Here is a 288358-nt window from a genome sequence, read left to right as displayed (position 1 = left end):
GGCAGATTAGCAAAATGGATAACAAAGTAAGGTTCAACTACATGTTGCTTACAAGAATTCACTTCAAACTCAATGATATCAGTAGGTCAAATTAAAAGAATGAAAAAATACATACCATGCAAACACTAATCTTTTAAGAGGCAGAAGTGGCTATGTTGATATCATAAAAAGTAGACTACAGAACAAAGACAATTACTAGAGACAAGGAAGGACATTACCTAATGTCAAAAGGATCATTCTTCAGGAAGACATAACAATCCTATGTGTGCACCAAACAGCAGAGTCTGAAAATACACAAAAGGTGAAACAGAAAAACCCCATTATAGCTAGAATTTCAATATGTCCCTCTTAGCAACAGATAGAACTACTAGAAAATTGGCAAGGATATATAAAATCTGAACTACACAATCAACTGACAGGATCTAATAGAACACCACACCCAACAATAGTAGAATACACAGTTCTTTTTCTACTGCCCATGGAATATTCACCAAGACAGATCGTATTCTGGGCCATAAAACAATCCCCCTCCCTGTAATTTTTATAAATGGTCACAGACATGAAAGTTGGGGACAAACTAAGGAACTATTCCAGACTGAAGGAGACATGATAACAAAATGCAATGCATTTTCCCAGGTGGGACCATGATGCCCAACTGTTGGGACATGTAGCAATATCTGAACAAAGTGTATAGATTAGATAGCAGGGTTGTATCAAGACTGATTTCCTTATTAGAAGGGCTTTATGGTGGTTATTTAGAAGAGTGCTTTTGTTTGGAGGAAATACACAGAGAATTATTTAAAGGTGATAAGGCAACATGTATGTAGCTTATGTTCAAATGGTTTAGAATAATGCTAATAAGTTTGCACAAACAAGTAGACACATATAGGAAGAAAGGAAAAGAGGATGATGAATCAATGCAGTGAAATGGTAGAATGTTGGGAATCTGAGTAATGGATATATGGATGTTGCTTCTGCTGCTCTTCCAACTTATGTATGTAAGTTTGAAATTATTTAGAAATAAATTAATTGAAAATTATGAAAGTTAAATATTAGCAAAAGCTGAAGGAATTCACCCACTAGCAGATATACAGAGGTGGCATTTACTCAAAGGATACAAAAATACTAATTAAAGGGATACATGCACCACAATGTTTATAGCAGCATTATCAACATTAGTCAAATTATATAAAGAGCCCAAATGCCCACCAACTGATGAATGGATAAAGAAGATGTGATATATACATACAATGGAATATTACTCAACCATAAAAAAGAATGAAATCTTGCCACTTGCAATGACACAGATAGACCTAGAGCGTATTATGCTAAGTGAAATATGTCAGGTGGAGACAAATACCATATGATTTTACTCATATGTGGAATTTAAAGAAACAAAACAGATGCACAAAGTTAAAAAGAAGACAAACCAAGAAACAGACTCAACTATAGAGAACTGATGGTGACCAGAGGAGAGATGGATGGGGGGATGGGTGAAATAGGTGGTAGGATTAAGGTTCCTGCCACCTATGACACTTGTGATGAGCACCTGCTGTTGTATGTAAATGGTGAATCACTAAATTGTACACCTGAAACTAATATTACACTGTATGTTAACTTAGCAGAATTTTTTTTTAATTTACTCATAGAGACAGAGACAGAGAGAGAGGCAGAGGCACAGGCAGAGGGAGAAGCAGGCACCATACAGAGAGCCTGACGTGCGACTCGATTCGGGGTCTCCAGGATCACGCCCTGGGCTGCAGGCGGCGCTAAACCGCTGCGCCACCGGGGCTGTCCTAACTAAGCAGAATTTAAATAAACACTTGGGGAAAAAAGATACACAGAGGAGGTTCTATGGCAGAAGACTACTGTGTATGTACAGAAATTAAGACAGTGTAGGTACTTCTACTGAAGGTAGCTAGAGGGGACCTGGGAGGGATGGGGTAACTGGGTGATGGGCATTAAGGAGGGCGCTTGAAGTAATGAGCACTGGGTGTTATATACAACTGATGAATCAATAAATTCTACCTCTGAAACTAATAATATAGTATATGTTAAATTGAATTTAAATTAGAAATAAATTTTTTTAAGATTTATTTATTCATTCATTCAGAGAGAGTGAGGAGAGAGGCAGAGACACAGGCAGAGGGAGAAGCAGGCTCCACACAGGAAGCCCGATATGGGACTCGATCCCGGGTCTCCAGGATCACATCCCGGGCTGCAGGCGGCGCTAAACCGCTGCGCCACCGGGGCTGCCCAGAAAAAAAAAATTTTAAGACAGTGTGGGTACTTCTACAAGGAGAAACAAAGAAGCTAACCAATGGATTGCCCCACATGTATTTGGACATTTGACTGATGACAAATTATTAATGGTACTATATTTAATTAGACATCCATGTAGAAAAAGGATCTTGACCCCTAACTCATCCCATCACATTAAAAGGTCCTGTTTTCACAAAGGACACTATAAAACTTGGATTCACAATCAAGGGACAGAACGCATCCTCCTCCCTTTTTCACTGATCAAAGGTTACTACTATGGCATTTCAACTGTTAGTAGGATTAAGAAATCAGGGTTGGCAAGGAAATCAGGGCTTCAGAGTAGTGTCCAGAGGCAATGACATATCCTCTGAGGTACCAAAGCTAATGCGTCCAAACAGAGAAGACTCGACACAGTGACTGCAGCTGACAGATCTGTCTGTGAGCATTCGTGCCATGGTGACATACCATCAAGGTCTGCCACATGGGAATGAAGATCCTTTGGAGGGAGCTGGAGATTCTGGGTAAGCAGGTGGACACAAGGGCTACCCAGCTATTACTGTTTAAGTGACTCCCATTGAACTCAATGGGAGGTCACAAGCATATGAGCTCCCCACCAGTCTGAATTAGGTCTTATCTAATTCTGTATTCTCAGTGTCTGACATAGGGTAAGTGTATTAGTTTGCTCAGGCTGCCACAATAAAGTACCATAGGCTGAGTAGTTTAATTAAACACAGAAATTTATATTCTTATCATTCCCGAAGCTGGAAGTCCAAGATCAAGATCTGCTTGACAGGGCTGCTTTCTTCTGACTTGTAGATGACCATCATCTCCTTGGGTGCTAACATGGTCTTCCCTCTGTGTGTGTCTGTGTCCAAATGTCCTCTTCCTATGAGGACCCTAATGACCTTGCTTTAACTTACCTCTACAAAGACCCTGTCTCCAAATACAGTCACAGTCTAACATACAGGGGAGTTAGGACTTCAACATATGAATTGGGGTGGGGGGAGCACAATTCAATCCCTAACAGTAGCCCCTTGATGACTCTATGCTAAGTAAAGAATGAGTGAATAAATGGATATAGAAGCCTCCAATACAACATCTCTTTTGCGGGAGAAGGCTTCAATCCCTCAATGCCTGAGCTGAAAATGTTTGGGCATTTGTGATTGTTCTGGACCCTTCCCATTCAGCCTGTGAAACCAAGTGGAGTGCAGCTATCACCAGTGTGATTTGGGGAGCCAAGCTAAGTGCTAATACAATCTACTTATGGCTACTGCTTTGCTATCTTCAATTTCCCAGCACTAAACATTGAGGCGCAAGGAGACACTCCAAATCAAATTCAGTCACTTTTTTGAATTAACCTTTACTATACCCAAATGCTGGGGGGGGGGGGGGAGCATTTAGGCACACACAACCACCACCCTGACTCTCATTGTCAGGATATGTGACAGGAGGATAATCTAGCTGCACTTAGACCTTTGGCCACTTATTTCCAATTTTTCAGGACAACACAACCAATATGGCCAAAGTCCTAATTTCAAACATGTAGCTCCCTTGTCTTCATGTGTATCTTTACATTCAGTGGAACACATGCCCAAATTTTGGTAACTGAGTAAATGGTGATAAAAAGCCTAGATACCAGGACACTAAACCTGGCTCTAATCTCTAAAGATATCATCCACCTGTAAAAATGAATACTTTGAAGTTAATCATCTTGGTGATCCCTTTAAGTCTTAAGATTGCTTGTCTACAGATACCCTGGTTTCTTTATAAACAATTATGGCTTTGACATCCATGTATCATTTTATTCATTCGTTCATTCTCCTGATCAATATTCACTGTTCTAAGGCCTGGGATACAACAATGAAAGAAGGTTTCTGCTTCCTTGAAGCTTACATATTAGTAGAGGAGATAGAGACTAAGTAAGTTATAATAGCAATGATAAGAACAACTGAAAAAGGATAATTAAAAACCATATGAAGACCAGAAGTATAGTATTCCAGCTGGATGGAACAGCATATGAAAAGCCTGAGGAAGAAGAATAGAGTAACAGGAAAAAAGTCTAGTGTGGCTCCCAGTATCTAAAATTCAATAAGGGGTGCCTGGTGGTTCAGTTGGTTAAGCATCAGCCTTCAGGTCAGGTCATGATCCCAAGGTCCTGAAATCAAACCCCTCATCGGGCTCCCTACTCAGCAGAGTCTGCTTTCCCCTCTTCCTCTCCACACCCCCTATTCCTCACTCGTGCTCTCTCTCTCTCTCATATAAATAAATAAATATCTTTTTTAAAAAAAAAGTTCAGTAAGTATCCAGAATGATGTTCTATCACTCAGTTTAAGCTGAATTCTCCTGAGCATTTGGAAAGTAGGAAAGGCCATCCATTGCTGTGAATAAATAATACCTCCATTATCCCTTTCCTGAGTTTAGATTTGGATCACAACTACTCTCAAGCTTCTGTTTCTAATGTGAAGAATCTCAGTGGGTTAGCCTAGCTCATGTCACCTCAGGTCCTCTTGATAAAAATAACTTTGTTGAGCCCCTAACAGTTAACACTTACTGAGCACTTATGTGTCAAGGATCTTGTTAAGCACCTCACATACCTTATCTCTTTAATCCCCACAATATCCCACTAAGGGTTGGCACCATATTACAGGCAAGAAAACTGAGGCTCAGAGAGACTGGATGACTTATCCAAGCAAGAAGTGGGGGAACAAGGATTTGACTTGTCTAGGCATGTGTCATGCCATTTTGTGCTACACAATATTGGCTACCATTATTCCCCACATGGTGCACTTGACCCTTGACCTAAATCAGTTCCTAAAATCATGGAGGATCTCAGAGAGTCCTCAAGCACTTCAAAGGGACCTTTTAGTTCTGCTAATTTACTGATTCTAAATGTCATTTGGGACCAGAGCCAAGTTGGCTCCATCCGAGACTTTTGGGAGGAAATTTTTAAAAATAGAGATGTCAGGATTTGAACCCAAGGCTAAAAATACATCTGCTTCTTTTGGAAAGCTCCCCCAGGTGATTCTGGTGAGCAGCCAGGAAGAAGACTGGCTCCTCCAGCCTAACCTTCCTGACATAATGCAGACTCTGCCGGGAAACTTTCAGAAACAGTGTGCATCACATACTGGTTTGATTAGTCCTAATATTTGGAACTTTCTTTCATCATTGCCTGAAGTCTACTCTTCCCAAATTGTGGTTGCCTAAAGAAATGGGAGTCAATGCCATATGGTTGAAAATGCGTATAGCTGATAAACAATTTCACATCCCATTTCCTGGAACTATGCTGCTATTGTTCTAGTTTTGCAAGGAAAACAAAAGCGGAGCATCTCAGAGTACAAATCATAAAACAAAAGAGTAACACGAGTGCTTCATCATATCCACTTTGCAAAAAGATCAAAGGAATAGAAAGAAGAGAAAGAGGCAGAAGGGGGCTGGGAGAGGAGACAGTTGGTGGGGTTAGAAAGAGAAAGAAGAAAGAGAAGGAGTCAAATATGGGCTCTACCAACAGTGGTTCTAAATTTTAAAAATCCACTTTCACTCTTACTCAGAAGAACAATACAGAGATAATTTTTCCCTTTACCAAGAGCTGTTGTACCTTCATTGAACAAAAGGATCCAGGAAAAGTTTCAGTCCTTAATGCACAAAAATTCCCCAGGAGCCCAAGAAGAGCTTTTTTGCTGGATTGTGATAGAAAGCCCACTCCTTCATGTATAATTGAAGATACTTAGGACAGCATTACAACCCTTCCTGCTTAGACACGGAACTGCCTCCAAATCCTCACTAATGTGCAGCTCTCTCAGGAAGCTCTCTTAAGCAATTAAAAAAATAATTCTGCCACCTAGCAAGAGCCTGAGCCCACCCCCGCCTTTGTGTGCACTGCAACCGCACATTTAGTGGTTTGCACTGCAAATGTAAACACTCTACAAACTTTTGTTAAACTGTGCTTGCTAAATACGTAGGTTAGGCTCATTAATTTAAAAAAATAACACAAAGAAATGATCATTTTTGATAAGCCTTTTCTTTAATTTATCCAGTTGGTTTCTAATTTGCTGAGAGTAGAAAGTAAAACTATATTATGTGTGTTCCCTTACCCCCTCAAGAACAATTTGCTTCTGAAAACTTAATGCTAGAATCCCCAACTTCCACATAGGAGATCTAATTTAATTCATAGCAAATAGTGTACTGAATGGAGTTTTATTTTGCATTACAATTGTCATATACAGTCTTCAAAAATATAAGGAAAAAACTAGCTACTTTATTAGGCTATGTAGTTTATAGCAATGTTATTCAATGTGTGGTCCACAGACTAGCAGCACCAGTATCTGAGATCTTGTGGAAACAACAACAACAAAAAAAAAACACTGCTTTAGGGGCACCTGGGAGGCTCAGGTGGTGAACCATCTGCCTTTGGCTCAGGTCATAGTCCCAGGGTCCTAGGATCAAGCCCCAGGTAGGGCTCCCTGCTAAGCGGAGAGTCTGCTTCTCCCTCTCCTTCCACCCCTCCCCCACTCACTTGCACGAGCTCTCTCTTGCGCTCTCTCTCTCTCTCTCAAATAAGTAAATAAAATCTTTAAAAAACAACAACAAAACCCCCACTGCTTTAGAGCAGTGATGGTCAACTGAGGTGATTTTGCACCCCCTCCCCCACAAGACACTGGGTAACGTCTGGAGACATTTTTGATTGCCACGACTGGGGCTGAGAGTGTTACTGGCATCTGGTGGGTGAAGATCAGGGATGCCTCTACTCATCCTACAATGCACAGTAGAGCCCCCCAACAAAGAACTCTCCTGCCCCAGATGTCAACAGTGCCGCTCTTAAGAAACTCTGATTAGAAGAAACTGAATTGGAAACAGCACGGTTAATGTAGGGAGAGTAAAAAGAAAATGTTTCAAGCTGATAACTAATAGAAGTAAAAGAAGAAAAGAAAACTATGGCATGAAGGCCTTGGGACTTGGGCTGTGATCGTGGGAATTGTGTACCCTTAGCAAAGTCCCCCTCCTTCGATGTCATTTTACACGTCTGTAAAATGATGGGAGAAAAGGTCGAACCAAAAGAATGGGAATATTATCCTTGGGGTTCTTTTTGGAATTGATACATTATAATTTAGGCAGTATTTCCCAAGCCTTGAGCAATCCATAGATCACCGTCACTACATTTGCCATATCTGAGTGACATCTTTGCTATTTGAGTTTTTACTTTAATGAACATATTTCATATGTTTGTGGTATATTTTTAAAGGAAGTTTTTTAAAAAAGATTTATTTATTTATTCATAGAGACACACACACAGAGAGAAAGGCAGAGACACAGGCAGAGAGAGAAGCAGGCTCCATGCAGGGAGCCCAACATGGGACTCCATCCCGGGTCTCCGAGATCACGCCCTGGACTGAAGGCGGCGCTAAACTGCTAAGCCACCTGGGCTGCCCTAAAGGAAGTTTTATGTCACTATCATTAGCTTAAAGCCACTCCTACTTGCCACAGCTGGAATAAATGCCATTAACAGAAAATAATGGTATTAAAGTCTGGCTGGGGGATCCCTGAGTGGCGCAGCGGTTTGGCGCCTGCCTTTGGCCCAGGGCGCGATCCTGGAGACCCGGGATTGAATCCCACATCGGGCTTCCGGTGCATGGAGCCTGCTTCTCCCTCTGCCTGTCTCTGCCTCTCTCTCTCTCTCTCTCTCTCTCTCTCTCTCTCTCTTTCTGTGTGACTATCATAAATAAAATAAATAAATAAATAAATAAAGTCTGACTGGATACCCTCCTCTTCCCAAGACTTTGAGCTGGAGGCCAGCTCTTTCTTGGTTAAACAGGAGATTAATGAGGGTTAAAGGGGTTAAAGGCATGTTAACACCAATCCAAGACTGTATCACCTTAAGTGATTTTACATTCCAAAAGTGACATATCTACATTTTGGAAGATGGTAGCATAAAGAGGGCAAACTTCGAAAGTAGTTTCATATGGGTTCCAGACTTAACTCTGTGATTTACTGGCTGTGGAATGTTGAGCAAGTGACTTGACCTTGATAAGCCCCAGTCCCTCACTGGGAGTTAGTAACAGGACCTAGGGTATTATGGAACCCTTTGAGATGGCACCCAGTGATCTCTACCTTCAGGCATTTATGCCCTTGTATAACCCCGTCCTTGTAGAATCCCCTTGAGGGTATGCTGGATCTAGTGCTTATAACCAGTAGCAAAGAGTAATAATAATGGGATGTCACTTCTTTTGGTTTTTTTTAGAGTTTATTTATTTATTTATTTATTTATTTATTTATTTATTTGAGAGAGAGAGCACAGAGGGAGAATGAGAGGAAGAAGCAGACTCCCCACTGAGCAGAGAGTCCAGTGCGAGGCTCCATCCCAGGACCCCAGGATCATGACCTGAGCCCAAGGCAGATGCTTAACTGACTGAGCCACCCAAGCGCCCCAAGATGGGATGTCACTTCTGAGATTGAGTTGCAAAAAGGCTGTCTTCTCATCTCACCCTCTCTCTCTTCCCATCTCTCTCCTCCCCTTCCTCCCTCTCTCTCTTCTTTTCTAGAGAAACAAGCTGCGATGTCAAGAGCCAGCAAGGATATGAGGCCAACCAGCAGCCCTGTGAATGACCTTGAAAGTGAATCTCCCCCATGTCAAGCCTTGAGATGACTATGGCCCCAGCTTAGGAGATACTCTAAGTCAGAGGGAGCTATTGAAACTACACCCAGATTCCTGATCGACAGAAACCATGAGACAATACATACTTGTGAGATAATACTTATTGTTCTAAATTGCTAAATTTGGAGATAATTTTTTATGCAGCAATAGAAAACTAACACAGTTACTATGAGGGTTATACAAGATAATGGCCTTTCATTCAGGGGAGAAGTCCTGCTGGAAACAGTCTCACACAAGGTGGAAGAAATCCACAATAGCTTTTAGCATTAGTCAACCAATTTCATTATAAATGTAAATGGATAACCATAAGTCCCCAGACATTTGAGAACTGAGATGAACAAACAGCACAACTGACTTATAGTCAAAAGAGGAAAAGTATTTTTAAAATCTCTAAAATTATAATTAGTATCTGCATAGAGATTCAAGAAGATATTCATTTTTAAATAATAATTGTTAATAATGATAATTGTAGGCGCTAATTATACTGAAGTTTTCAGTAAATAGGAAGGCACTCTCAGAAATTAAAACTTTATTGCTTAAAATTTTTGATTTAGTGGACATCCTGGAAAAAAATCTGAGAAAATCTTCCAGAATATAAAGAGAAAAAAAGAGATGCAGAATATGTTATGAAAGCTAAAAGACATAAAAGTATAACCCAGGACATTCAAAGTTCGTAGAATAAAAGATACCAGACACAAGAACAGAAAATGGAAACGAGAAAATAATTTTTAAAAATAGAATTATCATTTTGATACATACAAGAAAGGCATTCAATAAAGTCCAACATCTATTAATGATTTAAAAATTAATACACTAATGAAAACTTTCTTAAACAAATAAAAGATATCTATTAAAGAAACCTTAGAACAACTGATTATAAGACATCACTTTGAATTACCTAGTTTTACTGAATTCTATTCCATCCAAACCTGAATGATATGCATATAAAAGTAAACTTCAGAGTTCTAATAAAACATAACTTTCATAAAAAAGAGAATTGGTTAACCTTTTCTTTAAAAATCTGCCACAGGGCAGCCCCGGTGGTGCAGTGGTTTGGCGCCGCCTGCAGCCCAGGGTGTGATCCTGGGGACTAAGGATCGGGTCCCACGTTGGGCTCCCTGCACGGAGTCTGCTTCTCCCTCTGCCTGTTTCTCTGCCTGTCTCTCTCTCTGAATGAATAAATAAATAAATCTTTAAAATAAATAAATAAATAAATAAATAAATAAATATACATCTGCCACAAACAGGTTTATTGGTAAAAGCTTTAGTAGCATTCCCATTAATGTAAGGAATAAAAATATAATACTTGCTAGTTATTGTGAAAATTATAATTGAGATGTTAGCCACTCCAACAAGACAAGAAAAATAAATAATGTTTAAAATAAAAGAAGAAAGGTCAGGTAGCCCTGGTGGCCCAGTGGTTTAGTGCCACCTTCGGCCCAGGGCGTGATCCTGCAGTCCTGGGATCAAGTCCCATGTCAGGCTCCCTGCATGGAGCCTGCTTCTCCCTCTGCCTGTGTCTCTGCCTCTGTCTCTCTCTTTGTGTTTCTCATGAATAAATAAATAAAATCTTTTAAAAAAAGAAGAAAGGTCTATAACCAATATGATTGGCTGAAGAGAAAATATAAGATAATTTATAGGTAAACTATTAGAACCAATAGGAAAGCTCAAGTTTATTGCATATAACAACATACAAATAAAATTTATATATTTCAAGAACTACCAGTTAGAAAATGTAAGAGGAAACTATATATCTTATTCAAATAGCAACAAAAATTACAATATACCTAGGAATAGAAGATCTTTATGAAGAAAATTATAAAACACTGAAATACCTACAAGAAGTCCTAAATAAATATATATAAATTTGGAGATACTTTAAATGTTACAAATTGTGTCCCTATCCATGAAATATATTATGTGTGTGTTTCGGGAAAGTTACTTAAAAGTGAATGTGAATTGGCTAAGCCAATTTTACAAATAAAAACAATGAGGAAGTTTCACCCTACCAAATTTTATCACGTCTTATGCAGTCATCGCAATAAAAACCATGAAATACTGGTATAGGAACTGGCTACCAGAAAATGCATAATCATAAATGATTTGGTGAAACTAGCTCATTATTTGGACAAAAATGAAGCCAGATCCCTAACTCAGACCTTTACAAAGGTGAACATCAAATTCCTTGAGGACCTAAATGTCAAACGCGAAACCAAAAAAATCTAATATAAGAAATTGTCAGAGAATTTGTGATCTCTAAATGGAGAGGGACTTATTAAATAAAATCCAAAATCGTATATGATAAGTGGAAAACTGGTAGTTCTGAATACATCAAAATTAAGGATTCCTGTTTAAAAAAACAAATCACATAGATGGTAGCCTGAGAAAAGTTGCTTATAAAACATAAAACTGATGAGGGATTAACATCTAGAAAATAAAAGAGACTCAACAAGAAAATATGTAAACTCCAATAGAAAAAAATTCAGAAAATGATGTTGACAATTTGCAGATGAGAAACCCAAATGGCTGACAAGTAAATAACATGTCCAATTTCACTAGTAATCAAAGAAACACAAATTAAAATGGAAGATAACCACTTTACTCCTGTCAGACTGCGCAAAACTGGAAAGTAAGGTAATAACTAGAATCTCCACGCATTCCTGATGGGTTCTATCATTCTAGAAAACAACCCGGCAGTATTTTGTGAAAATAAATTAATGTATGCCCTAGGACCTGGCATATCCCTCTCCTGAATGTATGTACTTCATAGAAACTCACACAGAAAACCACACAGGGACATGTATGAGGATGTGTATTGCAAAACTGTCTGTGTAGCAGGGAGCTAAAGATCATTAGATGTCCATCACTGGCAGAAATGTAATAGAAACTTGTTATCAGATGTGCACTTTGAAATACTGTGCAACATTTCAAAGGAATCAACTAGATGTACACATAGCTCATAATACATCTAAAAATCATGATATTGCCTTTAAGAATTAAGATCAATTATATCTGTTGCATGATATTGTTTGCATCACTTGAATATATATACATCGTTTTACAATGTTACACAGGTTTCTGGCCACATATATCAAACACATTTGAGTAGGTGCCTATGGCAGGGGCAGGCAGGAAAGATATGGAATATGAATATAAGGATGTAGAAAAAGAATACGAAAATGAAGTCATCAAAAAATAAAACAAAATGAGGGCAGAACCTTGAATGGGCTGACAATAACACATTAAATGAACTAAGGAGTATGATTAACTTAGCTCTCTGCACTTGAGATCAAAAAACACATTTCACAAGGAAGAACAAAGGGCCAAGAAGAACCAAGAGAATTTTGAAGAAGGGAAGCAAGATAGTTGGATATGCCCTATCAAATATCAAGGCTTTTTATAAAAGTATAACAATTGAGGCAGGAGTACAATAAAAACAAATGTTTAGCTGTGTAGTGGGCATGAAAACCAATGATCCGAAGTAGAACAGGAAGGCAGCTCCAAAAACAAATAGATAAATCATCTAATATCTTGACATAGAATCTAGTTGAACTTGATGAAATCGGATGGCAAATAATAAAAATGACAATAGCAATATGGTTATAATATGTTGTATCCTTTTCCCTTTCCACTATCCCTCAAGTTTTATTAATTATATCTCTTTTACAGGACACAACTGTAATGACACCTAAGTCCAGTAAGTCCAAATACACAAATTCATTCTTCAGTAAATCATATTTATGTAACTGAAACTGTCAGTTAATGGTTTCAATTATAATCTTTGGACAAAGCCCAAAAGAATTAATTTTTCTATGTGACAGAACAAAAGGTAAATGTTGTAAACCTTGAAGATGTACAAATAATGACAAAAGGCAGTTAGGAGGTAAAGGGATTTGGGTCTTGCTCTTAAGAAGAGCAGATGACAAGTACACAACTTTTGGGAGGAAAGTTGGTGCTTTAAGGAAAGTGTCCATCATCATTCCAACCAGTGGAATATGATACAGGAGATCAGAGGTAAAGAGACAGGAGGGAAGAGAAGAGAGGCTTCAGAGAACCAAAAAACAAAAGCAGTCAGAAACAATGAAAAAGCATGCTCTCCACTGAAGTTACAAGGTAGCAAAGATCCAGCCCAAAAAGTTTCCTAGAATTCATGTGACCCCAAGTTTGGGTGCTTTTATTTCAAAGTATTTCAGAAACCACAAGAATGAATGTGGGAAGAAAAAAAAAGTTCTTCCTTTTTCAAACTTTGAAGCACTTAAAGTCAGTTATGAATGGTCCCATTTTCAGGATTGCTGAGATTTGGTAATTTCACAATTCACAAGGCAACTCAAAAAGTACTTTACAGTTAGTCCGCTTGAAGCTCGGAAGTAGGGATTGTCACAGCCATTTAACATGTTTGTTGAATTACATTCCTTTGGACAGGGTATTGTCCAGTTCACATCAATGCCCCCTTTCTATAAGATGTGTGTGTGTGTGTGTGTGTGTGTGTGCATATATGTGCATATGGGTATTTTCTCCCTTCAGAGCCTCTGCTCATGCTATTCCTTCTACTCAGTGGGCTTATACTCTGCTCCTCACATGGCTTCTCCTTCTCATGCTACTCATTTTAACTTAAATGTCAACTTCTTAGAGAGGCCTTCCTTGACTCTCCTAAGTAAGTTCCTTGCTATTATCTACTTGTATATTCACTAATATTTATTAAAGACCTCTTTTGTGCCAAGCTCTGTTTATTCTCTGGTCTTAGAACTGTGACCAGATTAAGGTCCCATCCACAAGGAACATTTTATTTTATTTTTTATTTTTATTTTTTCACAAGGAACATTTTGAAATAACTTATTTTTTTTCCTATAAGGAGGGGCTCTCTTCCCTTGAAATAAAGTTTCCATGGACAGGTCTGTTTAGCTCATCATTATATGCACCCCTGGCACCTAGGACAGCACAAAGCATACATCTGGCACCGTATTTGTGAATGAATCAAAGAATAGATGCTTCCTCGCTTCACCACAGCTGCCATCAATTACCTGGAGCCCAAGGGACATCCCAAAGCCTGAGTTAAACCAGATTCTCTCTCGCAAGAGTTTGGAATATAATCCATAGACATAGATGGATTGGGAGCCAGATGAGAAGACACTAACTCCTATGGTAAGGTCCCCAGATCTACCCCCTAAGTCTTGCCTGCCCCATGGCCAAGTTACCTAACTCTTCTTGGAGCTCCTGAAATAAATCTTCCTTTCAGTAAATTTCCCAAAGTCAATTTTAGTCACTCTCTGCATCTGGTAACTCACTAACTCAACTAATTAGCATAAAAGAACATTAATTGGCTCACAACAAAATCTGGTTTAAAATGCTTCAGTGGTTTCCCATTGCTCTTAGAATAAAACCCAGACTCCTTACCAGAGGTGAAAAGGTCCTGCACGTCTGGCCTGGTCACCTCTCCTAACCTTATCTCCTACCCTCATAGACCTTCTTTCTATTTTTCTTAAGCATCCTGAATTATTTTCCACATCAGAGCCCTTCCACACACCATCCCCATTGCCTGGAAGGTTTTTTTCTCAGTTCTTCCAATGTCTGGCTTCTCTTTAGCCATCAGATCGTTACCCTCCCAAGGAGACCTTCTAAATCAGTCATGGACCCAGCAGGACTCTACTGGCACATTCCCACTAGAATTTACGACTAGTTACCAAGATGTAGGGAGTTACAAGGGATAACACAGGACCCCAAGAGCCACAGAGGGGCCACTGTCATTCCTAGGCCTAAAGGAAAGAGGGTAAGGGGCTCTCTGGAGCTCAAAATGAGATTTCCTTGGAGAGGCTGCCCTGGAGGAGCTATGACCTTCAACCCAGTGATTCATCAGCTCAAGGCACCTCAACAAGGAGGAAACCCAGGGGGGAATATAATGACACCACTCTCTTCCTTCCTTCTGATCTCCTGAAAGGATTCCCTGTTGGTTAAACCCATCTGAAACCAGAAGGCAAAGAAGCCTATTGAAACAGAAAAGGGCTTGGCAAATATTTTCTGTAAAGGACCAGATGGTAAATATTTTCAGCTTTCTGGGCCATACAATCTCTGTCACAATGACTCAACTCTGACATGATAGCATGAGAAAAGCCATAGGCAATACATAAATGGATGAGTGTGGCTGTGTTCCAATAAAACTGTATTTATAAAAAGCAGGCAGTGGGCCACAGTGTGTTAAGCCTGGATGTAAAACATTCAAGATAGTCTGCTGGGTCAGAAGATGAGGTAGAGAAAGGTGGAGAGTAGATTTAAGGCTCAATAGGATTTATCTGGCATACTTTCTCCAACCACTCCATCTAAGTACCCCACTCCCCCAAGTCACTGTCACATTACTCTGTTTTTGTCCTTCACCACAGATCATAAGCAACTTATTTGTCCATATGAGTAGAGATCATGGCTTTCTTGCTTACTACTCTATTTCTAGCACCCAAAATAGTGGCTGACACCTGGTAGCTTCTCAAATAAATATTTCTACCTTAAAAAAATATTTCTGAAGGAACAGGAAGACTTAACTAATACAGTGTGACACAGGTTGACAAGGCCAAAACATCTGGTCTTTTTAACTCAGGTGCACTAAATGATACTCTCCAAAACATAGGAAATCCAGCTCTCCTCTCCAGTCCAAATGTAAGTGCAATTCTTATCTATTCTGTTTCAGTCTTTCTAACTCCCTCTCCAGACCCTTCTCACCTATCACCCCAGTACCTCCACCACCCATGACTACAGGTTGCAATTCCACACATCAGTGTTCAACCTTTCAGACCCTAAATGGTTTGTTCCCACATCCTTTGGAAATGTTTCTGTTTCAGGAGACCTCTCCCCCACCTCTGGCACAGTAGGCTGTTTTGAATCTCTATTTCACTCTACTTTCCAGGGTAGAGCAGTGAGAGGAGGAAGGAAGAGTTTGGAACATCTCTAAAAAATTTCCCTTCTTCCTTATTCTTAATACCAAAGATGACAGAGCTCCAAAATTACCTATTAAGAGGAAAAAACAACTAAATTATCATAAAATTATTAAAGTTATCAAAGATGATTCAGCAGAGGATCACAGTGTGGGAAGGGTTTAGCATAGGGCATTAAGTAAAAAAAAAAATCAAGATATAAAATGGTGCATACACATTCACTGCAAGTTTGGAAACATACCCGGATATGCACAAGGTCTGGAAGGTTGCATGGGAAACATCAATGGCTAGGATATTGGGGTAGGGGTGACTTCTTTCTGATTTCTAACATCACTGTTATAATATCTGCCTATTTGGTTTATCTAGGAGTTGTATGATAGAGTCCAAAACACAGAATTATCATTACTATATATTATCAATTATTTTGTATATACAATAATGGTGTGTATATACACACACCATTCAATTGGCAAGAAAAAAATGATAGGATGGATATTGTTCTCTGGTACAATGGAGGACTGATGAATTGGAAAAGGGTTGCATTTTAAGTTTGAGAGAGTTTGTGTTTTGTGCCCCGCTATCCGGAAATGGTTTCATTAAAAGGCATGGTTTAAAAAAATTAACAATACAGAATCTGTTTCCCCCTCATACTCTCTCTCTCTCCAGCCTCGCTCCACTCTCCCCACCCACCACTTGTAATCCTTGTGAGAAGATCAGAACTGTTGGAAACTGGAAAGGTAAATGGTTTTCTAATAATATTAGCCAAAAAGACACTGTTCTTCTGTAGCAAACCCCTGAGACCATAAGTTACTTTATGACTGCCAAAGGCTGGTACTTGAGACTAATGCAAAATTTGGCAGCAGATGCATTCAACTTTTTACCATTCCTAAAGATCTGGAACCCTTACTCTTGTATTTTCACAGTTCAGCAGAATATCTCTCTCTCTCTCCTCACCCTCCCTCTCCTTTCTCTCTTTCCCTCCTCTCTCTCCTCTCTCTCTCTCCCTCTTTCTCTCTCCCCTCCCTTTCTTCTCTCCCTCTCCTTTCTCTCTTCTGTCTCCCTCCATCTCTCCCTCTCTCCTTTCCTCCCCCCCTCCTTCTATGTTGGAATCCTAGGCATAGCTAAGATCAAAAAGTATAAATTCAAAATCACCCCATTAAATATCATAGATCTGGGGATCCATTTGGCATTGAGAAGCTATTTGAATCCATCTCATTTCATCTTGTTTGAATCACTTCATTTCTGTAGTCCATTGAATATGTGATTGTTCCCTTGGCCTACATTTTAATTTTACATTTGGTACATATCTTATGATACAATTTTTCAACCAGCCAATCTGAGTTTTTTTCTGCTCTTTCAAAGACAGACATCTCCCCTGTAAGGTCATGAGTCACAAAGGAATGATCACAAATGTTGATAATTGGGCACAAAATCACAGTATTTTTCACATTTTGTTTAACAATGAAAACCCACCAAAAATAACCTGAATACCTAATAATTGAGAAATGGTTACATAAATAATAATCCATTGAATCAATGGGAAAATATGCAGACCATAAAAATATCTGCAAGGAATGTTAATGATAATATAACAGTGAGTGTGAAAAACACAAAACAAAACTGTATATAATCCCAGGTTATTGAAGAAAAATATACACATGTAGAAAGGGAACAAGAAGGAAATGTTCTCTTATTTTTGTGGTGGTTACCACTGGATGGTGGGATACAGGTGAGCCCTCTTCCTATTTATGCTTTTCTTCATTTTCCAACTTTTCCAGAATGAACATACGTTATTTTTACACTTGGAACTAAACTTTTTTCAAATGCCAAAAAACGTAGATTGCTACCTCAGGATCCAGAAAGCCCCAGTAAATGTTTGCCCTCTTCTAGTTGGGCTATTCCTTCTCATTTTAAAAGAGGGAAGATATTGCCACACTATTAAGCAATCAGCCAGCAGACTTCATTCAAGAGCAATATACTGACTTCTCAAGAGAAAATTAGTGACGCTTAGGAAATTAGAGCTGCTAACCCCTGAGTGGTCTAATGCATCCCTCAAGAATTAGCACCATATACATTACACTTTCTGGTGTGGGCACTTTCTTTTCAATTTAACTGTAAATATTTCAAGTGATTGCAATTTCAACTGCTATGTTTTAGACGAGTCAACAGCTATTAATCCATCTTTGAACAGAATATAATAACTCCAGCAAACTTCTGAGATGTCCATTTAATTCTCTGGCCTGGACCCACTAGCTCAACAAGTATCTTAGACCTGGTTCAAATCCTGGCACCTCTACTTAGCTCTAAGACCTTACACAAGTCTCTTTACCTATCTGGTCATAGGTTCCCTCATTTGCAAAAGGAAAACCTATCTATATATCTCACAAATGGTGCTGTAGGAATTATTTTTTTTAGAGATTTTATTTATTAATTTGAGAGAGAAAATGAGCCAGAGAGAACACGAGCAGGGGGAGGAGCAGAAAGAGAGGGAGAAGCAGACTGCCCATTGAGCAGGAAGCCTGACATGGGGCTCCATCCCAGGACCCCAGGATCATGAACTGAGCCGAAGGCAGTTGCTTAACCAACTGAGCCACCCAGGCACCCCAATGTGCTGTAGGAACTAAATGAGATGATGCACCTAGGGAATGCAGACAGTAGGTACTCAGGAAATGTTTGGTGATTCTGGAGTGTTGGACCGGGGTTGAATAGTTGTTTTCCTGGCAGAGGAGATGGGCCATGCTGAGTCAACAACCCCTTCTTTTGCATTTCCCTGGATAGCACAAGTGGGTTGTTCATGACCTTGAGTCAGCAAAATTCCATTTGGAACCCAAACCTTGGGCTTAGCCACACCAACCAAATTCACCAGCCCCAAACCACAAATATGGCTCAGACAGTACCCACTGAGCCTTGCACTATTGATAAGAGCTACAATCATAACACTAGCCTTGGAGAAGGGAAAAAGAGATCATGTTTGCCATGCAATCAGTAAGGTTTGATGAATCCTTGATGTAGAGTCTGAAGAAAAGAGTTCCCAACTTGATAACTGAATGCACAGTTTATTTATCCAATGAATAACTACAGAGCACCTACTAGACCAGGAACCGTTCTAGGTGCAGAAGACACTGCAGTGAACCAGAGGGGGGCAGGGAATCTCTGCTCTTATGAGTTTGCCTTCTTGTGGGGAAGACAGACAACAGATAAACAAACCAGAGTTTCTGGTTGTGATAATTGTGATGGAGAAAATAAACAGGGTAATGGGATGGAGAATAAGAGGACCATACTTACGATGGTCAGGGAAGGACTCTCTCAAGAAGTAACAGAAAGATGAGAAAGACCCACCAGGTGGAGAAGAGGGAAGCATTCCAGGAAAAAGGAAGAACGGGTGCAAGAATGAGGTGGGAAAAGGCTAGGTGTGTTTGAGAACAGAAGGGAAAAACATCTTTGTAACTGAAGCATAGTGAGAAGAGAGAATTGGTAGGTTAGGAGGTTGGAGGAGTGGACAGGATTAGCTAAGGACCAAGACTTGAGAAACAGGTTCTTGGAGGAAGATGTTTTACTTTTGGCATACTGAGTTTGAAGGACCAGAGAAGATCTCCAAACTAAAGGTCCAGGACTTAGTCCTAGGAACTAGAGACAATGATGAGATTCAAAAAAAAAATTGTCCAGTTGTATCAAAATCATTGGAGAATGTTCTAAAAATACAGATGTCTCAGGCACTAAAAATACAGATTTCTGGGATATCACCCTGGGAAATTCTAATTCAAGTAGGTCTTGGTTAAGATCTGGAAATCATTTTTGTGCTACTAGCAGGTAATTCTGATTCATTCATCCAAGAAATATTTTTTGTGTTCCTACTATGTGCCAGGAAAATTCTAAGTGCTAGAGATACAGCTCTGAACAGGTTACAAAGCTCTAGGTGTAGAGAAAGAACCGGTGGTGAACACATAAACAAAAATTACAATAATGACACATGTCATTTTAAAAAGCTGGTGAGATATAGAGTAACAATTACCATGGGTACTATATTAAATAAATCTAAAGAGAAGATATCTCTCTGAGGAAGTAATTTTGAGTTGATAGCTGAGAAATAAGAAGGAACAGCCATGTGGTAGTCCAGGGGAACAGCATCCCAGGTAGAGGGAACAGCCAGAGGAATGGCTTGGTTGAGAATTCAGTAGCTCTATTTCTTTGGTTTATTCTCACTTGGTTAACCAACCAAAATGGGAGAGAAGGCACTATTTCATCTTTATGTATTTAGATACTAACCAAAGACTTTGTACCTGGCACTGTGCCAGGTGCTGATACAAAGATGAGTAAGAATGGTCCTCTTTCTCACAGAGTCTGCAGTCCAATGAGGGAGACAGATAACAGAATCAGTATGGCTCCATGAGAAGTGAGAGCATCCCAGATAATGAGTTCATATTCTGAGAAAGTCAAGCAGATGATTAATACTTTTGCTGCATTATGACGTGAGCAACTATTCTTGAAACTATGCATAATAAAATTACTTGTATTTCTCTGTGGCCCTGCCTGCTTAGAATATCTGGATTTTGGGTGACATATTTGCACAAAGGGATATTCGGTCTGAGGTACTGCATAACGACTCTTTTTGGGGAAATAGCTTCCTAATAAAAACTAACATGTATAGCACACTTAGATTCACCTGGTTTGACTTGCAATATTATAGTGTTCACAACGTCCCTAATGGGACTCCTGTTATCCACTTTTTTCAGATGAAGGAATTGGAGTTCAGTGGGGTAAAAGGACTTTCCTGAGGTCATTCAACTCAAATGTGACAATTTCCCATCTCTGTCTGAATTTGGAGTCTCAGTTCTCGTCGGTACCTCTCCCTTGAATTGCTTAGTGATGGAATTGCTATCCTCATCCTGGTTGCCAGAGTAGACCCCTCTCTCTTCTTCCCCATCCCAAATATCCACTTGGGTTGTCTAAACCAGCCAGATCTACCTGCTTCTCCCTCCAGGGCCCCCTGAAGTTGGAAAAGTGGAAAAGAGAGGGTTTCTTGTTTGCACACTTGGGGAAAAGAGGATGGGATAGCATCCAGACTGGCCCTTACTGGGCTGTCCCCACTGGCTGTCTATACTCAGGTCCAGTCTCCAGCGGACCCCTGCGCAGTGCCTGAAGGGTGGGGCCCAAAGCTTAGCACCTTGTTCCCTGCCCACCTGTTGGGGAAGAGAAATTATTGGGCCTCAGTGTCCAAAGTCTGCTTACAATTAGGGATTGGATCAGGAAAAGCAAATTGTTAGGCAAAAGGAAGTAGTAAGTCTGTAGCCACCTGCATAGAGTTGGGTCGCCTTCTTACACTTAACGTTTTCAAACTCAGCGGCTAGAAAAGATGAGCTGGTCGTGTCCGGACCGCAGGCTAGCGCGTTTGCAACTTAAAGGGCTTTCGCTCTCCCCAGCCCCGGGCCTCCTTTTATTTCGGACTTAGAGTGAGTCTGTGCGTGCGCCCGTCTGACGGTCTCTGGGTGTGTCCTTCAAAGAGCGCCTTTCCCTTGTTTCTAGGGCCGGCTGGCACCCTCTCCTCCCCGCCGCCTCCCCTCATTCCCTGGTTCCTTCCCTCCCTCCCTCCTGTGCGGAGGCTCTTGGCCCAGGTCCCTCCGCCCGGGCGGGTGCAAGCGGAGGACGCAGGAGAAGTGAGGTCACGTCTCCCTTGAGCCCCGCGCCGCCGGCTTTTCAGCGCCTCGCGGCGAGCGGGCTGCCAGAGCTCCGGCCCGCGCCGACCGTGCGCTCCTCCGCCTGCCTGCGCCGCCGGCCTCGCCCATGTCTCAGTACGAGCCCAGCTCGGACTTCAAGAGGGCTTTGGACAGCAGTCCGGAGGCCAACACCGAGGATGACAAGACCGAGGAAGACGCGCCCATGCCCAAGAACTACTTGTGGCTCGCCATCGTCTCGTGTTTTTGCCCCGCGTACCCCATCAACATCGTGGCTTTTGTCTTCTCCATCATGGTGAGTGAATTAGGGCCTAGAGTAGCCAGGGAGGGAAGACCTGGGGAGGCGTTGCCGGCGCTGGGCACCCAGCGCGCTTTCCGCTGCTCCCTTACGCACTGCCCCGCGCACCCCGGGTTCTCGGTCCTTTCGCCTCCTCCTCACTTTCTCGAGCTCTCAGAACTCTGCGGCTGACCACCAGCGCCGCCTCCGCGCTGCCTGCGGCGCTCAGAGCCCTGATCCAGCCTCCCCCCGGCCGGCTTTCCACCTCCTTCCAGCACCCAAGGTGCGCAATGTTCAACACGAGCAGTTCTTCCGTGGACTCCCCAGCTTCTTTCCCCGCCTGCCTCCTCTGACATTTGTGGGCACTGGTCCGGTTCTTCTCCACCTGTTTTTCTATAACCTCAAAGTGTGCCGCCTTTGGAGGCAAAAGCACGCCCCATTCTCTGAGTTCTACGGCCCCTTTCCTGTGGCGCGCGGGGCGTCCCCTCTCCGGCGCGTGGCACTTTTACCATACAGTCTTTGCTGAGCCTGGGCGCCGCCCCGGCCACTTTCTGCGGGTCCCCAAGCGACTCCCGAAACCCTCTCCTTGACTCTGGTCCTATGGTTTCTTAAGCATCCCCTCTCCAGGGCAACAGCTTCTTTCTACGCCAGCTCGCTCGCCACGGCACTCTCCAGCACCCCTTTGGCCCCCCCTTTCCAGTGCGCTGGCTCGCTCTCCAGGCCTTTCTTGGGCGTCCCCTGTGCCCCTCTCACCAGCAGTGAGTGCCCTTGCCTCTCTTTTACTCTTTTCTGCCCCAGCATGTCGTAGTTCTTCCCTGATTTGCTGCGCCCGGACCCTATCTCCGCCGCTCTCGGCGATCCCCAAGGGCTCCCCAAGGCTCGGCTCCGCCGCTCCGTCCCGCGCCCAGGGCGCTCTCGGTGGTGCACTGGGGACACCGCGCGCCCTTTGCCCGTCCGCCTCCAGAACCGTGGCCTCTCTGGAGTAGAGGTTGCCGATGTTCCGGTCTCCCGTCCCGGAGCTTGGCTCTGCGGCCCCCTTCTGTCCCGGTAGGAACTCCCGGGCGAACCCCACCAGGAGGGCGGCGAGCGCTCGCGAGGCCTTCGCCTTATTGACTGGAGCAGCTGGCCCGTGGGAGGGGGGCGGGGGGCGGCCGCGTGAGGTTCCGACCCGCACTGTCCCGGGACAACCCTTGCAGTGATCTCCCTCCCCGCGGGCCCACCCCGGGCGGCTAGGTGACCGAACTCCCCAGTCACAGCCAGAGAAAGCCTGATTCAGGTCAGGGAAGATCCAGTGTCTCCGCCCCCTTGCCCCATTCAAGTCCGCCCACACTGGCCCATGGATGGCATCATATTCGCTTCCTGGGTACACACAAAGACCTCAACTGCACACGCAACCCTGTTTGTCTGCTCTCTGCCGCTGCTTATGTTCCCAGTGCTTGGGTTCAAACCCTAGTTCCGACCACAGATCAGCTGTATGATCTCTGGAAATCACTGCATAGCTCTCAACTTCAGCCTTTTTGTCTGTAAAATGGAAATAATCCGAGCCATAATTTCTTGAGGTTGTTGTATTAATGAGATGTTTGTAAAATGCTTGGAACAGTGTTCAGCATGTTATTATTAGATCTTTACTCAAATGTCACTTCCTGAGGCCTTCTGTGATCACTCTTCAAAATCAAAACCCCCACAAGCTCTATGCCCCCTTTCCTTGCTGTTTTCTGTCCAGAGCACTCCTCTCCATCTGATACATTGTTTCATTTATTATTATGCTTATGTCTGTGTCCCCTCTTTAGGGCATAAGCCCTATGAGGGTAGGAGTATTTGTCTGTATTCTTTGTTGCTGTTACCTTCAGCACCTAGGAGAGAATCTGGCAGGTGGTAGATGCTCCACAAATACATGAAATGAACGCATGTATGAATGAATGAATGAATGAATGAATGAATGGTATCAATGGATCATGATATCTGCTTCACTCCTGCTGCCATTTCCCCCCATCCTGGAGCCAGGAAAACTGTGGTATCAGGTTCCTTAGGACCAGCCAGCCAGTTTCCTCTCTTCCTTCCTCACCAGAGATATCCGGTATTGGGTTTTCTGCAGCGAAACTGGGAAGGATGCTGCAGCCAAATTCTCCAGGCAGCAGCAGACATTCTGGCTGGAATTGGTGCCCACATTCTATCCTGATTTATTAATGAATCAGCAGCCAGTTCACCCCTTTCCCAGTGCCAATTATAAAACTGCCTGCAAAGGCTTTTTCCTTCATTGATCTGAGATGAGCTAACACTCCAGCTGGTGGTGACAGGTTGGATACTAATGATGCCACTTGGTGTGTCCTGGGGGATAAGACTGATACATGCTTTGAATGGAAACCTTTTTTTCTGACCCTCTCATCCCCATTTCCTTCTTCAAGACTTTTCCAATAGTTTTCAGCAAGACACCACTCTCACGTCAGAACACAGACACTGGACTTGGAGAGGTGACTATGTGCAAGTTTCATATCTTCTTAAAGCCTTGGTTTCTTCATCTAGAAAATGGGAATGTGAAAATTGTTTTAGGTGGAGCAAATCTGTTATAAGGATGGAACAGGATAAAGCATGTCCAGCTCCCAGTATTGTGCTAGGTATGTGCAATAATTGTTGAGCAGATGGATAGGTTTGGAGCCTGGAAACAACATATGTCACATATGAAAACCAATAGAACATCAAATGAGTGAAATCCAAATTCTAAAGTTTCCCGCACCCTTCTCATCACATAGCCTCTAAAGTGCTTTCCCATCGAAACCATGCAGATCTGGGCTTGACAAATTTCATGATAAAGACTCCAAAATCCAAAGAATAAAGAAGAGGAATGGTGTGTAGCAAAAAGGAGGTGGATCAACTCTGCTAGCTGTGTGCTTTGCCTACGGTGTCTTGTGGGGTCTGTTTTTTTTAAAGTCTGACTTACCTATAATTTGTGGTAAAGTGAGGATTGGTACATGGCTTGTCGTATTGGAACTTCAGTGGATCAAGCATTGCCAGTGGCAGAAACATGGAAATCTTTGCTTCTCTGTGTATTGAAAGTGCACTTAACCTGTACTCAACTTTAGGGATACATATCTCAAGAACTTCTCCCCAGACTGGGCCTCTTCTAGCCCATATCACATATTCATGGGAATCTGAAAATGGCACCCCTTCTCCATGCAGATGCAGCCCTACACCAGGGCACATGGCTTAGAAAGTAGAGCCTAGGCTGGCTTTCAAGCCTCGTTCCCCCATGCTCCCATCCATCCTTGGTTATCTCTGTTTATTCCACCTGAAAGGAACTCTGTAATTTCCATACAGCTTTTGACTCCAGAGAAAGAATGTTCATTCAACAAATATTTAATGAGCACCTATTATGTGCCAGGCTCTATCCCAGACATTTAGATACTCCTCTACCTCTAACAAGGGGTAAATAAGATCAACAAGACTTCTGTGTTCTTAGATTTAGAAGAAAAGTTCTAGGCAAATTACAGGAATATTGGCAATTTTAGGTTGGGTTCACCATCTATTGGTTGTGTAGCTGGAATTTGCTACCTGACTCAAGAGACTGAAGGTCAGTCCATGCTGAGCCTCCATTCTTGATGAGGTCATGATACAATTATTTGCACAGCTGAACCAATTTGGTCCTTCTAAGTGCAGATACGAAATAGCCAATGACTTTGGATTGGGTGATTTATAAGCCTTCTTTCATCAGAATTTCTTCACCTTCACACTTATAGAACCTGTCTAGACACCATCCACTGAGGTTCAAATCCTTTTCTGCCATTTGCTATGTTTGTAATTTCATGCCACTGACTCAGTCTTTCTGAGACTTGGTTTTTCAACCCTGTAAAATGGGGGTTGTGATAGTACCTACTCAAGTGCTGCTGTGAAGATTGGATGATAAAAGTTAAATGTTTTTATCTCATTGCCTACGACTAGCTAGAACTCAGTAAGTATTGATGGTGATGATGGTGATGGTGATGGTGATGATGATGATGATGATGTTTATATTTTAGGGATACAAGTGATTGCCTTTTCCAGTGGCAGTTTGTCTCTTTTGATTAAGACCAGAAAATTCAATTAAGAAAAAAAGCAATGACAAGAAAATATGTCACTGGAATAAATAATTGTTGTAGCCTAAAAGTAAATATTAATGCTAAATTGGGATGCATACAAATAAACAAGAAAGACTTTTGGTTCAGCATGTAATATTGAATAAGACTTTTTCTCCACTCTCTTCCGAAACCACTGAAAATGACAGTAAGTGAAACTAAAAAAGTACAAACACCCAAGGACAAATTAGGAGAACAGGTAAAGAGATGAGAGAGGTGACAAAATCTTGGAACATGGAAAGCAGCTAGTTGAGCATTGACCAACTTTACACAGTAGATAGTACTGAAAACTGAATCTTGCAGAAGGAGCCGACAACAATAAAATCCATTTACCCTGAGCAACTCTAGAAAGGCTCAGAAATTAGAGGTACCAACTTGAAGATATCACTTTTGAAGGTAGAAGCAAAGAGTAGGGCTGAAGAGTGGAGGAATCTTTGACAGTCCATTTAGGAAATCATAAAGAGGGATCCCTGGGTGGCTCAGAGGTTTAGCGCCTGCCTTTGGCCCAGGGTGTGATCCTGGAGACCCGGGATCGAGTCCCACATCAGGCTACCTGCATGGAGCCTGCTTCTCCCTCTGGCTGTGTCTCTGCCTCTCTCTCTCCCTATCATGAATGAATAAATAAAATCTAAAAAAAAAAAAAAAGAAATCATAAAGATCATCCACCAGCCCAGGCAGTAGGTACCTGACAGAAAATGGAAGATTTGCTCTCTGGTTAGATTAAACAGAAAGGCTCTAGACACAAGGCACGGCTGAGGGTAAAGTTAAGGCATCATTGAATGAAAAAGTCTCTAGCCCCTGTCCCTACTTTGTACCTCTACCCTGGCATCCAAGCAAGAGATTGGAGAATTTTCTCACCAAAAGAAAAAAACCTACAGATACAAACATGTAGAAGTTCTCCAGAGAAATGATGAAAGCCCCACCTAATCATAAGTGGCTGCCCATCTGTTGACATGCCCCATACTCATACGCAAAACTTCCAAGAAGTTTCTCAGTGTCTCACTTTCAATATGAACAAGCAGACATTGGAGCAATTCTTCTGAATTAAGAGACCTGCGGTTTACAGAAGAAATGAAGTGTATGGAAATAAATAATGCAAAATCAGAAGAAAATTTAAGGATAGATGATGAACATCCTGAGGGAAATATGAAACTATGTGGTGTCCACAAAACAAGAACAAATTGGGGAAAAAATTAATTAGACAAGCAAAACAGAGGACTTGGGAATTAAAATATGAGAGTAGATTAAAAAAACAGTGGAAGGGCTAGAAGTCAAAGTTGAAGGAATCTCAAGGAAGTAATACAAAAATAAAAAAGATGGAAAATGTGGAAGCAACTCAAATATCCATCAACACATAAATAAAATATGGCATATACATACAACGGAATATTATTCAGCCTTTCAAAGAAAGGAAATTCTGATGCATGCTACAACATACCCTTGAAGACATTATGCTAAGTTAAAGAAGCCAGCCACAAAAGGACAAATATTGTAAGATTCCACTTATATGAAGTACCTGGAGTAGTCATATCCATAGAAAAAGGAGATAGTGTTTGTTAGCAGCTGGAGACAGAGGGGAATGTGGAGTTGTTTAATGGGTATAAAGTCTCAATTTGGGAATATGGGAAAGTTCTGGAGATAGATCGTGGTGATAGTTGTGCAACAATGTGAATGTACTTAATGTCACCAAACTGTATCCTTAAAAAATAGTTAATTTTACGTTACATATATTTTATCACAATAAAAAAATGAGGAAGGAAACTCCCCCCCAAAAAATGAAAGTCATCAAGAAAATATAAGAAAATTTGATAATCATTCCTAGAAATCCAATATTTAATCAGAAAGTTAAAAAAAAGACAAAGAAAATTCAAGAGAGGAAATGATCAATAAATAATACAGGAATAAAATGTCTAGAACTGAGTATCTGAGTTTCCAGATTGCAAACATCCCTTGATACCCAAAAAAATGAATGAAATTATATGGGTACTAAAGTACATCATGGTGAAATTTCAGGTATTTAAGGGTAAAATTTCTCTCCAATCCTACAAACTTGTAAGAAAAAAAAAAAACCATGCCATGTATGCATTCATAATGGCTTTGGAATTCTTACCAGTAATGCTGAAAGTCAAACAGTGGAACAATGACTTCAAAATCCAAAAGGAAAATTATTTCCAACCTCGATTTAGACCCATCCAAACAACCAGTCAAGGGAAAGAAAAGAATAAAGACATTTTCATACATTCAAGATCCCTCCCCCAAAAACTCCAAACAACAATGCAATAAAAAATTACCTGCCATACATCTTTTCTCGGAAAGCTATGGGATGATGTGTTCCCCCAAAACAAAGCAGTAAACCAAAAAGAGAAAGACTTAGGATCCAGCAAAAAGAGATCCAAAAAGAAAAGAGACAAAGAGAAATCCTCAAAACAAGGCAATGGGTCTCAAAAACCCACAGAGGATGGAGTTGATAATGGATGGGTAGTCTAAAAGCCATTGTTAAAATCCAATTATCCGGTCATGGGTTGGCACAGTAAGCTATAGCCCTGCCATGCACCTGACCATACCTGCTCCAGAAGACAAAGGCTGTGGTCAAAAAGAAAGTAAATACCCACAGGATGAAAGACAAACCAAACTGATTGTTCTTTCCATCTGATCCAGGCTCCACCGGGGACTGCTCATCCATCAAAGCTATGTTTCAAGTGGCCTTCAATTAAGTTTAGAGGGGGAGTTTTTTGGGTTTTTTGGGATTTTGCGTGTGTGTGTGTGTGTGTGTGTGTGTGTGTGTGTGTGTGTGACCAAGGCAGAACTTGGAAATAATAGGTCTCAGTCCAGGCAGCTGACCCAGGAGATATAACACTGCTCACAAGTTGGAGCTCTAAATATTTGTAACTCACTGGGTCTCTCAATGTGACTTCTCTCAACCCTCTCTAGTTTTTTCCACATGATTTTCAGCTGAGAAAGGGGGTACTAATATTATGGACCCTTGTGATTTATTTCTTATGAATTCCTGCACATGAAGCTCTGAAGAGCATTAAAATGTCTCCAGATGATAAAGACCTTACCTGAAGTGTGTCACTGTTAGGAATTTCTGTTATACATACCCACAGCTTTTCTAAATATGCGTGTCATCCAAACAGTCCCAGCTTTGTTGGCTAATATGTGGCAGAGGGTGGCCACTGACATCTGTTACTTGTGAATCTAGAATTTAAACTGCTGTCGGGTCACCTGAGTGGCTCAGTCAGTTAGGTATGTACCTTCAGCTTAGGTCATGATCCCAGGGTCCTGGGATCAAGACCCTTGTCGGGCTCCCTGCTTGCTGGGGAGCCTGTTTCTCCCTCTTCCTTTACTGCCATTCCCTCTGCTTGTGATCTCTCTCTCCTTCTCTCAAATGAATAAATGAAATAAAATTAAAAAATAAACTGCTGTTGGAGTCCTTTTAGTCCTAGGTATGGACTACATCTACTTCAAGATGTTAATCTGTGTGTTCCTATAAAAGGACGTTTCAGGTTTCTATTTAAATTCCAGTTAGTTAAGGCACAGGTGTAGAATTTAGTGATTCAACACTTCCATACAACACCTGGGGCTCATCACAAGTGCCCTCCTTAATCCCCATCACCTATTTCACCCATCCCCCCAACCACCTCCCTCCTGGTAACTGCCAGTTTGTTCTCTATTGGCTTGCCTCTCTGAAAGAATATACATTTTCTTTTATTTATTTTTTTATTTTCTAAGAGAGAGAAAGAGAGAAAGCAAGTGTGCACAAGCATGGGGTGAGGGGAAAAGGAAGAGGGAGAAAGAATCTTAAGCAGGCTCCATGCTCAGTGCCTGAGCACAGCAGAGCCCAAAACGGGCTGGATCTCATGACCGTGGGATCATAACCTGAGCCGAAATTGAGGTTCAGAAGCTTAATGGACAGAGCCAGCCAGGTACCCCAGAAAATACATTTTAAATACTATTTTAGGGGCACCAAGGTGGCTCAGTGGTTGAGCATCTGCCTTTGGCTCAGGTCATGGGTCCTGGAGTCCTGGGACTGAGTCCTGCATTGGGCTCCCCTTGGGGAGCCTGCTTCTCCCTCTACCTATGTCTCTACCTCTCTCTGTGTCTCTCACGAATAAATAAATAAAATCTTTTAAAAAATACCATTTAACTTACTGATAAAATGATATAATGGCTGTGTCATAATATGGGAAATATAGATAAAACAAGATTGGCTGCTAATAGTGAAGCTGGGCTATGGGAACATGTGGATTCATCATATCATTTTGTTGATTTTTTCATGTTTAAAAAATTCCATTACAGTTTAAAAAAAAAGTCCAGCCAGAACCTGTCTCTCAAAGTCATCAAACACTGCCTAGATAACAACAGCAGCTATTTAATGAGTTGGCAAAATGGGGCCATGGTTGAGGAGCAGTTTGCCATTAATTAATAAGCAAATTATTTCTCACTTATAATGTATGAATTTTAATGATGACTTTGGAGGAAACCTGCAAATAATCACCAAGGGGAGACCAGGTAGGAGGACTCACTTCCTAGAACAGTTCTTCACAAACTTTAACAACTTGAGGATCTTTTTAAATGCCAATTTCATGCCTCTTTCAAAATTCAGCTGGAAAATCAGTGAGGCCTTTCTTGATTGCCCTCTCTTCCTCACCCTGGCTTGTGCCCATTATACTCTAAACAGATTTCCCTCACAGCACTTTTACTTCTTCACATCAAGTTGTGTGAACCACTTGATATGGCATTGTTGGCACCAACACCTAGTGCAATGCTGAGCACATGATCCATAAGTAACATATGTTTGATGAATGAATGAATGGCCACAGAGGCCCAGGTTTGTTCCTACCTTTATCTCTGAGGATTCCCCTCCCCTTCTCACTTGAGTTCTGGATTTCTACCAAAACTCTTTTGAAAAATATCCAGGAGACCCAAGCTAATGCCATGGGTCTCTGAGAGATTGGTCAAGGCTTGGTTCCTGATAATGACTTTCCTGGCTGCTCTGGAGCTCACCAACATCCTCACACCCCAACCCAATGGGTCCATGTTTGGAAATTGGTCTCTCTTCTCAACACACTAGTCCATGGGATGACACTCTTCAGTTCAGAGCCACTCATCCAAAAATGTGATGCCTTCAGAGTGTGAACCTGAACATACATGAAAACCTAAGCCAGAGTTTCCAAAACGATGCTTCTCAGACAACTGGTTTTGCCCTATGTTAAAAAGTTTTGCCAGAAAAGGGATGAGGGGGGGTGATGAAATTAAGAGGTCAAATGCTGGGATCCCTGGGTGGCTCAGCAGTTTAGCACCTGCCTTTGGCCCAGGGCATGATTCTGGAGTCCTGGTATCGAGTCCTACATCAGGCTCCCTGCATGGAGCCTGCTTCTCCCTCTGCCTGTGTCTCTACCTCTCTCTCTCTCTCTCTCTCTCTCTCTCTCTCTCTGTCTCTCCTGAATAAATAAATAAAATCTTTAAAAAAAAAAAAGAAGTCAAATGCTAAGGTAAGCAAAAGTAAACTGTTTCCTTTCCTTTGGGGTTTCTCAGAACCTTTGGCCAACTGTGCCTTGTGGCTCTTCAGTGGAACAATAACACAGAGAGCATTTACTAAGCATGTTCAGCCTTTGATCCTAAGGCTAATACACCACAAAGCACACTCTGGTTAATACTGTTCATAACGATCATGGTCCTCACTCTTAATGGATTGAGCCATGGTTGACATGGAAGTAAGGTCGGGTGCTCCATCCCTAACATTCTTGCCTTATAGACCAACCTCTCCCCACTTTTTTTCCAACAGAAGTATTTTTAATGGGTCTCCCTGGCCAAACTTTTGCTGCTGTTCTGCCTCCTTCATTCTCTTTTTCTATAGGTGAAATTCATCTTTCTGTTTACTTTTTATAGTATATGTTCTATTCTGCCAAACTGAAAGAGACTTTTTATATTTAACTCCCTCTTCTGATAACTCCATTTGTTCTTTGTTCTAGACAATTCGGATAGTGTGGTATTACCATTATCAACATTGTCACCATCATCATCATCTTCTCAAAGCATTTTCATATGGACACAATTTCCCTTTTTCCTCGCAAAACCCCCAGCAAGGTATTCAGGGAAGTTGTTTGCCCCATTTATCCATGAGGAAGCGAGGCTCGGAAAGGTGACACTGAGCAATGTATAAAATTGTTGAATCACTATATTGTACACCTGAAACTAATATAACACTGTATATTAATTATACTAGAATTTTTAAAAAATATATAAGAAAGTGCTTGCCCCCATGGAGTTTACAGTCTAGCCTCTTGTAGGGTTATGATCAAGTGGCTATCCCTCACCCTTTAATAGGAATACAGCTTCGATGTCCTGAAAGCTTTCCCTTTTAATAGATGTGCCCCAACAATAGAAGAAGCATCATGTAATATTCTCAATCAAGCCTGACAGAAGTCCTCTCTAGCTTACTGGTTTTAATGATAGACTGGCAAAAGGACAATTTTCACTTGTCCTTGAAGATATTTATGGAGAGAAATGACCCAGATGTATAAGGAGATAGATAAGAATGAATGAATGAATGAATGAATGAAGAGCAATAGCACAGAAACATGCCTTGTGATCTGTAAGCCCCATCTCTAAATTCTCAGAACTACATTTAGGAAGAGCAAGGATCTTAGGATCAAGCAAAACCTAAATGAAAAATCCCAAAGTCATCTGAAAACCCAGACACTACTTCCTAAGTGCCCACATATATCAAGCTATTTTGATGGAGCCTTGCCATTGAGGAGTTGGGGATCTAAGACAATGCTGATCTATATAAAAAGAGTTCTTACACCGGAAGAAAAGTATCTAAGGCTATGTTCAGGCATCAGTGCAAGTCTAGATAGATATGTGAGTCTGTGTGTGAGAGAAAGAGAGAGATCGAGACAGAAACAGAGAGGCAGAGAGAGATAACACATGTAGAGAGAGACAGAGAGAGAGAGAGAGAGAGAGAGAGAGAGATAACCTCACTTCCCACTGGCCAAATATATCCTAGAGATAGGGATGATGAAGAGGAGGATGGCTTTGAAAGAGAGAAGAGTGTTTTGTGTTTTTTTTTTTTTTTTTTTTTTTAAAGAGAGAGCATGAATAGGGAGCAGGGGCAAAGAAAGAGGGAGAAGCAGACTTCCCACTGAGCAGGGAGCCTGACGTGGGGCTCGAGCCCAGGACCCTGAGATCATGACCTGAGCCAAAGGCAGACGCTTAACTAACTGAGCCACCCAGGTGCCTCAAGAGAAGAGGTGTCTTAAGGAAAAGGCAACAGGTTCTAGAATTAGGATTTCAGGGGATCCCTGGGTGGCTAAGCGGTTTGGCACCTGCCTTTGGCCCAGGGCGTGATCCTGGAGTCCCGGGTCCTGTCTTGGAGCCTGCTTCTCCCTCCTCCTGTGTCTCTGCCTCTCTCTCTCTCTGTAATTGCAACTCAGTACATCAAACAATAGCAAGCAAAAACTCAAAATACCATACTGTTTTCCATAGCAAAGCCTGCTTTTTTGTTCTCTCAACCACACTGAGGGCACCTGATCCTCTTGAGGTACGTTCATCATGCTTTTGAAGGACATGTGGCTCATAATATCTCCTTGAGCAACACTATCTCCTAGGTTATCTACCAACAAAAAGAAATGGACTCTGAAGAAAATGTTCCAATATTTCAACATCCCATGAGCCCCTAAAAAAGTCCCTTCGACACTGGTGCTTGATTGTGACCAAGTCCAAAACCCATTTTCAACCAGAAGGAAAACAGAAGAGGCAGGAGGTGGGCATGGCAAATAGACATCTGTATGGCCAAAGACAGAGAAAGCCTGGGTCACCAGCCTTTTCTTCCAATTATGGCACCTGTGGCCTCTACTACCATGGTAGGAAGCTAGTTGGGGGGCACTTAGCTCTGAGCTTCAAAGAGAAAGGCTGAGAAAAGGAATTCAGATAAGGGAAGAAAGTGTTAAGCCAACACAAAAAAAATCACTTGAGTATGCCTGGTTCCCTCAAAGAAGATGCCACAGCACTTGGGAAACCATTGGCCACTTTTCAAGGGTAGGAAGTAAGGAGGGGGGTTCTCACATTCATTCACTCATTCAACAATTTCTGAACACTTACTATGTGTCAGACAATATGGTGACCCTTTATATCGCTGACATTTGGGGCATTTGTGAGCTGGCTGGTTCTCTAACTAGAAGAGGCCTACATGTTAGATCAGTGAATTAACCTCTCTTCTTCCCCTCAAGATTTCTGAACTGGTTAAGAAATAAGACACAGGGGGGCAGCCCTGGTGGCTCAGTAGTTTAGCGCCGCCTTCAGCCCAGGGCATGATCCTGGAGATCCAGGATCGAGTCCCACATCAGGCTCCCTGCATGGAGCCTGCTTCTCCCTCTGCCTGTCTCTCTCTCTCTCTCTCTGTGTGTGTGTGTGTGTCTCTCATGAATAAATAAATAAAATACTTAAAAAAAAAAAAAGAAGACAGAAGACACAGGAAACAAACAGATCACCTGTTTGTTTCCACAGCCAAAGGGATCCACTCTGCCCCCAAACTAGGTGGACTTACCCAATGCTTCGTGGGCAGCACAGGACAACCACAGCCTTCCCCTGCTTGTTGAATGAGACAGTCAAGGTTTTGGCTCTCTAGAAACTTGTCTTAGTGGGAGAAGACAGACCATCCACAGGTTAGCACATAAACAAGATCATTTCAAAGAGTGGTAGGTGCTGTGAAGAAAATAAACAGGGGAAGTATGAGAAAGAAGGACTACTGGGGGCAGGTGGTAGAGAAGAGATTCTACTTTAGAAAGGATGGTTGGCAAAGGCTGAAGGGATGAAACAAGCCAGTCATGGGAAGATCTGGCCAGAGCCAGGAAATGCAAAGCCCCTGGGGTAGAATAAGTGTAGTGTAATCCAGGGACACATAGGATGATATCTATATCATCTACTTAAAATGGACCTAACTCCCCCAGGAAGGAATCCCAGAATAGGCCACAAAATAGAGAGCTAGGGCTTCTGTTATCCAGTGGGGTATCACACAAGAGCTCTTCACAGATCATTACTTTGTCCTGGCCCCAAGCCAAACAGTTCAGACATTTAGGACCAATTCTTGTTTTACTTTTACTTCAACCTTCATTCCAAACTAGAACAATCACTCAGAACTGATTTGGTCACTGAAGAAGCAATATCCATTTTTGCCTGGGTCCCAGTTTCTATATAAATATAAATATAAATATAAATATAAATATAAATATAAATATAAATATATATATATATATTTATTTATGACCTGTGAGTGCAAATACAACTGACATTAATAAATAGTAGCCCAGGCTTCACTGGTTCTTGGCCCTCCCTGCTAAGTCAACTCCTGTAAAATTCCTCTCTATATTTCTAAGATGTGTTTCCCATGCACTAATACAAAGCCATATGCATTATTAACACCACAGGGCCTGGCTGTTGCTTCTAGTGGACACTGGGGTAACCGTCAAATATCCCCGGGGCTGCTTCTAAGCCCTGGCATCATCTCTTGCCTGATACTGTCAACTTCTCTGGCCTCGGCCATTGATCTACTGGAGTCCTCAAGGTGCGTCACCAGGCCTTGCTTCTTTAAAAAAAAAAAAAAAAGTATACAACTCAAGTGATTGTTAGTATACTCACAAGGTTGTGCCATCATTACCAGTATTTAATTTCCATCACCCTAGAAAGAAATTCCATACCCATTAGTAATCATTTGCCATGCCTCTTTTCCCCAGCCCCTGGCAATCACTTATCTACTTTCTGTATCTATGGATTTGTCTATTCTAGACATTTCATATAAATGGAATCATACATTATATGATCTTTTTTATGTCTGGCTTCTTTCACTTAGCATAATGTTTTCAAGGTTCATCCATGTTCACACATGGGTCAGTACCTCTTTTTTAAAGCTAAATAATATTCCATCATATGAAAAGACCACATTTTATATTTCCATTCCCTTGTTGAGCATTTGGGTTGATTCAATTTTTTGGCTGTCATCAGTAATGCTCTATGAACGTTCAGAGACAAGTTCTTGTGTGTTTATATTTTCGCTTTTCTTGGGTATATGCTTAGGAGTGGAATTGCTGAGTCACACTGTACCTCTGTGTTAACTTTTTTAGTAACTGCCAGACTGTTTCCAAAGCAGGTATACTGTTTTACAGTTTTATGCAGGGTTCCTGTGTTTCCACCTCCTCAATGAAACTTGTCTTTTTTTTTTTTTTAATATTCTTTAAAGATTCTTTTAAAGATTCTTATTTTGGAAAGAAAGAGTGTGTGCAAGCAGGGGAGAGGGGCAGAAAAAAATGAGAGGGAGAGGGACAAGCAGACTTCTTGTTGAGCGCAGAGGGGGGCTCACCCCAGGACCGTGAGATCATGATTTGAGCCAAAATCAAGAGTCCTATGCTTAACCAACTAAGCCCCCCAGGCATCCCTTATCTGTCTTTTTTATTCTAGCCATCTTAGTGGGGATCTTGTGGGTTTTGTTTTGTTTTGTTGTTGTTTTTTTTTTTTTTTTGATCTTGTGGTTTAAATTTGCAACTCCTTCATGACTAATGATATTTAGCATCTTCTCATGTGCTTATTGGCCACTTGTATGTCTTGTTTGGAGAAATGTGTATTCAGATCCTTTGTCATTTATATTGAGTTGTTTGTCTTTTTGTTGTTGAGTTGTAAGATATCTATATATTCTAGATATAAGTCCCTTATATGATATGTAATCAGCAAATACTGTATCCTCTGTAGTAGGCTTTCTGGCCCTTGTTTCTTTCACTTGCTTTGTGACCCTTGTTGAGGGGTCTATGTGTTGCAGAGTTTCCAATGAAACAACTCTTTTTTTTTTTTTTTTTTTTTTTTTTTTGCTTGTAGCCTCTCTTCCTTCAGCCCTCATTAAGAACTGGCAACAGAGTCAAAGGCAGATACTGATGGTTCAGACTCTGCACTCAACTCAAGTTTGAATCCCAGCCCCACCCCTTCACCTAACTTCTCCAAGACTTGGTTTTCCCACCTATACAATGGGAACTTTAATGCAGATCTCTCTGCATTGTTTTCAAGATTAAGTGAGGTAATGCTGGCCCTTCATATGTATTACCTCAATTAAGGCTCACAAACTGCCTGTGCTGTAGACATTATTACCCTCATTTCACAAATGAGGAGAACAGACTCAGAGCCATCCCTACAAGGCCACATTTTTCTTTGAGGCCAGCTACTATCATATTAAAGATCCAAATGTCCATTGCATAATACTGTCTGTAATAAAATGAGTCATTGCACAATTCCCATACACATAGACAAGTATTGGGGTGGTGGGTTCCATTTAAGTGAAAAACTGTTGGTGACTCTGGCTTATGAAGTTAAAGTGGCTGAAATTCCTTCCTGAGCTCTTGACCTCAAGCCAAAAATTCCTTATTCTGGTCATCCACATGGCAAACCCGTGTCTGCCATTCTAAGGCAAAAGCCCATCCTTCAGAACTCTGACAAAGAAGTTAGATGACTAGGTTTACTCTTTGTTCTGCCAGTACAAAAAGGACTGGTCACCTTGGTAGGAAAACTAAGTTGGCCAACTGCTTCATTTCAGTGTTTATTTGCATTGCTTGTGTTATTGGTTTGCTTTTCCATCAATTCAACGTCATCTAAAGGAACTAAAGGGAGACTAAGTAAATCAGACCCTCCATCAGGCCCTGGAAAGAGGGTAATGAGTAAAAAGAGACATGGCGCCCACCTTCATGGAGTCACAGTCAGGTCATGGAGTCAAACACTCAGTGAGTCAGTAAGCAACAGAATAAAATAACTGAGTTGCATCAAGAGGATGCCATGAAGGAAACAGCCCAAGACTGAGTCAGCACATAGGTCAGGGGATTGACTGAAGATGGGGTGACCTGAGAAAGTAGACATGAAAGCTGAGCCCGGAAGAATAACCAGGCACCGGTCACATAAGACATCAAGAGAGGAAGGCTCCCAGCAAAGGAAATGACCAAGACAAAGACCAGGGGGCCAAAAAGAGGGAGGCAGGGAGCCGGAAAGAAGGCTCCAAATGAGGCAGGCAGAGGTCAGACCCTGCAGGGCTTGAAAGGCCACAATTAAGAACATGGGTCTCTTTCTAAGGGCAATGGGGAGTCAAGGACAGGTTTCCAGCCAAGGCCACTCAGGGTTCCCATCCCATCCCCTCCCCTCATACAAGTGACTTATGCTCTCTGATGGCATTATCAGACATCACGAGCTTTCCAGAAAAGCTTGACACTGTGGTATCCCTGGCTGCTAAGGCTTTACTTGACACTGTGGTGTCACTGGCTGCTAAGGCTTTCTGCTTACCTGTCCTAGGTAACAGAAATGTGCCTTCTACGTCCTACCCAGAGGGAAGAGGACTTTTAGTTCTTACCCAGGTCCTTTTTTTCTTAACAATAGATGTAATCCTAAGGAAGGGCAACTGAGCAAGGGCAATGTGGAGCATACGAAAATATATTTAATAGCTCATTTGTTTTCATATTCATCAATCAGCATATGGCATAATAATAATATTGATGTAATAGCTACTGGCGTTATTTTGCAAACGCTGCTCAAAGCACTTTACGCGTATTAACTCATCTAATCTATAATGACCAGGAAACCAAAATATAAAACAACAACTGACAATGTCTTCCATTGTTATTATTTTGTGTTTAGGGGCTAATTTTGTTTGAGGGTGAATGTGGGATTTCTGAGCACATTTGGTGGTAGACAAGAACAAAGAAAATGCACAACTTTCCGACAGGAAGATCAGTAGCACAGATTAGAGACATGTTTGCCCTATTTTTAACATCAGTGGCCAAGTATTTATGAAGCTGGGTTATCAACACTGTATTAAAGCTAGCTCTTAGGTTCTTGTGGACATAATGACGGAGTTATCACTAAGAGCTTTGTCAATCAACTTATTATCATTTGCTAACGTTTGTAGCCCCCTTAAAAAGTTACCTTTGAAAGCAGACACATTATTTGCTTCCCTGTACCTGAGTCTTGGGTTTTCTCACTGGATACAATTTTATACCACATGAGAGTCATGGTAAAGATTCAGTTATATGAAAAAAAAAAGATTCAGTTATATGATGGTGTGAATGGTTATTCCAGGATCTGGCATAGAATAGGTACCTCATGAATATTAACTATTATTTTGCCATAATTCATTATAACTAACATAGCTCCTGCTTTACCTCCAGCCTCTTCTCATCTCTCTCTCTCTCTCCCCTCTTCCTTCTTCACTCCATTTCCTCCTCAGTTTTCTTAAGTACCTTCAATAAGAAAATTATTTCCTATCCCCAGACCTTTGCACATGCTGTTTTTCCTTCCAGCCTTCCTCTTCCTCCCCTCCCCCACTCTTTGCAGGTTTGGTGCCTTCTCATCACGTGTCAGTCTACCTGCCCCCATCTCAGTGAGAGTTCTCTCCCTGTACCCCATTTTTCTTGCCTTAATAATTTTTTCTGTAATCATCTTGTTTATTAGCATGTTTTTTTTATTTTCAGTCTTCACCAGAACGTAAGCTCCGTGATGTTGGGGAGCATTGTCTGGTGCATAGTTGGTGCTCAACAAATAATTTTTGGATGGATGGATGGATGGATGGATGTCCATCTAGGACAACAGCTCTTGCCTCTTCTTAAAATAAACTAGGAAGTTTACAAAAATGTACTAATGCTGGAATCTCAGCGCCAGAGATCCTGATTTGACTGCTCTTGGAGGGGGCTTGGGTATAGGAATTTGTAAAGTCCCTCCAGCTAATTCTAAGGTCAGCTGGGGCTGGGAACCACCAACATAGGGGAACATAAAAAGTATAACTTGGAAGAGTTGCATCTCAGGCCTGCACCTGGTAGCCACTCCTCAGGTGATGCTGTCTTATCTGGTATCGTGTGGGATGTGACAAGAGTTCTGCTCTAAGACCAGAAGGAAAGGACAAAGTACTTTCCATATTTTTCTGGCTTAGGAAAGTGGTGCAGCTTTACCATTTGATGTACAGTGTCACAAATTTCTAGAACATTGGATCCCCTGGTATTCAACTCCAGTTAGCAACATTTATGGAATTATACTGAGTCTCTCCTTCTTGGAAATGTGGATGCTGGGAGACTTCTGCACCTCTGACATGAAGCAAGGAGTCCTGGCTGCATAGCCTCATGACACACAGTCGTGCTGCTCCCTGCTGCAGGTTGGGCTTAACTTTTTTTTTTTTTTTTTGAGGTTCGGCATAGAAACAGTCACCCTCATTTCTGGTCCTGACCAACTTTCCTTCTGCGGGTATTTGAGTATAATATGTCCATCCAGGGAGGAGATGTATAAATAAGCTTGAAATAACTTGATGCAGTGACCATGACATCATTAGTATTCACTACAGGAGAAAGGAACTTGCTCCATTTCTGTCAAAGTGTGACCTTTGCTGGCTCAAAACCAGGTGACCAAGACCTGGATGCACTCCTTAGGTTTTGTAATGACTCTAACATTTTGCTGGCATAAGCCCAAGCTTGGAGAAAAGAGAAAAGGCACTCCTAGGGACTTGTTTGAGTGCCTTACAAAATGTGTGATAAGGCCTCATTTGTGCTACATACCGAGAAAAGTTCATTTGCCTCACAGAGGAAAAGAAAAACTAGAAGGAAATTTTTTTTAATTTTTATTTATTTATGATAGTCATCACAGAGAGAGAGAGAGAGAGGCAGAGACACAGGCAGAGGGAGAAGCAGGCTCTATGCACCAGGAGCCCGACGTGGGATTCGATCCCGGGTCTCCAGGATCGTGCCCTGGGCCAAAGGCAGGCGCTAAACCGCTGCGCCGCCTAGGGATCCCAAACTAGAAGGAAATTAAAGGTCCTTCTTTTTATCACACTTTGCATAGTGCATATCACACTTAGCACCTTAAAATAAGGGTCATTGGGTTGGGAAGAGGAATACAGCTCAGAAAGGAACTCCAGGCAATATTCAAGCACCACGTATATGATGAGTTAGAAGACAGTAAACACAGACACAGGGGAAGGATGTAACACAGGAGGACTTCTGTGTGTGTGGACACTCCAATCTACATGAGACAAAATTTCATAGAACTATACATATACCAAAAAAAGAATAAGAGTATATGTAAAAACTGGTGAAATCAGAATAAGGTCTATACCCAAGTTAATAGTGTCATACCAATGACACTATTTCCTAGTTTTGACAAAGTGCTATGGTTATGTAAAAGATCATCGGGGAACACTTTGTGAAGTGTTCATGAGAACTTTTGGTACTATCTATAGTTTGAAACTTCTCATGAGCCTCAATCTGTATCAAAATAGAAGTTATACTTGGGGCAAAAAATGGATGGGGAGAAACTAGGAGAAAATTTTGTAATATATGTAACGGATTAAGGTATATTATCTACTATGCTATTCAGTAGTTGCCACTAGCTATATGTGGCTATAGAGTATTTGAAATGTGGGTAGTACCACAGGTTTTAATATTATTTTGGACACATTGGGTTTATGTGTCCAAATTTATATTATTAATGTCCTCTATTTATTTTTACTTTTTAAATGCGCTACTGGAAAATTTAAAATTATATATGTGGCTTCTGTCATATTTCTCTTGCAACAGTGGTGATCTATAATACATTAAAAGTTCTCACAAATTAATAAGAAAAAGGACAAACTGATAGAAAACTGGACAAAGAATATAAATACAAAATTCATCAAGAAGAAATATAGTTGACAAATAAACATTTATCCATATAACAAATATTTTTGATCTCCTATGTTTCAGGCACTTTATTGGTCATCAGAGAGAGTTTTAAATTCACTCTTCTTAGAAAGTTTCTCTAAGAAGGTGGACATCTGAGCAGAGGGCCAAAGAACATAAAAATAGCTCAATTTCACCACTGAATCAAAGAAATGCCATTCTGAGATTCTTTGATACCTATCAGAATGGCAAAAAAAAAATAGATTGATAATACACAGTTTTGGCAAGGATATGGGGAAAACAGCACTAAAATACTTTTTAGCAGCAGTGTAAATCTGTCTAGCTTTTTTGCAGGGCAATTTGTCTCTCTAAATGTAACCACATCTACCTTTCAATTATTTGATTGAGCAGTTCCTCTCCTAGGAACCCATCCTAAGGAGAGGCTTAACCATGTACAAAAATATATGAATAAGGATGTCTACTGAAGCATATTATGTAATTGCAACAAACTTTAAATGACTGAAATGTCTACTGGTGAGGTGCAGCCATGGATGTGACTACTACTAAGCCACTAAAAAGAATAAGACAACTATGCTCACAACTTTTCTGTAAGTTTGAAGCTATATGAAAACAAAAAGTTACCTAAAAAACAAAAACAAGCATCATGACAATCTAAGATTTCCTCCCAAGGATGCAAAGATAATGCAACATTAGGAACTCTATATTTTAAATAACTCATTATTTTAAATCCTGCCTGGAGGGAAAAAAACAAGAATGAGACAGACCTAGAAACGCTAGCTTGAAAAGGTGCACACCCTGTATTAGTGGAAAAATGCAAGTTGCAGAATAGGTATAATACTATCCATATTTTTTAAATAAAAGAAAACAAACAAAAATCTCTAAGTGTGTATATGCATGTGTGTATAAACACATACACTTTACATATAGTATTAAAATTAATTTCACCTATTTTTTATTTTTTTAATGTGGCAACTAGAAAATTTAAAATCACATACATGCCTCCCATTATATTTCTATTGCACATTATATTTCTATTGCTGATCTATAATATACAAAAAGTTCCCACAAATCAATATGAAAAAGACAAACTAATAGAAAACTGGACAAAGGAAATAAGTATATCAAGAAGAACTACACTTAACCAATAAACATCACGTGTATACATACGTACCTTACAAAACTAGCTATGTGACTCTGAGCACTTTAATTTCTCTGTGCTTCAATTCTCCCATCAGGAATATGGAAACAATAAAGCATCTATTTCATGGGCTTGTTATAAGGGCTAATAAAGTCATCCTTGAAAAGTATCTAACACTGTGCCTGGCACACATAAAAACTCAATAAATGTTACCTGCTATCATTATTAATTTTCCAAAGAAAAACTCAGAGACCAATACATTTAGAAAAGAAAAAATTTCACTTGGAAAGAAATGCAAGTAAGTCCAACTTCAAAAGGACCAGCTAGCCAAATAAAAAGCACAAGTATTTAAAGGAAACAAATGCAAAATTGCCAAAGTTACCAAGTTTAACAGTAGTCTGTTCATGATTTTAAAAAAATTAACAAAGCAAAACAGTATCTTTCTCAAGGGATTACAATATCCACAAAGGAAGTGACCTGTGTTTGGGTACCAACATCGCATAAGCCTAGATGAAGTTGTCATTGCCAAGATTTATGGGAAATACTCAAGGTTTCAATATTAGAAGGATTTGGGCTCAACAGACTGACTCTGTATTCTTGGTTTATCTCAAGGTGCAAATTGCTGTTTATCTTGACTGAGATACATAATGTGCTTAGCCATAACAGAAGAAAGAGAAAGTATCAGTCTTCCTTTCATAGTATTCGTAGGGGAGGGGGGAGTCTAGAAGCAAGTGCACTAAACTGTGAACAATGGTTATCTCTGGGCAATAGGATGGGGAGAAGAGCTTAGTATTTACTGGATGTTTCTGTAGCATTCGAATGCTTTACATGTTCACAAGTTACATTTGTAATCCGTAAAAGAACTAAATAAGATCATGTAAATGTTAAATATCTAAGCCATCTCATGTTTCTTTCTAGTTCTTCCACAGCAGATGGGATAGTTTGCTTTCTAAGCTCTTCAGGAAAAGATTTATAAACCATGCATTTTCTCTACAACCCATTTCCACCACTTCAGTCTGTAGCATTTGCCAGGAGAGCCTTAGTATGCAGTTCCAATTGGGAAGGGAAAAGAATGGCAGGCAATGAATGGGGGAGGGAAGATTAATTCCTTCTCTCTTCATTATTAGATCTCCACCCTAAACCCTGAGACTCCCAATCAGGGAAGTCCTTCAGAGTAAAATCTGGGAGTTCTAAAGTCTTTCATCTTCATCTTCCATCTCCTTATATTTACCCAGCAGATTTGCCCATAGGCAGCCCCTTCTTCAAGGACCAGAGGAGGAAATGGATTCATAAAAGAACTCATGGGAGGGAGGAGAGTCCACAGTAGATACTGCAAGAAGCTTTCATCTGTTTTTCAAGCGAATAATGGCCTCATTCCTAAACGACTCCACATCTCCCTTATGAGCCCCAGCAAGATGGTGGTTTGCAGAGAAGAGGTTCACATACAAGATGCCAGACTGGCAGCAAGTGATAAAAGTTGAGCAAGACTCACTCATGGCTTGCACCCAAATCCCCCTCAGCCAGGTCACCAGCATGGTTCTGCTGATCTGTAGCAAACAAGTGGCTTAAGAAGCCTCCATCTCACCTGTGCTCATGGGCACAGATAGAGATGTACCCCTCAGTATGCACAGACTCACTGTTCTTCCCACTTGAGAACATGAAACTGGCTTTTCATCCAAACAGCCAGGAGTTAACAATATTTGGGAAGGGGAGGGGCCTCATCATTTCTCCTCTGGTTACAGCAACACAAGTGCATTGCTTTGACAAAGTGCATCTCGTAACTGGGTTTTCCAACATAGCACAATAGGATAATGATCACCTTAGAAGCATCTGAATAGACATAATTTTAAACTGGATTGCGAAAAATATAAAAACGTGAAAAAACAGTAAACTAGATTGTGAGCTCAGAATTTGAGGGTCAAAGATTCTACGCAGTGACTTAGATCATGAAGACTCTAAAACAAGGTTTCTCAAACGTGGGTCCTCAAAGATGCTGCTCCAGCAAGGGGCAGAGCCTGATCATCTATAATTCTGATAAGGAGCCCAGGTGATTCTACTGTACCCCAAAGACCTCAGTGTTGGAGGAAGAACAAGACAAACAGTGCCAATTCACAAGAAAAGCTAATATTTATTGAGCATACGCTATGGGCTGGGGCAATGCTAACCACTCTGTAAGCCTTAACTCGTTGGCTCCTCCATTGTGAAGGAGGTGCTATTACCATTGCCCTCAATTTACAGATGAGGACACCAAGGCTTAGAAAGCTTATAACTTGTTCTAATTCTCTTGATGGCTAACACATGGAGTTTGAACACAGCTCTCTCTTTCAGCTTAGAGCCCATGCTCTGTTGCACACTTCCTCACAATAAATCTTAAGGTGATGGGCACCTTGACTTTGCAGGGCATTAAATATAGCTGTCTAGACCAAAGGTTTGCAATCCTAAGAAGCTTTAAAAAATACTTTGGCAACAACCCAAGTGTCCCTGGACAGATGAATGGATAAACAAAATGTGACATTATACACACAGTAGAATGTTATCTAGCCTTAAAAAGGAAAGAGATTCTGACCCATGCTACAACAGGGATGAACCCTGAGGACACAGCAAAATGAAAAAAGCCAGACACAAAGGGACAAATATTGCATGACTCTACTTACATGAGGTATCTAAAATGGTCCAGTCCATAAAGAGCTAGGGTTTAATGCAGACTGAGTTTCAGTTTGGGATGACAGATGGTGGGGATGAGTATGCAACAATGTGAATGTCACTTAATGCCACTGAACTATACATGTAAAAATAGTTTTAAAAAGGTAAAGTTTATGTATATTTTACCACTGTTTTTTTTTTTTTTTTTTTTTTTTTAAGGAAGTTAGTGTCTAGTCCCCATACCAGTATCTCTCCAGGACAACTATCTGTATTTAAAACAAACAAACAAAACACAAGCCAGGTGTTTCTAATAAATACTCAGGGTTGAGAACTCCAGAATTCAGGACTCAGAATTCTGGGACTGATCCTGCCAGAAGCTCTGGATGTCCTTGCAGATTCCTGCCTTCCCATTCACACCAGATGCCTGCACACAAGCCCCTTCACTGCCTAGGTCCACATCTTGTTGCAAAGGTGGCCAGAATCCAAGAATTCATGGAAGATTATGGAAGTGGAAAGTTCAGTGGTATATTGGGTGTTTCCATGGTTTGTAATTGTTTGCAGTGCCTAATCCCCCTTAATAACCTGGGAAGAGGAGGACTCTTACTGACATTCTGTGATTTCAGGATCAAGAATAGAGTTTCCCCACTGAAATCTTAAATTCACCTGCACTGATCAACCTCTGTCCGTAACTCACAAATGTGTATTTCCAGTCTTCTTTCAGCAGCAGCAGCAGCACTTTTGGGGGATCCTCATCAGTGGGAATTATGATAAAGAGGGCTTATTATAAGATTTTTCAGCTGCCCTGGCCATCAGCTCCGCAGCAAATATTCTCTGAGCACCTCCACTTTGCCCCCAAACAAACTCACATCCTGTAGGGAGGTGGATAGCTTCGTTCACCTACTCAGCCAATACCTACCTCTTGAGCTCCTACAATGTACCAGACACTGCTCAATGTACAAGCAACAAAGGCAATATTTAAAATATTCAACAAGTATTCAAATATTCAATAAAGTATTCCATCAGAGAGGATGTTCTGCTGGGCCAAGTGGTAACTCTTAAGTTGCTGGATCATGGGGAAGTCTGCGGGTATTCAGAAGTTGGGGGGCAGGATGGCTGGGATATTGGGGAGGTGTTACTGCTCTTTACCTGCCGATACAGAAGTAGTTCAGGATTTTCACAGCTGGCAAAGTCACAAGAGTAGATACCAGTTGAATGACAGCTTGGCTTGGGGACAGAGGTGAACAGTTCAGCCAAGGTCCCTAATCTCGTGGATTGAACTTCTAGTGCAGGAGAGGTGAACTTTTTCTGTTAATGGACCAAACAGTAAATATATCAGGCCTTGAGGACCATATGGTCTCCGATCCAGCTACACAACTCTATTGTAGCATAAAAGTAGCCACAGACTATAGTAAATAGAGGAGTGTGGCTGTGTTCCAAACAAAGTTTATTTATAAAAATAACAGGCTGGATTTGGCTGATGGGCCAGAGTTTGCAAACCCCATTCTGCTGGATGAGACATGCATACCTGTTCATTATACAAATATTGATCAAGCATCTTCTACATGACAAATATGGCCCTAGGCACTGGTATACTGTACAGAAAAAAAGATAAATGGCCCCACATAGAACTTATTCTCTAATGGGAGAGGCCAAAACAATCCTTTTAATGTGCTATGGTAGATACTAAGATGAAGGTAATCGGGAAATCCAGAAGGGGAAGTAAGTCAGCCCAGGAGTACAAGGAAGGCTTCCTGGAGAAGGTGATAACCATGTTTGCCTGCTCAGATCAGCTTAAGAAGCACGTGTCTTTTCCTAGGGGGTGCCTGTCATCACCAGCTCTTCCCTTATATCCCCCCAGTCTCTGAACAGCTACAACGATGGTGACATTGAAGGATCCAAGCGACTTGGGAGGAATGCCAAGTGGGTGGCCATCGCCTCCATCATTATTGGCCTTCTCATCATCGGTATTTCTTGTGCAGTTCACTTCACAAGGAAGTAAGTAGGCTTCTTGAATCCCTCCCCATGTAAAATGCCTTCTCCTGAATGCCTGTTGGGATCTGTGAGGACAGGTTAGGTTATGTTCTAGTAGTAAACAATCCCAAACAAAAGAGTTTTCATTTTCATTTTCATTTCCACAAGCCATGGGGCTTTGTGGAGCCTCTCTCCTCCACCCAATCACTCAGGGTCCAGGCTATCTGAAGCTGTCCTGTAGCTGCTCTGGACACTGTCCTGTAGCTGTCCTGTAGCTGCTCTGTCTAGAACAGGGGTCAACAGACTCTTTCCACTAAGGGCCAAATGGTAACTATGATAGGCCTCTATTACCATCTCTGCTGTAACTACTTAACCTCTGCCATTTTGGCATACAGGCAGCCAAATACAACATGCAAATGAGTGAGTATGGCTGTGTTCAATAAAACTTTATTTACAAAAATAGGCGTCTGGTCCAGGGGCCATAGTTTTCCAATCTCTGAGAGAGGAAAGAGGAAGACCAGAGATTCCCACATAGATTTTTACTGCCTCGGCCCTGAAGTGACAAATGTCACTTAGGCTCACAATTTATTAGCCAAAGCCAGTCACACAGTGCCACCTTGTTGTAAGACAGTGGGGAATGTGGGGGAATAAATGGGTATTAGGATCATTACTTGCTCTGCCTTACCATCCGATCTGCTCAATGATTTCATCATTTTGACTCAACTGGGCCTACCTGTTCTTAGCGTAAGGGCAGAAGGGTGACCACATATTTTTGGTATTGCCAACAGGCTCTCATCTCATTAAAGAGATGAATGCTGTTGCTATTTCTCTCTGGATTTGGACAAATTTATCCTGATTTCTCGAACCAGCTGAGATGTGCTGAATCTGCTAGAATCGCTGACATTGCCCATCGGAGGCTTGGCAGAGGGCAAGGTCGTGTGACGGATGACTGAGACCCGGAAACGACAAGCCCAGATCCATCTCTGTCTCACTAACTCCTGGCAGGGCAGATAAGAATTCTGAGAAATCCTTTAGCTCTTCTGCCAGAGCAGCACAGTTAGCCCTACACCGTTTCCCTCAAGCTGAGAAGGTCAGCCACTCTGGCTTGGTTTCAGGAAAGGCTCACCTGGTGGGTGGGGGAGGAAGGGGACACCCTTGAGCCTGCCAGATGGGCCAACGCAACCTTGGCAGCCAAGAGGGGTAGTACATGAGGTCAACTTCCTATCAGACAAGCCAGACCCAGGAGCAATCGGGGCAGCTGGACAGAGGAGATGTGAAGACAGGAAGTGGCACAAAGGGAAAAAAAATAGGTGGTTTCAACCAAAGAAAGGAGAAAAGGACACTAAAACATCCTAGGAAGCTCAAGGTTTCTTGTCTACAAGATGGAAAATGGATGATGTTGGCTGGCCTATAAAGAAGATGGTCAGGGAACAGATATAAACGCAGACCCAAATTTATTCTTTAAGGAAGACATAGAGTGCTTGTGTGTAAGCATGGGGCTGTGGAGTGTGGAGTTAATGGTGCAGGTTTGGCACCAGATTTCTTGGGTGCAGCTTTCCCCCTCTGCCACTTACTGCCTGTGAGACTCTTAGCCAAGTGCTTTGCCTTAGTTTCTTCTTCTTTAAAAATGGGAATTATAGTTGTACCCATCGAACAAAGCTACAGTGAAGGTTAATTAGATGACCTGCATGCATATAACATGGTGTCTGTTCCTTAGTTGGTACTGAAAAAAAAATGCAAACCATTTACTAATCCTAGTATTACTACTGTTGCCAATTATCAACATGACTGGGAGAGGACCTCAGAATTTAAGATGCTACCAAACACAGTTCAAGCCTTTGTACTCATGAGCTAAATTCAGAGGACGGTGTTCCAGGGAAACGAGGCTAAGTCTTGGCCTAACTCTTGGAGACTTGTGAAAATACATACTGCCCAGATCAGTGTTGAACTGGGTTATAATAAGAGTAGCTGACACTGACAGAGAACTTAGCATAGGCCAGCTCCTGTCTAAGCTCTTACATGAATGAATGAATCCCCATGACAACCCCATGATGTAGGTATTCTCATCCTCACTTTGCAAATAAGGAAACTGAGACTTGGAGAAGAGAAATAACTTGTCTGATGCCTCACAGCTAATTCGTGATAAAGTCAGGGTTTAACCTGAGATCATCTGGCATTGAAAGCTGTGTTCTTAACCACAACGCCACACTGCCTCTAAGCCAGTAACTAGTATACTCCATAACAAAAAGCAGTAGATAGCACTCACCTTGTGTCTACCTCTAGAACTGATTTATATGGGGGTGGTATGATGGGGTTTCAACGTAAAAAAAGGGGGGGATGCCTGGATGGCTCAGGGATTAAGCATCTGCTTTCGGCTCAGGGGGTGATCCTGGGTCCAGGTCCAGGGATCAAGTCTCATATTGGGCTCCCTGCGGGGAGCCTGCTTCCCCTTCTATGTCTCTGCCTTTCTCTCTCTCTCATAAATAAATAAAAATCTTTTAAAAAAAAAAGTGATGAGACAGCATCAGGATAACAAAATCAAAACACTGCAGAAGGTAAGCAAGGAACATGAATGAAGCAGGCTGGCTGTGGAACAATAGGGGGTGGTGGGGACTGTGATGTTCAAGAGCATAGTCCAGCTGATGGGGACCACCTAGAATGCAGACCTCATGGAGCCTTTTTCAAAAGACATTGGAAAGCTAGGTTTTCGTGTCAAATCTCCTTTAGATGTTGGCAACTAATTCACAGTTTTTCAGCACATAGCGAGAACCAGAACCAAAATGAAAAAAACAAAACAAAACAAAACAAAAACCACATCTCCAGCATGGACATTATCTACTTTGTAGTCTCTGGTGGACATTCAGCTTTCAAAAATCATCAGTTTGCCCATTAGACACCATCCAAGAAGTTTTACAAGGGACCCAAAAGTCTTCATATGTGAGGACTTTCTCCATTTTTAATATCAATGTTTCTATCTGGAGATGAAGCATTGATGTGGATATGCTTGTGATTAAGGTTTTGTTAGCAGTGACAAAAGATATGACAGGGAGTCACCCCTTCACCCCTTCTTCCTAAGGAGCAGTGTTTCACAGTGGTGAGAGCCTGGACTCCAGCACTGGCTTTCCAGGATTCAAATCCTAGCTCTACCACACAGATCACCCTGACAAGTTACTAAATTCTCTCAGCCATCAGTTTGCCTATCCATAAAATAAGAAGAGAACTACTTCCCCACCTGCCTGGCCAGGTTCCTTTTAGATACCCTTCCCACCAGGTTATCAAAGAAAGCAAAAATAATGTTTTCCAGTGTTAGAATCCCATGGAGAAACTCAAATGTAAAGGCTTTGTCATGTGTTGCATGTGTGAGTGTGTGTGTGTATATATATATATATATATATATATATATATATATATATATATAGACAGAGCAAGAAACTAGCCCTTGGAGAATGAAATCAATTCTATCTTCCATTAAGACTAATAACAGGCCAATTTCTCAGTAATCCTTGGAAATAAAATTTCCCAGTCCTGGGAGGAATTGAACAGCAATATGGAATTACTAAGGCAGAGGTTCCCTAACTTGGAGCTGCATGCAAGTTACCTGGAAGGTTTAAAATAAGTTGACATCGGAGCCCCATCTCAAAAGATTCCAAGTCGTAAAATCAAAAGTGGGGCCCAAGATTCTGCATTTCCCAGCTCCCCCTTCCCGCCCTGGGGTTTAGATGCAGGTGGCTACGACAATACTCTTTGCCAAACGTCCTCCCTCCCAAACCCGCAAGGAAGAATGCACTCAACGAAGCTAGGCTTTAACAGAGTGACCAGTTTTCATTCCCACTAGCAAACTCATCACCCTAACTGTGTTAGGGCTCACTCAATGCCAAGGAGGGGAGTCAGGTTACCACCAAGGAGACAGACCCATTCACAGGGGAGGATCTTTTGTAACAATCCTCAAGGCAGCCAGGGCTTCCATAGGGGGTGCAGGGCGGGGGGGGGGGGGGGGGGGGGGATGGGGAAGTCTGACTTTAGAGGAGCCCAAGTCTGGACATGAGACAAAAATCCTTGAATATGTGACTTCTCTGAATTTCAATCCAAAAACCCTCTGAAGTAAACAACTGCCTTTTAAAAACTCATGAGGTCCTGCCTTTTTAAAGAAAAGTATTCTTTATCCTTATCAACAACACTGTAACGAATCCTGAAGTCCCTGCCTTTAAAAAAAATTACTCTGTATCCTTATCAAGAGAACTGTAACCAATCTCTTCTCCCTCAGATGATGGAAATCCCAGGTGGACAGACTGGGGTCATGAGAGTATCCCAAGTCAGAAAAAATGTCTCATTCGTCCTAATTTTGCAGGATATCTCTGTAAGCCATGTGGTGGTTGGAGCAAAGAAAGAGTTTTGTGACATCAAATCCACAAGGACTGGGAATCACTAACAATGAAACATTCAACAGCTTGGTACAGAATGTAGGGCTCCCAGAAGAGAAGGATTCTGGTGCAGATGGAATCAGAAACTCACAGGCTCTCCAGGCCAGAAAATTTCCTGCCCTCCAGCTTGTAGGAAAAGTAAAGAAATGAATAGCACAGAGCTCAAACATTTAAATATTGCTGCAGTCTATTTATTGATCGAAACATTCAAGTCCCCAGCCTAAATCAAACTATCTGAAGGCTTTTACTTTCTGTTGGTGCCTTGAGGATTCGAATAAAGTGAGGTTATTCCCATCGTGTTTCTCAAAGTCTCGGAGCCACCTATGACAGTTTCAGCTGGGATGTTTGTAAAAATGCAGATTCCTGGCCTCGAATCAAGAAACCAACTGACTCTTAAATATGCATTATCACAAGCAACACCCACCCAAGATAGTTCTAGGTATTCTGAAATTGTAGAACCACTGTTCTAGGGCTTTGCATTTGATGGAGAACATTCTTGCATGCGTGAACATATGCCACAAAATAGGTCTTTTTTACATCCTAAGATACCAGGTATAAGTTTCAGCTACTGCTGTTTCTTCCCTACTCCCTAGAAACTTGACATGCCTTCCAAATTTGTTCTTCCCTCTCGCCTCATGATCAAGCTCATGGTAATATATCTGATGCCTTGAAGAATTCAGGGGGAGTTCCTTAGCAGCAAAAACAGTTGACAAAGCTTGGATGTAAGACAGATGAGAGTTGTCAACCACAAATATGACAAATGACATTCAATGCACTTTCATCTTACTCAGGGGTGAGGTTCTAATGTGAGGACATCATGTGAACTTTGAGGGTAATCAAAATTCATCTTGGAAGCATCCATAGGGGGATGCCCTATTAGAGATTCACAGCCTGTATCCTGGTCAGCTGAAGAGAGCCAGTGTTCCCACCAGTTTTGGAAGAGATGATGTTCCTTGGGTTGAGTAGAAGCTGAAATAGACGCTGGAACCATGCTCCAAGTTCACACAGAAGGAATAGGAATCATATGCCCATCCATGCTCATGAGCATGGAGCGTGGCGATGGCCAGAATCTCCAGCTCCATTTAAATGGTTGCTTTTCCTCTTGTTGAGAAACACCAACGTTTCATTCATCATAAGTTAAATGCACATGCAATGTAACTCCATTGAACTGACATTTCTGGATGGCCTTGTAGGCATCTAAATAGCCAGGCACACCCCTCCCGTGTATTAAAAATGCTGTTTGTCATTCTTGCAATAAAAGCCTCATGCTCTGAAGTTTCTATCAAGGAAGAACTTGACCTCCTAACTGGATTAAGGATCCCACGGTAGTCTACCACGAGCAGACACAAAGTTAGCAGATATTAACCCATTATGTAATGGTAAGGCTTATGTCTTACAACAACCTGGCATGAATCCTGGCCTGGCCTCAAAATATCCTTCAGTTGCATTAGGATTAGAAGTGAGCATATGTATCATGGAGGGCAAGAAGCAAGAAACTGGCCTCTTTGCAGAAATGTACAAGCAAATCCATCTTCTTCCCTACAAGATTTGGTTAGAGTAAAAATTCCTGGGGATTGTTCTGCATAGATATGTCTTCAGAGAATTCTTGTGATTCCATGATGAAAAATGGGGAACATTACCTACTTCCAGAAGGTCAGAGGGCCTTTCTTTGTTGGTTCTGATAAGCTGGAGTCAAGACAAGTCACACCTAAGTCATCAGTAACAATGGAAAGATTTCAGCTTTGTAAAGGATATAAACTGGCAGACTTTGACAAAGAAATCAAAATAACCGAAAAAGATGTTCAACCTTACCAGTAACTAGGCCAACACAAATTAAAGCAACAATGAGATGTTTGGGTTTTTGTCTGCCAGATTGAAACAATTAAAAAGATGGATAGTATCAAGGTTGGTGAGAGTGTGAAGAATTAGTTAGATACAACACTGTTAGTAGAAGAGTAAATTGGGACAGTCTGTGGGAGGTCAATTTGGAAACATCTATTAAACTTTAAAATCCATGTGTCCACCCACTCAGCAAATCTACCTCAGAGTATCCTCTCTAGATACAGGTGCACAAAAAGGATATAAAATGGTGCCTCTCTTCCCTAGCTACAAATTAGAATCACCTGGGGAATTAAAAAAAAAAAATGCCCAGGGCCCACCTTGGATCAGTTAAATTAGAATCTTCAGTGATAGGGCCAGGCATTGGTAGATTTTAAGGCTCTCCAGAGGATTCTAATGAAGCCAGGGTGGAGAACCAAGGATGTGCAGTGATTTTCATTGCAGCTCTGTCTGAAATAGGGGAAACTGTGAAACAACCTAAATGGCCATCAGCTGGAAAATGATTAAATATGCAGTTGTTTATTCATAGGATGGAATGCCACACTGCAGTTTAAACACAGGTAATTTCCCATACTATGGCTTTACAAGGCCCCACATGATCTGGTTGCTGCCTTTTTGTCTTCATCTCCCAGCGCACATCTCCCCTCACTCCTCCACTTTAGCTACACTGAATTCCTCTCTCTTCTTTGATCAATACAAGTATGCTCCTGCCACAGGGCCTTTGCACTTGCTGGTCCCTCTAGAGTTTTCTTCCTCCTAATATCCACATGGCTTCTTCTCATCTCTCCTTTAAATGCTTGCTTCTATGTTAGCAGAGAGGCTACCCCCGAGCAACCTCTCTAAAATAGCACCCCACCTTCCTTCCCTTGGTCCCCTTATCCCAACTTTATGTTTCTTCCTAATATTTGCCACTCCCTAAGAAACTATATATATATTTATATATAACTTACATAATATATTGATTCATAATTATACATTTTATATATTAATGTACATATAATTATGTATATTTTTATGGTCTATCTCCTCCTACTGGGATGAAAACTCCAAAAACATTTTCATTTCTGTCATTGCCCATACTAATAGAGCACAACACCTAAGGGAGCACCCTTAGCTTCACTTTGAAGCTAAACTGGTGGGGTTTAAATGCAGGTTCTACCTCTAAGTAGCTTGTGTGCTCTTGGGCATGTCTTTTAACCAGTCTGTACCTTAGTCTTCCCATCTGTAAAATGAGAATAAAATAGTACCTAGCCCACAGGACTGTGAAGATTAAATTGTATAAAGCACAAAGCACAGTGTCTGACACATGGTACTTACCATGTGGCTGTGGGGCACTGTGTCATTACCAGCATCTAGAGCACTGCCTGGCACGTAAATATTTATTGAATAAATGAATGAATGAATGTATATATATGTCATATATATATTATATCATATATATATGATATATGTACACCATATATAGGTATATCATTATCTCATTTATATAAACACACAAGATGAATTTCTAAGTGCATAGTTACGGATTTAACTACAGAGAAAAACAACTGGAGGATGCACATACCAAATCCTAATGGTGCTGCTAGCTTTTGAGGAGAACAAGGTTCAGAAATGCTCACAAAGCATTTTGCTGCATCTGTATCATTTGTGGGTTGTTGGGTTTTTTTGTATGCACCAAGTGTAAAATCAAATGTTTCCAGATAAACGTTTCTCAAAAGGAAACCCACACTTAGTCTCAAAAGTATGCAGATATGCTGGTCCAGATCCGGGCTTGTTTAATCAGAGTGATCCTATAGAGAATGGAAGCCCTTGGGCCAAGAAGGCTCAGGCCTGCTCTCTCTCTCTTTCTTACTGTCTGTTTGTCCCACACAGCGCCTGAGCGGGCCAGCAGTCAGCCGCAAGGACGGAGGATGGACCTCATCCACACACAGGAGTTTCTGAGGAATGGGCCCTTGACTTCAGACTGTGAGATCTCTTCCTCCAGGACTCTCCAGAGGCAGGTCCCTGGCAAATGAACTTAAAAAAAAAAAAGAAAAGAAAAGAAAGAAAGGAAAAGAAAAGAAAGGCTAAAAAAAAGGAAAGAAAAGGGAAAAAAAATCCAAAATTAAGGAAAACCAAGCAGCAGAGCCAGATCAGCCAGTCGTTGACTTAAAAAAGAAAAGAAAAACTCAAATCTCGCTGTCTGAGTTTAGGGAAAGCCTCTGTGTCCATTCCTCTTCTGCTGAGATGAGCCTCAGGAAATCTCATTTCTTCTAATGGGGTGGGGGGGATCCTAGGAAGAGCAATGGATGCTGTTGTCTGCAAAGCTGGGCACAAACCTTTGCAGCATGTTTAAAGTTGTCCGACAGAGTGTAATTTGCGCAGGTTTTTTTTTTTTCCATGTATTTTACATGTTGTAGCTAGTGAGTCCTCCTCCATCCCTGCCACAACCCCCAAAATTCCATCAGTCACTAAAGAAACAAATGAAGGGGCTTTCTGGCCTTTTGTCCTGCCCCCCAACCCCCAAAGTTCCATCAGTCACTAAAGAAACAAATGAAGGGGCTTTCTGGCCTTTTGTCTTCCGATGATCCCCTCCCTTGCTTGCATCCACCGCTGGTCACTTCACTCCCCACTTAAAGACTCTGAGAATGTACTTAATGGCCAATTCTAGGTACAGAAGCACCTTCCCCATCCCAGTTTTGGAAATAAACTGGCTGTGTTTATGGAATGTGCTTTATTCCAACCTCTCCCTCTCTTTTTTTAGTAAGTCTCAGGCATGATCTTTGATCTTCCTGGATGCCAACCTAGAAGATGCTACCCACTGTATTTCTTTTCTGGCAAATGCAACCCCTTCAGGTGTGATTGTACTGGTTTAATGATGCTATAATTCTGCCCACCAGAACACGCCAACCCAGTGTTTCACAGAATACAAGGTGTGTACCACTGGTGGTACACAAGGATATTTTTAAGTCCTTTATAGGCACAACATTAAGTGACGAAAGTCACAAAATATGTTTCCCCTTTTCTAGTCTTTTCCAATGCTGATTACAGCAAAGAGAAAGTCTGTGGTTAGTGCTCATGGGTCCTTAACACACTTGTATTACTTTAGCTCTTTTCCCATCTTCTTAAAGAAAGAGCAGGCCTCAGGTTCAAAGTCTTCTGTCTAGATAGAACTTTAGTAGCACAGTCCTGTTTTTGTTGTATTTCTTATATTAATTACCTTCCATTTACAGTTTCCCCTTAGGCATGTGATATATTGCTTCTATTCAAATAAATTTACTCAAGAAAAATAAGTGGACTCAAAGAAAATATCCAGGGATTAACACATCAGAGGATATGTATATATGGCAAAAATAACTTCAAGAACTCATTAGAAACACAGTGATAATGAACTTTCCTAAGCAAGAGAAAAGGCAGCTTATTCTAAGTGAATAAACATGAGGCTGAGAATTAAAATACCTGAGTCCCAATGCCTCTTTTGCCACTAACTAGCTATGCAAGCTGATTTTAGGCAAGTTTCTTAGCCTCTGAGTGCCTCGGATTTCTTCATCTAGAAAATGGACATAAGAACACCTACCTGCTACATACCTCAGAGCGTTGTTATGAGAATTAATCGCCGTAATAGATGGGAATGCCCCTGGAGGGAGATTCTAAGTGCTATACAAAGACAAAGCATTGTTCTTAGATTACTATGAATCTCAGGAGGTTGTTAAAATCCTGGACCCTAGCAAAAAAATAAACGTTGAGATGAACATCAGATTCCACCTGTCATTTCACTTGGATGCCTGCCATGAGCCAACACTTGTCCCAGGAGAAAACTGAAACAGGGCCATGAATTCTCAGCACGCAGAGATCCTAGCGTCATTCCAGTGTATTAGGTCCTGATTTCTGTTTCAGACATCTCGTTTCTTCTTTGTTTGTGTTTGGGTCCCCAATCTTTTTCCTAAATCAAATGAGAAGTGTTGCTGAGAGGCAGAATAAAAATGGTTTTAAGTAAGCCTGTTTATCATGGTGTGCAAGTTGTGTTTTCTTGGGGCTCCTAAATTTCTCCTAGAGACTCTCATAACCAGAGTGGGCTCCTGGATCCCGGCCTAAGCCTATAGGGAAGAACAAAGAGAGGCTGGAGGTGGGGCTAGAGAGGTGTCAACTCAGAACCCATGGCCTGAGTTGCCCTCCCAAGAGGCACTGAAAATGTTCTTCCCACTGAAGTCACTAAATGAGATCCCTGGGATCCAGAGCAGGTCTGATTCTTACTGGGTCCTCAGGCCCTGGCAGAGAACTTTCATAATGATAAAGTGGGGTTATGGGCTACTCCAGGGCTTCCTGCAATGCTGAGATCATCCTTGCTCTAATCCAAAAAGCAGTTAGAAAAAGGATTGACTAAGGGCATCAGCCAGGGGATACTTTCAGCAGCCAGTGACAAAAAAATTTTTTTAAATGTTTTTAAAGGCTAGAACAAAACATAAGAGTTTGCTGGTTCCTCTAACTGAAAAGTTCCAGAGATTGTTTCAGGTGTGGCTGCATCTTGGCGCTCACCATTAAGAACTTCTTCCTATCTATTTCTCAGCTTCAACTTCCTGAGTTCATTTTGGTTTCATGATGACATGATGGCTGCCACCAGCTTCCAGCTTCTCCCACCAGCTTAGCAATGCCAAGCAGAAATGAAGTGTCTTCTCTAACAGCTATGGGAGCTGGCAAGGAGAGAGGGTTGATTTGAAATAATGCAAAATTGATTCAGAACCAGGACTAATCTATCAGCATGGATACCAGCAGGTGTGGCTTCCCTTCTAACACGAATTGAATCTGTAGCCAGGGGTGTGTGGCACCCTCATTGGCCAGGCCTGGCTCACGATTCAGCCAGTGGAACTGAGGGGGAAGTCAGCTCCACCCAAACATTATGGATTGAGGGAGTGGGAAGGATGGTTTCCCAAAGGAAAACCGAAGTGCTTTTACCAGAAGAGGGAGAGACAGAAGCTAAACAGAAGAAATAACCATCATCTGCATTAGGCATGCTGCTTCTTACTATGCCTGCCACAAGCAGGGCAAAAGTAATGTAAAAGCTTTTCAAACAATTTCCCCAGCCTGTTGTCACTCTCATCCACTCCCTCATTCAATCGTTCTTTACAGAGCACCTATTCAACCATGGGCTAGGCTTTGGAAATTCCAATATGATAAAGAGAGACCCTGGGAAGAGTTCACAGTGAGGAACAGGCACATACACAACAATTACAAGAAAATTTGAGGATACTAAGACAGTCATGAACAGCGTTACACAGTCACGTTGCAGGAGGCGCCACTGGCTGTATCCAAGGGGGTAGACTCAGGGAGCAAACGTCCCTGTCCCACCGCTCTGTGAATTGCTAAGGCTGATAGGGCTATAGTCCTTGAAGTTGCCCTATCTTTACCCAAGAGTTATGGGCAGAAGCAGATGCAGACATAAATTCGCTGGCCTCAGCTCCTGGATCAGCAAATTATCTTTGGCCTACACCAGGACAGCTGCATTCAGCAAAACAGCATTATGCATGTATCTTGATATGTAATCCTAGATCCAGGTTTCTAAATATAAAAGACAGTTTTGGGCCACTGATTAAAAAAAAAAATTCTAAGACAGGATCCAGATTCTTTGGCTACTACTAATCCTTAAAAAATACTCGTGGATATTGAATATTTGAGCTTGAGGAGTGCCCTATAAAAACAGGTCCCTGAACCAACACATTATGAATTCTGGTTTCAACATACGCAAAAAGAGGCATAAAGACTACCCAGGCATCCACCCATCATTCCTGGAGAAGCCACAGAAAGAAGGAATTCCCTTTCTAATACAGATTTATTTATGATTTGTTCCAATAGAGATTTCTTTATCAGGGGTCAGGAGAGTGAAGTACAGAGTTGCCCTTGGGTGTTCTTCTGGGTCAGGCATTTGAGTTTCATTTGTGTAGCTGGTTGCAAACCTCGGATGGGCAGCCAGGTCAAATCTGTGATGGTGACGACTCTCAATCCTTCTTCCTTCTTCCGGTCTGAATGTTCATTTGCCTGGTTCACTGTCATAAGCTGGTTCACTGAGGTGCCCTGCCATTTTAATTTTCCAAAGCTGTCTGCTCCTGGCACCGCCACCACGTGTCGATTCCTCCAGGCAATGTGGAATCTCATGTATGAGGACTGGGTGTACTTCAGAGTGAATATATTGAGAGGAGCTCAGGAAAGGCCAAATCCTGCCTCTGCAGAGGTAACAAGTGGCCTGACGACCAGCATGACAGAGGGCCTAGCACAGATCTCAACAACTAATATGGATGGTAAATAGATGTTTCTCGAGCCTTACCAAAGTTCATCCAGACAATTTCAGCAGTCTTCTCATAGGTCTTGCTTGTGTGTTTGTTGCTGATTGGTGCTATAACAAATACTACAAACTTAGTGACCTGAAAACAACCCACGTTTATTGCTTTACAGTTTTAAAGGTCCAAAGTCCAAATCAAGTCTCACTGGGCCAAAACCAAGATGCTTGCAGGGTTGTATTCCTTCCCACAGCTTCTCAGGGAGAATCCATTCTCTTGCCTTTTCCACCTTGTAGAAAATGCCCACATTCCTTGGCTCCTGGCCTCCTTCCATCTTCAAAGTCAGCAATGGCCACTGGACTCTCTCTCACTTGGCATCTTTGTGGTTCTGAATTCTCAGCCTTCCTCCTCTCCATGTAAAGACCCTTGTGGTCACACTGGGCCCACCCAAGTAATCCAGGCTAATCAATCTCCTTATTTCGAACGCAGCAGATTAGTAAACTTAATTCCTCTTGCTGTGTACCCTCACATACTCACAGGTTCCAGAGATTAGTATAGGGACATTTTGGGAAGATTGTTATTCGGCCCACCACACCCTGCTTTCAGAGCTGATCCTCCTCCAGCACTCATGGCAGCCTGACACCAATCTCAAAACCTCAACTGAACCACATCATTGCTCGGCTCATCCACCTACACAATGGCTTCCCATGCAACTAAAACTCAAACTTTTAACCATGGCCCACACAGCTCCACATGATTAGACCTTTGTCTGCCTCTCAGATCTCATCTCCTACCACTCCTGCTCGCTCCTTCTGCTGCAGCCCCACGCCAGCCTTCTCACTACTTCCCAAACATGCCAAGATCGTTCCTGCCTCAGGGCCTTTGTCTATGCTGCTTTCTCTGCCCACAATACCAAGTCCTGCCCATAACCTGAGTCCTGGATTCTCTCTCCCTCATCCTGCAGGTCTCAGCTTCTTGGAGAGGGCTGCCCTAACCTGCCCTGTCTAAGGCAGCCATGCCACCCCCAGGGTCTTCAATTTGCATGATCACATAGCCCCAGAGCTTTACTTCAAGGTCTATTACAATGGAGTTAGATACAGTCATCAGTTGTATAATTATCCCATGTCTATCTTTCCCAGCAGAGTATCATCAGCCCCTATGAAAGCAGGAACGCTGTTTACCTTTCTCACCTCTGCATTCCCATGCCTGGCATAGAGAAGGTTTCCGGTAAGAATGAATAAATAAATAATAAATGAGAATGAGGGTATAGCGCGGGGAGAAATGGAAAAAGAGAACAGAACCAAAAGTTGCTCCATCATCTTGGCCTTATTTTTACATTATCCGGCAGATTTAAACCTTATTTTTGAAGGAAGTGACTGACCAAGGAACTGGTTCAAAGTGCTGTCCCCAAACACCCTCATTTATTCCTTTGTCTCTCATCATGACGGTTTGGAAAGAGGAGGTTATGAAAATTCACATACACCCAAAAGTTATTTCAAGAAGATAGGGACCCCAATGAAGAATGCCAGCTTGTGGGGGTGACCTCTCCCCCAGACTCCCTTTGGGGCTGGGCTGCCCTCTACTGGAAGCAATGGACAAAAGGCACTTCAGGGTGTTCTTTGATGGATGGCATATTCCTTTTGCCTTTTCTTTTTTTAAGATTTTATTTATTTTATTTGAGAGAGAGAGAGCACAAACATGGGAAGGGGCAGAGGAGAAGCAGGCTCCCCACTGAGCAGGGAGCCTGACGCCAGGCTCAATCCCAGGACCCCTAGATCACAACCTGAGCCAAAGACAGACACACTTACCTGACTGAGCCACTCAGGCACCCCTCCTTTTGCCTTTTCTAACCCTCTGCATTTCTGTAAGGAAATCCAGAAATGAGCTGGAGGGAAATCACACCACTTTGATAGAGAAAAACAGCAACGAGCTCCCGAGTAGCCACCTTTCAATAAAGTGGAAACAGAGCTAAGGCTTTTTAAGATCTTCCATCAGGCCAGGAACTGTTCTAAGCACTTCATGCCAGGTAATCTTGGCAAGACCCACCCGAGGAAGTCACTGTTTATTGTCCACTTCAATAAACAAGGAAACTGAAGCATGGAAAGGTTAAGTAACTGGTTTGCCCAAGGGCCCATGACTAGAGAGTGGTAGAACTAGGGTGTGAACCTGGGCGAACTGGCCCCAGAGCCTGGGATCCCAACCATGATGGTACCTGCCAGCAGTCGCTGGTTCAAAGCACTAAACTATAGTCTGTTGATATATATATATATATATATTTTTTTTTTTTTTACTGATTTCTAGGATAATTTTCAGGCTAGCTCACTCTAAAATTTAGTGGTGGCCACAAAATTCTCAAAAGCAATGTAGATGCCAATATGCACATCACTGTTCCTTAAAAACACCAAAGGTAGGTAAAATGCCTGATGACAAAAGAAGGCAAAGGTTGGCTCAGTAGGGCTAGTTCTTCAGTCTCTACATTCTGCAATTCTAAAATTGGCTCTTTTCCTCCCAAGATATAGTTTAACCATTCTTTAAAAAGTGGGTAACTATGATAACATTGAGGCAAATTTCATGGTTTGCTAGCTACCAAGGACTGTGCAAAGCCCTTAAATGAACTTTCACATAATTGCTGTTAGTTACAACTACCCAGATATAAATACTATGATTAAGTCATCTTTGCCTCCAAGGAAACTGAGGCACAGAGAGGTTAAATAATTCGTTCAAGGTTACATTCGTTCAAGTCTGAGGATTTGAGCCCAGGCAATTCAATTCTAAAATCCATGTTCTTTTTTTTTTTTTTAAGATTTTATTTATTTATTCATGAGAGACACAGACAGAGAGGCAGAGACATAGGCAGATGGAGGAGCAGGATCCATGCAGGGAGCCCAATGCAGGACTCCATTGCAGGACCCCAGCATCACACCCTGAGTCGAAGGCAGACGCTCAACCACTGAGCCACCCAGGCGTCCCCTAAAATCCATGTTCCTAATCACAATACCTGACTAACTCCCTTAAATCATAAACCAGCTCTCAGAGTTTAGTTCAGAGCTAGGAAAAAACAAACAAAATGACTTTTTACACGCAACAGAACGAAATGACCTCGTTTGTCTATTCCCCACTTTCCCTAAACAGTTGCAAGCTCAACATAAACTTGTGCAGACTGAACTTCTGCAACAGGTTTGCATTACTTACGACACATTGTCTTCTTAGAATTTTATCAGATGTTAAGGAAACTCTAAGGTCTCACCTCTGTCTAAAATTAGTTTTCTATGTGTAGTAATTGACAGCAGTGGAAGACAAAACAACCACATGCCTACTGCTGAAGACTAGGAGCTCCTCTGATTGGCTGGTGTGTGATCTGGAATGCTGTTGGTTGCAAGCAATGAAAAATTCAACTAAAACAGTAAGAGAAGTTACTAGTTCTCAAAATGGAAAATTTCAGGCAGAGGGCAAACTTCAAGGTTGATTTGATCCAGCAAATCACAAAGCTAGCAGACTATGACTCTGTTTCTCTTATTCTATTCTCTTTTGCATATAATTCTTCGTTGTTGTCAACCGACTTCCCTTATGGGAGGAGCTCCTCAGGCTATAAACTTCCCCATAGATGAGATGGAAGGCCTCTCCGCCCCAAATCATCTGACGAAAACCCCACACTTGTATTGTAGGGCCATGCCTGAATCCAGGCTAGCACAGGCCCAGGTTACATGCCCAGCCCTGAAACAAGTACCAAGAAGGGTGAGGTTGTCCAGTCAGGACCTGCCCTTGGAGTCACTCAGGAAATACAGGCTTTTATTGATTTTATTATTACAAGAAATGAGGTATTTCCATACCCAGGTATAAAGTATAAGTAGAATGACCAATAATGAAAAGTTGGTCTGGGTCAGTCATAAATCAACAAATACACAGTTGAACAATGAGATATAATTTTTACTAGTCAGACTGCTGAACAAAATTTTAAATGTATAATGCTCAGTTTTGAAGAAGGCATGATAAATAGTCCTCCCAAACAGAAATGCTACCACATTTTAAAGATAAATTTGGCCATTTCTAGCAAATGTTTTAAAGTATGTATTCTTAGATCTAGAGATCCTATCATTAGTAACTATTCCCACTATTTTACTCATAAAACTACACTAGGATTTATAGATTGTTTGCTTTGTACAGGTATACAAAGTCCATATTATTTGTGAAAGGGCAAAATGAAAAACAAAATGTCCACCAATGAAGACTGATTAGACTTCTGGCTTCCAGTGATAGCAAAATAACTTATGTTGGGCTAATTGTCCTGTGTATGGCAGCTACCAGTGCTGGATAAGACATTTTTTAAAATGAAAGGCTATTGAAAACAACCAACAGCAGGCAAAAACTGTAAGGAACAGAACCCTTAAAAGAAGGGAATCATCCACATTTACCTGGATTTTCCTTTGAGGAGTCTTCAAGTCTGCATAACTCACAGAGAATAAATGTCAAGCAGAAACCAACAGTCTCGCTGGGCTAAGGAATCACAGGTTAGTGTTTGGGGCTCCTAGGGGTACTTGGGAATTGAGGGGGAAAATCCCAAAAAGATAAGAGCACAGAGAAGGGACCCAAAAATCTGAATATAGACTCCTCTCAAATCCTTGGCTGACTCCTGAACTGCATATGTGGAGCCCAGCAGGAAAAAAAAAAAAAAAAAAAAAAAAAAAAGAGGAATGGAAAGGAAAGAAAACAGCTGGAAAGCTTAAGGAGCTAAGCAGAGATTGTAGCACATCCTCAGTGCTGGGAGGCAGTCTGGGGATTAAGTTCCACCAAATTAGAGAAGCTGGTAGCCCCTCAGTCCTTCTGTTGAAACTCCAGAGGAATCATACATTGGTAGTAAAGACCATATCTAAGGACTAAAATCTAGAATGGACAAAATAGACCCGCCCAAAAGAAACCTAAAACCACACCTCCACTGGCTAAAGAAGAGTCACCAGTAATTCAACTGCCAGATAAATCAAAATCCAACACTTTTCTAAGGAAGATAACAGAATCCAAGTTCTCTGCAATATAGCATACATAATGTCCAAGATAAAGTTTAAAAATCATTGAACACATTAAGAAGTAGTAAAGTATTATCATCAAGAGAACAAATAGTTTATCGAAACAAACCCAAAGATAAAGTAGATGTTAAAATAAGTAGGCAAATGCATTAAAATTAGTAAAAGGATCTAGAAGAAAAGATTAATGAGTGGAAGATATGGTGAATTTCAGGAGAGATATGGAAAACAAGAAAAACTAGAAATTCTAGGTGAGAAAATTACAAATTCTAAAAAAAAAATTCCTTGTGTGATATTAACATATTGGACAACACAGAAGAAAAAAACATCAGTGAACTTGAGGACAGTCCATAAAAATTATCCAAACTGAAACAGCAAGAAAAACAACTTAAAAACAAAATAGAGCTTCAGTGACTTGTAGAAAAGATATCAGGCATCCTACCACATATGTAATTGGATTTCCAAAATAAGAAGAGAAAGAGAGAGAATAGAGCAGTAAAAATTTTTTAAAGAAATACTGACTTAAATTTTTCCAAATGTTATTTAAAATATCAGCCCATATATTCAAGAAGCTCAAAAAACTCTAATGTGGAAATATTCAAGGAAAACCAAATTGCTGGAAACCAAAGTTAAAGAATAAGATCTAGAAAGCAGCCAGAGGGGGGTAAAATAGATTATATACATGGAAACAATGGTGAAAATAACTGACTTCTCATCAGGAACAATGGAATACAGAATGCAGTGGAATGACAACTATAAAATAAAGAACTGTCAAGCTCTAGTGAAAATATCCTTTAAATAGAAAATGAAATAAAGACATTTTCAGTCAAGAGTTAGTTTCCAGCAGATCTGAAGCACAAGAAATGCTAAAGGAAGTCCTTTAGGATGAAGGAAAGGAAAACCAGATGGAAATTAATGTCTATGGGGACAAAATTAAAAGTTCTGGAAACGTTAAATGTGTGAATAAATAGAAAAGACCATAATCTTCATCTGAATCTCAACAGGGCTTTTTGCAGAAACTGATAGGTTGAGTCTAAAATTTAGATGCCACAGCTCAAGACTAGCATAGCTGAAACAGTTTTGAAAAAGAAGAACTGGGGCAACTGGGTGGCTCAGTGGTTGAGCATCTGCCTTCAGTTCATGTCATGATCCCGAGGTCCTGGGATCGAGTCCCACATCAGGCCCCCCATGGGGAACCTTCTTCTCCCTCTGGCCTGTCTCTGCTTCTCTGTGTCTCTCATGAATAAATAAAATCTTTTTTAAAAAAAAAGAAAGAAAAAGAAGAACCAAGTTATAGGACTCACACTGCCTGATTTCACAACTTATTATAAAGCTACAGTTAGGGGATCCCTGGGTGGCACAGCGGTTTGGCGCCTGCCTTTGGCTCAGGGCGCGATCTTGGAGACCTGGGATCGAATCCCATATCAGGCTCCCGGTGCATGGAGCCTGCTTCTCCCTCTGCCTGTGTCTCTGCCTCTCTCTCTCTCTCTCTCTGTGTGACTATCATAAATAAATAAATTTAAAAAAATTTAAAAAAAATAAAGCTACAGTTATCAAAAAAGTGTGATATTGGTGACAAGATAGACACGGAGATGAATGGAATGAAATAAGGTCCCAACACAGACCTGTACATATATGACCAATGGATTTTTCACAAAAGCAATTCAATAAGGAGCAAATAAATGTTTTCAACAGATGATATTAGAACAATTGGATGTCCATATGCCAAAAAAATGAATCTCAACCCAAACCTCACATGGTAATATAAATTGACTCAAAACAGATCATAGATCTAAATGTAAAACCTGAAATGACAAAACTTCTGGAGAAAACATAGGAGAATGTGGAGAAACTGGAACCATTGGGCTCTGCTGGTACAAATACAAAATGGTCCAGCTGTGATGAAAACAGTACGGCAGTTCCTCAAAGACCTAAAAATAGAATTAGGATCCAGCAATGCCACTTGGGGGTATACACCAAAAAGAACCAGAAGCAGGGACTCAGAAAGGTATTTGTACACCCATGTTCACAGCAGCAATACTCCTAAGAGCCAGAAGGTGGAAGCAACCCAAGTTAACAGACTAATGGATACACAATGTAGTATATATACACATATCAGAGGATATTATTCAGCCTTAATCAAAATGGAAATTCTGAGATAACTTACAACCTAGATGAACCTTGAAAACATTATGCTAAGTGCAATAAGCCAATCACAAAAAGACAAATGCTGTGATTCACTTGTAGGAACTAGTCAAATTCATTGAGATAGAAAACAGAATGGTAGTTGTGGGAGAGTGAGGGGAAAGAGGGAGAATGAGATTATGGTTTACTAGGTGTAAAATTTCAGCTTTGCAAGAGAAAAGAGGTCCAGAGATAAATGGTGGCAACAGTTTTGCAACAATATGAATTCACTTAATGCCACTGAACTGTACACCTAAAAATGATTAAGGGGGCGCCCGAGTGACTCATTGCACTAAGCATCCAACTCTTGATTTTTGCTCAGGTCATGATCTCACAATCATGAGACTGAGCCCCGAGTCAGGCTCTGCACTCAGAGTCTGCTTATCCCTCTCCCACTGCTCCTACCCCTACTCTTGCTCACACTATCTCTCTCTCAATCTCTCAAATAAATAAATTTAAAAAATCTTTTTAACAAAAAAATAAAAATAAAAGAATGACTAAGATGGTAAATTTTATTTTATTTATATGTATTCATCATTTTTTTCTTTTTTTAAACTAATTTATTTTTTTAGTAATCTCTACACCCAATGTGAGACTCCAACTCATGACCTTAATTTAACTAAGATCAAGAGTCACATGGTCAGGATCCCTGGGTGGCTCAGCGGTTGACCAGCTGATTTTGGCCCAGGGCGTGATCCTGGGGTACCGGGATCAGGTCCCACATCGGGCTCCCCACATGGAGCCTGCTTCTCCCTCTGCCTATATCTCTGCCTCTCTCTCTTTTTTTCTCTCTCTCTCTCTCTCTTAATAAGTAAAATCTTAAAAAAAAAAAAAAAGTCACATGCTCTACCGACTGAACCAGCCAGGCACCCCATGCTTTTTCTTTTTTATATTCTGTGATGCTTTGACATCTTGGGCCCTCAGTGACTAGGAAGAGTCTCCACCTCTAAAGATTAACTAATTTCTACTGGTAGCAAATACTTGCCTGGAATATGCAAACCAACGAGTCTGGAGCCAATACTCTGAACCACATCCTCTATCTGACTTTTACAATCCAGAAGGCAAAATTCTTCTGCCCTAAACACCTGAGTGCCCAGTTCCAGACCATCAGGGACCATCCCTATCTATAGTCTAAGGCCCACTGAAACCACGATAAGGACTTTTTCCATGTGCTTTCCCCTCACCTTCTCTACCTGTGGCCAACTTGAGTGGTGTGGCATATCCCCTCTTCTTGGGAACTGAGAGTAATATTTCAATGGCCATCATCTCCTGATCTGTTGGCCTAACCATATATGAATACAGAAGATCTGTATGTGCTGACATGGAAAGAGACACTGATGGGGGAGGGGGGAGTCCCCATTGTGTCAAAGATTTTTTTAGATTTTATTTATTTATTCATGAGAGACACAGAGAAAGGCAGAGACATAGGCAGAGGGAGAAACAGACTCCCCATAGGGAGCCTGATGTGGGACTTGATCCTAGGACCCCAGGATCATGACCTGAGCAAAAGGCAGACGCTCAACCCCTGAGCCACCCAGGTCTCCCCCACTGTGTCAATTTTTTAAAGAGTGATATAAGCAAATACTTCTTCTAGAAAAAGTTACACAATTATAACAAAATATGTACCCCCAAAAAGTATACCAGAAACTCTCAATAGGTTATTTTGGGGAGAAGGAAGTAGAACTATAGAAGAAGGTGTGGGGGAACTTTTGTTTTTTTATTCAATATTTCCTATACTACTTGACATTTTTATCATGTTCGTCATACTTTATTTTTTTTATTTTTTTTATTTTTTGTCATACTTTAAAATACAGACATTTAATTCTTTGGAAGATATTTCTCAGTGTTCTTTACTTCCACCTAGTGGATGCTTGGGGTATTGTCTGCCATAATCACTGTTCTGAGGTTAAATTTACTCAACTATTTAATATGATACCACCTTCTTGACTTAGTATCTTACATCAAACAATTAAAAACCTCCAAATTTCAGATAATAATGAGTTTTGTGACAATAACAAACACAGATCCATATTTATATAAGTCAATAGATGCTAAAAATAAAAAAGAAAACCAAAAAAATACCTTGTTTGATTTTCACTGAATGATCATTCTGGCTTTATGATTATAATCTTGATTAACCAGTTCCATTGGCCTGAACCAAATGATACCTGTACCAAATTATCTGTCCACAATGATAAATTTCTATATCAGTATGGTTTCCTGAGTTTGAATACTGGTTCCATGACTTCCTAGCTATGTGACCTTGAGCGAGTCACTTCACCTCTCTGAGCTTCAATTTCTTCTGTAAAATACAAGTGATAATAGTAGATCCCTCGAAGGACTCTTGGGGTCATTATGAGTTGATACATCAAGCACAATGCCAGCCACATGATAAGACTTGATAAACAATTTTCACTGGTACCACCTACAGGTTTCAAATTTCAACCCAATTGAAGCCTTCCCTGACTAGGTCACATTCCTCTCACTAGGTCACATTTCTCCTTCCTAGAAATTATCACAGATGCCTGTTGGATGATTATTTGATTAATGTTCATCTTTTCTAAGAGGATCATAAGCACAGGGCCTAGGTCTGATTTCACTCGTCATCCTATCCCCATCCTCTACCACAGTGCCTGGCAGATAGTTGTGCCATCCATAATTATTGATAAAGAAATGAATGAATGAAGTTAGAAAACTGAAGGCCTCTAAAATATTAAATGTTAACTAGAACAGGTATAATGGACTGGTTAGATTCTGATGGGCAGGACAGGAGGCCTGGACTAGAGGGTTCATCCTGCAAGACAGTATACATAAAAATAAATCGGAAATAGGATAAGCTATATACCTCTAACATTTGTCCTAGGACCAGCCCTGTTTTTTCAGTTGAGGTGAAATTTATATAATATCTAATTAACCATTTTAAAGTGTACAATTCAGTGGTATTCAGTACAGTCAGTATCCTATAACCACCATCTATATTGTCCTAAAACACTTTCATCACTCCCAAGGGACACCCTGTAACCATTAAGCAGACATTTCCCTCCTCCCTCCAGCCTTAGGCAACCACCAGCCTGCTTTCTATTTCTATGGATTTACCATTCCAGATATTTCATACGAATGAAGTCATACAATATGTGGCCTTTTGTGGCTGCCTTCTTTCACTTAGCGCATTTTCTTTTCTTTTTTTTTTTTTAAGATTTTATCTATCTAAGAGAGAGAGAAAAAGAGAGAGCATGCAGGTGCAAGGGGGAGGGGCAAAGGGAAAGGGAGAAGCAGGCTCCCTACTAAGCAGGGAACCCAAGATCTGGCCCGAGCACAAGGGAAAGGTTTAACCCCCTAAGCCACCCAGGCGCCCGTACTTAGCATAATATTTTCAAAGTTCATCCACCTTGTAGCGTGTGTCAGTACAGCTAACCCCTGAGTTAACAGCAAAAGCCACAAGGCATTTATCTACAACCGCCCACCTTAATCTCCAGCTACTGTATCCAAGGCCACTGGCACAGAGGCTGCACCTGCTGCTCTCTGAGTTCCCAGGAAGGCCCTCCAAGGCCCTCAGCAGCCCCGGGGTCAGGACCCCTGGACAGGCAGGACTGCAGGTCACCCTTGCACTGATGATGGAGCTGGGGATGATCGGAGGGAGCCCCTTGGGCCTCAGGCAGGAGTCTGGGCTGAAGCAGAGGGACATGCTCAGAGCCCAGGAATGGGACTGGGCAGGGAGCATCACACCCTGGCCGCCCATTCTCCTCCTGGCGCTGGGGCCCTAGCTGCACCAGGCGAGGTCCCTTCCCTGATGTGGTCCCAACCGCGCGGCCTCGCCAAGGCCAAGCACTCATGTGTCGCCACACCTGTCCAAGGCCACCAGCTGGTGTTGCACCTCCAAGCAGAGGGGGACAGCTGTACTGTGCCTCCAGGTGACTGTCGCCACCCCTAGACCCACCGGGTAGCTGTTGTCAGCAAACCAAGGCCACCAGGCTGCAGCCAGATGCCACCAAAGCCCCAACTGAGTCCAAGCATTTATTTAGGAGCTGATCCCAAGATGTGACAAAGGAAAGAGAAGGAAGCCAACAAATTTAGTGCATCTTTATGATCAAGTCACTGCATTGGGCAACAGGGTTCCACTGGGGACCTCTGTAGGGACACCAGATGGAACGTATCTTAGAGCTGTCCCACACAGTGGGCAAGGGAGCTGAGGTATCTATCCACTAACTTCTGTGTGTCACTGGTGAGCATGGCTCACAAGATGTCCAATCTGTGGCCTCTCTGGCCTCCCCCTTGCACATGCCAAGAATGCTCTAGAAGGACCTCAGGCAGAGTCACACATTCTTACAGTAGGAAACTTTGGGCTTATACAAAGGATGCATGCAATTTGCAGATGAAGGGCAGTGATCATCACAATGCATGTTAGAGGAATTATCAAACTCTGATCCTCAAATCCCTGGGAATTCACAATTTTTTTCTTTCAGGAGCTCACATTTTAACGAGACAAATACAGACTTCTTTTTTCTTTTTTCCACCTTAGTTGAATCTTTGCCCAAAAATTCCATTAGTTTGCTTCAATCATCGTCTCCGGAAAGGGAAGAGGTATACATCCTTTTCTCCTCCATTCCTTCAAAACTTCTTGAAAAAGAGCAGACTCAGGCTGAACTTTACTAAGACAGATGTATTACCTTGAACTGGGCACTATTCCCTGCTAGGTCTCAGTTTAGCCTATATGTGAAGCTATTTCTTTAAAAATATTTTTTTTCTTGAAAACAAAGATACAAATACAAAATTAATATGTGGCTTAGTGAATTATTATAAGATGAATGCTTTAATAACCATCACCCAGGACAAGAAATGGACTTTTGCCAGACACCTTGCAAGTCATAAAATGAGGCTATTTGCCAATTAAGGTTTCTTCCCTAGGAGTCTATGCTTTCAAAATTTCAACTCTGTATTTTTATGATCGGCTTATTTTTTTAAGATTCAGCCCTACCCCCAAATTCTATGATATTATAAAATGTATATAAATCATTATGTCAATCAGATAACATGACTCCCATACATAAACTCTCCCAAGAATTCCCACTGACTTGGAAGTAAAATTCAGAAAGTTCACTGTGACCACCAAGGCCCAAAAGGATCAAGCCTTTCCTCCCATTTCCCAGTATACTCCAGCCACCATACAAATCACCTCTATGTTTCTTCAGCATGTAAAACTCATACCCACCTCAGGGCCTTTGCATTTTCCCTCTGCCTGAAATGCTTCTCCTGAACTCTTCTCCCATCTCTTTCTTGTCATTATGGTCTCAACTGAACTGTTACCCCCTAAAGAGGGTCCTCCAAGAACACCTCATCTAAAGAAGTACCCCAGTCACTCTCACATAATTCCATTTGTTTTTTTCATAATAGTAATCATTCCAGAATTATCCAGCTTATTTATGTTTGTGTATTTGTGTATCTATCTGCCACACAGGGCCCTTCAGCTTTGCAAAAAGATTAACATTGTACTGTTATTCCTTTATACCCAGCACCCAAAACAAAGCCTGGTATAAATTGGCTCTCCACAAATATTTGTGGACCAAATACCATGGAATGAACTCATTTTACTTCTGTGCCAGTGACTACCTTGCTGTCACAATGACATTTGCATCTCAGAGGGGAGAGAACACAGGAATGTCTACCAAGAAAAGATGGACAAGTCTGGCCAACATTGTCAGTGTTATTTACATTGGCTAGGCAAATTTCAGAAGGCCTGGTAGAAATCCAGGTAGGCCAACTAAAAAGTAAGCTTACAACTCTATCCCAACAGCTTGCAGGCACTGCAGTCTGTCTTCTTTGGCCAGGGCTACTATAAAAAAGTATCACAGACTGAATGGTTTAAACAACAGAAGTCTACTTTTCCATAATTCTGGACACTGGAAAGTCCAAGATCAAAGTTCAGGCAGGTTTTGTGCTCTAGTGAGAGCTCTCTTCTTGGTTTTCCGATGGCTACTTTGCCCTCACATGCCCTTTCTTCTGAATGTGCATGGAGAGAGAGAATGGGGAAGTGGGGAGATCTGGGGCCCACGCTGTCACAGGGCTATCTTATCCAAGCCAGAGCAGGAGTCTTAAAACTTTCTTCATGCATAAAAACATCTGCATAGCTCAGATAAAGTGTCCATAGCTCATGTGTTCTTTATTACCTCTCAAGTTGTTTGGAGAAGAACCCAAAGCTCAATATCCTCGCGTCCATGGCTTCCTCGCTGCCTAATGTGAGCAACAAAAAACAGCTCAAAGGATGTATTCTGGACTATCCACCAGCCTGTCTTAAGTCCCCCCCTGGGCACCAGTAGAACCCCTTGCCTACCTGAATTATTGCCTTTCTGTGAGTCTGTTTCTACCTTTACTCTGTAGATTCTTTTGGGGTAGATATCACATCTTATTTATTTTTGTCTTTAAAAACATTTTTTTAATTGCAAAAGTAGTACATCCTCACAGTAGAAAAAATTTCAAACAATAAACAAAAAAGAGAAAGTCCCCTTTCGATCTGCTCCTGTTTCCAATCTCACTCCTCTCCCCAGACGGGACGACTATTAACAGTTTGTTGTATATATTTCCAGAACTTTCCATTCACAAAAATAATGATGCCAATAAAAGTGCTAACGTCTGTTCAATGTTTACTGAATCAGGTGCTATGCTAAGCACTTTCCATGCATGTTCTCAGTTAACTCTCAAAACAAGCCTATAAGGTCGATGTTATTTTATTTCCTATTTCACAAAAGAGGAAAGGTAGGTGACAGTTACAAACAAGGTAAAGCCAGAACTTAAATCCAGGTAAGCTGACTTTAGGGCTCATGCTCTTAAGCTCTATTGTTCTGCCACTTGCTTTGGGATTTGGAATGCCATAGACATTTCTCCACAGTTACTCACAGAATTCTATTTCCTCCTTTTTCAAAGTTGTTCAGTATTCTATAAAATGAATGTATTTAGTTCATTTTGTTATTCTATTGACATACTTTTTTAAATGTTGCAGGCTTTCATTGCCTTATTTTATCAAATCTAAGAGCCCATTGATTTTAAGAAGCACCCAGTTTCAAAAGAGCCCATTGGTTTAAGAAGCACCCAGTTTCAAAGCGATTAAAAAGTGAAATAAAATATGCATCTTGAGAAAAAGTGTATCTTAGAATCAATGTAAAGTGGCATCAGACACCTTGCTGCAAATGAACATGCATCCATATAACTTGCATGTGTATATTTCTGAAGTTCCCTGGAAGTAAAATTGTGCACTAAGATGAAGGTGCATTTTAAAAATTTTGATAGCCACTACCAAATCCCCTCCAGGAGACCATTTCTCAGTCATCTCTCTCCCCTTTTCTTAGCACAGTGCCTGGCACTTTGGAGGTATCAAATAGATGGTTGCTGGCCCAGCAAGTACAAAGTATTTTTGGGATACTCACATGCAAAACAAAAAGCAAAAACAAGAACAAAAAACCCCCTCCACCCCGGAAAAAAGCCATGACAGTGGCTGACAGCAAGATTAGAATATTTTAGGACCACAATGTGTGCTAAAGCACTGGCCACAATAAGTGACAAACGCTAGTAAGTTAATTTTATGCAGAATTATGTGACCAAAGTGGTTATAAAATATCTTACAATATTATCTAGCAAAAGGCTGTGCACTCAATTTTTAAAAAATATACTAATAAGGGCACCTGGGTAGCTCAGTGGTTGAGCATCTGCCTTTGGCTCAGGTGGCAGATCCCAGGTCCTGGGATCCAGCCCCCGTGGGGCTCCCCAGAGGGAGCCTACTCTTCCCTCTGCCTCTCTCTGTGCATCTCTCATGGATAAATAAATAAATAAATAAATAAATAAATAAATAAATAAACAAACAAATATTTTTTAAATTAAAAAATAAAAATACACTAATAGCTCCAGAGTTTTATGACCCTTAAGTTGTGAGAAATTTCCAAAATTCTTATGGTCTGTCATTTTCTCAAACACCTGCAAGGCTACTTGCCTCAGAATCACCTGGAGTGCTTATTAAAATGCAGAACCCACTCCAGAGCTTTGGAATCATAATTTCTGGGGCTTCGAGCCGGGGAATCTGCTGCTCGATATGCAGGCAGCGGGTCTAAGGCACTCACAGCCCTGGGAGCTAGCGCATTAACGGGCTTTAATACGATGAGTCTCTTAATTAGATTAGCACTTTAACAACATTTTCGGCTGCTGAGTACAGAGTCAGCTGGAAGTGGGCAAAGATGTCTAAAATAGTTAACAGTAGGGTGCCTGAGTGGCTCTGTCCCTTAAGCCTTTGCTTTTGGCTCAGGTCATGATCCCGGAGTCATGGGATCGAGCCCCGCCTCCGGCTCCCTGCTCCTCAGGAGTCTGCGTCTCCCTCTCCCTCTCCCTCTGTGAGCTCTGTCTCTCAAATAAATAAATAAATCTTTAAAAAAGATAAAAAAATATATATAAAAATAAAATAGTGAATGGCATCACTCACTTCTTCGCAGACACCCCGCGCTGGCACGCCCCCTGCCGGCCTTCAGCAGGCTGGTCCTGGGTCTGGCCCTCGCGGCCGACTGCGCCTGCGCGCTCCGAGGCGGGCGGAGGCCTCCTCAGAGCGCGGCGACCGAGCCAAGCCGGACCGGAAGCGGAACTGAGGTCGAATTGGCCCCGTGCGCTTCGCCGGCCGCCACCGCCCCCACTCCGGATCCCCGGTGACTCGCAGACGCGCCGGAAGCGGAAGTTGCTAAGAGGTGGGGGGAGTTGTCGGGGAAGTGGCGAGTTATTTTCGGGAGATTTGGGTTCAGCGAGGTAGGGAAGCCTCGCCGGTCGGTCTCACGCGCCTCAAGCCGGCTGCCGGCCCGGAACCCGCGCCTGAGGGGTGTGGCACTTGGGGCTCCGACTCCTTCCGCGGCGGGGGAGTGACCTGCTTGTGACCCGCTGGTTGCCGGAGTCCCCGGCCCCCTCCCTGGAGTGAGGCCCGGTCCGGCTTCCCGGTGTCCCCGGAGACCCCGCCATGGGCAACACGAGCAGCGAGCGGGCCGCGCTGGAGCGGCAGGGCGGCCACAAGACGCCGCGGAGGGACAGCTCGGGGGGCGCCAAGGATGGGGACAGGCCCAAGATCCTGATGGACAGCCCCGAGGACGCCGACCTCTTCCACTCCGAGGAAATCAAGGTGGGGGCGGCGGGGATCCGGCTCTCGTTGACTAATACTGAGGGGAGGAGCCCTCTGCTAGAGTCCCCGCCACGTCCCCTCTTAATTAAAACCCATCGCAGGTGGGACGGAGGTGATGCTTAACTCCGTGCGCTTAAAAGCCAGATGGCCCTGTAAGAGCCCTCTTAGCAGTCCAGGAACCTGTGTCTAATTACCGATGAGAAAGTCACCCCGAGGGAGGAGGCACTAACTTCGTTTAACATCATTAAGGAGAAAGCGGCGCTGGGACAGGCGTTTCAGATCCGTAATTAATTAAGATCGTTGAGCTAGCAGCAGGTGAGCCCCGGTCTCTGCTTTCCTCTTAGGTATAATTAGTTTCACAGCTTTGAGAAATCTTTCCTCACCTTTATTAGAAAAAAAAAAAAAAAAAGCCTGGCACTTTTTTTTCTAGTAGCTGGTTTTGCAGTTTATTGTCGATTTCGGGGACAACCCAGAGCCCATGTATAAGCTGAAAGTCGAGTTGCACAGCCCCCTGCGGGTGCCGGAGGTGTTTTGTTCTTCCTGGAACTTTTGGTTCAGGGAGCTACTTGAGAGCGGTCCCTATAAAAGGAATTCCACTTTGGGAGGTCAGTGAGCGAGTGCAGTGTAAACCTGGAAAGGGGGCAGCCAGCTGCTGCTCACCTTCTCTCTCCTGGTGTGTAAGTAGGACTTCATATTTTAAACAGACCAAAGCAAATATTTTTGCGGGCCAGATTTGGACATCCTACCGTAATCTGCTTTAATTCATCAAAACTTTGAAGGTGAGTCTTGACTCCTGCTTCAGCCACATCTCTGTTAACCACCTGATGGGGTCTTGTGTTTCCAGCTGCGGGGCCCAGGCCTGGTCACCAAAGCCAAGGACACTTAGTGGTTTTGGCAGCTGATAAGCATGTGGTATATCCTAAGAAGGGAAGAACTGATCCCATAAGGACAATGCCACAGAGCAGTTTTAGGAAGAATCAAGGTGTCTCCCCAGCCCAGTATATTCTCTGTTAGTACATTAATCATCAGTCATGCATATTAGTCATCATTGCCCATTTGGCTAATTTCCTGGCAACTCATTCCACCTTTACTCATATTTTTTTTTCTCAGATGTTGGGCTTGGTGATCACATTACTATCTTAAATCCTCACTTGGATTTTTGGCTTTGAGTCTAACTCTAGGGAGTCTGCTTTTACTGGGCCATCTGTGCTGTGATTTGCACCTGCTTTGTGATTTTTATTGCATTCCTGAGGAGCTCCGTACGAAGTGAACTTTGGAATCTTGTTTCTCCAGTGATTGACATCCTTTCCCCTAGAAATAATTGTGGCCTAAGGACAGCTATTGAAGACACCCTAAGAACCAAACAAACTACTTTCTTCGAGAAGTAGCTGTTGTTCTGTTGCTCTTCCAAAATTCCTACGAGAAACGTTTAGCATACAGAGGATCTCTGGATAATTTCTTGATTTTAGATAGTGTCCATTATCACTTTTTCCAAAGTTACTAAAATGATGCAGCAGACTCACTGGCTTGAATGCCTGAAACTCCCCAAAAAAGTTGTGGATTATTTTAGCTACACTACTTCACCATTTTGGCTGTGGTTAGTTATCACCTTCTCAGTGGTAGGTGATTCCAGTCATTTTTCTTTAATCTGTAGATCTTGTTCAATCTTTGAAGAATGCAAGTGTCATTTAAGATAAGCTCCAGTCAGTATTTGAAGTGAAGGTCTTAAAAGCTCGCTCAGCAACACCTTTAAGTGTCTCTCCCAGCCTGGAATTCCTGCTCTTTTAATGTCTTTGGCTTCTGTCTAGGAAATATGTAAAAGATCCAAAAGCACATATATTTCACCCAGAGTTGGGTGTGTTTATTTCTCTCTTATTTCGCAATACCTCAGTTACATAGCACTTTGTGCTCTAGAAGTTTGTTTGCCATACAGAGGGTCAGAGACTATGGTCTTACCTTTTTCTTCCCAGTGCCTTGGACGTCACTTTAAATATTTTTTCCCTTAGAATCTAGATTTATGAGTTTTCCAGTTGACAGCTCTGGAATTGTCCCTGATAAATTTTCATGTACTTCAAATCTTGTTAATTAAGGGAAGAAAAATGAATGACATTTACCAATCTGGTCTTGAATTCATTGCACCCTCCTCCAAGTGAGTTCTGCAATTTCTCCTAATGTTTTGGTGTAGATCTCTTTAGTAACAGTATTGACAGCTCATAATTATTAAGTACTTACTGTGTGTCAGACACTACGCAGAGCGTTTTATATGGACCCTCTCATTCAGTCTTTCCCAACTGTAAGAAACGATTGCTTTTGTTAGGTCCGTTTTGCAAGTGGGGAGAGCAAGGCACAGCTATCAAGTTAATGAGCTTAAATATGAACCTAAGTAGTAATTGCTGCCTCTTTAGAATGAATTGTCCATATTAGAGTACCTGTCTATTGTAGGGAGCTCACTAGTGGCTTCCTGTCCCTCAGCAAACTGTTCTGTTTCTAGGCTCCAGAGAAGGAGGAATTCCTGGCCTGGCAGCACGATCTGGAAGTGAATGATAAAGCCCCGGCCCAGGCTCGGCCAACAGTATTTCGATGGACGGGAGGCGGAAAGGAAGTTTACTTATCTGGGTCTTTCAACAACTGGAGTAAACTTCCCCTCACAAGAAGGTAATTGCCTGGGCAGTATTCACGTATTTGTCTTAATTCAGGGATACTCTGGTTTCTAAATGGGGAATAGAAAAGGATAGTTTTATAAAATAGATGCTGAATGGAAAATAATTTTGCTTAGTAATTCACAAGATTCACACCCCACACCCAGTTAGTCTCTAGGTTTAGAGCACGCTTAGAAGAAAACATCTCTCAGTTATGAGTATTTCACAGACGTCTTTGACTTCAGATATGCAGCTGTGTGTTTGCTTAGGCAAGACTTCTGTACAAAGAGAGAAATCTGTTCCTAGTGCAGTGGAGAGAGAGCATTGAGCTGTGAATCTTCAAGACTGGGATTTGAGTCCACTGTTGGCTGAGCTAACCTCTCAGTGACACCTGAGTCCCAGGGTTCCTATCTGTAGGAAGGAAATACCGAACAGATAATCTCTGAGGTTCCTTCTAACGTTGATTCTCTGTGTATTACTTTTGTTTGGAAGGGACCTGTTATATAGGTATCATTAATAAAATAGTTGATCAGGAATCCTAGCATGTCTCAAGTTGTCACTATAAAAGGGTCTTCACTCGTGAGTACTCTTGATGAAACAGAGGGAGAAGTTGTGCCCTGCTAGGTCAGGCCTGATTACCATCACAGCCCACATGCTTTGCCACTGGTGAGGTCAGTATAGGAGGGAGACACTCAGCAGTTACAAGTCATTGTAAGTCAGCGAAACAAAGCTTTCCTGGAACCTTATTCTAGTAGTGAAGCAAGTTTCTTTAGAGACCTATTTGTGGATCCTGTGAAATCGATCCAATCTCCTGCCCAAGGCAGACTGACAAAGAATAAAACTTTGCAGCATGCAGTTTATCTTGACTTGCTGTCCTCCTCTGGCATCCACGTTGCTAGGTGGTATTTTGCCTGCAAGTTGAAAAGGACACATGCCTGTTTGTTGACCTTTTGATGATAGGAATGGGGATTATTCCTGCATTTGAACAAAGTGAATCCTCAAGGAACCTTCTTGCACTGCTGCTTCCTTACAGCTTTTCTAGAAAGAGATCATTCTGCTGAATTGTCTTTAGTGGTTAAAAATGTTTATTCTTCTGCAGCTGAACTCTTGGCTTTACTTAGAAAGTTTTGGTTTTGTTCGATGGCTGATTTTGTAAGTAAGCTTAAGAGGGCAGCTCACCCAGCTAAAATCCTCTGCTTCCTTTTCCCTTGCAGCCACAATAACTTTGTAGCCATCCTGGACCTGCCTGAAGGAGAGCATCAGTACAAGTTCTTTGTGGATGGTCAGTGGACACATGACCCTTCTGAGGTACTCTACCTCCTGCCTTTGTTCCTCTGACTGCCTACACAATCCAAACAAATCATTTTCCCTTATCGAGTGTGCCAGGTCCCTTTGTCCTGCTGGTAAAAAGTCCCTGTGTGTGGCTCAGCTAGTTAGCAGTGCTGATGGTCAGACTTACGGGCAGACTTGATGGAGAGGAGCAGATTGGCTAGCCAGGAGGTGAGACCTTCCAGCCAGGAATCAAAATCCTCAAAAGAATAACTCCAGAGACCTTCCATGTTATGATTTCTGCCTGTCTGTCTCTTCCCAGCCAATAGTAACCAGCCAGCTTGGCACAGTTAACAACATCATTCAAGTGAAGAAAACTGACTTTGAAGTATTTGATGCTTTAATGGTGGATTCCCAAAAGTGCTCCGATGTGTCTGGTATGAACAGTTATTTTATACCACGTGTGTGCAGGTGGGGGCTATGCAGTCTAGAAATACTCTTATTTCTCTTGCCTCTCACTCTTGAGCTCAAGCTGCCCAGTTGGGTGGATGTTTGTAGCTCCCTGATGAGCCACAAAAGTAATTCCTAACTCTGTCAGGTCAGGTTGTTGAAATCTAGCTCCAAGGGAGCTGTAAGTCATTTTTTCCCCCCCCCGCTCATCTCCAGTATTTGGTAGGTCTGCTTAGCCACTGAGAGCAGACAGTGGAAACAGAACCAGAGCTTGATCTCGTGCCAGGGGCAGGGCCCAAGAGGCCCTGGAGCATTGTACTGGGTTGGTGATGAGCCAGTTCAGGGGAAGCCTGCCAGCTCCCGGCCCATGACCCTCCGGGGGTGCCTCCCTAAAGAGTTTCAGCCTGACAGATGGTAAATGGACCCCTAGTTTCCTCATGTGGTATGTTAGCACCTTCTTTGACTCCCCTTGGGGGAGAAGGAGGCTCACCACAGGGAATAGGCTAACTGTGCAGCCTGCTTGGTACCAGCCTGATAAAACTTTCCCATCTTCGAGGAGTCAGCCAGTCATCAAGCTCTGAGTAAATTGCTTTCCATCCAGATCCACAGGAGGAAACAATACATACGATTCAGGGGCAATGATGTGTTGTAATCTAAAATGTCAATGCTGACTTTACTGCCTCTTGTAGGGATTTAAATAATTTCTGGACCCCTGTGGGAGGCAGCAAAAAAGATTGCCCAGGACTGTACCTGCTAATCTAACAAGATGGGTTCAGTTGTTTACAGAATAATTATTTGTTGTCACCTGGGTGGGCCTGGAGTTTCTGCCACCAGGATCTCTTATTCTTACCAGTTCAGAAACCTCAGTGGTAAATTGACCGTGGTGGATTTGCTGTGGCTGAAAAGCCAGCTTGTTGAGCAGGAATGGGAAATCCAAAACTGGTGTTCTCTCTGGATAGCTAACTAATGTTTTAGAGAAGTCATTTGTTTCTTTCTCAGATAGGTGGGAATTGGGGTTAGAGGAAATGCCCAAATATCCCCTACTTACTGGTACATGTGCTTTTAGGCCACATACCGTAGCTTGACTACGGTAAAGCTTGACTTTACTAAAGTCAAGTTTCTGCAGCTTAGACCACCTGGGGAAAGAAAATTGGCCCCTCACTGCCTGTAAACCAACATCCGGCTCTGCATAGACTTCATATTTAGGTACTCACTTTCTCAAAATATATATTTACTCCTAATGGCTCAGTTTTCTGCACTTAATGCTTTTCTCAGTTTCCTGCTGTCATATGGTTGGGTCGTGTGAAGGGAGCCTGCACCCTAGAAAATGACGTCAAGGGAATTGGCAGAACCCAAGCGTATCAGATTTATTCTGGAGAGTCCCAAGGATCAGGTGACCAGAACCCCTCCCAGGTGTCCATTGAATAACAACTCAGTCCCTTCCAGCTGGCCAGACATCGCTAAGTGAGTTGCCTCTAGCCTTGTGGAACACTGCCTTCTAGAAGCTTCTTAATATATCTGTATAATCAAGACACTCAAGCAAGAGTTTGAAAAGAACCTAAGAGTGGTAGAGTCAAAGAGCCTGTAGAGATCAGGTTTTTAATTTTTTATTTTTGGTTTTAGTTTTGAAATGTCCTGTTGCCTCGAATAACCTGTTCTTTGTCACTCTGTATAAACAGTCTGCTTTATATTCTGTTTTATTCTGGCCAGTGGTGCTCAGACTTTGGACTTGGCTGCTTAAGCCTCACTTGAAGCCCTGAGCTTCTTTGTGGTATTTGCCAGCCCAGCCCAAGGCGAGGAGCATTATTCTGCAGGGGCCTGTCTAGTTAGGTTACTATGAGCAGCCTCCTTGTTAGCCTGACCCAGAGTCACCAGCTTCGCCACCACTGCCGTCTGCCGCCAGGGCATCCGAGCTCACTGCTGGATTTTATGCCAGTCACCCAAATCCCAGAGGGTTTTCTCATTGCCTCTCCTCTTCACCCTTGGGGCCTGTATAGTCTCCAAGGGAATATAACTCTACATTGAGGGGATAAGGAAAACTAGATGATGCCACAAATTCAACAAGACTGCTCCTAAAATACCTAATTTTCAAAGTAAATATCCTGTCACCATCTCCCAACAGAGCTGTCCAGCTCCCCACCAGGACCCTATCATCAGGAGCCCTATGTCTCAAAACCAGAAGAACGGTTTAAAGCACCACCCATTCTCCCTCCGCATCTGCTCCAGGTCATCCTGAACAAGGACACGGGGATTTCTGTGAGTACAGGCAACTGCCAGGACCATTCTCTGTGGCCCTGTGCTGCTGCTCCCCTTTCTGACCACATCTGAGAAAGCAGTTGGTAAAAAGGTTTCCTTGTTCCCCTCGGTGTTAACTGCTGGGGTCCCCCTCCACTGTGGGGATGGGCAGCCAGCAAGATGTTCCCCAAGTGTGGCTCCTGCTTTCCCATCACACAGAGCTTTTCTGAACTTGTCTTCCTTACGTTTCACTCCTGCCTCAGCACCTTCCTTGTAAATCGTAATGAAACACATAACTACCACTTCTTGGTAAGCTACCAAATGGAACTCCTCCTCGAGCCCCCACATTTTAGCATTGAATCTTAATCACTTGCTTTCAAAAACGTCAGTGCTCCTGGTTCCAAATGTGAGGTATCTGGGTAACACACATTTTCTCAAGGAGATTGATAGTCCTCATAAAAGAAGTGTATATCCTCCTAGATCCTGAGGAGCACCACATTATTACCTTGTTAATTTCCCATTTCATTTAAGTAGATAAGCACAGCATGGCTCTAATTCTTGGGAATCTGGATGTTCTCGTGTTTTCTCAAGCCACCTCCTAAAATTCACGTTTATGAGGTAATAAAGCACCCATGCTGCTCTGGGCTCCACGTACGAGTGTGTACAGGTGTGCTAAGATAAAGAGCTGAATGCATACATGTGCAGGTGTCCCCCCCCTCCCCCGCCCCCCACGGCAGTCATGGCTTGTTCCCCGGGTATTCACTGTTCTCCACGCACCAGGTGCCGTGTGCCCCTACCCCCCCCCCACCCCGATTATCCACTTCACCCCTTATGCTCCCCGAGTCTTAACAGACATGAGCTTGCAGTCCACTGCTCGGGAATGTTTAATATAGATTTATCTTGCTGCTTTCTCTAAAAGTGCATTCATTGGACAACTCTTTCTTCCTGTTTCCCTTTCGATCAGGACAGAGCCATGGCCCCCTCTATAGAGGCTAAGCCTGCCCAAGACGCATATTGGGAAATGCATCCAGCAAGCCCACAGGGAGCTCCCCTTAGTTGGAGCATGAGGCACGACCCTCACCTCTCATCTTAGACGAGCCACTCACTGCCCAGCTTAAGCAGAAAGGGGCATGAGAGCCTGCCTCCTTTCTGTTGGTACCCAGTGCTCTGAGATAAAGGGAGAACCTTCTTCATTGCCAGATCCTAAATGTTCACCGTCTGCTTTTGTGCCTCTCACAGTGTGATCCAGCTTTGCTCCCTGAGCCCAACCACGTCATGTTGAACCACCTCTACGCACTCTCTATCAAGGTAATGACACATTTGTTGCTGTTAGAGCTGTGTTTCTCAAAGTGTGCTCTGAGCCCCCCCCCCCCAGCAACAGAATTACCTGGAGTACTTCACTAAAGGGCAGCTTCGGGGACCTGATCCAGACCCACAGGCTCCGGTTCTGAAGACAGAACAGGACTCTGTTTTTATTCAGCCCCTTTGATGATTCACACACAGACTAAAGTTTGAGCCCTTGACTTAGTCCTGCCTTTGATCATTTCCACCCTCTTCCTCAGGATGGAGTGATGGTCCTCAGCGCGACCCACCGGTACAAGAAAAAGTATGTCACCACGTTGTTGTACAAGCCCATATGAAGAGCTGGGAGCCAGCGGTGGGCCCCAGAGAACAGTGCCACCGGGCCCCACACGTGCATGTGCTCGACTAGAGGGAACAGACTGTATATTTCTCATTTCACACCCTTAATAAGACATTTCATCCCCGCCGTAGTCCTGCTCACAGGTTTGTTCCAGGCCTGGCAGCTCCCAAAGCGCCTCCGTCTGTAACAGTCCTCTTAGCACCCAGTGACGGTGAGCCCCGGCGCTCACCAGAGCTGAGAACAGAGCGAGGGAAAGTGGAAAGTCTGCAGCCGCCACACCACAGTGCATGAGGACAGGTGCAGCTCTGAAGATACATCCTCTGAATTGGTTGTGGAGATTCTTCTTAAGCCAAAAATGAACACCAGCCACTTTGCTGGTAAAATCCAGGAAGCAGGGAGTGAGGCTACACAAAACTCTTAATCATACATGCATTTTTAAGGCCATCAGCTTGTCCCTCCCTGTTGAGGCCTGGCTTTGGAGCTAAGAGTAAGTGCCGGTCCTCTGAAATCAAAGCAATAGATTGTTTCCAGTACTTTGCTTCAGGGAGGTATGATGTCTATAGAAATTAGAACCTGTCTGATTTCCAGGTGAAGATTTACAGTTGTTTCTTATGCTTACGTGCACTGTGTACTTTTGTTTTCAACCAGAGGTGGCTGACTCTATGGCCTTCGGGCAATTTTAAAATCACCCCACCTAGAATATAGATCATGTGAACTGTATTCAGCAATAATCTGTTTTTAGAACAGACTTTGAAAACCGCTGCCGGATTTCTCCATTTAGCCAGATGATCCTGAGGACTGACCACTGTTCGCTGGAGGGTTGTCCAGCTTTTTATTCTAATAGTAATGAGGTGGCAGTGTTACCATGAAAACTTTGGAGAAGCACCCTATGCTAGCTTGTGTTGCCTTGCTCAGGACCTCTGTCTCTACCTAGCAGTGAAGGCTGTCGCAGTTGCTGTTGCTTACTCTGGAAGGAACGTAGAACTTAACAGCAGCCTTCTAAATTTGTGTTGGGAAGACATCCTTTGGACCAAAGCAAACCTCTTTATGCTGGGCATGGTTTCTGGGAAGATGCTGCAGATGTGCCCATTAGCACAGGTTCCTGTCCCCAGGTTAGCAGAAGCTATTGTTAGGCCCTGTGTTCCTGCCCAGAGATGGGGGAACACGCTCCCTGGTTTCCAGTATTTATTTGGTAAACCTGAGTCTGGGATACCCTTTTTTTGTTAGTTTTCCAAACACTGAATTATTGTCACCTTGATGTACAGGTTTCAATAAAGCTTTGTAAAGATAACAGAACATGTGCTTGGAGGAAGTTTTGATTTTATTCCGTCATTGGAGAAGAGACTGGAACTCTTCCAAGGTTTACTCAGTTTGGTGCTTTTCAGTCTTTATCACATATTGGCACTCACTGAAAATGGTACCATCCTTGTAGTACTCTAGGGTGAGTGACAGGGCAGCTCCAGCTGCCCCCACGGCTGAGGAACATTCCCTTGACCTACCCATTCTGCGCACAGAATTTGGAAGGCTGTTAAGGAGCCTGTAAAACTGAGCTTTGAACCACTGAGTCATGAGGGAAGCCGAGGAGAGGCTCCCAGTTTGGGCAGGTTGGTGGCATCCCCACGTAAGAGGTTCTGCTGCCTCTTGCTCATCTGGGAGCACCATGGGATCCTGAGATCTTGATACCTGCTTGGAAGACACCAGAGTTGTTCCCATCAGCTGAAAGGAGCTCTGTTCTACCGAAAAGATGAAAGATTATATATGTTCTTTTAATTAAAGCCTTTCCTTCCCAGGCATCAGGAAACACTTAAATACATTTATGAGAGAAAGGGAACCTCTGGGTCATTTGGTCCACTTGAGGTAGCAAGTAGCCTAGAAAGCTTTCCTACCTCAGTAATTAGCTGTCTCACTCTGGGAACCCTAGATTTTAAGGACTATAGAGATTCTTTGGTAGATGGAAATAGGCAAAAATCCTCTTTCCAAAACTGGGGAAAGTGTTTTTTAAATGCAATTAAAAACACCTACCTAAGCTCAAAAGTATAAAAGGGGTCTCTTCAAGCACCAGAAACGTAGAGACCATGGCCATGTTAGTCATCTGTGAGCACAGCCCCTAGATCTGCAGTGGGGACTGAGGGTGCCTGGTGTGGGACCCCTGCAGGAGCTGGACCAGAACAGCTCTGCCCTGGATGTGAGGGGGATTAGAGAATATGGCTGCTAGCCTGCGTCAGCTCAGAGGAAGCGAGAGGCTCCAGGCTGTGGGGGAAACAGCATGAACTTGGAAATCAATGTAAAAACTAATTGGAAGCCAATAAACCCTGTAAGAGCCCTCTGCAGCCCGGTAGCCGGAGGACTCTTGAGGGAGACAGCCACCGCCTGGGATCATGGTATCTGCATCCTCTTCAGCTGTTTGTGCGTCTAGAAGACTTTCCTTTAAAAGGCAACACAAAGCAACTCTCCTATGGTTCAGAAGATTGCTCACAAACCCAAATGAAAGAAGCCTCAATACCCAAGAAGCTAAAGGTAATGGAAATGATTTCACGGATGTGGAAAAGGAGACCCAAATCACAGGGGCAAAGCCAAATGTAGAAGTGAAGTGTCCTATGACCCAGTCTATTAGCATTCCCATTATGGGTGAGGACCGGTCACATGGTTAAAGCTTAACCCAAATTGCTTTTGAATAAAGATGTATTTTTCCCTCTGGAAATGTACGCACTAATAAATTTATAGAACCAAAGGAAAGGCCTTCCTTTACATTACTAACATATAAAATGGTGTTGGGTCAATAGAACCATATGTCAAAATACTGAAACCAGAGATCAAAGGACCCAGGCAAAGCTCTTTCCTACCTCAGGCTTCACTTAACGGTATAAATGTGAGAGAAGTCAATGGTACTCTGAAGTCAGGTCAAAGCCTAACTTCATGTTGGAGTCGGCTGTTCCCCCCACCATTCCCTCCCAGAGTGTGGATGCTGGAATGAGATTAGGGATATTGATCCAGTTCAGGTGATGATTAGCTGTGTGACCTTGGGCGGGTCTACATGGCCTCTCTCAGTTTGACTTCCTCCCCTGAAAAATGAGAGGGGTTAGACTAGGACTGGATGATCTTCAGACTCTTTTCATGTTGGGAGCCACAAAGCCTTTCCAACATGGATGGGATACGGCCACAAACAGGAAGTCAAGAGGCCAGAAAAGAAAGACATGGCCCTTCACTCAAGTAGGAAACTCCCAAACTCCAGAAACCAAGATTGAAAACCCAGAACATTACAGTGATCTCATCTATGGCTGAGGTCAGAGACAACCACTTCAGGGAAGAGTAAAATGTCATTTGGTTCTCAACTCCCATTATTTCTAGATGAGCACAATTTTATTGCTGAACATTCGTTTGGTTCTCTGAATACCTGATTCTTCACCAGTGTTTACAGTTTGAATGAATGAACAAGGACTAGTTGTGAGCCACTCACCTCGCCACCCAGCTTCCGAAGAATCCCTCCTTAGCACCTCTCTCGATCAGCATATTAGTGGAAGAACAAGCCAGAGCCTTCTGACCCAAACACCAATGATAATTGTCTTGAGAAAATAAGTTATGAGTGTGCACACACATTTCTTCTAAAGCCCAGGTCATCCCTACTGTTGTAATGACATCTGCAGGGCCTTCCTGAGAGCCGTCCCTGCTGTGAGCGAAACCCTTGGAGAAGATGCTGAAAGCTGCAGGAGCCAGAGCCCCCGTGTGTGCGGCCCATCCTGTCTCTGGGTCAGCTCCACTCCTAGGCTTTTTTTTTGTCCTCGGTACAGTGAAAGGCCTTTGCCTGGGTGAAGATGTCAGCCCTCACTGCTACCTTCTCTGCCAGCCCTGGAGTGAATTCACCCATCTCCTCTGGAAAATTGTGTGGACCCTGGGTCAACTTTCATTTTCCTTTGTGGGGTGCCCTGAAAGACAACCTGAGTTGCATGTAGTAGTAAAGTGTTTTCAAAGTTCTTTCCTTTACCTTCAGTAAGACCTTCAGGGCAAACAATTCCATTAATCATTGACAGACTCAACGGAAAGCCAAGTGAACGACACTATACTAGATTTCCACTAGCCTCACCCTCCCCAGCTTTGGAAAATAAAGCAATATTTGGTTAGGCAAGTGATAAAACATTTTTTTCATATAAACATTGTGTGCCTAGAACCAGTCTCCATGCTGTAGACATCATAAGCAATATTTAAACCGCCCAGAGAGAAATCTGACTAGAACAGGCCAAGGTTGGCACTACTGACTCTTGGACCTGATATAAGTTCTGTAGGGGCATGGGGGCTGCCCCGTACATTGTAGGACCTACTAGATGCCAGTTGTGACAGTCAAAAATGTCTGCAGACGTCAGACGTCCTTGGGAGGGGAGCAAAGTCCCGTGATTTAGAACCACTGGAATAGGCCTATCCAACTGCTGTATTATGAGTGGAACCTTAGCTGCTCCCACTCCTGCAGGCCTAGTCTTAAAGCTTTAGACTTAAATCTGCATGGATGTTTTCTAAAGCAGATCAGATTCAAGAGGCCCAGTTCTGAAGAAAAACTTGAGCTCCATTAAGCAGGTTATCTCTTTTTGGCCTAGGTCTCCAAATCCTAGTTTCATGATTATGGACTTTGCTGTGCAATCAGCACCTTTAGTCTCATGAAAATTAAGTTGAAAGCACAGAAAATGTGATGTCTGATTCTGTTTAAGAAAAAGGAAGGGAAAAAAAAAAAAAAAGAAAAAGGAAGGGTGGGGCTCCTGGGTGGTTGGTTGTGTCTGCCTTCAGCTCAAGTCATTCTGGGGTCCTGGGTTCAGGGCCCTACATGATGCTCCCTGCTCAGGGGGGGAGTCTGCTGCTCCCACTCCCTTTGCCCCTCCCCTTCACTTGTGCTTTATCTTTCCAAACAAAATCTTAAAAAAAAAAAAAATGTGGTGGCACCATGGAAGGTTGGGCCTCATTTTATGGTGTGGCTAAGTAATCTGTCGGTTGTTTCTTTGAGGTCATTCCTTAGGGTCCAGAGAAGCTTCCTGGCACATTCCTTTTGGAACAGTTTACTTACGCTTTTTGAAGTATTCCTTGGCTGCCAAGAATTCTCATTAACTGAGATGGTTGTTGGTATTTAATGGACTTTTCCAGTATTATAAGGAAAGAAAGGTTCCAATGTTTTACTTGTTCATCTTCTGGATTATTCCCCTTCTTATAATTATGACCTTTGGCAGATTTTTCTCTCCAATAGTAAAGTAGAACAGAATTGCAACTATGGTTCCTATAACAAGCCATGTCAGCCACAACCCTGAAAATAAGATTGTGACTGTGGTCAGATTACTTCATTGGAAATGAAGCATGAAAGAAACTGGAACTATGAAAGAAACCACCATTTGCCAAAACTGATACTTGTCAGGATCAAGCAGAGTTTATACTAACTAAAAAAAATAAAAAAAAAATTTACCTCGCAGACTCTAAAAATCCATCTAGTTAAAAATAGAAGTATTTACATTTTAAATTACCTTGACCCAAACTCTTCCAAGGAAATCTACATCATTAAATCCCCATGGCCTTCTAGTGGAGGAGAGAAATTTTAAGGTGACCTGTTTTCCTGGTTAGCTGCATTATAAGAGGACAAGGTAATCCATTCTCAAGTAAGTCTTTCAAAATGGCCTGTTTGCCTTAGGAGCCCCCCCAGTTCCGCAGTCCTATACAGCGACGTAACAGCCAGCTCACGGTTCACTGGAAATAACGACCAAACTTCAACAGTATCTCCACTCTTGGAGAGAATGCTGCCAAACTTCTTGACGCCAGGAGAGCAGCATGCTCTGAGCCGTGTCATTCCCCGACCCCAGAGAAAAAGCCCTCCCTTGACCCCCCACAAAAAAGGAAGCAAGGTCCCGTGTCATGATAACAAACCTTGCTGACACTGGCACAATGCTTAGGATTTTTTATGGTCTCTCAAGAAAAGAGGAGGTCGTTGCACGAAAGCAAACATTTTAGATCATTGCTTTATTTCACTATTGTTTAACAACAAAGTTCATTCCTCTCCAGGTGGATCTTGAATTGTTCCTTGTGTTCTTTTCCTCATCCTGAATAAAAAAGGTAATGAAGAAAAAGCCTGTACTTTTGGAGACCTAGAATCTTAACTTATGCTAATAAGCTTTTGACTGCAATTTCGTGGTCCAATATTTCCTGCTGGCGTCTTGGTGGTCCTACGGAGCTCCCCACCCTCAATGAAGATGGCTGTCCACAACTACCACCGTTGAAACCAAAAGTAAGTGTTGAAAAATGCACCTTTTACAATAAAAAAGTAGAAACCAATTCAATTTCCTTTTTTTTTTTACGAATATAAAGTTTCTTGTAAATATGTACAGTCTTTTGAGCTAGTTCTATAGCAGGAAGCATTTCACAAATGAGACACACAATATACACTTTCAGGGCTCAAGAAGCCCATTTCTCATGGAGATCCTAAATGAAATGCCAAGACTGAAAGACCAATTTTCAGTGACCTTTCCAAATACTTGTGGACCAAGAGACAAAAACTTCAGCAAACATTCAGTCTGATCTGCCCTGGGGGAGGGAGGGGATGCAGTATGACCCCAAAGACTCCAAGCAACACATAAAACACAACAGCATGACACCTGCCAAGGGTGCAACAACATGGAGGGAGGGACGTAGGCGTTTCAAACAAGAAAGCACTTAGGTTAAGAGATGAGCAGGAAGGAGCTGGGATTTGGGCCAGGTTGCAATCTGGAAAGTGATCTGAACCAGGGACGATGTGGGCTAAAACGTGGTCATGTTCACCTGCAGTGGTGGAAACAGGTCTACCTTCCAGCCTACCTAGGATGTGACTTGGTTGTTTGAGGCGTGCCTAAGAGTCATGGAGAATCTGAAGCAAGAGATGCCTTGTGGGAGATTAAAGGCAGAAATAAGGCCGCTAGTTAGCTTGCCAACTGCAAAGCCTCTAGGTTGGTTCTTTACCGGTTGCCAGGAATTTCACATTCTGGTAGCGGGTAGAGAGAAACCATGTGAGCCGCACTGCACCTAAGGAGGACCTCCCAACGCCAGCAGAGGTGGAGGAGGGGCTGCGGCTCTCTCAAACTTCCTGGTCTTAGTCTAGCCCTAGGGAAAGGCTCACTTGGGAAGTCACAGTTTCATGGGGTAGAACCGTGCTGGATTTTGTGTGAACACAGAGTCATCCACAAGGGAGTTGGCAGGGAAGCGTGAAAGGGTGAGGTGGTGGTTTGCTGAAATCCTTCTCTGGTCGTAAGGCTTGAGCGTTTGGTTTGTTTGTTCAGTGCTACAGACTGCAGCTTGTTGTGGCCAGTGAGTTGGCAAGTGGTCAGAGGGTCTCAATTCAGCGGGAGCTATGGTATGGTACTAGTACATTGGCAGAGCAACCCAAGGGGGGCAGCCAGGTCGGGGGGCAGCACATGCAGTGAACCGCCATGCAGAACTCCCGGACGGGTCTCTTCCCATCCCAGGGTGGAGAACAACGCACTGTCGTGGACAGGGGGTGGGTGCCCCCGGTCCCCTCCCGGACCCAGAGACTCATTAATGCTGGGCTCCGAGCAAGTCTATTGCATGCTTTCCTGGCCAAAGCTACATGGAAAGCAGGGACAGCAGGCTGGGGAGATGACACTGAGGGGCAGGGAGGGAGAGGTCCTCGAGGTCCCTTGGCCCCAAGTCACTGCCTCCGAGCTGAGGCCCGATGACCTCCGTACATTCTCAGCTGGTGGGAGGGGAAGTCGTCAAGGCCATAAAAGGCAATGAGAACAGTAAACATTTGGCTAAGATGTCACCCTGGGTAAAACAGGGCCATCTGTGAGGATGGACTGGAACAAGAATGAACCTACATGAGTGCAGGAGGTTAGCCAACTGGTGGGGACTCTTCTACAATACGTTTCCGTAGCAAAGACCTGATGGTGTGTTCTAGCTAAAAATGACTACAACAGGAAATACATTGCTATTCAAATCTATTAAGAATTCTGTTGTCTTTAAAAAAAAAAAAAAAAAAAAAAAGGAAAACCAACCAATCCTAGGATCTTAAAGTAGCTATTAAATAGGATTCTAACCACGTTGTAGTTAGTGCAGGTTGGTTTTCTTTGATGAACTGGTACAGGCTCGAGCTAGGTATAAAAGTTTATGAATGCTCTGAAAGAGTAACAAAGTGCACAGAGAATGACCGCAGGAAGGCGCCGGCAGCCCCTAAGAGCCTTGGCCCCTGCACCACCTGGATGCAGGGTGTCCACACTGAGGCGGGTCTGGGCCCAGCTGTGCCTTGGGGTGGCTGAGCAGATGGGTGCTGGGGGCCCCTTCAGCAGAGTTCCTTAGAGTGTTTGGTGTTTTCCTGCAGATTAAGATGAGGAGTTGGTTTTCCTGGCTGAGATTTACACTGAAGACTGGTCCCAGACCTAGGAACAAAACAAGGAAGGGTTTCAACTGAGGCGGCCAGGAATCCCTGGGCTCGCCCTGTAGCAGCCCGGAAGGAAGCGTACCACACCTGGTCTCCGTGCAGCCAGGTTTGACACCAGAGAGCAGAGCCAAGCCGCTGAGTTTGGAGTTTATCAGGGAATGAAATTCACGGAAAATTCTCCAAAGCTATAGATGTATCTCTGTTACACACACACTGGCCCCCATTTTATCAGTCAATCAGAGGCGATAAGAAGAAACATTGGCTATTCCTCTCTCTATTGGCAGGAATCCCCACAGTGACCTGCAGGTGGTATTAGGAGAATGTGACCTAGGAAACCAGCCCTACTCTCTATCCCTGGGACAGCACGGTGGCTGTGCTGCCCAGAGGGGGCCCCTGGAACTGGCTAGCCTGCCTGAGGAGGCACCAAGAACTCAGACCTCCTCCCATGTGGGGGCCCCCTTATCTTCAACACCTCCCTCCATCTCTTCATTCACTAACTTAAAAACTACATAGATAATACATGCATACGATTTAAACATTTCAAAGGGCTCAAAGTTCTAGAAAGCAACCACTGTTACCAGTTCCTATGTAGCCTTTCGAAAAAATTCTTGATGTATGTATTTGTATATGTGTATCAATAAGGCCTAAATATTCTGGGTAGTATCCTATCATTCGTGTTTAAGAGGAGAAAATATACATACATATTTGCTTCTATGCATAGAATATCTCTAGAAACTGCTAACGCTGGTTGCCTCTGGGAAAGGGAACAATATACTCCTTGGGTAGCTATTACATTTTGAGGTACACATGTACTCATGATCCATTTGCCTAGAAAGGCCTCTTCTTTTTTTGAAAGGCCTCTTCTTAAATACGTTTTCTTCCTAAACTTGCTATATGTCCTGAAAAATCTGAATTATAATAAATCCCCCCACCCTTTTTTAACCACAGTGGCCCTGAAGGGCCCTCAGCTCCCCTGGTCACTCCTTGGGCCTCAAGATGGTGCCTCACCTTGTTGACCTGGGACAGTGGGGTCCTGACGGCTCCCACAGGCAGGCGTCCCCGGCTGCTGTCTTCAAACAGCCTCCCAGGGGAGCGCTCCCTCCGCGTGCTGAGCATCCGCCCTGGGGACTTCTCCCGCTCCAGGGGGCGGCCCGGAGACTTGTCCCTGCGTAGCTCTGTCCGCCCCTCTCGGTAGCGGTGGGGTGTGCTTGGCTCTCGAGGGTGGCCAGGGCCTTCGGGTGGCGCCGGGCTGGAGGCCACACGCTTGGTGATGTGCTCGTTGTACGTTGGCGGGCCTCGCTTGTTGGGGCTGTGGGGCAACAGGAAAGGGAGGTGTGGAGCTGAGAAGTCACAACCCCACAAGGGCCCTTTCCTCCTGAGCCATGCCCACACCCCAATCTTTAGTAGAAAAGATCCCACCTGAACCTCTTCAGGCTTTTTGTTTTCTTTTGGTAGTGAGGACAGAGAAAGAAAGAAGACAAAAGAAAATCAAGCTTCCTGGTTTTGGTGTAGGCTTTTCCTGAGCACCTACTGTGTGCCAGACGCTGTGCTAAGCAATTCATGTGCTCTGACTCATTAAATCATCATAACAGCTCCACAAGCTGGGAACCAGAATGACCCTCACTGTTCAGACAAGAACATGGAAACAGGCTGGGGGCTGGGCCTGGGCTAGGGGGCCACAAAGCCGGGACTCTGAGCCAGGTCAATCTGATGTCCTAAGCCCCACCCTGTATCCTACTGACCTAGTATTCTGCAGAGCCTAGAAGGCACAGAAGGAAGTCTTCATTTAGGGGTTGAGGCTGCCATAAGGCCTTTGATGCAAAGGGAGCAATTTTGAGAAAGCCTGTAGTTGGCACTGTCAGCTGCTGTATCTGTCCCACTCTTCGACCTGGTGTTCAGTCACCCCTCCTTCCAGGTGGCTTTCCAAGCCTCTTTGGCACCCAATACTGATATGAGAGGTGTAGAGATCAGGCCTGAGTTAGAAAACCGAGCAGGACAGATAAAAAACGGTACAGTTGGCTCAAAACATGTCCCTGGCCCCAAAGGTTGACGGTGACTGACCAAACAATTAAAAACATCAGGGCTTTTTTGTACAGCCAATCCAACTCTCCACTCAGCCTCTGTCTAGATATTTCAAATGAAGATTTCGGGAGATACAGCCCTAGCCACCCCTCTGAAGAAGTGAGATCCAGAAACAGAATGGAGAGTCAATTCCTTCCCACTCCGATGAGCAGAAAAAGTACTCAGTCTTCATCATCTCAGCATAATTACAGCTAGGAAAAGGGAACCTACTTAAAATGGGCACATTTGATAGAGAATATTACTTGGAGAACATATTTTGATTGATTGGGGCTTTATCTCAGAAAATAAAAGTAGAAATCAGGAAAGTAAATTTATCCTCGTTATTTTTAAAACCTAAATTACAATTGGAATTACATGCTGATTCTAAGAATGAGCCAAGGATGAATCACATACTGATTTATCTTGCTCTAATTTTTGCAACAAAATTGTATGCTAATATGCTCGATGACATATTTTTCGTCCATGTCGGACTTCTGCATTAAAGTCAAAGTCATTTCTTCAAAAATGTTTGAGAGTGTTGCCTATCTTAACCCTTGATGTTTAAATCCTTCTCTTTGAAAAGGGCCAAATTTGTTGATTTTTTTTCCCCTTTGGTTATTGGTTTAATTGCCAGAATCACTTTTGTCAATGCCCATAATTAAAAGCAAATGAAAAGCAAAGATACCTACTGGGGGAGGAGTGACTCTAGAGCAAGCTTGAAGGCCAAATCTGGACAGATAACCTATTTTTATAAATAAAGTTTTATTGGAAGATAGCCATGCCCATCTATATGCACTATCAATAGCTGCTCTCACACAATAATAGTTGAATAATTGAGACAGGCCATATGGCCCACAAGGCCAAAAATATGTACTATCTGGGCCTTTACAGAAAACGTTTGCCAATTCCTACACTATCATGAAGCAGAAAAGTAAGTAGAGATAATTTGATAAGTGATCAGTTCACTGTGAAGATTTTCATGTGATTCTCTGGTTTCCCTGTGCAACTCAAACTGTAAAGATTCCAGATAACATGCCCAGAAAGCCAGAACCCCCTGGTGCTCCATGTACAGTGGAAAAATTGGAGATAACTCAGATTTCAACATCTTGAAATAAAGGTTTATATTACTCTCTAGTCATGTGGCTTTAAGATATGGAAGACAAAAAATAAATAAATTCTAAGTAGGAGAATTACATTAAACCTATTTTTAATGGAAGAAAAATTATAAAATAGGTCCACAGAGGCCCATCATAAAGCAAGTAAGAAGGTACTCAATGCCCAGGGGAAGAAGGATGGCTCCAGGAAGACCATTTGGAATGTCAGCTTAGATTAATGGAATGAAAGAAAATACCTAACATTCTAGGCCAAATGGGCAATCTCTCATCTCTGTATCCATTAATGACCAATAATCTACCATGCCAATTTTATGGGATTTTTTTTTTTTTTTTTTTTGCAAAGAGTTATAATTCCTGCTCTGCTAAACAGACCAGGGCAGTAAGGCCTGAGGTGAATCACACTCAGCCAAGCTGGCCTTCTACATTCTGACCTGCCAAAGCAGTCTGCATAACAAGACCATTTTAAAGCCAAGAGACAGGCAAAGACTGCTGATATTCCGACATGCCTGGCAACAGCATGAAAGCAACAGCATTGTTTCTGCCTCTCGTTCACAGGAACCAGCCACTTTCAACCACAGCATAAGTAACTTCTCACAGAGACACTATATAGTCTCAAAAGGAAGTTGCCTGCCATCTAATTAGTAAGGCAGTAGAGGAAAAAAAAATCTAATGACAGTACTTTGATTTGTTCTTGGCATGACTTGGAAACTACTTCAGAAAATCTGGACATTTTCAGGAGAGAACTATAGCCCTTTGAGCATTTACTCTTGAGGCAAGGTCAAGCTAAAAGTGTTTCTCAAACCTACACATCAACCTGGATCTGGCTCATAGACCTCTGTCAAGACCAGGTCCATCCCACTTCCATGTACTGCTGGTAGGATTACAAATGGATATAGCCTTTAGGGAGGAATACTCAGCAACATCTATCAAAATTAAAAATGGACATCTGATGTCACTCATCAATTTTTCTTCTAGGAATTTATCCTACAGATAGGTTCCTAATCATGCAAAATGCCATAAGCACAAAGTCATTTAATTTCCTATAGCAACAGTCTGTGAACAACCCAAACATCCACTGATAAAGGAGCAGTGGATTTAAAGGACCTTTAAATAGATTAAGGTCACATGAAGGAATGCTATGTAGGCATAAAAAATAAAAATGAAGAAATACTTCTGATACTGACATGAAACAAGCTCCAAGATACATTAAGGTACAGAAGAACGTGCAGTGTGCTATCACCGGTCTTAAAAAGGGGGAAAGCACTTCCAGAATGGCACAGTAGGGACCACCAAAAACCTGTTCCTCCATAAAAGTAGCAAGTACACTGGCAACAACTGTCAAAATCAACTTTTCAGAGCTCTGGAAATTAACCAAAGACTCGCAACAACTCAAACAGCAACAGCATTCATGTAAGAAAAATAGCTGAATCTCAGTAAGAATAAGCTTTGTGACACATTAATATGAACTATTCCCAACCCTTTTCTCTCAAGATCTGCAGGGGTTTTGAAACCAACAGCCCTGTAACCACAGTAGCCACTGGAGGGAGATCAGGATTGAAGCTCCCCAAAAAGCCCCAGCCCAGTCCCAAAAAATAGTCCTCTCCCCTGTCCCCTGGGTATCATTCTCAGGACTTTTTATCTGACCTGGCTCAGGGTTTGCTCATGAGAAAGCCCTATTCCCAGATGTTTATCAAAAACAATCAGCAGCAAGTGTTTAACCTGGCAAATACCTGAGGCAGTGATACCAGCTGGGAAAGAGGCTAGCTAAAACACTCAAAAGGAAATCTGGGAATAAGAGGTCTATGAGCCATTCTGAAATAGTTCCATATATTTGTCAGAACCTAGAAAGCCACACACAGAGGCAAGGCTCTGTAAATGCCCAGGAAAAATCTGAGAAGGCCTCAGTGTCTCAACTCTGGCTAACTTTGAGCATTGTGAGCCCACACACACACACACACACACACACACACACACACGGAAGCCCTCAGCAAAGGGTGAGAGACTTACTGGTTCGGTGCATTAAAGGAAATCTCTGCCCAATCATTAGCTGATGACTAACCTAACCAAGCAGAAACTTGAATGGCTACACATAACATAGAATATAGACTTTACAAGATTTAATCCAGGAGACTCAATAAACAGCAACAACAAACACAAGGGAGGGGAGGGACCTGAATTCCAGAGTTGCCACATTATATTATTTGAAATGTTCAGTCTCCAACAAAAAATCAGAAAACATGCAAAGAAAGAGGAAAGCATAGCATGGCACCTACAGAAGGCCTTATTTCTTCTGGGAAATCTTCCCTGGCCCCCACGTGCAGGCTGAGAACCCTCCCCCGGGCTCCCAAGGTGTCTAACACTACCCCAGTGAGAGCCCCCATCCTTCTAGGCTGTGCTATAATTGCCTGATTGCTCATGTCTCTCTCCCACTGGGCTCTATCAGGGAGGGACTGCATCTGGTTTGTTCAGCACTATACCTCCCACAGCAAGCCCAACTAGCATGGCACAATATCTGCTAAAGCAATGAATGCATAATTCATGATCCATTCTGGTGCCACTGAAAATACCCAACAGAGAAAGACTAGACATTTCCTTCCACCTTTTCCAAGGGGGCATTTAAAAACTCCCCAGATACTTGTAAAGGACTGAGTCATTTTAATGCTATATCTCAATTGAGTGCCTGGAGCTTGAAGACTGGGAAACCTTTGATCAGTTTAGCAAAACTTCCTTCTATGTTACAGAAAAGCACTCTGACTCCTGCAGTGAAGAAGAGAAGTATGGTACCTGCGGGAGGTGGAGGGGCCCCGGTGGTGGTCAGTGCCAGACTCCTTCACGAGGTTTCCTTTGCAGCAAATGACCCTTAATTTATCCTGGTATGAGGACGCCAGGTAAATTGCTCCTGAGGATATTGCAGGGCCCAAGTAGCGTGGGTTTGGGATTTCCAAATATGCTCGGGCAGGAGTCCTGTGGAGTTCCAGATCAGAGTTTACCTCTGGTGCGAGGTAGGATGGGAAGAAAACAGACACTTGGCCCCAACACCCAACCCCAACAGCTGAGCTTTTCAAAGCCTGAAGGGGCAATGCTTACCCCAGAGAGGAGCGTGCCTGGATCTCAATTACTTCAAGTGAGTTGAAGTGGGTCACAAAGAGATAAGGTTCTCTGTAGGCTGCATGGTCACCATGGAAGAGGAGCATGGAACAAGGAAGAGTTAAAAGAGAAAATCAAACCCAGGCTGTGATGTAACCTTGGACAAAGGAATCCCACCTAAAAGAATTTATCCCACACACACATCCATGTGCAGACGTAATGAGGCATGTTCAAGTTTACTCACTGCCATGTTGTCAGAGCAGAAGATGGGAACCAAAGCAAGGGTACATTATAGGTTAAATAAATTATGGTATATCTGTGCAATTCTGCACAGCTGTAAAAATGCATGAAGCTCTCTATATACTGATACATAAGGTGTGCGGTTTTACTTAGTGTGTAAAACAAGATTTAGAGTAATGTGTGGTGTGGCACCACGCTGATTTTTAATAAAGTGTGTGTGGTGGGGGGATAAGACTATATTTTCTTATGCATCTGTATTTGCACAAAACACTGGAAGAATAAGAAACAGAAGTTGTTCTCCCCCACTTGGGGGAATGGGGATGGAGAATTGGAGAGACCGGTTATATGGATGAGACTTTTCATTGGATACCTTTTTAAACTGTTTAATTCTGTACATTTTCAAAAAAAAAATTAAAGACTGGGTTCATAGATAATTAAATATTTCTAGTTTTAATACTAGGTGTCTATATAACAGTGTCAATGAAACTTTAGGATATAATGGGAGTTTTTCTGTCTTAAAAGGTAAAGGAGATTATTACTATTATCCCTTGTGGTAAACCAGGACTTTGGTATTAGACTGTTTGTCATGCCTCCTGTTACTCAGACCCTGGTGGAGCCTCCTTGCCCTGAATCTAGGCTGACCCCATGGCTGCTTGAACCAGTAGGATGTGGTGGAAGCAAGAAGGCCTGCCGACTTCCACTTTTGCACTCTTGGAAGAAGCCCACGTGAAGAGGAACTGAAGCCTCTAGCCACCAGCCCCAGCTGAATTCTCACAAATTCTACCGATTGGCCACCATTTTGCGAGGCCATTTTGGACTTTGTAGTTAATCCCACTGCCCCCATGGTACCACATGAAGCAGAACTGTCCAGTCAAACCTCAGCATCTTGGGCAATAATAAATTGTTGTTGTCTTGTGCATAACAAGTTTTAGAACATGTTATGCAGCAAATGATTAACTAAATAGCCTTGACGGGTATTTTAGCCATAACAGTGTTTCAGAACATTCACATCGATATGTGTGTATATATTTGTATATATGTGTGGGTTTATGTATATGGGTATTTATGCTTTGACCCAGCAGCTCTGCTTTTAGGGCTTATGAGCAGCGGATACTACTTGACAAGTGTGCAAAGCTTAATGCAAGATATTCATCACAGCAATGATTATACTTACAAAAAGAATGAGCATGACCTATGTGCTCTGCCTAATTAGAACTAGTTTAATTGACAGGTATTCAGCTATGCCATGGGATACTCTGCAGCCTTTGAAATGATTTAAATAAAAGGAGTGCTCTCCTTTCTTATCATGAGAGCCTAACAAATACTTCACAAGGCTGGTGGGTTTGGCTTATGCAGTTTTTCATCAAGCATCGGAATCTTTGCCCTGAACACTCTTCAGGTGACTGTGATCTGTGGCACTTGGTGTCTAATGTAATCCACATAGATTCCAAGCATAGTGCTTAAACAATAAAGGATTCCACCTGCAATGCCTTCCCAGGACTCCAGCTGCTGGCAGAGTAGAGCCCTCCATACCTCGCATCACTTACCAAAGGCCAAAGGTAAGCGACTCCACTTGAGATCGTCTGTGCGGCTACGTCTTCCATAAGAGTCCACGAACACCCCAAATTCTGCAAGGAGTTGGAGCCCAGGGGCAGCAGCAAAGTCAGAGGGAGCAGTATCAATGACACACACTTTGACAGAATAAGAAGGGATTGAACCCAGGGGACCACCAGCCAGATTCAGCTGAACCTTTAAACCTGAGGACCTTTGCTGACCCACATCTCTGAGAGATGTGTTAAAGGAAAGGAGAGACAGGGAAGAAGGAGCAAAGGAAGAAGGAAGAGAGAGGAGACAGGGAGGAAGGGAAGAAATAGAGACGCAGACACAGGGAAGAAGAAGAGACTGGAGGACCCAGAGATTGGGCAGGGGTTGGGGGAGCAGGAGGAGGAATAAAAAGAATGAAGAGAAACATCAAAAGAAAGTCCAAGAAAGAAGGAAAGGAAAGGAGAGAGGAGAGGGAGAGAAAGAAGAGGGCAGAGAAAGAAGGAAGCGGCTGCTCTCAGGAGAGACTAGGAGAGAGCGGGCCCCAGTGAGAGCCCCGGTGGAGGTCCAGGGCTCCCGGTGCCTGCAAGCCCTCAGAGCAGTGGCAGGCGGCAGGCCCCGACTCACCGTGGAAGCAGAGCAGGTATTCCTCCCGCTGCCCTGCACTGTTCACCTGCACGATCGAGACAGGGAAACTGTTGGAAGAAGAGGCAAACACAGCAGGCGCCAAGGAATGGTCATTCTTATCCAGGAATTCTGTAAAGGCGGGTGAGAAGTGGGGTGTCAGGGATTGGCTCGAGTTGGCAGCCAGAGCAGAGTTTGGCCAGGGGGTTGGGTAGGGGGACACTTGAGACCTACCCTCAAGCGTGTACTGCTTCATGTCAATTTCGTAGAATTTATTGGTTCCAATGAGGATACTGTAATTGGTGAAGTGAATGCAGCTGCAGGGCTCTGAAGTCTCTATCTCCTGAGACAGAGGGTAGAAGAAAACAATGTGAGTTAACACAGGGCAGCACCCTCTCTACTGCTATTCTGTTTCCACCTCAGGCATCTAACCAAGCCTTGGAGACGGTCGCCTCTGGACCTGTTCATGTTCTTGGGCACAGAATACACACTCAATCCTTTCGCATCCCTCCATGAGGACCAATAATCCCTTTGCTACCTCTGGGTGCTTTGCAACCCCAGACTAATAAGGTCAGATGGCAGCCAAAAAAAAAAAAAGTCCGAGACACCATTTCAATGAGAAGTTTGCAGTCAAAGGCAGATCTTTAAAAATACAAATTCTTATCTGAGGAAAAAGACTGGAAAACACAGGGCTTATTAAAGGGAGTGGTTTTACTTTCTTCTTTTTGTGAGCTGTTTCTAACATGCATCTATATTACTTATATAATTATTCTCATCATCATTGTTGTAATCTCTATTAGTGATCAGCTTTCTAATTTCTTCTTGTTTTCAGGCCAATCCTAGTATTTTCAAAAACCTAGGCATGCTTATTCAAATGGTGGACAAGAGTAATAAAGAAGCAATGATTTCTGAGAATTTTCCTAGAGCTAGCAGTTGAAATCTAATCCACACTATCACCACTGAATATTTACTGATCAACTGCTAAGCATGAGAAAACTTTTAGGCAGCATGACACAGCAAAAGCAGGAAAAAAATCAAACTTCAGTTTTGGTTTCAACTTTGTAACAGGATCTCAGCCGGCCTCAATTGTCTTACCTAAAAATTGGGGATTACCACCCCTGAATTTAAGAACTGTTGTGAAAAGTGTTGGTAAAGTAGCCACTGAGTGTCTGGTACCATCTCAATAAAATAAAACAAACAGCCCACGCAGGATGAAACTGTTTCCCTAACACATAATGACCCTTACATACCCCTTATTTAACTTCTGAGACTAATCATGAAGGCACTGGAAATGAATTAGGCTTACAACAGGGGGAGCTTTCTTAGTCTAGGAACAACAGCCAGCCTCTAGGAGCGAGGCAAATGATCTAATGCACACCCTGTCCACACTGCAGTCACCATCACCACCACTCTGCTCCAAGGAGAATCAGCTCCCTCATTACACACAGAAACACAGCTAGCACTGGCTTTTCCAAAAGTTATTAATAGAAACATCTAGGATCTGACAAAGATTCTGATAAGTGTCGCCAGGGACGGCTAGCTTCTCAGAGAGAGCTCCGTCCTTTTTTACACTAATTTAAAGGAAGTGTCTCCTCCATCAGCCTGCTTCCCTTCTCCTTTAACAAAGGGCTGAATTCCCTGGGCTGGCTGGAGAGGCAGCTCACCAATAGGAGAAAGAAATCAAGAGGGCAAACTACAGCTACTCAGGGCTCTGGCACTTCCTCCAGGAAGGAAGGGTGTGTCTGCCCGTCTGTCTCTCTGGAGGTCACCCTGGCACACACTGTTCTCTGAGAGGGCACACTTCCCACGCCAGGTGGTGGGGACGGCAGGATGCATGAGGCCCAGGACTTACTTTCCGAATGCAATACTTGCTGAGGTTTTCGTTGTAGCGGAGAATGACAACTTTGCTGGGCATGGCTGCACAAATGCAAAGCCCATTCTCAATCTGAAAGGCAACCAGGGAAACAGAAAGAAAGAAAAAGAGGGTCACTAGTGTGTATACTGGCTCCATAGCAAAACTGGGAACACAAAACCAATTTAGAGCAGGGTCTCTCCACCTTAGCACTACTGACACTAGCCCAGATAATTCTGTGGCAGGAGGCTGGTCTGTGCATTGTAGGATGTTTAGCAGCAACCCTATGCTCTACCCTCTAGATGCCAATGGCACTGCCACCAGCTGTGATGACCAAAAATGTCTCCAGACACTGCCCAGTGTCCCCCATGGGATAGAACTGCCCCTAGATAAGAACCACTGACTTAACAAAAACCTCGCAAAGACCTCTGGAAATCACCTGACACCACACACATTTGGTACGTGTGCACCTTCTGTAGAGATCGGGTCTTTGGATGATCTTACCCAGAGGGAGGAGGAAGGCAGGAGACATTACCCCAAGAATTTAGGGGTTGTGGTTCAAAGAGAAAAGCTCTTAGCTAAGATTTGTGTATGTAGAGTTCTTTTTCTAGAATAGTCGAACCACTCTAATTTCACCTCCCAGTACCAGGTCTTTGTCATTTCATCAAGGGCGAAAATATGCTTCTCAAATCAGTGCTGACAAGGTCAGTGGTTGGCAGGGTGGGTGGGGTAAGATGGGATGAGAGAGGAAGAGATACACAGGATATGGAAAGTTTTAGTAATGTTCTAGTTCTTGGGGTGGGTAGTGAGTCTGGGAATGTTTCTGTAATCATGTGTTGGGATTTTATAATGTGCCTAGTTTTTCGTATTTCCAACATTGTATAATGCCCATTTCTAAGTAACTTATCATTCAAGGAAATCATAAGAAATTTAAAAATCGGGATCCCTGGGTGGCGCAGCGGTTTGGCGCCTGCCTTTGGCCCAGGGCGCGATCCTGGAGACCCGGGATCGAATCCCACGTCGGGCTCCCGGTGCATGGAGCCTGCTTCTCCCTCTGCCTATGTCTCTGCTTCTCTCTCTCTCTGTATGACTATCATAAATAAATAAAAAATAAATAAATAAAAAAGAAATTTAAAAATCTGTGGAATGATAAAAATTTACAGGATGTGACTAAATTGTAGTTAGAGGGAAACTGTATAGCCTTAAAATGCTTATCTTCGGAAAAACAGCCTGAAAATTAATTAGCTAAACAAGAGATTAGAAAGAGAACAATGTGGTTTATGTATACAATGGAATATTACTCAGCCATTAGAAACAACAAATACCCACCATTTGCTTCAACGTGGATGGAACTGGAGGGTATTATGCTGAGTGAAGTAAGTCAATCGGAGAAGGACAAACAGTGTATGTTCTCACTCATTTGGGGAATATGAATAATAGTGAAGGGGAATATAAGGGAAGGGAGAAGAAATGTGTGGGAGATATCAGAAAGAGACACAGAACATAAAGACTTCTAACTCTGGGAAATGAACTAGGGGTGGTGGAAGGGGAGGAGGGCGGGGGGTGGGGGTGCATGGGTGACGGGCACGGAGGGGGACACTTGACGGGATGAGCACTGGGTGTTATTCTGTATGTTGGTAAATTGAACACCAATAAAAATTAATTTATAATTAAAAAAAAAAAGAGAACAATGGAAGAAAGCCAGAGAAACCAAAGGAAGGAAAAACAAAAATTAAGGAAAATGCAAATCTTAATAAGTAAGATAACTATCATAGCAAGAAACAGCCCAAAGCTGCTCCCTTGTAAAGATGAGTAAAATCAGTTTAACACTGATGAAAGTAAGACAAATAAGAGATCCAACATGGGTAATATTAGAGATAAAAACATGCAGCAGCTAAAAGAGAATATACAACAAAGAACAAAAGCAGGAAAAAAGGAGAGAGAAAAAAAAAAAAGAAATGTTCTCTTCAAAAAGAAGAATTGAGGGACACCTGGGTAGCTCAGTGGTTGAATGTCTGCCTTCAGCTCAGGGCCTGATCCTGGGATCTGGGATCTAGTCCCACATCAGGCTCCCCATAGGGAGCCTGCTTCTCCCTCTCCCTGTATTTCTGCCTCTCTGTGTATGTCTCTCATGAATAAATAAAAAAAACCTTAAAAAAAAAAAGAATTGATAAAACTGAAAAGGTACAGCATTCCTTGCTGGATCCTTATCTGGAAATCCTGGGTCCCTATCTGGAAATCTGCAATGTCCTTCATTAGTCCCTGAAGATTCACCTCCTCTGAGAAACCTTTGCAAATTCATACCTTTCCAGGCCAGTATCCTCTTCCTTTATACTCTGTCTTCTTTTTATTGTTGCCACAGTTAATCCCAACCATTGTGTAAGTGACTAAGAAAAGAATCCCAGCAGCCCCATGGCCAGAGTATTTCAGAAACCAAAAGTCCTCAAGAACAGTGGCCAAGGCCACGGTCAAGGTCCCCTCAGGAGGTTCCTGCGGCCCACAGCAGCCCTCCCTGCACTGGTCCTCCATCCCTCAGTGCGGATCTCCTGTGAAGGCTTGGTCAAGTACACAGGATGCACTAGGTAAACCCTGACCAAGTGACTAAATGGCAAATACCCAGTGAGCAGTCTTCTGAGAAGGGAAAGGCAGTGGTTTGGGAGAACTCCAGTAGCCTCAGGGAGTCTACAGATGCTTGATTCAGATTTCATTAGTTATATATGTTCATGTGCATGCATTCATAAATACTCTAAAGGTTTCCTTAAAGCAGGCAAGCAAATGTATTTACTTGCCAAAATCAGTATGCTATTAGTTATAAAGTCAGGAACTGACTTTATATTATATAAATTTCATAAATCAGAATTTGTAAATTTTTAGTAATATAACTTTATTCCTAGTTTGGTTCCATGTTAGATTAAAAAAAAAAAAGACTAGGGGCTTTTGTGGGGCTCAGTCAGTTAAGCATGCGTCTCTTGATCTCAACTCAGGTCTCAGGGGTCATGAGTTCAAGCCCCATGTTGGGCTCCATGCTGGGTGTGGATCCTACTTTAAAAAAAAAAAAAGACTCCATCATATACACTCACATGCAAACTCACGCATACACACTTTTTTAAAACCATGGATCATCCTTTCAGTTTTGCTAATTTTATTCTCATTTTACTCTCTGATGTTTCCTCTAGACCAAAAGCCCATGCAAATTTCATGGCTACATAAATTATTTCCTGTGCCTAAAGGAAGCAACAGAAATTTAACCCAAAGGACATCCAAGTTTCAAGGTTAAATCAATAAGCCCTGTTGAAGGAGGGCAGAGCTGATTTCAAGAACATTCCACCCGCTGAGGCCCTGAGGAGACCTTACCTTGCCAGCAGCAAACAAGTGGCAGCCCTTCACGGCTTCGAAAATGTTGGGTGAGATGTCAGGCTGGGCAGGAAGGTGAGCCTGTGCTAGGGACTGCTTAACTTTCTTCACGTCAATGAGACACAGAGCCCGCTCTTCTCCTGAGGGGAAAGGAAGAGCCTCATGGTCAGTGTGAGGCAGGGAAGCAAAGGTGCAGGATGGCAATCCTATTTCTCTTCACAAAGAGCCATGTAAGGCCATGCAGACGAACAGTTTTCCATAGATTCCTATGTGCACAGTTCAGGTCCAAGTTTTAGAACTACAGTGAAAAACATCTGGCTTCTTGGTCAAGATTCCAGAATGAAAAAAAAAAAAATCCTGCAGACATAAAACCAGAGAACATGAACTGGTCTTTTAAACATGTTCCCCACCAAAGTAAAGATGAGGATGGGTTAAGAACACCAAGGACACATTTATAAAACAACAGGCTTGGACTATTCCAATAGGTCAATGTCATGGAGGACAAAAGAAAGGCTGAGGATCCATTTCATATTACAGGAGACTAATGGAACAGGATCACGAATTGGGGAGGAATCCTAGAAAGGACATTATGGAGCCACAGGTAAAATCTGACTATAGGCAGTGTATCAGACTAGTGCATTACAGCAAGTATTAAGAATTCAAAAGCTGTGCCATGTGAAACTGGTGTGATACTCCAATGGCGGATCCATGCCATTACAAGTTCATCCAAACACACAGAATGGACGACACCACGGGTGAACTTTAATGGAAACCATGGCCCCTGGGTGATGATGCGTCACTGCAGGTTCATCAGTCCTGTCAAATGTCCCCCTCTGGCGGGGGTATTGACAGTGGGGACAAGGGACATACGGGAACTCTCTGCCCTTTCCATTTGATTTTGCTGTGAACCTAAAACTACTCTAAAGATTAAAGTGAAGAAAGAAGGGAGGGAGGTGGGGATGGAGAGGAAAGAAAGAAAGGAAGAACAGGAAAGGAGGCAAGCAAAGCAGAAAGAAAAAAAGAGGCAAAGAGAGGGAGAGTTAAAGAGACCATGAAAGGCCAGTTCCTGACTATTATTTCAGCCCCCAGCTCCATCCAGCCACACATGAAACAAGACCTGGCTGTGGATATTTTTGAACACTGAGCCAACAAATTACTGTTTTCTCTTAAAAAAAAAAAAAAAAAAGACAGCCTATAAAGAGAGAAAACATTTCTTTGCCGTGGTTGTGTAAGAGAACGCTCTTGTTGTCAGGTAATATGCTAAAGAATTTGGGGTCATAAAAGTCCCTGCAAGGGACTCTCAGATGGTTCAAAACTTAGTGTGTGTGCATATGCGTTTGTATAGGAAGAGAGTAAAAATATGGCAAGATGTTAAACTTGCCACTTAAAGTGGTGAACAAAGGGTCTCCGAGAGGTCACAGAAATAAGAGGCAATGTGCTAACAGCAAGCAAGCTCTCAGGTCACAGCCCGCAGTGGCGCTGACGTCACCATGACGTTGGCATCAAAGGGTCTGATGTTAATGAGACTCTGGGGCTCACGACTCTTCACTTGGCATGACGGTGAAGTGTTCTTTGGGGGTCAGACTGTGCTATGCAGACCACCAGGGAATGGATGTGTGCAGAGAGCGCTGTCAGCTTGGGCAGCGACAGGAACCCAAGGGAAAGAGTTGCTTTGGCTCCCATCTGCCACCAGGAGGGCCTGCCTTTCTGTTTCACAAGCATGACACTCGACTCTCAAATCATCTCCCTTGACAGTGAAAAAAGAGCACCACATCCTTGGTCTACCACCTGCTATCATGAGGAGCTTCTCCAGGTCCTTGATGATATAAATTTGGAAGACCGCTCCAATTCCTGGGACATGGGTGAGAGAGTTTTTCAGGACATTCAGCGCGTAGAGCCCTTCCTCAGTGCCCACCAGCACCACCTGCAAGTACAGATCCACAGGTGACGGAACCATAATCACATCTTCATGACAAACTCAAAGAGTAAAAGCAAGAGCCCCTTCTCTCGTGGCTGCAGGGGGCCACAGCCAGTGTCCAGAGAATAGCATTACCTGGTCGCTGAAGGGCAGTGTGCAGTTCATGTCTAGACGGTCATCACCTTCCAGTTTCAGCAGGGAGTTTCCAAGCAATTTCTTTACATATTGGGACAAAAAAAACAAAAGAAAAAGAAGAAAAAGAAGAAAAAGAAAATGAAAAAGAAAAAGAAAAAAAGAAAAGAAAGAAAAGAAAAGAAAAGAAAAGAGAAAAGAAAAGAAAGAAAAGGACACAGTAAGATTGAAGTGTTCACGATCAAACCATCCAGAGAGACAAAAGCAAGAACAGGGAGAAGTTTGGTGCCAGGAAGAAAGGAAGGTTACTCCTGAAAATGCCAGAAACATACATTTGCTCTTGGCTTGCCCCGTGTTTTGATCTGAGCTCAAAAGGCCAAACATGAATGCTACTGGTATCTCCAGGGCAGTTGTTAATTAGCATCAGAGTTATAGTTCAGCTTGGACGCAGAAATAAATGAGCAAGTAGACACTGAGAGATTTTCTGTGCTGGGAAATAAACTGACGCTAAAGGGATTTCACCTGCAGAGGGTTAATAAGCCACATGGAAGGTTCCTTCCCCTCCAGGCTGCAGCAAAAGTACAAAGCACGGTGTCAGCAGTGAAGCAGCTTCTGAATCTCTTTACCTGAACCCACGCAGACAGAAACTCGTAGGAAATACAGTCACAGTCCTATTGTACACATATTAATGTGGATTTCAATAAAAGGCTCATACAGGTAACAACACAACAAATCATCAAAACAGGTCCACCCGGTGAGTCAAGCTCCTCTCAGGAGGCTCATGCGTAAGAAGTTGGCCATTGCAAACACTGAACGTGTTTACTAGGAGCCTGGTGTTTGGCCTTTGGTTGAGAAAGTGCCAATGAGCAAGGAGCCCTGTTTATATCCTGGAACTTTCCAGGAGGAGTGATGCCAATCAAGGCACACCTACGACTCTAACGTCTTAAGGATAAGTAGGATCCTGAACCTGCCTACAGAAGAGCAGATCATGTGGAAGCTACGGAGAAGGTTATGAAAAGCTTTCCCTGAGTTGGCATGGTTTCGGCAGACTTTTGTGCTGCTTCATGGCCAAGTGTTGCAACTCAAGTCTTCAAATAAACTCATCAGGGTAAACAAGAGAGAGGATCTCCTTACGAGTACGTTTGCTGCCATGACCAAGAGCTGGCTAACGGCGCTGACACCCCCACGCTAAAGTGCTGCAGAGGGAGGGCTTGTGACGCCAGACAAGCCAGTGAAGAGCCCGTGTCTTGGTCACACAAGAGTCCCCGTCATGACAGTGCCAGGCCAATGCTCCTTGGGGAGGCAGCAACAGGGCTCCCACCACTCTGGTCAGCTCCCACGTCAGCCCACTTAACAAAGACAAGCTCCAGTGCCCGTCTTCATACTCACAGCATCGGCTTCTGCTTTTTCCCTAGAAACTCTCCCACCTGCGACAACGGACTCTAAGGCGGTAACCCAGCGCTGTTTGTCAGGGAAGCTGGGAGCCAGCAAATAGAGTGTTCTCCCAGGCCAGCAGGTGGTGTGTGGGTGAGACTCCATCTTCAGCACGTAAGGGACATCTAGGGCATCGGACAGAGAGCAGGGGTTGGCTGTGGCTTTCTTTCACTCCCACGCGGGGGGGGGGGGGGATGGCTGGAGGTGTCAGTGATCTGCTACCCCCGCCGCCCCTGCCAGCCCCCTATGACGGGGGAGCCGGGGACAGTGGCCCCTTCCACCCCAGCTGATTTACCAAGTCTGGCGTGCCCCTGGGGTGGGCTCTCCCACTCCCCCTCACCTGCTTTGGCTGTATTTGCAAGCTCAGAAGCACCAACGGCGCCATGAATAGATACATCCCCGTCGGGAAGGCACAGCTCAAATTCTTCCACCGGCCTCTGTCCAGCTTGGTGCAAAGAGGAAGGGCAGAAAGAAAACCAAAAGAACAGGAACAAAGAACAACGGAAGGAAAGAAGAAAAGAGAGAGACAGAGACAGAGACAGGGCAAGAGAGACAGAGTATGCGTGGAAAGAGAGGCGCACGAGAACAGAGGAGGGAAAAAGGTGTGCAGAGAAGGCGGAGAGGGAAGATAAAAACAAAATAAAGTGTGTCAGATGAGTAGCACAGTCAAATTTCTGATGCCGATGCGGATTTATGGGTTAGTTGACTGAGGCAGAAGTTCTCTGAAGGTGTATTAGCAGGTAGACTCTTCAGGGCAGCACCCTGCAGGTTCTTCAGAGGGGAGACCTATAGACGTGAGTATCGTACCAATAACCTTTAGCGAAGTCATTTGGCTTTGAATTTTCAAAAATGGAAAATCGTAGAAGGCTCGCAACGCAGTCTGAAAAACCAAAGCCTTCACGCCAAGACTGGGAGACCTGGGTCAACCACGTGCACAGAAACATCCCCCTGAATTATTAATTTACCTTCTCTGGCTTCATTGTCATAAATGAGGACTTTGGATCCCTCCAGGACAATGTACTTCCTGTCCCAACCTTGCTGTCCTCGTTTGTTATTCCTGGGGAAATAGGGATGAACAAGAACGAGGCTATGGAGCTGGAAGATCCTCAGGGAGGAGGAGGGGGGACCATAGCCGAGATGCTTCTCTAGAAAGCATCCTGGGGAACGGAAGCAGTCGGGGGGCCTTCGTGTCAGGGGCGGCAAAGCTCCCTTCTACCCTTGGAGGGCCTGTGGCTGGCCCAGGAATTCCACTGGTGGCAGACAGAGCAACAGAAGGACGGCGTACACATTTTATTTTACATATATCTGGGTGTCTCCACCAGACAATAAAGGCCCAGAAAGTGGACAGACCTAAGTGTTGGTACACTGGCTTCAACAAAGACTAGTGATTATGAAAAGGCAACGAACATGTCGTGGGGAGGTGGAAAGAAGATAAGGGGTTACTTTAACAAGGTTTCTTTGCAAAGAGTTCTCTCTGCAGGCCTTGACTCCCTGTCTCTGGTGATAATATTTCTTTCCTCCTGGATAAGGGAAGGCTGCTTTTATCTCCTACTTTTAGAAGAGAAAGAGGAGGTCAGAGTGTCCTTCTGAGATCTGCTGTTTGTCAAGTCCCTTTGGCTCAAAATAACCCTTATTCCAGGGTGGCATATTTCAGGGGTGGCGCCTTCACCAGCACCTGGCACCCAGCCCAAGGCACCCTGCCACAATACCTGGGCACTTTCATCCACCCTTCCAGGTGTAAGCCGCTGCTGGGCTCCTTGGTCTGAAGCCCGGTGAGTTCATTTTGTCACGACAGAAGGCCTCAGTGAAGTGTGTGGCATACTCGGCTGGCAGGCCACAGGTGGCTGGCAAGCACGTGGAGCACTTGGGATGACACATCACCTGACATTCTGGGGAAAAGCAGCGAACAAGCTGAAAACACCTTGGCTGACCCTGGCCCGTTATTTCCTCTGCCAGCCAAGCCCCAGCCAGGCCCCATCACCTGGGGAATCCCTAAGCTTTCCCAGAAGCCAGGCCCCTACAGAGAGCCAAGTGCTCTCAACACAATGTTCCTGGATTCTCCCCAAGCTGCTACAAACAAGTGTGTAAGGGACCTGTTTGCACAGTTCAGTTGGAGCCAGCACACAGCCTAAAAGTAGGGAGAGAGCAACCTGGCAAAAAAGGGAGGGGGGAGGAAGGGAGCTTAGAAATCAGCAAAGCACAGGCATTTTGCAAAGGGAGGGGGAGACATGAGCTGGAAACATGGATAAGCTCATTCCTTTAACAGGGGAAAAATAGAGGCCTCCCACTGAAACTGAAAGCTTGAAAATGAATGTACTATAGGATGAAAAAATTAAAAAAAAAAAACAGGGGTGCCTGGGTAGCACAGTTGGTTGAGTATCCAACTCTTGGTTTCAGCTCAGGTTGAGATCTCAGGGTTGTGAGATCAAGTCCTGCCTGCATCGGGCTCTCTGCTCAGTGCAGACATTGCTTAAAATTGTCTCTCCCTCTCTTTCTACCCCTCCCATTCCTGCTGTAACATAAATAAATAAATCTTGAAAAAAGAAAAAAAAAAACAACCCACCCCCATCAGATAGATCTGTTTAGGTAGAGACATGCAAGTGCCCACTGCAAATGCACAACTGCTCTTACCAAGACATTTGGATGCCTGGCGCCCAAAGTGCACAGTATCCAGACACACAGCACACTTTGTGGCTCGCATGTTCAATCCTACATTAAATCGGTGAGGAATATTGTGGTGCATGCGCTCCTTAAGACGCCGACTGAATTCTGAAGGAAAATTTTTTTAAAAAAATCATTAGGTGCTACAAATAGTTCCATCAAGAAAGTAAAAAAAAAAAAAAAAAAAAAAAAAACAGAATGGGAAAGAATATTTATAAATCATATCTCTGACAAAGGACTTGTTGCTAGGATATATAAAAAGCTCTTACAACTCAGTAATAAAAAGACAAATAACCCAACTTTAAAATAGGCAAAGGATCTGACTAGACATCTCTCCAAAGAAAATAAATAAATGACCGAAAAGCACATGAAAAGATGGTCAACATTATTAGTTATTAGAAAAACACAAATCAAAAGCACAATGAGATTCTACTTCACACCCACTAGGACATCTAGTGAAGGAAACAAGTGTTGGTGAAGATGTGGAGAAATTAGAACCCTCATACACTGCTGATGGGAATGTCAAATGATATAGCCACTCCACTCTGGAAGACAGTTTGGCAGTCCCTCGAAAAGTTAAATTTAGGGTTACCCGGCGATTCCATTCCTAGGTATATCCCCAAGAGAACTGGAAACATACATAGCCACGACATACAATGTTCACAGCAACATTATTTATAATGGCCTAAAAGTGGAAACAACCCAAATGATTACTAGTGGATTAAATGACAAGATGTGCTATCATACAACAGAATATAACTCAACCAGAAAAGGTGAAGAACTAATAAATGCTACAACATGGGTGAATCTCAAAAGCATTATGCTCAATGAAAGCCAGATACAAAAAAAAAGATGATATGATTTCATTTATATGAAATGTCTAGAATAGCAAATCTATTTGGCTTAGTGGCTGCCAGAGGTCAGGGCAGAGGGGAGAATGCAGAGGGTCTGCTAACCAGGAGGGTGCTATAAAGGAGAGGGAAGGTTGAGGCCAAAAATGTCAACATTACAATATGATGACTGTACAAGCTTGTGCACTTGATAAAAAACATCATATGCTTCAAAAGTGTGAACTGTATGGTGTGTTAATTCATCTCAATAAAGCTGCTAAAAAAACATTACAGTGGATTAGGTAGACTATGAAACTATCTTAACACGAACAGATCCATCTAGATTTATATGAATCAAGTTAAAATCTCCATTATCCAGTTATTGGAAATTGAGTATTTTTAAAGAATGTATTACTGGCATAAGATAGGCTATATGATAGCAAAGATGTTTGTGGGCATAAAGAAACATGCTTTTGAGTTAAATGTTTGTAAATATTTTAATCAATCATCAAAGCTTTGTTTTCCAGATGAACTCTCGTATGTAGAAGTTTTCAGAATTCAGTTTCAAAATCAATTCTGAATTACAACATTTCTAGTTATTAGATATATAAACTGAAGATTTCTCCCTTTGTGTCCTGTTCTTTCATGAATAACCTCCTTTTAAGCCTTAAAAATCTAATTCTTACATTTATATTCCAGTCTTTAAAAGAACTAGGTTGCTCCCCCTCCCATTTTATGGCCTCCCTCTCCATAGTGACCTTATTAAAGACAGCTTTGAACAGAAAAGCTCAGAAACCAAATTTCTGAATCCAAATCAGGTTCTCCACAGAACACTGCCTCCCATCCTTTACCAGAAAGTTGTAAGGAATAAATGGCGTGAAAGCACTCTGACACCATGAACATGTGGCACATGGGAAGGAGGTGCCTGGGGTCTGAGGAAGCTCTCAGGCTGCTGCTCTATGAAGCCCTGTCAATGGACACTACGGTCGGAAACAATTTTCTTCCCCTTGCGTTACCATCACATCACCATAACTCTAAGGGTAAAGCTTTTGATTCAAAGTGTTATGGAAACATAGGAAACAAGAGCACATCATCACCAAAGAAAAACCATGGACACACCAAAATGCCATCGAGATTTGCAACTAAAATCAGTTATACTGTGGTGCTATAACACTAACCCACAGCTCCGCTCTACAATCCCCTAAGACCTTGCAAAACCACCTTCCTTGGCCTTTTTTTTTTCTTTTCTTTTCTTAAAGGCAGACTGCCATACACAGTGTCTCATTTGGATGTATCTGGAATCTTAGAAACTTGACCACCTGATGTTCTCCTACAAAGGGACCTTGAGAGCTTGTTTGGAGGTTCCAGCAGGGGAGCGTAGCTACTCATAGACCCTTGACAGAAGACCAGCCCTCCTCTATCAGGGAAGGGCATCCCCTTTAATAAAGCGTGCACATAGAGCACTGTGGGAGGAAGGGGACACCTGCCTAGCTAGCCAGATCAGCCAAATCCACCCTGGTGATCACTGGGGTGACCAATGTCCCAGCCAGATCACCCTCACAACCTGGCCTTTTTTTTTTTTTTTTAAGTCTTTTTCCTCTCTAGGTGAACAGAGTACTTTTAAGAACACAAAGAAAACTTCTTATGCTGTTGGTAAGAATATAAAGTAGAAGACTACCAAAACTCGAAACGCAAATAATCTTTAACGCAGTGAGTCGTTTCGCAAGAACTGATCCTACGACTGTAGCAGCCACAGAGGTGCAGGATTTCACTACAGGGTGCTCCTGGTAAGGAGAGACTGGAAGCAACCTAAATGCCTGACAACAGGCATCTGCTTTCATAGGTTAACCATGTAACCACACCAGTGAATACCATGCAGCCCTCTCAAAGGACGAAGTTGATTCATATGTATTTATAAACACTCTAATATTTTAAGGAAAAGAAAGAGCAGGGTACAGCATAGTGTGCTATGGTATTTGTAACAGAAAAAAAGGCTGAGGAAAATATGCCTATTTTCTCATACTCTTTAAACATAATTAGATAAGATACATGAATAACATGACGTGTGCTTACATGCATGAACTATTGCTGGAAGAATATAGTGGTGGTCTCTGGCTAAGGGAACTGGCATTGGGATGGGGAAGAAGATGGACTTCTTACTCTTGAGTATTCTTATCCTTAGTATTATTACTTGTCACTTTTACCACAGGTCTGCATTTTCTTAGTCAATTAAAAACAGTTTTCAACAAAACCCCGGTGGTTCCTTGAGAACGTACCCTCTGGAGTTGATGACTCCTTTCTGCGGCTGGATGGTGGGGCAAGCAGGCTCATGGCACTGGGCTGGTGCTCAGGTGACCGCACGATGGCAGACATGGCAATCTGCTGCCTCGCGGTGGCTGGCGTAGATGGGTGCGGATGGTCTGTGGCCTTCCGGTGGGCAGCTGGAGAAAGACCAGTCCGATGCCTTCTGGTTAGCTGGGTCACCAAGAGGCCAAAACCAAGTGGACTGCCCCTGGGCTGTCTTTCAAGGACCCAAGACCAAAGGAACACGCATTGTACCAAATGGGAAATGCCAAGGACGCTTTGAACTTTTCAGACTTGGGTCATCTGGACTGAGAGCTTCTGGGCCGTAAGTACAGATGCTAAACTAGTACAACCTATCTGCTTGAGATGGGTCCTCTGCCTTTTCCACAGATGTGGCATAGAGAGTACCCCTACCTTCCTCCCGGGCAGACCGGAGCTCGATGCGGGTCTTCTGGAGGGCTTCCTCTAGCTCTGCACAGCGAGCTTTCTCCTTCTCCAGAGCCACCTTCAGCTCATTGTACTGCAGAGGAACCTGTGTGGGCAAAGCAGGGTCCTCTTTCCGTCGACTAAATAAACCCTAGCAATGGAAACAGAGATATCTCCTAACTCCTGGAAACTGGCACTTTAAACTAGCTAAAGGAACTCTGTCTCAAGAGGAGCAAACCACGAAAGCCAGGAGCATACTCACTGTAAGTGGATTTAGTAAAAATGGCATGTGAAGGGGGGGAAGGGGGACTGAGCCACAGCCCATCCCAGCCGGCTGGAAAAAAATTGGGTTTCAGAAACTTTCAACAAGAGGGTTCAAGATGCTTGAACTGCCACCACCTCTTCCTTTAGCACTTCCCAAGAAGGAGAGCCATTTCCTGAGTCTTTACCCTCAAAAAATGGAAGTGGAGGATGGAGTCAGGAGGGATGGTTCAGAAATCACTCTTGCTTTGCGTTTGTCTCATGACACTTAGTTACAAGACACAGAGGTGAATGTTAAAAAAAAAAAAAAAAAAAAAAAAAAAAAAAAAAAAAGACCAAATACCTGAATACAGAAATGATATCAAAACAAGGGGCTTACTCAAAAAAAAAAAAAAAAAAGGCAAGCAAATGGAAACATGGACTGCACATGAAGGGCAAAAGATAAACAGGGAAAAATGTGACCAGGGGGGAAAAAAATCCAAAAATAAATGGAAACACCCTAACTAAATCACATGACATAATCAGATAATAATTCGCTGCTAAGATAAAAAAGATTCAAAATCATAAATAAAGATTCAATATCATAAATACAAACAATCACATGGTGTACCAGAACATCCCTCCCCTGCAGCCACCACAGGAGACTGCTCTCACCCCTAATGGTCAAGACAGCGCAGGGAACATGGCCCACTCCAGCCCTCTCTCGGGTACTCCAAGTCACAGGAGGGCTGCCCTGTTCCCCCGGGGCAGGAATGCCTTTAGAAGGCAACTGCAAGCTCCTTAGAGACCTTTTCCAACTGAGAACACTTGGCCAAACCTATTAAGAAGGGCTTCAGTGGTTTAGGGAAGCATGTTTGCGAGGTAGTAAAAAGTCTTCCCAAGTGCATCTACATAGGACCCTACCCATGGTTCCTTTTTGGTCATAGTTTTTAATTGGTCTACCATGATTTTAAAGGGATGGAGCAGCACTCAATGGAGGGCAGAACTATCTGGTCAGGCACTTTTGGTGAGTCAGTCACCTCAACTCCCTGGTTGCTGGTCTCTTTCTAGGCCTTTGCCAATCAAAAGGACTGGGCCAGGTAATTTTGAGTCTTTTCTAAAATCCTGTACATGTGCCCTAAGAATCCTTCTACAGAACTGAGAACACCTCTCTGTTGTGAATCCCACACACATGACCTATAATCTCTCTCCAGCACTGTACCTGTGACCTGCTAATCCCTCTGGAGTCTTGTATAATGACCTCCGTGTAAACCTTTCTCTGTGCTATCACCCTCACCCCAGCTGCTTAGAAAATGAAAAAGGAAAAAAAGTCACTTTCTTATCAGAGACAGGCACTACAATTTTAAAGGCCATGAACACAAAGTCATGAGTTACAGACTTGATAATGACATCCTTTCTAAGTAAGGACTATTCTATCTCAAGACCTATTTTCCACCCAATATAAAACAAGAAAACCTGTATTTGTTTTCTTTGATGTTTCTATAATTATCTATCACAACAGTATTTAATGAATCATGACCCCTGAGCAAAAACTCCCTGCTTTTCAAACACTAGGACTCACCTTTTTCTTCTTAGCGGGCTGGTCCATTTTGGCTTGCAGAAAGTCAATGAGTTTGGTTTGTTGAGAAATAGTACCTTCCATTTTCACCTTTTCATGAGAGTAGAGAACCTAAAAATCCATAAGAAAAAAATAAGCTCAGCCAAAGAAGGAAGGATGCTTTTAAATTTGGTACTTTATGAAAATAAAAAAAATGTCGTGAGGATACTAGCATATGAAAATTCAACACAAACTCCACTGAGCCACTATTTACTTACTAGGTCCTATCCTTACAGCCCCCCAAAAAAACCACTAACAAACAAACAGAGATGGTAAGTATATGGAAAAGTAAAAATAGCCAGGGATTCATATTAGAATCTCTGAGCTAGTCATTATAGGTATTTTCAACCTCCCTGAAGGTTTAGAAATTTTCATAATGAAATATTGGGAGAAATACACAATAGTATACAATATAAAGATAGTGGCCATTTCACCAGGTGGCTTTTAGCCATCATGCTTCGCCTCCACAGACAATTTTTAAGTAAATTCCCTTTGCTGGTTCTCACCTGAATGTTTTCTAGCTGGTATTCTAGATCGCTCCTTTCTGTCTTCAGCAGATCAGCCCGGTCCAGAGCTTCTTGCAGCCCTTGAGTCAAACGGAAGATGTGATTCTTCTGCAGGTCCATCTGCTGCTGTAATTTGGCTTGCTAGTGGGGAGAAAGGCCAGACAAAGTCTCGATACCATGGACAATACAACTAATTCCCCCACTGTTCTTGTTACCAAACTAACTTCTGGCATGGTATCAAATCTTGGCTTCTGAAATCATCTCGTTCCAGAATTACTGATTGTCTTCTGTCCCAAATGGATGCATGGCACGGTGAAAAAGAATTTGCCCAGAAGTCTCTCTGATGGCCAGCAGGTTACAGGATCCCCACTGTGAGAGGAAGGCTGGCGTGTCTGGCTTTCCAGTCAGTTACAGTTAAGGACATTTGGCCCATCTGACTGGACATCGAAGATGCTGTGACTTACTGCCATGACAACTAAGCTCCAATTTGTCCTTAGCTTTGCTTTGCTATTGTGAGACATCACCTGTTCAGCAGTGTGGATGCACAAAGGGGAATCATGTCATCTCTAACATAAGGAGTGCCTTGTCAGGGCAAGGGACTCCCAACCAGTACACAGATAGCCACAGTCACAGGAGATACTGTTGCAGTATGGGGAGGGAGGAGGAGGAAGGGCCCAGACTCTGCACATGAGTCAGTAAAACCTGGGGGCAGGGGGATCACTTTAGGGTTTTAAAGAAATAGTTTTGTGCTGGAAATCTCTCTCCAATTTTTACAATGGAAGTCAACCAGAAAATAAGGCAAGCTATAAAGATGCTCTCTCTTTATGGCTCTCTTTCCTAAAATGCTTCTGTTTCCAAAAAAAAGCAGCAAAGAGCAGCTATTCTGATGAGACACTGCCTGATGTCTGACCCCTGGGTGACAATCTAACCACCCGAGCGGTGGCCCTAATACTCCCTCCCCTGTTGGCCTAGACTCTCTGCAGACTCAAGGACACAGCTCCTAAAGAGCAGTAAACACCACGGGCATTTCCCAAGAGGCAATGGCAAATCTCTGTGCTCTCAGCCCCAAAAGGCCGAGTGCCACTGCCAACTCCAGAATTTGCTGACCCTCTACATCCCATCTCGCTTCCCTCCACCTATGTTTTGTTTCTCTTTCCATCTCCATTCCTCCATGGCCCTTCCTCTTGAGGGGAAGTGGATTCCTTGAGGCATCATGGTATGATGAGATGAACCTGGGCTTTGCAATGCTGCAGACTCTAGGATAAATGCTGGTTCTAACACTCAGCAGTCATAGGACCACACGGGCAGCTCATCTTGGTCTCTAAAAGCCTCAGTGTCTTCATCTGAAAGTGGGGATAATCCCTCCCCAACTGGGTAACATACTGAGCACCATGCCCCAACCTACCAGATATATTCATTCATTCATTCTCTCTTTTTCTTTCTCTCTCTCTCTCTTTCCTTCCCGCCATCTAGTTCAGGCTTTCCTTTCTGTTCCCCACCTGTCCTCCCCTGCTCACCTCCTCCACCAGTCTCCCATCAGTCCTCTATAAAGCAAGAGATACTGTCAGCCACCAGCAACCAGAGATCATCTGGCCTGTATGCCAACCTGGAATTTCTGAATCAAACCACAGAAATCTGGAGCACCTGGGGGTCTCAGTGGTTGATCATCTGCCTTGGGCTTAGGTGGTAGTCCCAGGGTCCTGGGATCAAGTCCAGCATCAGGCCCTCCACAGGGAGCCTGCTTCTGCCTCTGTCTCTGTGTGTCTCTCAGGAATAAATAAATAAAATCTTAAAAAAAAAAAAAACACAGAAACCCCTAAAATATGGGGGTGGGAGGGCGGCAGAGAAAACAGCTAAGATTATGTCTTAAAGGGAGTGATCAGCCCCCTACAGCGCAAGTGATTTCCACAAATTACCCTCTTTAGTTTCTTCCCACTATTTTAGGACAACATTAATTACTAGGCAGGAAGCAGAGAAACAGGAGCTGGGACAAGAATTGGTTTGGTGACAGTCGAGCCCAAAATATTTCTCTAGAAGAAATGCATCAACTGTCCGTTAGCTTTCCAAGAAACAGGCTGCTTGTTTACTATAATGAAATAAGAGTGGCAGGTTGCTCAGTGGAATATTTTTCAAAGCCATTTACCTGCTTCCCAGAGAGACGCAAATGGGGGCTATTCACAGGTCAGTGTTAGACTGGAAGGAGAGCATTACCTCTGTGCTTTGAGCTGTCCAACAGTCTTACATGGGTGACAGGAGACTGGCAGGAAGGAGCTGGATCACAGAACCAGAGCACCAAACAACCCTGGTGGCTGAAAGGATGGACCAAAACCAACCAGAGAAAGTTCGAAAGGACAGTATTTTTAAAAACACCAACTGCTAGGAGTGCCTGGGTGACTCAGTGTTAAGCATCTGCCTTCAGCTCAGGTCATGATCTTGGAGTCCTGGGATCAAGACCCATGTGGGGCTCTCTGATCAGTGGAGAGACTGCTTCTCCCCTGTCCTGCTCATGCTCTCTCTCTCTCAAATAAATAAAAACTTATACACACACACATACACACTGACTGATAAACACAGAATATAAAGACATTTATTTTAAAAACCTATGGAAGGGTTGGTGGTGATGTAACAGGTCAGTGAGTGTCAGTGGTGTGATAAAACTACCCAAAGAGCCCAGGGTAATTGGCAGAGACTTACAGTCATAATAGAGCTGGTGATATCCCACTCTACTCCATGTTGTTCAGACCATGTGGACTTCTAGAAACTCTCTTTGGAAAGATAAATCTACCAGAAAAGAACATTTCAAATTTGGAGGGACTTGAAATGTTTTTCTTAGGAAAGAGAAGGTGATATAGAATGGGAGAGCTACTTAGGTATCTAGCTGACTGTCCAAGAGATAATAAAAGTAGTTATCTCATAGAACTGTTGCAAGAAATGTATGGGCCAATTCATGGAAAATATTCAAAAGGGCACCTGGCACTTGCTAATTAAACATTAGTTTTAAAATTATTAATCAAGTAATTTGATTATTAATCATTATTAATCCCCTAGTTTGGTTGTAAATATCAGACTGCTCTATTTTCAAGTGTTTCAATGAAACAGAACCAACAGTTGGAAGTTACAGGCTTTAATTCAAAATGAGACAGGACTTTCTGAGAATTAAAGTTGCTGGAAAAAATGGGTTGGGATGTCCAAAGGCACTGTGCACTCAGGCTGAGGTTCAACCAGGCCCACTGGTGGGGAATGTTAGGCCTTAGGCAGCAGGTTAATTTGACCAGAATTCGCAAATGGACTTTCATCTTTGGCATCACCTCCAATGGACTGATGATGGCTGTCAAGTGCCATGTCAAAAAAGCTTCTGAAGCCATTTCAGGACCAAGAGGAAAGATTTCGGAGAAATATCCATTAGCAAAGTCTGCCTGGGGCATGGATCAATGGAACAAAGGCTGGGAATTTGGGCTCCATGACATAAAAAACTTCCCAACTCTGAGACTGTGATTCTGGCCCCATTTACAAGTCTCTATACCTAATGAAAAGGACACTTGAGTTAATTTCAGAAAGAAAACAAATGAGCAAATACAAAAAAATAAAGAAAGAAAAACCAAGAAATAGACATATAGAAGTCTCCATAGACTTCTCTATGGAGAACAAATTGACGGTTACCAGAGAGGAGGTGAATGGGAGGATGGGAGAAATAGGGGATGGTGATTAAAGAGTACACTTGTGATAAAACATACACACTATAATATATCTTGACTTCAAGATGTGTTATAATCAGATGATCTGGTAATGAAATAAGCATAGACATGCACATGGCTTTGTGACAAAGGTGTCAAGAAAATCTAATGAAAAAATAGTCTTTTCAACATGGCACTGGAGTAACAGGATAGCTCTGAAATATAGTGAACCTCTACTCTCATACCATACATAAAAAGTAATTCAAAATACATCTTAGGCCTACATATAAAAGCTCAAACTATAAAACTTCTAGGAATGCAAAGAGAAGAAAATATCTTCAACTTTAGGATAAGCATAGATTTCTTAAATAGGACACAGAAAATACAAACCATTTTTTAAAACTGATAAATTTGACTTCATAAAAATTAAAAACATTTGCTCTTTGAAAAAATACTGTTTTAAAAGACAAGGCAAACTACAGACTGGGTGAAAGATTCACCATACATACATCTGGCAAAATGTTATTATGAAGAAATCTTTAAAAACTTTACTCAGAAGTAACTACCCAAAAGATTTGAACTTACACTTCCCAAAAGAAGATAAATGAATGACAAACACATGAAAAGATGTTTATCCTTCATTATTAAAGAAATGCAAATTAAAGTCACAATGTGATACTGTAATACACACACTAGAAAGGGCAACCAATACAAACAAAGCATTGTGGGGTTGAAACTGCTGTTGGGCATAGCAAAATGGAGCCATTTTGCTACACTCAACCATTTTGTTGGGTGTAGCATTTTGTTACAAACATACACGTGACCCAGCAATTCTCCTGAAGGAATGAAAATATTATCCACACAAAGATTTACACACAAGTTTTCAGAGCAGAATTGTTTATAATAACTAAAAACTAGAAACTATTTAAAGGTTCATCAACAGGTGAATAGATAAATTATGGAATATCCATACAACAAATTACTGCTTAGCAATAAAAAGGAATGAGCTGCTAGTACATTCACCAGCATGGATAGTTCACAAAAGCATACTTAACCAAAGAATCCATGGGTGCCTGGGTGGCTCAGTTGGTTAAACATTGGGCTCCATGCTCGACTCAGTCTGCTTGAGATTCTCTCTCTCCTTCTCTCTCTCCTCCTACCCCTCCCCCCATTCGCACACTCTCTAAATCTTTTTAAAAATTTTTTTAAAAAATAAAGAATCCAGATACAAGAGTATATATAGTATGACTCCACTTCTAGGAAATTCTAGAAAAGAAAGTTATCAGTAGTGACAAAGAGCAGATCGGTGGGTACCTGGGGCCAGGGTCAGAAGGTATCAGCTAGAAGGGAACTTTTTTAGATGATAAAAATGTTTTACATTTTCACTGTGATGATGATTAATCAGATGTTTACATCAAAAATCATTTTAAAAAAAGAGAACACTCAGGTTAAGTCTTGGTCACATGCTTATAAAGTGTACACCACAACCAAGGATCCTAACCACATTCTGGACAATAAGTATCATTCTCTGTTTCATAATGGTTTCAGCTGTCAGCAAAATCTGCCTCAAACTCAGTGTCAGCCAGATGTCTGTGCTCAAAAATCTATCTGTGAGGTGCAGACTGAGAAGCTAGAAATGTTCTTATGTCGTTTAGAAGTGAGAAAGAGGGGACTGAATCAGGATCCCAGCGTGCTATTCCAAGCCTTGTCACTGACTCACCATGTAACCTTGGACCAAAGTATTGAGCTGTCAGAACCAACTCTCTTTCCTCAGAAGGAAAATAGGACAGGCAAGATCATTGATTATTTCTGTTCTGTTTCCAACATGTGCCTAAAGTGGGGACATTGCCTATTCATTCCAGATAAAAGATCATCATTCTCTACTTGACCACCAAGTAGATTTAAAAAATTTTTATTACAGTGTTCTTAATGCTGCCTTTCGTGAACTTCCCATGTAGATACAATTAATTTTATTTTTAAAATCTTTACTGTGATACAACATACATAAAGTTTACCTTTTTAACCATTTTTCAGTGTACAGTTCACTAGCAGTAAAGACCATCACATTGTTAGGCAACCATCATCACCATCCATCTCCAGAACTCCCAGTCATTTTTTTCAAAGTATCATTCTGTAAAATATTTCATACTCACCTGCAAAATTTTCATCACACTTTTCAAAGTCAATAACTTAGCACTATTCTTTCTATCAGCAGAGCTCTTTGGAAGGGATCATATAATAAAACCTCAACTAACCAGAACCAGTTATCCGGTTAACTGAACTATCAGGCTCCCCATGGTTAAATAGAACACTCTTGAGATTTGTTTCTCATTAAATACCTCTATAAAGTATATTTGTCCTAGTTGGTCAATTCTAATGAACAAAGCAGAATCATTAGTGATTCACCATGTAGGGAGGGAGTTGGTTGGGAGCGGGAAATAGTCATCAACTTAAAGAGAGATTTTCAGAATTCTGTTAAAAGGGCCAGGAAATAATATGAGGGATGGGTTCGGAGATCAATTTGAGCTGTTCATTCTACATCTCAAAGGCAGGGCAAAGTTTTTGTAATTGAATTAAATGAATGGTCAAAGTCTTCATGAAGTTTAGTCCTCAGCATAAATCTGATCAAGTCCCTGCCCTGTGCATGAAGTTAATTTGTGTAGATATACTATCAGCCAGAAAACTTAATGTACTTTAGATATTAACTCTAAAAGAATAATTTAATGCAATATTCAGTCATCCGTATATTTAATAAACTTCCATTTGGCACATATTCATCTGTGCTCAACATTCTTTTAAGCATCTTGTGAGAGGATACAAGTGACAAAGACCCTCTGGGCTTCGCGACACATTCTTTGGACATGTTAAATACCTTCAAAAAAGTAATAAGTGACCACCTTACTGTTCCTCGGAAATTCAAACTTTGAAATTTGAATGTCTAATCTGGATCTAACCACCCAAACACAACAAATTTTCACCTTCAGAATCCCCCCTGGCTCTATTTCTTAGATATCTTACACTCACCTCTTCCAGAAGCCTCTGTTTGAGCTCTCGTTCAGTCTCCAGTTTCTGCTGTAAACTTCGGGCATTCATTTCAAGCATGGCATGTTTCTTCTCCAGGTCATTGAGCTGGGCATTTGGAAAAATTGGCCATGACATCATATTTAGGAATGTTAGATGCTAATGACTTATGAAAATATCCACAAACCTTCACATTAAAAAAATCAAGGTCTGAAGATCAGAATATAATTTTGTTTTTCAAAAAAACAAAACAAATAAATACTGTTTTCTAGGGGCGCTTGGGTTGGCTCAGTCAGTGGAGCATCTGCCTTTGGCTCGGGTCCTGGGATAGGGCCCCACATTCAGCAAGGAGTCTGCTTCTCCCTCTCCCTCTGCTCCTCCCCAACTTGTACTCATTCTTACACGGCGTGCTCGCTCTCTCGAATAAATAAAATCTTTCAATAAATAAATAAATATTTTCTAAAAGTATATCACAAAGGACCATGTCACAGGTAAGACATAGGAATATGATTATTTCTAAGGCATGGGTCACATACAAAGTTATGACAAGTTCTATGACAAGGATGATCACTTTGGCCAAATTTAATTAAATAATCAAATGCTGAATGCTTACTATTTACACAGTAATATATTGGAGCTCTTGGGATGAAAGAATGGACAAACTCTCTTAAGAATCTTACATAAAGTCACAAACGCAGAGAATAGCCCATAACTACACATATACACAAACAATGATTGCTTTGTCACATAATATTTTTGATAAGGGGATAGGAGAAGAGAAATTCTTCCTGAATTTACCAGTTGTGAAGAAAAGATTATGTCAATGTCTGGAGTCCAGAGGTTTTTGTTTTATTTTTTTTTTTTAGTAAGCTCCACCCCAGCGTGGAGCCCACAATGGGGCTTAAACTCACCACTAGGAGATCAAGACCCGAGCTAAGATCAAGAGTTGGATGCTTTAACCAGCTGAGCCACCCAGATGCCCCAATGTCTGGAGTCTTAAAGGATGAGCATAACTTTGCTACAGAATAAGAACAATCAAATAAAAAAAAATATTCAAGTTAAACACAAAAGGATTCATTTACTTCTATATAATATATTTAGTTTCCTCATGAGTAAAAAGAAAAGAAATAGTAAGCCAGTATCAAAGAATTCCAGAGTGTTCCAGAGTGGCAAACTCTAGCCTTAAATCCAGTAATTTTGGGCAGCCCCGATGGCCCAGCGGTTTGGCACCGCCTTCACGTCCAGGATTTGATCCTGGGGACCTGGGGTTAAGTCCCACATCAGGCTTCCTGCGTGGAACCTGCTTCTCCCTCTGCCAGTGTCTCTGCCTCTCTCTCTCTCTCTCTCTCTCTGTGTCTATCTTGAATAAATAAAATCTTTTTTAAAAATCCAATGATTTTATTTCTATAAGAAAATAATCATGGATATCCATAAAGATTTCTATTTATCACAGTGTTATTTATAACACCACGGCAAAAAACTGAAAGAAGCTCAAAGTTCCAACACAAGTAGAATGATTAAAATAGGTCCCTCTGTGTTGTTTGGGTTTTTTTTTAGAACTATATGTTCAAAAAACATTCAGTAACTGAGGAAAAGCCCTTAGTTCTATGTAGTTTTTTTTTAAAGACAGAAAGCTGTTTACATAGTAAGAATCTAAATTTATAAAAATGTGGGGTGCCTGGGTGGCTCAGTTGGCTAAGCATCTGCCTTCAGCTCAGGTTTGATCTCAGGGTCCTGGGATCAGGCTCCCTTCTCAGCAGGGACTTTGCTTTCTCCCTCTCCCTCTGTGATCTCTCTTGCTCTTGTTCTCTCTCAAGTAAATAAGAGTCTAAAATATAATAATAAATTTATAAAAATCTGTGTGTGTATGCGCAAACATATCATGCAAAGAAAATATCACAAATTCACTACTAGAACAGAGATAAATTGCCAGTCATCTTTTCCTTTTCTATAGCTTCTAGATCTGCCACTATGACCCCATATAATTACCTTTATAATTATGAAATAAAGAATTATACAAAATATGAAATTCAGATTCTTGCTTTATTTTATATGTGTGTTTTTGTGTGCATAAAGAAGTGCATCCGTGTGTGTGTGTGTGTATGAGCCTGGGTATATACATGAAATTTCTTTGATCTTCATTCTTGTTTTTTGTAACACTTGGGGCATCTATTTGAAATCTCTTTCCAGACTTAGATAAATCTCCAGAACATGGGTACATCACTCTGCAAACATAACATGGCATGCTACAGGACAGGACATGTATATTTCCAATGTAAATAAAATATTGAGGACTCAAGTGGCCATCAGACCCTCTTGTGCCCTTGGCCTTGGAGAGAGGCTGAGCTGCTTATGAGTGCAGCAATGGAAGGAACATTAGTCCTTGCCACTGAATACATCCCAAGAATGCTAGACATTAAATCTAGCAACCAATCCAGAAATTAAGTCTAGAAATCAGGTGCCAGAAAACCAGAGAGCTGTGTGCTGAGACCAAAATCCAGACCTCAGGGCCCCGGACAGGCAGATATTAAGAACTTACCAACAGACGGTGACACTCCAGTCCCTACCACAACTCCCACACTATCGCCAACCAAGGGTGTCCCATTGCAGAGCCTAATCCTATGGCTTTAAAGGACTGAGTAAATACATGTTCATGAATATGCTGACCATGGATTGCACCTGAATTTGGGTTGAGCATGCCTTCTAAAAGATAAAGATGTTCTCCTAAAAGGCAGAAGGAATGGGCACTGACCTTATCAGAGAGGCTCTCAGCTTTCAGCTTCTGTTCTTTGAGGGCCTGCTGCAGAGCAAGAATCTCAGCCTTGTGCTCCTTCACCGCCAGCTCTACCACCTGGCGTGATTCGGTGATCCGCTGGTCAGCCCTCGCTCTGCAGGAAAAGCACAGGCCCATTTCAAAAGCCCCACCATCACCATCTAGGAAAAGTAAGTGGGCCCATCTCTAACTCCCATAAGCAACCAAACAGGCTACAGGGTGGAGAGATGCCCAACCTGGATTCCTACTTTCAAATTATGTCTTGCTTTCTGATTGCTTACAGAGCAAAGATTTGACCCACTTTAGACCATGGGTAAAAATACTCTTAATAGGTAATGTTCCTGTGAGTACTCACTTGGAAAGGCTGAAGGGGAAAAGGCAATTTTCCAAAAGCAACTAGATTGAATAGGATATAGCAAGACTGTCACTGCCTCCCATGGGACTGGAAATGGAAATGGGTCCCCCTGAAGGACCACAGGTGTAGAGGACCACAGGAGGCTCCAATCAAACAAACATTTCCTCTCCTTAAAGTATATGCAGTAAGTTAAGTGCTGGGGATGCTCATTTGGAAACTGAAACCCGAATCTGATGAATTTATCTATAAATAAGGTTAGAGAATAGAAAAAACTAGAAGCAAGATAGAAAAATTGCTGCCCTTCCTCATTTAGGTCTTTTGCTACTTCCATACCTGGGCTTATAGTCTCCTCTACTGGCTGCTGCTCTCCTCCCCCTATCTTACTCGGCCTTCAAGGATAAACTCAAAAGGCCATGCCCTCCATAAAAACTTGGTCAATTTCTCCTTTTACAAGGAAGCTCTCCTCGCTCTGTATCCAAAGCATAAATATACTCCTCTCCTGGCACACCCCACTCACTATTTAAGGTGGTAAATATCCGAATGCATAATTCATCATCTCCATGTGACTTGCCTCTTGAGCACAAGAATTAAGAATTATATTTTACTCATCTTGGTATCCCACGTAACACCAAAATAGGGGGTTGGTGGGTAAGAAAGGAAAAGCCAAGATCTTTCACAATTGTCCCTGAAAGTATACATGAAATGTCTTCCTAAGCACAGCCCATAATTATACCTTCCATGTGTAGTTGTGTGTTTCTTGATGCTGAAGCTAGCTTCCGACCCTCAAATTGGTCTCTGAGGGATTCTAGAAACAGCTCAGATAGGAGCTGTACTCAAGGGCAGAAGGGAAGGGGATTGTGTGAAAGCAACCAGAATATACCATGAGGACTCAGGAGAAAGAAGAACAGGAGGTCTTAAACCAGCAGCCCCTCACATCAGCAAATACCCTGAGTGGGAGGATATCCAAAAAAAATGAGTATTTCTACCAGTGTCTTTTGAAATTTAAGGATTCTCATCTTTTGCCTCCAATCTTTTCTCATTTAACTGACTTAGCACACATTAAACACCCAACACATTTGGTTGAATCTACTGTGGTCAAGTAAATGTGGGAAATACCAAAATGAGTCTGACAGTGTCCAACTAAATGAGACACATTTCTATGTACAGTTTATCTCACTGAAGGAGTTCTGAGTATCCCAGGAAGGTCAGTTTCAGAGGAAGGTGGTATAAGTGAGGTGACAAAGGACGGATATAACTCAGCTGTACACACATGAAGCCATGGGCTAACTCTGGCATGCAAGGTACCTTTGGGCACACTCAAAAACAGGACCCATTCTTCAAGACCAGTTATTTCTATCTGTTGGTAAACTGTCATAATATACCCATTTTGTTAGAAAAAAACACTTGCCCACAAGAGCTGTAGAACTGTCATAATCAATCTTTGCATCTACCATGTCTTCAGTGTGAACGGCACCCCCTAGAGGTAGGAAGTATACTAGGATGACCAACCCATTCTAGTTTGCCCAAAAGTCTCCCAGTCTTAGCACCAAATGTATTGTATTCTAGAGATTCCTCTCAGCCCTGGGCAAGCTGGGACCATTGGTCACTCCGTTCATAATGCTCAGGTGACCCTGGTGAGGACACCTATCACTGGCTTTCTACAAACAGAAAGTCCCACCTGCTCTGCTTCTCAGTGTCCAGCATTCTCTGTAACTCTCGAACCCGACACTCAAATTGGGACTTCTCGTCACCAAGGACACTCCTCCATGCCTCCCACTGCCGCTCTTTTTCCAGCAGTTCATCATTCAGGGCCTCCAAGTCCATGACCTGTTCTTCCAGCATCGTGCAAGTAGTCTTCAGCGCCTCCATCGTCTGCAAATCAGTACCACTGAGTTGTGCCTTGTATCAAATGAGGATTTCCTAGATGTTACTTTTGTTGGATCAGTGTCAGAAAAGCACAAGTTTCTAACTACAATCTGAAATACGGTATATCTTCTTCTTCTACAGACCCAGGGAACCAGACAAAAATGGATAAAGGGCAATTTCTGCCACCATCTTAAAGGCAGAACCCAAAGCAAGGCAGGGGGAAGAGACTACACTTAAAAGTGGCTCACATTAGACTTCCAGACCATTCTATTTTACTTTCACACTTTTTAAAATCAAAATTAAGAGAACACACTTTGAAAAGTTACTTTTGCAAACCCCCAAGCCCTCAAAACATAGACATGGTAATGAAACAGAGCCCATTTAATGGATCCCTTAGGAGAGGTATACCAGGCACTTGCTCTAAAATCTAAAGGAATCAAAGTGTACCAGGGATCTCTGACACTGTTTACTATCCTTACTTGCTTCTGGCTGGTGAGCTGCATCTCCCTCTCCGTAATCTCACGGCGCAGATGGTCCACTTCACTTCGTAGCTGTACTATCTCATCGTTGGCACCGGAAGCCTCGTCAAGTTGTTTGGACAAGTAGAAATTTTGGTTGTTGAGCTCAGCGTTGTCCTCAGTCAGCTGGTTTAGCTGCTCCTCCAGGTCTGTGATTACCTAAAAGAGGAAAGGGACCTCGCTCTATATCAAGCAAGTCATTTTGAAATAAGACACTGCTTCTAGAGCCATTGATTTTAGAACCTACGTGACACTGGCAATCGATGTGCCACTCACTTTTGCTTATCCAACCCTGGCATCCAAAGCCAAGCTCCCATGCCTGTCCACTTAGCACTAACACACACATGCTATGATGGAAAAAGAAAAGTCTCTGATTTTTTCTAACTTGGGGTCCATCTAGAAGATATGGCAAAAGCAAATCAATCAAAAGTGATGTCATGTGGAAGGGGCCACTTTAAATGAGATCAAGTTAACGGACAATTATATGATGTGGAAAATGCAAGCCGAGGAAAGGCATCTAACAGACCAGTGTCACAATCAGCTAATGAAGCTACTAAGCCCATGGCACCATCCACAGGACATCAGAAGCAGAGATAGTCTTAGAAAGCGAAATAAAGTCTTATCAAGAAGGACTGATTGCGAAGGACACCAAGAGTTATTTTAACATCTCGGCAATAAATTTAATTTCATGCAACAAAAGAAAAAAATTTAAAGGAAGCTTAGAATAACCCTGAAAATACTGTACTGTGGCATCACTTTAATGGTTTTTATTATACCATTAGCTCTCAAAAAATGAAAGGGCATGTATATGAAATTGTCATTTTATTGAGAGAGATTTAATCTGGCTTTGCTACATTATTTCCCTTATTTCCCTGCTCAGTGACAGAATGACTTCAATTTCAGTGCATTTAGCTTCCCTATTCTCTTTGCTGAGGTTCAGTATCAGCGCTTGCAGAGAGCTTTTGTATATAATACTTTCGAAGTTTAAGGGAAATTTTCTAATAATAGTTGGAATGAGGCACACAGGCAGTATATTAAATTTTATGTAACAAAAAGAAGTATATTAAAAGGAAATGCCTTGAAGCCTACGGTTTATTAATTGATTCCAACTTCCAAACCTAGAGTAGACTTAGTTTATGAAATGTTGCCACTGTTTCCATGACTAATTCCTTATTTTAGCCCCCTTTGATTATCAATTTAAAAAAATCTTCCCAGGCACATAGAATTAAAGAACATCAATTTAGCACATTTGTTCAGTGTGGCTCAGAAACCAGAGCTCTTTGTTTTGTTAACTGAGCTGATAAGCTTTTAATGTATTAAGTGGTCTAATAATTTGTATTTTAATGTCAAAAACCCTGTTAATTCCTAACAAACATATTGGTTTGGGGTGCACTGTCAGCTATAAGATGGAGAATAAAGGTAGTCTGGTTAGGTCCTTAGCCAGATCTCTTCTTTATCAGGGAAAAGTGGGGAAATGGGGAAAAAACCCTGCAAATTTGTTGTTCTACTGGGCAGTTACGCCTCAAAAGGATCCCTGGATCACCCTTCTGGTGACATGGTTAAATCTCCTAAAACCAGAAACAATGAAAAAACAATGCCCAGTAGTTCAACTGGTCTCGTCTTCTATGTAGTAAACCCATTCCTTAAGTTGGCTCTCATCCTAGACTGTAAATGCCTCCATTTAACTATGATGCTTCCTTCCAATTTCTCTGCACCACTCCTCCTCCAAAAAAACAGAGGCAAGCCAGCCTGGTAACTATACTTTCAAATAGAGTCTGTAACCCCAAATAAAGCCATCTTGAACTTTGCAGGGTTGGGCTCACCATCCGTGATACAGAGGTAAATAATATATTTACTACTTCCTCTGTTTCTATTTTTTTTTGTTTTGAATTTTCTTGCATACTTCTCTACCCTCATGTAGCCTGTGAAATACAAGGAAAAAAAATTATTGACCAAGACAATCCTTCATTTTAAAGATTATAATGATGCCTCTTGCAGAGCAAAGAGACTACAGAAAATCTGCTCACATAAGAATATACATGTTGCCAAAGTAATTTGCTCACCACTTGAAGATGTACCTAAGCCCTTGGGCTCCCACTCCCTTTCTCCGATTTGTGGGAAAACTGCAATTTATTATTAACCTATTTCTGCTAACTCTTCTCCTTTCAAAATAGATGATAAAATGCTAAGGAAGAAATATTTGAAAAGCTCAATGAAGTGCCAAGTTTATGACTCTCACTTCAGTTGAGATGGGCCCACTGGAGTGGGAAGCATTCTTCTATTTCCCTATTCTCATCCAATTTTCAAGGGGTCTCACATCTCTGATTTCTACTTACAGTTTATGATTGTTAGTTCTATATTTTATCCTCTCTATTTTGCCCAATTGTCAAGAGGAGGTTTATGTGTTTGTGTGAAGCACCCAAACACTCATTAGAGCATTTTAACTCATTCAGACCTTTTATACATTCTTTCTGCCCAAGTCATAACATATATTTAACTTGTGACTCTATTTTAAGGGGCTGGAGTTGTGGTAGTTAGTATTAGACACATCCACATACACATTATTGAGTTTACAGATACTGAACTGACTTGGGACGTAGGCAGAAAATCAGTGGTTTCCTAGGTTTAAAAAAAAAAAAATTTTTTTTTAAGTATTGTGATAGGCAATCTGTGATTTTGAACCAGGTAATGTGCAAGGAGAATTCTTAGGTCTTCCATGAGTCTGATTCCATGAGTCCATGAGTGTATTCTCTCTACATCAAGAGCAAATGATCTGTTTACTATAAGTCTGTTAACCTTTCAACCCTGAGGATATAAGTTAAAAAAGAGAAACTGAAAGGCTGACTCCATCTTAGCAGTGAGAAGAGGAGAGAGACAGCTTCCTGACACAGGGCCAATAGTCTTCTTATAATGCTGTTTTTGCAGATAAGAGATCATGATGCAGTTCTAAGAGAAAATAAGGATATAAAAAGTGATCTACACTCAGTGCCCAAGAAGAAAAAGAGAGAGAGCGAGAGAGAGGTCTCTATTTGGAGTTATCTGTTGCCTTTCAAGCAAACCTCATAGTTCTGAACAAGAACTGTTTACCTCTCATACTTAATGAGAAGACCAGAAGAGAGAATGCTACTAGGTAAATGTTCAATAGCATGCTGAGGGTGAAGAAACCAGTCAGATAATGAGCATCAGGCTAAAAAGACACAGGGCTAAAGTCCTACTGGAATGTCTGGTTCCGTTTTGAAGGCTGAAGTCCTACTGGAATGTCTGGTTCCTTCTTGAAGGTAGTTATTTGCATATTATTTATTTTTAATCTTATAGCTGACAGATTGATTCATAATTAAAACTGTGTCATATGTTTGCCCACCAACTCCCCTCCAAAACAGACTTAGGTAGAGTTTTAAGTGCCAGATTGGATCAAATACTTTTTTTAAATCTCGTCAAAATATAGAAATGGTCTGAGCTGGAAAATCTTACTGTTCATAAGCTTTTGAAAAGCTGCTAACTGGGAGCTCCTATCAGCTGAGTTATTACAGGAGTTCCCACCAGTAACAAAGATGACATTTCCTTGCAGAGACAATCTCAGCACCAGTAAGAGAGAAGCATCCATCATGCCCTTCTGAAGTGTCTTTAAAGCAGCCTTTGAACTTGAAAAAGTGTAAGGAGATCTATTGCTGCCAAATGTGCTACAAGCAGTGATTTTCAAACTTTTTAAAGGGGCAGACCATTTTCTAAACAAAAGATGATCTCATAAAGCCAATATACTATGAATAGTAGCCAATACTGTTTAGCACTTTCTATGGACCAGGCCCTGTATAATCACTTGGATGTATCATCTACTTCTTGCAGGACACCCATGATGTAGGCATTAGCACCAAATTTCTGATTCTGTAACTTAGTGTTTCCTAAGTTTTACTGTTTCCGAAATGTGAATGTGTATTAGAACTAAGCAGCTGTCTCTCTGCCCTCACCAAGCCCCCAAAGAGCAGCTATTAAATGAATTATGCATCTTATAATTGACAATATACTGGAATGGGGAATATACAATGTCAGTGCCACTTTACGGGTAAACAGATGGAGGCTTGAGAGTTTAACATAACACAGGTTACAGAGGCTACTTTCGAATCAGAACCCAGTCTGATTCCAGAACACATGGTTGGACACTAGCAACCCAGCTGTTATAGATGAAGTATGTGTGTGTGGGGGGGGGGGTCACTCTTTCAGGTTCCCCGTCCCATTGGGAGAGTTCCCAAGGCTTCTCCACAGATACCAGAAGTAAAAAGCTAGGATTAGAAGTCACTGCTCCAGAAAAAAAGCAAATGTGAGGGATCAGAGAATATAAAATTTACTTTACTTTAATATCTATTAAAAAACAATTCCTTGGGGTGCCTGGGTGGCTCAGTCAGTTAAGTGTCTGCTTCAGCTCAGGTCAGCTCAGGTCGTGATCCCAGGGTCCTGAGATGGAGCCCCACATTCGGCTCCCTGTTCAGAGGGTAGTCTGCTTCTCCCTCTCCCTCTGGCCCTCCCCCTGCACATGCTCTGCTCTCTCTTGCTCACTCAAATAAATAAATAAAATCTATTTTAAAAAAACAAAACAATCCTCTAATTTTTAAAATCTGGGGGAGGGAGGATTACAAAGGGGCACATGGAAACATTTGAGAGTAACAGATACACTCATTCCTTAACTTGATTGTCTTGCTGGCTTCACAGCTGTGTACACTTTCAAAACTCTTGAAGTTACCGTACTCCAAGCGTACTTCAATAAAGCGATAAAAAATGTTTTTTTAAAAAGTTCTTTTTTTTAATTATTTATTTATTTATGATAGTCACAGAGAGAGAGAGAGAGGCAGAGACATAGGCAGAGGGAGAAGCAGGCTCCATGCACCGGGAGCCCGACGTGGGATTCGATCCTGGGTCTCCAGGATCGCGCCCTGGGCCAAAGGCAGGCGCTAAACCGCTGCGCCACCCAGGGATCCCTTTTTAAAAAGTTCTTAAGAATATATCATGCATGCGCGTGTGTGCGCGCGCGCGCGCATACACACACACACACACACACACACACACACACACACACACATATATTCTCAATGGAATATTATTCAGCCGTGTACAAAGGAGGAGATTGTGCCATTTGCGACAACATGGATGGACCTAGAGGATATTAGGCTAAGTGAAATAAGTCAGATAGAGATAGACAAGCACCATATGATTTCACTTAGATGTGGAATCTAAAAAACAAAACAGGACAGCCCAGGTGGCTCAGCGGTTTAGCGTCACCTTCAGTCCAGGGCCTGATCCTGGAGACCCAGGATCGAGTCCCACGTCAGACTCCCTGTATGGATCCTGCTTCTCCCTCTGCCTGTGTCTCTGCCTTTCTCTCTCTGTCTCTCATGAATAAACAAATAAAATCTAATATATATATACACACACACACACACACACACACACACACACACACACATACAGCAGACCCATAAATATAGAGACCTGATGGTTGCCAGAAGGGAGGGGGGTGGAAGGCTGGGTAAAGTAGAGGAAAGAGAGTGGGAGATACAGACTTCCAGTTCTGAGATGAATAAGTCACAGGGATGAAAAGCACAGCATAGGGAATATAGTCAATGATATTATAATAGCATTGTATGGTGACAGATGGTAACTATACTTGTGGTGAGCCTCGCATAATATATAGAGTTGTTGAATCACTATGCTATAGACCAAAAACTAATGTAATATTGTGTGTCAACTATACTTCAATTAAAAAAAAAAAACCTGTTATGCCAAAAGACTAAAAAAAGAGAAAACTCCAGATGAAGGATTAACGATGTACACACTTAAAACATATCCAAGTTTATTTTAGGAAAAAATAGTAATATAAAAAAATCACCATCATAAAATGATCTATGTTTTATTCAGTGATCACTTATGAGCATGCATGTAATATAATCAAATAACTCGTGCGTAAAATAAGAAACTGAGACAGTAAGAAACTTAAAAAGTAGGGGCACAAGAATATAGGAACAGAATGCATCAACTCCTCAAGGAATAGAGGCAGAACGAAGAAATAAGGAGATATTTGTGAGGCAGGCCTACCCCTGATGCAGCCATCAGCAATGGAAAATACCAAAATCTATCTGCCAGGTACCCACTAGAATCAAACAGAGACATATTTCGTGACCTACTAGCTATTCCACTGTTGGGTATATGCTCTTCAGAAACAGGTGCTTAGAGCCACCAAAGGACTTGTCCAACAGTGCTTCCTGACAGCTGTGTTCCTAATGGCAGCAATTCAAATTCCATCAGCAGGAGAATAGATAAATGAACTCCAGTTCTACATGTCCATTGGCAACGCTACACCATAATTAATGAAAAGGAACACATTCTTGATGTTTTCAACCACACAGATGAACCCCATGGACAATTTAAGTAAAAAAAAAAAAAAAACTGCTAAGCTCAAGAAAGCACATCCTCTGTGATTCCATTTGTCTGAAGTTCAAGAACAGGCGAAACTGATTTCTGGTATTAGAACTGTCGCCACACTTTGGGCAAAGGATGATGAAAATAAGGGGACATGAGAGAGCCTGTTGGAGGCTAAAAAAAAAATGTTCTGGATCTTGAACTATGTTGTGGCTACACCGTTATCTATATGGTGTAAAAATTTCATTGGACTGTACCCATAAGATTAGTGCACTGTATGCATTTTACAGTGTGTGTTTTATACCTAAAATGGGGGGGGGCACACACTCTTAAGACAACGTCCCATTTATAGTAGGTAAAGAGTAAAGAAAGAGTTCATTATAAGACAATAAAATATGTATGTGGGGAGTACAGTGTGGTTGTTTCCAGAAATTCACAGATGCAAATAATACAAATGGAGACAAGTTCACTGAAGATCAAGAAGGTAATATAGTGATGAAAGTACCAAAGAAAGGAGGTAGATCCACAAATAAGGACAACATCCTATCTCCTGAAGGAGCCTATTTCAATCCTTTGCTCCAATAGGAAACAGAATGAGCTTCCGCTGACCCTACCCTGTTACATAGCTCATGCATAATGCTTCTCTGCTCACCATTTACTTCTCTCCATATAAATGACATCTCCCAAAGAGCCACAGAGTTTTATTCTTCCCAGTAGTAAGTTAAAATTTCTAGGTCCACAGAACTTGCTGGACTTTCCTCTGCACAGCATCTGGTTGGCACTAGCCTTGGAATCTTTACATTGGGGTGGGAGCTGCCCTGGCACTTGTGTTGCAGCTACTGAAGCCTATGCAGTGAGAATTATTTCCCCCACTCCAACTATCCTACCTCAAACATAAAGAATGGTTTAGAATTTTTAAAACTGATGAGAACCTAAGAAACTGGAGTTATCTGGGGCTCAGAAACTCCACGTCAGTTTAGCCACTGATTACTGCTTCAAGATGAAAGTTTATAATAACAAATCAGTCAGTTGATATTATAAGAGATGCTCTCTCTTCCCTCTCAGTTTTTAGTCTCATGTTATTTTAAGCAGCTTTAGGTTTAATACTCACAGTACAGCTGTTACGAAGGGCATCAAATTTGCGCTGGATTTCATCTCTATGTGCCTAAAAAGTAAGAAGTCAATTATAAATTTTTCATAGTGTAGGATACAACTCTACATGCTATGGGTCAAATAAAGAAAAGAGCAATTGACCTAGAAAGCCAAGAATGCTGCTGAAGCCTCTCAAATATCTGGTTTTCAAAGAACTATTAAGTCATGTCCAACATCAGAAATTAAAGTTACAGAAATACATGATACTGTGTTAATAACACTTGACTACTTAGACCACACATGCATGTACAGACACTTAACATTTGTATTAATGCCCAGGGGGCTTTGGAAGAAAAGAAAATTAAAGGAGAAAGTTTTTACTCTCGTTACTTTGTTTACTCCCCTTCTTAACCTTTGCCTCTTCCTTCCAGTTGACCCCTCCTTAGTCTACTCCCTGAGAGACACACACATGCAGGCAGATACACACACACACACACACACACACACACACACACACACACACAGGACAACAGCCAAGACAAACTAGAGACTTTTTTTGTCGTTAATCAAAAGCTGCTGAGATTCAGAAACCTCACATTGACCTTGAAATAAGCAGAAAGCCTTTCTCCAAGGTAGAATTACTCTGAAACAGCAGCATTTGTTTAGCTGGCACTCAAGGACCTTCTGAACACACGCAATACACCATACACTGTGGCGCAATATGGCATATGGGGAGTTACCACCATTCAGTGAGGGAGGCTAAAAAGTTGATGAGTGCATGATTACCAACAGTGACAAATGCTATGAAAGAAACAAACGAGGTGCAGGAAAAAAGGATAAAGGGGATAGAAAGGAACTTACTTAGATGGGGTAACCAAGGAGGGCTTCTCTGAGGAGGTGACTTACATTGACACCTGTAAGATGATAAGGAACCAGCCATGCAAAGAACAGGAAAAGGCAGAGGGCAAAAGTCTTGAAGCAAGAAAGGTTTTGATACATTTGATAAACAAAAAAAGGCCTGAGTGGCTATTTAAATTTCAAGTTGTGACCCAAGAGCAAGCGTGACAAGTGGACTACTTTTCTGTTTTTTGTTTTGTTTTGGTTTATTCCATGAAATGGAATAAACAGAATGGAACAGAAAACAATGGGATGTACTGTGGATAGTGAGGCACTGTCACTATCTTCTGTTTCAAATACCATAATTCATCAAATTTAGGATGCTGTCAAGACATTGCCATTTTATGTGACATTAGGGAAAACAGGGTGCTGTTGACTAAACTATGACATGTCCACATGTTTATATGTCCACATGACTGAAGAGTCATATACCAACTATAAGATGCCTCCTGATTTGAAATACCTTAGAATCAATGAAGAGGTGTGTGTGTGTGCGCACGATTGTAAAGTAGTCAAATAATTTGCTGGGTAGTAGTCAAATAATTTTTGGCTAAAGGAAAAAGTGGCCCAAGATTATGGTAGAGAGGCAGGCAGGGATCAAAAATCTTAAAGGGCCAGAATGAAGTTTGAGTTTTATTCAAAATACATTAACTGGAAGCCAATGGAGATTTTAAGAAGTAGAGTGAAATGACTCGACTGTCATTTTGTGGATGTTGTGAGGAAGAGCAGATCAAAATAGGATGAAGGTTGAAGAGAGTAGGGAAACTACTGAGGAGGTTGTTGCTGTCCTTCAATGAGGAGAAGATGGTGGCAAAAGACTGAAAGAAGTGGACTGAAGTGAGATCTCCTTTGGAAGTACAGGTAGTAAGACTTGCTGATAGACATTGGGAAAGGAAAGGAAAACGATGCCCTCACAGACCTTTACTTGAGGGACCATAGCACCACAGCTTAGCTATGAAAGCCCAGAGAAGAATCTAATTTGAGGTAGAAATAAAAGTGGTCCTCTTAAAAAAAAAAAACAAAAAACAAAAATAGTCTCCATCAGGTCTATAAGACAGTTAAGTCAAAAATTTTAGAGCTGTGATATGTTCCTTAGTACACCTATCTTGCCATAAATATTATAAATTTATAACAGCAGATAGACACTGAAGGAAAAAAATGAGTGAGCTTGAATATACAGCAATAGAAACTACCAAAATGAAATACACAAGAAAGACTTTTTAAAAAAATGAATGGAGTATCAATGTGCTATGAGACAACTTTGAACAGCCTAATATACATGTAATTGGAGACCCTAGAAAAGGGCAGGGGTCAGACAGAAATAAAAATATTTGAAGAAATATGGCCACAGATTTTCCAAAGGTGATGAAAACCATAAACCTACAGATGCAAAAAGTTCAAAGAACCCCAAGCACAAGAAACACTAATTATGCTATCACATAATTATCAAACTGCTTCAAACCAGTAATAAAGAGAAAAAGCTTAAAGCCTGTCAGAGAAAAAAAGACAAGTTACATATAGAGAAACAAAGAGAAGAGCAATTCCTCACCAGGGAGTAGGTGAGAAAAGGGGAGCGGAGGTGAAGCAAGGTAGAAGACAGTAGAGTAGTATCTTTAAAGAAGTGAATTAAAAAAAAAAAAAAACAAAAAACAAAATCTGGCAACTTAAATTCTATACCCAGCACAAATATCCTTCAAAAATGAAGGGGAAATAAAAAACTTTTTCAAGTATAAAAAAGCTGAAGGAATTTGTCACTTACCGTCTAAGAAATGGTAAAGGAAGTCCTTCAGTCAGGCAGAAGGAAAGTGACAACCAGAAATATAAATCCACACAAAAGAATGAAAAGCACTAGGGAAAAGGTTTTTTTTTTTTTTTAAAGTTGCATAAAAGAGATTCATAAACAAAAATTTATTGAGAATCAACTCCCCACATAATTAGCTCATATTTTTTATGGACTAATCTATCAAGACATTATTTTTCCCCAAGATCAATCTGCTTTATGCCCAGCAATAATACAAGAGATTTACTGATTTAATGGGGCATGAATAACACTTATCCAAAGTAGGAACATGCCATTATCACTGAAGTCAGATGGCAATCCTCTTTGAAAGTAAAATGCAATGAAGTGCCATCATTATGGCTTTTATTACTGACTGTGAGTTATACACACAAAATGTAGAACTAATCCTGTTATGACGGCTGGAGCATCTATAAGCATTTAACAATTACTCAACTGATCTCCGCAAGAAAACGTCAAGAAATATGTTTTATGTTTCTTTCAAATAAGTTGTAAAATAAATGCACAAAAAAGCAAAAGGTCACATAATAGTGTGTATAAAGATAGTAAAATGCATAAGACACTCTTTAGATTCTCTCAATGAAATATCTGAGTGTTAATTAGGTGTCAGGTGCTACAGGAATAAATACACTCTTCAAAGGACTTTACGAGCTTTTACAAGCTTTTGTTCATGTGGATTATATTTATCTATCTATACCACTTAAGAAAGGAAAATGGAGGGCTTTTTTCCCCAAATATTTATTCTTTATTTCTTTTAAAACAACATTGCTCTTGCACCATCAGTGCAAATGTTCACACAATTAAAAATGCCAAATGATATCTTAGCATTATTATGAAAATAATTTGAATTTGGGGAACCCCCTAGGAATCCACCAATCCCACTTTGAGAACCCCTGACCTAAGGGTTAGGTGCCAATCAGGGAGAATGCACAGGCTGCAACCTGAAGCAGCACTCTTTTTGGGGAATACTCATGTCTTCATTAGTTTTAAAGCCAGTTATAAGAGGAAGAAAGAAAAGAGACTTATAATGCAGTCTTGATGAGAGAGAAGTATCTGCATAACTAGAGAAAGGAAACCAGTGTTTAGACGTCTGACCATCTTCTGGAATCTATGGTCAGGGTTCTAGAACACTCAGGCTTCCACACATCCATTCCTTTCCCTGTGAAGACAGGCACCAAGCAAGACTGTCACCTCACAGGTCCCAATTTTAGATCTTGCTTATTGTACCAATGGCTTGCTTATTAAATACAGAGATTGATATTTATGTAAAACAAATGAAAGTATGCATTAACCCATGATTTTAACAAATTGAAGAGGATGACCTTGGGATCCCATGGTCACACTATGCTGGGAGAGCTCCTTTCATTGGTGTCTCTAGTTTTAGACTTTTGATTACTCAGCATTAGTTATTTAACCAAATCAGTAAAAGAGTGTGACGACAGGGATATGAAGAGTGTGTCGTGGGGCCATGCTCGTGTATACAGAGCCTATGCTATGCTTCTACGCTGTGGCGCCCATTCGGAGTGAAACTTATATCTGCCTAAAGTATGTAGACTCAAATTCTCTTCCTTAGGTAAAGGGATGGAGTCTTAAATATCAAGTCAGGTGGAAAATTCTTTCTCCAAAAAGCATTGAAGCACCTTAAAAGCATGGCTTTTTGTTTCAGTATGACTCCTGTGGGCCTCCAGCTTGACTCATTCTTAGCTTTTGAAGGCCAGTGAATCTCCATGCAAACACAACTGATGGGAGTGGGTAGCAAGAAAACATCATGGAGACCAACAAGTGGTTTCCCAAGGGACCCGGCTACGCTTCTTCAACGAAGAGTGTCCACTGAACTGTGCTTCATCTAATTTGCTCCAGTGGCAGAGGCCAGAGTAATTTCTCCCTTCCCTGGTTAGGAGGTGGTGGCCCCTGAAAATGAAGCAGTAATAGCCCATTTGACTATTTCTTTTTACTGATAAATCAGCCTGCTATGAAGTTCACAGACCTCCTAGGAGATCATTTTAGATCCAGCTGATTTAATGTGGCTGCTGCTTATGTGGGGCCTGAGCAATGAGACAAAGTCTGGGTACCACCCCTGTGGCCATTTCCTCTTTCTCTTGGAAAATACAGTCTTCAGAACAAAGCCACTCAGACAACAGCCACATGCAGCCCAAAACCAGAGATATAATCCAAGGAAGGAGAGAGGAAAACCCACAGCCTCAAAACTGGATGAGGCAAGGTGACAGAGGATTTGGTTGCTGCATGATAGGCTACAAACAGCTGTGAGGTTTTTTTCCTGCCGTCACTTTGAAAAAGCCCCATTTTCCAAGGCATCTTCATCTGCAAGAGTGCTAGAGCCCTAGTTTCTAGACTTAGGGAGGTTTGTTTCTTTATTTTTTTCATAAGATGCTCTGAGGCAGTGATCTCATCTGACTAAATTAAGTCGTGACTTGCTGCTGTGAAGGCTTCCAGCAGCCATTAGACACAGCACATTCCAACCGGCAGCAATACAGGATTTAAAGACTAATTTCCCCACAGATAAACAGCAGTGACACATGCTCTATTTTATATCCTTCTCCTTCTGAATGGCCAGGATAAGATGCATAGCCACCACCACCCCCTCCCAATTCCAACAGAGCAGTGAGATAAATGTGTCCTTCTCTCACGCTCCAAAGTAAAAGGATTTGAGGAAATAACAGGCCAATCTCCTGGGGAGAAATGGCTAAAGACACAATACTAGACACATGGCAAGGACTCATTGAGTATACATTAGATCACTGATGTCTCCTTCTCCTTCTTTCAGAGTGTGGATGTTCTGGATGGGTCTGGGGGTGGGGAAGATATTAATATACAAGGCATCCAATATAATAGTGGCTGAATTAGGTGCGTCCTTTAGCAGCTAAGAAATGTTATCTGGCTGGCTCTCGCCCCATCCACCCAATTCCAGAAAGCACATAGCCTTCTGGACATGCATTCTTTTATATTAATTTCATTCCTACCTCCATATTTTTCTTTTGCAGACTTATTTTCTCTTGCCCTTTTCTTTTTTTATCTTGTTGTACTGTTTTGTTTCAAAATGGATTCAGAGCAATTTGGAAGGATATAAGGCAGAGGATAAATAAAGAGATATCGTGACTGTTTCTTTTCCAAACCAAGTATTGGGGGCCCATGGTACATCACACAGTAAGTGTTCTCATTGAGACAATAGAAATTAAGGTTGCAATCAATATCTGACCTTGGCATAAGTCCTGGAAAATCTTGGATGCACTTGCCCCATCTATATAGGAGTTACTCTATCCCCAGAGTCATGGAAGCTCCTGTGTCCTAGACTGGTCCATAAAGACCCTGGCACTATCAGATCATGTTCCCAATCTGTTTCAGATAATAGGCTTCCCAAAACCAACAATGGGAGGTAACTTCTAAGAATGAGATCAGTTGTTTTTTTTTTTTTTTTTAACACATATATACTATTTTTGAGATGGGTAAATCATAAACAATGAATCTGTGTGGCCATCTGTGGAAGTAACCCCACACCAAAGACATGCTTAGAGATGTTTCCTAGTGGAAATGAGAAGCATATTCAAGATGAATCAGAGTGAATAAGGTACCCACCAAGGTACCTTATTTTAGAAAACATGAAACCCAATCAGCTGCATTGTGCCCTGCCCATGAAGAGGGTACCCTGACCAGCAGGCATGACTGTGCCTGTCCATTTGGCAAGTACACTGTGTTACTATTAGCAATGTATTTGCTTGGCTGATATTAGCCATTAAACTCATTTGGCTTTCTGTGCCAAGTCCAGGTCCACCGAGCAGTCTTCCAAGAGAAATGAGGTCTTTAAGTAGACTTCTCTGAAGGAGAAAAAAATGGGAAGATTAGTCACCCAGGGGATCCTAGTCAACTTGGTGCTTGTAATCTCTAAGTTGATAAGTTGGCATTTTATATGTAAGATTCCTGTCAGATTTGTTAGCCTGGGTCAGTCCCCATGAGAAGGATCAACTATGGGAAACTGATCCAAAAAGTCATATTTTTAGAGTTCCAGAAAGAACGAGGATCTAAATCCAGTGACACCCTGGCCTACCCGCCCCAAGTTCTACTTTCTGAGAACATTCTTCAGTTGAGTGAACTACTGTCCCAGAAAGAGCAGAGAAGCCATATCCCTCTTAGAGAAAAGAATCTCTCACTTAGAAGAATCTTTTCTATCCAGAATATACTAAATGCATACCTAAGACTTAAAGCAGAATTTACAGCTTAAAAGAAAAAAAAAAGTAACACCAACAAAGCTAACCAATACAAAAATAGAAATGTGGTAGAAAGACTAAATATAAGATTATTATTTCTTTTAATGATCACTGAAATAAGGTTATTATTTCTTTTAATGATCACTGAAAACTAAGTAGAAGATTCAGGTAAATGGACCTGGCTCAAATTTTAAATACACTGATGATTATTTTTGAAAGAGGGAAGATATATAAATAAAGGAGAGACTTTTTCAAGACTCAGGAAAGGTCAGATGTTAAACCAGCTCATCTAGTACACTAATTCTCATGAAAGAAAAGCTTATGTAGGTCAGTTCTCTGGCCATTAAGTATTTCTAGGGATTGCTTTTTCTCTCTTGGGATTTCTACGAGTGAGCAGATCTCAGTGCCACACTCTTCCTGGCTGAGCCCTGGACCAGCCTGAAGGTACCTGTTGCCCAGACCCACCGTGAGCGCTTGGATCTCTTCTTCGGCCTCTGCCGTCGTCTCTTCTAGTTCCGTCTTGGCCTGGCGAAGCTGGCTCTCCAGGGCTGCCCGGGCAGCCTGCAGGGCTGTCAGCTGGGACTCACGCTCTTGCAGGGAGAGCTGTAGCTCTGTGAGCTGGCGCTTCAGCTCTAGTTTCTGCTCCTCGTGCTCTAGACTGACCTAGGAGGGGCAAAGAGAAAGAGAGACACACACACACACACATACGCACCAATGCTCAGTTGACCCTAACTGCAGAGGATGCAACTTACTAGTCTAATTAACTGACCCTAACCAGCCAAGGTGCAACCTGCCATTCAACCTGCATCATAAACATGGTCATGAATTCAAATTCCCAGCACTCAACTGAGAAGGAGAAAACAGATCTGCTATAAAACAGATCTGACTTTAGGAGTCTCAAAAATGACCAGGAGCAAGAACATGCAAGAGAATCTCTGTACAAACCAATCCACACTTACAAATACCAAAGGCCTGGGGAAGCTTCAAAAGAAAAACCACACGAGAATCGCAAATGAAAATTATCACAATTACTCTTATTAGAAAAGCGTTTGAAAGTAAATGGCTGTAAGTAACATTATATTGGTAACAAGGACTTCTTTACAATCAGGATAAAAATAGAACAACAGAACTGAATTCTATTTATTTTTAAAAATTCCTGCTCTGGAGCACCTGGGTGGCTCAGCTGGTCAAACATCAGACTCTTGGTTTCAGCTCAAGTCATAATTTCATGGGTCATGGGATCTAGCCCCTGGTCCAGCTCTGTGTTCAATGGGGAGTCTGCTTGAAGATTCTCTCCCTCTTCCCCTCTCCTCATGCTCACTCGTAAATAAATAAATCTTTTTAAAAAATAATAATAAATACTCCTGCTCTGATTTGTTCTAATTAGGTAACCCACATCAATGTCACATAATGAAGTAATCATTCTTCTCTCCCCCTGCCCTTCTATCCTTCTATCCACTCAATGTTTCATTCATTCAAGAAAAACTTGGGATCCCTGGGTGGCGCAGAGGTTTGGCACCTGCCTTTGGCCCAGGGCGCGATCCTGGAGACCTGGGATCGAATCCCACATCGGGCTCCCGGTGCATGGAGCCTGCTTCTCCCTCTGCCTGTGTCTCTGCCTCTCTCTCTATGTGTGACTATCATAAATAAATAAAAATTAAAAAAAGAAAAAGAAAAACTTACTCAGCAATTTCCATATAAAAAGGAATATGAAGATGAAAGATAGTTTCTGCCCTTGAGTTGAAGGAAAAATGAAAACCAACCATTACCATATATGTGGTCAAGTATAATGGTCAGAATACATAGGGATACAGAGGGAACACAATGGAGGGTAAAGGAGGGTAAAACAACTCTGCATGTGTTTACTGAAGAATTTATAGGAGTCAAACCAGCAAATGGGAAAGAAAATTCAAAGTGGAGGAACCAAGACATGCAAAGGCATGGAGATGAGGGAGACCATGGCCTATCTATTGGCCTAACAAACACAGACAAGGTTGTCCTAGCAACCAGACCCTGTGCCAGTCATTGGAGATGTCAAGCAAACAAAAGGTGCCTACTGCCCTCAGAAAGCCCACTAACAGGTACTGTCAACAGGTACACAACGTGATGACCTCAACATAGAAGGCTATGTGGACACAAGGTGATGTTCCATCCAGCTTAGGAGGGTCAGAGAAGGGTCTCTGGAAAAGGTGACACCCAAGTCCCAAAAGCTGTAAGGGTGAAGAAAAGACTTATAAAAGATTAAACCTAGAGAAACAACAGGATTTGGTGGTTAATTTGAGGTGGGGGAAGAGACAAGAGACAGAAGGTAATGCCCGAGCTTCGAGCCAGCTGAATTGCACAGGGACACCTCTGCAATTGCTATGCCAGGGAACACTAGTAAGTGCGAGAGGAAGAGACAGCTTAAGGAAAAAGATAAAAAGTTCAATGCTGAGGTGTTGATCTTGAGCAGTAAAGGAGACATACAGGCAAAGGTGTCTGAAGTCTACTGGGACAATGGGTCAGAGACTGATGAGAAAGGTCTAGATCTGTGGGCCCTTAGCCAGTCAGGAGCAGCTGAAGCCAAGGCTGTGCTCTCCCGCCAGCAAGGAGACATGACAGCAGCAAATGTAGTACTCACTCATAAGGTGCCAGGCACTCTTAGCTCATTCCATCTTCGTAACATTCCAGAGAGGGAGGCACCACAATCAACTCCACTGCACACACCAGCACGCTGTGGCACTGACAGACTCAGTGACCGAACAGATGCCACACAGCTAAACAGTGGCAGGGCTGGTTTCGAACCCAGGAAGTCCGGCTCGAGAGTCAACTACCTGCTGTTCGTCTTATTAAAAAGCTAGCAGTCAGAGCAGACTGCCACTCTGCCAGCCAGCCCAAAAGCTCCCCTGAGGCCACTTGGCAGAACCAGGGGAGGCAGGTGACACCAAGTCATGTGGGGGTGGGCAAGCAGGATGTCGTGCAACAACAGGAGGACCCCAGAGCCCCACACCTTTGCAACTCTGCACGCTTTGCTAGGAAAGAGCCTACAACTGCACATGCAGGGCGCAGGAAGCCCAGGGGCCTCGAAAGTGAATCAAACCGGAGGCTGAGATGCCTCTGTCCCCAATCTCGGTAGCAGAAGGCAGCAAAGAGAAGGTGGACCCACCTTGTTATATTTAAAGCTAAGCTCCAGAACTCCTGAGGAGTGTGACAGCCCTGAGCCTCTTATAAGCATTCTAACTTTCTCCTACCTTCCTTGAGGGGCTAGCTGTACAGATTCAAGACAAAAAAGCAACTCCCTTTCCCCAGGGCATTTTAACTGCCCAGATGAGCAACAGATGCAGGGCAGGTGCCACGCTAAGAGAGACATTTGTGAGAAGGGAAGGCAAAACAGCCAGTCACAGTGTTCCCACGCTCAAAGAATCGGAGTTATTTACACTCACACTCTTAAGGCTGACACTACAGGGAAATGTTGTTAAACTTACTGAACAGTAAAAATATAGCCTGGATAATAAAACTGAAACCACCACCTCAGGCTTTTGGACAATACAGAACCACTGTTCGGAGAGTATAAGAATCACCTGAAGATGGTCAAAAATGCAAATCCCTATTCCTCTCTTTACCCCCAAAAATCCTGTTTCATTTAAAAATGCTAAGAGAAGAAGATGCCCAGGAATCTGAATTTCAACAGACACACCAGATGATCCTAATGGAGGGGTCTACACCTGGACCACCCCTGAAAAACATAAGATAATACATTTTCTGTTGTTTGGAGGACTGGCCTTATTTTTCACATTCCAGGACAAGAACCACAAGTATCCTCAAAGTTTAGTCCTCAGGCTATATCTGCTTCACAGTCTTTGCTGTTAAGAGAGATCACGCGCTCTTTGAAGAATTCCATCACAAATACCTGAGCACTTGCCTACAAGGCTCCAGGCACTGTGTCTTCTTGCCCCACCAGGATGTCACGCTTCCAGCAACCACTCTCTGAACATCTCTGTCCAACCAGCCTAAACCTGCCTGCCAGGTGACAGCCCCCAAGATCAAGGATGCAGAACCAGGCTACTCCCTGGCACACAGCAGGATTTAACGAATACACATGGAGTACATGTGACATCACAGCCTCACGTGTCTGTGACCAAATGTGTTGCATTTTCCTCCCAAAACCTTGGCTACCCTTTCCAGCTTCCTTACATCCCCAAAGCAACCACATCCCATTAAAATTTAGATTTGTCTCTTACTTTTCCACCGTCACTATGAGACCGCTGCTGCCACTGTCAACAAGCCACGTGATGGACCCAGGTGCTAAAGCCCAAGCATGGACTCAGGCATGTGACCCTCACTAAATCAGGATAAGGGAGGAATCACTCTGCCCCCCAATCTGAAAAATGCACCAATGTACCTAAGCCTCATGTGACCCTAGGAGGGAGATCTATCATCACAGTCATTCGTCCAATGAGGAAACAGAAGCATAGAGAGAAGGTAGGCTGCCCAAAGAGACAGCACTTGCAAGAAATAGAAATAGGACCCCAACCTAGATCACATTGGCTGGGTCTGTACTCGTCACCACCATGCACAGTGTCTCTTGGGTATACACTGGCAGATGCTTGACACCTGGCTGGTTTCAGAGCCCACAACACCCAGCACATCCTCCTGGGACAGAGCCCCTCCTGCTCACCTCCCTCAACCTCGTCTCCAGCTCCAGCAGCCGATTCTTGTCACTGTGGTCTTGGTGGCTTATTTTCTCCAGCTGCTCCTCCAGCTTTCGGTTCTGAGCCTCCAATTTCCCAGCCTGTGTCTCCAGGTAGAACTTCTGTTGCCTGAGTTCTGAAATCATCTCTTCCTGGGCCTTCCTGGTGGGGGTGGTAGAAGGAGCCAAACAAAATCACAGTCTCATTAGAGGGGAGCATGTTCCCCTAGACGGCCAGAAGGAAACAGACTGAGAGGTGTGTCTTTGAAAGTGGGCATGGCCATTCCCAGTTGGCTCTCCCTTGACCCAGCCTCATGTGCAAGACCCCAGCATGGAGACCCAGGACCCACTTAGCCCTCACTGTTCAGAGGTCCTGGTCTCTGCAATTCAGGAAAGTCAAGGGGAATGCAAGAGACATGAACACAATTCCCTCCTAAGGTAGACCCTTTTTTCTGTCTAATAGCAGAAAGGAGCCTCTGAAAAGTACAAGAGTGCCCTCAACAACTCACAGAGGTGGGCCCTGGAGAAGAAAAGTCAATGAGGATAAGGAATGTTATTCCTTCCACTTCTTCATAGACCTCGCTCACCTCCCCACCAGACAGCTCACAAGCATCAGAAACTAGAATGACTCAAAGACCAAAAAGTGGCTCACTGAGCTGGTTTAAGTGAAAATGGGAATGTTTTAGAAGATCTCTGAAGAGAGGTACCTAAGCCGGGGAGGAATCCCAGAGATGTTCATTCTTTGGGGGAGATGATTAAGACCAAAGAAGATGGGGAGTCCTTGCAAACCTCATGCCCCTGGACCTTACTTCACAACAGCAGAGCAGGTGGCCCAGCCAGGCACACACAAGATCACCTCTGGCTCATCATGGGAGGCAAGTCTGGGGAATAAGGACCACAGCTTCTCAAAAGCCAACTATAAATAGGCCTCATTAGAGAGAGCAAGAGTGCTCTGTAATCTGATGGCAATTTGAAGCCATTAAGAAAACTCAGCCCCAAAGAAAGGGCATGGCAGAAGGAGACCGCTTAAGAGAGGGCAAAATTACACATGTATTACAGGGTCTGGAACAAACGACAGAAGTAATTAAATCTGCTCTGGCTTTATCGACAGAATGAAGTTTACACCCCAGGAGAGAAGACCAATCTGTGATCACACACACAGGTGGAATCTGAATACTTACATGTTCCTCTGAGTAAAAAGACTGCTGTTTGCCGCTAGTTTGTTGGCTTCTGAGAGTTCCACGATCCTCTGTTCCAGGGATCTGATCTTGGAATCCATAGCATTGATCATCTGAAACACAGGGGGGGCCTGGAAACCTCACACATGGACAGCTCAACCGGAGCAAGAAAAACTGGGGCTGTGGGGCCAAAGGCTCCCATTGAGATAAATGGAGGCTCTCTGACCAGAAGTAACAGGGGAGTTACTGTTTATACCCCAAGGGGCCCAAGTCTTCCTGCCTAGACAGCAGCACACAGTTGTTTTCTCAGACAGAGATGACACATCCCCATACTACCTAAGTGGCCTGTGTTAAAACCACATAGGAACCGAACATTCTGTGAGTAAGCAGGCCCCATGAGCCCCCCGCATCATCTGCATGGGACTTGGGCCTGCCGAAGCCTGACTTGAATCTGCAAACTGGTGTGTCTCATCACCCATGGGTCTGTCAATTTCTCTATCATCCTAGATTCTCTACACCAAAGTTTTCCCAACTTAATAAATCATAAAAATCAGGGAGGAGGGGGGAAGGTGCTGGTTAAAAATATAACTTCCCAGGCCCCTCCATTGGGGATTCTGGGGTCCAAAGTCCCTGTTGGGTTTGGGATCATAGGTGGATTAACAAGCACCACAGGTGAACCTCACAAGCAGAAAGTTTCTGAAACCCATGCCTCTATGGATGAGAAAGGCAAGAAGCGAGTGCATAGAAAGGAAGCACATAAGGAAGACTTTGGGCCACTGGTTGTTTTGTCGGGTGGCCTTGTGAAGGACAATGTTGATGGCAGCCCAGCATGAAACCCTCAAAGGAGAGCACAAAAGGCAAAAGTGGCCACCCTGAGCCACTCCCCCTCCCCGCTGCTTTTAGGAGACGAATTTGTTGCAGAGAGCCTGCTGTAGGCAACAAACTCCACAGGATCAAACAGGAAGAATAATTCATCGGCTGGAATGGGCTCTCCTTGCATGTGACTCCGGGCACATTTCATAAACCCTCCTTGGGAAACTGGCTTTGTAATTCCTTATACCTACCGCCTTCTGCTCGCTGAGAATTTTGCCCTTCTCGTGGGCCTCCTCTTCGTGTCTCTGCATCAGATTCTCCAGAGTCTCTTTATCGGCCAGGTCTTTCTTTATCTGGCTGTCCAACACCTATGAGAAAAAAAGAAGTTAGTGTCCCAAGTAGCAAAGCTGAGCAGGGAAGACTGATCAGGGGTTCTTGGGAAAGGCACAGAGGCCAAGAAAACTCTGGGAAAAAAGACAGAATGGGAATCTGCTTATGAGCTGGGATGGGGGTAAGAAGTCAAGCATAACCATCAGATGGCAAGTAACCAGTGGACTTCAACTAAGAACTTATTTTAAGATTGGCAGCCAGAAACACTCAAGAAGCATAGATCCTCACTGGACGTAGACTCCAAAAGGAGAGAAATAAAAGATCTGTCCCCAGATCTTACAATGTGCAGCTGTTACCTAGGGACCACTTTATCGTAGTCAATGCACCAGTTTTCAGAACCTTGTTTGCTCTTAATTGGTACAGAATTAATCTAGGTATCTCCAAGGCTGTGCACAGAGGGACAGAGAGCTAAAGACCAAGGATGTCTGTGTGACCAAGGCTGATGTTAGGAAACAGACAGGGGACAAGAGGGTTCTGCCCGCCAATAAAGTAGGCGGAGAGTCAATAGTTTGAAAAGACAACATAAAAGAGAAAGGGGGAAAAAAGTGCCTCTCTCCTCTGATCCAGCTGGGAAAAAAAAAAAAAAACCCACTGGAAAGAGAAACCTTTTCCCAGGGGAAGAGAAATCATGTGTTCTCAGTGCTGAGAACACCACTGCAAGCACCCTCTGTTCCCAAGGGGAAAAAATAAAACAGTAATGGTGTCACCATCCACCAGCTTGATCTAATGTTCTGCAAGGCACACACAGCTCTACCAGTTGCCAAAACAACAAATGAGAAAGAAAGAAAGATAGAAAGAGGGGGTGCCAGGGGAAGACAACATCATAACTTGCCAGAGCCCTTGACTACAACCCTCCATTTCTCATCACAGAGAATCCACTCTACCTTTTCTGAATGACACCAACTCCTTCCGATACTGGGAAGAATCTGAAAGAACTGGGGTCACAGAGGGGGCTGAGATCTGCCCTTCCCATAATGTCTATTGTGAAGGGACCTTCATGGCTCCTGGGGACATCCTCCCTAAAAGGAGCCAGTCAGCAGGCAGGGGGGTTCACATGATAAAGAGAGGAAAGAACAGATTTCAAAGACGGCTTTAAACTAGAACTGAGTGGTGAAAAAAAATAGATTGAGAGTTTGTGGAGAAGAACAAAAGGTGGTGGACAGGTCAAGGGAGGAGGGGAGAAGCTCAACAGGATAAGTGGCCCGTTCTCTAGGATGCTGGGGCGTGATTCTAAAATTACAAATGAGAAAAGAACAGAATCTAGGGTATGACCATGATTATTACTAAAATGGCCTTAGAGAGGCTGGAATGGAAGCACAAAGCAGAATGGGCTAAAAAGAAATGGTTTCATAAAGATTCCAGGAGGGAAGAAAGAAGAAAACAAGTCTTTTCATAACAATCCCTAGGATCTATAAAACAAAGTTCTTTCCATCTAGATGGCTGTGGAGACCACAGAGTATCTGGACCAGGCATGCTCCTTTTTATGGGGTGCTAAAGCAATGAAGTACATTTTCAGGGTGACTCATTCTCAAAATAAAACCTTGACTTTGGGACGTGATGATACCAACAAAAGGTAGAGAGGGACGGCCTCTATCAAAAACAGACACACCTCAGCTTCACCAGAGTTAAACTGGCAGAAGCACAAATGAGGAGATGCATGGGAGGGAAGCAAGGAACTTGAAATGAGAGAGCCACTGTAGACATTTATATCAATTTAAGACAGAACATAGCTTTTGGACAGGAAAGTCAATATACTCACCCAAATTACAGAATGAGTTTTATGAATGGCTATTTTCATTGTGCCATTTGCATCATAATTTTCTGGAAGTTGGTTTATTCTGAAGATAAAAGTTGGGAAGTCAGTAAGATTTCAAATCAAAAGGATTAGTATATAACGTTTATGCTGAGTAGGGGGTCATGCTACAACACTTTGAAGTCACTTCTGGGTTATTTTTCTTTTTTTTTTCTTTTTTCTTTTTTTTTTTTAAATGAAAAATGACCAAAAGTAACTCCAGGGGTTAAAAAAAAAAAGGTACCAGGATGGTGATGATGATGATGATGTTGTCTGTGGGGGCATGTACATGCTTGGTTCTCCAAAAAAAGGAACACAGAATACCAAAATCTACAACAGGATCAACACAAAAATTAAAAGCCTCCTTCATTGTCTGATTTGGAATGGGAAAACATAATATTTAAGATGTAATGACCAATGTCTGATTCTCAGGAACACAAGAATTGAGTTAAAGGCTTGGTCCAAAATCATAAGGAAAATGTGATGTGATTTTAAAAGAAAATAGATAAGCTGGCATTTTTTTCTGATCACTGACTTTATTAATAATAATTGAGCTGAAATAATAATTCTAATAATTGAAATAGTAATTGAATTTAATATCTTATACATTGGGCTAGATTATTTAGTACAGCCCTCCTATGGAAAATGATTTAAAATGTTAGATAAAGTATAGAAAACATTCCCCCCAAAATTGGCAAGAGAGTAAGAAATTAGAGACTAAAATTCTAAATGAAAGCAGAAACCTAGAGAGTTAAGATGGGCACAAAGTTGTTTTTAACTTGAGGCATTTGCTGAACCAAATAAACTGGAACTTCATTTTTAATAGCCTCAAAGGATAAGAAGACAGAGAAGTCTAGGCCCAGGGTCACCCCCAAAGGAGGAACACATTTCTATTCAGAGTTTCAAAGAATTCCCATTAATAATTTTCTAAGGAAGATGAGCAGCTGACCAAGCACACAAGAAGATAGGCACCATGAAAAACAACAAAGAGAAATAAAAGAGCAGAAACAGACCTTCAGATTATCAATAAAGAACATAAAACAACTATTCCAATGTATTTAAAGAAATAAAAGACAAGCTGAAAATGAATGCTAGGAATAGAAAATTATTGTCTTAAATAACCTAGTAAACTTGGGAAGGAGCCAAATAAAATGTCTAGAAACCAAAAATACAGGAACTGAAATTTAAAATTCACTGGATGGACTTAACTGCAGATTTGACAGGTCAGAACTAGTAAACTGGGAAAATCAGTCAGAACTCACCCTCAGTGTGCAGTGAGAGATAAAGAAATGGAAAATATGAAAAAAAAATGCACACGACGCCTACTCAAACTTTCAAAAAGGAAGAAGGAAGGAAGAAGGGACAATCTTGAGATATAGTAACCAAAGATATTCCAGAACTGATAAAAGATACCAAGATATTTTAAAGTCCTACATATCTGAAGCAAGAGAAATATATCTCCATTTAGACACATCACAGTAAAACTTTAGAAAATTAAAGACCGAGCAAAATTTTAAAAGCAGCCAAATAACAAAAAAGAGCAATTACTTTCAAAGAAAACAATGGTTACACTGACAGCTGACTTCCCATTGGCAAAATAAAAGTCAAAAGTCAATGGAATGATACCTTCAAAGAGTGTTCAAAGAACTGCCAACCCAAAACTCTATCCCCAGGCAAAACACCTTTCAAGAATGACTGTGAAATAAAGACGCTTTCAGACACCCAGAACCAAGAACTTGTCACCAGCAGGTCTTCATTAAAGTAAGTCCTCAGGGATATACTTTAAACCATTGGAAAAATGTTCTGATCTGAGATACAGGAAGGAAATTAGAGCCAAGAATGAGGAGTCTGTGGCTAAATCTAAATTATCATGGATATTTATATTTATATTTATATATAAATATATATATATACATATATTTTTTTTGACATCACATATCAAAACCCCCACATGGTTTAACATCCCAAAACCTCCCACCATGGCCTGAGGACAGCATTTACCCCCAATAGGCCTTTGGTCTAGCAAGAAGTGGTCCAAAGTGCCCAGGACAAGAGAGAAGCTGTGTCGTGCCATAGGAAGAATGCCAGGGAATATCAGAAAGTGTGTTTACTTTAATTTTTTCCTCGTAGTGCTGCTCTTTCTGCTTCAGGTGCACCTCTAGGTGCTGGGCTGAGACCTGGGCCTCGCGGTGCTTCTCTTCCAGCTCCTGGACACAAAGGAACAGACAGTCAGGTGTGCAAAGGGAAAGACAGAGCTCATGTGTGTTAGACATTCACGGGAAATGTGACTTTGGCACCACAAGCAACAGGCACACGTTCCTTCATGACTAGCCCCTGAGGCTCTTGGGAAGGAAACCACCACCGATCCTTGGCCCTGGGCTTTCCAGGTCCAAGTAGTCACACACATACACATGCAGCCGGTGGGCTGGGATCAGAACGCTGTCAGTGTGACATGTCAGACAAAAGCAGCTCTTCATCTGTGCACAGGGAAATGACAGTCACAAGGCAACATTTGAAAGTTTAGTGCAGCACAAAGCCCCTGACCACCACTGTCTTGAACCTTAGGCCATTGTCACTCTCATTATGGCCTTAAATGAGAAATGTGGTTTTAATTTCTTTCAAAACTCAAGTTATTTTATTACCCTAAAAATGATTTTGTCTTTCTGATTTTCAACATGATGCTCACCCTAGCCATGGGAAAAAAATTAATGTTACAATTCAAACACTTTGAGGTTTGAAGGATTTTATTTTTTAAGCTGGCTGGTGGGTGGAGAATGCAAGTATCTGGAGATGTTCATGTATCTTGTTTATAGGCTACAATGCTAATGGGAACAAAGTAGCACATAAAATACACTGATAATAATGACCGAAATATGTATGCAGATATATTAAAGATGGAAAGAGAGTTTGGAGTGATATAAATAGTTCAGATTTAATGTTCCCTCCATTCTAAGATTTCTGCTTTTAAACAAAATCGTTATTCATTTGAAAATTATATCAATTCATCAGCCAATGTATTATAAACTGATCTAATAAAAGGCAGCATCAATCCACTGAAACATTCTCTAAATGCAGATATCTGCATCCACATTAATTCTTATGAATCTGGACCCATTAGTTAATTACTAATATCAAAAGTCATTACCCCAAGTTTTCATCTCTTCACAGTTATGAAATTTTTCCTTGAAGTAGAAGTAATTATGAGAATTTTGAAGAATGAGGAAATTATACAGGATATGTCCATAAAGTGGGGAAAAAAGACTCTCAGATTCATATGCACATAAAATGTTACTGATTAAGCTTTTGAAATTCTAAAGCCTACAAGCACTGACTTTGCTTTGGGGGCCAGTAAAGTGTTCAATATTAAGACCAGGTGCACAAGATCTATTGCAGTCTAACAGATGTGATCTTGAAAAGTTGAGTGTAAACAGGATTTTAATTAATAAAAACATACTTTAAGGGCTTTATGTGCACTAAAAGATCTCCTGCAAGGACTTCTTTCATTAAAGCAAAAGACTTTGCTATAATGAGAACCCCAATTACCTGTTTTGAAAAGGTCTTATCAGAATAGCAAATATTTTAAAGCAAATGACATTTTGGGATCTGTTTCCAAGCATCATCATTATATAACAGGATTAAGGACCACCTCTGCCCATGTCCTGGGTATTTCATAGTCTACGCACAGGTTTCTTTAGCAAAAGGCACTTTCTGATAAATGAAGTCACAACCACAAAGGTAGTCAGGCAGGTGGCAAGATACCCTTGAACAAAGAAATCTGTTTTTCTTTATGTTAGAAATCACTTGATAATCATCTTTTCTGAGTTTCTGTCCTCCTAAGATAGCATAGGAATGGAAAAGAGGGTCTAAAAACAGGTCAAAACTCAGATACCTGAACCTAATGACTTTAAGACCCAATTTCTATATATGAATGGGAGTTTAGAACACAGAATCCCAGAACGCAGAACTCTATACCCCTACATTTTAATTTCAAGTGTATCTTTGGAAAAGCAAATATTCTAAATCTGACTTCTGGTGGTTTGCCATTTTTTGTTGTTGTTGTCATTTTTGTAAAACGTTATCTTTTCTCTATATATTAGATCAAACTCTTCAGTCCTGTTATGCAAACATTGTTGTTCGCTGCTACGTTTCCAGCTCCTAGAACAGTGCTTGGCACATAGTAGAAGCTCATTAAATATTTGTTGAATGAATGAATGAACACATCACCATTAAACAGAGAAACAGTTTGCAACCACAAGAGACTTAACCACTTCGTTTGCACCAAGCAAGGGACAGCGGTGGTGGGATCTTGGTAGGATCTAATTTTACTCACGATAAAATTCACACACTTGACAATCGCCAAGAGAAACTTTGATGATGGAACAAGAGAACAGAAAGGGTAGACTAACAGTCACATTTGCCTTTGTGTGCAGACGTATATACGAAGACTGTGTGTGAAAGCAAAACAATTCAACCAGTTTCTCTTTCACCTGTTCGCCCAAGAGCATCCATATCTTCATGAATATATGCAAACACCGGTAATGTTTTGAAGGGTTTGGGGTGTTTTGTTTTTTGTTTTTGTTTGTTTGTTTGAAGTACTAAGGACAGGCCTATAAATTGGCCATTCTTGAGTTCATATAGTTGCAAGTGACCCACTTCCCAGAAGTGATACAGAGAGACAGAGAGAGAGAGAGAGATGCCCTGCCCTGCTCACCACCTCTACTCCTTAGGGTGGAAAGGAATGGTCGACCACTGCGGGGTCTCTCCTAGGGGCAGGGAGGAGGGGGCTAGGAACAGACTCCATGTCATCGCTAAGACTCCCAGACGTGGCACACATTTCGGCTTTGGAACTGAGATCCAAGGACAGTTCTTTAAAAGTTCACCTGCCTGGGACAAAATTTCACCACATCCACAAGTACCACCCGAGCCGGCCTTCCCTGATGAAGTTAATTTGGTCACCGGAGCCAAAAACAGAATCATGATGATTTACAAATCTAAAAAAAGACCTGCTACATCTAAGGAAATTAAGGGGGGGGGGGCGGGGATAATACTAATAACCAACTGTAGCAGAGAGAGTGAGTGGGTGAATACGGATCTGTGACAAATACTACTCTGCAGAAAACAACCCTGCATGACTAATTTCTCTCTTCTCCAAAAAGCAAAAATCTGAGTTTTGATCTTAAAGGTCTAAATCCCCACTGTAATTGCCATCACAAAGTTAACAGCCATACAAAACTCTGCTGATAGAAGTACGTAAATGCTCCTGTAGAAATGTATTGGAAATGACAGAGGATGCAAGTTCATATTTTAAAATGTCAGGCAGTAGCAAACAGAGCAGAAAAATAGTATTTACGGATCTGTTACCGGTGCTGAGACGTCCAACATTTGGTGATGGGTGCTATCCTAGCATGTGGCAGACACTGAGGCCACCTCTCTCCATTCACCTACTTGGTGACACCTCCCCTGGTGGCGGCGCTCCATTCCGCTTTTCACCCCCTTCCCTCTGCAACCTCTAACCTGTTGTCTTTTAACTTTTCAGCTTTTGTTCCTGCTCACCAGAATTTTATCAGCCATCTGCTGGATCTGTTGGGATTTTGTCTGGATGTCATCCTTCAGTCTGTTTTCTCTACGCTCCATGGTCTCTAGCCTCTTTACCTTGTTCTCCAGAGAATGGCGGCGTTCCTGTAGATCGTGAATCAATCAGAGAGTTTTAATGGAGTAACCGCTATGGGCACAGCGCCTGCACCGAGGGAGAGCACCCTCGAGAAGCATACGCACAAGGCAGGAAGAGAAGTCTCAGGCACCTAAAGCAACGGTGAGGCAAAGAAGATTCTAGAATCCAAGTACTTGGTTGTGTGGGTTATAAGAGTGCATTCATTCATTCAAATATTTACCAAGCACCTACTATCTGCAAAGTATCACACTAGGCATCGCGGAAAATACGGAGAGGAAGCCGACAGAATTCCTGCCCTTGGAAAAGATAAGACAAACATAAAGAAACATAATATAGGTTAAGAGGGGGAAGGGCCATACAGAAAATCAGTGCAGAGGGCAGTGGAAGTGAGGTCTTTTCACTGAACGAGCTGAGGGGAGAAGTCACAGAGATGTGAGCTTTGGAGGACGCTGGGATACCCAGGCTGGAGTGGGGAGGGTAGGAGGGAAGGTGGAAGGCCCTTCAGACAAGGCAGACACATTAGCAGAAATACGGAGTGGGGTGGGAGCGAGTGCAGCCCCAGGTGAAGCCTCCAGGGGCTATAGCATAAGATGCCTTAGGGGACAGAATAGGAGAGAAGGTAAAAGGGAGCTCTAGTGGGTTAAGTGGGTCCAATGGCTCAGAATTTCACGTACCAAGCTCAGGGGTGCACACAGGATACAGGGAAGCTCTGAAAGCTCTGGGATGGGCCAGGGGGGTGCCAACGAGCCTTGTGTTGAGGCCCGTGAGTCCTATATCGTATAAGCCAGAGAGGAGGAAGGGAAGATGGAAATCAGGGTGGGGGGCAGCCAAGAAATGAGCAAGTGCGCTCAGCTAAGGGAAAGAAGGCTTGGACCATGAGGAGGCCCACAGAAATGGCAAACAAGGGGTGAACGGGGGAAACAGTGGGGCTGGACTTATAGGACTGAGCGGCTCACTGAATGGCAGGAAACGAGGAGAAGCAGATGATGTCAAGGTTTCAAGCCTGGGGTGACCAGATGGATGACGGTGGCCTGGATTGGCATGAGGAAATTAAGAAGGGAGCCCCACTCATGGGGAAAGATACCGAGTTTGTTCTAGATTTGATGCACCAGCCACAGCACTGTGGCAGGGGAAGGCAGAGGGCCCAGCAATAGGGGGAGGCAGGGTGTGATGGTTAAATCAACTACGATGTGTTGCTCTCTGGGACAATCACCAAGGCGGTGGGGGAGGCAGAGGGGAGTAAGGGGAAGTATTATTTCTTATTCTGCGTTCTTCAGTACTGTTCAAGTTTGTCACAACGAGAAGACACTCATGTGTTTCCTGTATAATTGTATCAAATGTTTCAGCAACAACAACAACAACAAAGAATTCGAGGGAGAGGAGGGGGCCAAAATATAGGCCCGGGGGGCCATCGACACACGGGTAATAGCTGACGCCTTGAAGGTAACGTTATTCACTCTGCAGGGAGGAGGCAAGGAAAAACAAGGGTGCGGAGGGAGGAAAAAGAGAAATTGAGGGACAGCGTTATGATTCACCTATTAGAACATAAAGCCTCCCAGGTTAGTGAGGCCAGAGGAAAACAAACAGAAAGGCAAGGCTTTCCTCAGGACACCTTTCTACTGGCCACCACTGTGACCAGTCTTTTCTTCCCCTTTGGGGAAAACGTTGCCAAGCCTCCCAGGTTTCAAAGGGGTTTGCGGAAGGCAAAGTGGTTCTCTGGGGCCTTCTTGTTGGCATGGCCTCAAGCTGGTCAGCTGCCCGTGGGTGGCCACGCTGGGACCTAGGCCCAGTCCACCACAACCTGAGGACCCCTGCTCACCTCAGCCTCCACCAGCTTCTTTTTTATGCCTTCAGAGGAGTCCTCCCGGTTCTGCAGCTTCTCCAGCTCACGTTCGGCTCTCTCCTTTGCCTGGCGGATATTCTGCAGCAGTTCAGTGGCCTCCGTACTGGCTTTTACAGCCTACCAGGGGAGAAGGAGCAGGACACAGATGGCCAAAGTTATTCACAGAAAAAGATGGTGACAGTCTCCTCCATAAGAGGCAGGCAATACTAAGTATACTGTAGCAGATCCATTTTCAAAACCCATAAACATTCACTTTATTCTGTATTTCCTCCACGCTAAGACACACTTATATATATTTCAATGTCACTGAATTTGGAATGCATCTCACAGTTAAAATGGATGGCAATTTTTCCTTCTTGAGGTGCACAGATAAAGGTGTATCTGCTGATCATTAGGTTCTTAGGTTCAACAGCATTAGGTATCTTAGGTTCAACACAACCTAGTAAATGCAAACCAAAAGGTCTAGCAGGACTTATCCACCAGGTGTGAATATATTTACCCTCAGAGCACTGTTTCTTCTTAATTATCTCATTTGCTAATTTTCCTACAGGCAATCTGTACTACTTCTTTTCAAAATAGGATAAAAACTGTAAGCTTTTCTTCAACCTATCAAAGGCTACAGCAACCATAGAGTTCACTGGTAATTTACAATCTGTGCTTTAAACACACACACACACACACAGCTAAACCTTTTGAAGTTAATTTTCATTTGGGTCTCAACTACACCACAGCTCTTACAGCATCATATAGCAAAGATCTGAGTGTAAGAAACCAAAAAGCTCACACTTCTTTCCTTTGAAGAGTAAAAACTTCAAGAAAGCTTCGAGACTAGCACTGTCCAACACAGGAGCCACGGGACATGGGCAGCCCTTGAACATCCCCAGTGTGGCTGGTGTGACCGGAAAATTAATTTCTAATGTAGCTTATGTTTGATTCATCTAAAAACTGAAACCATGTAAATGTTTTAATATTGATAGACATTGCAATTTTGGCTCTATCAGATTAAGTAAACATATCATTCAAACAACTTCACCTGTTTCTTTTTGCTTGTTTAATGTGGCTACTAGAAAATTTTAAATTACCCCAGTAGCTGTGACATTTATGGTTTGTGTCACACTCCTGGTGGAGAAAAGAGTTCTAGATAGAAACATGAATCCTCATACAAATGGGTAGCTAAAACAGGGCAGTAGAGGCTTTCATTAGCAATCTCCAGGATAGGTGAGAAGGGGATGGATGAATGGATAAACAAAATGTGGTCTATCTACACAATGGAATATCATATAGCCTTTAAAAAGAAGGAACTGCTATCCCATGCTACAACATGAAAGAACCTCAAGGACATTATGCTAAGCAAAGTAAGCCAGGCATGAAAGAACAATTACTATACGATGCTACTCATATGAAGTCTCGAAAGGAGTCCAAATCACAGAGACAGAATGTAAAAAGGTTAGTTTTACCAATGGCTAGGGGTAGGAAGGAAGGAGAATTAGCAGATAAAGAGTTCTGGTTTTGCAAGATAAAAAAGTTCTAGAGATCCACTGCGATGGGAATATATTTAACACTACCAAACTCCATACTTAATATGGTTAAGACGGTAGAGGCGCCTGGGTGGCTCAGCCAGTTAAGCATCCAACTCTTGGTTTTGGCTCAGGTCATGAGATCAAGCCCAGCAGAATCAGGCTCCAGGCTCCGCAGAAGTCAGCTTGAAGATTCTCTCCCTCTGCCCCTCCCCCAACTTATCCACACAAATGCTTTTTCTCTTTCAAGTAAATAAATAAATTTAAAAAAATAAAAGGTTAAAAGGGTAAATTCAACATTATGTATTTTTCACCACAACTTAAAAACAACAACAAAAGAGTAAGTAAGAAGAGGCTCTACTAAACCAGGCCAGGACACACATTGACACTCTTGTTGTGACAGGCATGTCTCAAAACCACATCAATTCTGGACCTTTCATTAGCATTTCCAGCGTTCAGCTAAAGGGAGGGTCATTAGCACCCCTTGCATAGGACGCTATAAACCAGAGACCCCAGGGATCCCTGGGTGGCTCAGTGGTTAAGCGCCTGCCTTTGGCCCGATCCTGGAGTCCCGGGATCGAGTCCCACGTCAGGCTCCCGGCATGGAGCCTGCTTCTCCCTCCTCCTGTGTCTCTGCCTCTCTCTCTCTCGGTCTATCATAAATAAATAAATAAATAAATAAATAAATAAATAAATAAATAAATAAATAAATAATAGATAAATAAATAATAAATCTATCTTTTAAAAAAAAAAAAACCGAGACTCCTCCCTATCCCCACCAAGAGATGATGCCCCGGCTCCCCCAGACTTCCCAAGGGCACATAGTTTCTCACTGAAAGCAGTCTGGATCGTGCATAACACCTGATTCTCATACAAATGTGCAAGATGGGGAGCCTGGCCCCCTGAAGAGAGAGAAGCTGGCCTCTTGGCCTCTTGGGTCCTGTTGTAGTATAATTAGAACTTTTACTTGAGAGTCTCACACAGCTTGGGTTTTTAAAAATAAACACAGCTAACATGTCTCCAAAGGAAAAACTATATTCAGAGCTCTGATATTTTCAGGTAATAGCTCACTCCCCCCTTCATTCTCCTTAGTGCTGGCTAACTAAGTCTGTCTCTTTCATTTCTCAGGCTCCAGGACAAGGCAAAGAAAAGTATCTGGAAATGAGGGATAGATAAGTTCCCACAAAATCACCTCAGGCTTACCTTTTCCAGCTTCTCCTGGAGCTCCTGGATTTTGAGCTGTTGCTCAGCATTGATCTATAATTAAAGTCCCAGGAAATAAAGCAAAAGGTAAATTGGCATTAATGTATTACTACATTTAGTGCAGTGCTATTTTCTGAAGGTTCCTATGGGGTCTTTTTGTTCTGTTTTCCAGCCCCTCCTAATGGAGAGGAAGAACAGAGGCCTATCAGAGAAGTCTCTGAATGTCCTAATGAAAAGCTGCATGCTAATCCCCTAGAACCAGCAAAACACAAATGCCAAGAGAAGCAAAGTCGCCCAGTGCCTTAAGACCACAGGAATTTTCACCTACGTTTTCCTAAGTGTCTCAGTTTACATGTTACTGTGTTCAGACATAATTAAAAAAAAAAAATCAGAGTCTTTTACCGCTTTCAGAACCACAGCTAAAGCTAAATGTGGTTGCCCAGACATTAACCATCAAAATAAACCTGGAAGAGAGTTCTCTATCCATTGTAAGAGTATTCTTAACCAACGGCTGGCTGGCATGTTATTCGTGAAGGGTAACATTTAAAAGATTATCAGGGCACCTGGGTAGTTCAGTCTGTTGAGTGTCCGACTCTTGATTTTGGCTCAGATCATGATCTCACGGGTGTGAGACTGAGTCCCGCATCAGGTTCTGCACTCAGCTCAGGTCTGCTTGTCCCTCTCCCTCTGTTCCTCCCCCAGCTCCCACACATGTGCACTCTCTCTCTCAAATAAACAAGATTATCTACCAAAAAATACAATAAAATAGCAATACCAAAAATGGAAAATACCTTCTCCAGTTTGGAATATTCTCCCACTTCAGGTTTCCCTTGATCCTTAGCCTGTAATTTAAGAGACAAAACATACTGGAAAATATCAAGAACCTAAAAGTCTTGCAGAGACAACACTGCCTACTATAATTTCTTGGTCTCTATGGCCAAATGATGATGATAAATAAGTTATCTTCTATAAAAAAAAAAAAAAGATAGAAAGACCAGGACCTTGCAGAGTATTCCATTATACCCCAAACATATACTCATTAAGCTAGTATTCCCTTTACTCTTGCTAAGATCACCCAGGAGTCTATCCCCGAAACAGCCTTCTGGCAGGTGGCAGGTGGCTGGCTACCTTCATTAGTTTATGCTGACATTCTGTTGCTTTCCGCTTGAATTCTTCAGCAGCGAGCCGAGACTCTCTCAACTCCGATTCATAGAGATCACTCCGTCTCCTTGCTGAAACAAGGTCCTCTTCCAACTGATTCATCATCAACCTCATTTCTTCCACTTGAGCCTGATACTCCTAAAGAGCGTGCAAGGGAAGAAAGGCGAACTTTAGAACTCTTAAAGAAAACACAGGCAGTGAAGACAGAAGACCATGGACCACAGAGGAAAGATGCATCCTGAAGACAGATCAGCAAGTAACAGTCCTAGAGAAAAGATGGATAAAAATGGGCTGTAGGGTGGGCGAAGAGGAAGAAAAGAATATTAAATCTTCGAGGTATTTCAATGCAGGAGCACCTGGGTGGCTCAGTGGGTTGAGTGTCTGATTCTTGGTTTCAGCTCAGGTCATCACCTCAGAGTTGTGAGGTCGAGCCCCATGTTGGGCTCTATGCTCAGCAGGGAGTCAGCTTGGGACTCTCTCCCTCTCTTTCCCTCCCCCTCTGTCCCTCTCCTCACACATGCTCTCTCTCTCTCAAATAAATAAATAAAAATCTTCCAACTGTTTTAATGTAGATCATGTATCATTAATAACACCAGTTAGAACATGTGTGCCTGTATCTAGTGAGATCCTTTGAGCAAATAATACCATACAAGTAGCACAGAACCTTAAGGTATCTGCAACACAAGAGAGCTGAAAGGTAATGTTCTTTGAACAACCAGGATAAACTGCTTACGTGCAGCTTTCTTCCAAGGGTAATCATTTATATAGATTTGTCCTTTAGAAGTCATGTGCTCCTAACACAATTAGGTATGGTACTAGTTTTAAAATTAACCTTTCAGATGACACAAGGGGGTAATTGGAAATCTCAGTGGAAAGAATCTTGGAAGGTGAAAGTCATCATGTCGGTTTCTCACCATTAATTTCTCTGAGCCAAAACTGAATGATGAACTTAACATTGCTCTTGAAATGCAAGTCACCCTGAAATTTGGAAGAGTCAGAAACACTAGCTCTGGTCAAAATAACTTGGGAGCAAAACTCCGGAGAAAGAATTATCTTGTTCCTCTGAGCAAACCTTTAAAGTGATCCAAACAGCCTGACCTTTTCCAAAATGAATTTCTAAAATCAAAACAGAACATTTGAATTGGTTTTTCAAAATTGGATTTACCAGGAGAAATGGGCAATGATTTTGAAAACTTTGGGCCAAAGTATGAAAATATTCTGTTTGAAAAATCAAAGCTTATGCATATAGGAATTATGAACGAGCATGTATCCAATCCGAGGTGACTGGAGGTGGGTGAGAGGGGGGCCAGGGGAGGATATAAAATGAAAAGAATAAGGAATGGAATCAAGATCATCTTTGATATTCACAATACACAGTGAACATCCCTAAGATCACTTCTCTCAAGAAATCACTGAAGACGTATCATTGAGCAAGAACATGTTTTTAACCAGTAAAAACAATAATTGATTTTTTTAAGCAACAGGGTATAAAGCAAACCTTTCATCCCATAGTGGCAGGCAATCCCCCCAGATGCACACTAAAGCAGAGGTGATGTTCTTAAGAAAACTGGATAGTTTCTTTTTTTTGTACCCCCCCCCGCCCCGCCCCGCCGCCAGAGGCCCCCCCAGAAAACTGGATAGTTTTCATACAAGCACACCTCTCTGGATAATTGGGAAAGGAAAATAATGAGCCCAGAGTGAAGCACGGTCTCATTTTACTTCCTCCCACCAGTAAGCATACTACTAGTGAAGATCAATCCCAGAAGTCATGGGGTACCAGGCTGTCTGGGTGGTGCACACAAAGTGGGTGATGCTGGGTTATATAACGAAAGGTCTTCACAACCTACACACAATTATCTGAACGGACAGAGAGGAACTTGAGCTGAATTATGTGAAGTGATATATCCTTTTCTTGCATCCCTTATTTTCTAGCCCCGTTGGCCACAGTTGTTTTATGACTTTCGTGGCTCTGGGCACTATGCCTCCCTGGGCCCCTTCTGCTATTTAAAAATACATATATATATATTATATATATTTACATGTATAGTAAAAATTATATTTTACAGGGCACCTGAGTGGCTCAGTTGGTTAAGCGTCTGCCTTTGCTGAGGTCATGATTCCAGAGCCCTGGGATCAAGCCCCTCATCAGGTTCCCTACTCAGGGGAGAGTCTGCTTCTCTCTCTCTTTCTCTCTCTCAAATAAATAAATATAATCTTTTTTAAAAAATTATATTTTAGGGACGCCTGGGTGGCTCAGTGGTTGGGCACCTGCCTTTGGCTCAGGTCGTGATCCTGGGGTCCTGGGATCAAGTCCCACATCGGGCTCCCCACAGGGAGTCTGCTCTCCCCTCTGCCTATGTCTCTGCCTCTCTCTCTGTATCTCTCATGAATAAATAAAACCTTTAAAAAATAAAAATAGGGCAGCCCGGGTAGCACGGAGGTTTAGGGCTGCCTTGGGCCCAGGGCCTGATCCTGGAGCCCCAGAATCGAGTCCCACATCAGGCTCCTTGCATGGACCCTGCTTCTCCCTCTGCCTGCATCTCTGCCTGTGTGTGTGTGTGTGTGTGTGTGTGTGTGTCTCTGTCTCATGAATAAATAAATAAAATCTTTAAAAAAAATAAAAATAAAAAATAAAATAAGTAAATTATATTTTACAACAGCATTCACATAAAGACAAAAGCATTAGAATTATCTATAAAAAACAGTTTGACCTAAAAGCTCAGTATTTTTCTTCTGATTAAAACAACAAACAAATGTGTAAACATTTTATGGGTCCCTAAAAGTACTGCTGGCCCTGCTCATAGGCACAAATACCAAGCTCTAGAGGAAACAGAGAGCTGAGAGAAAATCTTGGGCAGCTTTTATCCTCAAGCTCCTTTTTCTGTCTGGGACTTCTGTCAGCAAGAAGGGTAAGTAATTTTTGTGTTTTGTCAAGAGCAAGGACTGAGCGTTGATCCTTCTCCTCAACATTTCTTTTTCCTGAGCTGTTGGTGCCAAGGGGGAAGAAGGCAAGGAATCAGGCAACATCTCTATCAGCAATCTGAGTTCTTGGGGTACCCACCTTGCTACAAGCATCAAAAGGAATTCACATTCATCTGTTGAGCTGCTGTTATTATACTGCGTCCTTCAAGGAAATACTATAAGTCCAACAGCTAACCAAATCCCTGCTTCAGGAAAAATCTGAGAAGATAATCAGGTCCGTTTCCAGGGAGAGATGAGAAACAGTGGCTATATCTCAGCATGGGATGAACTGTCAGTCAGTGTTGAGTGGGATCAAGATGGGGAATCGTAGACAACTTTCAACATCTCCCCTAAAGTAAGCCTTCTGAACAGAGCCTTGGAGTTTTGTGGGAAGAAAATAGCAGACATACTCCTATTCAAATAGAAATCCCAGGGACACCTGGGTGCTCAGTGGTTGAGTATCTGCCTTTGGCTCAGGGCACGATCCCCAGATCCTGGAATCGAGGCCCACATCGGGCTTCCCACAGGGAGCCTGCTTCTCCCTCTGCCTATGTCTCTGCCTCTCTCTGTGTGTCTCTCATGAATAAGTAAAATCTTTAAAAACAACAACAACAACAAAATAGAAATCCCAAAACAACAATGCCTTCTGTGTTTCTCAAACTTTCATTCCCTTTCCTGAGGAAGGGATAACGGGCATTAGCAATCTCTTGTAAGGGTGCAGGAATCAAGTTTTCATGTGAGACTCTTTGGTGTTTTTATTGTAAACTAAATGCAAACACTCTATAGGGGGTAGCTAAGCAGAAGCAAAATGTTGAGAAAATAAAAAGATGAATAGCTGTACAGAAATTAGCTTTTGAGTGAAAAAGTAGGGAATAAATGCCAAATCTGGGAGGAATCAACAAGCTGTAAACCAAACACGAGTTGTCTGCTGAAAATCAAGAAGTGCTGTTTTCCTGGATTGCAGACATCCTGGTCTCCCAAAACTCACTAAAAGCCAATTTAACAAATCTATCTTCTGATGAGAAAGAAAATCTGAAACTGAGAAGTTTTCTGCCCCCCAGTGGAACTTTTAGCAGTCATTAAATCTAAAACTCCACATGTATGCCAACTGTGGTATGAATCATCAGAGACATTTCTTTGAACTCAACCACCAGCATGTACCTTTTCAAAATGTCCTGATAATTCAGTTTCTATGGAAGTCATGGCCACCAGCTGCTCCCTCTGGTGGCCAAATGCGGCTTTCATTTCCCCAGGATGTCACCAAAAGCAAATCTCCAAAACACATTGAACTAATGGGAGAAAAAAAAATCCTATCTCTTGAAACTTTTAGGAAGAAAACCTATGTTGATAAAAGGCGCAATGAGTCAACTGTCAGAGCAGATTTTTCAAACTCTGTGTGTAACCTTCAAAATCTCTAAGATTAGTATCAGTGTTCAGAACAGATTGCAACATTACCTTTGCAGGTTTATTTATAACATCTTTATCAAGCAAGAGGATATTAACTAATCACTTTAAAATATTTTTTTAAATTTTTATTTATTTATGATAGTCACACACACACAGAGAGAGAGAGAGGCGCAGAGACATATAGGCAGAGGGAGAAGCAGGCTCCATGCACCAGGAGCCCGATGTGGGATTCGATCCTGAGTCTCCAGGATCGCGCCCTGGGCCAAAGGCAGGCGCCAAACTGCTGCGCCACCCAGGGATCCCTCACTTTAAAATATTAAGGTGATAATCAGATTGAGCCAACAAAAAACCCCCATCCATTCTTTCTTTAAAGAATACTTAATGGATCAAATGATTTGCAGAAGTCTCTTGCCTTAGCACCACCCAGATGGCTAAGTTTGTGCTACCCAGAGACAAAAATGTTCATTCCCAACACTGCTTCCATTAGATTTTCTGAAATGAATGAGAGTTGCCTGGCAGCTGATAATTCAGCTCTCCCAATTGCTCACAGCCATCTCTTCATTAAAGTTTCTATTTACAGTTTCTTCAAAAGACAGAAAAATCCATGCTAAAAAGGAAACAATGAAGCAAAATAAAAATGAACCATCTAGAAAGAAACTCCTTTTAGAAAGGAGGAAAAAAAAAGAGGGAGAGAGTAGGCTTTTTAAACATATTGATTCTCTTCTCTGAACATTCAAGGGATGGCTTTCTGCACTTAGAATCCCTGGGTTAATTCTGACGTAGCCTTTGCTGCTCACACTCTTCTTCTCTATCTTTATAGCAGTTAAACTTTGAAATATCCTGCTTCTCTCAAAAACTTAAGAGTGCATCGGAAAAACTATCAAAATATTAAATTTTTTTTGATGGTCAAAAGCAGAGATTGGCAAACTTTCTCTGTAAAAAGCTAGATAGCAAGTAATTTCTGCTTTGTAGGCCATATGGTCTTTGTCACAACTACCCACCCCTGCCACTGTAGCACCATAAGCAGCCACGGACACTACAGAAATGAATGGGCATGACTGTGTTCCAATAAAACTTTATTTCTGGATGCTGAAATTTGAATTACATATGATTTGCACATGTCATGAAATATTCTTCACTTTTTTCCCCCAACCAGTTAAAAACGCGAAAGCCATTCTTAGCTCGAAGCCATGGAAAACAGGTGGTGAGTCAGATTCACCCCACAGGCCACTGGTTGGCCACCTTTGTTCTAAACCTACAGCTTTAATTGAAAAGAGTAGCCATGATGTGGTACACACTTCAAAAGGAGCAAGAACAAGCACTCCATCGTTTATATAAATCGTGGAGAATCTACAGTTTCCAAATGACCTACATACCTCCCTCTCTCTCTCCCTCTCTTTCTCTCTCCTCCCCCACCTCCTTTCTCTCTCTCTGCCCGTCCTGAAACACACCTCTGAAATCAGAGGTTCGAAGTGCAGCCCTGGTCCCAAGCAGCGGTCATACCTGCTCTTTGATTTCCTGGAGCTTCCGGCTCTGCTCTCTGATATCATGGAGAAGCTGCAGTGCTTTGTCATCCTCCTGGGACACCTCCATCCGTGCTTGCTCCAAACTTCGCTTTAAGCTCTGAGGAAAGCAAAAATTTTAATAGGGATGCCCTGTGGTTCCTGCTGTGTTTGAAAAGATTCATTAAGGGAGCTGCAAGCTGCTTCGCAGACACCAAGACGGTTTCAGGTGATGGAGCAAAGTTGACAACTTCCAGTTGGTTGCTGGCTCCAGTTTTCTCATCCTGTAAAAACCCCTGGTTCGAGAAACATCCCAACCTTGTGTCCTTGTGGGTCCGGCCTGAAACTGCAAACTGATATCACACCCTGCCTCCTACCACCATCTACCTGTCCTAGCAGATACTTACTTGTACATTCAGGACTGAAAACCAATGAGATCCCTTAGCCTTTCATTAACGGGATGGCTACAAGGTCTTTTCTGGAATATCGTTATGGAATATCGGTATCCTCAAATTATCGGTAATTGGACTCTCCAGTCTAGATCCCTCTTGCAAAGTAGCAATGACTTCCTTCTTGCCTAATTGCCATTTAAGACTCCAAGAAGTCTAATTCCACCTCCTGGCTTACGTTTTCTGGCCACCTTTCATCCATAAGGCTCCCTCAATGCTTCAGTGGCACTGAGATACAGATCTGAAATACATATCTGAATAACTTCACCCACCACTGAAAGGCAGCCAAATCTGGAATGGAAACATAGCAGTTATTCTTCATCAGCCACGTTCTATAGATTTCCTTTCCCTTGTGAAAAAAAACTTGAAAAATGTGTGATTCAACTTCTGAAGACTGTTTAATCGGCCACATTAAAAAACACCTGAATGAAAAATTTAACGAGACAATGGAGAAGACAGTCTACTCTCGTGAAGGAAAGGAAAATTTTTAAAAAAGAAAAGAAAAGAAAAGGACATCACATGGTAAATAATGACAGAGGGTCTGTTTTTTTTTTTTTTTTTTTTTTTTTTTTAACAGGCTGAGTCTTCTTGTTGCTACACTGGTTCTAAATAATGGAAAACAGACCTCAGGCAGATTTAAAATACATGTTCCTGGGCTTATTCAGGAGTTGGGCTGCCGAGACTGCTGGTAGTGAACAAGATATAGACCAGAGAGGTGGGGATGGGAGGCGTTCAGACCCTGGGCCGCTCGTTGCAGCAACGTCTGTGCCTGTGTCCAGGCTCCTTAGCCTACCTGGACTCCTGGAGCCCAGTCTCACTGTTCTGGGACCTCCCGCCTGGCTCAGGCTACCCTGCCTGAGGGGTATCACATATCTTGCCTCTGAACACTCCCTCTCTCTCTTTCCTCTCTGCCATTGGCTGTGATGTGCCTCATGAAGCCATCATGAAACAGGATGAGACACACACAACAGGAAGTGCCGCCTCCAAGGGAAGGGGACTTTGGGGAAGGCTCACACTGCATTCTGTGATGTAGGTAGCAAGGTCCTGCTCCAGGAGGGATCTCTGAGTCTCAGAGGCCTTCAGCTCCACCTCCTTCTGACTAAGCACAGCCTCCACCTCTGACACTCTCCGATGTAACCGGGTCATTTCCTGCTCCATCTGAAACAGACACATCGACAGGTTAAAAGGGCCCGTGGAGGTTCGTTAGGAGCAATCAAATCTCAAGCAGCCTCCGAAACCACCTGGTGGTCTGGGCTGGCACTAATTCACCAAAGGTTGGGAAGGAAGTACCATTGCTTCTTCGCCCGGGAGTGCACAGTTCTTCGTAAAGACAGTCACCAATGCTAAGTCACTCCTCTCATCCAAGACTTGGTTCACACTTGGTCACTTCTCTAGCCCAGGGAGCAAGGAAGCCACAATCATCATTTTTCACCTGTATGCTTTTTTGGGTTTAGTTTGGTTTTTGGCACACGTCACTTTAATTTTATCCCAAATCCATCTTGATCCCACCCATCTCCTTGCAAAGATCTAGAGGACCAATCCAGGACAGGGCAAGGAGATACGTATTCGTCTGCACTCTTAGAGGAGTCCCAGGCAAGTAGTGGGTTTTATGAGCTTCCAGAGAGCTGTGCCTGGGCAGGAACAGTGAGTGTTAAGAGACGTTGAGCATAGTCAACACAGTGGCCGCAGTTACATAAGCAGGAGTTTTAAAGGACTAAGAAGAGAGACTTCGCATCACTCAAAGCAGATGGGATGCATCTCGGCCACAGGTGAGGACCCACGCCACCTGCCGGAAGAAGCAGACATCTGGCTGGGTCATGCCGAGGAACGGGCCGTTTTAAATCCAGGGCCTCCTCTGGTTAAGATTTAAAGGATTTACGGCAACGTCAAGGCCCGAATTCATCTCCCTCTGAGCTGCTGGAGGCGAGACTTCAGCGAGGGAGGGAGCGCCTCGCCCGCTTGGTATGGATCAGGTGGCTCAGTGCCAGCAGCGGCCCCAGGCGGATCCCTTGGCATAGATTGACGGGAGGATCCTGGAGCAAGGAGGGAGGCCGGCTGCGGAAATAAATACCTTGTGACACTTGTCCTGGGAGTCTTGCAGCTCTTTGCTTTTGATGAGAAGTTTCTTTTCCATGGAGCTAGTCTTGGCAGGGGAGTCCAGACTTGACACGATAGACCTGGGTAAGAAGAAAGCCAGTGTCAAGGTGGCCAGTGGGTGGTTCTGAAAAGCTGCTTTCAGGACCCACAGCAAAGATGACCGACCTGCCAGAGTTCTGTGGCTATCAACAGAGCTGGCTCAAGAAGCTTCTGATGACATCGAGGCCACAAAGCAGAGAGACAGACAGAAGCGAGAACTCTGGCAGACCTGGGCGTACACTCAGGCATTACTGACCAGAGGCAAGGTCTCAGCCCCTCTGGGCCTTTGGCTGCCATATCTATGAGGTGGGATGACGCAGGGACCTCCCACAAAGGGGAGTATGAGCATTAAATGCACACCATTGTGCCTATTGTGCCTTCTTTCACTTACTCACTGAATAGATATGCACATGAACAAGACAGACGGAGCCCCTGCCTATCCAGAGCTGACGTCCACGGAGGGCAGACAAAATGCATCAGGGAGACACAGAAACCAAAGGGTTGCTGATGATAGCAAAGGAGAAAACAGGGTGCTATGATGTGTGAGAGGAAATGGATACAAGGCCTGGTATAAGCCAGGGGGACCAGGAAAGGCCTCTCTGAGTGTTGTCATTTGAGCTGGGACCTAAAGGGTAAGAAGGTGCTGGCCATCCAAAGCTCTGGAAAGAAACAAGCTCCAGAAAAGGGGAATGGGATGCAAAGGCCCTGAGGCAAGAGTGAGCTAGCCCAGCAAGTGCCTAACAAACATTAGTAACTATATCAATTGCATTACTGGTTCTTCCATCCCCAAGATAGCCAATTTGCTTCTGTTTCATTTTATCAAAACAGTTAATGCTCATTGTGGGGGCCAAATAATGTCCCCCACTCCCAACCTGTCCACATCCTGATCTCTGGAATCTGTGAATCTGTTATGTGATGTTGAGGCAAGGGACTCAAAAAGGACTCTGTGGCTGGGACTCAGTGAACAATTCTGAGATGGAGAGATTATCTTGGATAATCTGGGCAGATCCCATGTTATCACAAGGGTCCTTTGGAGACAGATGTAGAGGAGGAAAGGGGATATGACAGCAGAAGTAAGGTCAAAGTCAGAGAGAGAGAGAGTTGAAGACGCTACACTGCTAGCTTTGAAAGTGGAAGAAGGGGTCTCAAGCCAAAGAATCTGAGTGGCTTCTAGAAGCTGGGAAAGGCAAGAAACCGATTCTCTCATAGAGGCTCCACCAAGTGCAGCCTTGTCTACACTGATTTCAGCCCAGCAAAATCCATCTAAGAGTCCTGACCTCCAGAACTCCAAGGTGATACATTTGTGCTGTTTTAAGCCACTTATTTGTACTTGTTACAGCAGCAACAGGAAATTGGTACACTTCCTGGGACTACACACGCACACACGCATGCATGCACACACACACAGCTCGGGGCTAGAGCTAGATAGGTCTTAACTCTATTCTCTATAATTCTAGGAGGCAAATACAATTTATTATCCCCATCTTATAGATGATGAGGTTGCCAATTAATAAGTGCTTTCTGCTGGTCTCAACAGAGAGCTGGAAGCACAGAGACTGAGATACACCTGAGAGTGCACCCGGGATAGAAACATAAAGACAATGCAGCATGGCCTCCCGAGAGTGGGCTAAGGGTGAGGCACTCTCCACAAAACGGAGGCACTTACCCATACATGTATATATAACTCACACACTCTGCCTCATCCCTGGGAGCAGTGCCTTATGGGTGGAGAGGACACTTCTCACCCAGGGCACCTGCCCTCGGTGTTTGGCACCCTGGGCATGAACACCGGGATTGGTGAAGGGTAGGGCCAGAGAACTGCTGGCAGAGGTTCTGATGCCCCAAACTACTTTTCTGGCCTAAATGAGGTCCATTTCCTCTAGCAACTTAGACGTCTCTCCCTGGCCCAGTGACAAGGGCCGGCACAGCAGTGCTGGCTCACTGTTCTAGTGACAGCTCCCTACATACAACACTGCAGGGCAGCCAAGTGAGTTGACACTGGAATCATGTTGCTCTGTTCAAGATCTGACTCTGCCACTCACTGAGCCTCGGTCTTCTCATCTGTAAAATGGGGATAATTCTCAACCTACTTCAAAGAGTTCTTCCAAGGGTTAAACGAGATGAGCCGGTTATCGCCCTTGGCAGAGTGCCTGGCACATTATGAGGGTTCAATAAATGTCAACCATTACTATCATCATTGTCATCTCTATCAACACAGCCCATGCAATAGTGTAAATAAATAGCACATGCCTCGCAAGCCTAAAACAGTTGCTTGAAATAGTAAAACTCGGGGAGCTGAATGTGTTCTGTGCTATTATCTGCATTAAAACAAATGCTGATTATTCACAGAAATGGGCAAGAGGGATTGAAATCCAGAAACAAATTTTTCATATCACTTTTGGCAAAAGATTTTTAGTCAAGTTCTACAGCTCTACTAGCCTATTGTCTATCTAAAATCTAGGCAGAACACACTTTTTCTTTTTAATCTGAGATGAAATGGGTTGCTTGGCATGACCTTGGGTTGCCTTTGCTACTTCCTTTATTCCTGACTTCACTCTGGGGGATAGGCTCTAGAGAAGGAGACCCAAACCCCCCACGGAGGGAGGGATGATCCACAGATGGGGTCCATCCTTTAGTAATCAGGAGGCACCCACATATCTCTAAGTTACACAATGACCTAGGTCAGGGATGACAGCAGAGGCCATAGCTCTCTGTGCCGGAATACAGAACTATCCCCTTCTAAAAGAACGATTACAGGGGGTACATGATGTTGGGGTGGGAGGTGGCCCCAAAACTTGATGACACATGGAGGACAGGATCCAGCAGCGTTTACTGTTTAAAGTGTGCTGCTTGGGTACACTTTAAGATGATTGCTTATTCATAAAAAAATAAATGTTTCTAGGTCACTCATTAATGGGGCCCAGAATCAAGGGGATGTGTGCCTCCCACCCATTCACCTGCACTCACGGGAGTCTGTGAGATACGTCTCCTTATCACTGGAGATCCAACTCCCTCTTTCTATTTTGATAGCTATTTTGATGCTTGACAAATGTTCACTGTTTAGGTGTTCTAAGTACAGCAATTAAGAGCTCTTCAGAATAAAGGTGCTAAATAATTTTTTTTTTTTTTTAGAATAAATAAAAATCACATCTAAAAAAAGCTGTGGTAAGAATGCTGGTCCTGAACCCAGCTTGTACCTAAGGCTGGAGGAATGGAGGGGGGAGAAGGTCCTCACTGCTTTCTGGAACTTCCCTGGTCTTCAACTGGGCTGCACATTAGAATCACCTGGAAAGCTTTTATAAAATACTGACATAAGGCAGCGAAAATACTCCATGTGATACTATGACGGTGGATCCGTACCATTATACATTTGTCCAAACCCATGAAATGCACACCACTAAGAGTGAACTCTACGGTAAACCATGGACTTGGGGGTGATGATGACGTGTCAGTGCAGGTTCATCAACTGTAACAAGAATACCCCTCTTGATGGGGGATGTTGATGATGGGGGAGGCTGCGCACATTTGAGGATAAATGGGAAATCTCTGCACCTCTTGCTAATATTGTTGTGAGCCTAAAACTGCTCTTAAAAATATACTGTCTTTAAAAAAATAAATAAATAAAACAAAACCCTAATGTCCAGGGCCCAACTAGACCAATTAAACCAGAGACAGAATAGGAGCGCGGCCTGGGCAGCACCATTTTTATTAAGCTCTCAGGTGATTCTAACATACAGAGAGAATTGAGAACCAGGATGCTAAATAGAAGAAAACATGATTTTGGATCTAGGCATTTAAAACTCAGAGGATGACTGTCCCTAGCATTTGGTTTGAGATGGCATTTTGACCAGGCCATTTGGTGCTGGTGCCTTTTGGTCACTCTGAGTAGGGATACAATTTTGAAGTTCATCATGGTGGGCTATGAATTTCAAGACAATGTACAGATTTCAGGCAGTGATTAAAGACTATTCCTACACCTATTTTTAATAAGTCAACTGCAATATGCCATTTCCATGAATTATTTCCGTAAGAGAAACATACGGGAAACAGGTATGGCTCAACATATTTGTATTCTATTTGTTTTTCATGTAGACACTTTGTTAAGAAAGTCAGACTTCCTGTCCCCCAACAAGTAGCAATGAGGGAGAGAGAGTTAATGCCACTACCTTTGTCATCAATAATAGGGTTCATTTATTGAGCACTTAACTACACATCCAACACCGTGCTTGATACTTTACAAGTTACTTCACTGAACTCACCCAACAATCCTTTGAGGTGGGATATTGTTATCTCATGGCACTAAAGCTAAGGAAATAGCTTACATGCTTTACATGCTCCTACCCCATTATGATGATGTGGGTGCAGGTATAGGGCAGTAGAACTGGGTTTGGTTCAAAGTTGAGCTCTGCAACCCAATAGCCATGGGTTCAAACCCCAACTCTGCTACTTCTTGACTGGTCGATCTTGGACAAACCCAAGAAAGGCAACCCCAAAAAAGTGCTGCAGAGACCCACAGGAGCAAACTCATAAAAGAAAGGGAAATGGATCACTCAAGGGAAGGGAACTTGTATCCATGACTGGCTATGTACAATGCTGAGAGGGCAGCTCCAAAGCTGAGCCTAGAATGGCCCACATGCCCAAGAATATCCATTCAGGTCAGTCCACAGTCACCCCTAGAAACAGCTCAATGCACACACAAGAACAACTCTTCCTCCTTCCTTTGGCAGCTCAGGGGGGTAATTAAATAGGAAACAGTACAGACTTTAGAGGCCCAGGCTGGTTCATGCTCCGGGCTCGATGAGATGCAGTACAATGAGGATGCTAATAAAAGAACATGCGGCCTGCCCACACATTGCTTGCCTACTCTTCTTGGCCACATCTCTGATACACAGCCAGTTATACCCATGGAGAGAAAAGGCACTTCTGAGCAGCGGGTGCATGCAGCCACCCACCCACACACAGCAGTGCTGTCTCTTCAAGCACGAAGCCAAGTTTGGGTTTTCCTCTTTTTCGGCTTCTATTTTCTAGAAAAATTTACTCTGAAATCAACGTCTCTTCCTGATATACACATCTGCTTTATAATTATAGGAGCCCAAAGAGTATTAATAGAGGTAATGGTATATGACACACAGAGGGAAGGTTAGGCTTAGTTGGTTCTGCTGTAGCAGAAAGAATATTTTCTTAAAATGTGTTAGATGTGACCTAAAAATTGCTTTCCATGTAACTCAACATTTAAGTACAAATGATAAAATGCAGTTTTCCCGGCATCTATAATAATCCACATGACTCAAAAAAAATTCCTTAATAAAGCTACCAAGAGAACACTTCATATCAAGAGAGAATACAATCTGTACTTCCATCCTAAAGAAAGTATATGTGTTGAGTACTCTCTCGTCACTATTATAATAATTAAGATCACACTTAAGCACCAAGCCATCCATTTATTCCCTTAGGAAGATGATCCTAAGACTTCAGAAGATGCCACCAGATCACAGAGAACACAGATCACAGATATTCTTGAAATAACCAAGAATGGATACTTGAGTCTAAACCCAGGGAATCAAAATTAGCTCAGCTGAGGGCCCTACCTTAATTGTGGCCAACAGCACTAAAAATACATGCAACTGCAAGATGTAATATGGTGCAAAAAATAAAACACTCATCAGCATTCTGTTCCAAAAATATATTGGCTTTTAAGATTGAGCATTCTGAAATTTATGAACTAACTTTATAAGCCCATTTTAAAATACACAAGTGGTGTCCATCATGAACACTTAAATATTAAAAATACAGCTCTACTAAAATTTCTGAGTCTAGCTAACTTTGGGGCACCCTTAGCCACCCATACATTCCACATATCCTTTCTCTTTCTCTCTCTTTCTCTCTCTCTCTCTCTCTTCTCTCTCACACACACACACACACAGAGCAGTGGTCTCCAGCTGAATTAGAGCATTTGCTTTGGAATGGTTAATATGTAACTCAAGAATCATTTATTTAAAATCACATTATTAATGAAAATGTAGCTACTCGTGTGATTTCTCACACAGTCCCCCCTCTAAACTAGTGCCTCGCTCTGTGAGTTACCTCCATTGACACACTTCCACCTCCTACCTGGATGACTGTGGTGACCTAACTGATCTCCTTGAGTCCAACTCTTGTCGCCTTTCCATCCAGCACACACAGTCAATGAGAACCACGTATACCACATCCCCACTCAAAAGCCAAACACCAGAAGGCCCATCCTACCTCAAAACTCAGACTATGCCCCCCAGGCATCCAGAAGCTCCAACTACCCTACTGGGCTTTGTGCTCACTGGACACCCACAGGCTAATCCCTGCCTCAGGGATCTATTTGGTCATTCCCCATCCCAGGTTCTAATTTCTTCACAGCCCTCACCATCATCTGAAAATCTCTTCTTTATAAACATATTTATCCTCTGTCTCCCCCAACGGAATGCTAGCTTCTTGAGGGCAAGGACCTTGTCCGTCTTGTTCAGTTATGCCATGAGGAGGCCTAGAAGAGTATATTTGTGGAGTGAATGAATGGGATGCCAAATATTTCTGTGGCCCAGCAGCCTCAATTTAAAGGTCACAGTGGACAAAGGAATCCAAAACAAGAAGCACACTGAATCAATGCTGGCACAATAAAGATTTCTGGCCCTTGCCTGAGAGATGCCCAGATACATTGGTTCTAGGACAGCAGTGTCATGATAACACACACACTGTCCCCTCCAGGGGACACTCAAGCACTGGGAGGGTGGGGGGTGGGAGTGCACGACATCCAGGTCAGGCACAGCACATTTTCCCAGCACCAAATTCCAGACCCCACTGGAACTAGATCCTACCAGAAGCCTCAAGCATGTTTTATGGAAAGAACCAGTTTAGCCAACATAGCATGGTCTCCATTCAGAATAAAAAATTGGATGGAGATATTAGGACATCTGTCAGGCACCCCACGTGGAGCATGATTCTCTCAATGGGCAGAAACTACTAGCAAGATGTCTTTATAAACTCAAGCAGGGAAGAAGAGAGAATTGAAAGCATCCCCAGGCCCATCCTTACCCCAAAATAACAAGAGCAAATATGAAATGGACACTCACTCCCCTTCAGGAGCTAACACTAAATGCTCTGCGTGTTCCCCCAACAAAATGCAAGTAGGCACTGTAACAACTCCAACTTCATACAAAATGGAATTGATGCTGGGAGAAGTTAAATGCCTCATTCACACAGGTGGTGAGTGGCAGACCCTAGAATAGAACCCACATCTACCTGATTCCAAAGCTTGGGCTTTTAATGAGTATACCATGGTTTGTCCCCCAAAATAAAGAATACTCATGTCAACTCTAAAGTTAAAAGTCGGGAGTGCCTGGGTGGCTCAGTTGGTTAAGCGTCTGCCTTTGGCTCAGGTCATGATCCCGGGGTCATGGGATTGAGCCCCATGTCTTGGGCTCCCTGCTCAGCAGGGAGTTTGCCTTTCCCTCTCACTCTCTCTCCCCCTCCCCGCTGATGACTGTGCACACGCTCATGCTCTCTCTCACACAAATAAATAAATAAATCCTTTTTAAAAATACATAAATAAAATAAAGTTAAAAGTTGGAAAAGTTGGGGGTGTCTGGATGGCTCAAAAGTTGGTTAAGCATCTGCCTTTGGTTCAGGTCATGATCCCAGGGTCCTGGGATGGAGCCCCACATTGGGATCCTTGCTTAGCAGGGACTCCTCTTCCTCTCCCTCTCCTTTTCCCTCTCCCTCTGCTGTTGCCCCTGCTTGTGCTTGCTCTCCTTCTGTGTCAAATAAATAAATAAATAATCTTAAAAAAAAAAAGTTGGAAAAGTTGGCCATTCACTGCCACATGCAAGGTGCATGAACTTTAAGGAACTCAAACTTTGAGGTACCTGGGTGGCTCAGTTGGTTGAGCATCTGACTCGTGATTTTGGTTCAGGCTGTGATCTCAGGATGGTGAGATCCAGTCCTGCACTAGGCTTTGCACTCAGAGCAGAGTCTGTTTGGAATTCGCTCTCTCTCTGCCTCTGCCCCTCCCCTAGCTCATGCACACACACGTGTGCTCTCTCACCCTCAGATAATAAATTTAAAAATCTTAAAAAAGAAAAGGTAACCCAAGCCTCATAATCAGTTTTCTTATCTATAAAACAATGGGTGCTACTGGGATTAAGCAAGAATGTTCGTCAAGCCCTTGGAACAGTGTCTGGTAGTGAATTCTCAGTAAGAGTCATTCTTTTAGCTTTATTATTAGGCTAGCCCGTAGGTCTTGCACAATCCAGTGAAGTCCCAACAGTTAGAGGCAGGACATCACAGTGCTCCTGGACGCAGACAGCTATGGGCCTAAGTCTCAGATGTGTTACTATCTGCAAGACCCCAGGAAAAGCACCCAACCTGACTGAGGTTCAGTGTCCTCATCTGTAAATGGAGGTAATACCTACTACCTCACAGAGTCATGGTAAGACTGAGAAGACCCAGGGAGATAATGCATGTAATGCACTCAGCATAGCTCTAGGCACACAAGAATTGTAGAGGCCAGCTTACATTAGCACTTGTGCAGAAGAAAATGACATAATCCCTGGCCACGTTAGTGTAATTCAATTTGACAAATGTTATTTGAAGACCTGCCAAGGGCAATGCGCTATTTCAGAAGAGAAGTAGAAGACATGGTCCTTGTCCTCAACGAGCGTTGAGAAGCGTGCCCAGACACAGGGGAGAAGGAGGAGGTACGACTGAAGAGGCAGGCTGCGGTCTTGGCCTACCAGGCTTGAATACCAAGTTCAGGAGTGGCCATTAATTCTGTGCACACTGTGATGCTACTGAAGGTCTGAGCAGGAGAATGACATCATCTAACTTGTGCTTTGGAAGAATTCCACCCTCTGTGGAGAACACATCAGAGCTAGGAAAACTGGAGGCAGAGAAATCGGTTAGGAGGCTACTCCAACAGTCCAAGGAAAACTCCATGAGGGATGGCACTAAGGACAGAAAGATGGGTGTGGATGCAAGTGTCATCCTAGAGGTACAACTTAGAGAAAGGACCTAGCAAATGATAGGCTGGTGGGGGAGATGGGAAATAGCTTAAGATGACTCAGTTTTCTTGTCTAGATGAGTACGGAAAGTGGTAGTGTCTTAAATGAAGCAAGGAAATCAAAACTGGCACCTATTAGCTCACTGAGTGAGCAGTAAGTCTGTGTTGCAAGGGAACAGAGGACAGGGGCGGATAGAAATTGGTAGAACATCCGTCAAGAACAAACACAGGGCACATGGGGAGGAAAGCCATGAGGAAACTAGCATGTAAGTCAAGGAACTGAATGAGATCAGCAAGACCAGGCTAAAAAGGCAACCGATGGAACTTGAGGAGACAGTGCAACATTTCAAGGACCTGGAACAGAAGAGGACAGCCAAGAAGCAGTGAGACTAGCAGTCAGAGAGGTAGGAGGGAAAACGGAGTTTCCACAACATGGAAGAGAAGCAAGCAGAGTTTCAAGGCACACGTGGTAAGTGACGATATCATCTGGCAAGGTGAGAAATCACTGGCTTTGGTGGTCAGGTGGAATCAGTAGCTGCTTAGACAGGAATTTCCAGGGGGTTGGAGAGACTGGAAAAAAAGGGCGTGAAGTGTAGGCTACTCTTTCACAAAGCTGTTCAGAGAAAGGAGGGTGACAGAGGTCAGGAGACAAAAGACACGTAAAACAGAGAGAAGAGAAATTCACTTAGGCAAAGGAAGAGGTGCCAAACTGGCGCAGAGCTTGGGAACACATAGCACCATTTAGTCAATTACTGTCTTCTTAAGGGATCTGAGGCAACCATGCAAATTAGCATGTGTAGGCCAGCAAAAAACACACTTGACAGATCTTTTGGAGCCTAATCTTCAGGATTGGGCTAGGCTTGTTTGGATTATATTTCCTAAAGGTATCTTTAAGACAAACAAGAGGGCGGCAAAATGGTCCTGCCAGGCCCGCGAGGCAAGCACGCACAGTCTAAATAGAGAACAGAATAAGGCAAGTAGAACAAGATGTGCTTGACTAAGGGAAAGAAGATATTGAATGAGAGGAGAGAACTCAACACACAACAAACAAAGGCAAATGTCCGATATTTAGTCTGGATGATGGTGGAATGGAAGCAAAACAGAACCATCAGAGGGCAGGAACTGCGGGCAGCAGCTAATCATGTTTTTGGGTTTTGCTTTTGTTAACTTATTTGAGAAGTACAGAGGATGAACACCTTTGTGTACCAGAACACATTCTGTTGTTCCTGACTGTTTTGTTTTGTTTTTTAAACTCCAAAGAGAGAGATGAGGCTCGTTGCAGTAGGGATCTGGAGGTAGCATGCCCAATGACAAACAGCCCTGGGCTGGATGAGGAAAAGACGACAGTTTTTAAGAGAAGACTTCCCACCCTCCCAAGTATTTCAATAAAAGGGAAATGGGACGGATTAGAAAATTCAGGTCATCACCCGCTGGAGTAAGTAAGCCATCCCCAAGATAAATGACAGAAGGCAGCTGGATGTATAAAACATAGATTTGCATAGACACTTTGTCATCGACAAATTGAAAGATGCAGCTATAAAAATGACTTGGGCCAACTCACCAAATGCTTATTGAGCGCCTTGGATATGATTGGCCTGAAGTCACAGTGGAGGGCAAGGTCAACACAATTCCCCATGCTCATCAAGCTTACACTCAAGCAAAGAATTTTCCGGAGAGAGAGTATATATGCATGTGTTTATGTACACACACACACACACACACACACACACACACACCAGGGAATAGTTTCTGAGAGGAGGAATTAAAAAAAAAAAATTCTAAGACCACATAGTCTACCTACTCAAAAAACTTGCAGAGATTGAAAACAAAACCTAGCTGTTAGACACCTGTCAGTTCTCATCTCATCCTGCCCCAACCCCACTGCTCGTCATTCCCCAGAATGGGCCACTACTTCTGACAAGCATGTGAACCTGAGGACCCCACACAAATCTCCTAATTTCTCCTGTCAGCAGCATTTATACCTGGCAGCACAGCACAGTGGCTAAGAGACTCTTGAGCTGCCACATTGTCTCGGTTCAACTTCCAGCTGAGCTGGATGACCTTGAGGCAAGTTGCTTAATCACTCCATGCCTTGGTTTCCATACACATAAAATGGGAATAATGACAGTACCCTCCTTGTGAGCCATCATGCAGTTTAAATGAGCTAATCTGTGTAAAGTGCTTAGGACAGAGCCTGGTAGAGAGTTGGTGCCCTGTATGGATGAGCTGTTGTTACTACTTGAATCCACCTGAAATGCTCTTTTCTCTCTCATCCAAATCCACTGTCTTCTGAAAAGCCAAATATCTCATCTGCCATTAGTGTGCCAACACACTCAGCCTCCAGCACAAATATTTACTGAGGGTCTACCATGCCCTGCACTCCAGGAGAACCAGGATGAATCAGACCCAGCCCTGCTCTTGAGACCACAGCTGACAGGGAAATGGACAGACATTCCAACAAAGATCATCACTGTAATTTGGCAAGAATCATGAGTTGGCATTACCCATTAAGTGCCCCCACGAGGGAGGCTGCCTTCCTCTGCTAACTCCTGGAGCAGTCAGATATCCCATTTGTACCATGATAGTCTACAGGAAAGGTGTTTGCGCTCTGTCCCCTGGATGGTTTCAGACATATATGCCTGGACTTATTCAACTTGATGGGAAGGAATTCATTCTGGGACTGGGCCTTCTAATTCTGCCCCCCAGGCCATTCCATCCCCACAACCACCTTTTACCTGCAGGTATCTGGCAACTCCATATTAACTTGTGGTTGGTCAGGACCTTTAAGCTTCTCTAGTAGAAAACTCTCAGGGTCTGGGAGGCTGGGTTTCTGCTCTGGCACAACTGGTCTACTTCATTATTGCTGAGTGCCTTCCATATCCTCTCGGTATAAACAGAACCGCTGTGCATATATAGACTAGCAAACTGGTGATAACAAAAATAATAACAGTGAACGTGTACTGAGACTTTTCCATGTGCCAAGTACAAGATCAAGCGCTTTATGTGTTTCATATAATCCTCCCAAAAGCCCTAAGAGGAAGGAATCATTACCCACCCCCCACCCCACTTTGCAGTTGAGGAAACTGGCATCTGACAGAGCAAGAAAGAGGTACCAAAATCTGGTTCCCTAAAATCTGGGAAGGCAATGGTGGAAGCCATTTTTCAATCCTCCACAGTATTTAGATAGCTGACTCCAAAATGAAACTTCTGATCACCCAGAAGGAAAGAAAAGAGCCCTGAGCCAAAAGGAAGGCAGAGCCCCCCCTTCCTAAAAACAGCCTATTCAGACACTGGCATCCCACAGATTCCAGCCTCAGCGAGATCTCTTTGCTCCTCCAAGATGTCCAAGTTCTCCAAAAGCATCAAACCAGCATGTGTAAAACTCATGCAAAATATAAAACCAACTGGCTTTTTCCTTCTAGAGTTTATATGAAGGTTTGAAGAAATGCACTGTTTCAGCCAGAGCTTAAATGAGGCAGTGTCTCAGATCTAGGAGGAAAAAGGGACCTAAAGAAATGCACCCCTGCTGACAGGGGAAGGAAAAGAGCTGGGATCCATTTTATTTTTAAACCTCTAACATACAGCTTTAACATATTATAAAATTCAAGCAAACAGAGGCTCAGAGAAACAACCAGGCATCCAGAGCTTAGGGATGTGGCCTGGGTTATTGTCAGTTAAAAAGAAAAAGGGCTGCGAGCCAGACACTCCCTCACCCTCCAGCACCAGCTTCTCCAGAATCCCACCCCAAAGACAACCAAAACTGGTTGGGTAGAATGTCTCCTGCTCCCTCCAACTCAAGCTGCAAGGAACGCCCACGATACTTCAGACACAGAATGCTGAGATCAAGATTCTTGCTGAGCCTAAAATAATGATGCACTCCATGGCGGGCTGAAAAATTGTCTGGGGTCCCAAAAAAGGATCCTAAAAAGCAACCAACAATCACAACAATTAAAATCATTCTCACTACCAGAGTCGCCTGAAAACTCCTCATTCATTCAGCTCCACCTCTGAACGTTTCATTCAATTCACGGGTAACAGATCTGGGGTCAATTTCCCCAGTGCAGCACAGCAGCATCTGCAATCTCCTCGGTGGTGTGAAGAGTGAGTAAAAGCAGAGGTAATCCCTGTGTGTAAATAAAAACCTGGGATGCTGAGAACAGGGAAGTGAGAAGGAGATGCTCAGGAAGAAAAACAGCAGGTCCCTGGTGGCAGTGGTGGGACCCCCAGAAAATGCCTCTTCCCACCTCTAAATGAATTTTGTATCTATGTCCGCAGAACTGCAGGGGCTATTAATCTCATCGCTGCATCTTTTATTGAATTTCTAAATAATAATAATGCGATCTGTCCAGGGTCACCAACATCCAACAGGTGGAGTGGATTTCTACAATGATGCTGTAGGTTTTACCTGTAGGGCTGCCCATGGCAGAAGAGCCAAATCCGACAGCAAAATCACATTAAAAGACACGAGATGAGAGTATCTTTCTGATTCCAACCCCAAACTGCCATGGCAAAGACATTAAAGTTCCCCAAAGGCAGGTATACTCCAATCCCACCTTCCAGATAAGAAATACACAGTTCTATTGGCATGGACTTGGGTTTTTTTCCTTTTTATGAGAATCTTATTAAGCATTCTGTTGGGGCATGAACAGATGCTCGTGTTATGCTCCAAAGACGTATTGTGAACTATCAAAGGTGAAATATCCTATCTTCAAATACAATGAGCAATACAAACACAATCTGGGGAGGGGGGGAATCAGGAGCAAATTAAATCAACAAATATTTATCGAGTGTCTGGGCCTTAAGACTGAGATGCATCCTCCCCCGCACCCCCCCCCCAACTCTCCCACCATCAGAGAGCTCTCTTAACTGAGCTTTCTGTGAAGAGCAGAGGCAATTCAGGCTTCCTGAACGATAAGCCATTAATCACACACTGCTTTAGATTAATTGCAATGCCTAAGATCCCCCATCATTCTGCCTTTGCCCCCCAAAAATCGAATTCCCTCAAGTACTCCCTAAATTTCCAGATCACTGGTATCCCACGCAAGCTTTCATTCTGGGCCAGCCAGCCCACTGCTGACCAGAACTAGAACTCTCCACATCTCCCTCCAGTCCGATGTGTGACCTTCAGTATGCTGCGTTTGTCCATGGTAAGCTGCCCGCCAACCACGCATCCTTCGGCGTCAGGCCTCCACTTCTGCCCTGCTCTTCAAATGCCCTGCTGGGCCATTTCATATCCATCTGATGGCACATTCAACAGCAAGTTAGCTCTCTGCCTGTTATCCTACCATCCAGCTTGTTTTGGAGTTGCAGAGAAAATTAGCCAGCAAGGCACTGCCAACGCGACTAAAATGCAATCCCAGATATTAAACCCAGACTCCAGGGAAGAAGGAAAATAGGACCACCTCAGCAGCTTTCAACATAAAAATCTCTCTCCGATTCAATCGCAGCCCACAATCCTATTTAATACCAAGTGCCCAATTCCCCATGATGGTCTGAAATCTTTTGAGGAACATCAGTGTCAAAATAGCACACATGGGGAGACACCATCCAAGAACCAACACATGCCTTCAAATTGATCTCTAAACTACAAGCGCAACAAATCAGGAATGGATGCTACCAAGGAGAAAATCCAGTTCTGCTGTCTCCTAAGTGGGCAGCAACTAATTACCTAAGGTTACCCCCAAGAGCCTCCAGGTGGGAAAGCCAAGGCACTGGGGGAATAACACAACCTGCTCCAAGACCTTCCCAGTGAACTCATGCCTCTCAATGCAGAATGTCACGGGATCACAGAACGAAGCAAGACACCAAGCTCCTACATCCACAGAAGCTACTGCATTATTTACAGAAATTCCAGGAGGCTGGAAGCCAGGACCCTCCAGTCCCAAGTGCCATGTTCATGCATTTTTCGTGAGCTTTTTCAAGAATGGAGAAAAGACCTGGCGTGTCAAGAGGTTTATAGTGATGTTTATACTTCCATTTTCTAGTCTCCTGTTTTGTTGGTTTGTTTTCCCTGTGAAGCCCAGTTCCTGTGAATCAGTGACTCGGCTACATCATACTCCCTCCTGGTGGCTCACAGTAACGGGGCTCTCTCTGGCTGCCAGTGCTCCGCCAGCTCAGAGAAGCTCAGCGGCCAGATCCCTGATCTTGCAGCAGACTTCTAGCGGAGCTGAGCACCATCTATCTGTTAGAGCTCTGGTAGAGCCACTTGCAGCTCAGCTAAGCCCATCAGGAAACCTTTTGCTTATGAGATCTCGTTCAGTACAGCCAAGATAGCAACCTCCATCCACCCACCTGAGAGATGGATACACAGATGGATAAATAGATTGATGGCTCATCTGAACCCTGCATGTTTCTCCTTCCACCAAAGATCTGCACTGCTAGATATCCCCCACTATTTCCTCCCCCCTAAAGAAGCCCAAACACTGAAAAACTAACCCAAAGTACCCGACTGACAATTATGAGGCTAGGGACAGAAAGATAAACCTTAAACACAGCAAAATGAGAATACTAACAGTCTACCCCGCCAAAGCCCAGACAGGTAAACTGCTTCCCAAATGCAGGCTGATTAACAGCTTCCCTTCGCCGCACTCCCCCAACCCTACCCCCCCAACCCCCCACCATCACCACCTTTGGGCTCTGTATGCCTCACATCAGTGCAGGTCCTTAGAAAGTAAAATTTTCACTTACTCAGATCTACCAAGAATCCCCAGTGCCTTGCTATACGAAAACCCCACAAACGGCAGTTCTTCACCGGAGAAACCTGAGAGGTTCAGCTGGCGCGGAGAGGATGAAACCCACGAATTCTTCTCTGGTTCATCAAAATTGGAGGTGTCATCATCAGACTTGAGGGTGGGAACGAAGGGGGGAGGAGCTGGTTAAAGAAAAACAAGAAGAAGTGGGAGAGAAAAATTCAGCCAGATTCAACACTGTTGCGGAGAAAATCGTCTTACTCCTTCAGCGTTCGCGATGGCACTGCAGCGCCTGCTTTCAATCTAGCTCACACAGGCAGACCCAGCCTTGGCTCTTCCAGCAACAAGAGATTAACCCCTTCTCTGCCAACATGGCCACCAACCGGCAGACCGGCTGCCTTCCCCACTGGGGAAATTGAAGGAGAAACTCAAACAGGTCACTTGGTGGAACAAAAGCACTTTGGGGAACTCATGGGAGCCAGCTGCTCATTCCTGATATTTCCAGAAGGCTTCGACAGAGCATCAGGCTGGCTGGTGCCAGCATGCCAGCTGACCCACACCTATTTATTTCCTCTTCTGGACAGCTCTAAATCATTAATATTTAATGTTAATCACTGAAATAAGATGGAATTTCTACATTTCATGGATTAACTGGAATGAGAGGAAGGAGCAGGAAAGAGGACCTGGGAGGTATGTAACTCGTGTTAGGATAGCACTGCAGTCTAGCTCATTCATAGCCAGATGAGTGTGCTCAGAGCTCTTATCAACCACTTTTTTTTTTTTAGTTCATTATCCCTCCTCCCCACCTCAATCATGCTGCCCAAATCCACCGCAGTTTAATCAGCATAATGAAACACCAGCCAAATAAAGTTCTTCCCAATGATTTACAGCACCCCTGTGCGCTGATGGTGTAAATGCACCAATGGACATCTGCGTCCTACCTCGTTAAGGCATGACTCCCGGCTAAGGGCATCTTACATCTTCTCCACTTTCTGCAGACCTACTAAGTTCTCTTGGTCAGGGAGGGGGACACTGGTCCATCAGTCACCGGGAGGCTGCTCATTGTGGTGGGCTCCGGGGGGTGTAGTGGGCCAGAAATGTTACCATGGCTGCAGGCTGAGGTGTCTGTGACAAGCCGGCCGGTTGAGTTGGCAAGCCTGGCATCACGGCCCCCGCAGTGCAGGCTTCATGCTCCCCACTCTGTGCGTGCTCTGGCTGTAACCCCACCTGGCCGCCTGCGTGGCAGGGGCCAATGCTGATCCAAGTGACAGAGCAGCATGAGTCACTGCCAGAGCTTGCTACAGCGCCCCCTAGGACAGTTGTCACAGCCGGTCACAGTCCAGTTTTCTTTTTAACTCCTTGTTTTCTGAGGCAAGCTGTGCACCAGATAGGAGCAGCAGTCTGTTTTCGGCTTACAGACTCCAAAGAATCTGGCTGTTTCCAAAGTACCCCAATGACAACAATATTGAAGGAGCAGCTGGGGAATGAATGGAGTGGTGAAGGGATGGTATTGGGGGTGGGGGAGAAGGGGAAGGAAGCCACAAGGAGGAGGTGTGGCTGCTCCTGGAAAGTGCAAAGGAGCATTCCCAGAGCTTCAGGTACCCTGCGATGAGAGGAGATTAAAAACGTGAAATGCACTACCAGAAAATTATTTAATACCAAGCTCTCAAGAGAATTTAAATCTTCCCTGTTAGTATCAGAATCTACTTTCTTAATACTTTAAAAATTAGCTGATGGAAAGAAAAATTACACTGAATGCTTCAGCCCACATCTCATGTGTACTTCCATCAACACAGCCTCAAATCCAATCTGATTTCAATTACCCAATACTTTTCTTAAGGGGGAAAAAAAATCAATGGAAAGTACATTTCGTAAAAATCAGAGAGTGAAGTTCTCCACCTCAAAAAACTCAGATGAAGACTGAGAGAATGTATGGAGATTCATAGATGATACGAATATGAAGCATTATGACTGATGGCAGTTCCTTTGGAATCTGAGTGGGTTCCGATCCCAGCTTCACCACATAAGCTCTGTGACTTCAGGAAAGTCACTTAACCTCTCTGAGACTCATTTTCAACATGAAGATAACTTCCTCAAGGGGCTGTTGGGAGGTTTAAATGAAAAAAAAATCTATACAAAGTGCTTAGCATATTCCTTAGCATACAGTAAACATTCCATAAAGATCACCTACTATTGTTCCTGCTCACATGAGATCCATGTTTATGACAGGTCCTGCAGTTAATGAAGGCTAGTGAGATACAGTCAAATCTGTGTCGAATATTCTTCTTTCCTGTGCAAACCATGCACATACTTGTGTGGATGTTTGTGTTTATCGTATCAGTTCATTCCTAGCAGAAGCTTAATTCCCTTTCCACTATATACTAACCTATCTTTGGGAGATTAAAATAGAATCCCATTTCTGAGTGAAAAGTATGATTAATATAAGGGTAGGAGCAACCCTCTGTGAAATAATTATGATTTAGAAATTCTGTACAATAAAATAAGAGTTCTCTTGAAAACTCCATCATGCTCAAAAGCTAGTCCATATGGTCGAAATTAGAAAAAGGGCCAGACAATCTTCAATAAAAGGAAGAAGAAATCAACATGAAATACACCAGCTGGTAACAGGTAAGACAGTCACAGGATAGATTAAAAAAGCCAGGGATATAAACCTCCAGGTAGGTAGTCAGTTGAATATAACACGAAAGTCTGAAAAGAAGGGCTTAGAGGGGCGCCTGGGTGGCTCAGTTGGTTAAGTGTCCGACTCTTCATTTCGGCTCAGGTTATGGTCTCAGGGTCCTGAGATTAAGCTCAGTATCTGGTTCTGCACTCAGCCAGGAATCTACTTGAGATTCTTTCCCTCTGCCCTGCCTCCTGCTCATGTACTCTAAAATAAATAGAAAAAGAAAGAAAGAAAGAAAGAAAGAAAGAAAGAAAGAAAGAAAGAAAGAAAGAAAGAAAGAAAGAAAGAAAGAAAGAAAGAAAGAAAGAAAGAAGGAGAAGAGTACTTATAAGAGCCACACTTGGGGAGTAAGGAGCCATAGCCTCAAACTGGCAATTCTCTATCCACCAGAAAGTGACAAGGATGCTTAACCTTGGCCAGGACCCTTCAGGGGGAAAGAAACAGGCCAGTGATTATAATCCCAGCTAGGGTGTTTGCACGTACAGGAGGATCCTTTATAGAGGGGAAACTAAAAAGCCAGAAATTAACATCGGCACTGACCCAGGATCACCGAGTCCTTAGGGCACTCACAGATACAAAAGGAGAACTTGTGGAGGCTCCTGCACAATCCAGTACAGACACACACACACACACACACACACACACACACACACACACACACAGGCAGTCCCTACTAAGAAAGGAGTTCACAAAAAAAAAAAAAAAGTAAAAACCAACAACTACACAAAACGAGGGAAAAGAGACCACCCAAACTACCACGAAGGACCATCATTACACACAAGAAATGAAAAAATTAGCCCTCTAAAAACCACAGATGAAAACAATCTAGGGGGACCTGAGTAGCTCAGTCCGTTAAGCATGTGCCTTCAGCTCAGGCCATGATCTCTGGGTCCTGGGATCAAGCTCTCTGCTCAGTGAGAAGTCTGCTTCTCTCTTCCCCTGTTTGAGCTCTCTCTCTCTCTTCCCTCTCAAATAAATAAAATCTTAAAAAAAAAAGAACCATAAATTTATTATCAAGATAAATGAGTATTTTTATTCTAATAAAAGAATAGAATACTCTGAAAAAAGAACCACACACACTTGAAAGGAACCAAACAACCTTAAAAAAATGAAAAGTATTGTTGAATTTGAATTTTAAAACTCACTGAATGAATTAAATAGAAGATTAGACAGAGCCAAAGAGAAAATTAGTGAAGTAGCAGTTACATCTGAAGCAATCACATAGAACCGTACTTCTCAAAGTGTGATCTACACTGGCAGCATCAGCATTGCCTGAGAGTTGGTTAGAAATACAGATTCTCTGGAGCACCTGGGTGGCGCAGTAGGTTAAGTGTCTGCCTTCAGTTCAAGTCATGATCTCAGGGTCCCAGGATCCAGCCCCACGTTGGACTTCCTGCTCAGTAAGAAGCCTGCTTCTCCCTCTCCCTCTGCCCCTCCCTGGCTCATGCTCTTGCTCTCTAAATAAATAAATAAAATCTTTAAAAAAAAAAAAAAAAAGAAAAGAAAAGAAAAGAAATACAGAATCTCTGGCTCTGCCCCACATCCACTGAATCAGAACCTGAATTCTAATGAGATCTGCGGTTGGAGAAGTACTCACAGAGAATGTAGCACAGAGACAAAGAGACAAGACAGTGAGAAGTCAGGAGACAAAGAATGAGAAGGTTCAATGCATATCTTAACAGGTGTACTAGAAAAAGAGAGTGAACTAGCTCAAAATCTGGATCTCACATTTTAAAAGGATTATGAAACTTGGTCAAATAAATCTAAAGACTACCAAGTATGTGACTTCATCTATCTTTGGGGCTAATTCTCCTCTTTCTTGTCTTATGGAAAATGTTCCTTTTCTGATCCTCATAAAATGTAATTTTTCTGGGGCAGCCTGGAGGCTTAGTTAGTTGAGCATCTGACTCTTGGGTTTGGCTCAGGTCAGCCTGTAGTAGTGAATCGAGTCCCAAGGCGGGCTCTGTGCTCCAAATGGAGTTTGCTTCAGATTCTCTCTCACCTCCTTTTCCCTCCCATTCACTCACTCTCTCTCTCAAATGAATAAAATCTTTTAAAAAATGTAATTTTTCTTCTTTACAAAACGTTATTAATAGGCTGTTGGATTTGAGTCTATGTTGGTAAAGACAGATGTTACATCTGAGAACACAGCAGAGTGCCAGGCACACTACAGGTGCACAATAAATATTTGCTGAACAGATGTATAGAAAATGACTCCTGAAAAGAGAGCACCTAGCATAATAAAGGCCACGAAGAAAATTACTTGATGTTTGAGTTAAATGAAGAGGCTTTAAAAGTGGAGATTGTTCTGTCTGAAAAATATGTTAATGAGTACCTATATTAATATTTTCTGATACATGATTATGAAATCATCATCTCACCCCCCATACCCACCACATTCAATAATGACAAATCAGAAGTTATGTATCAAGATCTACTGTTCATTGGCAAAAACCATCAAGAAAAACAAGAAACACTTTTCCTGTGTATTTTTAAAAATAAATCAGCCTGTGCTTGAGGTCATATTAGGGCACATTCCCCATAGTGGCAAGGTCTATGCAAGCAAGTGCTGGAGTGTTTTCTTCTCCTCCCCATCCCCAATTATAAGAGAGATGCAGAACAAGGTTTTCAGAAACAAAAAGCTATTTTAAGAGCTTAATCTCTCTCCCATAAATTCTCTTTCTTTTCTGTAATCCTGACATTCATTAGAAGCTTTTGAGGGGGGAAAATGTATTGCCTTCAAATTAAAAAACAAAAACAAAAAGACAAGGCAAACAAACAAGGAAAGGAGAACCAAATGGATTCATCCTCTTGGCCCTACTCATCTCTAACATGTTCCTCTGAGCTCCATTTAACCCCTTCCCACCCTTAATTTTTCAGCATATCACACAAACATTAATATTACAAATATAAAAGATTTTCTAATTTTGGTATAGTGTTTATTGCCTGCTTTCCCCACTGAAACATGAGCTCCATGAGGGGGAAGTCTGTGTTGTGTTCACCATCACACATCTAACACCTGGCTATCCTTATTCAATGTTTAATATCCATTCTGTTAAAGGAATGAATGAATAACAAGAACCTTGGATGTATGATAATTTCTTAAACCTAATGGGCTATTTCATGCAATGTGCTGCCTTAGGAAACCTAGAGTACCCGATTTAGTCATGAAGAATTGGCACATTAAAAAACAAGTATGACAACAAAAATCTGAGACTAGATATAGCTCATAAAACTCCTATGACTTTTAATCATCACTATGAGTTGCAGACACTGGTGCTGAGTTGCGTGTGGCAAAGCACAAGATGAATAACAGCCAACACAGCGTCATAAAGGACAAAGGCACATAAATAAATATTGTGTAAGGATATAATGAATCGGGACTGTGCCTGGAACACAGTGGGCATTCAATATTAAATCAAAAACATTTTCAACTTCATTCTATCTACCATGATGTCCCATACCTTCAAAAAAAAAAAAAAGTAATTAATCAGATGGTACATTCAAACCTAAAAGGAAGAGCAACCGAAAATTAGCCATCTTCCAGTTCTTTAAAACTGAAGCAACTAATGTGATCACACTCATCCACAGTACAAAGGCAGAACTGCAAAGTAGGTGAAGAGGCTATTCATGTCATTTAGAGGTCAAGGTGTGAGTGTCAAAAGCAGAGATGCATAAACGGAGTGCTGGCAAGTTCTGCCAAAGGGGATACAGTGAGTTTTGTGTGTTCCTGCAGGAAAGCGTCATGGAGGTGATTGAATGTCAAGAGTTGGTTAAAAGGTATCTTGGCAGGCTAGAGTGGGGAAGAGTACCACTTTAGAAAAACCACAGAGCAGCAGCCAGAGACAGCCATGGGTAATGAGGCTGGGATGGAAGTGAGAGTGAAATCTTGGCTGGACCTTGAAGCAGGGGGTCCCTGGGTTGGATTGACAGAAGGGATTATTAGACAGAGTTTTAGAGTACCAGGTTGATGTCAGTGCCAGAGACTGATACCATCACTGCACGAGCAATGGTTGGAAGAGGTCGATGCCAGAAACCTCTAACGGACAAGTCTACAATAGTCAACATGACAAATTCTACACTAAGGAAGTGATAACAGAAACAGAGACGATGTGGATTAACAGGAGACAGGCTAAGAAAGAAGTGGCAAAATGTGACAACTGACACAAGAGCAGAGCTTTTAGGAATGTCACCAACCAACTCTTAGGATGGGAAAACTCTGAGATAAAGAGGTTGTAATTTTTTTAAGATTTTATTTATTTATTCATGAGAGACAGAGTGAGAGGCACAGACACAGGCAGAGGGAGAAGCAGGCTCCATGTAGGGAGCATGATGTGGGACTCGATCCCGGGTCTCCAGAATTACTCCCTGGGCCAAAGGCAGGCGCTAAACCGCTGAGCCACCCAGGGATCCCCAAGAGGTTGTAATTGTAAGAAGGGCAAGATATCCAGTACCAGAGAGATCATGGGAACCAAAAGAATAAGTTAGGGGATAGACAAATACAGCTCCTTATTAAATATATGTAACTAATTCAGCCCATCAGAACATATTCCTTCCCCCAGAGCCTCAGGCAAGTCCCCTACCCTCTCCCCTCTAGGCAGGAAGTGGTTAGGTATAGTTCCTCCAGACAATGTGTTGTGTAAGAAATACAAGAAGATGACAAACTAGATCCGTTTCCAACAGACCTAGGTAAATAAAATATTCTCCCATGTCTTCGCTTCTCAAAAGAATCACAAAGAGACTTTAAGGTAATGCTGATGTGGCCCGTGATCAATTTTTACAATGGTGTCATCAAAGGAGACGAATAAGGAAGTTAGCATTATTCTAGTATGCTTCAGTCAATCAATCTGAAGGATTCTAGGGTCTGGCTGCCAACAGCTAAGCAGAGTCCCTCTCTGATGGCAGATCTGAGATCTTGATAGAGTTGTGTGCTCTGCCTGAATCTCGCCATTCTCAAAAGCCATGTTCCTGCGAGGCTCTTTAACATCAAGTTTTTGGTAAACGGCTTACATTTTTTTCCCACAGGATTACACTTGAGAGATGCGTTCTCTCAATTCTGCATCATACGTGAGCCAGATTTCTAATACTGTAACTTTACTTTGTTTGCCCCCCTCCCTCTGGGTCTAGGTACTCAGCAAACCTGCCAAATACCTACACAGGCTGGAACTGCTCCAAAGAGAACCCTTTCAAACTGCAACTGGCCATGACTGCATTTCCATGCCAGGTTAGGTCTGGATATAGCCATTGTGGGGCCCAGGTGGAAGCCCCCAGAATACTTAAACAACAGTGAAGGAGCTAGTTCCTTGGCTTCCATTCCCTAGGAACCAGATCGCTCTAGCACCCAACAACATTCTCTTTGGAGCACCTTCTCCCTTGAATTACCTACACCCAAGAACACATCATATTACACACCTTCTTTGCTGCCCTCAGAACACTACAGTATCCTTTTCTCCAACATTTTCAAATTTATTTGTAAATATATCTTCACACGCACAAAAGCAGTAAAGTATAAAATGAACTCCCACATGCCCTTCACCCAGCTTCAGCAATGAGCAACTCCCATCCCATTCCATTCATCCTTGTCTTGTTTCTGCATTTGTGGATTATTAAAAGCAAACCCCAGACATCATACCATTTCACCCATAACTACTGCAGTACATATCTCTAAACAGGATTTCTCAACTGTGGCCCTAGTGACATGTGGGAATGGACAGTGCTTTGTTGTAGGAGCTGCCAAGTATATTGTAGGGCATTTAGCAGTATCCCTGATCTCTACCCACCAGATGCCAACATTATCAAGTCATGACAACCAAAGAGGTCTCCAGACATTACTAAATGTCCTGTAGGGGGCAAAATCACCCCGACTTGAGAACCAATCCTCTAACAGATAAGGACTTCCAAAACACTGTTACCATAATACCTTCATCACACCCAACAAAATTAATAGTAACTCTGTAACATTATCTAATACCATACTGTGTTCGATTTCTCCAGTTGTCCCAAAAATGTCTCTTTACAGTCGGTTTCATTTGAATCAGGATCCAACCAAGGTTTACAAACTGATTTGGCAGGTCTCTTAATCTGTAATACTGACTTTAAAAAAAAAAAAAAAACGTCATTTATTGGTCTAAGAAACTGGATCACATGTCTCTATAGAATATTGCACATACTAGACTTGGTTGAGTGTATCTCTGTGACATCATTTAATGTTTCCCTGTCCTCCATGTTTCCTATTAACTGGTAGTTCAGCTGAGGGCCTTCTGTTCATTCATATTCAATTCATTTGGCAAGAATACTTCCCAGTATTCTGGATGTGCTGTCTAGTTAATGCATGAAATTAGAGGGCATACAATGTCTGCTTGTCTCTCATCCTGTGATGTTCAGAATGATCCATGGGTTCTGATGACATCAGCCTGATCCTTCCAGGATAAAGTCCCCCCCTCCTTTCACTTAAAGGTTTCAGCAGCCATTGATGAGCATTGCCTACAGCCATTACTTCATTAAGGGCTGCAAAATGGTGGTTTTCCAATTTCCTTCTACATTTATTAGCACATCAACAAACCCTGAAATATAATTCAAATAGGAAGCCAAGAGAAATGCTTGGTTCTTTCCCTATATTTAGTAACATTCAGAGTAATGACTTAGCAATTGCCAGAAGTGACCAGTGAGATTTCTTTTCAAATTATCATTTAGAACTCATAAACTGTTATATATTTGTTGTGTTTCAAGCCACTGCAGTCTTTTTGGTGCTCATATTGTCCCGTCTTAGGCCAGGAGAAACCCCTCTACAAGATATTCTTGCCAGAAAAGTCAAATTGGAATCTATTTTTAGCTTCTGGATATAACTTCTAGTCTACAAGGACGAGAAGAGCAAGTACCATCATCATCCCCTACTGAGGAAGTAAAGAGACAAATGTGGGGGTATTCTGTAAGCCAACAACCTGACTCCTTCATCAAGTCGATGGCATAGAAAAAAATAGTATTCATAGATATATGTGTGTATACCTGTGTTTGTATGTATGTGTGTGTGTGTATATATATATATACACACACACACATATATAGAGATAGATATTTAATTTAAAAAAATTAAGCCTATCTCCATAGCTGACTATATCCCAAGATATGAGTGACTTTGAATCTAACTATTGGGAGCATTGACAAGACATGGGGGAACTGGATCTCTCATTCATTATTGGTGAAAATATAAAATGGTACAACCACTCTGAAAAAGTTTGGCAATCTCTTAAAAAGTTAAGCATATACATCTATCATACAATCCAGACTTTCCACTCCTAGATACTTACCCAAGAGAAATGAATGTGTCAGTCTGTAGACTTGCACACAAATGTTCATAGAAGCTTTATGTCAAATAGCCAAATGTCTATCAGCCGAGGACTGGATTACCAAACTGTGGTATATCCATACAATGAACTGCTTCAGCGATGAAAAGGAATGGACTGTGACACATACCAAAACATGGAAAGAATCTCGGAATGAATATGTGGAATGAAAGAAGGCATATACCTTGCATGACTCAATTTATATCAAGTTTAGAAAATAGAAGCTTAACTATGGTGACAAAAGGCAGATCGGTCATTGCCAAGGAACAAAGGAAGGAATGGGGAGGGGTGTCAGGAAAGGGTTTCAAAGGGGCATGAAGAAACTTCTGGGGTTGATGGATATGTTCTTGCTCTTGAGCACGGTGATGAATTCACAGGTATGTACATATATCAACACAAACTGTACATTTAAAATACATGCAATTACATGTTTATTATTCCTCAATAAACCATTGGGCAGTGAGAATATTTTGTCCCCAATCCTTCCTGGGCTAAGGAGCTTCCAATCAGGCTCCTTCACCACATGAGGTGGACGTGCTGAACAAACACATCAAGCCTCACCCCTCTGCTCACTCCCCCCCCCCAAAAAGGAGCTAATGTGACTCATCAAAGCTGGACAACATCAGGCTATATTTTATTGGAAGGCAGGGTTACTGTGCCTGGAAAGCAAAGAACCAAGCTTAACACTTCCTGTTCCACCACCTACGTCCAGACGTGGCAGTCACTCAGCCAACTTGTCCTCCTGGTTTCCCTCAGGCCCACCGTGACAAGGCCGCTCCATCCCTGAGGGAAGGTCCTCCATTCTTCTCTGGGAGGGTGGTAAATGTCCTGGAGCCCTGCATCAAAGGGTATTGAGCACTTGCCTTGCCAAGAACAAAATGGATGCTTCCATCCCTCCCTGGCTATCAGTTCCTTGCCTGTGTCTTTGGTTTGTCAGAAGTTTGAAGGACAGGAAGGGTGGGTCTTAGACCCCAAACTGCTAATGCTGTGCAATGAATGCAATCCTTTTCTTTCCATCACCAGGGAGCAACTGAGTTGGTCACATTTATTTTCTCTGAAATGAGATGCTGAAAATCGTTTCCAAACCATTGGTTGTGGATCACCTGAACCTTCTACTCTTTGTCCTTTGGCTTTTTAGCCTGTTTCAACTCCTGCCAGCCACTCTCCTTAGTTCTATCCAAACTTCACACTCAGAAAATGAGCATAAATGCAATCACCACACTTCACAGAACTGACTCAAAAGTTGGCTGCTGAATACAGTCCCAGATGTTTAATATAATTTTGAATCTTTGGCCAAATCATTTCCGTGTTTGCTTGGTTGTAAAAGGTTTTTTGGGCAAGTGAGAATTTAAGGGTTGAAGACTCCAATTTATGGGTTTTCCAGAAAAACCTATTCCCTACCTTCCCCGGGGGAAAGGCATTAATTTACCTTATTCAGAAAATGATTTTACTAAACTGAAATTCAGCATTGTACCATTGGTTTACCCTGAGAGGCACTATAAGAAGCAGCCATCGTGGGACGCCTGGGTGGCTCAGCAGTTGAGTGCCTGTCTTTGACTCAGGGCATGATCCCAGGTCCTGGGATCGAATCCCACACAGGGCTCCCTGCATGGAGTCTGCTCTGCCTCTGCCTATGTCTCTGCCTCTCTCTGTATCTCTCATGAATAAATAAAATCTTAAAAAAAAAAAAAAGGCAGCCATAGCGCAGTGCAGGGGTGGCTCAGTCAATTGAGCATCTGTCTCATGACTCCTGCTCAGGTCATGATCTGAGTTGTGGGATTGAGCCTCATATCAGGCTCTGCATTCAGCAGGGCGTCTGCTTGAGATTCTCCCTCTCCCTCTACACTTCCTTCTGCTCATGCTCTCTCACTCTCTAAAATAAATAAATAAATAAATCTTTTTTAAAAAGCAGCAGCAGCTGTAGGGAAATCTTCAGAGCACATTTGGGAGGGATGAGGTTCACCATGCCACAAGGAGGTCTCATTTATGTGGAACCCAGTGATGAAATTCCTCAGGACTTGGTATCCAGAAAATCAAGTCTTTTTTTTTTTTTTTTTTTTTTTTTTTTTAATCCTTTTGATATTGCAATTACCTCTAAAACCATTCCGGATTTTTCTGCCATGAGACTGCGGCTCTCATATAGTTGACCATTGAACAACATGGGTTTGAACTGCAGGGGTCTACTTACACACGATTTTTTTTTTTATCAGAGTTCAATTTGCCAACATATAGCATAACACCCAGTGCTCATGCCATCAAGTGCCCCCCTCAGTGCCTGTCACCCAGTCACCCCCACCTCCCGCTCACCTCCCTTTCCATCACCCCTGTTCATTTCCCAGAGTTACGAGTCTCTCATGTTCTGTCTCCCTTTCTGATATTTCCCACTCATTTTTTTCTCCTTTCCCCTTTATTCCCTTTCACTATTTTTTCTATTCCCCAAATGAATGAGACCATATGTTTGTCCTTCTCCAATTGACTTATTTCACTCAGCATAATACCCTCCAGTTCCAAATAAATAAATAATCCTCTAGTTTCATCCACATCGAAGCAAATGGTGGGTATTTGTCATTTCTAATGGCTGAGTAATATTCCATTGTATACATAGACCACAGCTTCTTTATCCATTCATCTTTCAATGGACACCAAGGCTCCTTCCACAGTTTGGCTATTGTGGACATTGCTGCTATAAACATCGGGGTGCAGGTGTCCCGGCGTTTCACTGCATCTGTATCTTTGGGGTAAATCCCCAGCAGTGCAATTGCTGGGTCGTAGGGCAGGTCTATTTTTAACTCTTTGAGGAACCTCCACACAGTTTTCCAGAGTGGCTGCACCAGACATTCCCACCAACAGTGCAAGAGGGTTCCCTTTTCTCCGCATCCTCTACAACATTTGTTGTTTCCTGCCTGGTTAATTTTCCCCATTCTCACTGGTGTGAGGTGGTATCTCATTGTGGTTTTGATTTGTATTTCCCTGATGGCAAGTGATGCGGAGCATGTTCTCATGTGCTTGTTGGCCATGTCTATGTCTTCCTCTGTGAGATTCCTGTTCGTGTCTTTTGCCCATTTCATGATTGGATTGTTTGTTTCTTTGCCGTTGAGTTTAATAAGTTCTTTATAGATCTTGGATACTAGCCCTTTATCTGATACATCATTTGCAAATATCTTCTCCCATTTTGTAGATTGTCTTTTAGTTTCAATAAATCAGCACAGTACTATAAATCTATTTTCCCTCCCTTATAATTCTTTTTTTTTTAATTTTATTTATTTATTCCTGAGAGACAGAGACATAGGTAGAGGGAGAAGCAGGCTCCGTGCAGGGAGCCCGACGTAGGACTCGATCCCGGGTCTCCAGGATCACGCCCTGGGCCGAAGGCGGCGCTAAACCGCTGAACCACCGGGGCTGCCCATAACATTCTTAATAACATTTTCTCTAGCTTATTTTATTGTAAGAATATAGTGTATAATACATATAACACACAAAATACATGTTATATGGCTATTTACATCATCAGTAAAGTTTCTGGTCAACAGTAGGCTGTTAAAAGCTTTGGGGGAGTCAAAAGTTATATGTCGATTTTTGACTATGCAGGAGTCAGCACCCCTAACCCTCATATTGTTCAAAAGAAACTGTAACTGTTCTATTTTCCTTTTTGCTTTGGCCACTAGGAGGCTAGGAGTCCCAAATTGGTCCTCGTCCTGCAACTTGACTAGAACTTTTTACTTTTAACCCTGACTTTATTTCTTTACTGGGATACTTACTCTCTTCAACCAGATTCCTACACTTATTTATTTTTATCCTTTTGATATTGCAATTACCTCTAAAATAAGCCATCTCAATTTATCTTGGAATAAAATGAAATACTCATATTTTTAACATCTCTGGATATAGCTTCTAAATTCAGAATGGAGCAGGGAAATCCCATAATCCTAATTTATAAGCATTTAGCTCTTCTTAGCCTATTTGCTCCTATCATAACTTACTTTCTAAAAAGAGAACAATCCCCAAGAGACACATAAATATTCGCCTGTATAGCCCATAAGCCTGTAAGACCTACTGACTACGTATCTTCATTACTCCTTGTTTATGTTGGAGGGTGGGGTGCCCAGATCCTCCTAGTCTAGTAAGTTGAATTCCTGCCATCACTACTATAGTATCCCTCCCCCTTTCTTACCCCTCCCTCTGTCGTGCTGATCTCCCAAAAGCCCAGCTCCCCTTCCTCATTTCCTCATGCCCCTGAAGTGACTAGGTGGCTGTCTGACAGGGAGATATATTTAAGGGCCAACCAGGGCAAACAAAGCACATCTACCAACCCCCAAAAACTAGCTTAGGAAACAAAGCATGGACAGATATCTACTCAAATGATAGGAATCCAAAACAAACAGACCTCAAGGCCCAAAATAAACCAACAGCTATATGCTTCACAAGCCACTGCGATAATGCTATTCTAAACACAGAATGCTAAAACAAATAAGTGAAATATTCATGTTAAAACCATAAGGGGTGGGACGCCTGGGAGGCTCAGTGGTTGAGCATCCGCCTTTGGCTCAGGTCATGATCCCGGGGTCCTGGGATGGAGTCCTGCATCGGGCTCCCCACAGGGAACCTACTTCTCCCTCTGCCTATGTCTGTGCCTTTCTCTCTGTGTCTCTCATGAACAAATAAATAAAATCTTTAAAAAAATAATTTAAAAAAAAATAAGGGGTTTTCATTTGTAAAGAAGAGAACGCTGCTCATCAGAAATCAATGCCAGAATAGTCCATTCAAAGGACAAATATGGTAGGGTTTACAAAGATCTCTTCATTTATATCAATGATGCAGGAAAATCACCTGACAATAAAAACTCCTGATTTCTTAGAAGGCAATATAATGAGGTTGTTAAGAGTATAGGCCAAACTGGTGTTTATGTTAGAATATTCTGGAAAGTTATATAAGAAACTAACAATAGTGGTTCACTTTAGGGAGAGGCCCTGCGCATAGAGTGAGGAGACTAGTTTCACTGTTTAACCTTCTGGGTCACTTGAATTTTTTTTTTTTTTAATCAAGGACTGTATAAACTTTTCAAATAAATAAAAGCAAAGAGAACTTGGAGTCCTAGAGACCTGAATTAGCTTCGGCCACTGCCAACACAGGCTCTGGGACCTTCGTCAAGCGGCTTCATCTACTTAGGCGTCAATATCCTTACATGTACTGTGAGACTAATCATAGCACCCGTCTCACAGAGGTATAGTGAGTTAATGGGACAATAATATATATAATGTGCTTTTCAGAGCCCCTGGTACATAGGAGGTACTCAACAGAAGAATGGCAATAAAATACACACTAAAAAAGTTAATGAAGAAAACTTTGAATCCATCCTTAATTAAAAGTAAATATGAGACAACAGTTAGCTGAGGAGGGATGGGGAGTGCAAGGCATAAAAATGCCTTCTTTACAACCACCTATTTGCTATCAGCAGGTGGAGATTAAGTGAAGCCACCATCTTGAAAGATATGAAAGCTGTAAAGTCTGGGGGAAAAAAGCTTTCAATTCCTCAAAAGCAGAGCCTAAAATCCAGCATTTTTAAGCAGTTCATCAGCCGATGGAAGTCCTCAGTCAAAAAGCAGTCTCCCCTTATCCTGAGCCCAGAGAATACAATGAGGAAGCAGGATCCTGCAAAGATGAGAAAGAAATTCTAAGGCTCATCTTGCACGGCTTTGCAAATGCTAATATTCACAGGAATCTTATTTCTGGGGACCTTATTAAAGTGCCATTTCTGACTCAGCAGGTCTAGGGGGGCCCGAGTATCTGCATCCATAACAAGCTCCCAGGTGATGTCACAGATGCCGATACTGTTGGTCCATGGACCACACGCTACACAAGATCCTACTGGCCCCAAACTATACTTCCATCATTTGTCAGCAATGACAGTCTTGAGTGATTCTGATCACTGCAATACTTTCTCTCCTAGTAACCACCAGGCCAATTCTCAATCACTGGTTCTCCATCGGAGGCAGATACAGCCCCCAAAGGACACTGGGCAAGGTCTGGAGATATATTTGGTTGGCACAAGCTGCAGGGGGGAGGGTGCTGCTGGCATCCATGGCGAAAGGCCAAGGTGCTGCTAAATATTCTGCAATTCACACATCAGCTCCCATCACAAAGAATGATCTGGTCCCATAGGTCAAAAGTGCCAAGGTTGAGAAACGCTGTTCTAATAAACAGAAAATATAAATCAAATCCTGTCATTCATCTCAAGATGACATAAACCCCAATTTTGGAAGTGGGTCTTCAATGCAACATTGTTCTTTCTCATGGCTAGGTCTGAGGCTGGGGAGGGTAACAGATCGGAGGAAAGAACAGGATGGTGTATGTGCAGAAGGAGTCACCAGGTCATAGTCCATATTTTGTTTAAAATCAAGCCTATGAGGGATGCCTGGGTGGCTCAGTGGTTGAGTGTCTGCCTTTGGCTCAGGGTGTGATCCCAGGGCCCTGGGATCAAGTCCTGTATCAGGTTCCCAGCAGGGAGTCTTCTTCTCCCTCTGCCTATGTCTCTCCCTCTCTTTGTGTCTTTCATGACTAAATAAATAAAATCTTAAAAAAAAAAAATCAAGCCTATGTGAGGGCATGGGGAGGACTCAGTTGGTTAAGTGTCTGACTCTTGATTTCAGCTCAGGTCATGATCTTAGGGTCCTGAGATTGAGGGCCAGGACATGATGGTTTTGGATGAAAGGGACTAGCATGCTGGTTCCTGTGACATCACTATGCCTATGCTGGGTAGATATTTTAACACATGGGACTAGAAAAGCACACCAGGCAGCAAAACTTCCCCATTGACAGGAACAGGTACGTAATACCAGGAAATGGAGGTATAACCACAAAGGCACAAATGAAAGAGGTGTTCCAATTGGCCTCAGCTCTCCAGCAGCTCAAAAATCAGGCTAGGTACACCCAGACTCTTGCCCAATATAGGAAACATCATTGGGACTGCAGAGCCCAGGGCAGCCAATATCCTTAAGAAGCCTCCTACTAGAACCTGGAAAGCAGCCTTGAAATAATGATAATAATAAGCAGCTGAAAAACGCACACTGACATCTGATCATGTGAAACTGGGAATGGAATATCAGGGTAATGGGTGTCTGGTGACCTTCATGGGGCAATAACTCATCACAAAGCTTTTGACTTGCTGGGAGAATCAGCATTCTAGAACTGGGTCAGGTTCCTGGTTCGCATAGCGTTGCCCAGAGCAACCCAAAGAGGCTGGACCCAGGAGGCCACAGATGTTTCATCTGACTTTGGAATCAAAACCAAGGCATGTCCTAGTTCCCCCCTCAGCAGCCACTCCCAATTCTATCATTCATAAATTTGCCCAGACCCCTCTTAAACTGCATTTATATATCCTGCCAGGGCCACCTCTGGAGATAATGAGTTTTAGAAGATTCTTACCTGCTGTGTTAAGCAGTACTTCCTTTCTTTGGTTACAACAAGAAAAAGAAGAATTAGGGGTGAGGCAGCAGAGAGGCTAATGTTGCTTTCATCAAGGAACAATCTTGGGTGTGGAGGGTAGAAATATTTAATATGCTGGAACCATAAGGCATTTAAGTAGCAACCATAAACTCGGGAAATCCAATGGTTTCAAGTGTTTTGGTTGATCAAAATCACTCAATGCTTATTTATGAAAAATAGGACTGGACAAAGGCATAATTTCTGTTAGAGTTATGTAGTTAAGAAGTAACTCAAATAGCATGGAGTCCAGCAATGTTTAAATCACACAACCCTGAGTTGATTGCAAATATGCAGGGAACGCAGGTTGGTGAAAAACAGGGAAATCTGCTAGGAGAAACAATAAATACCACGGCGCTCTGCATAGCCAGGGATGCCACAGAACCTTCAGGAAAAGTTGCTACCAGTCCTCAGTGGACATGAAGAGCCAACCCACCCTGGTGTAGTCCCATCCACCACAAACACTCTCATTGCAATATGGCACACCCTGGACTGATCCTGGAACAGAACAGAGACATAAAGGAAGAAACTGGTGAAATCAGAATAAAGTCTCAAGTTTAATTAATAGTAATGTGCAAATATTAATCTCAGTTTTGACAAATGTGGCATAGTTATGTAAGATGTTATAACAGTAGGGGAAACTGGGAGAAGGGTATTGGGAATTCTCTGTGCAATCTTTGCAACTTCTCTATAAATCTATTCCAAAGTAAAAGGTTTATTAAAATTAAGAGAAATGTTTTAAGGCAAACATATTTCACAACACTTCAGAGCCACTATACTGAGAGTTAGAAATCCATAAAAACCATTGAGATTTTTGAGAATCAAGACTTAAGGCAAAGGACATGAAAAAATATTTTTCTAAAGAAGACATACAGACAGCCAACAGGTATATGAAAAGGTGCTGAACATCGCTCATCATCAGGGAAATGCAAATCAAAACCACAATAAGATAGCACTACACCTGTTAGGATGACTAGTATCCAAAAGACAAAAGAGGGGCACCTGAGTGGCTCAGCTGGTTGAGTATCTGACTCTTGATCTCACTCCAGTCTTAATCTCAGGGTCATGGGTTTGGGCCCCACACTGGGCTCCACACCCAGCATGGAGCCTATTTGGAGGGAAAAAAAAAAAAAGACAAGTGTTGGCAAGAACATGGAGTAAAGGGAATCCTTGTATGGTGTTGGTAGGAATGTTGTTACAGCACTATGCAAAACAGTATAAAGGTTGCTCAAAAACTAAAAATAGAACTACCACATGACCCAATAATCCCTCTTCTGGTTGTATACCCCAAAAAAATTAAATCAGCACCTCAAAGAGATATCTGTGCTCTCATGTTTATGGCAGCATTATTCACAATCAAGATACAGAAACAATCTAAGTGCCAATCAATGGATGACTGGATAAAGTTGTGGTATATAAACCACACAAGGTAATATCTTTCAGCCTTAAAAAAAAAAAAAAAAAAAAAAAGATGGAAATCCTGCCATTTGCAGCAACATGGATGAACCTGGAGGACATTATGCTAAGGGAAATAATATAGGCACAGAGAGAGAAAAAACTACATGAGCTCACTTTTCTGTGAAATCTGAGAGTTAAATGCATGGAAGCAGAGAATAGGATGGCTACCAGACAGGGAGGCAGGGGAAATGGAGAAATAGTGGTCAAAGGGTATGAAGTTGGAGTTATAGAGGATAAATAAGTAGATCCAATACGCAGCATGATGACTATGGTTAATAACACTATACTGAACACAAGCAATTTGCTAAGAGAGTAGATTACAGGTGCTCTCAACACAGAAAAGGAAAAAATGGTAACTGTGAGAAGATGGATGTGATCATTAGCTTGACTACAGTAATCACTTCACCATGTATATGTACATCAAATCATCACATTGTACACCTTAAATATATACAATTTTTACTTAAAAAAATAACCTCAAAAAAAAAAATCAGGATGCAGATGGATGAGAATTCCATGATACAAAATGGTGGGGGTGGGGGTGGGAGTGGAGGGTGACACATGCACATGTGTTAAAAATAAGGAAAAATTGGGCATCTCTCTGGCTCAGTTAGTGGAGTGTGCAATTAGCTCCTGGCTCTTGGTCTCAGGGTTGTGTGTTCAAGCCCCATGTTGGGTATAGAGATTGCTTAAAAATAAAACCTTTAAAAAAATAAGAAGAAAAAAAAAAGTGGATATGTATTAGGACATGGAAAATTCGAAGTAGATAGCCACAGGAGGCAGGGTAAGTATGAAAGCAGCAAGTGTGCAGTGACCCATTACAATGTCATCTCACCCCAAAGAAAACCAGGACCTCCTAAAATATGGGCCTTGTTTTGTTTGTTTAAAGATTTTATGTATTTTATTTTAGAGAGAGATAACAGGGGGAGGGACCCAGTGAGAGGGGAGAAAAACCCAAGCAGACTCTGCACGGAGCATAGAGCCCAACGTAGGGCTCAATCTCATGACCCTGAGATCAGACCTGAGCCAAAACCATGAGTTAGATGCTTAATCAACAGCGCCACTCTGGCACCCCTAAAAGATGGGCCTTGTGATAGACAGCATGAGCCACAATCCACACTGACATGTATCCTCTACAGGCACTGTGTAATTTACAGAACAGGAGTTACACTTGTTAAACCCAATAAGCCTAGAGCCTATAAAACAGCCTGGAAGAAAAAGACTAGGACAAAACCTGGGAATTCGGACACAATATCAAAAACAACATCAAGGTGTACCAAAACTCAAAGTTACTGGGGTAATTCATCACCACTCACTGGCTCACTTGAGTGGAGACAGGTTTTTAAGACATAATCGGTAAGTTCATGCATAGAAACGTTAACTGCTCATTTAAGAAGACTATAGAAATACAAAGGGAAGGCAAGAAAAGACTGAGTATATGAATTGTATCTATTGGAAACTGTATCAAATCTTTCTAAAGGCAGAAAAAGAAGACAGGCTTGAAAATATACTGTTGATTAAAAGCCCTGAACCTTGGAAATTTGGGGGCTGATGCCTAAAGATTAGAAAAATTAAGTAACATCCAGAAAGAAAAAGAATTGCTAAGATTTATAAAAATGTAGTCTATTTAAATATTTGCGCACATTAGAGAAACCATCAAAATGACTTTTAACTGGACAACACTGGATCTTAACCCAACTCATACATTATGACAACATGCCTCCAACTAGAAGCCTAGTTTTGACATCTTAGAAATGGATTCCACTCCCCACGTCCCCTCATCACCAAAGATAAAACACAGACCAACTGCTTTCCTACTGGTTCTACTGTGCTAATCACTGGGTCACATTCAATCACCAACACATCCAAAAATAAAAAAGGTTTAACAACAACAACAAATTACCAATTTGTAAAACAAACAAACAAAAAAGCATTTGGGTTTTGTTGATAATAAATCAGGTCTCTGTTTTTAATGAATTTCGTTTGCACTAAATAACCCCAAAGAGACAAGTATATGAATGACTCCACTGTGCATCTACATTATAGATTTTATAAACCTGTGAGCAAAGACAAATATTCTCGAGGAAAACAAATGAACACAGAGAGACATTTATGGTTCTGCTGCAGGCTTGGCCATTCGCAGAGCAACCTCACGCTTTGCCTCATTTTTGAGTCTTTTTTCCTAACCTCTGAAGGATATACCTACGCTTGCTTTTCCTCTGAGAAGAAACTGTCAAAGCGAGTGACAACACTTGAACTCCATCAGTCTGCCCTTTTAACTCACTGAGGGATGATGTTCTGAAGGCCATGTAAGCAGAGAGTTTGATAAATAACCCCGGTCTGTGCAAACAATTTTGGAGAAGAATTATCACTTACCGACGGCTCCATCATTAGCCTTTTCTATCCCCTGTAGATAATTAAAGCCCTTATTTCTATAATTTATACCACCTTCTGTGGGACAGAACAATTGCAGATCATTCCTAAGTGTTTACACTCAATTCCAACACCAGAAGTGAAGGACTGTGGCTCTACTTACAGTTACGAATGTTATTCCAGTCAATTTTAGAGAAGAAAGGGTGGCAGCACAGGCCTTCAAACTTCAGTCTCTCTTTCTGGCCACACAGCAAACTCTGAATCAGATCAAGTAATTCACCACTAACTTTGGGGTCATCTGGAAACTTCAAAAACCGCTATTCCAAGAAATAAAATACAATAAAATAGAATAAGCACCCTCTTAGCAGACTCCACTTCTCATGTTCCAAAGTTAAAAAAGTATTTCTCATATATGCAAGTTTCCTTTTTTTTTTTTTTGTTTGTTTAAAAGAAGGAAGTTTTGTGCCCTCTTAACTTTGGACCAAAGGCATGTTCCCAAAATAAATGGCCTGTTCACATCAATAGGCCTCGTTCCTTTGCAAGGGTTCAATATCCTTCATGATTTGACCCCGCTCCTCTCTGTCTCTTGTAGCTACACTCCCCATCTCGCTCTTTGCTGTCCAACAATGATGAGCTATTTAAAGCTGCCTGAACAAATCATGCTGTTCTCTCTGCCTAGAACGCCCTCCCCAGCCCGCACCCCTCTTCCACCCTATCACTGCCCCCACCATGCTCCCTCTGCAATCTACTTCTGCACAAACACAGAGCACTGTGATTTCTGTGTGATAACAGGGAAAGAAGGCAGAGAGAGCCTTTTCCTTGCTCATCACTGCAAACCCAGTTTACTAACCGTGCCTAGTGCAACTCACTCATTACTGAATAGCAGACTGAAATGAAGGAGATAAATTGGCCCCAAGAATCATGCAAAGGAAAACTTTAACCCCAGAGGAGACTCGAGAATAACAAGTAATATTATATGTATGTATTAAGCATATAAAATATGTATTATACACGTGAAAATATGTATTAAGTATTCCAGAAAGATGAGATTGAGTTAGAAAAACCTATGAAGTTTCCCTTTTGCCTAAAACATACATATTTAATCATATCCTTAAGAAATGGGCTTAGTATACTGGAACGTACAATTATTAGAAAAGAGTTTTAATTCCATTTCATATATATTCCTATAATTCTAATCCCTATACCCATATGATTTTACTAACATATTCAACAGCTAAGAGTACTGAGAAAGAACACAGCATAATATTAAAGGCAGACTGCCTGTCACTCTAGGTAAGTTAGTTACTTAACCATTTTGGCCTTGGTTTCCTCATCTGTGAAATGAAAAGAATATCTACCTCTTACATTGTTTGAGGATTAGCCAAGTTAATGAACTATATTGCAAGTCTAAGACCCAGTTATTACCTTAACAGCACTAAAATCAAAATGCATTTTATAATCAATGAAATGATAGATTAATTGGCAACAGTTCTTTTTTAATAGTACCTAAAATAATGGCATAGGCTTACAATGACTGGCAGCTGAGAGTCAATAAAATACAATTACTAAAGCGTTTAGAGCAGCTTTTAGCCCAAAGTGCTTTATAAGTATTTGCTATTGTTATTATCTGGCACTGCTGATTTACATTACAAATGTTCAGTCATGCATTTTTAAATGACAGTTCTTGATATTACTTCAAAATCTCCTAATAGCTCTTTACCTGGAAATTCATGATGTTACTGAAGGTTCTGGCCGAAGTTCCCTCTGTGAATGGGGACCTTCCATAAACCATCTCATATGCAATCACTCCCACTGACCACCAATCACAGTCTAGACTATAGATGCCTTTCCCATCCCCATTCATCACGGTCAACACTTCAGGGGCCATGTAATCTGGAGTCCCAATCGGGAGTTTGGCGCTCACCTGGAAATCCATAAATAAAATGAACACGGCAAACTTTCAATTATTCTCAAATAGATTGCCAACAACCACATTTCAGACACAAGCTGATTTGCTACTGATTACTATTCTCCCAGGTACTTAAGCCTTCTGTCAAGTGGCATGCTGTCAGAAAATGCAAACGATTTACTAATTAAAAAAAAAAAAAAAGCACATAATATAATCCAAAGGCAAAAGGGCAAGAGTTGTTGATGACACATGCCCTTTGGGTGCACAAATAACAGTTGGATATATAACTAGAACAGACGAGGTCTTTCCTGATATACATTACACAGAGCTTCTCTTACTTATGAAAACAGCAAAATGATAATAAATCCTAAAGATGAATCTATAAGATCAATCTACCCAGTACTGAAAACCTGGCAGCTATAACTGGGGCAAAACAATATGGCAAACTCCTTGTATCTCAAGTTTAAATATCTGGAATCAACATTCCTACTTTGAGCCACCCACAGGGAAAAATATGATAAATATCTTCCACCAGAGGTCCAAGGTGAATGAGCTCATTTTCCTCACTCCCAACTCCTATTCCTGTGGTTCCCTCCCCGCTGTTCAGAAATTCAGAGCCCTCCAACCCAAGGACACTCAGGCACCTGACCTTAGCAGAGAAAGGTTAGGGCAGTGTACTAGGTCTTTTTCTAAGCTAAATATATCCCATTTAAAGAACTGTCCTTTTTTTCTGAGAATTTGTCCTTCTGTCGGGGGGGGGGGTTAGATTTATTTATTTATTCACGAGAGACACACAGAGAGAGACAAGGACATAGGCAGAGGGAGAAGCAGGCTCTCTGCAAGGAGCCAGATGCAGGACTCAACCCAGGACCCTGGGATCACAACCTGAGCCAAAGGCTCAGTTCAACCACTAAGCCACCCAGGCATCCCGGTCCTTCTGTTTGTGTTTATAAGCCCTTTGTTTCTGAAATGATGCTGATGAAAGGTTTTCTGCCCCCACCCCAACCCCATCCCTTCCTAGACAACAGAGGAAGCCAGCAACCCTTTCAGCCTTGAAAATTGTTTTGAAGTCTTAATGACTCATGAAATTTGAAGGCTAAGGATCACCTCTCTGACTCCTTCTCTATCAAAACAGACAGGGCCTGATGTTAGTCATATACTGTATTGACCAATAATCCTACGGCTGCCCAATAACCCTGCCTTTAAAAAGTCTTCTCTTGCGTGAGCAGTTACATGGGCACTAAAGAATCTTCTCCCCATTAAAGAATGTTGAGTGCCCCCTGAGCAACCTTAGAGATTTTATAGGGATGGCCACACATTTTTAAGGCTGAGTTTTATATCCCTTCCCTAGAGATGGAGACTCAAGCTCTTCCAGACTGTAACTTTAATCTTGACTATCCCTCTGCCCCAAAGACCCACAGTTATAGGAAACAGACCCATTCTCCCTACTGCTTCTCTTTTCATCCCTTCTTTCAAGCCCACTAGGTGTTTTTCCAAACCCTAATTCCAGATAGCAGTGTGATACTGGTGTTCTTGACACTGGTCATCCATTGCTTTGGGCAACAGAATCTCCACTGAGGGGCAACTGGCCAACTCAGTCAGTGGAGTGTGCAATTCTTAATCTTGGAGTTGTGAGTTCAAGCCCCACACTGGGTGTAGAGATTACTTTTAAAAAAGGAAAATCTTTATTAAAAAACGAAGAAGAAAAAAAATTAAAAAAAAAAACGAAGAAGGAGGAGGAGGAGGAGGAGGAGGAGGAGGAGGAGGAGGAAGAAGAAGAAGAAGAAGAAGAAGAAGAAGAAGAAGAAGAAGAAGAAGAAGAAGAAGAAGAAAGAAAAAAAAGAATTTTCATTGCAAGTACCTACTGGGAAAAGCTAGATGGTCACACTACCCAAGAAAGTCACAAGCCATTGCTGATGGACAAAAGAGGGGAGAAAGGAGACAATATCTGTTCTAAGACAGGGTACCTTAAACTTGGAAAGCAGCTTAAGTCAAGGGAAAACCTTGATGCTGGGGAGCCTATCCTAAGACTTCTTTTTATATGTGTGTAAATGTTAATGAGCTCAGAACAGGATTAGGATTAAACTACAGGGATTTGGTAAAAATCCTCAATACTGACAATGAGAAATAAAAATATTTTTTAGATATGAAAACAAGAGAAGAAAAACTAATGTCATCATTAAATGCTTATCCTTTTTAATTACCTTGCAGAACTATTACTACACAATCCTTAAATATGCATCGTTTGCACTTGTTGGTTTTTATCATCACACTGGACTGAGAATATTCAGTTCTCCTTGTTTGCAGCACACAGGGCTTGGTCACTTGTTCACGAGTAAAGAGTCAAAAGGAACTTGACTGGGTGGAGTTTATCAGCATGACCCAGCAAGGGGTGTTAAGCCATCAATGCCTCATTTTCAAACTCATGATGAGATTTATCCAAGAAAAGTCAGATAACTCCCTAATTCCTGCCCCACAACAGGTATGCGATTATACACATTTATGTCTAGTCATATTTCAGGAGATAAAGAGGTTAAGAAAAGAAACAATAAAGGATTAACTTAGATTTCTTTACAAGCAGAGAGAAGAAAACCACTGTCTGCGGCCTCCCAGTCTTCTTTCCATTAAATGCTTAAACATAAAACTATTTCAACCTAACTTTCCCCATGTGGCTACACAGGGCGGAAACATCCACCTGCAGAAGCCGGGGTGAGATGAGGGGTTGGGGACCAGGAATGGTATCACTATGTTGTTCCTCTTGGGGAAAAAGGATAAAATCTTTTCACTCCTACATAAATCTCACTAAAGGCTATCGCCCATGGATTTTCAGCTGCTCAATGAGGCTGATTAATTAACACTTAATACACTATACTGCTCTTTATTTATAATCTCCTTACAAGTATTTGTGTGAGAGCTGAATGAGAAGGGTTGAAAGAAAAAAAAAAAAGAGAAAGGTTGAAAGAGTTCCGTAGTTGCCACTCTGAGATTCTAATAAGATAAAGTGGGTACCCTAAGGGCAGACAGCACATAGCAGCAGGTAAATGGTATATCTCAGCTCAACACCCAAACCTCTAAGCAGTATGGTCCCCTTTATTAGTAAGAATACTTCAAAGCAACATGCTAAGAAGCTTAACATAATGACAATGGAAGATGTAAAAAATCAACAGATCCAAGTGTCACAAATATCTAACATTCACAAATAATATTTAAGAGTGGTAGGGGAAAGGACTGATTTTGAGTGAGTCACATACGTGAATTTCAGTAAATGTAGATTATATTGTATATATTTTGAGTACAAAAAATATTCAGAACCTCCTTTAGGCCTATAAAACATTCTGTTTAAAAGAAACACCTGTTGGGATGCCTTGGTGGCTCAGTGGGTTGAGCATCCAACTCTTGGTTTCAACTCACATCATGATCTCAGAGTCATGAGACTAAGCCCTGTCAACAGGCAATAAGCTCCATGCTCAGTGCAGAATCTGCTTGAGATTCTTTCCCCCTCCTACCTCCCTCTCCCCTCCTCCTTTTGTGCACTCTTTCTCAAATAAATAAAATCTTTATAAATAGATCTTAATTAAAATCTTAATAAATAAAATCTTAAATATGTTTAACCCACTTCCATTGATCAAAAATACAAATAAAAAGTATGATTCTATATCCATACTTGACTTCATCCAGATTGTAGATTACTAATCTATAATTAAAGGGCCTTTTCACTTAAAACAATACTAAAAATTCCTTCCTACTTATGTGCTTATCACATTCTGGCCCTAAAAACACAAAGTTCTGGAGGGGCAATTCTTTATCCAAGAAAAGAGGAGATGCACCACTCTCAAGTATGCAGAACTCAATGCCCTATCTCCTTCACCAGAATAATCAGGGGATGAGTGCTAAGCTGCAAATAAACCTGGGTGACTCCGGAGGGCTCTGTGCCTGAAGTGAAGGTTGTTCCAATTAGAAAAACTGAAAGGATTAGTCTAAAGCACTGAAAAGCAGAAATTTGAAATGAAAGTCCAGTCTCCCTAAGTCAGGACTCAAAAAGATTGATTCCAGATGCAGAGATAGGGCCTTACTCTTTATTTCCATTTGTTTCTCAAGCAATGACTTTGGATCATAATCTAGTTTTCCAAGGAGGTTTTCTTGTTGCAAATATATAGTCCTGGCTCTCATTAACAAGCTTTCTAACGTTCCTCACCTGACATGCAATGGTTCTCAACCAGGGGTGATTTTGTCCCCCATGGAATACTTAGCAAAGCCTGGAGACACTTCTGGTTTTCACAACTGGAGGGGAGGGTGTTATTGGCATCTAGTAGAGAAAGGCCAAGAATACAGCTAAATATCCTATAATACACAGGATAGTCCCCCACAATAAAGAATTATCCTGGGGTCCCGGGATCAAGTCCCACGTCGGGCTCCTGGCATGGAGCCTGCTTCTCCTTCCTCCTGTGTCTCTGCCTCTCTCTCTGTCTCTCATAAATAAATAAATAAATAAATAAATAAATAAATAAATAAATAAATAAATAAATGAATGAATGAATGAATGAATAAATAAATAAATAAGTAGGTAAGTAAGTAAGTAAGTAAGTAAATCTAAAAAAAAAAAAAAAAGAATTATCCAGAGCAAAATGTCAATGTACATGGTATCCAGAGCTATGTACTTACACTTCAATTATCAGACAATGTATCTATGCTTCAGTTTATATCTATGCTTCAGTTTATTTCTAGATGCATGAGGTAATTAGGGTCATTCATGCAAAGTACAAGTTTTTGAATACTAAATGATAAAACTTTGCAGAACTTAACTTTTTCCTGTGCTTTATTCCACTAAATTCGACAACTAGGTTTTCATGACTATTTCTGAATTGCCCATAATTTTTAAAACATGAAATGCTCTGATCTTATAATCTAATTCCCATTGTAATGATCAAGTGGAATCAATTATAAGAACATAATTTGGAGTGGGGGGAAAAACAATGCATAGACAGACTTTTTCCAAGGATCTGAACACCAAGTAAAGTGAGCCTTAGGTCTACAGGCCTCAGTCTAGTTAACTCTAGAGTACAAGGAGTTCACATAATCCCAAACCTTTTCCTAATATCAACCTAACAACATCCACCTTTCCTCCAAGGAACTTGAGGAAAAAAAGGCAATTTTACACATTTCCCTTTATAAGGACTTAACTCTCAGAAGTTGAGAAGGAGGGCATTTTCAAGAGTAACCTTTGTAACCTCTTAATTTGTGCATTTTAACTAGAATCAGTATTTTACTTAGAATGAATAAAAGGCCAAGTTCCTAAAACTTTGCCCAGGTCACCAAATGGTTCTGTTGTAAAAGAAGTCTTAAAATCTAACTTGATTTTCTCTTAGATCTTTTTTTTTTTCCTCTGCATAGTTGACATGAAAATTCCATTTTAATATATACCAATTTTATTAGGATTTTTAAATCTATATACATATTTTTACTTTGTCATCTTTTTCCTCAAGTATTCTTGCTCTTAATCTCAGCAGATACCCTGTTGCCTTCCTATTTAGCATGTGGAATACAGCTTAATTTTTACCAAAGGTCCAGGACTTCGAAATGACATTCTGAGCAGTTGGTTCTTAATGCTTAAGGATATTTGGTTCAAATGTGCCAGTGATTTGTTTCAATTTTGCTGAATAGAAAACAGAGATGTGAGATAAATAAGATTATAGAAGATAATCTATAATAAGCAAGGAAAATGAAAAGAAAAACAAAATAAGGGATCCCTGGGTGGCACAGCAGTTTAGCGCCTGCCTTTGGCCCAGGGCGCGATCCTGGAGACCCGGGATCGAATCCCACGTCAGGCTCCCGGTGCATGGAGCCTGCTCTCCCTCTGCCTATATCTCTGCCTCTCTCTCTCTGTGTGTGTGTGACTATCATAAATAAATAAAAATAAAAAAAAAAAGAAAAACAAAATAAGCATTTCCCTTTATGTTTTAACCAAATTATAAGGATGCTCCTAAAAATGTTTTGTACAGTGTTAACAGGATGCCACAGTCAAGCAAGTCTGGGAAACAGCTCTATGTCTCCATCCCCACTTCCACCCTCAGAAAAACCATGTCATACACTGACAGTTGAAGATTGCAAAATGTCACTCAAAGCTAGCCCTTATTTTCCAAACTTATGAGGACCACAGAACACCTTGTAGCATAATCTCTACTAAGTCATTTTATTCCATTTTGTTACCATCTTATTTGAGTTCATTTTAGCCGCTGATCCAAAATCCACAAGCTTGATGTGTCCTGTTCGGTCAATGAGAATGTTCTCAGGTTTGATGTCTCTAAGAAAATCAGGGCCACAAATTAGTGTTGTCTTCTTCATGCCAATCAGCAAGCAACTGCTAACCTTGGATACTGATTCAGCCAAGAAACTCAGTGTCTAAATTCTGCTATACAGGAGTGCCTGGGTGGCTCAGGCAGTTAAGGGTCTACCTTCGGCTCAGGTCATGATCCCAGGGTCCTGGGATAGAGCTCCATTTCCCTTTTCCCCCCACCCCTGCTCATGCTCTCTCTCTCTCTCTCAAATAAAGAAATAAATAAAACCTTTCTAAATAAGTAAATAGATTCTACCAAATAACCCTCCCTATTTATGGATATAAACAATAAGCAAACATTCTGCAAAACAAATTTAAGTAAGAAAAAGAAGGGGAAGAAGGAAAAGGAGAGGGGAGGAGAAAGGGATAGAGAAGGAGGCAAGAAGAGGAAGGGAACAAATATAAACTATTTAAAAATAAATAAATAAAAATAACTAAATAAACTATTTAGATGGATTATCTCTCCTAGAGACACACATTTTACAACAGGAAAACTATCAAAAGCAACAAGGGGACTTCCCCAAGGTCATGTAGCTAGTGGAACCATGGTTCCATTCCCACAACATCCTCCAATGTATGTAAAACATCACATGAGTGAGGATGTTAAAGAGATACTTTTCAACTGAGAACTTGCTAGAACACCTTTGTAAATTACTAATGGGTGAGGGCAGAAGTACAACTCCATGGTCTTTTGCTCCTATGTGGTATGCCAGTTCCTTCTGAAAATTGAATCTGGTTTTTCTACCATATAACTCAAAGAACCCATGCAAGAGTTCTCAGTCTCATCAGCTACATTAACAGGTCTTATTAGCAAACTTGAGAACATTGTAATTCTAGATCTATTTCACTGTTGAATGAGTAAGCTGAAATGTCTGCCACTTTGGAAAATAGACTTTCAGCCAGTTGCAGTTAAGACTGGTTAAAATTTGGATGGAGCATCATTTTGATGCTGAAATTCTTCATCTAGTCACTCTATTTGGGGGAATTCTTAGATGACACAGACAAATTCTTAGTATACTATCAGAGTCTCACTTACCGATGTACATATCCCATCTGATGAATGCTGTGAACAGCCAAAATCAGTTCAGCTAGGTAAAACTGAATCATATTTTCGTCTAATTGGTCCTCATATCTATTCAAAAGTGACAGCAAGTCCCCTCCAGGCTGATACTCCATGACCTGTATAGAATGCCAAAGTTATTAATTCTTCATACACCCCAAAAAAGGGAATGTCTCAATTAGAGTCTCAAATACTGCCTGACGTGTTATAATTACAATGTCTCCACAAAGCAACTAAGATGTGTGAGACATATTGTAAGTCACGTAGGATGAGGTCCCTGCCCTAAGGAAATTACATCAATACCCAAGAGAATCAATATAATGAAAGACTAGTCCCAGACACCATGTACAATGCTTGCAAGGCAAGCTTGAAAAGTTGAATTAAATCCACCCACTCACCTGCCCACCCACCCAAGTCTTCACCCCAGACATTCCCTAGGATTAGGTACACAATGTAGATAGAAATTGCTAGAGGACAACAAACCCTCTGGCATCCTTTTTGCATGTCTCTCAGCACCCAGCAGACTACAAGAGGTGTGCAATAAATATGCTACAATCTTTTCCTACAAGAGTCATCTGGCCATCTCTATCAAAAATTTAAATGTGAACATATGTTCTCTGACCTCATAGTTCTGCTTCTGACAATTTATTTTACAGGAACTAATAGTAGTTTGTAGATCAATAGATACATAGATTCACTGTAGCATCGTTTGTAACACAGGGGAGGAAAAGCCTAGAAATCACCCAAACATCCATCATTAAGAAACTACTGAAATGTGATATATCTAACTAATGGGATTAGATGTAGATATTAAAAATGAACAGACTCAGCCTATTCATACTGCTGTGGAAAGCTGCCCTTGGTAATACAAAGTGACATGCTATACAGAATAAAGTACAACCTCTTTTTGTGATTAAAAAACATTATTACATTTGTTAATATACACATAGTGAAAAAATCTGGAAAAAGAATATAGGGGTGCCTGGGTGCCTCAGTCAGTTGAGTGTCCAACTCTTGATTTCAGCTCAGGTCATGATCTCAGGGTCTTGAGATCGAGCCCCATGTTGGGCTCTGCACTCTGTGCAGTCCCTGCTTGTCCCTCTCCCTCTGCTCCTCCACCCCTCCCATGCTCTAATAAATAAATAAAATCTTAAATTAAATTTTTTTTAATTTTTAAAAAAGAATAGAAAGTATAGCCTCAGAAAAAATGTTTGAATAGCAAAAGATTTCTTCCACTTCAGGAACTGAAATCCTTCTTCCTTCTGATGATAACTAAGTGTGATATTCTGAGTCAACATGCAGCTTTCAGGCCAATTGGCCCAGGTGGCTTCAAACTGCAGCCTAGTGACTTCAGCTCTCTGCTTTTCAGTTTCACCTGCTGTAAACTGGGGTGAGACCAACTGCCTCACAATACTGCGCCTGGCACCAATGAGGTCTTCCACTGCCAGTCAAGTGCCTTCTTTCCCTGCCCTTTCACTCCATGGTCCTTCCCTCTCTGGCTGGGAGAAGCAGGGACACACTTCGACCATCTTTGTAGTCATGTCAACTCTTACTCGGTTCCCTTCCTGTCCTTTGCTCTGATTTCCCATTTTGGGAACCAGGCTATAATTAACTTTTGTTTTAAGTTGTCTCAAATCCTTTCTGGAAAGAGGCAAGATCCAAATAAACATCTTAAAAAATACTAAATCTCTCCAACTACTGCATTCCAGAAGCCAATTTGGGATGTGAATTCTCTCCATCCTCCTCCAAACTCCTGTTTGCTTTTCGTCCAGAATTAGAAGAAAGCTCTAGTCAAGTGAGACATTGAGCATCTGCACATCCTGCAGAGGCCGCAAGCTGGCCCAGTAAAGATCCTGCCCGGCATCAAGTTAACCCCACAACAGAGACCCCTGGGGAAGCCAGTGACTAGCATGTCCTCCCCAAGGGCTCTGCATCCTCTGGGAGTCTCCCCCATTCACATGGCATCTCACACGGAGTAGAGAGTCAACCAGATGCTGGACAATTTGAGAAGTTAGGTTCCATTTGCCCTGCAATCCCTGGAAAAAGACTTATGAACCTTTAAGAAGACCAACATTAGAAGGGGTGGCAGCTAACATCCAGACTTTATTTCCCCCAACTTCACAACAGATTGAAAGCTACCAGTCTCAGTCCTAGAAGAGCCCACAGGAGCCACCTGGCTGCCTAAAGCTCACCCACTCATCCCAACCTGGTTCTCCACAGGCCCTGGATATGTGGGTGATTGCTAATGTTTATGTCTGTTTTAAATATATATTGCCATTAAAAACGTCTTAAATATCAAAAAAAAAAAAAAACAATTCACCGATAACAACAGAAGTACTCATGCTTTTAGAACGGAAACATCTTAAAATAAGAACATTGCATATTTATGATGACACATCGCAGTTAGAAATGTTCTAACCTGGCTTCAGTAGAGATGTGAAAAACAGAATGGCTTGTAAGTTTGAGAATGAAAAAGTCAAACATATAGCATCAGCTGGCAACTTTTAAAAGCTCACAAACTGACCACCATTTAATATTTTGCAACTATTCCTGAAGATTCTATTTTTGAATGACCAGGAAAATAGTTCAGAAAAAGAAGAACCATCTCTTAAAAGGCAAAAAGATGTGTATTCTTTGCTCCTATTCAGAAGATCCAATTTCCTGAGCTGAAAACCCCCGCCAAAAGTAGATTAGTCTTTTCTGAGTCAAACAACTTTTCATTTCTTCAAAACCAGGGTTGATTGAGAAGACAAGTGACAAAAATTACAACAGCTGCTAGCCAGCAGCCTCTAGAACATGGGACAAAATAGATACGAAATGACAAACCTCTAAATAGACTGGGTCCTTATCAAAGAAACTAATCAAACTTGACCCAACATGATTCCACATTACCATACTAAAAATTCCAAGCATCCACCACTGAGAGAACTTGGAAATTTGCTGACCAAATTTAAATTTGGCTGTCCCAAGATGATATCCCGATCCCAAAACTATCCCACTGGGGTCAAGTCACTCATTCTGTTATGAATGGAGCCCACGGGAAATATGGATTGCATATGGAAACCCAAGCTGAATCGATCATCTTGCTGTTGAGCTTAGACATACAGTAAAGAACAGGACTTGGGCACTTTCAGAAAACACTTCTGGACTTTTAAAAATGGTACCAAGTCAAGAGGTTCCAAAAGCAAGAGGTTCAAAGGTCAAAAACTAAGAGTCTTGGGGCAGCCCGGGTGGCTCAGAGGTTTAGAGCCTGCCTTCGGCCCAGGGCCTGATCCTGGAGACCCGGGATTGAGTCCCATGTCAGGCTCCCTGCATGGAGCCTGCTTCTCCCTCTGCCTGTGTCTCTGCTTCTCTCTCTCTCTCTGTCTCTCAGGAATAAATAAAATCTTAAAAAAAAAAAAAAAGAAAGAAAGAAAGAAAGAAGAAAGAGAAAAGAAAAGAAAAGAAAAGAAAAAAGAAAAGAAAACAGTTCACAACGCCAGCCCAGATCCAAGGGCAGGAAAAAAAAAAAAAAAAAAAAAAACTAAGAGTCTTCAAGTCTCCATACCAGATGATTTGCTACAATAAACACAAGGGTCAGCAGAACACTACAAACAATTGAAGGCCAAAGTTACCACTGAGGCTATGCCAGACAATCCATTCACAGCGTCTGATTTTGTACAAAAGTACAAATCTGTCCTGGACTTTTACTCTTCAGATAGATGCCCAGTAAGATACTGATCACCCAAAATGTAGTTTACATATATATATATATAAACTTTTTTATTGGTGTTCAATTTGCCAAAATATAGAATAACACCCAGGGCTCATCCCATCAAATGCCCCCCTCACTGCCCGTCACCCCCACCTCCCACCCACCCACTCACCTCCCTTTCTACCACCCCTAGTTCGTTTCCCAGAGTTAGGAGTCTCTCATGTTCTGTCTCCCTTTCTGATATTTCCCACTCATTCTTTCTCCTTTCCCCTTTATTCCCTTTCACTATTTTTTATATTCCCCAAATGAATGAGACCATATAATGTTTGTCCTTCTCCGATTGACTTATTTCACTCAGCATAATACCCTCCAGTTCCATCCACATTGAAGCAAATGGTGGGTATTTGTCAGTTCTAATGGCTGAGTAATATTCCATTGTGTACATAGACCACAGCTTCTTTATCCAGTCATCTTTCGATGGACCCCGAGGCTCCTTCCACAGTTTGGCTACTGTGGACATTGCTGCTAGAAACATCGGGGTGCAGGTGTCCCGGCGTTTCATTGCATCTGTATCTTTGGGGTAAATCCCCAGCAGTGCAGTTGCTGGGTCGTAGGGCAGGTCTATTTTTAACTCTTTGAGGAACCTCCACACAGTTTTCCAGAGTGGCTGCACCAGTTCACATTCCCACCAACAGTGCAAGAGGGTTCCCCTTTCTCCACATCCTTTCCAACATTTGTTGTTTCCTGCCTTGTTAATTTTCCCCATTCTCACTGGTGTGAGGTGGTATCTCACTGTGGTTTTGATTTGTATTTCCCTGATGGCAAGTGATGCGGAGCATGTTCTCATGTGCTTGCTGGCCATGTCTATGTCTTCCTTTGTGAGATTTCTGTTCATGTCTTTTGCCCATTTCATGATTGGATTGTTTGTTTCTTTGCTGTTGAGTTTAATAAGTTCTTTATAGATCTTCGATACTAGCCCTTTATCTGTACATCATTTGCAAATATCTTCTCCCATTCTGTAGGTTGTCTTTTAGTTTTGTTGACGTTTCTTTTGCTGTGCAAAAGCTTCTTATCTTGATGAAGTCTCAATAGCTCATTTTTGCTTTTGTTTCTCTTGCCTTCATGGATGTATCTTAAAAGAAGTTACTGTGGCCAAGTTCAAAAAGGGTGTTGCCTGTGTTCACCTCTAGGATTTGGATGGAATCTTGTCTCACATTCAGATCTTTCATCCATTTTGAGTTTATCTTTGTGTGTGGTGTAAGAGAGTGGTCTAGTTTCCTTCTTCTGCATGTGGATGTCCAATTTTCCCAGCACCATCTATTGAAGAGACTGTCTTTTTTCCAGTGGATAGTCTTTCCTGCTTTGTCGAATATTAGGTGACCATAAAGTTGAGGGGAGGGTCCACTTCTGGATTCTCTATTCTGTTCCATTGATCTATGTGTCTGTTTTTGTGCCAGTACCACACTGTCTTGATGACCACGGCTTTGTAGTACAACCTGAAATCTGGCATTGTGATGCCCCCAGCTATGGTTTTCTTTTTTAATATTCCCCTGGCTATTCGGGGTCTTTTCTGATTCCACACAAATCTTAAAATAATTTGTTCCAACTCTCTGAAGAAAGTCCATGGTATTTTGATAGGGATTGCATTAAACGTGTAAATTGCCCTGGGTAACATTGACATTTTCACAATATTAATTCTTCCAATCCATGAGCATGGAATATTTTTCCATCTCTTTGTGTCTTCCTCAATTTCTTTCAGAAGTGTTCTATAGTTTTTAGGGTATAGATCCTTTACCTCTTTGGTTAGGTTTATTCCTAGGTATCTTATGCTTTTGGGTGCAATTGTAAATGGGATTGACTCCTTAATTTCTCTTTCTTCAGTCTCATTGTTAGTGTATAGAAATGCCATTGATGGGATCCCTGGGTGGCGCAGCGGTTTGGCGCCTGCCTTTGGCCCAGGGCGCGATCCTGGAGACCCGGGATCGAATCCCACGTCAGGCTCCCGGTGCATGGAGCCTGCTTCTCCCTCTGCCTATGTCTCTGCCTTGTCTCTGCCTCTCTCTCTCTCTCTGTGACTATCATAAATAAATAATTAAAAAAAATAAAAAAAAAAGAAGAAAAAAAAAAAAAAAAGAAATGCCATTGATTTCTGGGCATTGATTTTGTATCCTGCCACACTGCCAAACTGCTGTCTGAGTTCTAGCAATAAATCATGAACGAGAAAGGAGAGATCACTACCAACACCAAGGAAATACAAACGATTTTAAAAATATATTATGAGCAGCTATACGCCAATAAATTAGGCAATCTAGAGGAAATGGATGCATTTCTGGAAAACCACAAACTACCAAAACTGGAACAGGAAGAAATAGAAAACCTGAACAGGCCAACAACCAGGGAGGAAATTGAAGCAGTCATCAAAAACCTCCCAAGACACAAAAGTCCAGGGCCAGATGGCTTCCCTGGGGAATTCTATCAAACATTTAAAGAGGAAACCGTACCTATTCTACTAAAGCTGTTCGGAAAGATAGAAAGAGATGGAATACTTCCAAACTCGTTCTATGAGGTCAGCATCACCTTAATTCTAAAACCAGACAAAGACCCCACCAAAAAGGAGAATTATAGACCAATATCCCTGATGAACATGGTCGCAAAAATTCTCAAGAAGATACTAGGCCAATAGGATACAACAATACATTAAGAAGATTACTCATCATGACCAAGTGGGATTTATCCCTGAGATGCAAGGCTGGTTTAACACTCGTAAAACAATCAATGTGATTCATCATATCAGCAAGAGAAAAAACAAGAACCATATGATCCTCTCAATAGATGCAGAGAAAGCATTTGACAAAATACAGCATCCATTCCTGATCAAAACTCTTCAGAGTGTAGGGATAGAGGGAACATTCCTCAACATCTTAAAAGCCATCTACCAAAAGCCCACAGCAAATATCATTCTCAATGGGGAAACACTGGGAGCCTTTCCCCTAAGATCAGGAACAAGACAGGGATGTCCACTCTCACCACTGCTACTCAACATAGTACTAGAAGTCCTAGCCTCAGCAATCAGACAACAAAAAGAAATAAAAGGCATTCAAATGGGCAAAGAAGAAGTCAAACTCTCCCTCTTCGCAGATGACATGATACTCTACATAGAAAACCCAAAAGACTCCACCCCAAGATTGTAGCTTTTTTTTTTAAGATTTTATTTATTTGGGGCAGCCTGGGTGGCTCAGCGGTTTAGTGTCACCTTAAGCCCAGGGCATGATCCTGGAGACCTGGGATTGAGTCCCACATCAGGCTCCCTGTGTGGAGCCTGCCTCTCCCTCTGCCTGTGTCTCTTCCTCTCTCTCTCTCTCTAGTCTCTTGTGAAAAAAATAAATAAAATTTTAAAAATATATATTTTATTTATTTGAAAAAGAGAGAGACAGAGAGACAGAGATAGCAACAGAGAGCAAGAAAGAGCACAAGTAGGGAGGAAAGGAAGACACAGGGCTTGATCCAGGACCCTGGGATCATGAACTGAGCCGAAGGCAGACATTTAACCAACTAAGCCAGCCAGGTACTCCAAAAATGTGGCTTCTAACCTAATTAACCTGGTAAATCCTCCAGGGCAGGGCTTCTCAAATCTGCCTGCCCATCAGAATCAGAATTACCTAAGGAGGTGCTTTTTTAAAATAGATAAAACACATTCACTAAAAAAAAAAAAAAAAAAAAAAAGAGTACCTACTATGTGTCAGGCACTGCTCTAGATACTAGGAAAACAACAGAGACTGTAACAAACAAAAATCCCTTGCTTCTTGGAGCTGGAATTCTAGTGGAATGAAAAAGAGTAAACATTAAGCACTATGACAGGGTAAAGGGCATCTCACTTCCAACCCAACCATTCAGGGAGCTTGTTAAAAATTCCAGGGACCCTGGGTGAGGTACAGAAATCTGCATTTTTAAGGAGCTACCCAGGTGATTCTGAGGCAGCCAGCACAGCACAGCACTGAGACCCAGTACAGATGAGGTTGTAGAGACAAAGTGGCTCCCTGCATCAGGCAGATGAAAAGTTTCTACAGCAAAGGTACCCTCAATACAGCCAACACTCCTGCTGCTTGACATGTTTTTCAGTGACTACCTGGACAGGACAGGATCTGCCTACCACGACAAGATCATGGGCAACAAAGGGCCAGCAACTACCCAGCCACTCCATCAGAATGGAGGCAACAATCCAGCATGGGTGGACACGAGATGTCCCTGCCCACAACGACCAGCTGCAGGTCACCCGAATGGCAATCACCAAGGGACAGTAATCAAAAGCTGGGGAGACAGGAGGAGGAAAGAGCCCTACAGTGAAACAGTCCTCTAAACAATGTGATCACCCTGCAGATGGCAGAGAAAGCACGGCAGCTGACAGACAAGTCTGGCTTGGAGCTATAACGGACTTGCTCTTTTAAAGCAAAGACATTCAGGCCAACAGAGACAAACCCTTCTAATGGCACAGCTGCAGATGCTAATTAAAGGGCAAATCTTACATGTGTTCAGTTTGGAAGGAGCGGCAGCTTCTCTGCTGGTGTTCATATCTACACCCCAAGTAAAGAGATGGCAATGCCCATCACTTGTATTGCAATCAAAACAAAGGACGTGTGTGTGTACGCATGCATATGCATACACGTGCACATACATGCAAGCTTGCACATATATCCCTATGTGGGAAGGGAGTATTTAATAGTTCTTGTACTCTGTTCCAATTTGCACAGGGTGTCATTAGAGGCACACTGTGCTGGCCACCCCTTTAGCAGCATGCCCTTGAAATGCTTGCACTACAATCAGCATGCCTGGAAGTACCACGGAAATACAACGATGATACTGGCATCGTTATCTACCCTGGCCAGTGTTCCTAATCTTTGGCATCAGGGAAAAAGGAAAGGATCCTCTAAGCAGGATGGCCCCTGGTGGAAACACTCAATTATTCCTCTTGACAGCCAAGGTCACTAAAAGAGAAAGAGCAAAGACCCTTTATTTCAGAAAACATGAATCCCATCCATCTATTCAAGGATCCTCATTGAGCAACAAATCATCCAGAGTCTTGGCAAGACGCAGATAGCACATTCAAACTAGGTAACTGAGGGCATATGTTAATGGAGCACCCTGCATTGATGAAGAACCCCAGAGCCAGTTAACAGCAAGGGGTAGGCACCACTCTTTGACCTGAAAGAGCAAAGTGCAAGGAATGGGGATCTCAGGATGGATCTTCACTATGGCTGAAGGAACAAAAGGAATAAACAATACCCAGAAATTAACTGGAGCCATAGCCACAACAGGCCTCTGGTTTTCAAAGTGGGGTCTCCAGACCAGCAGCAGATCTGGGACCTGGTTGCAAATTCTTGGGCCCCATCCTAGACTACAAAACCAGAAACTATGGCAGTGGAATGAGGTAAACTGGAACAATGGGACAAAACTATGACTCTTATTTTTTTTTTTAAACTATGACTCTTAAAACTCTAAATGCATTCACTTGAAATATGCCTCAAAAGATAAGGACACAAAACAACTGTTTTGAAGGCACAAAAGATCCCCCCAGGGCAATAACACACTCCGCAACCAAACTGGGAGTCAATAAGAGGTATTAATATCTCATTTCACCAATGAGAACATTGAAACTGAAAAGGCCAATGATTCCAGAGAGACCAACCAAGAAACAGTAATAAAACAAGAACCTAGATTCTAAAAAAATTTAAAAAATTAAAAAATAAAAAGAAAAAAAAAAAAGAACCTAGATTCTAGTAACAGCTTTCTTCCGACGGGCAGCCAGCTTCCAAACCCTGGCTTCCCAAGCGGCAACATGCGAACATGCTGGTGAGTTTTGAGACATGTCTCAAAACTGGATAATCTTATCCAAGAGATCAAAACAGCACATGTCTTGCTGTCAAAACTATCATAAGCTGCCACATTTCACTAAAATAAACAATGAAGTTATATTTGTTATCTCTCTCCAGATTCCCACTGACAACATGGGCTGGTGTTTATACAGGCCACAGGGTCACTGCCTAGAACCTGCTAACCTCCAAATTGTTCCTACACAGGAAGGAAATATCCCCCATGCAATTGCACAGCCTTCAGTGGAAAGTGAGACAGGAAAAATAAAAAACTAATCCAAAGCAGGACCTCCGAACCACGGTCAGACTAGCAGTGCTCTGGGATAGAACAGTGTAACGTAACAGGTAAGAGTATGAAAGGTGGATCTAAGGAGTCTGGCTTCATAAGCCAGATCTATCTTTTATTACCTATAAATAGACTATAACTTGTCCCCTAAATCCACTCTTCCATTACCTAGATATTGGCCATGCAGGTAGATGGTACAGATGTGAGATCATGTGATGAAGTTCTGGTCAACAAAATAGGAGAGGAAATGTGTTCCTCTTCCATGTCATACTACATAAAAGGAATCTGCTTGTTCTGCTCTCTACTCCTTCCTTCTGCCAGCCAGGGGAAACAAGAACATGAAAATGCTCAATTTTAACCATGTCAAGAGGACAGCATCCTAAGTGATGAGGACTCGTAAAACAGAAGGAACCTGGATCCCTGAATTATCACATACAACAGATCTGCTCCATCAGTCTGGACTGTATTTTGGTATCTTTTTGTTACAATGGCTTAGCCTGGACCTTTAACTAGTACATCCTATGTGCAACTGGAGAAGAAGAATTTGGAATGAACACAGGGAAGTTAATGTGAGGCCACCATAAGGACAAAAGATTCATGGGTAAGTTACAGGCTCAGAGCAAGGGCAGCCCCAAAAGACCCATGGTATGAAAAACATCAGTACAAAGCCAGCAACCTTTAAGAAATCTCACAAAGCATTTAGATGCAACAATACTACCAGTGAGCTGCAAAACAATGTTTTCTTTGTAAAGATCAGCTCCTTCCTGGAAGGACACTGGTGAAGGCATCTGTTATACAGAACTGAACAGATTTCATCATGAACCAGATTAACAAAGCGCAGTTTCCATGGGCTGCCTGCCAGCATACAGAACTAGCCTTGTTATATAGAACCAGACATTAACAATACAATAGACCTCATTACAATTTTCTATATACCAGAAAATGGCAAGCTACATTCATTGGTATGTAATGACAAATAGGAAATTTTTAGCCACCAAATTTCCAAAGGATTCAAGTTCAACTTCCTTGTACCGCACTCCAAATTTTGAAAATCCTACTGGATCCAACTTGAATTATGTATGCTAGAGAATAAAACTCACACTCCTAATGTGTGATTTCCATAACACAATAAATAAATCTGTATGTAAATCAATTTGTATGAAATTAATCATACGTTCTTCCAATAAATGCTTCTTAAGCATTTACTTGGGAAAACACTACTAGAAGCAAGGGAGACATAATCCCTCCCTTGGTAGAGGGAGTACCTGGTGGGGAGCCCAACACCCACTCACAAAGAGGAGGTACAGGGTGCTATGAGTACACACCCAGAAGAGCACCCTTCCCAGAAGTAGAGGGATAAGGAAGAGTTCCTGGAAGAAGTGATACCTGGTCCAAGCCTAGAAAGAGACATAAGAGTTAGCCAGGGAAAGAGGAAATGGCATGGAGAAAGGTCAGAAGCCAGTTCAAAGACCCAAAGGAAGTTCAGGACGAATGTAAAGTGAAAGGAGAGGGGTGCCTGGGTGGCTCAGTCGGTTAAGTGTCCGGCTCTTGGTTTCAGCTCAAATCACAATCTCAGGGTAGTAAGATCTAGCCAAGCATCAAGTACCCCACTGAACACAGAGCCTGCTTAAGATTCACTCTTCCTAAAAAAAAAAAAAAAAAAAAAAAGATTCACTCTTCTTGGGGCACCTGGGTGGCTTAGCCAGTTGGGCATCCAACTTTTGGTTTTGGCTCAGGTCATGATCTCAGGGTTGTGGGATCAAAGCCCACAATGGGCTCTGAGCTCAGCAGGGAGTCTGCTTGAGATTCTCTCTCTCCTCTCCTTCCCCCTCTGCCCCTCCTCCTCTAAAATAAATAAATAAATCTTTTTTAAAAATGCTCTATTCCTTCCTCTCCCCTGCCTCTTACTCTCTCTCTTAAAAAAAAGGTGGGGGGGCGGGTAGGTCTCTGGGTGGTTCAACACCTGCCTTTGACCCAGGGCATGATCCTGGAGACCCGGTATCAAGTCCCGTGTCAGGCTCCCGGCATGGAGCCTGCTTCTCCTTCTGCCTGTGTCTCTGCCTCTCTCTCTCTCTCTCTCTCTCTCTCTCTCTCGCTATGTCTGTCATGAATAAATAAATAAAATCTTTTTAAAAAATTAATTAAAGTGAAAGGAGAGAAAAGGTAAGCAATAAGCCTAGAGATATATGTGAAAAAGGTCTTATAAACTACATACAAGAGTATGGACTTCATCCAGAGGGCAGCAGGGAGTCTTAAAGGGTTTTAACAGCAGGATGACTTGGCTGAAGTGTGTAGAAGACCTGGGGTAAAGGCAAGACAGATGGCAGGGAGCACTCTTAGGAGGTTACTGCAATAATGCAGGTAAGAAGAAGATGGCGGCCAGAACTCACCCAGTAGAAGCAGGAATGGAGAAAAGAGATAGCTTTGAGAAACATATAGGACGACAATCCTACTTCTTTTATTCATTGATTTTTAAACGTATCTTCAATTACACTTCATTTGTATTACAAATGAACAATCAACTGCCAGGGAGTTTAGGATGATTTGTATGTTTTCCCAAACTTCAAAGGTTTAGAGATCTGTAAGTAGTCAATAGGTACAATGGAATTCTGGAACTTCACAATCCCAATATAGATCTACAGTCCTCTTATCTTGGGGCAGAATTTATTTCCAGACTTAGAAATGTTGAGATTTTAGAAAGATAAAATGGTGTTTATACTTTATATTATGTAACACCCTAAGGTAGGCCTTGGGATATCACCCTGTAATCAAATGCATTCACATTTTGAGGCAAAATATCTGAAAAGTCACACTAAACGGATGGAAGAGGAGATTCAGGTCAGGTTTTGCTGCCAAGTAAGTAACAAAAGAACCTGAGGTTATTCAGAGCTTCTGGTTATTTCAGATTTGAAGATAAGGGATGATAGATCTATAATCATATCTTAGTTCCTATGCTAAGTTTGGATATTTATAAGGAAAGTGTACCCTTAGCAAGCATTTTACTCCAAATTACCAACATACTTGAGAAGAGAATGCAGACAAGGAAATAATTACAAGATCCCATCAGCAATACCCAACTGAGCTACAAAAATGGGTGTAAAAATGTTGTTGCAGCCAGATATCAATGTGCTGAGGCAACTAGAACTCTGTACCAGGAACTAAAACTGCTTCTGGGATACTTTTTTTTTTTTTTTTTTACTTTAGGAATCTAAATCCCCCAGAACCTAAACAGAACAAATTTTAGCCTTGTATAAGTCATGCTACATGTATATCAGAAATAAATGGCACTGTTCAAAAGAATGAGGCAGCTTTGTATGGTATGTGCTGACATGGAAAGATGTCTGGGGTAAATTGCCAAAAGGAAAAAACAAGTTGAAGAGTAAAGAGTAATATATCAAAAAAAAAAAAAAAGAGTAATATATCAATTTCATAAGACAAACTATATACATGTGTTCTAAATACAAACATAGATATTTTTTTCCCATGAGGGTCAGGAAGAACATGCATAACCATTTATTAGGGAAAAGGATTAGAAAGAAAGGTAGGGAAACTTCCCTTCTATTTCATACTGTTCTGCAGTGTTTGCCTTTTCTTAAAATCACAATGCATTATCACAATTTTTAAAAATTAAAAAATGTTCTCTAGACTTAGTGGTGATCATCTCACAACACAAATACTAACTCATTATGCTGTACACCTGAAACTAACATAATGTATGTCAATTATGACTCAAAAAAAAATTTAAAGCAAGATTCTACTCTATTAAAGGTCATATCAGACTACTCCCAAATAAACAACTGCTCATTATTGCCCTTTAAGCCATGGCTACAATATCCAACAGCAGATGGGGCAATTTCTAAATGGACTGGCTCTTACTCTTTAGGACAAGGAGAACAGGAAGACACCTGAAAGTAAGGAAAGCAACTCAATGGATCATATGGGCAAGAAGCACATCTAGTTCTACATCTGTGCTGAGTGTCAGCATTGGACTAATTGCAGAGAGAGAGAGAGAGAGAGAGATGGAAAGACTCACCAGATAAAGGTTATTTTTGTCCTGAAAGGCATACTGTAGCTGGGGGATCCAAGGGCTCATGCTCTGAGATAATATGTTCCGTTCTTCCTCAAAAAATGAAACCTAGGGGAAAAAGAAACTCTTTAGACAATTGTAATAGCATTGGGGTAGGGTGGGGAGAATGTTCTATCCTCTCCCTGTGAGCCTAAACTGCTGTCCCTAGTAAGAAGAAGAAAGAAAGGAAAGAAAGGAAAGGAAAGAAAGGAAAGGAAAGGAAAGGAAAGGAAAGGAAAGGAAAGGAAAGGAAAGGAAAGGAAAGGAAAGAAAAGAAAAGAAAAAAAAGAAAAGAAAGAAAAGAAAAGAAAAGAAAAGAGACCATCCTTTAGCCCAGCACTCCACAAATTTCACTCATTTGCCTACTTTGCTCACCATTTTTTGCCAGATCTGTATATTATCTATCCAATTATTTACTTAACTCCTCTCCTTAAAGTCAATTCACTTCTTTTAAATCTAAATATCTTTCTCTTTCTTTCCTTCTTCACCTCCTCTCCCTGAACCATTCAGGCCTAAAGCCATTAGGTGGAGCAGAACAAGGTAGGCATCCAGGACAGGTGGTAGGGAGAGAGGGCCACAGTAGCCCAGAACAAGATGCCAGGCCCACGCAGGGTGGGGAGAGCAGTGATCATGTGTGGGAGCAGTCCAATATCAGATATCAAGGGCCCACTAGGGTGAGGAAGGCATCTACATCCAGGGATGGCCTGGAACTGGGCATCAGAGCCCACCCATGGGAGCAGTGGCAACAAAGACAGTACACTGGATGCACACAGATGTATAAAATAAGCTAAAATATTGAGGGAAGAGAAGAGAGCTATAAGCACAGGAAGGGTGGACACTAGAATAACTCAGTGAAGTTGGATTGGACTTGACGGTATTGGTGTGGACACAGGGTTTTTCAATATACAGAGATAGAGAAATAAATATAGATGTAAATGGGTGTGTGTGTGTGTGTGTGTGTGTGCAAGCATACTCGTGGACAGACAGGTGTATTTAATACCTGTATGTGTATTTCCTGGCTCTGTTCACTGAAAGGGGGGTCTGGAAGCAGTGATACCCCAACAGCACCAAGGGCACCTAGTACCTAGATCTCGGCGTCTAAATACCATCTTACACTGAAAGTTATTTTTCTTTTTTTTTTTTTAATTTTTTTTTTTATTTTATTTATGATAGTCACACAGAGAGAGAGAGAGGCAGAGACACAGGCAGAGAGAGAAGCAGGCTCCATGCACCGGGAGCCCGACGTGGGATTCGATCTCAGGTCTCCAGGATCGTGCCCTGGGCCAAAGGCAGGCGCCAAACCGCTGCGCCACCCAGGGATCCCGAAAGTTATTTTTCAAAGAGGAGATTATGGGGATCCCTGGGGGGCGCAGCGGTTTGGCGCCTGCCTTTGGCCCAGGGCGCGATCCTGGAGACCCGGGATCAAATCCCACGCGAATCCCACGTCAGGCTCCCGGTGCATGGAGCCTGCTTCTCCCTCTGCCTGTGTCTCTGCCTCTCTCTCTCTCTCTCTCTCTCTCTCTCTCTCTCTCTGTGTGTGTGACTATCATAAATAAATAAAAATTTATAAAAAAAAAAAACGAAAAAAAAAAACAAAGAGGAGATTATAGGTGTGGGGCAGACAAGAGCATAAACATCTTGTACCATAAAAAGGGACAACTCAAAGATAGGGAAGTGTCAAAAGACGCAAAAACCAACCCAAAGACACTCTCATGGCCCAACCTATGGGACAATTTGAGTAAAAATCCATAATGACAATAATGGCTTGTGACTCACTGACTTAAGCAGGAAAATGCAAGTCTACACAGCTATAAATTAATAAATTGGAAATTTTATGAGAAACAGGTGCTTCCACAGCTTGAAAACACTTCCCTACAGAATACTTATGAAATGGCAAAGCAGAAAGGGGCACCCCATGATGAGGCATGGCAGATATCTAAGTGAATGTCGATGTGAATGTGACAAATGGAAACAAAATCACCCGTTGGGATGCAATGAGAAGAGCAGAGTGTCTTGTCTGATTTTCCTGCCAAAGATCTAGCACTTGAACCTAAACACGAGCAACATTAGATATATCTATATTTTACAAAATAACTGGCCTGTAATCTTCAGAATCACTAAGGTCATGAGAGTCCAGGGAAAACTGAGAAGCTGTTCCAGGTTGAAAAAGGCTAAAAAGACAAGACAACTAAAAATGCTATGTGTGATCCCGAGCTGGACTGTTTTGTTCTAAATGGCCATGAAATGACCAGTGCAACATGACTGGGTCTGAAGATTAGACAGCACTAATGCAGCACTGTTTCTTTCTAATTTCGATGGTTGTATCGTGGTCCACCGGACAGCATCCCTATTGTAGGAAATTCACAACGGACATCTTCAGAGGGATGGGGAATCAAGTTGGCAACAGATTTTCAAATGGCTCAGGAAGAAAACAATGGTTCATACTTTGTGATAGTTTTCCATGACAAGTTGGCTAGGCTATAGCACCCAGCTATTCAATCACACACTCATCTAGGTGTTTCTGTGAAAGTATTTTGTAGCTGTGCTCTATATGGTCAACATCTTCAATCCACTGACTTTAGTAAAGGAGATGATCTGGGTGGGCCACAGCCATTCAGTTGACAGAACAAAAGTGAGGCTTCCCTGAGAAAGAAGAAATTCTGCCTCGAGATTCCATTATCAGGTCTTGCCCAAGAGTTTCCAGTTCATTGGCCTGCCCTCCAGATTTCAGATTTCCCAGTCTTACAATCAGGTAAGTCATACATGTACACATTATGTATGTATTTCAAGATGTATAGGTACATATATTCAATGGGTATACATATATAATACATATATACAAAATATATGTTATAGAACCTTATATAATTGCATAGAATTACATTCTATGATATATATACTGTACTTGCAACTTTTCTATAGATTTGTGACTTTCAAAATAAAAATAATGTAGCTTTAAATATACCTTCTTCCATTTAGTTCTGACAATAACACCTGTACAACTCCCAGGCATTGATATGCAAGTTAATATTAAACCAGTAAACATTTCAAAATAGTTTTGTCCATGTACTACCTAAAATCATCTTGCATACCACCAGTGATGTATGTAACACATCTGGGGAATAACCACACAGCTCCCATAATCTCCTGCACCTCATCTATGATCGCTCTGCTTTCCTGGCTCATAAAATGTATTCCATGAAGGTTGGCTGAACCGAAAAACCTACGCCTTTACTTGCTCGCCCAGGATTCTTCATCTGACCCCTGAAGCTTCCATTAAAATAAACAGTCTCTGAGGACTCATCTGGTTCTCAGCAGAGCCCAGGCAGGTGTGCTGACCTCTCCTAGTGTTGCTTACAGGATGTTGCCTCTCCTGTCTCCTTCTCTGGCATTTCCTTCCATTCACTCCTGGTGCTAGTTTTTCTCTTTTCAAGCCCTTAAATCTCAAAGCCTTGCCATGGCTCAATTAAAGACTCTACTTTCCTTCATGTTCACTCTCTTAAGGAATGGTTGGGTAGCTTTCATTAGCTGCTTGTGTGTCTGATTTTTAAAAGCCCCAAGCCCACACAGCACACCTGTGTGGCTCCGTCGGTTAAGCCTCTGCTTTCAGCTCAGGTCATGATCCCAGAGTCCTGGGATCAAGTCCTGCATCAGGCTCCCTGCTCAGCAGGGAGTCTGCTTCTGCCTCTTGCCCTGATCATTCTCGCTCTCTCTTGCTCTCTCTCAAAAATAAATAAATTTTTAAAAATAAATAATTTTTTTTAATGGAAAAATAGAAATCCCCAGCCCACACTCACACAAAGTCATTTTAAGTCATTCACCTGAAGGAAAGCATACCTATGTGAGCATCTCTATTGCTTGCCTAAGGTATAGCACATTAGATTGTTTTCTTTTCACATGCACTATTTCTCATCTAAAACATAAACACTGCAAGGTCAGGACTACATTTAATGCCTCTTCTCAAGGACCTAGAAGCACACCACACAGAATAGCTGTTCAGTAAGTGCATACTGATGATGGGTGGTTGCTTAGGTATTGGGAGGTTGAGTGAGCATCTCCCATTCCTCCCTTTCAAATGATTTGCAACAGCCTGTCATTTCTCCTTTCTGCGAAGTTGCTCGCATTTCACTGCTAAACACAGGCTACATCATTCTTGGGACTCTGACAAGCAGCTTCCTGCCCTCTACTGCTCCTTTGACTGAAAGCCACTCAAAGACACTAAGTCCTTAGACTCTGATGCCAACCTCCTCATTCCAAAAGTATAAATGATCCCCAGCCACCTCACCAAGTAAACTGCCATTCCAAAAAAACAGTTCTTGGAGGAATGGAGAGTTACCATTTCATAAGTACAGAGTTTCTATTTGGGATGATGAGAAAGTTCTAGAAATAGATAGTGGTTATGGTCGCATATCACATTGTAAATGCACTTAAGACCAGTGAATTGTACCCAGTGGCACCTGGGTGGCTCAATTGGTTAAGCATCTGCCTTCAGCTCAGGTCCTGATCCCAGAGTCCTAGGATCAAGCCCCACTTAGGCTCCCTGCTCAACGTGGAGTCTGCTTCTCCCTCTGCCTCTGAACCTCCCCCTAACTTGGGCACACACTCTCTCTCTCAAGCAAATAAATAGAATCATTTTTTAAAAAGGATTAAAACAGGGCAGCCCTGGTGGCACAGCGGTTTAGCGCCGTCTGCAGCCCGCGGTGTGATCCTGGAGACCCAGGATCGAGTCCCACATCAGGCTCCTTGCATGGCGCCTGCTTCTCCCTCTGCCTGTGTCTCTGCCTCTCTCTGTGTGTCTCTATGAATGGATAAATAAAATCTTTTATTTTTTTTAAATCTTTTAAATAAATAAATAAATAAATAGGATTAAAACAGTAAATGTTGGGCAGCCTGGGTGGCTCAGCGGTTTAGTGCCACCTTCAGCTCAGGGCGTGATCCTGGAGACCCAGGATCGAGTCCCACATCGAGCTCCCTACATGGAGCCTGCTTCTCCCTCTGCCTGTCTGCCCCTCTCTCTCTCTCTCTCTCTCTCTCTCTCTCTCTGTGTGTGTGTGTGTGGGTCTCTCATGAATAAATAAAATATTTTTTAAAAAACAGTAAATGTTATGTATATTTTGCCACAATAAAAAAAAGGTTCTTCATATTTCCCATATTACCCCCTCCCCAGCCAAATGCCTTATTTCTCCCCATTTTCTAGTCCATCTGTTCTAAACTACTCAGAAGAAGAAAAAAAAACCACACACATCTGTATAGCATTCTAGTACTCAAACCTCCAGAACATCACACACACACTTCCACCTGCCACACTCCTGTCATGCCTCTCTGCCCAGAATCTACATTCCCTCTCAGTGGTGTGAACCTCCCCTGGCTGTCCCTGGCTCACCCACATCTCTCCTCACTCCATAGTTGGTGAATTTGCTAACTGCTCTCCCTTCTGTGATGCTTTAGCTGCTAAGCGCCTGCTTTATACATTTGCATTTTTCCTCCACTTTCCAAAGTTGTTTTTAAACCCTGTAACTAACAGCCATAGAGCTTCAATTCCTTCTGTGGGCTTCCCACAGAGCCGGGTACATTATCGGACACATGATGTGCGCTCGGACATCTGTAACTAACAAATTGCTCTGAACACCAAGGCTGATGACCGTCTCTCTAGAAACTCAGCAAATGAATCAATATGTCTGGAGCAGCAGCCTTGTTTAAAAGAAAGAAAAATACCACAACCAAAAAGAGAAGTTCCTACCTCTCTTAAACAAGCAATACCCTAGCCATACACTAATGTTATTTAATTTCTTCAAAAGCCTGTTTTAAAATCAAATGCATATGCCCACAACGCAAATAAAGAAAATGTGCTCAAAAGCAAATATTGCCTAACTCCACGATATGCATATCTTGAAATCCCCAGCTAACAATCATCAAAGGTCATCTTAAATTCATTAGTTAAAAGGCCACATTGATTCTAAATAAAATACAACTATGGAAACATGATAAATAAATCAAGGGGAGCTTGTGAGCCTTCAAAATGAGTCAATATCAGTTCAAGAAGAAAAGCTGAGAACCTGAGAGATCTTTCTGCAACCATAATTAACCAGAGCCACCAAGGAAAACTTGTGTGATCCCAGATGTCAATTCAGCAGATTACTGCCTCTGCAGTGAACATTCTGGCACAGAAAGGGGAAAGGGCATGGTGTTAAAATGCTCCTACCTGCTCTTGGGCCAACAAGGTCTTCTTCTTCATGACTTTCATGGCATAGATATCTCCGGTGGCTCGCTCTCTTACCACCTGCACTTCAGCAAAGTGACCACAACCCACAAGACTTCGGACTTCAAAGTCCTTTGCTGAAGGCTGGAGCTCCTGTAATTCAGCTATGGTGTCGGAATCTGCAAGAGATGGAAGAGTTGCTCCCAGGTAAGCAAAGCATTTCAAATACATGCATCTTTATGAAAGCAAAAAAAAAAAAAAAAAGGAAGAAGAAAAAGTGTTCCTATGTGTTCCCTCACTGTCAAAAGACATTTAGTCACTTTCTCATCCGTCATGAATAATTATAAAATCAGCACAAAAGTGTTTTTATATGTTAAAATTAAGGGCTCCAGAAATTCCAAAGCAGTTTCCATGGTAGCTATAATTTGAATCCTGTAGACTCAGAAAATAGGAGAACACAAATCATGTTTTTCCTCCTCCTCTCCAAAGGCTGCAGGGCAGTGTTTGGTCAAACATGTTTATCAGCATTTAGATTGGTTTATAATGTGATGTAAGCAACATGATTCCCATCTCAATCAACTTTGGAGCTGACTGCAAGATCATTCCATGCTAAGTGTGTTCTGCACAGTTTTATCCCACTAACCGATCTCCCTTGGACTGTGTGGGTAATACCTCCTCTTCCTCTTAATACATAGAGGTTCCACAAAACAAACAAACAAAAATGGAGTCCTGACATTTGCAATGTGGAGTTGACAGGGCACATGTCTAGAAGGGTTTACAACTAAATTTTTCTTAGCATATAGTCTTCTTTTTCAAGTGCAGTTTCTCAGTATCTTACTCCACTCAGGCTGTTACATCAAAACACCATAGATGAGGTGGCTTCAACAACAGTTATTTATTTCTTACAGTTCTGGAGGCTGGGGATCCCAAGATTAAGGTACTGGTAGATTAAGTTCCTGGTGGGAACCCACTTCCTGGCTTACAGACAGCTACCTTTTCACTATATACTCACAAGATGGAGAGAGAGGGGACCCTGGTCTCACTTCTTCAAAGGCCAACAGTTCACTCTGGGAGGCCCCACCTTCATGACTTCATCTAAATATAATTATTTCCCCAAAGGCTCTCCCTTCAAATAACCACCATATTGGAAATTAGAGCCTCAACATTTGAATATGTACGGGGACACGAACATTCAGTCCATAATAGGCGGAGATCCTCAATGTATGATGTGTGGATTTGGAATCTACCGTATATTTATTAACACTATTCTGGGACATCACTGGATATGCAATGACTCTAAGGATCTGAAAGAATAGAGCACAACAGCTGTATCTGACTAAAAAATTCAATCCTTCACGTTATAGAGAAACAGGGGTTACATGCCAAAGGAAGACAAGAGGAACGCATAATCAAAATTAACTTGGAGGGCAGCCCCAGTGGTGCAGCGGTTTAGCGCCGCCTGTAGCCCGGGGTGTGATCCTGGAGACCCAGGATCGAATCCCACATCAGGCTCCCTGCATGGAGCCTGCTTCTCCCTCTGCCTGTGTCTCTGCCTCTCTCTCTCTCTCTCTCTCTCTCTCTCTCTCTCTCTCTGTGTGTGTGTGTGTGTGTGTGTGTGTCTATGAATAAATAAATAAAATCTTTTAAAAATAATTAAAAAACAAAATTAACTTGGAGAATCCCTCAGAAAGGTCCCACGATGAAGACCAAGAGACTCTTGAATTCCCACGTGGACACTAAAGCCCTCGGAGCTCCAGAGCGGGTTGCCATTTCTACGGTTGCACACGAGATAAAGCTGGGAGCTACATTCTAGAGTTATAGGGGCACCTGGGTGGCTCAGTGGTTGAGCATCTGCCTTTGGCTCAGGTCATGATCCTGGGGTCCTGGAGTCCTGGGATCGAGTCCCACATAGAGCTCCCCACGGGGAGCCTGCTTCTCCCTCTGCCTCTCTCTCTCTCTCTCTCTCTGTTCCTCATGAATAAATAAATAAAATCTTTAAAAGAAATAAAATTTTTAAAAAATAGAGCTACAGTCAGCTTGGCAAGTTAGTCACACAATCAGAGGAAATGGGGAAAAGCCATTTCATACCTAGAGTTGTTGAGCAGCATATTGATAAATTAGTAAATGCAATTTTAATTGCTACCCACCCTCTTTCTTTGAGGCATGGGTGGAGCTGAATTCCCTTGACTCAAAGGCACACATGATGAACTCCACCGCACTAACTACCTTCCCACCCACAGACCATACCTCTCTCTTCAGCCAGTCACCCTGAGAAACACCTCCCTTTGGTCCCTGGGGGAATGAGGCAAGAGTGATGGGTAGATCTGGATAAATTCACCATGACCATTGTAAAAGATACATCTAAAGTGCCTTCATGGAGAATTCCATGCAGAAGGAAAGTTGAAAGCTGCACAATATTTTCCTTTTGCCCTGACATCCCTATGCCAAGTCCTGTCTTTCTTTCCTGCCCTTCTTCCAAGTTTCTTTCAGATCAAGTACTTGAGTTTTGAATTATAATACCCCAAATACACTGGCTTGCATCTTTCTGGGTTGAATCTGTTTTTACTATTGCTTGCAGACAAAGCCTCTCTCGATCCCCTGCTGGGCCTTGGGTCCCTAGGTTGTTTCTAGCATTTGTCCAACTTAACTATGGATCTGCGGCTGGTAACCACTAGGCATTTCAATCATACAAGTAAACAAACGGCTATAGGCAAAGACTCCCACAGCTTCCCTCCATACCAGTAGCATCTGTGACTGCAAAACCAAAGCACACTTCAGCCCTGCACACTGTTAGTTACAGCATGTAAGGACTGAATATTGAGGTGGAAACAAAGACCCAAAGCACTATAATGAAAATGCAGTCAAAGCACAGCCTTGTCAGATAAACATTTGGACCGAGGGGCAAAAGTCAACACAGCTGAGTATATCCCTTCCTCTTCTGAAATTCAGTCAATTCAACATCTCAATTTCTAGGAATTTGTCCTTCACAGAAACATGAACAGATGTGCTTGAAAAAGACACACACAGCAAGATACCCATCATGAGCACTGCTTGTAAGAGAAAAATAACCAGAAATGACCTAATGGTCCATGAGCACCTCGGTGGCTCAGTTAAATGTCTGCCTTCAGCTCCAGGATCCTAGGATCCTGGGGTCCTGGGATTGAGCCCCAGGTTGAGCCGACCTCCCTGCTCAGCAGGGAGTCTGCTTCTCCCTCTCTGCCTCTCCTCATCCCTGTTTGTGCTCTCCCCTATTCTCACCATCTCTCTCTCTCAAATAAATAAAATCTTAAAAAAAAAAAAAAAAAAGATGACCTAAAGCTCCATCAACAGGAAAATGGCATCGACCTAAAGTTCATTCACATAAAAGAATATTAGGCACAGGGAGTAGCTCAATCTCCACTAGAATATACAATCTTTAAGAGCAGAGATTTTTGGGACGCCTGGGTGGCTCAGCAGTTGAGCATCTGCTTTCAGCTTAGAGCGTGATTCTGGTCCAGGAATTAAGTCCCACATCAGGCTCCCTATGAGGAGCCTGCTTCTCTCTCTGCCTTTTTCTCTGTGTCTCTCATGAATCAATAAATAAAATCTTTAAAAAAAGAGCAGGGATTTTTGTCCGTTTTGATCATTACTGTAAACTCAGTACCCAAAACGGAACCTGGCACATAGCAAATGCTTCATAAATATTTGTTGAGTAAATATATTGCTATGTGAGCAAAGCTAGTAGCAAAATATTACATCTATCAAAAGAGTGATGTTAGAACATACATGGAAAAGGTTAATTGCTAGAGGTGGTTGACTGACACACAGGAGTTCATTACACTATTCTCTTTCCCTTGAGACATGCTTGAAAATTTCCATAATAAATATTTTATAAAGACAAAAAAAATTGCAATATTATGCACTGAACTGGTAACAGCAGTTATCTCAAATAGAGGAGATTTTGAGGGATATTCTCTCATTTTGACCTTTTATATATAATTTTGTACTCTATTTACAATTAGGAAGAAAAATTTTTAAATATATAATTCACCTATAAGCACTACAGTTGTGAACACACAGAAGCTTTTGCTTACAGTAAACATAGCTAAAAGAGCATAAGACTGCAGCTACTGTCAAATCACCAAAAATAGTCCAATTTCAACAATTATCAACACTTTGCATGTTTAATATCAGTTTATTTTTTAGACAAATTCTATAATACAATGTTTAAGATTTTGCCACTTTGTTCACTTAGCAAGGTAGTCATTCGACCAATATTTACTCAGTATCTACCAAGTGCCAAACATTGTTTTAGGCACTGGGAATAGAACAGTAATTAAGAAACAAAAATCTTGGAGCACCTAGGTGGCTCACTCAGTGAAATGTCTGCCTACAGCTCGATTATGATCTCAGGGTCCTGGGATCAAGCCCCACATCAGGTTCCCAGCTCAGTAGGGCGTCTGCTTCTCCCTCTCTCTCTCTCTGCCCCTCCTACTGCTCATGCTCATACTGTGTGTCTCTCTCTCAAATCAATAAAGTCTTTATAAAAAAAGAAAGGAAGAAGGAATCTAAATCTTTAGAAAGAGGGAGAGGGAGAAAAGGAGAAAGAGAGAGAGAGATAAAGAGAAAAGAGAGAAAGAAAGAAAGATCTCTTGAAATGCAGGTTCCCTGCTCCCTGCCCTCCTCTAGCTGGGACCCCACTGCAGGGCTATACCCTCCATCTCATTCCTCCAACAGTCCCCAAAGAAAATCTCCATCTCTATGACAAGATTCAAGAAACTTATACAGTAGCAGCTGTTGGGGCCTTCTTCCCATGTGAAATCAAAACTCACATTCCAAAACAGAAACTCAAAAGAAGAAAGAAAAAAAATAAATAAATAAACAGCCATACTAATGTAATCACCCTTTTTTAATCCACAGCCTCTCAGCCATACTCTCCAGGACCTCTCCAAAACTACAAAATAGTTCCTTACAAGAGAATTCTATTAGAAAAAGCTACATTTCTCTAAGCCTAAGCCCCTGATTACTGAATGAGTCTGGAAGATCTACTACTTGAAAGTAACCAGGGGGCAGGGCACCTGGGTGGCTCAGTTGGTTGAGCGTCCAACTCATGCTTTTGGCTCAGGTCATGATCTCAGGGTCATGGGCTGGAGCCCTGCGTCAGGATCTGTGCTCAGCGGGGAATCTACTTGAGGATTCACACTGTCCCTCTCCCCTATTCATGCTCTCACTCTATTTTTTTTTATATTTATTTATTTTTTTTTAATTTTTATTTATGATAGTTACACAGAGAGAGAGAGAGAGAGATGCAGAGACACAGGAGGAGGGAGAAGAGGCTCCATGCCAGGAGCCCGATGCGGGACCCGATCCCAGGACTCCAGGATCGCGCCCTGGACCAAAGGCAGGCGCCAAACCACTGAGCCACCCAGGGATCCCCTCTCACTCTAAATAAATAAATAAATAAACCTTTTTAAAAATAAATAAAGTAACCAGAGGGGCAGATCCCAGATTGATGAAAGTGCCTGTAGACAGCTTGATAAATTAGTCTCATAATTTCCCCTCCCCTCCCACTCCCTACTTGAAAATTTAAATACTCAAGAAAGGTAGAAGTTTATTCAAACAAATAGGGAATAAATGAAAAGTATCCAAAATACATTTTTAAATTAAAGATACAAAAAATAAATAAAAATTAAATTAAATTAAATTAAATTAAATTAAAGATACACAATGTATTAAATGTATGTTGAGGGGATCCCTGGGTGGCAGAGCGGTTTGGCACCTGCCTTTGGCCCAGGGTGCGATCCTGGAGACCCGGGATCGAATCCCACGTCAGGCTCCCGGTGCATGGAGCCTGCTTCTCCCTCTGCCTGTGTCTCTGCCTCTCTCTCTCTCTGTATGACTATCGTAAATAAATTAAAAAATAAAAAATAAATGTATGTTGAGGTTGATGGCTATGTGGTGAACATTTTATCTTTTATGTGTCAGGCCACATAAGCCTGGTCTGTGCACTAGTTCATTCAATCCCCAAACAACCTTATGAGATAAGCATTTTCCTCATTTTGCAGATCAGGAAACAGAAGAGACAAGGTACACATAAACCCCAAAGCTCACCGAGGTGGATCTACACTGATTTTTATCTACTCAAAACTCCCAGCTCCTTTGGGCCCTTGCAATTTCTCTCATTTCATCAGACCCTGGTAATCAGGGTGCACTGAACCCCTGAGCACCCAGATGAGATCATCAACTTCATATCTTAGCCCAGTACCTGATCAAGGGGTAGACAGATGGTTTAGAGCAGAGCCAATTAGAATCTTTCCTGGGGATTGTATTAATATAGACAGTGGAAGATAAACCTTGCACAGGGTGTGGTAGCCAATCTCCAAAGATGGTGCCCAATGAATCACACACCTCCTAGAATTCACGCCCTTGTATAGTTCCCTGACACATGGAATCTGGGCGGCCCTATGACTCACTTCAAACAACAGAATGCAGCCCAAGAGATCCTAATGTCCCTTCCACGCCTAAGCCCTAAGAAGTCCTGGCAACTTCCACTTTGGTGCTTTTGGAAACCCTGAGCTGGGGATCCCTGGGTGGCGCAGCGGTTTAGTGCCTGCCTTTGGCCCAGGGCACGATCCTGGAGACCCGGGATCGAATCCCATGTCGGGCTCCCGGTGCATGGAGCCTGCTTCTCCCTCTGCCTGTGTCTCTGCCTCTCTCTCTCACTGTGTGCCTATCATAAATAAATAAAAATTAAAAAAAGAAAAAAAAAGAAACCCTGAGCTGCCATGTAAGTCAACATCTCTGCTAGAGACCATGTAGATCAGAGGTCAGTGAGTTTTTTCTTGAAGGGCAAGAGAGTAAATATTTTAGGCTTTGTGGGCCATATAGTCTCCATCACCACGCCTCAAACTCCTCAAAATGAGTATATAAACACGTAGGCAAGGCTAACAACATTCCAGTAAAACTTTGTTTACAAAACAGGTCTCCCAGGCTACGGTTGACTGACCCTTGACAGAGAGAGCACATGGAGAAGCCACGTAGAGAACAAGAGGCCCTGAGACTTCCCAGAAACAGAGAAAGGCCCAATCACCCCCCCGAGTCCCAGCTGAGTCTAGCCTTCTGGGCAACTTGCCAGACACTGAGCAAGTCATCTGGGACGTTCTAGACTAGGAGAGTCCTGGGTGCCTACAATCTTAGCCCAAGTCACATGGAGTGGAAAAATCCTAGCTGTGCCCAGTCAATCCCCAGATTCATGAGAGGTAAGACAATGATTACTGTTTTAGGCCACGATAGTTCAGGGTGCTCGGTTACACAGCAAAGTTGTATAAGGGAAGGTTTCTCATACTTGGCACTACTGAAATTTTGGATCAGATAATTTTATGCTGTGGTGGCTATTGTCACTGCAGGAAGGTTAGCATTATCTCTGGCTTCACCCATTAGATGCCGGTAGCACCCTTCCCCTGCTAAGCTGTGACAACAAATAATACCTCCAGACATTGCCAAGAGTCTAGAGAAGGCGAAATCACCACTGGCTGGAAAACACTGATGTAAGGTAATCGAATACAAAACTAGGACTCAGACAGCGGCAGCCAACTCCTCCACCTCAAGGAAGACAAGAACAGGGTGTGGGCACAGCCAATTTATGCCTTTCATAGGGCCGGACACCTTTCCCTTCCTCAGCCCCCTCTTCCATTAAAAAAAAAAGTCAAGGGGCGCCTGGGTGGCTCAGTTAGTTAAGCATCCAAATCTTCATCTCAACTCAGGTCTTGATTTCAGGGTCATGAGTTCAAGCCCCATGTCAGGCTCCATGCTAGGTATGGAGCCTACTTAAAAAAAAAAAAAAAAAGAAACTATGAAAAAAATCAAAATTATATTTTATGATGACATTGTCATAAAGATGAATATAATCCCAAATCATTATACATTATTATAACCATATTTTTCTTATTATTTCAAAATTAATTTAACTAGTGAAAAGAGGTTCATTTATTAAAATTAAATATTGTGGGCCCTAAGCACTGTGCTCGCTATGCCTGCTAGATTATCAGCCCTGAGTGGGTATAAGGATGGAGCCAGTGGACACTGCTTAACAGCTGAAACCAGCTATACCAAAAGTTTAACCCAACCCTAGATTTCTCATTTTCCTGAGCCCTAAATTCACTTTTTGGCCTCAGCTAGTTTGAGTTAAGTTTCTGTCACCTGCAACCATGAGACCTAACTTATCTGGCCTCCTAACTGCAGCAGGTAGAAACTGACCTTGAAACTGGGTCTGTCTTCCTCCAAGCAGAGTTCTTACCCACTACCACCAACCACTAACTCATTTGGCTTCCAGCATCTTTGCAGTTTTCTCTGGCAGAATGGTTTTCAAGAAAAATTTCTCCAAACTTACACTTCCGGACAAAGTTGCTCACGTGCTTGATCTTCATCAGATCAGGTTGACTGCATTCTCCAAAGAGAACGAAGAGGGCATCTAATATCCCTTCTCGGGAAAGAGGAGACATCTGCTGTTGAGTCAGAAAGGGTGGTTTCCCCTAAAAACAGCAAACAGCAGATGGAGACACTGTCAATAATGAAAAGCTTTGATCAATAACATCCACACAGAGTAAATTACAAGCCACCAACTCTAACTGCTCACGACACACACTAACAGCACAATTCTGGGGCTTCATTCTTTAAAGCAACATCAATTGAGAGTCATTACATTATCACTTGTACGATTCCATTACCGTGGATTTCTTCCACCAGCACCTGGGAAGAAAAGCTTCACAAGCATGCCATTAACAAGAAAAGGCTCTTCTTAACAGTCTGAGGCTCATGGGAACATTTACTCTAGACCCTGCTGGTTACGACATGCATGTTTCCATGTCTCTACAATAGGACACAATGATTGCTACTTCTTTTGAGTGTGCCTGGAGGTTTGCTAATATAACTGCAGTTCCTTTTTTTCTTTTTTTTAAACGACAATGACCTCCTTTTTTTTTTTTAAAGACTTGATTTATTTATTCATGAGAGACACAGAGAGAGAAGGCAGAGACATAGGCAGAGGGAGAAGCAGGCTCTATGCAGGGAGCCTGATGCAGGACTCAATCCCAGGACCCCGGGATCACACCCTGAGCCAAAGGCAGACACTCAACCACTGAAACACCCAGCGTCCCAACTGCAGTTTCTTTAATGCTCTCGAACAATCTAGAGTAGTATGGACGGAGTGACCGTACTAAAGCTGAATTTATTCATAATCCAGACCAACAGTTGCAAACTGGCAGACTGCATCTCACCCACACAGACATGTTTTGTTGGGCCTGCAGCATTTAAAATAATTTGAATTACCTGCCAATATTGAAAAATCAGGAAATTTTACCGGAAAGAAGGGGTAGGATCTGGGGGTTCTCCTGAAACACTGGAGGATAGAGCCACATTGCCCCACATTCTTTTTTTTTTTTTTTTTTTTTAAGATTTTACTCACTTATTCGTGAGAGACAGAGAGAGAGGCACAGGCAGAGGGAGAAGCAGGCCCCATGCAAGGAGCCCGACGTGATTGTCCCACATTCTTGTCTGGTGATAAACAGTGGCTCTCGGGAAGCCCTGGTGGCGCAGCAGTTTAGCGCCGCCTGCAGCCCAGGGTGTGATCCTGGAGACCCAGGATGGAGTCCCACATCAGGCTTCCTGCATGGAGCCTGCTTCTCCCTCTGCCTGTGTCTCTGCCTCTCTCTCACTCTCTCTGAATGAATAAATAAATAAATCTTTACCAAAAAAAAAAAAAAAAAAAAACAGTATCTCTCGAGTGATGCTGCCCCTCTGCGTAGACAATGTGCTCTGCAGTTCACCGTAGATCTGACTGCCAGTCTTCTATCAGGCCCGTGTGACTCACTCATACTCACTGCCTAGCCCCCAAAGACATGAATTTGCAACCTTTGGTCTAGAGCAATGATCTCCATGTGCATGGGGATCCCTGGGTGGCTCAGTGGTTTAGCACCTGCCTTAGGCCCAGGGAGTCCCAGGATGGAGTCCCACATCAGGCTCCCTGCATGGAGCCTGCTTCTCCCTGTCTCTGCCTCTGTCTCTCTCTCTCTCTCATGAATAAATAAAATCCTAAAAAAAAAAAAAAAAAAAGGATCTGGGATGCCTGGGTGGCTCAGAGGTTGGGCGCCTGCCTTTGGCCCAGGGCGTGATCCTGGAGTCCCGGGATTGAGTCCCACATCAGGCTCCCTGCATGGAGCCTGCTTCTCCCTCTGCCTATGTCTCTGCCTCTCTCTCTGTGTGTCTCTCATGAATAAATAAATAAATAATTTTTTTTAAATTTTTTTTATTTATTTATGATAGTCACAGAGAGAGAGAGAGAGAGAGAGGCAGAGACACAGACAGAGGGAGAAGCAGGCTCCATGCACCGGGAGCCTGACGTGGGATTCGATCCCGGGTCTCCAGGATCGCGCCCTGGGCCAAAGGCAGGCGCCAAACTGCTGCGCCACCCAGGGATCCCCAAATAAAATTTTTTTTAAAAAATGATCTCAAAAAAAAAAAAAAATGATCTCAAAAAAGAAAAAAAAGATCTCTATGTACCAGGCTATGGATTGTGTGGTGATATCTCTGCAAAGATGGCCCCCTACAGGCCCTTTATCTCTACATGTGCTTGCCACCACTCCCATTAACAATCTATTTCCCCTCCCCTTGAATCTGTCTCTGTGACTTGCTTCAAGCAACAGGTGACACAAGTGACACTGCCCCAGTTCAGGGCAGAGCTCTCAAGGAGGCTAGCAGCTTCTGCTTTTGCGCTTTTGGGAAGCCAGTCGCCATGTAAAAAAGCTTAGGCTAGACCAGGGGTCAGCAAACTATGGTCCATAGGCCAATCTGGCCCCACTGTCTGTTTTTATAAATAGTTTTATTGGAACACAGCCAGACCCACTCATTTACATATTGTCTGTGGCTGCTTTTGTGCTACAGTGGCAGAGGTGAACAGTTGCATCTACCCCAAAGCCTAAAATATTTATTATTTAGAGAAGAAAGTTACAAGGCCTGGGTCAGACTACTGGCTAATGAAAGGCCTCATAGAGAAGTCAGCTGGAGGGACATTGAGATGCACCAGCCAGCAGGCAGTGCCCAGATGCTCCAGCCCCAACCAAGCTCCCAACACAATATGGCCCCTTGAGTGACCCCAGCTGATATCACGGGGTGGAACAGGAAGACGCCTAGCTGATTCCAAACAACCCACAGAATCAGAAGAAAAAAATAAATCGTTACTGCTTTAAACTTTGAGAGTGTTTTCTTACACTGGATAATAGAAACAGGCTGGCTACATTTGAACCACCTGAAGAATTTAGCTACAAAACAACAATAACAAAATCCTCTGGTGCTATCCCTGACCTACTGAACAAGAATTTCCCAGTTAGTAGCTTAGAACATGTTTTATCAACAAGCTCACCATGAGATTCAAGCTTCAGCCAAGTATGTGAAGCCCTGGGCCACAAGCCACCATACCTGTCACTTTAGTTATACTTCTGCCACGAACTCCAAAAAATACCACCATGTTGATATTTAACAAAGTTCTCCAGTCTGCCATGAAATGAGAAAACATGACCAGCACATGATGACTTATCTATAAGGCTATGTTCATATTTTAAAGTGCTCTTTTATTCTGAAATAATGTCTCCTTTCTCTGATGTTTCTTAAAATGTCCCTTCTTTATAATGAAAGGACCAGAACGTAATAGGCTTTTCTCTATATCTGTTTTTTTATATCCTTTTTACATCTCTTACTTGACAAAATAAAAAAGCTGGCTAACCTATGTCGGCCTAGCAAATCTGTGAAATTGCACTGGCTCAAAAATCTAGAAGTCTCTGACCGCTGACACAGAACTCCTTGGCAAGTTAAGTATAATGTTAAGTAGAAACTAAGACCCAGTCTAAAGTCCTTACCTAGATGGAAAACAAAATCATTATTCTACCTAAACCTCGTTAATAAAATTACATTACATGGGAAAAGAACAGTATCCATACCAGGTTAAGCAAATGTTAGGTGTATGGTACGCTTGTGAATAATTGCTTTCCCAGGGACAGGGAAGAACTCATCATGAAAAAAAGATAAACCGGGGATTTACCCCCAACCCTTACTGTTATAATGACATTTAAATATAATACACACTTAATAAACTCTGACATATGCTGGCAGCGTTGCCAGTGGTTACATGCCCAGCCTCTGTTGTCAGAATAAAAATGGAACCTGGCTCTGTCACTTACAAGCTGCGTGATCCTGGGCAAGTCCTTGCCTCCTTCAGTATCTGTCTCTTCCTACTTAAAATGTAAATAAATAGTCCTTACGTCCGTTATGAAGCTGAAGTAAGATAATCAGGAGCATGCTGGTTCTGTACCCAGCACATTGGAAGCCACAATTATTATATATGGAGCACAGTATAATGCCTTTAGTCAATCTTGTAATAAATTGGAAAAGTTTTGGAGTTAAACGTAAAGAAACTAAAGCACAGCAGCACTCCAGTCAGCTAGAGTTAGGGACAAACTATTCATTTGTGAAAAATATCTCATGACTTAAAACCGTAACAGGAATGGTCCTAACACCACAACCTAAGCTTTCGATCTGTCTCCATTCTGAGCTCTTTGGACATTCCCCAATACCAACATTTTTGGGAGAAATGTCATCAAGAAAGTATCAGTATTTATAATCGTACAGGTATCCTTGCATAAACACCTTCCTAAATATAATTACTGCTAAGTAAACATAAATTGATCAGTATTATAACTAATAAGCGCTTAATATAAATTATCTCATTTAATCCTCATGATAACCTTGTGAATTTGGTGCTATAACCTCTATTTGACAAAGTGGCAAATGGATGCAGAGAAGGCAACTGAGTCACCCCAGGTAACACAGCTAACAAGCGCTGGGGCCAGGATTCAAACCCAGCTTGACACCACTATCTATGCTGACCCCCTGACTTGTGAATACATAAATCGAACAAGGATTTCTACATCAACAATGTTTCACCTACGTCAAAAACAAAAGATTTAAAAATCTACTGGGAATTATTTCCTGATATTAAGCTTTAACACTTCTGGGGGGATTGAAAGGCTCTATATCTTGAACAGACTATGGAGTTTCACAAGTCTGGGTTGTTTTGGTTTTTTTCTTAAATAAAGATCTCTTAGGGGCACCTGGGTAGCTCAGCCAGTTAAGCATCTGCTTTTGGCTCAGATCATGATCTCAGGGTCCTGGGATAGAGCTCCACATCGGGCTCTCGGCTAAGCAGGGAGTCTGTTTCTCCCTCTGCCCCCTCCCCCTGCTCATGTTCTCCCTCTCTCAAATAAATAAATAAAATATTTTTTAAAAAACAAAGATCTCTTGAATGAAAAGAAATAGGATTACATCTACAGTAATTTTGGCCAAAAGACTCCCTGTGTTTTTCTTTCTTTAACAAAAGGACAAACCTTAATACGATGTGTAACATGTGAGAAATGATAAAAATTATCTCACTTTTTTCCTTAAGGATTTTTTTAAAGATTTTTGTTTGTTTGTTTGTTTTTAATTCATGAGAAACACAGAGAGGAGAGAGAGAGGCAGAGACACAGGCAGAGGGAGAAGCAGGCTCTATGCAGGGAGACTCACCCCACAGGCGTGGGACTCAATCCCAGGTCTCCAAGATCACGCCCTGGGCTGAAGGCGACACTAAACCGCTGAGCCATCCGGTCTGCCCAAATTATCTCCCTTTAAGGCCAAGTTCAGCTACCCACTCCTAGGAGATTAGCCCCAGCCCTATAATAAAAGTGACAAGAAGGTTCCAAGGAAACAAACAGATGAACAGAGTTGGCAGACTGTTACCTGGAAGAAATGATTCAGCCTGGAGGCCCGGCTGGCAATGGGTTCAGCAGCACCAGCATCCATTTGATTCCGTGCTCCATACTTGAACTTCAACATCTCCCTAACAGGGAAGAGACATAGAAAGTCAAGTGTTTACTGCCAATTTGAGGACGAACAGCTTGAAAGATCCTATCTTCCTCAAGATGTCAGGGATAGGAAGGTGAAAACCAACGACTATGAAACAAGTCTTGGAAAGTTCAGTCTGGCAATGGACATTACAAAGCGGATTATTTACCCACTGTAACACGAGGTAATACACTCATCTGACATATTCTCTTACTTACAAATAAAGTTATTATTCTGCTCCGTGGATAATGTAAGCTCCACAAGAGCGGAAACACAGAGCCTGGCAAGTAGCAGGTGCTAATGAATACTTATTGAAATGAATGATTGAAATAAGCAAATTACACAGTAGTAATAGATAGTAATAGGCGCTACAGAGTTCTAAAAAAGAGAGAGGGAAATAAGGGTAATTGGTGTGTGCCCGCATTTTTTAACAGTGTAGCCAGAGTAGACTTCACTGAGAAGGTGACATTTGAAGCAAGATCTGGAGCGGGTAAGCAGTGAGCCTTGCTGATGGGCGGGGGAGGCAAGCAAAGCGTGCGGCGCCCAGGAACAGCGGAACAGCCCGGGCTCAAGCTCTGAGGCAGGACCTGGGCTTCCCGGACCCTGCCGGGGAGGGGAGAGAGGCTGCAGCACCGGGAAAGAGGCGGGACGCAGGTGACTGCGGATACCGAGAGCGTGGGGGAGGACACTCCAGCAGACGGAATAGCGCAGGAGCACACAAGGGACCCCACCCGGCTTAAGACGGGTGCAATTCCTTCTGCCCCGGGCACCACCTGCAGACCCCTCGGCTCCCTAGGACGGGGGAGCGCGCACCGCCAGCCGAGGGCCACCCCGCGCCCCCGCCCCGGCAGCCCTGGGGGCGGCACCGCCACCCACTCCGCCCACCCCACAGCGGGAAGGAAAGCCGGGACTCGTGCGACTGGAAGCGGCCCTCCCCCCGGCCTCGCAGAGTGGGGTGGGGGAGAAGTGGGCGTGCGGGATTCGGACTCACGCTCCGCGGACCCCGCCAGTCCGCGTTCTGCTCCGCCCCGCGCCTCCCGCCGCCGCGTTTGAACCTAGCGAACGGCATGGGCGGGTCTCAGCCGTGTCCGAGCCAATCAGAGTGCCCGCTCCTAGGACGACCCTCTGCGTCCCAGCCAGGCCACACCCAAAGTCCTTAAAAGGATAGAGGAAGTGGAAGGGAGAACCAATCAGATTGTGTCTTCCTCCGACTCGTGACCAATGGGAGACGGGGAAGGAGAAACCGGGCAGGGCAGCTCCTGGGAGTTTGAAATTGGCGGTTAAGGGATCCCCTGGGTGGCGCAGCGGTTTAGCGCCTGCCTTTGGCCCAGGGCGCGATCCTGGAGACCCGGGATCAAATCCCACGTCGGGCTCCCGGTGCATGGAGCCTGCTTCTCCCTCTGCCTGTGTCTCTGCCCCTCTCTGTGTGTGTGTGTGTGACTATCATGAATAAATAAAAATTAAAAGAAATTGGCGGTTAAGCAGGATGGTGCGTTTAAGGACGTGTCTGTTTGGGTGTCCAGGATCCCTGGGGAGGTTGGGGGCGGGGGGGGGGGGCTGCTTCCATAGCCAGCCAGCCAGGCTGCTCTGGTCTTCTTTGTTCCTTAAAGTGGCCTAAAGTTGAAGTACTTGTTATTTCAGGAAATCAACTTGTTTTCTGCTACAGCTGGGGCAGGAAATGTTTTGAGCTTGAACTTCTAATGTGCCTCTGTTACTGCAACTTCGGGCTGAATGCCGGTGGACAAATAGGTGAACTATTGAGATTGTCTGGAAGGACGTTTTTTCTTTTTAATGTTATTTATTTATTCATGAGAGACACAGAGAAGCAGATATCCAAGCAGAGGGAGAAGCAGGCTCCTCGCAGGGAGCTGAATGCGGGACTCGATTCCAGGACCCTGGGATCATGACCTGAGCCAAAGGCAGATGCTCAACCACTGGGCCACCCAGGTGCCCTGAAAGGACATTTTAAAATCAATTAAATGCAGGAGATTTAAATAGGCACTTTACTAAAGAAGAAATCCAAATGGTCAACAAACGTATAAAAAGATGCTCAACTTCATGCATAATCATGAAATAAGAAAAATAAAACACAATGAAATATAACGCCCCCCCCCCCTCCACACACACACACCCAAGAAAAGGAGAAGGGGAAATCTGGTTTCCAAAGATGTGGAGCCATAGTCGTTCATAAGGAGCTGATAGGACTATAAATTAGCACAGTCTCTAAAAAAAGTTTGGTTCTATTGGGTAAAGTTGAAGATAAACACATTCCATGTCTCATATGCACAGGAATGTACAAATAGTATTGTATGACATAATGGCAAAAAAAAACTGGAAACAACACTAATGTCTATCAGCAGCACAAACTATAATTTTTATATGGTGGTATTTTCATACATTAATGAAAAGGAATAAATACAGCTAAACATAATGACATAATGAGTTTTGAAACAATGCCAAATGAAATGACCATAGAACAAAGTATGACTTCATTAATATAAATTTCAGAAGCACACCAAAAAAAAAAAAAAGTGAAGAGAGTGAGGTATGTGCAGGTGGTAAAACCATAAAGCAAAAATCAAGGTGCTTGGGTAGCTCAGTCAATTAAGCATCTGCCTTCCTCTCAGGTCATGATCTCAGGGTCCTTGGGATCCAGGTCCACATCATAGGGCTCTCTTCTCAGCAGGGAGCCTGCTTCTCCTCTCCCTCTGCTGCTCCTCCTGCTTATGCTTGCTCTTTCTCTCTCTCTCTCTCAAATAAAATCTTTTTTAAAAAGCAAAAGTCAGGAGAGTAGTTCCTTGAAGCTAAAATGGAGGCCATTCAAGGTGTCAGGGTGCTGCTATGATCTTTCTTAACCTAGATGGTAATACTATGGATATTTGTTTTATAATTATTAAATTGGGTGTGCATGTGTATGTTCTATTTATGTATATAAAATTTTCTATTTATGTATATAAAAAATTTAAAGGAAGAGTCTTGTTCCCTTCTAATTCCTACACTACATAGACCTAGAGATGTGTTATCACATGCACGTATATACACATACACCTGTGTACATCACTACAAAACCATAGCTACAGACTTGCTGAATACACTTTTTTTTCCCAAATCTAACTTGCTCTTCCTCCTTGGGACAATAATGATAGCTACTATTTATCAAGTCCCATCCCCTACCAAACACTTTATCTCATTTAATCCTTACCACAACGCTAAGAGAGAGGAACTATAATCCACATTTTATAGATGGAAAAACTGAAACTGAGAGAAGTGGGGTGGCTAATTTTTGGACATTCAACTTTAGGAGGTGGAATGGAGTTTGGAACTCCTGGACTAACTGACTCCAAACCCTTTTGTCTATACAAAACCCACTTCTCAGAAAACATTGGAAATTCTCCCAGCCTCTGCTTTTGTCATATTGTAAGGGCTGACCCAGTATAGAAAGATGTAAAGCAAAATTAAATGCTTTTAAATGGCATGTTGGGGGTGGCAAGGTGAGAGGAGATGCAAAGTGGGTTATAGCCAGCTGTTGACTTGATAAAAAGCATCTCAGGTCTGAATGTGGATCTAGTCAATGCTTCTGATTTTTCTAGTCCAGCCAAACCTGTTAGTTTCCTGGCATCAGAAATAGAAGCCTTTACCACAATCTTGGGACTTGTTCATCCTAAATTAGACTGCAGTGTTAGCAGCACTGTTTTGCACTGCCCTGAATCTTGCCTAGATATCCTAATTTCCCGTTAGAGAACAATTACTGGCCTCTGTAAATCCTTTGTGAAACAAGACAGAGAATAAAAAACAAATAAAATGAATACAGAAATATATAGTCAAAAAACCACATTAACTCCACCAATTTTCTTTCAGAAGTAGCGGCTAGCTGCCCAGAACGTGTATGGGGAGAGCAAATAAGAAGGGACCAAGAGTGGATATGAAGGTACTATAAAGGATAAGACATTGCCAAATAGAGCTATTGTTAGAACTAGGCAGGGGCACCTGGGTGGCTCAGTCCATTAAGTGGCCAACTCTTGATTTAGGCTCAGGTCATGATCTCAGGTCCTAGGATAGAGCCCCACATCAGGCTCTGTGCTCAGTGAGGAGTCCGCTTGAGGATTCTCTCTCCCTCTCCCTCTGTTCCTCCTCCCTCCTCCACCTCCTCTCCTCTCTCTCTCTTTCAAATAAATAAATATTAAAAAAGAAAACTAGACAGGAAACCTAAGACTATGTGTTTGTTCTTACACAAAATGAAACAATGACCAGTCCTATCCTTACATTAATCCACGACGATTATCATAATGAGGATTCTGGAAGAACACCATCATAACTGAGCCATAATGAAGGACTTTATGACATTCCTGCATTCAACCATTCATTTATCCAAAAAAAACATTTATGGTGCCAAGCACTGGGGGTACCAAAACAGAAAAGACCCTTCTTGTCTGGTTTTCAAAGCCTGAGTATGGTGGAGAAATGGGGCTGGAAGCAAACAATTGTGAAACACTGTGACAAGTTCTTGTAGCAGTGGAAAGTATAGAATGCTGGGGCAACCCAGATGGGGGAGGGCAGGTGGTATGTGGCAGCAAATAGCCAAAACTTGAATGTGGAAGGAAAGTGATTGCCTTTGGAGTGTTCAACTAGGAGATAACACAATCCAAGGCACCTGGAAGACTCAAGCCAGACTTAGTGGAACCTTAATGATGATACATAACCATCCCCCAAAGGACAAAAAAAAATGTATCTGAGAAATTAACCCCATTCTAGGTACAAAGAGATAAATCTATTCTGGCCCCTTTGGCAAGGAAGACTTTCTCAATCTATTTTAGTTGCAGGTAACTTCTAAATTATGAAACCAACCACTATTAACTGAGTGTTTTCTAACAGCAAGCCATAGCCAACGTATTACCTGTTTCCCACCACTGATATGAGGGATGCTTTCAAGTCACAGACAAATATCACTTACTTTTAAAGTTCTACATTTTACTGTATTAGGAACAACTGTAACTAGTTCATCAAACCAGGTATTGTAGGATGTTTAGCAGTATCTTGGCTCTCACCCACTAGCATCCACTCTTAGTGGTGACAACCAAAAATTGCCAAATGACAACCAGACATTGCCAAATGTCCCCTGGTAGGGGGAGGGATATTGTCCTGGATAGAGAACTACCTGTTATAACTAGATGATGTGAAATTTTCCAAAGAATACATTAAATATACTTTACTTAAACCAACTGAACTCACAAACATAAAAAATATGTTTTCCAGATTTTAAATATTATGAAAATATTAACTGACTTAGAAATTTCATTCTGATACTGTTGCTATCCAAATGTTTTCTCTGAATTTGAATTTTTTTGAGTGAGTGATTTTCAGTGTTCCCCTTCTTTGACCTTAGACAAAGTTTCTAACAAGGAAAGATAAATTTTCAAAGATCCATTAAATGTCATTTAGACATCCTGCCATTGGATTCTAGATCATGTTTTATGATGCTTTGGCATGTCAGTTCATTGTGTTTCTTCAAAAATGAAATAAAACTGTTAAACATACCTCTAATCCCTCAGAGCACTGGTTTCAGGAGTGTCTTATAATCTCCAGTCCACTTATAATGCAAGAAATACAGGCGCCTGATAAACAACTGTTTCCTAAAAACAGCTAGGGGGAAAATGTCATCAAGTCCCTACAGAGTTCAAGAGAATAAAAAGAGTAGCCACAGACTGGGAGAAAATATTTGCAAAATACAGATCTGATAAAGATCCAAAATATACAAAGAACACTTAAAACAACAATCAGAAAAGAGCCAGAAGTAAAAATGAGCCTAAGACCTTAAAGGAAACCCCACTAAAGAAGATACACAGATGGCCAAAAAACAGCAAATGAAAAGATGCTCCACATCCTATGTCACTGGGGAAGTGCAAATCAAAACAACAGTGAGCCATCACTACACACCCACTAGAATGACCAAAATTCAGAACACAGACAACACCAAACACTGGTGATGATGTAGAGCCACAGGAACTCCTGTTCATACCTGGTGAAAATGAAAAGCAGTACAACCACTTTGGGAGATGGTTTGGCAGTTGCTTACAAAACTAACCAGCCTTATCGTACAATCTAGCAGTTACTCTCCTCGGTATTTATCCAAAGGAGTTGAAAACTGCATGTCCACACAAAAACTGTACCTGAATATTTGTAGCAGCTTCATTCATAATTGTCAAAACCTGAAAGCATTCAAGATGTCCTTCAATAAGTGAGTGGATAAATAAACCATGAAACATTCCAGACAATGGAATATTATTCAGTGCTGAAAAGAAATGAGCTGTGAAGCCATGAAAAGACATGGAGGAAACTTAAATGCATATCGTTAAGTCAAGGAAGCCAGTCTGAAAAAGGCTACACCTTATAATTCCAACTATGTAATATTCTGGAAAAGGAAGAACTATGGAGACAGTGAAAAAAAAATTAGTGGTTGCCGGGGGTTGGGAGAGAGAGATGAATTGGTGGAACACAGAGCATTTTTAGGGGAGCACAGCTGTTTTTTGATACCATAATAATGGACACATGTCACTGTACATTTGTCCAAACCCATAGAATATACTATCCCCAGGATGAGCAGTGATGTAAATTGTTAACTTTAGATGCTGATGACGTGTCCATTCCATCAATTGTAACAAATGTGCCACTCTGGTGGGGGATGTTGATGGTGAGGGAAGTTTAGGATGTGGGCATCTTTGTAGGGGAGGGACCCCTACTGGGTCTACCATAACCAGCAAGGTTGAAGAAGAGTTGACGTCGACAAGAATAGCGTGAGATAAGGTCAAAGATACTCCTTTTTAATGACTAAAAACATATTCATTAAAAGAATTGTCTTTGCAATTTCATTCTTTGAAACTAACAGGGTTGGCCCTTTCCACAATAAATTACATTAAGTTGCACTTTTCTGCTGTTCTGCTCTCAGCCTGCCTTTGTAATGTTCTCTTTCTTACTCAACGTCTAATAAAGTTAAAATACTTGGAGAGACTACAGCAGGAATTACTTTAGCTTCACGTACGTGGATGTTGAGAGAGGCTGTCCGATTCCCAAAAACAAACATAGCTGAGAGAAGCTGGGGAAGAACTGAGGAAGAAAGGAAACACAAAACATGGAGTGAGTGGAAGTGTGCATTCTGTTGTTCATTAGCATCACTTTGTAGAAAAACCCAAGATCTCTACTTGGGGGCTTGTGTACATGAGGAAGACCCTGGCCAGTCTTGCATAGCTTTTTTTTTTCATTTTTTAAAAATTATGATAAAATACATAGAACATAAAACTTACCATCTTCACCATTTTTAAGGATACAGTTCAACGATATTAAGTACATTCATATTGTTGGGCAACCATCATCACCATCCATCTCTAGAACCCTTCATCTTGCAAAAGCAAAACTCTACAACCATGAAACACTTTCTATTCTCTACTTCTCCAAGTTCTCTGTTCTTTCTGCTTCTATGTTCTTTCTGCTTCTATGAATTTGCCTATTCTAGGTAACTCATGCAAGTGGGATCATACAGTATTTATTTTGTGTGTGTCTGGTTTATTTCAGGGAGCATAATGTTTTCAGGGCTCATCCGCATCATAGAATGTATCAGAATTCCATTACTTTTTATGACTGATATTCCATTGTATGTATATTTTGTTTATCCATGCACCTGTGGGTGGACCCTTGGGTTCTTTCCACCTTTTGGCTATTATGGAATAATGCTGCTATGAACATTGGCATCCAAGCATCTGTTTGAGTCCCTGATTTCCAATCTTTGGGGCACCTTAGGAGTGGAATGGAATTGCTGGCAATGCCACATTTAACTTTTTGAAGAACTGCCAAACCTGCCAAACTGCTGTTTTCCGCAGCAGCTACACCATTTTACATTCTCGCTAGCAAGGCATTGGGACTCCAATTTCTCCACATCTTCACCAATGCTTGTTATTTTCTGTGCTTATTTGTTTTTTGTTGTTGTTACTGTTGTTTTAATAATAGCCATCCTCATGGCTATCAAGCAGTATCTCACTGTGCCTAATTTTTATTTTCCTTGCTTAGTAAAGGAATCTTTTATATGAGATGCAGGCATTTCTCATTGCAATCACACTCATTGCACATTGTCTAATAAACACCTCTACTTCACTTCCAATAGACGTTAGGTTCCCGACTTCAAAATATTGGAGTCACCGGCTTCCTTATCTTTAAAGCACCTAAAGCACCAGGGCTGTTTGCATTTTGCCTCACCGAAGCCGAGGCGCCATCTAGTGGCCCAATCGGGTAACTGCAGACGCAGCCCCCTTTCCATTCCTGCCTGTGCGAACATAGCATCGTTGCTTATATTTTATTTTCCTGGTGATGCCCATCTGATAGCACCATGAAAGGTAAAAGCCAAATCCGATTCAGAAAGCGATGTTTTTACAAAGATTATATACATAGACTTTCACCCCAAATGACAATCCCTTCTCCAGTGTCCACTTAATTGTACCCCTTCCTAAAATCGGAATCATAGAAATGCAGCTGACGTCTTAAATACAACTGGTTTGTTGGACAAGCATTCCAAAAAAGAAGTAATTTAATTTTCTTCCAATCTCTTCCTTCAATCATTCTCTAGCAAACTTCCCTCTCGCAGCCTTCAAAGATGTATCTAGCAAACCAGGTTTCTTCCAGTTCCCACAGTTTCTTGTAGCTCCATCTGATACTTCACCTTCCCCTCCCCACAATAAGCCAGAGTGAAGAGGGTCGTTTTTGGAGGTGGGCTTCTCTTTCATGCTCTTTCCTCTCTCCCTTCTTCCTTTAAAACTCCTTTGAATTGAGGGTGCCCGGCCGACTTGGTCAGTAGAGCACGGGACTCTCGATCATGAGATTGTGAGTTCAAGCCTGATACTTGTCAGGTTTAACCCGGTTGGTAGTGAAATGGAATAGAGAGGCCAGGCAAAAAAGTTGGTGGAAACAGGCTTTAATGGAACGTGCTCTAGGGCAAGGTTCCGTGGCCCCACAAAGGAGTGAGGCCAGGGAATTCGTACCCAAAGGAAGTACATGCGAGCTTTTTAAGGGGGGAGGGGGAAAGGGTTGTGTCTGTATGGGGTGATAGGTATTAGGGCATACTACTGGTAGAATCAGTATGGGGCAGTAACTGCCCATGGCCTTATATGGGGGTTGGGTAAGGTATGGTTCAGGTTTCCTGCATAGGTCCTGTCTCCCCCTGATGATGTGTCCCCAGGTGGTCTGCTGGTGGTGGGAAAGTTCTGAGGCGGGGGCCACAAGGTGGAGTGTCCACTGCCATTTTGTTGGTGCCTCCCGATCCCCCTTGATCCCGCAGGCCCAACAATACTGGGTGTAGAGGCTACTGAAAAATAAGATCTTTAAACTCCTCTGAATGGACAAAATGAATGAAGGCGATGAAGAGGTACAAATTTCCAGTTATAAAGTAAAAACCCACAGAGATGACAATCGTGGTGAGCAGTTCATAATGCATATAATTGTTGAGTCACTATGCAGTACACCTGACACTAACTTAGTATTACATGTTGACTATTTTTTAAATTTATTTTAATATGCTAGGAAAAAAATTTTTTAAACTTCTCTAGGGGTGACTTGGGTGGCTCAGTGGTTGAGCATCTGCCCTTGGCTCAGGTCATGATCCGGGGTTCTAGGATCAAGAACCACACCACGCTCCCCAGGGAGTCTTCTTCTCTGTCTGCTTATGTCTCTGCCTCTCTCTGTGTGTCTCTCATGAATAAATAAATAAAATCTTTTAAAAATAAAAGAATTATCAGGACCAACAAAAGTAACAAAAGGTAGTCCAATAAGATGAATGCAGAGAAAAAATCAATAGCTTTCCATTATACTGGCAGCAGTCGTTGGGCTAATGTGACAGAGAAAAGATTCTCTTCCAGTAATAGCAAAATATCAAGTTCCTAGAAATAAATTCAACAGGAAAGGACCAGAGGCCACATACAGAAAACTATAAAGCTTGGCTACAGACATAAACACAAGACTTGAGTAAGAAAATGGAGAGGCTTGGCTTGCTGCTAAATAGGAAGCATCAGCATGGTAAGAAGTCCTTTTCTTCCCAAATTAACATGAGAATGAAGGATAAAGAAATGGTGGTCTACCTACACAATGGAATCCTACTCCCGCAGTAAGAAGGAATATGCTGTTGATGTACGCAACAACATGATAAATCTCAAGACCATTATGCTGAGTGAAAGAAGCTAGACACAAAAGAGTACACACTGTAGGATTGCATTTATATAACATTCTAGAAAGGGGAAAAAACGAAAGCAGCTGGGGTTGGGGGTGGAGAAGAGGATTAATTGCAAAAGGACATGAGGGACCTCTTGGAGGCTGATGAGAACATTCTATATCTTGATTGTACTGGTAGTTATATAGTGTATACACTTGTCACAACTCCTCTAAGTGTACCCCGGAAATGGTGCATCTATTGTATGTAAATTATACCTCCATGAAGTTGAAAGAAAGGAATGCAAGTCCAAAAGAAATGCAATTCAAAAAAAAAACCCCAACTTTAAGGTTTGGGGGAGAGGTGTGGCAGAGACTTAAGAAACTAAAATAAAATTCTTTGGCAAGGAGAAAGGCAAGAGATCAGCCAGGAAAAAAAGCATAAGCTTAGAGAGCACATCAACAAGTTTCCTGCCCAAATAGATGGCCACCCTGGTCACCCTGGGAAACGAGATGCTTCTGGGTCCTCCCTTCTGGCAGGGACTCTACGTCCCTTCATCTCTGAGGAAGGCTCTCCACAAAGAGAGTAGGGAACAATGCCAGACCTTCCCCTACCTCCACTCCCCAAGCAGCCGGGGTGGAAGTCTGAGCGAGGCTGCAGATAGCAAAGAAGTTTGGTCCCTTCTTACAGAAGAGGGGCACCCCGATTTTTCCTTCTCTTAAAAATAGGGTCCATGAAGCTTTTGTTCTTATTGTTGTTGTTGTTGTTCTCAACTTTGAATCCCAGCTGCCTCCTCTGGAGTCACTCTATTACCAAAGGCAAGCAAGAGGTTCAAACTCCTTTACAATGCTCCTTATATCATAGATGTCTCCAAAAGTATGTTGTTTCATACATAAAAAGAAGGCCCATCTCTAAGCCAAAATAAGTTCTAGGGATTTAAGAGGGGAAATATGCAAACATTGGGTAGTAGATTCCAGTGCACCTTAAGCAGGAAAGACGAAAATAGGAATAAATTGATTTTGTAAACTCCCACAGGTTTACTGTTATTAGCATGAAATGCTTGAAAAGGAAGAGCAACGGATGGATGCATCAACATACTTTGTGTTCACTGCAGACGAAAGCAAGACAGCGCCTTAATGTGACCAATTTTCCTGGACCTAAAGATTTTCCACAACCATTAAGACACTTCTCTTTCAATCAGTGCACTTAGTGGTATATTTTTAGTATTGAAATTTCTTATTATTTCTTTGAAGATGATCACTCTTCTGAGCTAGTTTTTCTCTCCATTCCCCATTAGTGGGTCTAAAAAGAAGACTTTGAAAATAAAGACTTAGTGACTTCAGGAACATTATCCCCAGCTCACTTTCCTTTACCAAGTAAAAACCATTTCTAGCACTAACACAAAGGCATTACATCTGAGATTCTCTACCAGTTTTTCACTCTGTGGAGCTAAGATTGTTCAAGGAACAAGGAATCGTTAAGATTTGAAAATTATTAGAAATATTCATGGCAGCCATCCAATGACAGAAATTGGGACCTAGCTCACCATGGTAACTTATGGAGATACTCTTTTGTCTTCTGAGCCATTGGAGTGTCTTTCTATTCACAGCTACTCAATAAAATGAGAACAGTCCTATAAGGTACTTCTGAATACTTGCTGGAAATTAAATGGAGCACATCATTCAGGTCTCTCTGTATTAGTTATCTAATGCTGTGTATAAATATTGCCACAAACCTACCGGCTTAAAACAACACACATTTATTATCTCACAGTTTCTCTGAGTCTAGGCACAGTTGAGCCAGATCCTCTGTAAAGATGCAATCAAGGTTTCAGCCAGGGTAGCAGTCTCATATCAAGGTTTGACTGGAGAAGAATCTGCTTTTAAGCACATGTGGCTGCCAGCACATTCAGTTCCTTGAAAGCTGAAGCAGTAGTTTTTTGCTGGTTTACAGGGGAGGTCGCCCTCCATTTCTTGCCTTGTGGCCCCATCCATAAAGAAGCTCACAAGACAGTAGTTTGCTTCCTCAAATCAAGCAAGGGAGAGTGTTACAGCAAGACAACTTACAATCATAAGTAACTTAATCACAGACGTGATAGCCAGTTACTTTTGCTATATTCTCTCAGTTAGAACCAAGTCACTGGTCCCACACATGCTTAAGGGGAGGGGATCACCCTAAGACATGAACATCAGGACACAAGGATCATGGTCTGTCTTCCATGTTGTCTAAACTGACCACCAACATCACTGTGGTATAGATGGTGATGGCTTGGTTTAAATGAGGATGATTTCATCCCTCTGATTGACAGATGGACTATCCTCTGTCCTAAATCCTCTAATTCAAGAATAGCATTTATCACACAATTGAAGGCAATCTTGGATGATTCTCTTATCTTATCTGCTCCTTCTTTTTCCTTTTCACATCTATCTCCCTTCCAAATACTGAGAATCCACACTGCTACTCTACAGAGCACATCTCCCTGAGTGCACCACTCAGACACCCCCCCAGTGGGGACACACCTGTCTCTCTGTGTACACAGAGGTCTCTACCATCACCACTATCACTGGCTCAGCTGCTAGTGCCTCTGCCAGGCAAAGCACAGTGTTAACCATAAATTGATGATGCGAAGAATAATGAGGCACAATCTCAAGATGTTTATGACCCAGATGAAAACTGCTCCACAGTCTCACCCAAGAGAGGGTAAAAGGATCATAAACATCAAGGACATAACAGATAGCTTTTGTCCACCTTGCTTGAATTTTTAAATAATGTGCATGCAGGAATTGAGAGTAGCCACTTCTTATTCTACCTTCTGGAACCAAAATCCCAAATATCCTTTGTAAGAGCCCCCTCCTTGCTACTCTTCTCAGTCAGAAGCCTTGCCTGGGGATTAATCCAACCCCTCCTCCAGAGATTGGCTTCTATCTAGCATCAGCCAATCAGTTTACCTTTCCCTACATGCCTTTCCCTACAGCAAGTGATTGGTTCATAATTGAGGCAGCAACCCCACTGAAGCCAATGAGAGGTAAATTTACTGCTGCCCCTGGAGAAGAAAATCCCCTCACTTGTGGAAGTCTTCAGAAGAGTCTCTGCCCCTGCACCGGTGCTAGCCAGTGAAAATAAAATGTGAACTTCATGTGCTATTTTCAATTTTCCGGGAGCCACATTTTAAAAAGAAAAAAGAAAAAAGGGAAATTAATATTAATATATTCTATATGACCAATATATCTAAAATATTTTCACTTCAATATGTAATCAGTATGAAAATTATTAATAGGCATTTTACTTTTTTCATACTAAGGTCTTTAAAATCTCAAGTATGTATTTTACAATTACAGCACATCTCAATTCAGACTAGACACATTTCTCAAGAGCTACATGTGGCTAGTGGCTACTGTACTGCCAGTGCACCCTGGGCAATAGGATATGAAGATGCAAAACTAGATCTGTACTCATGAGAGCAAGCTTAAGATGATACTGACCACATCTAAGGAAAAGAACTGGAAATAAACTGGGTTCTTGGTGACATCATTTGAGTCACCGGATTAAGCATCACTTGAAATTAGCATAACCTCAGAACATTTCAGTTATGTAAGCCAATAAGTTCCCTTTACTATTTAAATTAATTCAAATCAAAAGTTCTGCCACTTTCCAAACAAAAGAACTGATACAGAGGGTAATTGATAAAGTAAAACAATCTATTATGTGCCCAAACCGAAGAAAAGACAGTAAGTGTATAGTGTTCTGAGAAGGGAGAAATCAACCTAGTGATAGTAGGGCTTCTCAGTCTTGGCACTATTGACATTTGGAGGTAGATAATTCTTTATTGTGAGAGGATGCCCTCATGATAATCTTAGCATTATCTCTTATCTCTGGCCTCTACCCACTAGATACCCTCCACCCTCCACCTCTAGTTGTGGCAAACGAAAATATCTCTAGATATTGCCAACTGTCCCCAGTTGGAAGCCAGTGAGCTAGAGAGGGGATCTGTAATAAATCTGGAAGAATGGGTGGGATGTTTTTATGTGGGAAATGCATTTCTAGTGGGTACAATGAGATGAATAAAGGAACCAGGAAGAGGGAACAGAAGGCTCATGAGGAAATCAATCAAATTATCACTGCTAAGTCCCAGCTGTGACTGCCAACAACAATCAGAGCATTAAATTTTATCCAAAAAAATATTTTTTTCAAAAATTCTATCATACACTGTTAGTGGAAACCTAAATCAACACAACCTTTTCAGAGGGCAACTTGACAATATCTATAAAAATAGAAAATGTTTTTTACCCTTTGTCTCCACAATTCTTCCTCTGGCAATTTATAGAAAAAAAAAAAAAGAAAAAAAAACTTTTACTTAACAGAAAATAATGATAATAACTGAAAAAGACAAAGGGCCATTTGTAAGGGCTTTGTTGAATTAATTACAGCAGAACCACACCATTAAATACTACATATCCATTTTTTAACAATGACTTTTTGTGTACACAAAGGAAAATATCAGAGATACCTTGTTAGATTTAAAAAACAAGTAAGAGGGACGCCTGGGTGGCTCAACGGTTGAACATCTGCCTTCGGCCCAGGGCTTGATCCTGGGATCTGGGATCGAGTCCCAGTCGGGCTCCCTGCGTGGAGCCTGCTTCTCCCTCCGCCTGTGTTTCTGCCTCTCTCTCTGTGTTTCTCATGAATAAATAAATAAATCTTAAAAAAAGAAAAAAACGAGTAAGATACAAAGATGTGTCATATAATCTCATGCAAATAACATGAGTATCTGTTATCTATTTGGAGAAAATGAGGGATACATATATTCAACTAAATGATGGTTATCTTGGGGAGAATGCATGCTGTGAGGGGATAAAGAAGTGAGTCAGTTAAGCATCTGACTCTTGATTTTAGCTCAGGGCATGATGTCAGGGTTGTGAGATCAAGCCCAAAAATTAGGCTCACGGCTCAGTGCAGAGTCTGCTTAGGATTCTCTCTCCTTCTCCCTCTGCCCCTCCTGCTTGTGCTCTCTTTCTCCCTCTTTCAAAATAAATAAATAAATCTTAAAAAGAAAAAAGAAGTTAGAGTTACACTTTCTATATACATTATATATGTAACAATTTGGAGAAAAGCTCTTATTTTCTTGGCGTCAGAAGTTATCTTCCACCCCCAACCCAGCCTCTGGCACTGCCTCCTGCAGAAGAAAACCTATTTTTGTTTGGTAAAACTTTTATATGCGTGTTGCAGGGTGGATCCAGTTGTGTGCTGGTAAATGTTTAGGAACTAGCTCTTTGGGGGTGGGGACCCTGATTTATAGTGTTTGCCAATTTCTGTGATGTAAATACTCCAACTGTAACCCATTTCAGGCTACCAATGTGATTTCGCTGAATGCAGAACTGAGAAGAGAAACACACCATCAATTCTTCCAAGCCTGAGAGTGCCAGCTCCAGCCTCCACTCCCAACCATTCTTGACAAATAATTGATGGATATTGAGCCACCTTCTTCAAAAAAAGATCAGAGTAAGATGAGCCATCTACTGAGCTTTTTTGTCTTTTTTTTGAGTGGAATAGGCAAGTAGAGAGCCAGAAGTGAGTGTTCTAAACATCAAGGAGGATTTCAGGCTGTAAGAGGGACCAAAGACAGAGAGACAGGGAAGGAGGAAGGGGAGGAAAGAGAGGAGGCTGACATTTAGAAAGGAAACTTTAGCAGAACAAAGGTGTTTACAGGAAATTACTGTAAAGTTTTGCCATGTGATATGTGCGGTAACCCTTCTTCCCCCACCTTCTCAAAACATCTTCAGCCAAGCTCTATCATTTAGTGATGTGTTACCAGCTGGAACTGGTTTCCTAAGATTGCACTTAAGTGCTGAATGCGGCCCGAGTGGATGCAAGTCAAGAGCTGGGGCTCTCTTGGGAGATCATTACATCTGGGTCACACATATTTTGGTCATGTTTGGTTTTTTTCAGTAATGAGCATGCATTATTTGAGTTATCAGCAAAAAAATACTTTTTTAAAGCTACTTGTACATAAGAGCATGGAGTTGAGAGTTCTTTTCTTACCTTACTCAGCAGAACATGGCATAAAGAACTTTGCACTTAGGGGAGGCAATCAAGTCCCGCCATGGATTATAAACCAGTTGGGTCAGTTTAGAAAAGTGATCTCCTACAGGAAATAAGCTCCCTAAAACTGCCTGTCTCCCCCATTGTTTTGATTACAAACTTTTGATAGAACCTTTTCACATTTGTTCAGAAATCTCAAACATACTGATAAGCCTCCCCAAACCGGCTGTGTAAAGAGAAGACACCAGTGCACACTTGCTGTGTGGCTCAAGACTCTGAGATAGTACTGATCCTGTAGACTAGGAAGCTGGAAGGAAGGCATTCAGGTGTCTGGTATGTTCCTCCAATGGGATGTAAACATGGTTTCCTGTTACAGCTCAAGTGGGAAAAGTCAAGGTCCATGCCTGGACCTTTGAACAGCAAGGTTTTTTTTTTAATTTTTATTTATTTATGATAGTCACACAGAGAGAGAGAGACAGAGACATAGGCAGAGGGAGAAGCAGGCTCCATGCACCGGGAGCCTGACGTGGGATTCGATCCCAGGTCTCCAGGATCGCGCCCTGGGCCAAAGGCAGGCGCCAAACCGCTGCGCCACCCAGGGATCCCTGAACTGCAAGGTTTTATTGAGGTATGATTCACAGATCATAAAATTCACGCATTCTGAGTACTTTCTGGTGAGTTTATTGAGATGTGTGACCATCACCATAACCCAGTTTGTGAACATTTTCCCTCCCTCAATAAGCTCTCTTGTGCCCATTCACAATTAATCCCCAATCCTACCCCCAGCCCCCAGCAACCGTTAATCTACTTCTATCTTTATAATTTGCTCTCTCTGGGCATTTCCCATAACTGGAATCATATAGTTTGTGGTTTTCTTATTTGGCTTCTTTCAGTAAGCATAATGTTTTGGGGTCCATCCACATGTAGCATATGTCATCACTCCATTCCTTTTTATTACTGAGTAGCATGGATAGAACATATTTTGTTTATCTGTTTGCCAGTTGATAGATTTTGAGTTGCTTCCATGCGGTGGCTATCACGAATACTGCTGCTGCTGCTGAACATTCACACGTGTTTCTTTGCGTGGAGGTATGTTTTCACTTCTCTTGGGTAAATACAAGGAGCAGGATTGGTGGTGAGGAGTAAGGTTTTAATGCATGGTGAAATGTTAGACGTAATGCTATGTTAAATTGCAGGGCTTTGTTGTCATACATGACTCTTCTAAAGGCCAGGGATGTAGTTATGACTCCTGTTCTATCTGGCAATGCTAGTTCCATGAAATCAGGGTTTCTTGACCTCAGAGCTATGGATATTTTAAGCCAGATAATTCTTTGTTGTTTGGGGGAAAGGGGGAAGTACTGTGCTCTGAAGAATGTTGAATAACATCCCTGACCATCACCCAATGGATGCCCCTAGCATGCTCCCCACCCCTGCCCCAGTTGTGATAATCAGAATTGCCTCCAGACATTGTCAAGGGTTCCCTGGGGACCCCAGGGTTCCAATCACCCCCTGGATAAAAAAAACACTGTATTAGAATTTACTTAATAAATAGAAGGTGTTCCAATCCTGCTTCTGACCTGAGGGTACTCAGTGGCTGAGCACATGGCCAGTTCTGGCTTCCACACCCAGAGTAGGTGTGTGGGTCCTGTCTTGGAATGCTCAGCGTTGACATCCTACATGTTGCTTTATTTAATTTGTTCTAAATCAGTAGTTCTCTTGTGGTTCGGTGTGTATGTGTTTGTTCTCAAATTGGGCCAAGAGAAGAAGTAGAGGATCGCAGATGGCACAGCCTGTAGTCTCTGTCTATTTAATTCAGATGAGTCTGTCCTGATGGAATTTATTCCAAAAAGTATGAGTTTAAGACAACATATAATAGGTATATATAGGTACTCAGAGTGTTTACACAGCTTACAAAAAGCACAATACAAAATGAAGTAGATATTTGTTGGGTTTTTTGTGGGTTGTTGTTGTTGCTGTTGTTGTTTTCTGGCAGGTATATACTTCTCTCTTAACACACAGCACTCTGCTTGCATTTTGAAGAACTTCTCCGTGACAGTGGGCAGCTGGCAGAGCAGAAAATCCAGGATGCATTGTGGAAGCCCAAAGCAGTTCCTGCAGCCGATGCTGGCAGATTCCTCTTCTCCAGCTCCAGGGGATGGGCAGTTTCATTTAGCTATTGCTGTGCAACAAACAATCCCAAGGTTAGAAGCTTAAAACAACAACAATCTATAATTTCTCATGACTCTGTAGATTAACCATCTGACAGATCTTCTGGTCTCACCTGGGCCCATCCACATGGCTGCCCTCAGTTGGCTGGGCTGGACTGGGCTAGATGATCCAACGTGGTCTCATTCAATAATTGGCAGTGGGTGCTATCATCTGGAGAACTTCAGATCTTTTGCCTGTGGCCGTTCATTGTTCAAATAAGCTAGCCCTACAGCATGATAGCTTTAAAGTTTGAGGAGTATAAGGGCAAAAGTTGCCAGGTTTCTTTTTAAAAAATTATTTATTTATTTGTGGGGGTGGGGGAGAACACAGAGAAAGAGTGAGAGAGAAAAGCAGACTCCCTGCTGAGCAGAGACCCTAACATGGGACTCGATCCCAAGACCCTGAGATCATGACCTGAGCTGAAGGCAGATGCTTAACTAACTGAGCTACCCAGGTGCCCGGTTGCAAAGTTTCGTAAGACCTAAGCTCTGTAGCTCACACTGTCATGTCTGCTGCATTCTGTTGGTCAAGGGAAGTCATAAGGCCAACTTCAATTCAAGAGGGCAGAAAAATAGACTTCTCCTCTTGAAGGGAGGAGCAGCAGCATCACATTACAAAGAGGGGTGAACAGAAGAAAGTGTGATTCATTTGAGGGCCAAAATTATAATGATCTAACACAACAAGTGACCCAGCCCACTCCAATTAGACACTCTCTCCTGGGACTCCAGAGCAAGCTCTGTAGCCTGTCTTGGCACTTTAAAGAATATTCACAGACCTTCCTCGAGCCCCCTCAGATTGTGTGTGTGTGTGTGTGTGTGTGTGTGTGTGTGTGTGTATTTGGCTTGGGTTGGCCAGCATTTATTTCTGTCACTTGCTGCCAAAGACTTCTAGTAAAACATGTATCAAGTCTATTGAGTTGAAGACCATTCTTAGATATTTTCCATATAATGGCATATGTTCACTTTTCTGTAGGTTGTAGGGGGCTAACACCACATTCTGGAGAATGTCTTGTCCCCATTCTCAAGTCCAGTGGTGATTCCCTTTGCCTATGTCTGCACAATGTGATCCCAACTCCTTGATCGTATTTGTTGGGACCAGGAGTAGAAATTGACCCTGCTGAGCCCAATCGGATTATTTCTCCCAGCACTAGAAATCAGGACTTGAAAGTCCATCAAGCTCTAACCTTGAATAAGGCCATATAAACTTAAAGACTAAAGATGGTTACCTTCCTCTCTATGCAGAAAAAGAGAGAGCAAGAAAGAGAGAGTTGACATGCAGAAAGGAAAAAGCAGAAGTACTGACTGGAGAGAGTTGAGAGACCACGTAGCATCTGAAAAAAAGGAGCCTGAGAGATGTTTGACTCCTGAGAGCTTTCTAGTCCCTGGTTCTGGCCTCCTGGCCATAGTGGTGGGTTCAGAAATCAGTAAAGTCTAGATTCTGGTCAATAAGAGAGAGTGAATTCCAAGATTCATGTAAGAGACATCAGAAGACACATTCTTTCTTCTCCTGGATTGTGTGCCATGAAGATGTGAAATGCACTAAAAAATAGCAGAATCTGGAGCAGTCCTAGGACCACTTGGTAAACTATGAAGATGATGCCAACACTACAGAAGTTAGAATGCAGAAGTGAGAAGAAAGCGTGTGCTTGGTGACATCCTAGAAGCCATCGAATCAAGCCTTATCTAAAGGCAGCCCTGCATATAAGCTTTCAGTTCTATGAGCAAATAGGTTACAAATTCCCTGTATTGTTCAAGACATCTGGAGTTAGGCTGAAGCCAAAAGCATCCTCATTGACAACTTGCTACTTTTTCAGGGGGTAACAAATGGGGGAAATTCAGGCCATGTGCCATTGAAGAGGACCTAACTCCCAAAGCAAGCTCTGCAGGTTCTCTTGGTACTTTAAGGGTGCTACAGATCCTCCTTGAGCCTCTTCAGTTACAGAAACCACATGTGTGAGTCCTCCAACAGACCCTATTAGATTGTACCACATACGCAAAAACTCAGTAAATTTGCTGATTGATTGGAAATTTTCATTTTGATTTAGTCTTTGAAAATCATTCCTATGGTTTGGGTCTTTAAGTTTGAAAAAGTAGGTGAGAACAAACAGAGCAGGGATATTAGGGCTCATTCTGGGCTCTCACAACTCACATAAAGCTCAGAAACTCATTTATTTTGCATTTCTGGCCATTGATAAACTCTCCTTGCACAATGTTGACCTAAGGGCCTGTGGCGATTTGGGACCTCCAAATATGATCGGAAGAGTGGCTGCCCTTGTGGGAACTGATCAGATAATTCATTTTAATCTCTTCCTGTTGCTAACTTATGATAAGGAAGTGTGAGCTCCATTTTGTGGATAAGGTAAATTGAGGCCTATGGTGGTAATAGACTCAGCTATGGCGTGTCAAGCACTAGCAAGGGTACTCACATTTCATGCTGTGCTGAGCTCTTAGATCACTTCTGTCACATATTATCTACCTGCCTAGACACCTAAAAATAGAACTAGAGACTCCTGAGGGCTTAGGAGGGGCAGGCCAAAAAAAGAGAAGGAAAAAAAAAAGGTCAGGGTTTTAAAATTATGAATCTAGTTTAAATGATCAGGACATGCATTATAGTGACACAGTGCAGGCCCTCAATGGTGACTGACTTTTAAAGAATTATTAGAGTGGTCCAAAACAAATACTGATCCTTCCACAATTTTATGGGTAGAAATCAAATATCATGAGTAAGTATGCAAATTAACAGGTGCTCACATGCCAAAGGTCTAAAGAAAATAAGTCAAGAAGTTATTCTAAAATAACTTGCAATAAAAAAAATAAAATAAAATAAAATAACTTGCAATAGATTTTGCTTTCTCCTTTATTAGCATTTGGTTCAGTTTAGTTTAATAAATATTTATTGAGTACCTTCTCCATGCACAGCACTGGGCATGATGTTTCCATTTGTATGATGGTCAGCTGTCACCTCAATTTTCTCACTAAGCCCTTCCAAGTAGAATACGGTCTTTGTATCCTAAGGCTGCCGTCACAAAGTACCACAGACTGAGCAGTTTGAACAATAGAATTTTATTCTCTCATAGCTCTGGGGGCTAACAGTCCAAAGAGACGTGCCTACAGAGCCATGCTCCTTCCAAAGGCTCTAGGGAAGAATCTTTCTTGGCCTCTCTCAGCTCTGGTGGCCCTTGTGTTCCTTGGTTTGTGAGTACTTCCCTCCAGTCACTGCCTCTGTCTTCATTTGGCCTTCTCTGTATCCATGTCTCTATGTGTCCCCTCCTCCTCTTCTAAAGATCACCAGTCATTGGACTTAGGACCTGCCTAAGTCCAGGATAATTTCCTCTTGAGATCCTTAAAGAGTTATATCCGCAAGGACCCTATTTCCAAATAATGTCACATTCTGAGGTTGTAGGTAGATATGAATCTTTGCAGGGGAGGGGGTACTATTCAATCCACTATAAATGCTATCTCACAGAAGTGTGAGTGAGCAATGCCAATTTCACCAAAGCTTTTGGAAGACAGGAGGAGGAGATTTAGATTACTCACTCAACCCATGGCAGATACCTTGAAATCTCATTAGGTTCCCAGGAAGCAGACTCTAAAATGGAGATTAATATAGAGGATGTTTATTAAAGAATGCTCTTGGGGTCTCAACCCTTGCAAATGAGGGGAAGAACACAGGGGTTGGGTGGTGATACAGGCACATCAAAGGCCTGAGTCTGTCACCAGCTAGATCTCAAGACCTGACCATTATTGCTCTTGTGCTTATACCCCAGTGACCGTTGATCTACATTTTCCCTCAAGCTCTTCTTTCCAACTTAACTCTTTTTTTCTTTAAATATTTTACTTGTTTATTCATGAGAGTCACAAAGAGAGAGGCAGAGACATAGGCAGAGGGAGAAACAGGCTCCCTGTGGGGACCCTGATGCAAGACTCGAGCCAAACGCAGATGCTTTAGCACCAAGCTACCCAGGCATCCCTCCAGCTTGACTCTTAACTCAGGCAAAAGACCTGATGGACACAGCATCTATAATGGAAACCAAAACTACCCCTCAAACAATAATGACTGCCTGGACAAAGAGCTCTGGTGGCCCAGACCACCCAAACCAGTTTGAGCTTAACCCCTGACTCAAGCCTATGCGGATGGACCATGGAGTAAGCCACAACATGACCAATGGCTACCTTTCCCTCATAATATAAACATCTCAGCCCAAAGAGAAGCACAAGCCTCATTTACATAATCTACAATGTATGTACAGGTATGTTTCCTTAAGGTACATGCACACACGTTATGCCTGCCTCTACCTATGATGATAAGGCTCCCCTCCCTAAATAGTCATCCTAAACTGAAATGAAAGGAACCCATTCACCTTTGCTCAGGGAGCTATGACTTTGGACCTCCTTCCCCATGATCTCTTTACTTGCTGCAAATAAAGTTTTCTTGTGTGACCACTCCAGCTGGTGTAGTTTCTATCACCAGGCACAAACTCATGGTTCAGTTACACATCGACCCCATGAAGAGCCTGGGATGAAGGGTTACTTCAGAGCCCCCACTGATTTTTGGATGTAGGATTCCTTAGAAAGGGGCGTGAGTAAATCCTTCAGCCTTAAAGAAGATCCAGGTAGCACATCACAGTGCTTACCAAACCTCCACTGTCATTTTTCTCTCCCCAAGGCCACTAGCAGGCAGGGCTCTATTTTTCTCCCGTTTTTTCACAACGCTGAGAGGAAGAGCCACTCACATTTCTCACCCCCACAGAAACTTCTTTCGCCAAACGTGCAGATGCAAGCCCATCCACAAAGAAACTGTCTGTGTTACTGTTAGCTACGATGCAAAAGAAGCTACTCCAGTAAGAGGGCTGAAAGCTATCAGCAGAAGGGAGGAAGGAGACAAAAGCAGGGAATGGATATGTTTTGTTTTGTGGAATCATCAGTTCCAGCAAGGAGACAACCAAGTAGGCATTTTACCTGATGGCCCCTTGGTAGGTGTGTCTCTCCTGATAGACCCCTCACCTAAGCCAGTCTGAGCTGGAGTAGAGCTGAGAATCTGCACGGAAGCCTCCCTGGGTTGTTCCAAAATTACCTTTAGCTCGTGATACTAAGATCTCTATAGATGACTACTATAATACTACGATTTTTCCATCATTGTTTGAACATATGAAGTAGGCACGAGCATGTTGACGTGCTAGGCTGCGCAATTGAACCAAAATGGATGGGTGGATGGATGGATGGAGTGGATGGATGGAGAAGGCGAGGGAAGGGAAAATATGACAGAAGAGGGAAGGATATTAATGAACTCACTCTAGTTACATTTTGCTAAAGGGTTTGATTGCATATATTTTTGTGGTAAAGGATTTCAAAATATTGAGTTAGGTTTGAATTCTTTAAAGAAAATAAGCTATAGAAATCACTATATTAAAATCCTAATGAGGAGGAAAGATAACCAAGTAAATTTTTCAACATATCATCAGAATGAATGAGCTTTGCTTTGTTGAATATACTATAACTTTCAGAGCTTAGTAAGTTTATGGGAAATCTTTTGCAACTGATACAGTTTCACAATATCATTAATTTCCACTCTAAACATCTAATACATGTTGAGCACTTGCTGTAAAAAAAAAAAAAAAAAAAAAAAAGTTTGCCATGCAAACTCCCTGCCCCTGCCTCCTCATACACTGAATGAAAGCTTCCTGTACTAACCCCATGCGGAGATAGTGCTTTGAGAGCTAGCTCCCTGTCTCCTTACTTATGACAAGTAATAAAACCGTCTTTGCTTTCAACACTTCCTTCCACTGTACTCAATATGATGCACCTCAAGTGGCAAACCTCTTGTGTTCAGTTACATTACCACTATTGCTACCTCCCTAAAAGATACTGAAGGGAGTAATAAATAGCAACCACGGTGTTTGTTAATGTTGTTTATTGCATAATGAAATGAGTGCTGGGTTTTGAGGAAGACAGAGTCTATGTGCTAGGTCCAGCACTAATTGTGTAACCTTAGGAAAATCACTAGTCTACAAGACTTGAGGACATGGACTGTGTCTCTTCTGATTATCACTGATTATGCACCACCCAGGATAGTGCCTCACATATAGCAGGTTTTTAGTAAATATTCCCTGAGTGTGTGAAGGAATGAACCAGTTGTGCCTAAGCATAGATTTCCTTGGAGTAATACTGAATTAGTAAGGATAGGCAATGTAATGATTCCCAGAATGTGATCTAGGCACTAGGAGCAGCAGGATCCTCTGGGAACTTGTTAGAAATGCAAATTACTGGGCTCCACCCTAGATCTGCTGAATCAGAAACTTTATAGGAGCAGTCCAATATTTCCCCTTTTATTTTTTTTAAGATTTTTTATTTATTTATTCATGAAAGACACACAGAGAGAGAAGCAGAGACACAGGTAGAAGGAGAAGCAGGATCTATGCAGGGAGCCCGATGCAGGATTGGATCCCGGGGCTCCAGGATCATGTCCTGGGCCGAAGGCAGGCACTAAACCACTGAGCCACCCAGGGATCCCCATATTATGTTAGTTTTAAAATTAGAGTAAAATCTCTACCAATAATCTACAGACCCTGCTAGAACATTTTCCACCACTCACTAACTTTCCACTTGAAAGCTACGCTGAGGGATCCCTGGGTGGCGCAGTGGTTTAGCGCCTGCCTTTGGCCCAGGGCGCGATCCTGGAGACCCGGGATCGAGTCCCACGTCGGGCTCCCGGTGCATGGAGCCTGCTTCTCCCTCTGCCTGTGTCTCTCCCTCTCTCTCTCTCTGTGTGTGTGACTATCATAAATAAATAAAAATTTAAAAAAAAAAAAAAAAGAAAGCTACGCTGATCTTTTATCCTAAGGAGGCTTCATACCAGCTCAGAGCCCCAGCTCAGGGCTCAATCTCACAACCCTGAGATCATGACTTAAGCTGAAATCAAAAGCCAGATGCTCAACTGACTGAGCCACCCAGGCATCCCTGAGCTTCTTTTTCTTAAGATTTTTTATTTATTAGAGACACACAGAGAGAGAGAGAGATGGAGAGAGAGAGAGAGAGAGAGAGAGAGAGAGAGAGAGAGAGAGAGACAGGCAGAGGGAGAAGCATGGAGCCTGCATGGAGCCTGACGCTAGACTCGATCCCAGATCTCCAGGATCAGGCCCTGGGCGGAAGGCGGCGCTAAACCGCTAAGCCACGGGGGCTGCCCTGAGCTTCTTTTTCTTAAAGATACCAAGCTTATTCCTGCCTCAGGGCTTTTGCACCTGCCATTCCCTCTCCCTGGGCTCTTCTACCAGCCCCACAGATGGCTAGCTATCTTGCAGCTTATTTATTGGTTCAAATGCCCCCTCACTATATAAAGATCATCATGTTGTACACCTGAAACTAATATGATGCTATATGTCAATTATATGTCAATTTTAAATTGTGCCCTCCTATATGGATGGCCACACAATCCAAAATTAGCCATATTAAATCATTTAGTTCTTTCCTACCACCATAGCATTTTTTACTTTCTATAACCATCTTGTTCATCTGTTTACCAGTTTATCTTTCTCATCATTTATATATATTTATCTCATATCATTTTCTTAAGAACAGGGACCTCAAGTATTTCCTTTACCTTTGGAACCCAAACCCCAAAACAATACCCAAAGCGTTAAGTCAGTAGTCTCTAAATGTACGCTGAATGAAGGATTCAGGACTCTGCTTCCCTTTTGAGATACTGGCACTCTGCTCTGTGAGGATATCCTCTCTATAAACTTGAGATGACAATGAATTTCTGCAGCAGAAACATTTTTCACATTAAATAGATGGATCCCAAAATGAAGTGTATCTGGGAGCCATGTGTCAAGGAAGTGCCATTTTTAACAAAGGGCTTGCAGGGTCACCGTTCCAGCTGATCCACTTCACAGCCTCTCCACAGATGCCCAGCAAAATATTGTACTCACAGCCAAATTATTTTTGCACATTACTATACAAGAGCTATGCACAATGTCCTAACAACTGTGTATAGATTTGTGTGGAGAAAAATAACATTTCTTGTAAGTTTTTAAATTTTCTAATCTCAGAAGAATCTCAAGCTCATTGCAGAAAATTTGGAGGATAGAGAAAAGCACAGATAAAACACCAATCTTCCAAACAGTAGAATATTTTGATGTATGTACTTTCCAGTCTTTTTTCTATGAATGTTTTAAAAACAAGTCTACAATGGGGCGCCTGGGTGGCTCAGTCTATTAAGCATCTGACTCTTGATCTCAGTGCAGGTCTTGCTCTCAGGTTCGTGAGTTCGTGAGTTCAAGCCCATAGCTCCACAATGGGCATAGAGCCTACTCAAAAATACATACATACATATACACATATATACATACATACATAAAAACAAGTCTGTACCATCTAAACTGTCTTGGAGTCAAATTTTTCCCTTAGTAGTATATCATGGACATTATTTATTTAATATACTTCTACGAAAATGTTTATATATTATAATCTATTTAATAATTTTAAATCGTAAAATTGTATAAAAATACATGCCCATGGTAAAAAAAAAAAAAATCTCAACGGTAGAGAAGAGTAGAAAAGGAAAAAAAAAAACTTCATGCCACTCCTGTTGCTAAAGGTTTCTTCTGAATCCTTCCAGAATATATGCAAATGACACCACTGTATTATTGTTCCACAAGTTATTATTTAATGTAACAATATATTTTAGACCTATTTCTATGGCTACATGGTGTTCTGTTGCATAAATAGGCCATAATTTTAATTTTTTAACTAGTCTCCACTTGGACACTTTTGTAATTCTTAGTTCTTTGATACACACAATGATGAAATATTCTTTTTATTGCTTTGTGTCTCTCTCATAGAAAGAGGTGCATATAAGATATCTATCTATCTATCTATCTATCTATCTATCTATCTATCTATCCCTCTTGTAAATTGCTTAGAATAGTGCCCACATAGAGTATTTGGTGTGGTGTGGTTTCTTAACTTCAGCACTACTGACATCTTGGACCAAATAAAGCTTTGTTGCTGGGAGATTTTCTGTGCTTTGTAGAATGTTTAGTAGCATCCCTGGCCTCTACCCATTAGATCCAGTAGCATCTTCCTTCCCAGTTGTGACAACCAAGAAATGTCTCCAGACATTGCCAAACGTCCCCTGGGTACAAAATGCTCCCTTACCTTCCCAATCCCCAACCTCAGTGGAGAACCACCAATATACTGTCTTTAAGTCCCCAAGTGAATCTGCTATGTAAGCAGAGGTGAGAATCACTGATGTAAATAATCCAAGTCAATGTTTGGGGGTTTCTTTAAGATTTTATTTATTTATTTATGAGAGACACACAGAGAGAGGCAGAGACATAGGCAGAGAGAGAAGCAGGCTCCCTCAGGAGAGCCTGATGTAGGCCTGGATCCCAGGACCCCAGGATCATGACCTGAGCCAAAGGCAGATGCTCAGACACTGAGCCACCCAGGTGCCCTGTTTTGGGGTTTCTTGTTTTTTTTTTACTTTATTTTTTTAGATTCATTTAGGTATAATTGACATAACAATATATTAGTTTCAGGTATATAATATAATGATTAGATATTTGTACATATTGTGAAATGATCTGTCACCATATCTAGTTACAGTTGTTTCTTGTGATGAGAACTTTTAAGTTCTTCTCTTTTAGTAACTTTAAAATATATGATATAGTATTATTACTTAACATTGCTGTGCTGTACATTGCATTCCCAGGACTTACTTTATACCTGGAGGTTTGTACCTTCTTCACCAATTTTGCCCATCCCTCCACCCCTTGTCTCTGGCAGCCACCAATCTGTTCTCTGTATCTAGGAGCTTTTCTTTCTTTGACATATAAATGATCACATGGTATTTGTCTTTCTTTGCCTGACTTATTTCACTTAGCACTCAAAGTCCATCCATGTTGTAGCAAATGGCAAGATATCCTTTTTATGCTGAATAATATTCCATATAATAAACACACACACACACCCCACTTTCTTTATCCATTCATTCATTGATAGACATCTAGGTTGTTACCATATCTTAGCTATTGTATATCATGCTGTAGTGAACATAGGGATGTGTATATCTTTCTGAGTTAGTGTTTTCATTTTCTTCATATAAATACCCAGAAGTGGAATTGTTGGATCATATGGTAGTCCTATTTTTAATTTTTTGTGGAATCTCCATGGTGGCTGCACTAATTTATATTGTCACTCACAGTGGGCAAGAGTTCCCTTTTCTTTAATCCCCACCAGTACTTGTTATTTCTTTTCTTTTTGATAATAGCCATTCTGACAGCTATGGGGTGATACTTTTAAGATTTTACTTATTTATTCATGAGAGACACACAAAGAGAGGCAAAGACATAGGCAAAGGGAAAATCAGGCTCCACACTGGGAGCCTGATGTAGGACTCAATCTCAGGACCCCAGGATCATGACCTGAGCCAAAGGCAGATGCTCATTTGCATTTGTGTTATGATGTTAGGCATCTTTTCATGTCCCTGTTCGCTGTCTGTATGTCTTCTTTGGAAAAATAACAATTCAGATCTTCTGCTCATCTTTAAATGAGATCATTTGGGGTTTTTTGCTATTGAGTTGTAGGAGTTTGTTATATATTTTGAATAGTAACCCCTTATTGGAATATGATCTACAAGTATCTCCCATTTGATACATTGCCCTTTTGTTGATGGTTTCCTTTTCTGTAAAGTGAACAATTTTAAGCAAATAATGTTGCATACATCTCTAATTATTTCCTAAGGATAAACTCAGAAAGTTTGCACCTCTTAAGACTTTTGACACAGTTTTGTCAATCACCCTTCAGAAATTATACTAGTTACTCTCTCATCAACACTGCTTGAGAATGCCCTCTTCTACTCACCTTTGCCAATTCTGAATATTATCTTGTACCAACATGATAGGTGAGAAATAATATCACATTTAGAAGTTGACATTTCAGGGGCACCTGGGTGGCTCAGTCGGTTACATGTCAACCTTCGGGTTAGGTCATGATCCTGAAGTCCTGGGATCAAGCCCTGCATCAGGCTCCCTGCTCAGCTAGGATCCTGCTTCCTCCTCTCCTTCTCCTTCTCCCTCTCCGTGGTCCTCTGCCTGCCATGCAGTCTCTCAATCTCTCTCTCTGTCAAATAAATATATATATATTTTAAAAAGAAGTTGACATTTCATAGACCACATTAAAAAGAAAATCTAATAGAGAATATACCAAAGGTGACATTCAGACCAATCTTTTTCATCATATTTCCTAATTGGTTCTATCACTTGTGAAAGCCTGAAGGATTCAGATAAATTTCTATGCTGATCCAGCACCAGTCATGTGCTGGTAAATGTTTAACAACTGGCACTTTGTGAGCTTAAGAAAAATAAATCACAAAAAACAAAAACCTAATTTGTTATGTTTGCCAATTTCTGTGGTATAAATAGGCCTATTGTAGACAATTTCAAGTTATTGATGTGGTGTCATTGAACTTGGAAGTAGGAAGAGATGTACACAGCAGTTTCTTGGTGGCTACTCGGAGGGTCTGGCTCTAGCCCACTACAGCCTTGTACAAATGTTTGAAATGATTATATAATTCAGGTCAAGGTTCTACATCTGAGAGTGAGAACTTAACCTATTCCCATTAGACTAGGTCTTTGTTAGCAAAGTAGACAACAAGCAATTAAGTGATGAATTTGGCCTATGAGTTAAGGTTGTTTATACAAGCTTATTGTATAAAGCTTTATTGTATAAATTATGAGAATTTGGAAAAAGTATAAGAATGGCAAGTGACAATGAGGGCTTATGTCATCCAAGATGCTTATCTGAATGTCTAATGACTTAGAGTATTACCAGCTCACCATTTTGTATAGTATAACCTGTCTTCAGGGTCTCTAGATTTGACTTTGACACTTGCAAGAAATCCAACCTTGAGCAGCTCCCTTAAATTTCTGTGCCTTATTTTCTCCTATGAATTGGGGAGGAAAGGTGGTATATTTTTTCACAAGGGAGCTGTGCAAAGCAGTTGACAGGCACCAGGTACTGCAGAAAGGCCATCTGCCCCACTGATTAACACAAAGCCCCAGAATGACAAGTCAGCCGACTCCAGCTCTGCCCACACTCAAGATAATTTCAAGACTTTAATAATCATCGTGCCCAGCACAGAAGAGAATTGCATGACTTGACTTGCTAAGCAGTTTCCCACTGATAGCAGTCAAAACAAGGATGAGTTTTCCTCCTTCCCAACATAAAAAAAGCAACATATAAGATCAGATTCCAGAGAGAAAATCACCTCCTAACTGCAGAAAACATTCAATTCTATTATTCAGGGATTGTTTAACTAGTTTAAGAATTTCCTAAACCAGTAGTTCTCGATCCCGCCTGCAAAACAGAATCACCTTGGGGAAGTTTTAAAACAATATAGGGTCCCACTTGCAGGGATTTTGGCTCAGGTGGTCTAAGGTTGGGTCTGAGAATCCTTTTTTTTTTTTTTTTTTTACCATCCAGGTAATTCTCATGTGCAACCAGGTCTGAAAACTCCTGACCTAAACCAGTAGTTCCTAAACTTGAACCTAAACTTGAACATGCAGCAGGATCTCTTGGGGAAAACTTACCAAGTGTGCAGAACCTTTGTTCTTGCCCAGAAATTATGATTGGGTAGGCTTACACTAGAGACCTGGAATCTGCAGGTATACTGATGCTCTCTTCCTCTTTTTTTTTTTTTGTTTGTTTTTTGTTTTTTGCTTTTTAACCTGCCCAGTCATATTTGCAACAGAAATAGAAAAAGAAAAGAAAGGAGTTGATATTTGAATCCATCGGTTTTGCAGATGCTCCAGAGCCCTTTGAGGAAGCTGGGTGAAGCTCTTGACTGTAAAAAGGTTTGGAATAAGCAGTCAAATTCACTATTCTGTGCTCTTAACCTGGCAGGAGACACACACACACACACACACACACACACACGTACACACATGTATACACAGGTACACAGGCTTCCACACAAGTCCCTACTATGCAGCCAGTATGTCCACACTGATTGCTAAAATGTTGAAACACTTCTATCCCCATTAGTAAATAGCTGTTTCCTTCAAAGTTTTCTTCCTGCCCTCCACCATGCTACTATTGAGATGATCTGGGGAAAGCAAGAGGGACTTGACTCCTTTGAAGCCGCTGGTCTAAGGCAAGAGTTAAGTTTGCACATGCTGGGGCACCTTGATGGATCAGCTGGTTAATGTCAACTCTTGATCTAGGCCCAGGTTGTGATCTTGGGGTCCCGAGATTGAGCCCTGAGTCAGGTGCCCTGTTCAGTGGGGAATCTGCTTTTTGCTTTCCCTCTGCCCCTTCTTTCTCTTCTCTCTGATGGATAAATAAATCTTAAAAAAATAAAATAAAAAGGTTTCCATATGTTTAGAGACAAATACCTCCTTCAGGGAAAGAGAACAAATGAGAGATAACAGCCTTCAGGGAGTAATGATTGTCTGGGCAAAATTAGAAGTAACAGTTTAGAGCCTGCTTGCACAAGTATTTCTATTTTACAGGAGCCCAGAAAGAATGTCGACCCTGTAGAAAGACAACCTGTGACTATCTCATGTCCAGCAAAAAGTAACAACCAGATGATAACGACCAAGAGACTAGAAGATGCTTCACCACTGCCAGCCCCTCACCTTTTGCAAAAGTGCCCTTATAAGCCTTGCCCACCACCCCTTCAGGGAATGACATTCTTCTTTCTTGTCAGCTCCCTTGTACCAAACTATCTCTAATAAACTGTGCCTGTTTTCTTTCTCTCAAGTTAAGTGTTCATTTCTATGACATTGAAACTCAAGGATCTGGTCTTGGGGATCCAGGAACACTACTACCCAGTCCTTCCTGGGGTGATTCTCCCCACAAATCAAACACAAGAATGTCTCAATCTTCAGAGTTCTTATTGAACTTGTCAACATGCCATACTGTTGTTGAATATTTTAAACATCCCACCCACCCCTCTCTACAATAAAAATGTGATGCTGGAAGTGTGTCCAGAGGGGTATGAAGGTATAGCGAAGGGAGTGATTAATTTCCACCAAGAAGAGTCAAAGAAAGACTTGGAAGTAAGTAGCTTTTGAAATGGACCCCAAAAGATGTGGAGGTTTTTCAGCAGGTAAGAGGAAGAAAGTATTTTAGACAATGAGCAAAGGTATACAAATGTAAACTGTAGTGAGAATGGGAGGGTAGCTGACATCACTAGAGTATGGAACAAGAAAAGCATAGGTTGGTGCCAGGTCAGAATGAAAAATGATCCTATGTTTTACTTCTCTGATATTGCAGTGTTTCTTCAAAGTATGGTCTTAAAAAAAAACAAAAACAAAGTATTGTCTTAAGAACTGCCCCACAGGGATCCCTGGGTGGCGCAGCGGTTTGGCGCCTGCCTTTGGCCCAGGGCGCGATCCTGGAGACCCGGGATCGAATCCCATATCAGGCTCCCGGTGCATGGGGCCTGCTTCTCCCTCTGCCTGTGTCTCTGCCTGTGTCTCTGCCTCTCTCTCTCTCTCTCTCTGTGACTATCATAAATAAATAAAAATTAAAAAAAAATAAGAACTGCCCCACAGAGAATTACCTATACGTTCATTGTTTAAAATGCATATTCCAGATCTCCATCGAATAGTAAGTTAATTGGAAGCTCATCTCTACAGCACAATCTGTAATTTTAACAAACTCCTCTGTTCAGGACTCACTGTTAATTTAGACAGTGGGGAATGGTCCAAGAATGGAGCAGTGATGGGGTTTGATCATACTGGGATTGTAGTAAGATGACTCTGGAGAGGAGAAAGCCAGGAGTAGTCATCAGGGAGCCCTGGGAGAGTTGATGGTGAGTTAACTCATCCATTAACTCAGGTTCATGGATGCCTGAATACTATCCACATCCTCCCCAAGGATCTGTGGATCCTGGTTAGGAACTCCTAGTCTAGTGAGTGTTGGGGAAGAGGTGACACGGAGAGACCAGAGGAATAGGAACAGAACCAAGAAAGTCATGACCAAAGTGTGGAAATGTTTGCTATGAGCTACTCTGGAAATGTTGAGGCAAAAAGTGTGGGGGAGGAGGGCAACCAGTGTCCCAACTGAACTATCAGCCCTTTGAGGACAGGGATGGTGTCCTGTGCCATCCAGGGGTGAAAGGTCATAGAGTTACCAGAAGAACTCTGTGAAGTCAATTCAATCCATCACCAGCTATAGACTAAAGAAATGTTGCCTTCAGAGCACATACACAATGAGGAATTTTCAGTTATGTATAGATGATGCCATAATAAATAAAATAGAAATCTATTGAATGTCCTTGAATCCTCATAGCCTTTGATCCCTGTACATTTTCCCTATTGGAGTACACTAAATTTCTATGGAGGTCTTAGGGCCATCCAGTACACTATAGCCTCTATGTAGAGGGCTCTTACACACTCTTTCCTCCCTCCCTGTTCCTTCATCTAGCCAGATCTAACCCATCCCTGGATCTCAGCTTAAGTATCACTTAACCCAGGGAAGCCCATC

General features: G+C 42.3%; 3 protein-coding genes across 3 annotated transcripts; 2 read left to right on the top strand and 1 right to left on the bottom strand.

The window, feature by feature from the left end:
* The first annotated feature begins 21564 nt into the window (after window positions 1-21564).
* TMEM233 (transmembrane protein 233) lies at window positions 21565-57568 on the top strand. Its single transcript, XM_055322929.1, has 3 exons — window positions 21565-21798; window positions 47215-47351; window positions 55460-57568. The coding sequence occupies exons 1-3, from the start codon at window positions 21613-21615 to the stop codon at window positions 55464-55466; spliced, it is 330 nt and encodes a 109-aa protein (XP_055178904.1). The 5' UTR covers window positions 21565-21612; the 3' UTR covers window positions 55467-57568.
* An 18164-nt stretch (window positions 57569-75732) lies between these two features.
* On the top strand, window positions 75733-85710 carry PRKAB1 (protein kinase AMP-activated non-catalytic subunit beta 1). Its single transcript, XM_055323196.1, has 7 exons — window positions 75733-76179; window positions 78671-78834; window positions 80033-80126; window positions 80410-80524; window positions 82660-82793; window positions 84012-84080; window positions 84335-85710. Exons 1-7 carry the CDS (start codon window positions 76021-76023, stop codon window positions 84410-84412), a joined length of 813 nt encoding a protein of 270 aa, XP_055179171.1. The 5' UTR covers window positions 75733-76020; the 3' UTR covers window positions 84413-85710.
* Window positions 85711-90380: 4670 nt separating this feature from the next.
* On the bottom strand, window positions 90381-254431 carry CIT (citron rho-interacting serine/threonine kinase). Its single transcript, XM_055322904.1, is given in 48 exon segments — window positions 90381-92804; window positions 93815-94115; window positions 98767-98946; window positions 99070-99148; window positions 100857-100937; window positions 101479-101607; window positions 101710-101818; window positions 103328-103420; window positions 106682-106821; window positions 108470-108605; window positions 108735-108815; window positions 110121-110290; window positions 110506-110610; window positions 111131-111222; window positions 111875-111932; window positions 111935-112054; window positions 112797-112934; window positions 115933-116097; window positions 116375-116537; window positions 118209-118316; window positions 118751-118891; window positions 125449-125553; window positions 128198-128333; window positions 130252-130445; window positions 130919-131116; window positions 138477-138530; window positions 145841-146038; window positions 150033-150207; window positions 151226-151335; window positions 152287-152403; window positions 156329-156424; window positions 159771-159896; window positions 161708-161848; window positions 164452-164505; window positions 165243-165293; window positions 165580-165750; window positions 171484-171603; window positions 172946-173089; window positions 174003-174108; window positions 189780-189963; window positions 211281-211434; window positions 212838-213041; window positions 219234-219327; window positions 220397-220539; window positions 234301-234402; window positions 240536-240711; window positions 248901-249042; window positions 254336-254431. Coding segments are annotated over 48 exon segments (6204 nt in total). The 3' UTR covers window positions 90381-92780.
* Window positions 254432-288358: the final 33927 nt, after the last annotated feature.

Source organism: Nyctereutes procyonoides, unplaced genomic scaffold, assembly GCF_905146905.1.
Source record: "Nyctereutes procyonoides isolate TBG_1078 unplaced genomic scaffold, NYPRO_anot_genome, whole genome shotgun sequence".
NCBI lineage: Eukaryota > Metazoa > Chordata > Mammalia > Carnivora > Canidae > Nyctereutes > Nyctereutes procyonoides.
The sequence above is the reverse complement of the archived record's forward strand: the minus strand, read 5'-3'. Positions and strand labels throughout refer to the sequence as shown.

Coding starts and splice junctions, on each gene's coding strand:
- TMEM233 (XM_055322929.1), top strand. CDS start 21,613: ATGTCTCAGTACGAGCCCAGCTCGGACTTCAAGAGGGCTTTGGACAGC. Junction 21,799..47,214: donor CTTTTGTCTTCTCCATCATG/GTGAGTGAATTA, acceptor ATATCCCCCCAG/TCTCTGAACAGCTACAACGA.
- PRKAB1 (XM_055323196.1), top strand. CDS start 76,021: ATGGGCAACACGAGCAGCGAGCGGGCCGCGCTGGAGCGGCAGGGCGGC. Junction 76,180..78,670: donor TCCACTCCGAGGAAATCAAG/GTGGGGGCGGCG, acceptor TTCTGTTTCTAG/GCTCCAGAGAAGGAGGAATT. Junction 82,794..84,011: donor ACAAGGACACGGGGATTTCT/GTGAGTACAGGC, acceptor TGCCTCTCACAG/TGTGATCCAGCTTTGCTCCC.